At 33.5% G+C, this 273,369-nt stretch overlaps 2 protein-coding genes across 3 annotated transcripts; one reads left to right on the top strand and one right to left on the bottom strand.

Annotated features, from left to right (window-relative positions):
- Positions 1–12,011: 12,011 nt before the first annotated feature.
- LOC126979411 (uncharacterized) lies at positions 12,012–13,202 on the top strand. The gene has a single exon (XM_050828708.1). The coding sequence runs from the start codon at positions 12,012–12,014 to the stop codon at positions 13,200–13,202; it is 1,191 nt and encodes a 396-aa protein (XP_050684665.1).
- Positions 13,203–75,249: 62,047 nt separating this feature from the next.
- LOC126968290 (uncharacterized) lies at positions 75,250–261,021 on the bottom strand. 2 transcript variants are annotated; one of them, XM_050813194.1, is made up of 11 exons: positions 260,717–261,021; positions 201,548–201,586; positions 139,839–139,951; positions 87,836–89,663; positions 85,386–87,470; positions 85,032–85,309; positions 84,748–84,954; positions 83,687–83,976; positions 80,025–80,136; positions 77,334–77,597; positions 75,250–75,999 (listed from the first exon to the last, which is right to left on the bottom strand). In XM_050813194.1, exons 3-11 carry the CDS (start codon positions 139,908–139,910, stop codon positions 75,868–75,870), a joined length of 5,268 nt encoding a protein of 1,755 aa, XP_050669151.1. In that variant the 5' UTR covers positions 139,911–139,951; positions 201,548–201,586; positions 260,717–261,021; the 3' UTR covers positions 75,250–75,867. The 2 variants fall into 2 exon arrangements, with proteins under 2 accessions (XP_050669151.1, XP_050669160.1); XM_050813203.1 differs by lacking the exon at positions 201,548–201,586.
- Between the last annotated feature and the right edge of the window lie 12,348 nt (positions 261,022–273,369).

Genomic DNA, 273,369 nt, shown 5'->3' with positions numbered 1-273,369 from the left:
AGAATCAATAGAGAGAAGAATCGAATTTGATCAGAAAATATGATTTTCAACCGACATCGAAAAGAGGAGGATTTTAATTAAAATTTTGTATGTACCTGTATTGTAATACCTTAAAATCTTCGCCGTTCAAACCCCATTACTTATTCTTAAAAATTGAATATGGCAAAAATATTGGTAAAACTAATTTGAAATCGACACCCCTAGTTAGTCAGTCATGGTTAATAACCACTAATAAGAGATCGTTATTTATTAGTACAAAACTTGTAATTTATTATAAATTTAAAAATATGTTCATCACATTTTCAAGGCAAGGCATTATAAGCAAGAATAGTACTATGTTTCTGATTTTACTCAATGTGCTAACTGCATGTAGTGAATACTTGAATTTATATTGAAACTAGTTACTTTATTGAATACCTTTATGAGCTTTACCGTTTAAGGAAAGCTTTTACGTCACATTCACATTCTTGAATGGATTCTATGTTGCACGGCGTGCTTTGGAGTTTCAATCTTGTGTATTTATTATTTATATGAAGATTTCAAGTCAAAGATTTATATATTTTCAACTGTGCAACCTTTACAATGTATTTGAATCAACGCCCTCAACTCAACCAAATAAAATTTCTTACTTAATGAACGAAAATAAGTTGTCAAGGGATAAATTTATTTATGTGAGCATTTTTACTGAGCAAGAGTGAAAAAACAAGACTTTTATATTACGCAGCAATTATTAATTAAGCTATTATTTATTTATGTTATTGGAGAATCTAAAGCTGAACACTTGCAGCTCATGGTCGCTCAGAGGTCAATCGAGAGGGCTATGCTCAGAGTTCCCCTGCGAGACCGAATCAGATATGAGGGGATCCGTAGGACAACCAAAGTCGCCGAGATATCCCAAATGATTGCGAAACTGAAGTGTTTTTTTGTGATTTCCGACAATGATTACCAAGCTAACCTCCTTTTGTAGATTGTGCGTTAGTAGCCAGGCAGATAAACAGAAATAAATTCTAAAAAAAAGTCTATTAAGACTTTTGAATATTAATTCAGTTGGTACAGGTTTCTTCTTTCTCTACACAGTCGATAAATTTGTTGGAATGTAGATAAATATAATGTAAAGATAAATATATTTGAACTGATTGGTCTATCAGGCGTTGGCATCCCCTGCTTAACATTCAAACTGTATCTCATGTCAATCAGAAAGAAATCAAAAGTTGAAGGGATACCTTTATTGACAAGAAACCTGACATGAAATTGGCTTAAAATATCTTCTAACCGTTCACTCTTGTAAGTTTCCGATTAAAAACTTCACAATTATAGCAAAATATAAGTTTAATATTTGACCTACATATGTTGAAAATACTTCTATCTATAGTGCAGTTATGAACATAATTACAGTACAAAATTATTACTTAAACTATTAAACTTATAAAAAAAAATCCATAAAATAAAGTAGTAAGTAGTTTGTCAATAATAAATACTTAAGGGTTAAATATATTTACACTTTGCGCGAGAAAATCACAAAATTGTTATGAAAGTTTAACCTTCTTACAAGCAGCAGCTGGTAAGAAATTAATTACTCGGAGCGACCTTTTACCTGCACAGCCTTAATTAACTGCAGTATATATTCTAGTAATCTTCATTATCAGTGGGAAACATGAGGTTATTATAAGGCTTCTTAGAAGAGAATTACAAAAGCAAAGCATAGAGCTACAAGCTATTTCATTGCCATTATATTCTTGTGCGTTTTGTTTTATGAATGTGTTTTGGTGTTGCTCTTGCAAAGAGTGTGGGTGGCTATTTTCCATTTCAATTTAATTAATACTTATTTGGCATTTACCATCAGGTGACCCGAATATTTGTCTGCCTAATCCTGAAAAGTACCAGCTGTAGTGAAAATCTTTATGTTGTTCGTGTTTATTGAAATTAATCTAATAATAATTAATAGTAGTATCTAGTATATTAGAAATGAGATCAAAAAGAATTCTAAAGCAATCAATTTTGAGAAAATAAATGCCTCTTATGCAATTATCTATCGATTAACATTTCAATATATTTCGTGACGCGTTTTTTGACATATTATATATTGATAATTTTTGGCAGATTCGGAAACCGTAATAAAAAAAAATGTAATAATAAAATTTTAGCTTACTATTTTAACACTACCAAAAATGTTGAGCTCTCTATTTAAATCTCAATAGAACACATATTATAATATAGGTGTATAAAAAAAATATTATTGGAACAGGATAACTGTGTGTGTTTTGTCTTTTCTTGGGACACTACGCATTGTTTTATTGTATTTATTTTAATTTGTAATTTTAAGCTGGTATGCTCAATTTACTCTGTGTAATTAATTAGCTCTTGCATTTCAACATAATTCATTCATTCAACATAATTTCTGTCATCTCTGGTCTGGCGCACCCCAGTATCAGCTCGATCCATTTGACCGCGTGCAACGCAGAGCAGCTCGAATTGTCGGGGACCCAGTGCTCTACGAACGGCTGAATCACTTGGCGTTGCGTAGAGACTTCGCTTCATTGTGTGTCTTCTACCGCATTTATCACGGGGAGTGTTCCGAAGAGCTGTTTAACCTGATTCCTACCGCCGAATTCCACCTTCGCACGACACGCCACAAGTTAGGATATCATCCCCACCATCTGGATGTGTGGCGGTCCTCAACAGTGCGGTTTTCAAGGAGCTTTCTGCGCTTTGTAGAGCGCTAGTATGTGGGCCGGCTTGTTTGACGGATACGGATCGGACGTAGTGCGAAAGCGCTCTAATAAGACTTTGTAAGACTCATAAACTAATCATACTAATAAGTATACAATAAGTTACTTAATCACTATCAACTAACCCTAATAACTATGTAATACTTATTACAAATGAGTGTGAAAAATAAAAGATTTTTATAAATAAATCATTAGTACTAGTAATAGTATATAAGTAGTACATAAGCTATTTAAAAATACTTGTTTGAACAGTATTGAATTTGTTTTATAAGGCTTCGTGCAAAGTAACAAGTAATGAATGCCTAATAAATAATAAATCGATGTAATTCGGTTCTTGAACTGCTCCGGATTCAGCTAAAATGTTTTTGTAATAATGCTCCATTTCGGAGCTTTGCAATTTGTCTACATTAGCGTATTGCTTCCATTTTATTAACCACATTATGGACTATTTCTCATATATCTTATATGTACGGTATTTTACCCTCTAAGCTATTGTGGAGTGTGAAAGGGTAACGAAATTATTTCATGTTTAGTTTGTTTATTAATATGATGCATCGTAGTAGTTTTCAAGCAAAAAAGCTGTACGTAAGTATAAACGAAACAGCACAACCGGAGAGAGATAGCAATACTCTAATAATAATATTCGATAGGTACCAGCGTAAGGGCATGTAAGGTAACCATCGGTGGGAAGGTTCATGTAAGCTGATTACAGTGACTTATCGTATTAAACTGGCACATGGATGTTAAAATAAAGAAAGTTAAATAACACTGATAAAAACCCGCGTTTTACACAGCACTTAACCTTACGCCACACACTGAGGTCTAGTATGTCATAACTATCTGTTACATAAACATCTTGTTTTCTCGTAATTTTTTCTTGTTAATTGTTTATTATTCACTACACTGTCCGACATCATTCGAGACTAATCCTGAAAGGTATAAATGATATGCCATTCGTACCCTTTGATGCGTTAGTATTTTACCTATACTATTTAATCAGTGTAAACGAATTGAACTTTTAGCGCGATAATATAACCACGAGTGTGTTATTGGTGAACAGTATTCGTGTCTAACGAGTTATTAGAACCTAGTAACAAGTGTTTTATTGACAGTTTGGAATGTGAAAGTTTCTTAAATGTTGTGCTTCGCATAATTATATTTACTATAAATTTTTCAGAATTTAAGCACTTATTACTTCTTAACAATATACCCTTGAGGATGCTGAAGTTGAAGCAAATCAATTACGTAGAAAAGGGGATAAAAAGCAAGAAATGATGAAGTACACTAAAAAGCAAGAAAGTGGGAATAGTAGTAAGATACGATTGAGTTAATTCTGAGAACCTGAAAGCTGGAGGAGAAATCGCAGCCAGTCCGTCCTACTGCCTGTTCAATATGTGCTAGAGAACAGAAAAAGCCCCAAATGATAAGTGTAAAGCGGTTATTGTTCCCCTGTACAAAAGGAAAGGGTCGCAATGCTAAATCTGCTGCCTCTCAGCGTCGTTGGCCAAAGTTTATCAGAGACGGAAGTATTACAAACAAATGAATTATGCAAGCAAAATACAGAGAAATAATAAAATGTGTGGATCACGGTTCATTACAGAAAACCTGACTACAACTAGAACATCTATTGAACTTTCACAGACTTTGAATTGAAAGACGATGATGCAAACATATTTAAAGGATTGCGCTGCTGAAAAATTTGACTCAAAATATTCACATAAATTTTAAATTAGACTCAAAATCTAAAACACGATGCAAAATCCATTTCATTCAATACTGAATATCAAATGTTAAAAGCGTTCGTAAAACGATAAAGCTCATAAGAATATTCAATGAAGTAACTAGTTTCAATTTAAATTCAAGTATGTACTGCATTAACTTCACAACCTGAAGTAAACACATTGAGAAAAGTCAGAAGCATACTACCGTTGCTTATAAATTGCCTCGAGAATGTAATGAAATATTTATAATGTCAGTCCGTTTGTAATGATAATTTAGTACTTTAATTTAACTCATAAATTACTGCCTCAGAATTGTGATCAGTCGTTAGTAACCTAATGAGAGGTTACGGTTTCAAATCATGTTAGGTTATAATGTCTGATGTTGTACATTAATGGTTATTTCCGAGTCATGAAATGTATAATAATTTTAAGTTTAAAATGTATCGTGATACAAGGCAATTAATTATTTATTTATTTATATTGAAATAATTTTTGTATTTGTGTAATTTGTATCGGAGCAAAAAGTGTATGATGAATATATCAGCGTACAATTTTATATTTTTATAATTCAAACAGATTTTATGTTATAATTTACTATTATAACGTTATAATTAAGTCGGTATGGAGTCTGGAATATATACAGAATGTTGCCTTAAAAGATAATTACCTTAGGTAACAATAAATTTATATTAACTCTTCGTTAATGAATGCGTAATATTACAAATTTTCATTTCACCACACTTTATTTCATCATATTTGCACTTAGATTATAGGATAAGATAATTATTACTTATTAACTTACTATAACCCAGTTTAATTGATGTTGGTTTATAAGTTTTAAAAAGGCAGATATGAACAAGGAACTTAAACGTTGACGATAACAGAAAATAATATGCCGTCCATAAGATTCGCATCTTGCTCAAATATCGTTGTGACCTATTAAATGTTCAAGCTGATCTCGATCAACTTTATAGAATTATTATCGTCTTTTACAAAATTATTAGTCCTTTGATTATGAAAGTCTATGTAAACATATACATAGTTAATAGTCGTGAGTTTGCTGATCTTACTGACCTGGTCAAAATCGCTTCTAGTGCAGTTGATTGTCCTATGCTTACAGAAAAAATAAAACTCAAAATATCTGCATTCCTATGTCGGTTTAATCCTCCCAATCTACCCATAGTACCCACTATTATAAACAAAAACCCTTCATATGGCGAGCCAGTAACAACTTCAACACTAGAGCTCAAGACTCATCGTTTGATGTTTTTAATATGTATCTGCGTATAAGCAATAGCCAGGAGCTTTTCACGTTATAATAAAATGATTTCACTTGGTTTATGCACTATTTCCTTCTCTATGTTTTGTTTATGTGTTAAATTTATAGTTTTTATCATCACCTTACTGTGTGTGCTGCGATTTTCTGAATTTTTCATTTTCTATGTATGAAAACCTTTAATTAGCTGTTTGTTTTATATTCTGTAATACATATTATAATGTATAATTAGCTGTATTTTTTTTGTGCCCAGACAGATGCAAAGGGCTACCCTCCGCGATAACGACGCGAGGGAGGTGGTGAATGCTCATGCATACCAACGCAGCCTAAGTCTCCGTTGGTTATGTGGGACTCACGTAAAATCTAAGTGCCTATCCACTAAACACCACCTGAGGCTGGCTTTGGGCAAGTGCCATCATTCATCGAAGGCAACCTTCTCTTGGGAAGAGAGAGCCCCAAGTGGCACTCCCTATGGAGTATCCGCTGGCATTATTAGCTGTAGATTTTCCTTTCATAAAAGTATGTTTTTTTACAAATTTTATGCGCGTTCTAATTAACATTGGTTTTAAATGGAATCACAACAACCCTGTTGTTCATAACGTACGATGCCATGGTTGCCATTAGTTTTAGTTAATATGTTATTCCTAAATCAACACTGGAAAGTCTTTTAAATCTTGTCTCACTAAAAATACCAAGTTTTAATTTTCATAACTCCGACTGAAGTGTACTTGCGCCAGAATTGTTTATACGCCATAAGCTTGATTGTAAGGTTACGCCTTTGCCGGCAAGTTGCGAAATTGGCTCGAGTCCAACGTTGCTAAATGACGCCACAATACATTCAGCTTTTTGTTTACCCCGCGGTGATTAGCGGAACACTATAAATTCAGGTATCTTTAGCGAAACGTAAATCTCTTACACGGAAAAATCACGTAACTATAGTGAGACAATTTGAGTTACGATCGTAGTTCAGTTATTTGACACAAAGCTATTAATTTAAATGTAAATTGTTGTGAAGTATGTTATACTTCTTCGTTCTTATATGGATTACTAAAGCAGTAGTTAGGAAGGATTATATAGTTTTCAAACGAAAGAAAGTGTCAATATTACACGTTTGAAAAAATACTCATTAATGGATTAAATCCACTTTAATTATAACAAATTTTTACATTGGTTGTTTGGTAAAAAGTGTCTTTTAATCAATATCAGCCCACTGACATATATCTGGATCGAAAACAAAACGTCCACGTCGAGTTAAATAACTTTTTTAAAAATAAGTTAAATTTACACTCGTAATAATTAAAAAAAGTATTTATTTTAAAAGTGATGAATAAATCATGCATTTTACACATTTTTGTAACGTGCATGTCGTTCTGAAGTACTATGAATAGTTACAATACAAACATCTCTAATACATGAAAGCCTAGCCGATCATTACATAACTGTGTGTGTGTGTATTTGTAAGCGACCACAGAAGCACATCAAAGCCGACGAGTGAACAATCTATAACTACATATAATGAGGAAGGGTTAAGGGACGAACTGCAACAGGCCGCAACATAGTGGTGTGAGGAATTATCGCAATGCACGCGTAATGAAATTTATTGTAATTTTAAAGATTGTATTTTTAATAAATATTGTAGATAAAAAGAGCAAAGAAAAACAACTGAAACACATATTGTAAATGGACAAATAAACGAACATTAATCATGTCAAAACAGAAACAGAAACAATGTATGATTTGGAAAAAAAAGATCGAACAATGGAAAATATAATAAATTATAACTCATGTAGGAATAAAAGTAATACATACACAAATAATATTAAAAAAGGATACGATAAAAGGTTGATAGATAAACACGTTGACTCAAAAAATTGAATATCTGTTGCTACACCTTGTTATTTATTTATTCATTTTGTAGAAATGTAACATAATGTAATGTTATTAATCTATCATACTTATAAAACTAACTTGCTGCTCGCACATAAACTTGACATTAGGAATTAAGTGAATTTTATTCGTTAAATAAATAAAAAAAAAACTATTTTTTGTGAACATACTAATTATAGAAGGTTTATAATACTCGTATCATCTGATGATGACATCATGTGTCATCATCTGATAGTATCATATAAATCTAATTAAATCTAAAAGTTGCTTTTTCACATAGAAATAAATAAGAAGCATTGTTCGTTTAGATAATTTATACGCCTACATAGACATTGCTGTTAGTCAACCAATAAAAACAGGCCAGGTTTCATACTTCATTGTGCTTGACAAGCTACATCGTACACTCGCGATTTGTATGACACTTTGTGTTAGTGTGCATGAATTGCTCAAAATAGAGGTTAACTTTAAACTCAATTTTTTTTCTAGATTTTCACAGTTGTCATAGTCTATCTAGATGTATAAATGATCTAAGCATTATTCCATATAGATAACGGCTATATTTATTATAATATATATATGGTTAGTTTTGAATGTGCCTGTAGCTGAAGTACAGCACACATTTTATTTAAATTAGAAAGCCTTTAGCTACACATTTTCTTTTGAGAAGAAGAACTAACTTTGTTTAAAATTCCATATCATACGTTGGCGAAATAATGATTCAGTTCATTCAGAAATAATCATTCAGTTAATGGTTCAGTTAATTAAAAAGAACAGTCCTTACTACTCACCAAAAATCAAATTGTTTTTGATTCCGTAATAGGATAGAAGCAAACCGCTTATGCCGGCAAATTACAAGGGTCTAAAAAGGATGGTCTATTAGAGGCAAACGATTCAGGAAATGAAAATTATTTTAGAAGCAATCATAGCCGCAATGTGGCTTTCCTGTAAAGACTACATTTTAAAATTACAGTACTATATTATGATAACATTAACAACTTGTACTATAATAAATATTTTATTGAGTGTAACAAGCTCGCAAAATATTGAGAACTTAGTTTGTAGTTCATTAATTCGTGGTACGACGAGTTGTACTCGTAACAAAATTTGACAAAAGGTTCTGAATTTTAATCATAAAGCTATCGCAGCTTTCCGTTTTTTGTTCCCCCGTCATATTTAAAATTGCCAAAATTACATCAGCAATCCCAATTACAGTTAATTAAGTCACTGCAGGTAAAGGTCCCTGACTCAATAAATTTCCTGCCAACTACTGTTTGTAAGAACGTATAACTTTCAGAATTTGTAATTTTCTCGCGCAAAGGGTAAATAAATTAAGTTCAGAAGCTTCAGAAACTAGTTTTCATTTTATTGTTTTTACGAACTATTATCTGCGTTTAAAATAATGAATATGTTGGAAACGGTATTTTCGGTGAGGATGCTTTATGCTTACAATCAATTAACATTAAAAACTATAACACAAATTAAATTTTTAAATAAAATTTATGATCGACGCGGGACTCGAAACCGCCCGATCGTACGCGCACTGCTTAGATTAAACATTACGTCATTCGAACGAATGGCTCAGTGGAAGAGCACTCGCTAACTTTAACTTGAAAAAAAAAACATATTGTATAGAAACTATTGCCTCTCAAACTATTATTGATAATGGTATTTGCTTGTCATGTTATTTTCTATGAAACAGTTAAATCACCGCGACAAAACTACTCTTTTTTTTGTCAGTGGGAGGCTCCTTTGCACAGGAAGCCGGCTAGATTATGGGTACCACAACGGCACCTATTTCTGCCGTGAAGCAGTAATGTGTAAGCATTACTGTGTTTCGGTCTGAATGGCGCCGTAGCTAGCGAAAGTACTGGGCAAATGAGGCTTAACATCTTATGTCTCAAGGTGACGAGCGCAATTGTAGTGCCGCTCAGAATTTTTGGGTTTTTTGAGAATCCTGAGCGGTACTGCATTGCATTGTAATTGTATCAATTACCATCAGCTGAACTTCCTGCTCGTCTCGTCCCTTATTATCATAAAAAAAAACTCTGTATTGAAGTAAATTGACATAAATAATTATCTATTTTGAGGATATAAATCATATATTAGTCGTATGATATAGGACCCATTAGCCATCTGTATTCCACAGGCGCAGCTTAGCCAAAAAATGAATTAATGAATTGCTATGGCTGTAAATTGCTTTAAAGCGGACTCGATTTCCCACTTTAGCTTCAAATACGTATGTGCATTGCTGGAATTGACAGATACCTACTGATTCTTGAACGTAGCCTGGAATTGAAGAATTGAAAGGTAATGGGCTGAACTACACAATACTACAATAGTTTCTTGTTGACTTTAATATATTTTGCAGCCATTTTTTTTCCTATCTTACATTTTTGGGAATTTGTGTTTTATTTTAATACACAGCACGGCAATGGGAAATTTAAACTTGTAGAACTAAATTGAATACAACTTATTTTGTATTGAATTAACTGAATATTTAAAAATTCATGAAGAATGTCAAAATTAGATATAGAAATAAATGGGTAAACAATCTACTAATACTCCGAGAATGGTAAAGCCTTAATGGGAGGAAGTGATGTTTGGTGTAACCAAAATACTTAAAGTCTCAAACTAGGTGAAAAATTTAATTATAAGGAAACTATAAAAAAAAACTCAAAAGTAATTAAGTACAGTAGAAAATAACATGATTTATCAGATACTCACACTCACTCACATCCACCCACCCACACACACACACACCCCGAGGCAGAGGTGAAGCTGCCATGTGGCGCGTCCCCAGGTTGCGGATTGGGGAATGCCCGCGGATCGTAACCTTGCGACACTGGGTAGGGGTGAAATAAAATAGCCCCGGCGGACAAAACACAACCCTAATGTCAAGGTCTAGCGTGCCGAGGACTGGAAGGCGTCGGGGTAAAGACGTCGCAAGCGCTCCCCTGGGGGACCAGGTCCCACCCCAGGCGTATACTAGTGGACTTACTCCGGCAACCGGGGCTCTGCTGGAGCGGACTGTTATTGTGTGTGTGTGTCTGTGTTGTTATTACTTCCCTAGGTTTTCGTGGGAACAGAATGGCAGAAAATCAAACAAAAAAAACAAACAAAACAAAATAATATAGAGAAAAGCGTAAATACGCAAATTGCGACGTGTACAATGGACATCGATCTTAAAAAGATCATGCAGTTCCATGAACAGACGATAAAATCTCTAGCAGAGTTCATAAAAGGAAAGATGAATGTTCATGGGGAAATTCGAAAGTATGTAGCTTCATTAGGTAGCTCATTCAAAAGAATATCCTCTGAACTAGAGAAGAGTAACGAAGAAACTCGAAATATCGACACCTAGACGTGCAAAACCCAGACAACACCCAAATTGCTACGGTCTTACTCTGGTGTAGTAGCGAAATTAAATAACAGAGAAAGCATCTTGGAGGATCACACGCCTAGACAATTACGTAAGGCGAAACGAAAAGAACGTACATCTCCAATGGAAGAAGACAAAACATCCAAGAAGATTAAACAGGCATCCACCTCAACCGACATAGTCGAACACCAAGCCGAAAGTGAATTGGAATGGAAAGTGTCTAAGAAAACAGAAAAGTCGAGAAAATAGAGGAAGCCTCCAGTACGCCCAAATGCTTTGATTATTCGACCAGCTGATAAAGGAAGATATGCGGACATACTAAAACGCGTGAAGCAAGACAAGTCAACTCAAGAAGCCAGTAAATTTGTCGACAAAATCCGCAAAACTACTACAGGAGACATGTTGCTGATCCTAACCAAAGATAGCACCGATAAAGCGCATGACCTGCAAAGAACGATTGCTGGTGTCCTTGGAGATGACGCCACAGTCATAAGTAAGGTGCCTGAAGTAGATATTGAAATCAAGGATCTCGACAAAACTACTACTAAGACGGATATTCTAGATTAATTGCAGATGGCAGTAGGGCCTGAACGTATAATTTCACCAGATGCTATCAAGTCACTACGGAAAGCGTACGGTGGAACTCAAATAGCCGCATTAAAAATTGAAGCAGCAATCGCCGACGACGTTATAGGTAATCATGGCAAAATAAAAATCGGTTGGGTAAATTGCCGCGTAAGGAGGATCCAAAAGCCAATTAAATGCTTCAGGTGCTGGCGCTACGGTCACTTAGCAAATAAGTGTACAGGCAACCATGATAGGTCCAAATTATGCAACCATGATAGGTCCATATTATGCATCAAGTTTGGTTTTGCTGGGCACAAAATCGCAAACTGCCAAAATGAAGCACGTTGCGTACTATGCATAGATGGTAGTGCTGAAAACAGTGGCCACATTGCTGGGTGTAGTAAGTGCCCTATATTTAAAAAGGCAGCTAAGATGGTTCAACAAAAACCAAAATGAAGATTCTGCAGCTAAATCTTAATCACTGCGAAGATGCCCACAACTTGCTCACGCAAACGGCACGAGAGCTAAAAATTGATGTTGTACACATATCAGAGCCCTACAAAAAGCTCAACATAGGAACCTGGATATCAGACAAATACAACCAAGCAGCTATTTGGGTCTGCAGCATGCAGTCTATCCAAAACCTTGCTTACCAACCAACAGTTGGCTTTGCAAGAGCAAAAGTTGGCGGGATACATCTCTATAGTTGTTATGCACCACCGAGCCTTTCAATTGAGGATTTTGCCATATTAGTAGATAACCTCACGGACGATGCAAAAAACTACAGTCCAGTAGCTATTGGTGGGGATTTCAATGCTTGGGCATGGCATGAATGGGGTAGTAAGTCCACAAACCCAAGGGGGCAGATTCTCATTGAAGCTATGACGTCACTGGATGTAGTTCTTATGAACAGGGGTGACAAAGCAACATTCGTTAGAGGGGAAGCATCTTCGATTATAGACATAACCTTTGTAAGCAGCCAACTTGCCAAAGGAAAAAACCACTGGAAAGTTACGGAAATCTATACAGCTAGTGACCACCAAGCCATTTATTGGGAAATAGGTGCGACTATAAAAGATAGACTGAACACCAAAACTCATGGATGGAAAATAAGCCATTTTGACTCCGAAGCTTTCAAAGTAGCATTAATTGACCAGCCTCTCCTAGGTAATGACCCTAACGAAAAAGCAGATGTGATCAATAGAAGAATTACTGTAGCCTGTGATGAGACCATGCCTCGTAAACGTAGCTCATACCTACTGCCCCCGGTTTACTGGTGGAACGAGACGATCTCTTCAATCAGAAAGCAATGCATCAGGACGAGAAGGCTTGCACAATGCGCTCGTAAGAAGCCACATTACCAGAAGATGAGGGCAAGTTATAAAGAGACACGCAGACTGTTGAATAGAGCAATCAAGGAGAGCAAGAGAAGGTCTTGGGACGAATTACTGATGGAGCTCGAAACGGACCCGTGGGGAAAACCCTATAAAATTGTAATGTCACAGTTGAAAAGACAGCCGTCACCTAGTCCGAAATGCCCGAAGTTACTCAGTGACATTGTAACTACACTTTTTCCCAAACAGAAAATGTACAGGTTGAGTATACCAACACGCAAAGAGGAGATTCAACTATACCGCCAGTGACAGAGGACGAAGTATCACGTGCTTGCCATAAAATTGGTAATAAAAAGGCTCCTGGGCCTGATGGCATCCCTGATGTAGCCCTTAAATGTGCTATCAAATCTTCGCCCGCACTTTTTATCGATCTTTTCAACACCTGTCTTAAAAGTGGCACTTTTCCTGCAAAATGGAAGCTCCAAAAACTTGTCCTCATCCCTAAAGGAAACAAACCGTTAGACGATCCTTCCTCGTACCGCCCACTGTGCATGCTGGACAGTATATGGAACTTTTGAACGCATCATCCTCGACAGAATCGATGTCATAGCAGAGCCTCAACTGGCAGACAACCAATATGGCTTCCGTAAGGGTCGATCCACCCACGATGCTGTTAACCGGATTGTAAGAACAGCAAAACAAGCAATCTCTGGCTCTAGCTGGAAAGGAGGGACTAAGAAATACTGCCTTGTGGCCACAGTGCATTCAATTCAGCCCGCTGGGAGGTTATCATGTACCGTCTCGCTGAAATGAATGTCCCGATGTATTTACAAAGAATAGTGGCCAGCTATTTCTCAAACAGAGTCCTTGAATATGAGACCGAGTCTGGACTATTACAATACCAGATCACAGGAGGCGTCCCCCAAGGCTCTGTGTTGGGCCCGCTGTTTTGGAACATAATGTACGATAGGCTATTAAAACAGGATCTTCCACTCGATACAGAACTTGTTGCCTTTGCAGATGACTTGGCTATTGTCATCGTATTAAAACACGTGGAGGAAATTAAGTGGAGATTTGATGAGACCTTTGGTGTAGTGCGTAAATGGATGGACCAAGTAGGCCTTAAGCTCGCAGAGCACAAAACTGAAGCCGTCCTCATCACCAGTAGAAAAAGAATAGAAACATTATCGTTAAAAGTAGGAAACTACGAGATCACCTCTCAACCTTTATACGATACCTCGGGTTGATGATAGACACACGCCTTAATTTTAAGAAGCAGGCCGAGTATGCTGCAGACAAAGCGTCTGCCGTGGTATCAAAGCAAGCCAGGCTCATGCCAAATGTAGGTGGTCCAAAACAAAAAAGAAGAAGGGTTCTTGCATCTGGAATCCTACCCCCAGACATACTGGCTGAAGAACGTAGAGCGATGTTTCATCACAGGAAGACGGAAACCTCAATGTTGCCAGCTGAACTCAAAAGCAAACAAAATAGAAGAGTTTGCAACGATGGCAAGAACGCTGGAGTACTTCAAGTAAGGGACGTTGGACCTACCGCCTGATACCCGAAATTGCGCCATGGGTTAACCGCAAGCATGGGGAGGTTAACTACTACCTGACCCAGATGATCTCTGGCCACGGATGTTACAGACAGTACCTCCACAGATTTAAACACGAGGCCTCCCCAGATTGCCCAAACTGCACAGACGCAATCGAAGATGCGAATCATGTATTTTTTAAATGCCATCGATACATAACCGCTCGAGACAAATGGGAGAAGACAGTAGGTACAAACATTACACCTGATAACCTTATCAGCGTAATGCTTACTTCTGAAGTAGCATGGGATGCAACTAGTGCATACGCGGCAGAAATACTAAAAGACTTGCGTTGGTTAGAGAGGGCAAGAAAAGCCACTGTAGTAAATTTATAGTTTCTTAAAAAAATTTGAATCCTGAGTTGCATTTATGCACAGTGCGTTAAGTAATTAAATTACATGTATCATTTTTTTCTTAATTGCACAGATGATGTTATTATCTTATAACGATTTATTTCAATTGCTGTTACTACTGTCATAAATAAATAGTTCAATAACTTAAACATGAGTATAGTTAATTTGCATAAAAATTTTGAGATGTGTCTAAAAAAATCCCACAACTTTCTATTCTAAACAGAATTAAAACTTGAGCGACTCATCTACTACATACAATATAAATTTCATTGAAATATTTCCAGCCTAAATTTTAATTTAATGTAATCTTAGAATCGTATTTTTGAAGATTTAGTCAGCAGTGCTTTTAAATTAAATCTCAGTTACTGTTATATGATTTAATTGATTACATTTTTTCCCTTCTCAATTTATTAATAATATATTACTTTTAATGTAGTCTCAAGAATTCCTTGATTGCCTTTGGAATTAATTGTGCTATGTTTACACACTCATACATAGATGTGGGCACAAATAGTACATATATTACTTAGTAAATCTTATATTATAAAAAAACTTGTCATCAAAGTTTTATCACTACCGTACGCCAATAAACGCTACGAGCGCAAATTCGTAGTGCTAGATGATATATTGCGAACTTACTACACTCACCCTGATGAAGTAACTCCTTATCGTCCATAACTAGTCCGTACCAACACCGATGAATCACGAGTAAAGCAGATTTAAATAAATAAAAACCTAGCACATTTAACTGGGATTGGAGACCTAAATTTCTGGGTAACCAAAAATTTTTTTGTTTATGTAATTAATATTTGTAGACCTACATTCCATTTTATTAAACTTAATAAAAATTTAAGATATTTCTCTCTAGTGTCCGATTCAAAATTTCTTCTCGAACAAATTCTCTTATAAATCTCCTGCTACCACTGAGCGTTTGATTATCATATTTTTTGTTCCTTCCTCTTTCTTATTTTTCTCAAGAGATTTCCTTTTGGCTATTTGCATATTGAATTCCAATATAGTGTTCAAATTTATTGCGTACTTTGAATATTGTATTGTGTTACTGTAGCGGTCTATAGAGAATTTATTGCGTCTGGAGAAAAATTGGCTTTGAATTTATTATATTGTTCTATTTTCTGCAAATAGGTAGTAGTAATTTATTGAAAAAAAAAATGATAAGAATTTTTGGTAGTTACTTTTCTAAACTTCATACCAAGCGGATGTAGTTATAAACGCCATCTATTTGAAGAATGGTCATTGCAATTTGCTTTGTATCGATATAAATTTCAAATTTACACCTTATAATGAAAAATTAGTTATGGATGGTTCATTCTGTCTCAAATATTTCTTTTTATATACAGAGAGTAGCGCAATCTGAATCTTGCTAAGGCAAGATTCAGTAAGTCGCAAGACTTACCTTGAATTTTGTGAAATTACTGGGCAAATGAGACTTAACATCTTATGTCTCAAGGTGACGAGCGCAATTGTAGTGCCGCTCAGAATTTTTGGGTTTTTTGAGAATCCTGAGCGGTACTGCATCGCATTGTAATTGTATCAATTACCATCAGCTGAACGTCCTGCTCGTCTCGTCCCTTATTATCATAAAAAAAAACTCTGTATTGAAGTAAATTGACATAAATAATGATTAATTTTGAGGATATAAATCATAAATTAGTCGAATGATATAGGACCCATTAGCCATCTGTATTCCACAGGCGCAGCTTAGCTAAAAAATGAATTAATGAATTGCTATGGCTGTAAATTGCTTTAAAGCGGACTCGATTTCCCACTAGCTTCAAATACGTATGTGCATTGCTGGAATTGACAGATACCTACTGATTCTTGAACGTAGCCTGGAATTGAAGAATTGAAAGGTAATGGGCTGTACTACACAATACTACAATAGTTTCTTGTTGACTTTAATATATTTTGCAGCCTTTTTTTGTCTATCTTACATTTTCGGGAATTTATGTTTTATTTTAATATACAGCATGGCAATGGGAAATTTAAACTTATGGAACTAAATTGAATACAACTTATTTTGTATAGAATTAACTGAATATTATAAAAGCCCTTACAGCTTTTGAAACTGGCGTCAACTTATTTAAATGTCAATAATAGATAATAATACTTACGAATGTCAAAGTTAGATATAGAAATAAATGGGTAAACAATTCACTAATACTCCGAGAATGGTAAAGTCTTAATGGGAGGAAGTGATGTTTGGTGTAACCAAAATACTTAAAGTCTCAAACTAGGTGAAAAATTAAATTATAAGGAAACTATAAAAAAAACTCAAAAGTAATTAAGTACAGTAGAAAATAACATGATTTATCAGATACTCACACTCACTCACATCCACCCACCCACACACACATACAGAGTGTACTTTGTGACCTTTCGGTTCATATTGTTAGCCATAGAATGTAAATTGGTTGCCTAGAGGACAGGCTACGCCTAGTGTAGGGACCAAATATGATGTAATATTATGTGATAAAGTGTCTGTATATAATAAATAAGTAAAATAAAAGATCACTTGACATACACTGTTAAAAGTAAACAAGTGGCCCCATCTATATAATTTTGATTCCTGAGTTGCATTTATGCACAGTGCGTTAAGTAATTAAATTACATGTATCATTTTTTTCTTAACTGCACAGATAATGTTATTATCTTATAACGATTTATTTCAATTGCTGTTACTACTGTCGTAAATAAATAATTCAACAACTCGACGAAAAGGCTACCATAATTGCCCAACAATCAAACTTTAAATTAAAAAGATTTGGTGTTCCGCAAGGAAGCGTCCTTGGACCATTATTATTTTTAATTTATATTAATGACCTGCCTAGTGTGACAAAAAATGACTGTTATTTATTTGCCGATGATATATCAATAATTATGACATGTAATAATAAAAATGAGATTGATATTTATGAAAGTGAAATTAATAATGAAATTAATACAGTGGTAAATTGGCTAGAGGATAATAATCTTCAAGTTAATATTAAAAAAACCTCATTTATGCAATTTAGTTTAAGTAACCGCTCTAATAACTATAGCCTTAAGATAAATTATACAAATACCCAAATAGAAGAAGCTTTGCATGTTAAATTTTTAGGAGTACTTCTAGATAAAAATCTAAAATGGAAAGAGCATGTAGACATGGTATGCCAAAAATTGATAGATATGTTTATGTGTTATATAGATTGCGTAAAACGGCTTTACAAAGTACAGTCCTGGCAGCTTATCATGGTTATGTCGCATCAGTACTTCGATATGGACTAATCTTGTGGGGAAACTCTAGCGAGGCTAATAGGGCTTTCATAGCCCAAAAGAGATGCTTAAGAGCTATGACAGGAGCTTTTTACTTAGATTCGTGTGAACCACTGTTTAAAGAATTACGTATTCTTCCATTTCCCTGTATGTATATATACGAAATATGTATCTTTGTCAAACAACATGACCATTTATTTACAAAAGCAAGAGATATTTATCCGAGAAATACAAGAAACGGTGACAGACTGGTGATTGCACACAAATTTCATAATGCATCCTACGGAAAATGTAGCTATGTCATGTGTATAAAAATATTTAATAAACTCCCTCCAAGCTTACGCGTATTACCCGTCCAACGATTTAAAAAGGATCTTTTTACATGGCTTATAGATAAATGTTTTTATTCCATAAATGAAATGTTGACACATTAGGTTAAATTAAATTGACTTTAAAATATATATTAATTCTAGTCTTTAAATAATGACATTTAAAATAATAATTATAATTTAAATTAACCTAAGTGCTTAAAATATAGAGTTTGTTAATCAATTATAATAATAACTAGAATTTTGTTAATAATAATTTTGCATGCCAGAAATGGCCGATAACATTGATACATTAAAACTACTTACACCCATTGTTACATGTTTTCTAGCAAAATAAAGAATTTATTTATTTATTTATTTTATTTAACTAAAACATGAGAATTGTTTATTTGCATAAAAATTTTCAGATGTGTTTAAAAAAATCACACAACTTTCTATTCTAAACATAGTATTAAAACTTGAGCGATTCATCTACTACATACAATATAAATTTCATTGAAATATTTCCAGCCTAAATTTTAATTTAATGTAATCTTAGAATTGTATTTTTGAAGATTTAGTCAGCAGTGCTTTTAAATTAAATCTCAGTTACTGTTATATGATTTAATTGATTACATTTTTTTCCCTTCTCAATTTATTAATAATATATTACTTTTAATGTAGTCTCAAGAATTCCTTGATTGCCTTTGGAATTAATTGTGCTATGTTTACACACTCATACATAGATGTGGGCACAAATAGTACATATATTACTTAGTAAATCTTATATTATAAAAAAACTTGTCATCAAAGTTTTATCACTACCGTACGCCAATAAACGCTACGAGCGCAAATTCGTAGTGCTAGATGATATATCGCGAACTTACTACACTCACCCTGATGGAGTTACTCCTTATGGTCCAAAACAAGTCTGTACCAACACCGATGAATCACTAGTAAAGCAGATTTAAATAAATAAAAACCTAGCACATAAATCTGGGATTCTAGACCTAAATATCTGAGGCACCAAAAATTTTTTTGTTCATGAAATTAATATTTGTAGACCTACATTCCATTTTATTAAACATTTAAGATATTTTCTATACTCTCTAGTGTCCGATTCAAAATTTCTTCTCGAACAAATTCTCTTATAAATCTGCTGCTACCACTGAGCGTTTGATTATCATATTTTTTGTTCCTTCCTCTTTCTTATTTTTCTCAAGAGATTTCCTTTTGGCTATTTGCATATTGAATTCCAATATAGTGTTCAAATTTATTGCGTACTTTGAATATTGTATTGTGTTACTGTAGCGGTCTATAGAGAATTTATTGCGTCTGGAGAAAAATTGGCTTTGAACTTATTGTATTGTTCTATTTTCTGCAAATAGGTAGTAGTAATTTATTCAAAAAAAATGATAAGAATTTTTGGTAGTTACTTTTCTAAACTTCATACCAAGCGGATGTAGTTATAAACGCCATGTACATAAACATCTATTTGAAGAATGATCATTGCAATTTGCTTTTTATCGATGTAATTTCAAATTTACACTTTTGAATGAAAAATTGATATTGAAATCACTGGCTTAACGTCAAAATCTGGCATTCGAAAAGATATATAAATAAAGTCAATGCTAAACAGTAATAATGTACCATTCTACTTGTGAAAGAATATTCAAAATCGTGCACGTAGATTTTAAGTGACATCGCAGTTCAAAATATAAGTCATACCTAATAAAACATAAGTACGGTTTATACTCTATAGTATAGTAATCTATAGCTCATGTGCCTTTAAAATGAATTAAAAACAAACGCTTTTAACATAAAAGCAACTAATTAACTATAACATGAACGTTCTACAAATAAGGTCCTTAAACTTTTTTCATATTTCATAAAGTGTGATCGCGATAGAAACGCACAGGCTCTGCTTTCAAACCGAAAAGTTTTTTAATATAACCAGGCAACGACATAATTTTTTTCTCATTTTAAATAGTGCTTAGTGTTTAAAATGAGCGGATATTATGTATGTTCGATTAAAATATTTGAAGGCAAATAGTTTTGTAATGTTTTCTATAACTACTAACTATGTATTAGTTTAGTTTTTTTTAAATGAAAATAAAGAACGAGACGAGTAGGACGTTCAGCTGGTGGTAATTGATACGCCCTGCCCATTACAATGCTGCTCAGGATTCTTGAGAAACCCCAAAATCTGAGCCGCAGTACAACTGCGATCGTCATCTTGAGACATAATATGTTAAGTCTCATTTGTTCAGTAATTTCACTACCTACGGCGCCCTTAAGACCGAAACACAGCAATGCGAACACATTAATGCTTCACTGCAGAAATAGGCGTCGTTGTGATACCCATAATCTAGCCGGCATCCTGTGCAAAGGAGCCTCCAACTAGTTATTTTCTTTTGCATTATTACCTGTTGTTTTGAAATATCTGTTAGTTTATACTAATTTATAAGTCTTATGACTTATAAATGTATTGAAATGCTTAATATTTATCTTATATTATTTATTATCTTAGTGTTACTTACGCCAAGATTAGATCCGTACGGACTAAAGCCAAGGGTTATGAGGATCCTCTACCGAAGAATCGGCTTATTTAATTTATAACGTCAAACTGCTGAAGCCAGTTTGACACGTGTTTCGCTTTTTCATGAAGCATCCTTAGGAAATGTTGACTCACTGAACTCCGGGACTAGATCTGCTTCATGCTTTAAAATTAAAGTAACTACATTTTTTACATTCGCTACTAAAATGCTAACAAAATACCTTTATTTATTTACGGTACCTATGGGTGGATTGATGCATCAACTGTACTCAATAACTCTTGTTTTTACGTATTAATTTACATTTACTTTTTTGACTTACACATGGAAAGCACTTTTGGGGTATTTGACGTTTGAGTGTTTTTGTTGCGTCAGTTTACATAATATTATATTGTAGTTGAAATGATTTGTTAAACTATGAAGCTGTAAATTTTAATTTAAAAGAGTGGCAATGAGTTTCTTGCCACTTTTTCTCATTTTAGCTCAAACTTTTCTGATAAATGTAAAAAGAAAACTTTTGACTTTCAAAAGTGTCATTTCCTCGACCTACATGAATAATTTGATTTTGATTTGATTTAATATTGGTGAGTCATTAATTAGCAAGTCATTTGTTATCTTAGAAACATATTATTTCTGAAAAGTACCAATCAAACGGTAACGCTGTAAATTGGATTGAATTGAATCGATATTCAAACCGCTTATTCAACTCCGGTTAAGAATGTGCAGCGCTGGAATTGACAGTAACTGATTCATGAACTTAAGGCTGGAATCGTGCCAGTCAACTTTCAGGTTATCAGATGAACTTAAAAGAACTTTTATAAAAGAATAAGAATAAAAAGCCTTGATCGTCATCAAGGAAATGGGGTTCAAATATAAATTTGTGTTGTATCTGGTAAAGCTGCATATAACCTAAATATACAAAAGGAATGAAATATTATGATTTTTCATTCAATTGTTTTTACATTCGGATTTTAACGTGTAGATGCATATGTTAAGAATCTGATTATCTTTTGAAATTCGAGTTCCGTAACAGCAATGCTTGTAATTGGTTTTATCGCTTTTGCGGTAGGCAATTTGACCTGAAGAATAAACTTTGAAAGTGTTTAACGAATGTAAATAGCATTGAATTTAACCTGATGATGGAAACTAGTTTAACTAGTAGATACTATACCATATTATAAATTTAATTAAACATTGTTATAACATTACATATAACACAACTATTATATACAGATTATTAATATAACATTGGTATGCAAACTATATTAAAATAAAATGGGTACAATAAATTCAAGAGGAGGACAAACGAGCGTATGGTTCACCTGATGTTTATTAGTGATCACCACCACCTACATTCTATTGCAAAACCAGAGAAATCACAGGAACGTTGCCGCTCTTTTGGAAAAGTGTACGGGCTTTTTGAAGGTACCCTTGTACTCATATTGAAAACGGTTAAACATTACAACCACAATTAAATATACCAATTAAATGTTACCTAATTAATTAAGTAATGTTATCTACATAAATACAAAATTAGTTATGGATGGTTCATTCTGTCTCAAATATTTCTTTTTATATACACAGAGTAGCGCAATCTGAATCTTGCTAAGGCAAGATTCAGTAAGTCGCAAGACTTACCTTGAATTTTGACGTGTGACTAAAGTGGATCCTTTATGACAATCGCAAGGGAACAATACAATGGTTGACTGCAGGTTAAATGCCACAATAATGCCCTTGATCTATATTTACCCACAGAAAATGATGGAAACTGCTTTGCTTTGATGGAAAGCTAAATGAGATGTTCCGTGACTCTACTTTGCAGAACTTTCTCGAAAGACGGTGTCGAAAATCAGAGTGGAAGAGGCCAAATTCACCAAACAGTCCTAGCACTGCAAGAATATTTCATTGGATACCTTCCATACACACTAGCCCCAGCCAACAACCACGAATTGAACAATTCTTTGCACAAAAAAAATATATTTTTAGCTGATCGACGTACAAAATATCTTAGAAATACATTTTATGGAGTCCAGGTCTACAGAGATTTATCTGAAAGGTTCTGACTTCCTATATGATAACAGAAGTACATACTCAAGGTAATTTATTAAAATTTATTTCACACTACAAAATGATTAAAAATTTTCATTACGAACAAATTCATACTTTAACCCCTACTATTTTAAATAATAGATTATACTTTTATTTATTTAATTAAATTGCGTTTCATGCGACTTAGTTACTAAACAAAATTGTAGTACTAAATAATTATCACGTGCACCTCGTAATAAGGCATAGCAATGAACGACAGAGGGGCAGACATATACAAATGATGCAAGTAGCTATTTACATTTCTTCAAAATTATTGCCCACCATTGATATGCTTTGGAGCTGGTATAATTTTACTCTAAGATCCCAAAATACCTAAAGATATTTCATTTTAGTGAATTGTCACTCATAAATCGTTAATCATAAAAGTATATAACACCCCGACTTTATATAAAAATATGATTAAAACGACATACAGTGTAATAATTACTATATACATCACTGTAAAATAAAATACATAATATTAAAACGCGAGTAGAGTAGTAATAATTTTTACATGAGATTTTATGTACCTATATATTGCATTTTTATTATTTATTTAATCCAAAGTTCCGTTGCATTTGTAGGTCAAGATTTTCAGCGAGAATGACTTAGTTGACCTATTTTTACGTGGGTTATAGTCCTTAAAAAATTATTTTATATTTCAAAATTCTTGAGTCAATTAAAGAGAATATTATATCATATTATTCTTTATAAATTAATATCAAATATAATATATAAAATAAAATAATTTACATTCCGAATGGCAAAAAACTAAAGGTTTCTCAGATATTTTTACAGGTTAACGTTTTAATATATATGTTTCAGTATTTGTATTACATGTTTATCGTACAGCTGTCAAACGTGGACCTTTACAGAAAAAGTCCAGCAGATAATTACAAGAAATCAAAGAGCAATGGAAAGAAACTTATTAAGAATAAGGAAGATAGACAAAGTAAGAAGTGACGGGATAAGACAGAAAACAAGATCACCGATGCTCTCATACATGCACTGGCACTTAAATGGAAATGGGCTGGACATATTGCACGGTGTACCGACAGGAGGTGGACTAGAGAAATTAAACGTTGGATGGGGCCAACATCAGGAAAACGAAATGTATGAAGACCAATTAAACGGTGGGCTGAAGAGAATCAGCAGGATAAGAAAGAAGATCTTAACAGAAAGTTGTGGATGAAGTTGGAGAAGGCTAATGCCTTCTCCATAGGGTAATCCCTATCTTGGATCCATATAAAAAAAATTGTAAAAAAAATAACAATTGTGCTTAAAAACTAGATTGAGTTAAAGCTAACAATTATTTAAATGTACACTTTTTTTAGAGATATGGAATAAATTGCTTTATTAGTATTATTATTATAATTAATGTATTCTGAAAGTAAATCAATGGTAGTTTATGTCAGTTGTTAATTGAAAAAATCCGAATCTGATAATCCCACCTGCTGCATTGCAGTATTGTAGGCCGGGACTATTCTGGTGTCTGGCAATGCATCTCGTCAGTAACTAAATTATTACATATATTGAGAACACTCTAAGTCTGTTATTCTGTACAATAATAAAGTTATTGCGCAAAGCCTATTCCCTCGAACCTCTACTTGGAACCTAGATAAATATCATAAGATAAGATTACATAATATTGTGACGGCTTCTGTAGTGCGGGCCACAGTCACACCCAAAGCCATCACGCTTGTCAGAGTACCTTTGTAGTGATAACTCAGCAGTAACACGGATAGCTCCATCTGTGGACTCATCTCTCGTGAAGACCTTCCTCACTCTATCTAGGCCTGACGCAGCAGGATCCAGCCGCCACAGTGCTCCTGCACAGGCTCTCCACCCCACTGGTAAAAGAAACGAACTTTTACTGTTTTTTGTGCTGTCATTATTGCGATAATTTAAAAAAATCGGCTGATAGTTCATTTGTATAGTGAGTTGCGATTAACCAATTTATTATGACAAGATTAAAAAAAATATATTTTTTATTATATTATAAAAACAGAACAAAATGACATGTTAGAAGAACTAAAAGTCAAATAATCAATCACTGATCTTTCGACAGTTCGAGCAAACGTGAATGTTTCGATTACTGTAATATAAAACAAAAATTATCACGTTAAAATAGGTTTAGCTAATCAGAATAAGCTTCCGTGATTCATAGACAGCAGGATTTGTGAATAAGCTACTCAGACAACATATCCGTTTGATGCTAGAATATGAATGACATAATTTACAATATATTTTATTTATTAAACCTACTTCACATCTAAATAATAACATAAGATCAATGTCAAAATTATGTACATACAAAACAATCGGACTGATTTAAATGTTAACTTGATTCGTGTAAGTCAGTTGGCACTACAGCAGTGCCAACTTACAGTTGGTAGCATCATCACGGTGGACAGTGGTGCCCTATATAAGCCAGAGCGCTAAGTTCGAGAAGGTATTACTTATTGTGAATTCTAAGGGTTCAGCGTTTCGCTGCCCAAATTGTATTGAGTCAGTTATTATTATTATAATTAGTAGTGGAAAATATATATAGAGATATTTCAATTTTAAGTGCGCTTAAATTACCAACCCCTACTACATATAATGTATGTGTGCGTGCGTCGGTTAAGTCTAGTAATAGGTTAAGTCTAGTAATAGGTTAAAATACTCTTCTTCTCTACTATATTGTGTCCAAGGTAATGGTAATGTTTGTTCAGGTTGATGCGGCATGGTTTGACGATGAGCTATATAATCGAATATAATTGATTAATTCAGATAACTATACATATTGCTTTAATGTTTTTGACGTGACAACGTCTTATAATTCGATAGAGCCGGCTGCACGCACGAAAAAACATGACTCATGCGGCGTTACCTCGCTCTGAGGCGTTCCATGTAAGGCTTGAAATGCAAGCGAGAGCGCGGAACGAGCGACAAAGAAGCACAATCGGCCTTTGCGTTCGGCAGCGTTCGACATCCGTCTCCTACTTGAGTGAGCGATGCGTCTGCGTGGACAGCTGCTATACTATAAGCCAGATCGCGTGTAAAAAGTACCCCCACTTTGTGGGACACTGTCGTCTGAGTACATTGAAAATGGCATAAAGTGGGGGTACTTTTTACACGCGATCTGGCTGCACTGTATACTATAATACATTTACATGTTTTGATCGAGTATCAAGTGCAGTGAAAAGTGAATGTGGTGTCAATTGTTTATAGCAACGATAATTACAGCGATAAAGGTAATGATTCTTTCGATATTAATTATACGCACATTTATACTTGTAAAAATTGTATTTATGCGTACAAATAAATCTAACTTGATCAATTTCATTGTGATTTCCAATAACCTCCTTCTCTATATACATACAAATCTATTAAACAAATGAAATTAAAATTTGAAAAATGCTACCATTCCATCAGTATTTTCTTAAGACGTTGTCACGTTCAACTATCGTCAGTAAACCGACTTTACAGAAAACCAATTTTTTTAACAGAAAATGTAGTTTCACTTGGTAAAGTTGGTAAATAATGCTACCGATGACAAAGAGCACAAATAACCACCGAAGCATTTTAAGCAGGTATAAATATTTATTATATAACCTTTCAACAACCAACCAAATTAAACCATCGAACAGATCTGGTGATAAAGCTAGAAGCTAGGCCTCGAAACTCCTTAATAAAACTCTCTCTTTCTTTAGATTTTATATATGTGTAGATTTAATTATCCTGAATAAATTTCTGTATTGTGTAATACAAGAATAAAAACCACATTTCTTTTTTTTTAAATATAATTTTCAATCAAATTTTTAATGTTCAGTTCACAAGTTTCGGAAATTAGACTAGCTTTTGGTGAGAAATACAGAACCTACTGTAGCTAGAGAACAAACTGTTGATATATAATTCTGTACTAAAACCAGTCTTTATATATTAGTGATTCAACTGTGCAAGTAGAAGTAATTTACTATGTCTGCAGCGCGTACCAAATGGCAACCCAAGAGCCAAAGTCAACATGCCCTGGTACCCAGAATTACGAAATACATCAGTAATTTACTATGACATGATCTGCAGCTGGAACAGTACAATATGAATTAAGATTTCTTGTTACATCCAAAACCAATAGTGGCTGCAATTATTAAACCCAAAAGTCGTGGTCGAAAACTTTAAAAAAGGTATGATAATAATTAAATATGAGATTAATAAGATATTTAATAAAAGAACAACATAAAACTATATGCCAATCATTAATTAAGCTTGAAAATTTGGTTGTTATATAACGTTTTATCATATTTCTGATGAGTTATGTCATACTCCGACTCCTCTTGAAACGCATTCACTGCATTTAGGGATTTTATTTACAAGCCCAAAACCTAGTTGTTTGAATAAGTCTAAAGTGGTGGGTGTTTCCCAACCTTTTTGTTGCCATGGACCACTACAATTTTTTTAATGTTATCAGGGATCACGATGTACAAGAAAAAAAAACTGAATCAATCCGAAAATAAACTTTAAACAGACAGTAGAATTTTAAAATTGCATTGCATTTGCATTGTATTCTTAAGGCATCCAGGAAGATTCTTCGAAGCTAACGCCTGACGGTGGATGATACAATACGTTGTTGTTGGATTCTTCTGTTTAACTAACGTTGCCAGACCAGAACGTGATCCATACGTACAGAAACCAACGAGTGTCTACCAGCTAATGTTATATGTCTGAAAATATTCCGATATCGTGTTCATGTCTTTGGTACCTTTTGGAGTTGTTTCCAGTTCTCGTGAAATCAATAACTCTTCACAATTGCAGCGTGCACCTATTGAAATTGGTTCGCGGTCCGCGGATCATATTCTGACTCCACGTGCCACTCCTGTGTGCCACTGCGTCCACGGACCACTACTTAGGAACCACTGGCTAAAGCAATTCAAAATATTCGTAATTTCAGCTCACCTTAAAATAAAAATTGACCCATGTGAAAAATATACGATGGTTAAATAAATACAAGAGCATAAGAATAAAACAAAACATAAGTCTTAAAACTTCATAGCATGATATTATTTTTGACTCTAAAATCATTGCTAATACATTTAATACTTCGTACTTATCCATCTCAACACGTCTTAATTTAAATAGCTACAAAATTTCTACGAATCTGAATAAAATTATAAATATTTTTATATTATATTGAAAACTGTACTTACAATAATTTATAACCAAAATTTCCTTTTTGTATTTATGCACTTTTCTAATTTCTTTAAGTTCCTTATGTTTATGTATGAACATATATTCAGGAAAATTGATAAATAACACGAATAATTCAAATTCAAATATTTTTATTCAAAATAGTATGTGACATCACTAATTGATAGTTAAAAACTACCACCCATTCCAAAAAGAATGCCTCAGACCTGAGAAGAACGGGCGCAACAAACACAGCGGGCGTTTTTTTCATAATATGTTTACAAAGTAATATTGCACAATTAAACTTATTATTTAATAGCACGAGGGCGGTCCATTCATTCCCAATCTGTGGCATATCATTAAGAAAGTCATTTATGTTATTGTTATTATGTTATTATTACTGTTACCTTTACCACACAAATGTTTTTAACAATTCTTTTGAATATCGCAACACTCTTGTTTTGAACATTTTCTGGAATCTTGTGTAAAAGACGTACTAACTCGAATTAGCCGAGTAGTAGGCTTTATTTTGTGTTTTATTATTACTTTATGTTTATTCCTTGTGTTTATATCCCTGTCTGTGTCTTGATTTATATAATACTGTGTATTCGCCTAAATATTCTATTCTTTACTTATCTTATCGTTCTGTTGTCATGTCTGTAAAATTGTATTCTTTTGTGTTCGTTAGTGAAACTATTTTAGGATATATCCAATATTGTAATTTGTATATTTATTTAACTTAATTTTGTACTATAGTGATGTATCTGTTTGTTTCCTTAATAAATAAATAAATATGCTATAAGTATCGGCTAAGTTGCCTCAAAATAATATACCATACGACATATTACTATGAACACCCTAAACTAGCCGCTACGGAAAACGAAATAGCAATCGCATTTTCAACAAGATGGGTGTAACTTGTTAATGAATTTGTGAGGCTGTTTACAAGCTGTGAATCTTCTATAACCGATCTTTCATCAAACAAGACGGTTAAGTGCCTACAAACTGATCGTAACTTGGGTTTGAACATCCTGAGGGCATTAACGTACTATACTGTCGAACTTGTTAATTAGGGGCTTAAAGGCGTTATCATTCTATGAAGTAGTTAAATTACTATGTTTACTAATTCAGATTCAAATCAAATTATGTGCTACGAACATGATTTTTAATTTATACTACTTGTTGTTATAATTGTCTACCAAGCGGCGACTGCAAATAGTAAACACTAATTAAAGCATCCTCAGACAAAAAGCGCTTCGCTAAAAATTTCCTAGTTAGAGGTTTTTATTTGTAAATGAAATTATTTTAACCGTTGGCTTAGCGTTGGAGCTATGAGAAAAATTGTACGAAGTTTGTGTATAATTTTTGTATCTTTAGCTATTAATGTTAAAGGCATAAAAAGACATTAATTATTTTGTCTAAATTGATTCCTTTAGAATTATTATTGATGTCATTTCTAATATACTAGATACTACTACCACTTCGGAAACAAATGGCGCTCTGAGAGAGAAGAAGCGGCGCAAGAAACACTCCCAGCATTCTTTTTTTGCGCTCTTTTTAATAAAATATATAATATTGTACTGCCATTGATTAAATATTGTTATGAATGTCGAACTTTGCTGGTGTTTGAAAGAAAGGTAGACCGGTAAAATAAAATAGCTGGTAAATACTGGAAGACAGTTGCCATAGATAGAGACAAATGGAAAAGTCTGGAGGCAATTCACATAAGAGAGGTTTTCGCACACCTGCACTTTGCGTAGCTTTTTAAATCTTATATCGTACATATTCTCATTTCAAGTAATATAAATAATATTATTATATACATTTCTCTACTATCTAAAACATAAATGTAAATTAAAAAAAAAGAGTTTGTAAATTAACTTTTTATAATGCGAGAAATAAAAGGCTTTTTATTTTATTATTTTTTAGTATATTTCTTCAACACCTTAAATAGTTGGATAGGTTCATACGGTCCAGGCTAAAAATCCGAACTTGTCCCACCACGAAAATTACTTTCAACCAAATATAAAATTGAAGGAGGATCTAAAATAGGACTTTTTAATTCGTTAATTATATTTTTGTGAATGGATTTTGAAAAACTTTAAGCAGTATTTGCCAATTTGTGTTAAGAAGCAAACAATCGGTTAGCCTAACGAAGCGGTAACGAACAGATAATACTCAGGCCCCTATTTATGGTTTCTAATGCAGTAACAGAGAATGTATTGTTAATAGATTGGTGGTTGGACTAGAGCCAAAACTTAAAAGAAACCCGAACTTGAGGAACTCGAACTTCTAGTTAAAATATTTTTAATCTGTTTGAGAAGATTCGTAAATCTGTAGAAATTATACTCTAAGAAAATGAATTATTGTAAACGTATATAAAAAAAACAACAGTTGATTTGAAAATTACACTATTAAACAGCTCCAAAGAATCAACAGATACTAAGATCTACCAATAAGTAAATGATCACATATGTCCTTATCTTATTGTTATAAGAATTGTTAATATTTTTAAAATTAAATTCTTTTCTTTATATTATTTTGTAAATAGGAAGAAAAATGACAAAAAGATCAAGAATCATTACTATAATCGGGACAATCGAGATCTTATAACGATTGTGAGTGCGGTATAGATATTCTTCAACCGCGCGTATAGCAAAAAAAAACTTCTTGCTTCGCACACCCACGGGTTAGGAATCAATTATTGAGTGCAGTTTTTCTGAACCGATACGACTAAGAGTAGTGTCAGAACTTGGTCAGGGCGTAGTGTGCCGTACGGTAGTTTAGATTTTTTGTGTATCTGAAAAATCTAGTGACATACTTCCCGATTTCGGAAGGGTTCAAAATCATTCTTTAGAAATCGGGTGTTTTAGTGATATGTAGTTCTGAGACTAAAAATAGTAGACAAGTTATATTTAATGCGTGGTTTTTATACATGATAATAAATTTATTCTGTACTCGACAATAGTCTTAGATAGGAAATTTCCAATAGTAGTAAGCAGCTCTGGAATTGATCATGAACCTGTAGAATTTAGGATTATTGAGGCTTCAGGCTCTTGCCAATTGTATCAGGACGGATGTAGGTAATTGCACCATCTTAAGCAACTGCTCTGTGTTTGTGATAGGACAATAGTTGTATGTACTTCGGATGGACCATTCAAACAGAACAATTAAGTTGTATTGCTTTAAACTAGATACATTTCAATTAGTTATCCTTATTATTTTATTATAATTTATCTTAATCAATAGAAGACGTCTATCTATTAAATATGAAATTGCCGATTGGAAAAATAAATGTTAACCATAAAGAATTTGTTGTGTTTTTAAAGTGATAACCCTCACTTCAATTTTATACAAATAAATAAGATTTTATAAAGATACGTCACTCGCACGGAACGCGAGAGGTCGTGGGTTAAAGTCCCGCACCGTTAATAAAATGTTGTTTGTGTATTGTTAACCATAATAATATTTCTTAAATTGAATGTAAAAGAAAATGTCAACGGGGAAATTTTAATCTTTCAAGTATCATTATGATACCATGTTACATTTGAAATTATAAATAAATATTTACTACTATAGAAATTATTTTATGTGGTAAACTGTATTTTAGCGGCGGTGCATCCATGCCGTAACGGCTGCGGCTACGTTTTCGGAGTTGAATTAAAGTTAGAATAATACATGTACAGTTCTGGTAGTCCAGAGCTTTGGATCGAAAATATCCTGCTTTTAAGAATGTTTCTCAAAATTTATTAAATCATAATCATTTTTGAGTTACATTATATTAAATATACTATTTTTATCCTCATACATTTCTCTACAAGTCATATTTTTAGAACCTTTATCAACAATTAACATGATCTTGAACTTGTTGTCCAGCTAATTTACAGAGCTTGCTGAGGCGAGGTACCCAGACCTCTAAAGGCAAAGATAACCTTCCTGTTAGATGGGTAAAAGATGTAGATTATAAAGAATTTATTGTGTTTTAAAGTGATAACCCTCACCTCTGGGATTAATTACACAAATAAAATTTGAAAACAAAACTTTTAAGAAAGATGCGAGACTCACTAAAACCGACGCACAGTTGGGAGAGCGCTCACACGGATCGTGAGAAGTCGCGGGTCCCGCATGGTTCATAAAATTTTGCATTCAAATTTTACTTGTGTAATTAATCCCAGAAGTGATGGTTATCAATTTTAAACAGCAAATTGCTTAGATTTCTAAGAGTGACATCTCAAATTAACATCCTTATATGCAAATATTGGGGTTGAGCAGGTTATCGGCTGTAAAGTACATCCTTTAGATGAAGCCACAACCTGATAGTTGAACAAAGCATACAAGATTTTATCAACGATACGTCACTCCAACGGTTTGCTCAGTTGGAAAAGCGCTCGCACGGAACGCGAGAGGTCGCGGGTTCGAGTCCCGCATCGTTCATAAAATTTTGTTTTCAAATTTTATTTGTGTAGATTACAAAGGCTATTCTAGAAATTATATCAGCTCGAAGACGTCCACTGCTAGACAAAGGCCTCTCTCAAAGATCTCCACGACGATCGGTCCTTCGCTACCCTCATCCAACGTATTTTCGTGATCTTGACGAGATCATCGAACCATCTTGTGGAGAACCTACCAACACTGCATCTTCCGGTACGTGGTCGCCATTCGAGGATTTTCGTCCCCAACAGCCATCTGTCCGTCAAATGATGTGCCCTGACCACTTCAGTTCCGCAATCAATTGGACTCTGTCAGTGACTTTGGTTCCCCTACAGATCTCCTCATTTCTGATTCGCTCTCGTAAGGGAACTCCGAGTTAGTCATCAATAAAAAATATAATATTTCCTAAAATTTTTAGTACAAAATTTCATACTTTATATTATCTTAATGTCTGATATGGTAATGATAGATTATTTAATGCGCTGGGCATTAACATCAATGTTCACATCACTGGCAATCACAATAAAGAGTAGATAATTGCATCAACGTCGAATTCTATAACTCCTTAAAGTGTTTGAACTTAGCTTACGACATGTTGTCACTGTTAATAAAAACCAACAGGAGTTCAAGCTGCTTTAGTATTCACAAGGAAAACGTTTATTTATACTAGATCGTAAATTGTATTACTTAAAAGAATTTTGGAGAAAATTGGTTGGTTGTTTTATACATATGTTTATTTTAATTTTTTTCAGTTGTACAGGACAACTATATTAGTTGATTTTTTTTTGTTTGAGTTTTTATTTAAGTCGGAAAGGGTTGTATGCTTTTTACACCGTATTCATGAAAAAACACTGCATTTATTTTTAAAACGTTAGCGCAACAACTTTCACAAATAGAGTAAAACGAGAATACAATGCTCAAATGCTACTTTCAATACTGTAAGGAATGGACAATGTTACAATGGAGCATGGGTCATACATCAAAGGACATAGCAATGGCACTGAAGAATACTCTAATATTCTTTAAGAAATTGTATACCTATTCCCAACCTTACTGTAGCGGAGAGTCTGTTAAGAATTTTTACTTTAGATATTTTCCGCATGAATACGTACCCGAAAAATAAAATTGTCTTGAAATAATTAGCATAAATATTATCACTGGGATATGAAGGCCGAAATGGTGAAACGTAGAATATAATAAGTGAAAATTTATAATTTTATAATTTTTAAAAAATAAAATGAAAATGTTTCTTTTTTATTTCGTTCTAGAAAGTTTATTAATTACTCATTTGAATGAAAACCCATGAATGAAATACTGTTAGTTATTTTCTTAATTATATCTATTATTTTAAAATAATATAACACGCCCGTTGTTAGGGCAGTATTGTTAGTAGTATAATTGAAGTTACTCAGAAAACATTACTAATATTTCAAACGCTTAGTTGGACTTAGGCGTGAAATTTTGAGTAAAACACGACACTGTTTTAAAAATCTTGCATAACTGAAAATACCAAATTTTAATTTTCATAACTCCGACTTAAGTGTACTTGCGCCAGAATTGTTTATACGCCATAAGCTTGATTGTAAGGTTACGCCTTTGCCAGCAAGTTGCGAACTTGGCTCGAGTCCAACGTTGCTAAATGACGCCACAATACATTCAGCTTTTTGTTTACCCCGCGGTGATTAGCGGAACACTATAAATTCAGATATCTTTAGCGAAACGTAAATCTCTTACACGGAAAAACCACGTAACTCTAGTGAGACAATTTGAGTTACGATCGTTGTTCAGTTAAAAGATACAAAGCTATTACTTTAAAAGTAAATTACTGTTGTGTAGAACATGTTATATAGATTACAGCAGTTGTAAATAGTGATAATGTTCTCGGCTGTTATACACTCGCTAATGATATCTATTCCAACTTTTACATTTGAGAATCACGCATTGTAAGTAAAGGTAGATATTAGTCCAATAAATACAGTAATTAATATATCGATAGGATTTGGATTACGTATAATAATAATATTAAGTTGTTGTTGAGTTGTTTTTATTAATAATGTTGTGTTCAGATTATTTGTCATTATAAGCTGTCGGTCGGTTTTGTTCGTGTTCTCAGATAGAGTTTTTGATCATAAAGTTGTATACATATTAGATGCAATGATTTCTTCTGGGGTCTTAAGTTAAACGGTTACAACAATCTAGTAATAGTCATTATTTTAAATTAAAGAAAAATCTACTCTATTGATAATTATTCAACAAAATATCATAATGATAAAAAAGAAACTTATTTGTATATCCAAAGCAAAGTACACACACAATGCTCTCATATATAATATTCTATTTCTAAAGTATAAGCTATAACATACGCTATCAGCTTATGCCTTAGAAAGAGTATACGATAAGTATTTTATGGTTATCAAATTCATATTCAATTTGAATAATTTTGTATTTAGAATATGATATGAAATCACTTATTGAAGGTCAAAAGCACCCGCACAAGAAACTCAGTGGGTTTCTTTTCTTAACCGACTTCAAAAAAGGAGGAGGTTTTCAATTCATCGGTACTTTTTTGTGTTTGTTACCTCAGAACTTTCGACTGGGTGAATCGATTTTGATAATTCTTCGATCTGACAGTGGCTTCCATGATAAAACCATGAAAGTCTTATATTTGCTATAATGTGCGACAAATGTACGAATAACTCAATAACGCGCCAACCGATTTCGATGATTTTTTTAATACAGAGAATATACTTCAAAGGTAGTTTGGTGAAAGAAAATAAAAAAATTGTAACAAACTAACCAAAAATGAAAAAATTGTAACTAGAATTAGAATAATTAATTAGATTGTATAAAAATTCGGGAATCAAGGAAGTGACACAACATTACTATTTACAAATGTATTTATTGCTTTTCGAAGTATTCTCCGCGAAATTTGACACATTTTTCTATACGATGGAACCAATCATTGAAGCAACCATTCCATTCGGAAGTTGGGGTCTCCAAAATGGCCGTTTTATAGGCGTCCACAGCTTCTTCAGGTGATGAAAATCTCTGACCACGAAATTTATTCTTTATTTTAGGGAAAGTATAGAAATCATAAGGGCTTAGGTCGGGGCTGTACGGCGGATGGTCTAATAATTCTATGTTTTCTTTCTCTAAAACTTCTTTTGTTCTGTGCGCGGTGTGAGAACTCGCATTGTCGTGATGGAGGATGATGCGGCGGTTGCAGTTCTCTTTACGGAGTTCAGAAACGACCTGTGGCAAACAAATGCTAGCATACCGCTAGCATACCATTCTGCATTAACCGTTCTTTGTCTCTCAAGAGGAATAGTCGCAACATGGCCGGTTTTGGAGACAAACGTGGCCACCATTTTTTTTTTTGCAACACTCCGTGAACGAACAATTTTTGTTGGTTTTAACACATTTTCGAACACCCAAACTCGTAACTGGTTTTTTGTTTTGGGTTCGTACGCGTATATCCAGGATTCGTCACCTGATACGATGTTGTATACAGCATTTTAGGATCCTGCGTGGAATCTTTCGAGAGTTCTGACGCACCAAGTACCGCGAGCTGCTTTTTGCTCTTCACAGAGCAAATGCGGTATCCATCGGAATACAGAACTTTTTTACACCTAAATGTTCATGCAAGATTATTTGTATTTGACTCATGCCAATGTCGAAAGTTGCTTGAATTTCGTGGTATGTCACATGTCGATCTTCCTCAATCAGCTTACGCACAGCATCAACGTTTTCTTTGGTGACTACAGTTTTTGGATGCCCTTGACGGGGATCATCACTGACCTTGACACGTCCACGTTGAAATTCAGCAAACCAGCGATAAATTGTGGTTTTGGATTGGGCTTCATCACGAAATGCAGAAATCATCCGGTGAACACACTGTTTTTGTGTTAAACCACTTCGAAACTCATAATAAATCATCGCTCTAGAATTTTCTCGAGTCAATTCCATTTTCTCAACGACTAAACAAGTTTGACAAGACCTTGTGACAAGACCGAGAATCTTTTTTTTAAATATACAAATAGTATTCGATTTTTAAAACCAAGGAGTTTTCGATTAAAAAGATTTTAATATGACAGGAACAGTGGAAATATTGAATAGTGAATGAATTATATCTATTGATTGGGAATATTTTTGTTGAAGCCGGTTGTTTTTATGTTAACAATTTTTCATAACAATATGGTTTCAATATAATATGGTACAATAATCTATTTATTTAATAGTCTGAGCACATAATTATATAGAATGTCTAGCTACCAATGCTCGAGCATAGGAGAAATTTAATGGTTACAGTTGCGACCCTTGCGGTATACCAAAAACTGCCAATAAAATTTAGTTTTAGACTACATGAAATTAGCAGCTGACACACAGAATACTTTCGCTGAAGTTTTGGATTATGGTGACTTCACACTTTATAATTTCAATAACTTTTAAATACAGAAAATATACTTTTGAAATGAAAAGAAAAATAAGACTTGAAAAATATAACTTTATAACGGCCACCTTTTTGGCAAAACAAAAACGTTTTTACTGTAAATCTGTAACTCTATATAAACTATTTTAGAAAAAGTTAAATTTTAAAAGTGACTGTAGTACTTATATTTGCAGGTCATTGTATTTTGAGTGTAGTGCACAAGAGTTGGATAATTTAGCCGATGGCAGTTTACCATTTTAATTTGTTCAAAGTTTTAATTTATAGGTATCTAAGCATTTAAATACCGACGAATAAAAAAAAACACTACATTTATTCCTCCAGATCCCCCAAAAGAGTTATTTCCCTGATGAAGTCGATTCACACAGGCAGGATAGGCTACATACTAGCAGGGCCTCCATCGGGAACTCGTGTATTCTGGTCAATGGAACGACGACTCGCTGACCCATGATGCGAAAAAGAGAGCTGATCTTTTGTACTCTCTTCTCGCATCTAACTCGTCTCTGAATGACATTATACAAGTATCTAAGTCAATATTTTGATACGGTATTGAAATAAAATAATATACAAATAGTGCCACTATTTGTTTACAATGTTATTAAAACGAATCAAATTTGAATCACTTTATTAGAATCACAGAGTAGGGAAATAAACTTTCGTGTGTGATATCAAAGATTACTGAAGTAACCCTTTCTTGGAAATGCAGTCAATTGAAGCTGCGCAGAACTAAAATAATCACTTTATTTAACTTATAAAAGTATTTTAACTGCTTACTGTTATTTATTTGAATATTTGAGTTTACTAACAAAATTACTGAAATTATACTGCTCTGAAAATCGTTAAAAGCGTTTTTCTTAATGAAGAAATATTACAAAAAACAAGAATATGATTATTGTTCGCCTCAGACCGTTATAAATTACAGTTAAACGTTATAAATTATTGTAGACGCCAACGTTAAGTTTTGATAATAAACGACTTAATTAAACAAGAATTAGTACAGTAATTGCGATGAGCCCCGCGATATTACTTAGACAATAGTGAAACTTGGACCTCTGAGCACAACTCGTAAATTTGGAACAAACAATGTGAACTGCACGTGAAGATAAACAGTTCTAAGTTCTCAATTGTTAAGAATATACTCAAAGTGGTCTGAACTACAATAACAACGTTTTACATCATCGCCTATGTAGAGAATTTGGAGAGATCATTAACTTTATTGTCTATCGAACATAGGCGTATAATTTAAACACTATATATAGATATAAAATAAATAGCCTTTTATTCCCATACTAAATTACATAATTAAGTTAAGTTAATTCAAAAATTAAAACAAACTTATAATTATTGTTAGTAAACTCAACTTAACTTAAACCTTATATTATAAGAACTTAAAAAGAGAATAGTATTATATTAGTATTTTTTTTTTCTATTTCTTAATAATAAATGTTTAATTAGTAGTATGGGCCCCTCTTTGGGTGAAGGCCTCCTCCATTTTTTTTCCACACTATTCGGTCTTTGCCCAATATTAGCCAGTCTTTTCCAGCGTATTCAATCACATCATCAGCCCACCTCACTGTTACACACGCATATTAATAATTTTTTTATTCATTAACGCTTTGAGTATTTTATTTAATTTTAAACTTTTTTTGAATAGGTACAACATATTGTAATTTGCAATGGATTTTTGATATTAGTAATATTATTCACGCGTATTAAGTATTTACTTTAATCTTATCTTCTCATGCTATACGAAACAATTTTTTTCAAGACAATTCCATATTATTACAATATTAATATAAGTACACTTCACCGATTCGCTTTGAGGATGAATTGTATTTTATTATATTATGTATGTTATAAAATTCTTAATAAATTCGCTAGTTCACCAGAAAATAAATCCCAAAAGAATCAGAATTACTTAAAAATAATACCAAATTGTAGGGCTCTGCATTGTTTTAAGGCGACTCGACTTGAAAAACCGCTCCCGGTTCCTGACCGCAGTGCTGGAATTGACACTAACTGATTCATGAACTTAAGTCTGGAATCGTGCCATTCAACTTTCAGGTAATCGGCTGGAATCAAAATAAATTTTCCTCGAATATAAGACTTTTTAAGCACGCTGAGCAACTCTAGTACTGAATTCACGGTACGTACGCTAAAATAAAGTTTATATATTATTAAAGGCAACAATAGGAAAATATTTTGTGTGAAAATTAACGCTAGATCTCTTTGTCACCGCGCATTTGAGATTTGAGAGCAATTTGAAAATTTAATTAAAATTATACGTTTTCTTATTTCAGTCACCTTAAAGTTTATGTTCAAATTTTGAATATGATGTTATTATTTATACACAGCGTTATATTAATTACATTTGGTATTTATTTATTCGAACGAAAATAAATCTTAGAACTATATATACAATACTATGATGTTGTAATGGTGTTGATAGGAAATAATGTGAGAATTGTTCTAATAACAGATGAACATTTCTGATGATTTTTGGAATGCTATATATTGTATTTATTTTCCTTTCTCAACAAGAATATCTACCGCACTCTACACAAAGTTTATTTCAACAATATTATTGTAGTTAGTTTATTTTCCGCGGCAGCGAATTTCAAAGAGCATTGAGATTTTTATAGTTATAATAAAAGTTAATGTTAACATACTCTAAATGTATATACAAGTTTTTGGCCAAAACTGACACCACGTCTACTTGATTTTTTTGTCAATCCATGTGTAGGTATGTTCTTTTGGTTTTATCCTTTGAATTTCTTAGACATTAGGCATTTCTCAGGCTTAGTATAAATAAATTACGCAGAAAATTTATAGCTTTGAAATACAACAATTTAATATAATATGAATCAGATCTTTTAATGATTTTATTTCGTTCTTTTGGACTAGTGGTCAATCAGTATCTTTGCATCAGTGATAACAGAAAAAAATATATACACGACGAATCCCGCATCCAGCGAACCTTGTGGTTGTGGATGATATGGGAGATCTACCAACACCTTGCTGGTACGTGGAGGTGAGTATAGACTTTCTTACTAGAGCTTACAATCCCTTGTCATTCATTCATTAAATTCCTGTATCCCCTAGCTGGGGCAGAGGGCATCAGTCCTGAGCATCTCTCATACATTCACTCCAGGTCTTACCGATGTCTTTCGCTTCGTCAATGTCAGTCCGCCGCCAGGTTTGCTTTGGACGGCCACGTTTGCGTTTTCCTTGAGGGTTCCAATCTAGGCCTTGCCTCCGGAAGCTGTCCAGCTCCATTTGCGGTGTTTTATTTGTTGGTCGATTGGGACTTCATGTGATTGAGGATGCGATTGGAACCACAAAGGATTGTGGTCTACCAGATTTTGGAAGTAAAAAATGTGTTTATTTTACTAAACACTTCATTAAAACTAAAAAATTATGTTTTTATAAAAATAATATTTAAAAAACTACTGTATAATAATACTTAAGAAGGTTTTTTTTAATTATTCTCATCAAACTTTATGCTATCGGTAATGCATGCTATTTTTTATATTCTGAATGAAATTGGGTATTCATATAAAATATTTAATTTCTAGAAGACGTAATTCACCAAGACAATTTGGCATGCTCTGCGTTGATATCTCTAGAGCAGTCAAGTGGTTACCGTGGTAAGAGAACACAGTACTATATTATATCTAGCATTCAACTATATGAGGCATAGATTAAGAGTTGACTTGAAGTACTGTTCTCACCACCAAGTTCTTCAGTACCAACTCTTACCATTTGACTACATACAGCGAAAGGCGACTGGAATCGTAGACGATCAAGTCATGAGATATGGGATTCTCTGCATATTACAGCTTATATCACGGATTTTTAATTTTATACCAGTAGCTGAAAATCACCATGGAACATTACGTTAAAATACGAAATTCCACCCGAAATAATGTCGCTTTCTACAACTACAAGTCACGCAAGAACCATTTTGCTTGCTTTTTAGCGACTTTGTGAAATCAACTGGCGGCTGCAGTATCCATGCGAATTAAGGGATCGTCAAGCTTGATTTAAATCGTCACTATAAATATTTCTTTTAAATTACTGATTTTACAGCAACTCTATTTAATCAAATAGTGTATTTTACAACGGCTGTAATATACGTAACAAATTAGTTTGTAAATTGCTGCATGAATATATAATTCATGTTTAAATTATATCAAATATTTTATAAGAAATCCCGTATAAATATAAATCACATCAACCTTTAGAGCTTGAATTCATTGTTTGTGTAAGGAACATAATTGTTGTGATTACTGTCATACTTAGTATTGAATTATTTATTTACATAGTATTTATTTAAAACTGCAACAGACCCACCTGGCAACACTCTCTCCAATGTCGCCATCAGGAGAGCCCCATTTCCGTACCTATAAAAAATATTTAATAAAAATCTATAATAATTACAATTAAAATAATTAGAAAATCATCAAGCACGATATTTAAATATCGAAATAATAATATTGCTATGTTACTATTTACTACCAAATATAGATTAACCGTAATTAGAATTTCCAACACTGTAATGTAATTCGATTGTCATTAAATCGTTAACTTCTGTGAAGCAAACTGTTAATGTCGACAAATTACAAGGGTCTAAAAAGGATGGTCGATTAGTAGGACAATGTTCCAACCGAAACCAGAGCATTTTATGCTAAACAGAATTAATTCAAGAATCCAGTTTATAATTCAGCACGATACTGGCGTTTTATATTTTTGATGCTATAATTAATCTATGATATAGGCACTGTTAACTTAAACACTGTTAATACTAAAACGATAAAATAGTTATGTGTTTTTATTAAAGTCATAAAAATACAACAGCATACTTGTACGGTACTTACTGATTTTATTAGGAATCATGAGCGTATATATATAATATGTGCTCTGCTATCCGATGACACAAACATTGCTCGGGCGTGGTCGCTAGCACTGCATCTGTAAACCGTGTTTACCCTGAGTGATACCTTGTGGTCATCAAGTCTACCACAAGCTTCGTGAATCTCCACCAGTGTTGAAATTAAATCTTTACGTTGTCATTCATACAAACTTTGCAAGCTTGCGATCGCCAGTGTGACGTTCACCTTGGAATATCTAAGTCAGGACCATTGGAGCTACTGCGCCGCCGCTACCTGAGAGTTCACCTTTGAACACCAATAACCTTAGTGGAGTGCATTTAGCTTCTTTCCTCATGATTCTTGGTTGATTGCATGTGCCTACATAAATACATTCATTAAACGAACCAAAAACCAGCGACCCTATAGGAAACCTAAATACAGTCTCGGACATTATTCCCTGAGCCGAACAATATTGCTTCGTACGTATACTGCTACAAAATAATATTTGTTTAAAATTTCTTTATTCAACTTAGCTCTCAATGGTCGAGTTACTGTTACCATGACGGTAGCTGATCTCCCAGCCACTGCTTCATCACCACTGAACGAGATAACGAGAAGTACTCAAGCCGTACTTTCACAATTGGCTGGTTTAACTATGCCGTAAGTTTGTAATCGGTGCAGGTCATTCATTGTCTCATCGTAGTGACAGCTCATTCCAAGAATATCTTTCACTTGATAGGATATTCCTGGAGTATGTCCAGTGCACAGATTAACAAAATATTCTCAGATGGATATGTCGAGTTATTTATGTCGCTTTTGAATTTCTATTAGCTTTGGTGGCTTCACTCTTGTGTTCGGTGCGCTCCATCCAACTATAATTTATTAATCTAAGGACATACGTATTAAAAATTATATATCACTGAAAACTTTGGCAGCGTATGCGGATAGATCAGCTCGGCAGTATTAATTTTTCTTACTTTGTTTGTGTTGCTGTATGTGCAAGTTGATACTGACGTTAAATAATATTTCAAAATATTAAATAGATCATTGTTTTCATAATTTGTGTTCATAATTGAAATTTATTTTTTGATTGATTTATACGTACAAGACAAAGTTTTGAACAAACATAAAAAATTGTACGCTACAGAATCAGAGCTATACAGTTAAATTAATTGTAAAAATTAGATTAATATCCCTATAAAACCAGTGGGAATAGGACGACAGTAATGTGCAAGCTACCGGGCTAAAGAGACATAACATCTTTGGCCTTGCAAATAATATTGGTAGGTATGTTGAGTGTATCGCTAACAACACTGTCAATACAAAAATAATTTAAAAGTTTTCCGGATGTCAGGCAGCGTCCGATATATAATACGTCCGAATAAACCAATCATAAGAAAAAGGTCTATTTGTAAACATTTTGCATATTCTTGGTTTGTTCTCAGGTATAACTTAATACCAAGTTTATTTATTATTTGTAAGGCCGCTTATGTCTTACAGCGACGCTTCAGAGTTTTTAGGTGAATCAAAAATCCTTCGCGGCACACAATGAATAGCGTATCAAGTCCTGCTCATTTCGTCTCTTTTTCTCATAAAAAATATTAATAATATGGGGATACTTTCTATAATATGGACTCAAAGTCCAAAATTTTAATAATGTAGTTTTTATTTCGACAAAAATATTAATTAATTTATTGTTTGTCTTTTTTCTTCTTCTTAATAATAACGCATTAATAATGAGTATAAACCATTTAACACCAAACTATGTTTTAATATGAAAATTCATTCGAAAAATCTTTTAAAACATTTTGTAATAATCTCACATTTCCCTATGATATTGCAGATTGCCAAAATTACCTCTCCATTCTCTACTGCAGTTAATAAAGCTCGTGCAGGTAAAAGGTCCCTCCGACTAATTAATTTCCTACCAACTGCTACCGGTAAGAAGGTAAACTTTCAGAATTTATAATTATCTCTCTCGAAGTATAAATAATTTTGCAGGGACTTTGTTTTTCATTAATTAGTACGTGCTTTATAGCAGGGACACTAATCAACAGATTAAATAATTATTGAAAAGGAATATATAGTTTGGTAACTACCCAGAATTATTCAATATCAGCCAACGATCGATTGTAAAGGGAATAAGTTAGTAGCATTAGGTAATCGATTAGATCCAATTTCATCCATTTACTACAATATAATAAACTTACTATCAAAATTAAGCCTACGCAAGTCAAACTTGGAAGTTCACTAATAGGATAAAATAAAAATTTGGCCAAGTCAAAGAGGAATGGAGCAAAGCATCCTGAAAATTAAAAGAATCTATAAAATATCACATAAAGTTATAAGAAATAAGAAAACGTTATTAATGCTCGGTCTCACTGTAAGAAGTTAAAGTGGCGATAGGCTGGCCCCATAGCTAGACTTGCAAACAATAGATGGAGTCGCAGCATAACACGCTGGAAAGGGCCATAAGGCACTAGAACCAAATGTGGACCATCAACCCAGTGGTCTGATGATATCGTTAGATAAAGTCCTAGTCCCACAAATGGCTCGTGAACAGCGGATGGAGACTGCCAAGAACACGCATAGTTGGAAATATCTAGGCCTCTTGCCTTCACTGTCGAGAACGAGGGGTACATACTACATTTTTTTAAATTAAGAGTTATAGAAATAAGAATTTTTGTATATGATATGATAATATTTAAGGACTATGTACAAATTAATTGATCGAGTAAGAAATGTAAGTCTTTTTTATTTTATTTACTATTTAATAAACTTTCATTTACAATTTCTTCAAGTAGATGAAAATTTAGGCTTACATCATTAATGTCATAAAATAAATAAAGCTAATATAAGTCATAAATTCAATTTCGTGCATCCAAATTTAAAAGAAGCCATTCGAAACAAAAACACATCAAGGTTTCATTTCAGACAGCTTAAGTACCAAAGTTCCATGTTGTTGTTGAAACAATGCTTAAGCTTTTTTTAAGAAACGACTAAATTAAATAAGAACAACTGTAGAAATTGGGATATTACTTCGGGTTATGGAAGAAATAACGTTACATGCGAACTAAGTGGAAATGCAGGTAATTATTAACGAACAAGTAAAGTAAATGAAATGAAATATATTTATTGCGTCGAATACAGTATACATTATAGATATTAAATTGATTGTAGTGTCTTCTATTCGGCTAATTTAAATTAGCATGCAAAACGGTTACTTAAAATTTAAAAAATCCTTAACACTATAAAAAAAATTGTCAATTAACCATTTAAACAGGAGTCCAGTTTCGTTTCTGTGGTAAGTTTCTTATTTCTAGAGGTCGATGATTAAATAATTTTATACACTTAAGGTATAAAGTTGTTCAGGGACAGTGACGCTTATCTGGTGGAACGAGTATTCAATTTAATGGCCCTTTTAAATAAATGATTATTTTACTTTATAAATTTACACGCTTCAAATATATACAGATTGGGCAATGTCAAAATATTTAAATGTAAGTGGGTTGAATCTTTATATCCTCTCTTTCTAGAGAATAATAATTAATAAATTAAAAAAAAACATAATTTTTTAATACATAGTTTATAATATATTTAATATAATATATTTAAGCTTATTGCGTGGCAATTTGTGGTACTACACAATCCAACATACGAAGTATGACAGGAGAGTGGGTCAGCGATTGGAAATTAAAACTCAGCTTTAAGGAACGAGCCTTTAATTGTGTTCAATTCCACGAACTTGCACTGCGTGAATTTGTAAATTCTTATGAGAAATAAATTATTTAACCATAATAACCCAAAGAATTCGTCACACTGGTGGGTGTATCGAACCCGGCTCTCCAGCGTTTGAAGTAAACACTTTTCCGCTGAGCTACGAGTATTGTTGACAGAGCTGTGGAAATTATCAATGTCTTGAAGTTTGACAACTCTCGTCACGTATGTCTCAATGCGAAGGATCCTGCTAGTATACCTGCCCGGAAGTATAAATACATTTCCTTAAAAAACAATAGAAGGGGCGCAAGAAACCTAACGAGACTGTTTTCTTATTATTTTTTAAAGTGAAACTTTTATTACATCGTCTCAAACTTTTTCGTCTGTGTGTTGCATGTCGCGTAACGGTCGGGCGGCGCCTATAGTTCCAAGTTTTCCAAGTATAAAATTAAGATTGATAAATACCCTTAATGGAACATTTTTCCAAAAATAGTGTGAAAAAAAGTTTCACTTTTACCGTGGTTTCATTTAATCTAAAATGTATTCTGATACACAATAACTCTATTCCATTTTTATAATAATAAGAAACAAACGTTCTATAATTCTTTTAAATTTCGAAACATGTTGGTCCGTTGTAGATAGAAACCTTCATGTAAAAATCCTCTGAAAATGAAGCTTCAGAGAGCTGATAGAATAACTATTACTTTTTCAAAAGCAAAAGGAAAGAAAGGTGTTAATAAAATATAGGATGAGGCACGGAGTTACTTTTAATTAAAACACCACTTAGAATAATTACTATGACGTTTTATCAGTGACGTTCTAAAAAGGTATAAGCATACAGCTAACCTTAACAACTTATCTTTCCCGCAACAAATTAAATAATCTTTGTGGTTTCTTAAAAGCGGTTTGATTAGAAAAGAAATTGCTTACAACAATATTTTGGGTACGCCCCTAGCAATCTACGAAGGATATTAAGATTTACCTTAAGAAAATAAATTAACATTAAAGGAGGCTTTTAATATTTTAATTACTTGTTAATAGGCATTTTTATACGCGTTTATTTACAAGATATCTATCTATATTTATAAAATTCTCTTCTTACAGTGTTTGTTGCCATACACTTCTGATACGGCTTGATCGATTATAAAAAAAAAATATAATATGTATGTTTAGTAGGGCTAACAATAGATCGTAACCTATTTTTTACCCAAAAGGTTTTTTGCAAATTATTATATTTGAGCGAAGCGAAGCTGAGCGGAGCTTCCACTGGGTAACTCCAATTGATTTCTTTGTTAAATTGTCTCTCGGTCTTCATTTCTGGACCGATTTAAAAAAAAAATAACTCAGCTTTCAAAAATTTCTAGCTTATTGGTGAGACAGAATTTTGATTCAATAGTTATATTAAAAAAAACAAATATGATTTACAAATTATTCTAAATGAGCACACGCTATTTATATTTATTTAAAAATTGAGCCGATTGATCAAATCACAAAAATTGTACTTGTAACACTGATATCCTTTGATCATTTTCGAATGTTCATGATCTGCAAGGATCACACACAGTGAGTACACACTCAGTACACAGACTCAGTTTACCTCGCTTCGCTCAAATATGAGTTTGTTGCGCCCGTTCTCAGGCCTGAGGCATTCATTTTGGAATGGGTGGTAGTTTTTTGACTTTCGATAAGTGATGTCACATCCTATTTTTAATAAAAATATTTGAAATTGAATACGCCGCAGCGAAGCAGTACGACGAGCGACTGCGGCATCCTAGTATACACCAAGTTACATCTTTATTGTCAATTATAGCTAACCGTTTGTATTTTTCCGGATCATTAAACAAGGTATATCTCTATGTTCTTTTTGTGAAGTTGTATAATAAAAAAAAACTTTCTACGTGTATAAAAATAACTTAAATATAATGCAATAATATTTTAATAAATGTTTTTTCACTATATTATGCCGGATATAAATATTTTCTTAAGTCGTATTTGATACCTTCTTTACGATAATTATAATTTCTTTGTTTCAAGAAAAGAACTTATTTTTTTTAAATAAATAAATGCAATGAACAAAGCTTACACTAAAGTTTAAGCAGCTGGAGCCGAGCTAGGAGGAACCTGTATTTCGGCTTCCAGAGAAAATCCCCTCGAATCACATTAAATTATTTACACCAATATTAGGTGATAGTGGTCTGTGGTCTGATCCTTTCTTAGGGTATTATGATAGGTGAATAAGTGAGTGTGATTTGTGGCAGTTTGTGTGGGTACATATTTATAACTGGGTATTTATATACATTTTTCAATATTCATAAATTTGGAGGTCTTGGATTTCTTTATGTCTGTGAGCGCACCGTATCTAATTATCCGCAATAGAGAGCTGCATTTTGGACAATATAGCAACCTATGATAGCAACTATAGCAACTGCCGCCGCAACATCAAATAATAAATACTAACCCCCTTATTCATAATGGTCCGCTAACTTAAAACAGCCGCTAAGGAGTGTTTTTTCTCATTCTGACTTAGGTTAATAGAAGAAGACAGAGTGAGAATTAGCAATGCTTTAAGTTAGCAGACTGTTATGAATAAGGGGGTAAAATGTTAAGTTCTAAAGTAGGAATTAAAGCAAAAAATGTTTCTTTTAATAATATTTTAAAAGTGTAATGATGTTACCCTTTGCGTCTTACACTTGAACATTTCATTTAATTTTTTTTATAAGGTTTAAGCTTAGATAATTAAGACATCTAAATTGACTGCGACTGCTTTGTCAAAAAACACGTCAAAAACGCCCAATTTCAGCAACGCACACATACTAAAACAAAGTGAGAAACATATCGCGACTGTAAGACGTAGATTGTCATACACACATAAGTAATAAACCCGGCCTGTTAATGATAATCATATTAACAATAAGTGGCTCTATAGACGCATAAATTATCTTAGGGTAAAGTATTACAGTCAGAATTAAACTAGAAGAAGATGGAACTTTAACCATAGATTTACTATGAGAAAGGTTTGTTTTATTGAGTTGTGTTAAGTTTACCTGAGTCTATAATATATTATATTCAATAAGTAATTTCGCAGAGCATTTGGAAGAGAACGCGAGAGGGTTCGAGAAATCCGCATCGTTCATAAAATTTTGTTTTCCAATTTTATTTGTGTATTAACCCCAGAAGTGAGAGTTATCACTTTTAAAAACGTAACAAATTTATTAGTTATCATTCCAACACCATTCATCATTTTACTAAGGGTAGGTTTGTTCGCACGAGATGGGTACCACGATGGCATACAAGATGGACCGACGATTTGGTCAATATCGCCGGAATAGGTTGGATGAGTCTGCCTTTATCCAGCAATGGAAGTCTTCCGGCTGGAATGATGATGATAATGATGATGAAACTTAATTTATTAGCCATTCAAATTAATATAAAAAATCAGCAATAAATAAACCCACATCAACGAAAAAGTCAACAACAAATTAATGTAGGCAATTTGACGCAAACTGTCGCAGTAATTGTCCATTTTAGAGAGAACAAACGACATTATAATTAATAAATGTTGCCGAGAGCCAGACGAGTGACAGTGAGAAAGAAGTGGGTTTGTTGAAACAAATTGTTTGCTGTTGTTATTACAGTCAAACAACTAAGTGCGCGTTACCAAACATTTGTTTTAAGTATCGTCTGTTGTAGATATAAATTGAAATGAGATTTCTTTGAGGCGCAATCACGTAAGAACTACTGAACTTATGCAACTAAGAGCGCTTCGATGTGGATTTTTTCCGTACATTGTTAAAGGCTAAATCGTATTACTTTTGTAATTGTCTCATTATCAGGGCTTAGTTTGAAAATGGTGCACTTTATTGGTGATGTTTTAATAAAGAAATATGATTCAAATTTAATTTTTACCTTACAGTATTGTAATTAAAACAAAATTAATAAGTGTATATGTTATATTTTGGAAACAACGTATTTTTCTGAAACAGAAAAATGAAAATTTTATCACCGCTCTTCGACAACATTTCCCTTAAAGCCTCGCCTAGTATCGGAATACTGAGGTTGAAAAAAATGGCGACGTAAATTTAGCGAAATTGAAAAAAAAACACCGAAATTTGTTGCTTTTTTGTTGCTAATTAGTTGCTAAAAAAATTATTGCTCAAACCGATCGCAAAAAGTCGGCAATAACCAATGATATTATATACAATAAAGAGGTAGATATCGCATTGGGCGCGCGCAAATTGTTGCAGACAAATTCAGACAATTGTCGTATTTTCATTTAGTCGGCTAATAGCAGCGAGCTAATCGGAACGTATTCGTGGCGTGACAATATTAATCTAAAATGCCAACCTGTGTGTTAAGAAAATGTTAAATCTATGTTTGCAAGATATATAAGAGGAAAGGTATTTTATACCATACGAAAGTATATAAAAGAACTTCGTATTTGTATTTTATCACGATTTTATATCTTATTTACAAATAAATCTCGAATTACTAACGTGGTGGTACGAGCAAGATATATATATATATTGAATCAATTATTTTCTGTTTCTCCCATTATCTTATTGTAATAAACCCTCAACAAAAATACATTCAAAATATAATATACAAGAAATAATAATTGTAAACTTAAAACTTTTTGGGAGCCGTCGTTAGTAAAATTGTAAAAATGGAACCCTTATTGTTAGTACATTTCGGTTTTGTTTTGATATGTCTGTATGTTTTTTATTATTTTATGTGCAAATAATTTAAATCATCGGTATGGCTATATATAATAATCAATACAAAATTATTTTTTTAAAATCAATATCACCTAATTTACCTAATTTAAATGTAGTTTTACTACTTTATAACTTTTATTACATGAACTCAAGAATGAATCGTATTTTAGACCTAAATCACGGTGTACGGTAAAAAATCATATCTGGTGAATGATTCTGTGTTTTGCTATGTAAATACGAAGCAATTAGCAAATTATACTTATCTCTTTTTCACTTGCGATAATTGCATGTACTATCCTTCTTTGACATGTAATCGTAATGTAGTGTGCTATTGCAATGTTAAATTATTCATGTGTGCGTTTGTGTATCAATTACAAACACCGAATGTTGTCTAGGTAACCTATCTATACTTTTAAATATCATTGGCAATATCGCTAACTTTACATTAAGATCATGTAAAGTTAGCGTTACAACTACCACAAGAGTGGGAATCACTGAATGTAGACTAATCAATCAAGCAAATAGGGGTCAATTTGTTGCTAATTTGTTGCTGAAAGATGCTAAGAAGAAAAAAAATAAAAAAATAATAATTATGCCAAAATAAATAATATCCACGCCAGCTTAACTCTCGAGTTTTCCGTGAAAAAACTATAGTAAAAATTTGTTGCTCCTCATAGTGCAGCTTGTTTTCACAGAGAGAGTCAGCAACAAAATAAAAACTGGAAGTCAAGAGAAGTTGGAGATCGGTTTACAAAATAACCGGCCATGCTAGCTTAACTCTAGACTTTTCCGCAGAAAAAATAAAATGAAAATTTGTTGCTGTTCATACTGCAGCTTGATTTAGCAGAAAGAGTCATCAACAAAATAAAAACCGGAAGTCAAGAGAAGTTGGGGATCGGTTTACAAAAAAACCGGCCACGCTTGCTTAACTAGCGATTTTTCCGCGGAAAAACTATAGTGAAAATTTGTTGCTCCTCACAATGCAGCTTTTTTTAGCAGGGAGAGTCAGCAACAAAATAAAAACTGGTGGAGGCGGGGAGGGTTGACTTTTATTTTGGTTTTTCTTGAAAACTGTGTATTACGTTGTAATAAGAGTGATAGCTCTATAATCGTTGACCAAAGCTCTATCAACTACAATTCATTAAAATTGGTTAGGTTAGGTGATGTTAGAACAGTTAAAACAACGCACGAGCGGAGCGTAGCGTGCCGCGGCAGCGGCCGGCGAGTGCCAGAACCAAATAGTAGGCGTTTCCCCCCATTACCAATTTAGGGAGGTGGGAGGGTAGACTTTTATTTTGGTTTTTCTTGAAAACTGAACTGAAAATTTATGGTATAGTAACCTTTACCACACAAACGTTTTTTAACAATTTTTTAACAATACTTTTGTTTTGAACATTTTCTGGGATCCAGTTGTAAAAGCATATACATCGCCCCACAAAAGACTTGCTAACTCGACTTAGCCGAGTAGTAGGCATTATAAGCTTATGTCTATTCCTGGTATTAACATCATGGTTATGACAGTTTCTAGCAAATTCACTTATGCGCCTATGAACATACATTACATTATCAAGAATATATTGAGATGCAACAGTCAAGATGTTAATTTCTTTGAATTTTGCTCTCAATTATTCCACGGGCTGGGTTATAAATAGCGCGAATAGCCCTCATTTGCAGCACAAATATTGTATTAATATCGGCAGCGCTGCCCCACAGAAATATACCATAGGGCACAATACTATGGAAGTAACTAAAGTATACAAGTCGCGCCGTATCTATGTCAGTTAATTGTCTAATATTTTTAACGGCTTATGCTGCAGAACTAAAAGGGGGGGATTGTAATTTGGAATTCAGAGTAATGCCGAGAAATTTAGCAGATTCCACCGGTTTTATCACCTCTCCGTTTAACAAAACATTTTTGACATTTGGTACGGTAAATTTTATATATTTCATTTATTTGCTATTTAACAATAGGTTATTACCGCTAAACCAGTACACGATGTCTGATAGAATATCGTTCACTTCGCCATACATAGCTTGGTTTCTTTTCACTTTGAAAATCAGTGAAGTGTCAACAATACTACCTTATGTTTTTTCTCTATAAGATTTTGAAGATCATTTATATAGATAAGGAAGAGGAACGGTCCGAGAATAGACCCTTGTGGTACACCCATACTGAGAGGAGTCCCAGGAGATCTCCTGCCATTCACGTTGACCTTCTGAATGCTATTGTTTAGATATGAAATCAGAAGATCAAGCGCAGTTCCCTTTATGCCATAGTGACATAGCTTGCTGACCAGCGTTGAATGTTGAACACAATCAAGAACCTTAGAAAAATCACAGATGTGCATTTTGCGATTCCTCCCAGGCATCAAAAATATTCTTGATAAGCTCAACACTTGCATCCGTTGTTGAACGTCCTCTAGTAAAGCCAAATTGTTTCAAATGAAGTAACTTATGAGAGTTAAATTAAGTAAGAATTTGGATTAAAATTATTTTTTCAAAAATTTTACTAAGGGTCGGCAAAACCGACACAGGACGATAGTTATTCGGGTCAGAAGAGCATCCCGACTTAAATATTAGTGTTATTGTACTATGTTTCAGAAGGTCAGGAAACACGCCATGAATAATACAATTATTAAAGACTATTGCAAGATATGGTGCTATGACATCAATTATTGAACTTATTATTTTAACAGAAATGCCCCATATAACAGCAGTTTTTTTCATGTCTAGAGATTTAAAAGTTTTAATTATTTCTCCATTCTTGTGATAGAAACTGGAATCTCAGAAAAAAAAATCTCAAAACTAAAAAGCAACTTCCTGGTGAGATTGAATTATTTTATTGTTTATTGATAGATTGTATTGAATGTTGCGGTCTTTCAATCTTCCAGATTCCCAGCTAATAACATTCCAAGTCATCTTTATTTTATTTGGTACATTTTTAATTATTTGTCTGATATGCATAGACTTTGCAATAGAACAAACACTTTTAAATAATTTAGAGTTTTTTTTAACATACTCGAGAAAAGATGCATCATGATTATACAATGATCTCTCACTATATAGTTCATATAGCCTGAAAAACCCGAAAATTCTTAGTGGCACTACAACTGCGCTCGTCACCTTGAGACATAAGATGTTAAGTCTCATTTGCCCAGTAATTTCACTTGCTACACGCCTTTCAGACCGAAATACAGTAATGCTTATACATTACTACTTCACAGCAGAAATAGGCGCCGTTGGTACCCATAATCTAGACGGCATCCTGTGCAAAAGTCACAGGTAAATGTGTGATATAGGGTCTTTAGTGACATTTTTGATGGCGGCTAATTCTTCAACGTCTGCGGCAGCCTAGCGAAACGCTCTACGAAAAAAAAATTTTTTGTATGCAATTGTATGAAATGTACAGTCATTGATAGATTGATTGATGACTGCTATAATCTTGTAAAAAACGGAGATAGCCGAAATCCACTATGTTGTAAGAAACTGTGTGCCTTCAAGCCTTAGCCTGTTTATACTTCGTCACCATATTGTAATTACTATTTTAAATTTAGGTCAAATCTTACTGCACGTGTCATACTAAATTAAATTTCAATTTTTACTTAGGCAGTCCCACCTCTCATTACGTAGTATTTACATCTTCTTTGGTGTGTGGAGTATAAGAAGAAAACTTCATATTCAATATACTTATATGCATGCAGAATATATATTTTTCTAATTTAATTATTTAACGTGGGAGGTGGAATAATTCCACGTCCCATCGTTCAGTAAATGTTCTTAATGCAATCCTTCGTCAATTAACATTATAGGAGTCATTATTGTTTGATATTGTAGAATTTGTAAATCATGATCTGGGAAGCATTAATTAATAAATAAATTGTTTGCAGATTAAGTTTTCAAATAAAATTGTGAGATAATTTTTGCCATCTATAAAAGACAAATTTTGCGGCCAGTATGCATAATAAACATCAATTAAAACTTCTATAGAAGTCAAATTCTACAAAACCTAGTTTTACTTTAGTAGCGTCTCTGTAAAAGTTTTAAGTTTGAATTTTTATAGAGCGTTAACGTAATTTTTAACCGTCCGCTTGTCAGTTGGAGTAACGAGGAAATTGTCTGAAGTTTATTTAAAATTTAATAGGTCTAACATTCAGCGCATTTTCAAAATGTCGAACTTTGTAGATGTCTTCATATTATGTTAGAATATTTAGCTGAAGCTATTTTTAATGGAAGTCATTTGCTATTGTTGTTGCTTAAATATAATGAGATAATTTAGTGTAAGTTTATTGTGCAATTGCTTTGAGTGCCGTGGTTGGCAAGTAAAAGTTTTTTTAACGTTTATGAAGAAATACTGGCTCAAACATGAAAGTTTCATTGCATGCACTTCTCACTAAACAAAATAATTAACAAAAATTGTACGACAGTTAATAAACTATTAACCGTCTTAAAAGAGGACGTGGAAATCGACATTGAAAAAAGCCCAAGGAAAAAGAGAAAATTGTAAAAGATAATTTGGTTATTTATACGCAAACGACACTTATTAATAATTATATATATTTAGGCATTTTATGGAAATACTGCGTTAATTAATATACCTGTGTACAAATAATATACTTCTTTGCCTATTTTGACAGATTTAAGACACACGATGAAGCGACATCTCTACGCAACGCCAAGTGATCCATCCGTTGACAGATTCTACTTATCACTCCACTAACGTTAAGATATAAAATGGTGCAGTAAAACCCGTGGTGTGAATACGAGGACAAAACATTTTCCGTCCATAGTCATTCCTAATCTAATCTATCGAGAATGTCGAGATTATGAGAATAGAAATTGACACATCACTTATATCAATTACCAACAGGAAAAATTACTCGTAATCACACTGGTGTGACTTTTTTTTTGTTTCTTTTTTTGAGAGGAGGAAATACGGTTACGTATTTACGCCCCGGAACGGGGCGTAATATGTCGGACTCGAGTGTCCGCGTAAGCGGACACCCCATACCGACTAAACCCTCCTCTGTGCTGTTAGCAGCCCTGGCTTTCACAGCGAAGTAGGACTTGGGCCGTGGAGACCGCAAAGACTACGCAACAACAGTTGCGGGGCGTCTCCTAAGGAGACTCAAACCTCAGACCGGCTGTGTGCTTGTGGGAAGGAGAGAGAATGAAAATGAAGATGAAATGAAGATGAAAGTGGTGTGACAAACTGGTGCGACCACAAGTCGGGTATTCTATTTTATTACGTGCGTAAATTCATTGATAGACTTGTGCAGGTAAAAAAAGGTCACGAAATTACACATTTACTTGATGTTCAAATGTATAATTGATATCATTTTGAAGGAGCAATAGAAAATCGACTACGCAAATACCATACCATTAAATGGCTGTATAAAATATAAAAAATAAGATGTAAGGGACACTTGTATGTATAAACTGTCTTTTATTTTGATTTTGCAGTGTCAACTAAAGATATTGTTTCAAAATTTTGTTCGACTATTCCTGTAGTACATAAGTTTTTCTGCGTTTAATAAAAGATTTTCTTAGAATTGATTAATTTATTGTTCGAAGATGAAACTTCATAGAGCTGGTAGAATAACCATAGTTAGTTATAGTTAGTTTTAAGTAAAACACCAATTAGAATAAATATTTTAACACTTCCCCAATATATCTAAGAGAATTTAATATATATATTCCAATTAGAAAAGCTGTAAGCATACTGCCCTTAACAACTTTTCTTTCCCGCAACAAATTAAATAATCTTTGAGGTTTTTTAAAAGCGGTTTGATTAGAAAAGAAATTGCTTACAACAATATTTTGGGTACGCCCCTAGCAATCTACGAAGGATATTTAGATATACCTTAAGAAAATTAATTTACATTTGTTGAGGCCATTAATATTTTAATAACTTGTTAATAGGCATTTTCCATTATTGACATAGTATATATATGTATAAAATCGAGAAATAGATCGTCAAAAAATCAAAAAAAAAAATAAAAATTTATTTATTTAGCATTTTAGTAAATAGTATTTGTAGGACTTCCCTTTTAAGTTCGCAGAACCTGTGTTAGGGAAGACCGCTCTTTCCAACGGATAAGAATGCTTACACATTTAACAAAAACATGAATTATACTTAAATAAACCAATCTTAGGCATAAAATAAACAAACTAAAAATTGTTTCAATATTGAAGGTAGATTAATATTTGCGTGGCTCACACTAAACTTGTAAATAATATACCTACATAAAAACAAGTGTTTTTATGTAGGTATGACAAGTGTCATCGTCTCAAGAATGTGCGACCACTGTAACTATGAACTAAGGTAATTTGTAGTTTTACGAATATTTATAAAATAGTAGAATGTTCAAAGTACGATATTTAGATAACAATCAAATTACAGCAAGCGAAATTTAATTATCTATTCATATGATATACTATACTATAATTACAACAAAAATTAATATAATATATATTTTTTAGAACACATATTTACACTCATATTATAATTAATTTAGCAAGTTTTCAGTTTCTAAATAATTAAGAGTTTTCAGCCATTTTGTAACGCTAGTTTTACATTCCCTATATGTCTTTGTACAACTAGTATATATTTAAGATTTTATTAGCGGTATTGTATAATTTTGTAGCCTGTCCATCAAATTGTTTAGACGCAAATTTAGTTTTAGTAAATTTACATTTAATTACTGTATTATTTTTACGTTTATTTAAAATCAATGGATCTATAGATTTACTTTTGTGTATTTTTAGTATGCATTGCAATATATATAATTTTCTTACGGGTAAAAGGTCCGCATCTTCATATAATTTTCTGGTATCATACAGACGATTTTTGCTTAGCATATATTTAATTATTGCTCTCTGTGCTAGTTCTATGCTTAAGAATTGAGTTTTAAAAGTACCCCCCAGATTCTTATACAATATAGAAGGATAGATTGTATCAGAGATGTATATATATACTTAATAAGTTTGATATCACAGACTTTACGTAGGCATTACAAGTAGTAGGCAAATTTTGAGAGATCGTTTTCTTATCGGCGTTGAAACCAAAGCGAATACAGTTAGAAGATAAATGCAGAAAATGTATTTGATCAGTCATTGGTACCGGCTCCTGAACTACTCAGGAGTCATCGCTTCGAGTAGAATTGGTTGTCATTAAATAAATTCTTGAAGAGCACATCAGATCCTACAAGGGCTTCACTGGTGAAGATAACGTGAGAGTCGACGTCGCTCGGAGAGAGAGAGTGCTTCGCTGAAGATGAGATACGAAAATGACAATGTCTGAGACATGCTCGAAAGAATGATGCTTTATTATGATTTTTTATTAACCAAACTGGCTCCTTAAGAACTTATTTGGGATGACATTTTTTGATAGAATCTAATTCGTATTCACAGTAAGCAGGAAATGGTCTTTCGTACATTTTAATAAAACAATTATTCACAATAACATTGCTTTAAATACAAAGCATTATGTGTTAATTAGTATTAATACGCTAAAGTAAATTGTGAATTGCCTAACGAAGCGTTAACGACCAGATAATAGTTGGTAACTGTTACTGGCTTCGAATGCAGCAACAGAGAACGTACTGTCAATACATTAGTAGTGGTAGAGACAAATCTTAATACAAACCCATACTATGGTAACTCGAAGCTAAGTTTTAAAAAAGCGGCCAAGTGCGAGTCGGACATGAAGGGTTCCGTAGCATCAAGTAACATAATATAGAATTTCTTTTAGTTCATTGTCACTTTGACCGATGTTTTAATAATAGTGTATTACTTTCAATTAAGTTATTGATAATAGAATTTCTTTTAGTTCATTGTCACTTTGACCGATGTTTTAATAATAGTGTATTTCTTTCAATTAAGTTATTGATAATAGAATTTCTTTTAGTTCATTCTCACTTTGACCGATGTTTTAATAATAGTGTATTTCTTTCAATTAAGTTATTGATAATAGAATTTCTTTTAGTTCATTGTCACTTTGACCGATGTTTTAATAATAGTGTATTTCTTTCAATTAAGTTATTGATAATACGATTTATGACGTATTAAAAAAGCTACTTACTTAATCTCGTTGAAAACAAGCAAGATAATGTAAATTATAATTTTTTTTTAGTTTTACCATTCTCTTATTTTAGAAGTAACAGGGGGGGGGGGACATTTTATCACTTTGTAAGTGTATCTCGTGCCTCAAAATTTTTAGTTTAGAAAACAAAATATATTAGAAATCTCAATAAAAATTATAAGACCTATTCATAGATAAGTCTTAACGTAACGTATGATAAAAAAAATTGAGTTGCAGTTCTAAGTTTATTGTTTTTTTTTTTCTATTTTTGTGTGAAAATTTTAATTCGGTTTTCAGAATACATCTAATTACCAAGATTCAACAGTGTAGTACTTATAGTTTCGGAAAAAAGTTGCTGTAATATACGGATGGACAGACAGTCCGATTCTATAAGGGTTCCGTGGTTTTGCCATTTGGCTACGGAACCCTAAAATCGGTTAAGTACTGCTATAGACTACATACGATTCGATGTTAGCACTAAAGCTATTTTGATCATTTAAGGCTCTGCCATCACCCATGACTGAAAGCTGAATCAAAATCAAATGAAATCAAATATCAAAAATTTATTTATTTAGCATTTTAGTAAATAGTATTTGAAGGACTTCCCTTTTAAGTTCGCAGAACCTGTGTTAGGGAAGACCGCTCTTTCCAACGGATAAGAATGCTTACATATTTAACAAAAACATAAGTTATACTTAAATAAACCAATCTTAGGCATAAAATAAACAAACTAAAAATTGTTTCAATATTGAAGGTAGATTAATATTTGCGTGGCTCACACTAAACTTGTAAATAATATACCTACATAAAAACAATAGTTCGTAAGTTTTGAAACATTACACACTAAAATGTAGCGTGACTGTAACTTAAAAATATAAAATATTTTTAAGTTACAGTCACGCCAAGTTCAGGAAAGACAATGTTAAAAGTTATTGAATGGCCACTTCTTTTTCATCCCCGAAAGTTAGATGACCCCGCTTGAATTCGGTATGCCAAAGGTTAATGGTTGCTTTAGAATACTCAGCTTAGAATGTCTTTCATCAATACATGCTATTCGAAGTCGATCAAAGACTCGTATGATTTTAGGGCACATTTTAAATTGTAATAATAATTTATACTTAGATTAAGGATTGGTCTCCGCTGCGCGCCAACTAGATACCGCAGGAGTTATCGCAAAGTGCGGCAACTAATAATATGCCCAAGACGTGACGTGGCCCATGTTCTGTTAAATTTGGTTTATAATAATTGAAACTAAAATGCCGGTTTACGTAGTAAAATAATACTACAAGAAATAAGAAAGACACTGGGATCACATATCACCATTAATTATTTTGTATTTTATTAATTTCAATGTTAAATAACACGAAGCGTATGTTATAAAATTTAAAACATGCCATTGAGTGTCAAAATACATATTCCATGCACACAAACATCTAATAGTAAATATTAATTAAAAGCACGCTATTAAAAACTACTGTTCTTAGATAGTGCGGTATCTAGTTGGAGCGTAGCGGAGACCAATCCTTAACCTAAGAATTTATGTTATTCAATAGAATGTTGCTGACATAGGTGCACCTTTCAATGTGATACGACAATTCAATTTACCTGTCAAAAAAATTTTGATGGTAATTCAAAATATTATTAAGTTTTTGGAGTTTACTCTTTAAGAATCGATTTTCATATAAGGCGCCCGGTATGAGAAAAATATGGATAATAAAATGTACTCATCAAATCTCATAGTAACGTTTTTGGTGCGCATCATTTCTCGCGCACCTTTCACTGTCTTGTATTTTGAAGCTTTACATTATTGAAATTTAATTATTATTATACTTTCATAAAGTTAAGTGAAAATTATATAAATTATGGAAGAATGTGGTGTAAATAATAGTGCCGGAAAATCTGATAAGCACGTGGGTACTAAGTAAGTTACAATTCATACATTAATATGACATGTATTGTACATGTGTGCTTTGTATTTATTTAATATTGAATTATCAATATAGTTGATACAAATTTATATGAGCTATGCACATAATTAAATGTTTAAATGAACATGGAGAGTATATATAGCGCATTTCACGCCAAGTAGACAATTTTTAACCAAACCTATTATTTTATTTTTTTGAATATCTATAATTTTTTTAAAGTTATTATGATTTTTTTTCTATTAACTATTGTTGTAGTTTCAGTTACGATAATTATTGATTCGATAGTGTAATTATAATGATGTTATCATGTAAGATTTACTTAAATGTAATATATTTGATGTATATCGAATAGTCGTAAAACATGTATATAAAATAAAAATATATAAATTCTTTAAGAATTTTCATTAATGCGTTTATTAACCTTTACATATGATGTTGATCTTTTTTAATTAATACGCTTTTATTAGCTTCTGCTGTAGGTTATGTCTGTTTCAGGGGCGTGCATTCAATAAAGTCAAATAGGCAGATACAAATTAATATTACTTGAGATATCTGTGATGGTGAAAATTTTGTTCGATCGCTATTACTGTACAATACCTTCAAGTAAGAACACGAAGAACACCATAAAAACAGGGGTAAGCGAATAAATATCATTATTACCTACTAAATAATAGACCTACTTACAATATGTAGAAAAATATATAAGTTTTGAATGATAAGCAGACCGATTATACTGTGTAATTTGTATTTTGAGTTTATAAGTTTGAAAATTATATGGATTGAGATTAAAGTTGTTTTTGAACAAATGTTTCAAATACATATTATTACAATAATTAGAGTTCACATTGGATCATGGATGAAAGCTACTGCCTCTGGTGACTTAAGAAATAAAAAAACCTCCTCTGTGCTGATAACCCTGAAGGCTTTTACAGCGAAGCCGGGCCTTGGAGGCCGAAAATGTAGCTCACAGGCGCGGGGCGTCTCGGAAGGAGACTCGAACCTCGGACCGCCTGCTCACTAGGCTGGATGGAGAGAAGATAACAAACGATCTAATATATCTGTTAGCCCAGTGGACTCTAGGTTTGAAGAGACTTCGCACTCGCCGGTGAGTGCGGTGATATATGTATGTAAATATGTGTGAGTGTATGTAAGTGTGTGACTATTTGTGTGTAGTGTTATTGTAGGTGTGTGATTTGTGATGTGAGTGTGAGTGGTGTTAAACGATTACAGGACGAGGACTATCTCTTCAGGCTTCTATCAAAGTATGTGAATCGTATTATTTTAGGTTGCGGCCGCTATGTCATTTTTGAAAAGTTTAATTGAAATCATATCAATATAAAATTATTTTGTAGAATATATACGATGAATAATTAATTAAATTAAAATGGTGCTGTGCAATACCTAAATTTTAACTACATAATTTCATATTATTAGGTACTTGTATCTACCTAGAGTGATAAAAACTTAAATATTAGGTTGACCAATTAATGGTCCCGAAACTATACGCGGAACACAAACAACTTCAATATTTTAACCTCAAAACCTAGTGCTGTCAAACTAAGCCCAACTACAACTAGTTTGATCTTCATGCCTACCTTGCTGGAAAACCAATGCACGCCCCTGGTCTGTTTGTAACCGACTCCATTGGGCTTGATTTTGTTTAATACCTGTTCAAAGACAATCGTTCTTGAGGAGTAAACTCCAGTCGTGCGTCGGAGCTGACACACACACTTTTTTATTTTGAAATAATCATATTTTTTTATTAATTAATGACGGCCAGGGCATCCTACATTAAAACTTTCTGAGTTGCCTGGTATGCATAGACTATTTTTAATATAGAGCACAAGTAAATTGTACAGCGTCCAGTGTTCTAGAGTGTGTGATTTAATTTCAATAATCCCTATTATATTATCCAACTGGTTTGAGTTTTCCCTATTGTTAATTCCGCCAATATTTATCTTAAAACAATTTGACACGTATTTCGCCTCTACACGAGCCATCCTCACGACATGTTGACTCGCCAAACTTTGGAACGAGACTGAGTTTTTTTTTTTTTTTTTGAGAGGAGGAAATACCTTTACGTATTTACGCCCCGGAACGGGGCGTAATATGTCGGACTCGAGTGTCCGCGTAAGCGGACACCCCATACCGACTAAAACCTCCTCTGTGCTGTTAGCAGCCCTGGCTTTCACAGCGAAGTAGGACGTGGGCCGTGGAGGCCGCAAAGACTACGCAACAACAGTCGCGGGGCGTCTCCTAAGGAGACTCGAACCTCAGACCGGCTGTGTGCTTGTGGGGACGAGACTGAGCCAGAAACCGCTCCTATGTACCCTCGTCCCATGAAATGACGCGCTGTTATTGGTCGGCTGTTGTGACGTATTACCCCCGGAAGAGATACATAACAATAGTGAAGGAACCAAATTTGTTTGTTCATTCAACAATGTAAACATGTTATTTTTGTATTTTATTATTTCTTATTGCTATTGCTATTATTTCTAATTTCATGGGACGAGGGTATGAAAGAGTGGTTTCCGGCTTATTTAATTCAGTCTCGTTCCCTATTATATTGGTGCAGTAGAGCAAGTCCAATGAATTGACAGTAAAGAGAAAATTTCACTTGACGTCAGCAATAAAAATTTTACCACCCTATCGTGAGTTTGCGGTCATTGTTGCATTACGAGTACATTAACTCAGCTTAATATTGTCAGCGTACAAAGTCCGTTGTAATTTCACCTCTAACATAGTCAAAGTCAAATAAACTTATTTACTACTGTTAGCTTTACTTATTGAATTAGGCTTAATTTAAGCGCTTTTGAATAGTCACTATAAATATTTCTTTGAAATTACTGAATTTAAGTACCATAATATGTTCGGAGAAAGTTGAGCTCGTAAGAAGAACATACAAGAAACTCAACAGCTACTCCTATCAATCAAATAGTGTTTTATATCGAACACATATTTGAGGGAAGGAAACGACCCGGCACACGACGCCGCCGCAAGCAATGCCATTCAGTGAGCATGGCGAACCATGTTATATCATACCTACGCATGATAACTACAAAATTAATGCTCAAAAAGCAAGCCTAGTGATTCTATATAATGCGATTACAGTGGATTAACCTAAAGAAATATACCTAAAGAATATATTATATTCATGCTACAGTCTTACAGATTGTACAATATTAATATAAAGAATTAATATTAGGTGGACCAGGAGCATCTATTTTCCATGCTTCTTAACTCTCTATATTTAATTGTATAGTAGGCATACATCAGCTAAATGTAGTTTGAACATGAAAGACGATAGTCGAGCTACTTATTCAAGTTTGAAGAAACTTTTAAGCAAAATAATGATGTGGCTCAAATAGAATCGATACGTAATCTGATGTTATTTGTGTATTTCTATGTAAATGGTTCTTTACTCTACTCATTATTAAATTGAAAGTGTTATCAAGATAGCATTTTAATCTTTATAACCAAAAATTTTAAGCAACAAACTGATTTGCTAAAGAAAGACAAGTTACTAAGATAAATATACACTTCAAGTAGTCTAAGTGAGAAATGGGATGAACTCACTACTACGGTTTCACGCAGCGTTGATTGCAGCTAGTCTGTCTGAGCCGGAATTCTGCACCGCAATAAACACCCCTTATGATATAAACACCTAGAAGTGTCATTTAAATTAAAATTTCAATGATATTAAATGTTTTTTATTTTAACCAGATCGAAGACCTAAACTCTTCACCAAAAGCAGCACATGATATGCTTAAATTACACGTACCAGTATCTTCCATTGATTTGAAATTTAAGTATGTTAAAGGTAGCGATATACTAAAAATCTTCAAATTAATTAACCTAAAATATACAAAGGACCTATTGGGCTATTCGACTAACGGCCGTTCCCAATATTCAGTCTATCTCTTACTTGAGATAAAAATCATAACCATCGTTGACTTTTCTGTCCCAATATACTTATCGATGATAACTAACCTTATCCGTACACGCTGTCTGTTAATGGGACGACGTATAGCTTACCAGCGCTAGAAGTTTATATGGAAATTTCAATTCACTCATCCCAATATAAGGCGATAAGAATGACTTATCGAGTATAATGGAACAACTTCAGATTATTGACAGCTAATTACTGACAGTAGAAGGTACTAATTTATCTCTATCTGTAGACTGTATATTGGGAACGACCGTTTTATTGTAAAATACATACATGACATTATAGCACCTGAATTAGCAATAATATTTAACGAATGCATAGATGAGGGCGTGTTCCCTGACCACGTGAAATACAGCAAAGTTATACATTTGCTTAAAACGGGCAGCTCTTCTGACCCTGCCAATTTCAGGCCTATTTCACTACTGCCTGTTTTTAGTATAATTTTTGAAAAACTTTTGCTTCAGCAGCTACAAATGATTTTTTGTAAATTATTGAACAAAATCAATTTGGTTTCACTAGGGGCTTATCAACAATTAACGCGGGTACTAGACTCATTGAGCACAACTTTGACGCCTGGGAAGAGTCACAGGATGCATTGGGCATTTTTGTGATTTATCCAAAGCATTTTACTGCGTCTACCATGAAACTGTACTCCTAAAACTGAAGCATTATGGAGTTAGAAATAAAGCCCTAAATCTGTTAAAATCATATTTATGCGAAAGAGTTCAGATAGTCGATGTAAATTGTAAACGGTCCTGTAAACCTGTAGGAATAGGTGTTCCGCAGGATTCTGTTCTCGGTCCTTTCTTGTTTCTTATATATATTAACGATCTACCGTTTGTGGTGGATGATAGCCATGAGATTGCATTGCTTGCTGATGATTCTTCACTTATTTGTAAAGTGAAGCGACATGCAAATATTGATGACGAGGTAAACAATACACTCTCAAAGATAGTGCGTTGGTTTGAGACGAATAATCCGCACTTAAACAGTAGAAAAACAAAGTATTTACGATTCATTACACCAAACACAGCGGAGTACAAACCAACGTACTTATAAACGACCAGAGATTGGATCTTGTAGACACTACGGTATTCTTGGGTATCACGTCAAATAAAAAGCTTCAGTAGGGTCCCCATATTGCCCAACTAGCAGATAGACTCAGCTCTGCGGCATATACAGTTACAAAGATTAGAAAGTACACGAATGTTGCGACCGCTGGATTAGTTTACTTTAGTTATTTTCACAGCATCATGACGTACGGTATTTTACTGTGGGGTCATGCTGCTGTTATTGATATAGTGTTTGCTCTGCAAAAAAGAGCTGTTCGTGCTATATATCAGCTTGAATATAAACAGTCTTTCAAAGAAAAAATTAAAGAAATATATATTATGACTCTTCATTGTCAGTACATTTATGAAAATTTAATATACGTTCACAAAAATCGTACCCTTTTTGCTCATAATTGTGATTTTCATTATTATAACACTAGAAATAAGGGATTGCTTGTGAATAATTCTAGTAGGCTTCATAAGATTCATAATAGCTTTAAGGGTAAATGTATACACTTTTATGATAAAGTTCCAGCCACTGTTCAGGCTTATCTATAAATAAATTTAAATGATTATTAAAAAATGGCTCTGTCGTAAATCCTATCGCTCCACAGCTGAATATCTAAGTGATCGGACAGCCTGATACTAGATTAACATTATTTTATAGCAATAGCAATGACAGTACAATATTGTATATTTTATTAAAAACAGAGCAAAAAAAAGGATGCTGGAAGAGTTTCTTGCGCCGTTTCTGCCCTCTCAGAGCGCCATTTGTTTCTGAAGCGGTAGAAATATCTAATATATTAGAAATGACATCAAAAAGAATTCTAAAGGAATCAATTTTGAAATAATAAATGCATTTTATGCTTTTTTATTGAACTAGGAGGTCAACCTCCTAGTAGTACCTCAAGGTACGGCACCCTAACAGCAAGCAAAAATTGATGAAAGGTCGAACCTTTATAGATGTTAATGTAGCCAAGGAACGGTAGGAATTAATAGTATTGAAAAAATATGTTTACATTATAAATTTTTGAATTCGAGGCTATAATATAATATGTATTTTCATGATTATTATACAAAAGACCAAATTAAATCATCAACATAGTCATCGTTATAATTTTAAGCATCCTATTAAAATATAACTCATCTAGTAACTCTTATTCTATGTACTGGTTCATTTCACATTTCCCATAATATACTGTACCAAAAGCGAGATCATTTGGTGGCTCTCTAAAAATACTTTTACTTGAACTGGCAAAGGCTTTCTTACATCGTATCATTCGTTGGTTAACGAACCTTTCTGATTTTAATATGGGTAACCGAGCCGGGAATTTGGCAGAAGTGTAGCAGTGGGGAATTTGTAAAGAGGAAACACGTGAACCATTTTAATTTTATTTTACGAACAACTTTAATATAAAGCTGAAGAGATTTTTTATTTCTATTTTCTTAGATTTTACTTATCTTCGTAACTACAATTTGAATTTTTTTGTATTGGTTTTGAATATTGTTATCAAAACATGTATAAATTAAATAATTATGTATCTAGTTGATATTTATAATAAATCTTTGTGGTTTTTTATTATAAATCATAAAAAATATCCTTGTTAATATCCAATTTCATGCCGTGTCATGCGAAGGCGGACTTCGGCGGCATGAATCAGGTCAAACAGCTCTTCGAAACACTCGCCGCGATAAATACGATACACGACACACGTACTGTCTTGCTCTTATTATCAGTTTCTTTGAAGCCAAATTGCTTTTGCCAGATGATCTCCTAATTGGATATCGCTCGAGATTTCAAGACCCATCCCGAAACTAGGCCAGGCGTTGAGTGTCTTATCGAGAAAACATACGACTAGAGTCAAAAGGTACATTTTACCTCATTTCACATTCTCAAAAGAGTACCTACTCGATAGAAGATACTAGCTTCTTCCGGCACTGATTGTCAATAATTTCTCGAGAGAAACCTGCTTGGCCTGCGCATACTTCCTCTCCAGCATAATCATTTGCATAGTAATTAAATTACTATTGATATGCAGAAGAAAAAGTGTAGGAGATAGCACAATTCCTTGAGGAACACAGCAACCGTTGCCAACAACCCGTATGCTGCGCCCGGTGAAAATGCTGGTGACTCACTTGCAAAATCTCTCGAAGTACTTTCTCTGTACTTTTCCCTGCATCATCATCATTGAAGGCCTTCGCAACATATCTCAACTAACTGCCATGCCTCTCCCTAGGTTTCAATGGCCTATCTAAGAGTAAGATGGTATACCATGCCCTTTTATGGAATAGGAGGACAAACAGGCGTACAAGTCACCTGGTGTTAAGTGATCACCGCCGCCCACATTCTCTTGCAACACCAAAGTCACCACCATCACAGGAGCGTTACTCATAGATAGGCCATTGAATCAAAAAAAGAAGACCGCCAGATGGTGACGAAAGTCGTACTTTTGGTCATTGATCAACAGACGTTCCTATAGATAAATCAACAGCTGGCGTTTCATGATGCACTCCATGTTTTTCAAGAACAAAGAGATTTTGTGTATAAGCCTGTGGTTAACCAGATCCGGGCTGTTGCCTTTTTTGGGGTTCAATGGTTAAGGGCTGACTTCCGTGAGTTTGGGAGTACACCATGCGTATGAGGTCCGGTATACATGAGTTAGCACCGCCATCAACTCAGACTCGGCTTAATTGATATCGAGTGGGATTTCCCCCTGGACGTCATACCATATAGATTTATATAGGCATAAAAAGGCATTTATTTCTCAAAATTGATTCCTTTAGAATTCTTTTTAATGTCATTTCTAATATACTAGATACTGCTACGGCTTCGGCATTCAACTCTCTCAGCATTCTTTTTTTTTGCGCTCTTTTCAATAAAAATATACAATATTGTACAGTCATTTATATCGCTATAAAATAATCATAATCTAGTCCCAGGCTGTCCGATCATTTAGATATTCAGCTTTGGTGAATAGGATTTACGACAGAGCCATTTTTAATAAAACATTTAAATTTATTTATAGATAATGCCTGAACAGTGGCTGGGAGTTTATTATAAAAGTGTATACATTTACCCTTAAAGCTATTATAGATATATAGATACTATATAGCCAGAATAATATTTGTTCACTTACATGTTCAGTTAACTTAAAAGAAATATTTTAAGCATCTCAACAACGTCATATCGAATGCGTAATTTGCAGGCGCGAGATGTAGACGAGGGCCTTAATACTCTATAATATATTATGTTTCTTTTTGAAATTTGTTTGCTAAATATTAAATGGATATTGTTTGCTAGTACCGCAGTGCGTCAAAATATTTAAGTATTCAAACAAAGAAACGTTGAATAACATATCAATAATGGATTTTCATATAACTTTAATGTTGCTACATCAATTCGTGGGGACTTTTCAAGAATGTATGGTATAATAGCCTTACGGTATTAAATACAACTAAAAATTTTTAAACTCGTCTGGTCTCTAAACCTACACATAAATTGTAAATAAGACTGAAATCCTAAAAGTACGACGTATTAAATCGAATTCATTGAAGAATGAATATCTGATGTTAAAAGCGTTCTTAAAACGGCAAAGCTCATAAGAATATTCAATGAAGTAACTAGTTTCAAATTTAAATTCAAGTATGCACTGCATTAACTTTGCTACCTGAAGTAATGACATCGAGAAAAATCAGAAGCATTCTACCGTTATAAAGTGCCTCGAAAATGTTTAGAAATATTTATTCTCAGTTTTCATGTTTGATCATTTGTAATACTGTTATGTTCAATATATTATACGAATCTTCCATTATTAGATGAAATACGTATCTACTGAAATCTCCTTATTCATTTAATATGAGTATCAGTCTTGTTGAATCTTTAGAGCGGTTTACTTAATTTGTCTTATAATGCTCAATAGTCTCATTCCTTTGATGTATTATTGAAGTGAAACTTATTTAGAATCGTTGTGATTTGCAACTCGATGAAACGAAAAAGCGAGACGATAGAGACACAAACAGGTAAATGTATAGGATTCAGCCGGCAAGAGAATGAAACCGACACATCAATTCATAATATTTACCGTGGGAGAAAATGATGTAGGAAGCATTATACAGTTTTTGGTACCAGGCGATCATAGTTGAAGAAGAGATTCTCTAATGTATGACGCAAGTAACAGCATCTTTATTTTAATCTGACGTAACGCGCACGACGTACTACTACATAGACACCAGGAGAACATAAATATGGTAGCCGTGATAGTATTATCTTCTATAGGGGTTGAAATCACGTGTCATCCTAGCAACATGTACCAGAATGTCTCATATGCAGTTTAGAGGTTCATGCACAATGCACTTCTTAGAATTATTATACAAGTGCTGACCTGTTGTTATTGTTCGTTGGTGTTCGTAGTTTTATTTGTGCTTCAAGGGGGTACCTTCACTCGTGTTTACCAAGGCAAACAAACTTAAAACTCAACTTTAAGTTTTAACTTTTTAACTTTTTTTTTTTTAACTTTTTTTAACTTTACTTTAACTTTAAACTCCTACAGTTTGCTTGAGCCTCAGCGTTGGACGTGTGTTAATTGACATAACTAGCTGCATGGGAGAATTTTAAAGGATATTGTAAGATTGTAGAATTACTTATATATTTGCACTTACTAGTGATCGCCCAGATGGCGAACTTCAACCATAATTCATTTAAATTTAAATTTGAACTTAATTAAGTTCTATTTGTCAAAGATTATATACCTCTATAATGTATATTGTGTGTGTCATTCAAGCAGTAGTGTGTGTAATATTTATTTTAGTTAAATTAAAATATTTATAAGATATTTTATTTCAAAATTAGGTTTGTTTACTTAAATTTTTATTAAAAGAGGTACAAACTTTTCGTTTTACGTATGATCATACGGATAATATATTTGATATTCTGTGAAACAACGGCTCTTATTCGTCTAGGAGGTGGATAAAAATTAACTGCCGATGTAGACAGGGATAATCCGACTACAAATGCTTTAATTAATAGTCTCGTGACTTTAAACAGGATTAGGTGGGAAACTCCCGAAACTAGGATTATTGGGGATTAACAAGATAACTGAGACGGCGTTACAGAATTATCACTGCACGAGAGATTATCAACTACTAAATATATGTATTTATAATAGTGGCCATTTACATACATACCTTGAATATAATTATTAGATTTATGTGTATAAAATTGCTGTGTTTTAAGAAAATAAATTAAAATAGGTAATATTTTTATTTACCTATATTAATAAGAGAATTTAAATTAATTAAGTCCTAAAAAATAGTATTATTATAACCTAATTTAAGTTCTGTGGATTTTGTGATGTTTTAAATAAATAAATGCTCTTTATACTGTCTCTCGGGTATTGAAATTTTTCTCATCAAAAATTTACCAAATTCCGGATAAGAAAATCAAGCACAAAAACAACAAAATCAAAACAACAATTTTTTATCTATTATTTGTGTAAGATTTAGTGTTTTTTATCATAAGTCACTTAAAATAAATAAATTATTCTCCAGCCAAGTTGGAGGGGTTTTTGAACAGGATGCCGACCGGGTACGCCAGTGGCGGCTTTTTCTGCTCGGAAGCAGAAATATGCAAGCATTATTGTGTGTGCGTTGGTTTGAACGATGTCGTAGCGAGTATAATTATTACTAATGGTAATAAAGGAGCATCTTATGTCTCAAAGCAACAAGAATAATTTCAATGACACTCAGAATTTTGGATTCAATGAATTGTAGCGGTACTGCATTGTCTACCAATTTTGGGCTCGGTAGCAAAATTAAAAGTGCGTACAAAATATAAATTTTAAATATTATGATGGTGCGGGGCCGGTCACATGGTCAGGCTACTCGTAGTTGTCCAATGGGCATGGATCACGACCGCAAGTAAAACATAGTCTCACGGTATAAGTATTAGCAACAAACGTTACAATCGTAATGGTAGGTACAATTCACAAAGCCTTATGATTATGTAATAAGGACGTGGTGTTGCCGGCGTGCGCGTACGACACAACCGCCGCACACGATAGTTGTTCCCTGACTGACTGCATGGCGCTCGCCCGGCGCCCGCACTCGCACCGCATTACACCCGAGCTAAGACTAAGACGAGTACCGGATCATCTTCATACTCGCTTCTTGCCTCGACGTTCTTGACTACAACATATATTTAATGTGTCTGAACATGTAGTAATAAATCTTTAGGAGTAATACCTATAAAATATTGCATCGACGAAAATACCCCATGAAGGGGGTCAATTCCATAACCCTACCAGCCTGCAACTACTTTCATTTTTAGCTTAACAACATTCACCTTAATTACAACGGCGGCTTAAGTTCTACGTCCTAGCAGGCCAATTACTTTTTTTGTGATCACCGAAGGGAGAATGTTAATTTTTTACAGTATTTTTTCACATCTAGCTTTATTAAGCGCTTTATTTTAAAATTGTGGGAAAACTACCATTTTAACCCATATTCTTTTTAACATTGAGCCTTTGTTTTACAAATTAAGGTGAACTTTGCTAAGATAAAAATAAAGACAGCTGCAGACTGGTAGGGTTTTGGAATAGACAATTATATGGGGTATTCTGGTCGATGAAATAGTTTATAGTTACTTCTCCTAAAGTTTTATTACTACATGCTGGGACATCTAATATATAAAATTCTCGTGTGCCCGAAACGGCTAGACCGATTCTCATGAAATTTTGAGTGCATATTAGGTAGGTCTGAGAATCGGACAACATCTATTTTTCATCCCCCTAAATGATAAGGGTGGTCCACACAATTTTTTTTTTAATTTTTTTGACTTTATTTTAATTTGTTTGATTATGACTCAGCATTAAAAAATACAACAACTTCAAATTTTCACCCATCTACGATCAACAGTTACTTTTATATAGCGATTTTAATATCGGCAATACAACGTTTGCTGGGTCAGCTAGTATTGTATATATATCCTAAATTAAATTTAAATAAAAAAATGATATTGTTTTATTATTATGTCTCTTGAAACATTCAAATTATGAAGATGAAGGAAAATCGATAATAAAAAGTAAAGGAATAAATTAAAAATCCAATTTAAAAACGCTTCATTAATTAACTGAAAAAGCTAATGAAATAAAGAACTAAAGACTCTGCATTCAGAATTCGATTATTTAATTAGGATAGAACAGGAAGCCAATGTTGAAGTTTGAAAGTGAGGTAACTAACTTTCTTAGAATTTGTGAGTTTGAAACCACATTTCCGGGTCCATCTTATCTTCTTATTTACGGTATCATAAAACATTGTCCAAAGTACTTTGGACAACAAATTTTAATAGTCCTTGCAGGGTGACTTTTCCAAACATTATGCTGAGGAAATTTTACTTAAAAAATATTTCTTCAATAAGATCAAACAGTTAAACTTACTTTGATAGTAATAGTACAGTAGAATTTATTGTATGTACTAGAGAAACGCCAAGTCACTGACATGACTGTTGCAAGAGATTGTGGGCGGCGGTGATCACTTAACAACAGGTGACCCGTACGCTCGTTTGTCCTCCTATTCCATAAAACAAATGGTGTGCGAACACAGTCCACATTAAGTCCCTATGATCGATCGATCGAGTTCATATCGCTACGCCTTAGTTCATGTTGTAGTGCGTTATGACTAAGGCTATACAATTGTCATTGTTACCTGTAAACGTCACATCGGCGCTTTACAATAACAAATGAATTAGAACAAACTTACTGACCTTTGACAATATTATTCAAAGTTTTGAGGATTGAGGAAAGAAAAAAATGTTACTATTTTTCCTATTCCGAATTAATTATTTAAATAGCTGATAATTTTATTTGCGTATTATAATATTCTGGCGCTAAAAAACAATAATATTATTGGGCAATTCTTAAACGGTCACCTTGCAAATAATAAGACCGGTTTTTGATTAATTCATCAAGTTTAAAATCATTATAATATTTTGTGCAAATGCAGAGTTACAGAACAATAAATATTATAATTAGAATCCTGGAGTGTTTAGAATTCCTCAGCTTCTTGAATCAACTCAACTGAAATATTTTTTCTTAATACCACGGAAAGAATGTATCTCCGAGACTAGTTTAAGGCGAAGAGTAAACAGAAAACACGCAAACATGGCGTTTTCAGACAAGTTTTGTGGTGAAAGTATAGCATTTGGAGCTATGAACACTACTTAATCCTGTTACACATATCCTTAAGTCTTATTTGTAGGTTGCTAATGCTTGCTGTTGGTTAGTTAGCACTGCCGAGCCTTTTTGAACTACCAATTTTATTAGAAGTTAAACAAGTTTTTTGGCATGGCGTGACGCATTTTTTTGGTACTTCTCTCAGAAAAGTTATTCTTATAGCTTGTACTTTTTTGTGTAGGTTCATTTATTCAGATTAGTAGTGAATAACGAGGATTGTAAGCATATAAACTGTTTTCATATAGATGGCGGGCCGGCAGCCGTGAACTCATATCGCTCAAGGTCGCTGGCATTTAGTGTCGCCTTAAGAGTCGAGTCTATGATTTATGGATGGGTCCAACTACGCGCACATCGCTTCCCTCTTGATGCACATGTTGAGCAGGCATTATTTTTTTTTAATGCAATTTTTCTCTATATATAAAGCTATAAAGACAATTTGCAGACACCACACGGGCAGAAATTTGATTGTAGGAATGTCAATCTTTCTACCATTGCTGTATACTATTATTTCTGGATGAGGATATGGCCATAATTTCTTGTAACATCAGAGGAATAGAGAAAAGAAATAAGATTAAACGTTCATACTGAATAATATTATAATAATAATTGATTTTATTATTGAATGGACCTTTCAGGCAGGCAACGTTCACATATGGAGTATTGCTGTCATCTCTGGTCTGTTACACCGCAGTATCAGCTCGATCAATTTTACTGCGTGCAACGCAGAGCATCTCGAATTGTCGGGGACCCAGTGCTCTGTCAACGGCTGGATCACTTGGCGTGGCGTAGAGACGCCGCTTCATTGTGTGTCTTCTAGCGCATTTAACACGGGGAGTGTTGCGAAGAGCTGTTTAACCTGATGCTTGCCGCTGAATTGCACCTTCGCACGATACTCCACAAGTTAGGATATCATCCCCACCATCTGGATGTGTGGCGGTTCACCACAATGCGGTTTTCAAGGAAATTTCTTCCACGTCCTACAAAGCTGTGGAATGAGCTTCCATGTGCGGTATTTCCGGAACGATAGGACATGGGTACCTTCAAAAAAAGCTCGTACACCTTCCTTAAAGGCCGGAAATGCTCCTGTGATTCCTCTGGTGTTACAAAAAAATGAGGGCGGTGGTGATCACTTTTCATCAAGCGACCCGTGCGCTTATTCTTCCTCCTCTTCCGTCAAAAAATATGGTAAACACTCCATTCAATTAAATTCTTCCTAAGTGAGTGTACTCGAGCCAGTCTCGTACAATGTGTGACGTTGACGTCCCACAATTTCTGTTAAATTATGTTAATAATTGAGTCTAAAATGCCGGGTTGAGTAGTAAAGCTATCTAAAAATATAATACTACAAGATATAAGAAAGACACTGGGATCTCATATTATCAGCAAGTACTTTATCAATTTCAATGAAAATAACACGAAGCACGTGTTACAATATTTGAAAGATGCCATTGAGTGTCAAAATGGTGCCATCTCCGCCACACAAGCATCTAATAGTTGCCGTATAGCGCAGCGGAAACCAATCCTTAATCTTTGTTTAAATGTCTAATTTATAAGTATAATGTCAGATATACAAAGATCAACAAATAATAAAAAATAAAAGCTTTGATTAATATTTAATTTATTTCCATTTTCCTCACATATACTTAAAACAATATTAAAAGACAAATCTACATATACTTTATATCTTTATGCAAAAAATAGTATAAGCTACTTACAATACATACAATAAATACAACTATTTTTAATATTTTTTTATTTTTTTTTAAATATATCTTAAGACTAGTCAGGAAGCTTTTGATGTTCAGAATTATATTTCTTATTACAATAATATCATTTCGGTTCCCTTTCTAAAACAACAATTGCAAATAAAAGGCTCTTAGGCATAACTTTGTTTCGAGATTCCGTTATGTCAGTATATCACAGTTATTACAATAATTTATTTACAAATGTTTAAATATAACAGGGCAAATATGAAATTTTGGTATATGCTAACTTATCTAGTGGCAAATATTTTTACAATAATAATAATAATTAGGAATGCTTAGTAAAATATTTGAAGATATAAAACATAAAGGAAACATATCTTGTTTAACTAACAGCGATTTTGGGAGTTTGAAGAATTAATTATTTAAACGTAATATATTTAAATAACAAAATTTGCACTTTTATGAAATGCAACATTAATATCATCTATGTTAGGTGGGGATGACATCTGCATGTTAGTTTCTCGTTAGCATGGGGTTAATCATGATGTTGGCTAAGGCGTTTCGTCTTTTGCGCCAGGCTCCAGCACCTTGTGCGTGGTATTGAAGCTGTCTGTACCAAGTGCGCGTGCGTGAACTCTCCTCAGACTGTAAAAGAAAAAACCATCATTAAAAAAAGCTATGTACGTTACTCGTACACTGGAGAAACGGTTTATTTTAAGTACTCGTTAATTACAATTGAAGCTTTATTCATAAAGATGCGAGCAACAACTATAAGGTGTCTATAAAATCAATGTGACAGATGCAAACACAATATTGTGGGTAAAGTTATAAAAGTATTGACGCGTTTCGAAGTACACGCCACGCACGATTTTAAACGCTTGAACATCCTCCCCGCCGTTAAAAGTCTCCTTTTACCTCTCGATGAGCTTCTCCGTCGCTAGTAAGGGGAAGAATTGTGAGAAGCGCCTCCGGTAACACCCTAACTAAATTGGTTTTATCTTAGCTTTTACTATTAGGTATGAATTATTACAAATCCCTACGATAAATGCATTCAAAAATGAAAGAAAATAGGTTTAACTCCGGTATGCGTTAGCTGTATAAACTCAACTAATGAAAGATGTAACATATTTTTCATGGCAGTTTAAATATTATGTCTAATGGACTAACAGGGATAAAACTGATAATATTTAAGACCCAAAACAGGTTATGAACATTTTTATAATTGTTTAGATATCATCATCATCATCAGCCGGAATACGTCCACTGCTGGACAAAGGCCTCCCCCAAAGATTTCCACGACGATCGGTCCTGCGCTACCCTCATCCAACGTATTCCGACGAGCTTCAACAGATCGTCGGTGCATCTTGTCGGTGACCTACCAACACTGCGTCTTCCAGTACGAATTTGTCTGTCGAATTATGTGCCCTGCCCACTGCCACTTCAGTTTCACAATCATTTGGGCCATGTCAGTAACTTTGGTTCTCCTACTATTCGATCTGAAAGGGAATCTCCGCGCATAGCCCTCTCCAAAGGGCAATCCCTTTGAGCGACCAAGAGCTATGGGCCTTATGAGATAAGGCCCATAGTTAGCGACCACGTCTGCGTACCGTAAGTCATCACTGGCAACACACACTGGTTGAAAACTTTCGTGGTATTTGGGACGAGAACATTTTACGTCTATTTTATGTCTAGGTATAAAGAGTGCTAATAAAAAACTGATGGCTCACTTGCAAAACAATTTGAGAATAGTACCTACCATCAGAAGTATTTAATTAGTAAAAACATTCACTAATAATAATGTTAGTTATAAGTATTCCAAGTATAGAAAGAAAGGACTAGGAAATTTATTATCATATGCTTATAAGTACATGAGAAAAATAACTTCAGAAAAGATTTTACAATTTTCTTTAAAGGAATATATAAGCAGCAAAATTGAAGTAGTATATATTTAGTAAAAAATAAAATGAAAAATGTGATACCTTAAAAATAAATGAATCCTTCGTAGTAATTTCATGAACTTCAAAGAAGTGCTCCGGCTCGTGATCCGCGGCAACGACACAGCGATCCAAGAACAGAGGTTCCCGCTGTAGCGTGTATCGTCCTGCCTTCTCTCTCACTAGCAGTAGTGCTGCTTCTCTAACTCCACTCCGAGCGAAGAGAGCTTCTCCTTCCTTCTCCCTCGCCTCGCGATCTCTCGCTTCTCTCGTTTCCCGTATTTCGTTCGTTTTGTGCGTATTCGTTGGCTGCAATCAAATTCATTTTTTATGGAAAATGTCTGCATTTTTGTGTGTAAGTAACGAAATTGCTCTGACAGAATTTTTAACATAATTTTATATTTTTTTTTATTATTACAGTAGATCCTAAGGGTCGTTTCTTCAATTAAATGTAGCAATCTCCCATAGCACAAAACATACTAACTAACCAGTTAGTAGTGGTCTTAAATATGGGTCTTAACTCACCAAATAAAGAGCGTTGTATTATGGTAATGTTTCTGTACATTTATAGTTATATAAGCAACTGTTGTTTTTTTATGAAAATAAGGGACGAGACGAGCAGGACGTTCAGCTGATGGTAATTGATACGCCCTACCCATTACATTGCAATGCCGCTCAGGATTCTTGAAAAACCCAAAAAAATCTGAGCGGCACTACAATTACGCTCGTCACCTTGAGACATAAGATGTTAAGTCTCGTTTGCCCAGTAATTTCACTAGCTACGACGCCCTTCAGACCGAAACACAGTAATGTTTACAAATTACTGCTTCACGGCATAAATAGGCGCCGTTGTGGTACCCATAATCTAGCCGGCTTCCTGAGCTTCCCACTGGTAAAATGGTGTAATAAGGGGTATTAAAACACGAATGTGGTTTCATCTAGGTGATGTGATACTATTATAGTATCACATGAGTGTTTTAACACCTAATTATTAACAATTGCATACAAGACTTTATCTATACCCATAATATAAATCGTCTATACAAGATTCTGAAATAGTTAGCTTACTGCTATTATTAAAAAAGCCAGTCCTAGTAACCATAATATCTTCCAAAGGAGTGTTATTATGAAAACGGATGACATCATATTGTACTGAATTTCATTACAACACTCGTTTGGATGATGTAATGGTTATGACGACATTAGATGTTTTGATGTTCGCAATAAGCTAACTATTTTTGAATCTTTAAAAGAGGATTTAAAGCATGGGTAGATAAATTATATTATAAACATTTGCATTTCCAATTTCATTTGTTACACAACTTAGCTAGACTTAGTACAAACTTCTTACATAACGAAGGTACTCATAAGATAAACAAATAAGATCTAGATATGCAACCATAAGAATCTTATCGCAATTTTATGATAAAACAATCTACTTTGGATCGAGAAAGAGAAATATCAAAACATCATGAAATTTAACTGCTGGTACAGCGATGATATGAATAATAACATAACATGGAACCACTTCACAAGTTATACAATGTTAAACTGGTCAGCATTGTACTACCAAGTTCATTAGCAAGTTTCCTACACTGTTGAGATATTAATGAGATATTGTATCAATTTCATCATTAGGAAATACTTGCTCAATTAAGATATAATAGCGATTGTAAAGTTTAATAATAGTTTCAACTATTTTGAATCTATATTTTTTGACGTCCTATTTCTCTTCATAAGGTGAGGCCTTAGAATGCATCGTAATGACAATAACATCCAAATGGTTTTAGATCATTTTAAATTTTTTTAGATCATCATTTTCATCATCATCATTAGCATTATTTCGGAGTGTTCCGAAGAGCTATTTTAGATGATTCCTACCGCCGATTCCACCTTCGCACGACAAGCCACAATTTAGGATATCATCCCCACCACCTGGATGTGTTGCAGTCCTCCACAGCGTGGTTTTCTAGGAGCTTTCTTCCACGCACTACAAAGCTGTGGAATGAGCTTCCTTGTGCGGTATTTCAGGGACGGTACGACATGGGTACCTTCAAAAAAGTGCGTACACCTTTCATAAAGGCCGGCAACGCTCCTGTGACTCCTCAGGTGTTGCAAGAGAATGTGGGTGGCGGTGATTACTTTACACCAGTTGACCCGTACGCTCGTTTGTCGTCTTTTTCCATAAAAAAAAGATCATTTGATCCGTTCGTTATTTCCTATTGATATCACCATACCATGTTATTACGACTACCTCGTGAAAACATAGAACGATAAATATCAAAGTATGTAAATTATTAAAACTTTCGTGAGAAATTAATAACTTTATTTATTTATACCAGAATTAGGTACTCGCTGTTTGTCGGAGCAAAAAAGCGAGCACCCTGATGAAGGACCTCCGAATCGTCTGAGTAAAGCCGTGTAAAATAAATAAAACCAAAGTAAACCAAAAATTCCATTTTATTATGAATTTAATTCGTGCGGTGCGGATTTTTAATTCATAAAAAATATAATAATAATATTAACCCTGTACGACAAATATAATATAATATACATTATATTTATGTAATATAAATTTAAACATCCATAACTCGGGAACAAATATCCATATTCATAATATAAATGTGTCCACCGGGATTCGAACGCGGGACCACTAGCTAGGTAGTCTGGGTCACTAACCACTAGGCTTACATAAGGGCTTTCAAATTGCGCTATAAATGTATAAAGAAATCTTACCTTTCCATTAGTTACCAAAAGAGCGTTAATAGAAATCAATTTAATAGTGCGACCCTTGCGCCAATTGTTGTCGTTCGGCTGAGTGAACAGTAGCTTTCCCTCCATTGCAAACCTGTGAATTATTACATAACAGCAATATTAAAAAAGGTATGTCTGTACTTATGTATGCATGCAAGAAGTTATACTTCTTTAGCGTAATAAAGCAAAAATCCTTAAAATTATTCATTCCTCCTTCTATTCTAAGTTTGTAGAAAGGACAATATTGTAAAAATCTTGCAAAGATGGCATTGACAATTAATTATTTAATAACGAATACGGCTGTATAGGCTTGAACCCTTTGCCTGTCTGAATAATGGACGAACAAACCAAAAAAAATAACGAATGTCGCAAATGTCCGAAAATTTTAGGGACCAACTTCACCCTCTTACTTTACTTACTACTACTACTCACTACTACTACTTACTGTAGAGGAAGCGTGTGAGGTTTGTAAGGATAGAAGCTAGTGGCGTTCTGTTGTCTCTGCCTACCTCGACGGGACAAGGACGTGAGTATGTATGTTTTGTTTGTTACCAATAATTATTTTTTCAATAATTAAATATCAAATAGACTAAAATTTCCTAACATGACATTGTGATTTCTGCCGCCGATTTCAACCTTCGCACGACACGCCACAAACTTAGGATAATCTGGATGTGTTCCTTCACATAGCGGTTTTCAAAGAGCTTTCTTCTACAAGTACTACAAAGATGTGGAATGAGCTTCCATGTGCGGTGTTTCCGGGACGATGCGACATGGGTACCTTCAAAAAAAGTGCGTACACCTTCCATAAAGGCCGGCAACGCTCCTGTGATTCCTATGGTGTTACAAGAGAATTACGGCGGCTGTGATCACTTAAAGAAGGTGGAAGGAAGGAAACTACAAGTTAGGGTAACTTAACTCTCAGTTCTCCTCCTTTTCTATAAAAAAATCGTTCATCAAACAAAAATTATTAAATTACAATAAATATTATGTTATTTTCTTTTATCCAACGCGGATATGTTGCCATACTGGCACACTTATTACACTTCCTCTTAGTTTTAGTTATTTCTTAATATAACCAATCATATTGATTATTGTAAATAATTATTGTTTTATAACGAATTGATGATTTGCTGTTATATAATAAATATTATAGTGTTATTCATATTGTGTTTATTATTTTTAAGATTTAAATAATCGCTTACTGCAATTATTTTCTCCTACTAATATAAAAAATGTAACTAAAAATAACCTTACTGTAAATATTATCGCAGTATATGCCTGTTGAACGTCGAGCAGGGAAAGGGCGTTAACAAGAAAGATCAGCAAAAAATACTCTTGTGAGGTTTTTTAATGGCATCTAAGAATAAGGTTTAATTCTTAATGGTTATCTACAATAATTTATAACAGTTATCTACCAATAAAATATTTATGTTGTTTTACAAGATCTTCGAGATTTTGATGTAATAATGCCTATTATGTAAATTTAAATTTGTATGGTCTGTCTCATTTTTTATCCCAATTTTATAATATTAGATTTATGACACGCTGCTAACAAATATCAAATTATTTTTATTAAATAATAGTACAAAATATGTCTTTAATGATAATTTAACACCTATTTTAGTACAAATTTTCAAAAATTACTATAACAACTACAAGCGGTTACGTTGACATGTCCTACATGATATTATAACAGCTCAAAGCGTCTACGTAGAGACCAGATGGGCATAATAATCAGTTTTATTATAATCGCCGTGGACCCATTTCAAAAATCCGTCACAAGAAGTTGAAGGCATAAGCTCCTTATAAACGTACTGGTAAATATTATATTATATTTTAAATACTAATTAAGTTAACTGATAGGTTTTTTTATAAAAAATACGAGACGAGACGATCAAGACGTTCAGGTGATGGTAATTGATACGCCTTGCCCTTTCTGAGCGGCACTACAATTACGCTCGTCACCTTGAGAGCTAAGATGTTAAGTCTCATTTGCCCAGTAATTTCACTAGCTACGGCGCCCTTCAGAACAAAACACAGTAATGTTTACACATAGTAATGTGTCACGGCACACGTATGCTTCACGGCAGAAATAGGCGCCGTTGTGGTATCCTGTGCAAAGGAGCCTCCCACCAGTAACGATTATTTGCTTTTAAAAATAGATCTTAAAAATATCATTTAAATAAATTAGCCGTTATTAGTGAACTCATGACTGTATAGGATACAAAGGCATTCTCTAACGGTTTCCTATCCCCAATTACAACCTACCGTTTGTGCTGCGGCCATTCCTTCTATTATCTCTGGTTACCAATTTACTCCATTTCTCCTGGGTGCTGAGCATCACGTAACCAAACATCTCCACTTGCCTTGTCTATTTTTGATAGCACTAAAGTTACTTTTGTTACTTTTATGTGGCTATTCCTTACTCTGCACATTATTTTAAATAGACATTAAGAATTAACTCAAATATGCAAATCTAAATATTACGATTATTTTACAGCTTGTCGTAATTTTCTTAAGCTTCAGAAAATATAGCCATTTCACGCCATGTTTTTTAATCACAGTAATTATTGTTAAATAGAAGCATTTCCGCTAAATTGTCGGCGAAAGGTTTCAATTCGTGACTGAGAGTAATACGCTCATTACAGGTGTAATCGCCGTTTTGTAGCCTTAAAGCCCTAAACAGAACCGAGAATTGCACTTTCTGTTGTTAGAAGGAGCTTTTATCAAATGTATGGGATAAGTGAGCGGCGAATAATTTTACATATTGGGTTAGGTAGTAACACGCGATGGACTTTGATTTGCTCAGACTTATTTTTTGTTGCTTAATAAAGGCTGTTTTTCCAAGGAGTTTACACCATGGACTTAGAATATACTTTAGTATAAATGACCTGACAGACATGACATATTTACTAACTTATATTTAATATCAGCGACATTGAGTTACTTCTTTATATTATTTCATATTCTACCACTGAAATAATGTGTATATTCCAAGCAAATTCAAAATTACCTAATTAGCTGCTCGCTCAGCCAAATATTTAAGAACACTGAATGTAGGGATAGCATTTGAACAAAGGCTGGGATTTATTTCGATCCATCCAGAAGGTACATCCCCCACCAAACTACGACGGACGCAGGATCATCACCACGTTGCACTATCCCGTCCACTTGTAAAGCTTGTTTGGAGCCATAAGTGTACACTTTGTTGTTTTGCCTTAGTCCTTCATTCATTTTGCTCTTCAATTGTGAATTTTTTTTCATAAGTCTAATGGATATTTCTGTACATTTCACCCGCTTACCCGGACTACAAGTATTTTGGTTGAGGCACTCTCTTTAACTGTAGGTATAGATTAAGGGCATGTCCTATAAATCAAAGATAAGCATCAAGCTTCAGGTCGTCGTTAATAATACGAGAAAGGATCCTAAGGAGACTGTAAATTTCTCGTTACTAAATTTATCGGCCAATTCTCCTCTATGGGAGAAATAGTTAACGCAATCGGCGTGATCTTTTACTAATTAGACCAGGGCCAATAACTACGTTCAATATAATACCTATCAAACCTTCAACCTCAAAGGAGGATCTAGACAACTATTGTGTACAATCACTAATATTACTAGAAGTTATTCAGCGAGTTTACCTAGCGTCATCATGATTCCAATCCAAAACGTCAACAGCCATTTTTCTGAGCCTTATATCAGCTACATGCAGGTCATGTGCTGTTCGTCTTGCTGCTGCCAGCCTTCGCCAAAGAGGAACGTCCCTTGCTGCTGCAGCAGCTGCCGCCGCCGCTGCGTTGATTTCCTCGAGTCTCGACTCAACGCAACGTTGAGCGCTTTTTACATCCTCCCTCTCCGATGCGCAGGAAGCAGTTGCACGATACAGCCGCGAGAGAAGAAGTGGATATTTTGTTACTCGCTGAACAGGAACCTGAAATAAATCTCCGGTATATAAATTAAATCAAATGAAATAATAAGTTTCTTTTATGTCCTTTGCTTCCCCGGGATGAAAATAGAACAGGGATGGCTAAGGCCTATAGAGGTAACTAAGGGCTTCTGTATTGAAGTACAGTCACGCTCCTGTCTAACAACAACAGCACGAACGGGCCAGACTTGACCGGTTGGTTACTCGTATGGAAAACGTAGCGATCGTGCGTCGCTATGTTACCTCCACTATGCACCATAATATAACAGGGGTACGCGAAGATATTTTATCACACGACCAAATCTACTAGAGACGTATATCATGGGAGACCAGTGCAACGTAAACGCCACTCACAACCACCTCAAAATGGAGTGGCAGGACCAGATGGAGAATATGTTCTTTTTAATTTCTGAAATCTACTTAGTTTTGAAAAGGTAAGACATGAGATCCAGCCATTATAAAATAAAAAAATGCGGGTATAACACATTTTCCTGTGGTTAAATGTATATTATATTTTAAATTAAACCTCCAGCAATGTATCAAAGAAGGCTGTATCAATGCCAAGTGATTGTTGTTGGGTGATGCTCGTACAAACAGTTTGACAAAATTCACCTTTTTTTTGTTTTGGCTCTGTTTCCTTAATAAAGTGCCTAGCGTAAAGCTTATTTAAGAAGAACAAATCAGTTCTTCTTCAATGACTTTAAAGAAAATACTTTTAATATAATATGTAAATAACTAAATAAAAAATCTTAATGATACAGTTTCGTGACGACTTACCATAAGAAATGAATTGAGGTTCATTCTTCTCAATACGGTGTTTTCCATTTGAGAAACACGTAAAAATATTCTCAATAATTCTTTTTCCTTTTCCAGCCCTGCTAGAAGTAGTGCCGCACCTGCTTGTTTGACACAATATGACTGAAACGCTGTCAAAATTCCGGAACATTCCAGTAGAATTTTCCCAACATTTACTGTCAATAAGTCCTAAAATTAAAAATAAATTCATTTAATATCACAAATTACTTCAATACGCAATAAAATGCCACAACTGCGTCTTATACCTCATCACCCTGTTCAACAGCTATCTCAAGAGCGTCTCTCAACTTTTCCGACAAAACCTGGTTATTATCGATTAGTTCTTCAACGTTCAAAAATATCGCACTTAGCTGCTCCTGGGTAAGTAAACCAGCGACCAGCATTGGTTTATAAAACTCTTCCAGTATAATTTGGAGATCACGTCCATATTTTTCTTCAGTTTCCACAATTTCTGTTATTATCTCTTTTCTTTCCGCCCGTTTTTTGGCACATTTTCTACAGACAAGAGGTGCATATATAGATCCTGAAAATATATTTTTTTTAATTGTACAAATTTTAAGGAAAATGCAATTCTTAACACAAAAATAATATTATCATACCTTCTTCAGTAATTTGCGTCTCAACTGCCGTGTCGCAATCTTCGCACAAGTGTATAGGCGTATCTTTGTCGCTAATAGAATTTCTAGGAGAATTTTTCCCTTGTAATCGACTTCTTGAGGACTTACTGGTTTCTGAACCCACACCAGAATCATTCCGCTCTATCTCAACAGATGGCTTTTTACAAACGATAGGTTTTTCAACTATCTCATTATTAATTATAAGAGAATTATCTTCACTAGAATCAGATGTGTGAGATATTTGACTCGTGTTTCTTTCTACTCCTAAATGAGATTTGATGTCATCCTTTAAGTTTTTTTCATTTTTATCCAGAACTTGTGTTTCTTGCGAGTTATCAAAGTGGGTAATATAAGTCTCTTCATCGTCTATTCCCCTTTCCTTAGCATCGACTAAATATGATAAAATATCATACTTAGAAGCCCCTTCAAATATTGAACGGGATCCGCTACGTTTTTCATCATCTATCATTGATAATGAATTTGGTGGTGGGTTAACAGGTAAAGGTGGTGGCATATCTCCTATTTCTTCATAAATTGGATCACTATTCAAACGTATGGATTCATAGTGATGATCTTCATCAGTGTTATTTGCAGTTTCTATGTCGCAAATTGCCGCATCTACCAACATCTGATAAAATTTAGACCTTGTTGAATTTGTATCATCTTCTGTTGACAATTCGCTTGCAGACGCATTGTAACAGTCTGACATAGGTTCCAAATCTGAAAATACTCCTGTTGCACCGCTTTCATACTCCATACTTTCATAGGGAGCAGAGCAGACATTAATATCATTCTGCGGGTAAACAGATGTAGCAACCAAATTATTGTTACTAACAGGGTTGTCATTAGTTTGGTCTTTATTATTATTAGACGATTCTCCTGTTTTGTTCATTTCTTCTTTCATATTTATAAGAGAGCATTCTATGAGTTTTTCAATGGTCATTTTATTACTTTGATCTTGATTCTTTGTTTCCTGGAGTTTTATTAATGAATTTTCAATCAATTTCTTCACTAAATCAGAGTCAAGGCCCTCCGCTAAATGAGCAAAGAATGGGTCATCAAAAAGCTTAGGCACGAGAGTTCCACTATCTGCATTTTGTTTACTCTCATCTTCTTTGCTACGGACTGCAAGATTAATAGTAGCTTGTGAAACAATATCATCCTTTTTGCCACAGACATGTGGTATTAAGTTACGCTTGATGGCCTCAACGGGATCATTTAGAATAGACGACATGTTATTGGAATTATTAAGTGTACTATTTTCATTGAAATATTCTTCATAGGTGTTACCATCTTCAACCTTATCGCATTCGTTAGAAAAAATTGCCCCTAGGTAAACTTGACTTTTTAAATTTTTTACCTCGCTTGAAGATGATCCAACACTTATTGTAACGGTAGTACCTGATTGATAAGAAGCACAGGACTTACTAGAATCATCATTAACAACAACTGAAGATAAATAAATTGGAGTGTCACTATTGACATTCATTGTAGAATAACATTCGTTTCCGTTTATTTGTATTGATGTTTTTCTTGGCTCATTTTCAGGCATTTTTTGTAAGCTTGCCACTTGTTTGATCTGTTCTTCATCAGAATCAAATTGTTTGACTCGTAAAACTGTTCTTTGTTCACCGTCATTTGAGTCTGACCATTCATCGCTTGTCGAACTACAAGAATTCTTTCGTATAAATCTCGTTTTAACGTAATTCTGTCTCTTTGACTTAGATTTTAGTCTCGGTGGAGGCTCTGGTAATTGTGACACAGCACATCGCAAATTTCTTAGAACATTTTTGGTTATCTCACTGCTATCGCTTAAGTTTCCGGATTCATTATCCATACTAGCACTCGTCTCACAAGCATCATTATTAACAGCTTTTGTACTACTTATATTTGATACGATAGGAGCTTCAGAAGGTGACTCCAAAAAGACTTGGCTAGTATGGCCATGTTTAGATCTAGATCTCAAGGCCATTGTATCCATAAATTTGGGCGGTGATATCGTTATCGTTGAAGTCAACCTTTCCGATTCAGAACGTCGTAGTATCGGTACTTTCGGTAAATTGTTATCTAAAATTGAAACACACATGAATTCAATTAAAATCATATTTGTAAATAAAGATATGAGTATATGTGTAGTTTTATGTGTATTTAACATAGCAGAATTCGTTAAAATTATATCTTTATTTTTCATATAAATAAATAACGTCAGTAAATTGAAACTGATACGAGTATGAGAACTTTTTTTATATAAATATGAACATTTTTTGAAATATATAAGGTACAATCTATTCGATATTATAGAATGTAAATATGAATTATACATAATTAATTTACTGTTATAATTGAAATCATTATTAATTATATTATTTTTTTATAAAAACTCTTGCAAAAATAAATTCTAAAATATGTTATATGAACTATATAAAAATTACCTGGTAAAGTATTAACTTCCACAACATCTATCTTAATTTCTTCTTTTTCGATGATAGGTGCTAAATTATTTAACGACATAGAATTTTCTTCATCATTGGTATTTATTTTACGATTGTCTTTTTCATTTATTATATTTCTTTCGAGAATTTCTTTGTCATCTGTTAGAGATTCTTGTAAGGCTTTGCTTAAAATATCACCTTTTGGTAATGGCTCTTCGTTTTTCTTACTCGTATTCGAAACAGTACCAATATCTTGAAGGTTCAACTCGGCTGTATAAATAACCTTTGTGATTTCATTTTCAACTTGGAATTGTACTCGTTTTCGATTTAAAGTGTTTTTCGATTTGAATGTGTTTTTATCTTTAGGCTTTGGAAGATAGAACTGAGAATTATTTACAGACTTATTATCAAACGAATCATCTGATGTCTCTGTTTTGAACAAAGAATTATTTGAATCATAATTTTTAGGCTTTTTTAGAATGGATTTTATGGCATCGGGTTTTTGATTTCTATTTCTTGTATAACGAACATTCTCATTTGATATCTTTTTACTGTAGTTTTTTTCAGGGAGTCTTTGTGTGTCACTCTCACTATCCTCGTCCGTTTTAATATTTCTCATTCTTCTTGGGGGACGTTTTGGTGAGGGGTTTTTTTGTTTTGCACGATTTGTAGTTGCATTTAAAATTTTCTTACTACTAGACTTGCCTATGGTACCTAAATTTGTATTTTCATTCTTAATATTCGGTAATATTAATGCCGATGACATGTTTGATGACTTAAAATCATAGTTTTTGAGATCAAAATTGACAGGATCATACACAGATGATTCATTTATATTTGTTGAATTAGATTCATTTGAAATACGTATTCGTTGGCCACTTATATTTTTTACGTTACCATCTGAATTTGAATTATTGTAGTTTAAAACATTTTTTCGAGGATTCACATTATATTCTTGATTAAAATCTTCATCAAAATCCACAGATAAATTATTTGTTGAATCACTTGAACATTTCACTAAATCATAAGGGTTTATGTCACAAGACAAAATAGACTTTTTGTTTTCGAGTACATGCTCTTCTTCTTCAACCCAGATTTCATTGACACGGCTAACTGACTTACTTCTAATTTTGGATATACTTTCTGGACTTGGTTTTTTATTTTTTATACGACAAGGACTTATACTTTTTGCACGTGATCGTGATGTAGAAAATTGGCTGCCTATACGAGTTTCGTGAGGTGGTGCCAATCGGCTACGGCGCATCAAATCATAAGGATCGGAATCTCCATTTGGTTTAAGTATAGTCGGTCTTGATTTAGTACCTTGAACTCGGACCGTTCCTGCCCTCATTAAGCCAGCATCTCGATTGATCTGAGGACCCCTAACAGTTCCACCAACTAGTAACCGAGGACTATCGGTTATAGTTAGTGGCAAACGAGATCCTTTGCATTTCTTACATATACTGACTTTGGTTGAGCTGGACTTTTTTGTACCATTGAGATATTCTGGACAGGAACATAAAATAACTGCATAGTTATGTGGTGTAGGTTTTTGAGGTGTGCTGATTAAGACAGGTCCTGGAGATTCAGGATAGGATGTAAAAATATTAGATCTAACAGGAGGCGTTTGGGCCCTAACAGACCCATAAAGCCAAGTCTCAGCATATTTCATTGATTTTGATAACGATGAACCCCCCGGTCCACTTATAGTTCCATATAAATAAGGACTTTCTGGGGACTTTTCAGAAGATTTGCTACTGCCTGATGTATTAAGTTTCAATTTGGAAGACCATTTCTTCGAACGCGTCGATTCTGGTGTTTCATAAACCTGAAATGAAATAAATATTTATGTGAGAACTGCGCTTTGAATTATGTTGAATTGTGTATATTGTTATGGGGCAATGCAGCCGATGTTATTATCACCTTCGTGCTGCAGAAGAGGGCTATACGCACTATTTATAAACTAGGTCTTAAATAATCATTAAAAGAAAAATTTTAAGAAAAAAACATTTTGACTGTTGCATCACAATATGTTCTTGATAATGTTCTGTACGTTCATAAGCACATGAATGAAACTGCGACAGTCATATTGTTAACACTAGGAACAAATAGAAACTTGTTATGCTTAGTACTCGGTTAAGTCGATTTAATAGGTCTTTTATTGGGCGATTTATATGCTTTTACAACATGATCCCAAAAATTGTACAAAACAAATGTGTTACAAAATTTAACAGAATTGTATGAAAATGAAATTTGTTGAAAATTCTTAATGATACCACAGACAGGGAATGGAGCGAACACCCTCAGACTACTTGATTATACATATTTATTGTACAATATTACATCGTAATCCATACTTTTATAAAAAATAGCCAGCTGAGTCTCCTGCGCCCGTTGTCCTCAAGTCTGAGGCACACTATTTCGAATGGGTTTCTGACGTTCAATGAGTGATTGTAAATCTTATTTTGAATAAAAATATTTGAATTTTGGTTTGAAATTTATGTGGAAAAAGGAACAAGAAGAGAAAGATGTTCTTATGGTAAGTTATATGCCCTGCCCGATACAATGCACAGGATTGCCGCTCAGGATTCTTAATTGACCCCAAAATTCTTATCTGCAGCGCAAATGTGCCCGTCACCTTGAGAGCTGTTAGTAATAAACCCAGAAATTTCAATGATGCTTGCATATCACTGCTTGACGGCAGAAAAAAGCAGCACATTTTCTAGATTAGCTTTAGCAACACATTATTAAAACTAATATGTATATGAATGATTATTTCCAGGTAAAGTTCACTAAATTTAAAATATTATATGTAAAAAATATAATACTTTTGGAAGCATTATAATAGAAGCCCTTGCTAGCCAAAACAGGAAAGACTTGCGTTATCTTAACATTAACAGGCCTTTGTAAAGTCATTCTCTATCGGATTTCAAACATTTGTTTTCAATAATAGACTTAACAATTCGTTTGTTATTCAAACAAGAATGGAGCAATTAAAAGATGGAGCGTCATTGTGGCTGTTGCCAACAATTCCCTTTGTGTTCAAACATAGCTTATTAACAGTGACTTCTTAATTTGAAGTGGTTTTCCATTGATTATGTGCGTGTTGTTTGCATGATAATAAGCATTCGTTTGCAAGGTTCTTCAGTTCAAGCATACTTTCACTACAGATAAAATTACACACAGCAATTTTGTTTTTTTTTATTTATACTTTTCATTCTTATTTATGAAACTTTATTCATTTGCTACCTTCTGTAGATTTTGCCAATCAAAATTCAATATTTAAGACTGATTGTGATGGTCACAGGTCCAGTTGACTGTGTTCATGTATATCCTTTAGATTGATTTGTGGTGCGACGCGATTCAGATCTTATTGTAACTAACCGTTATCATAACCTGATAATGTTGCTCTAGTGGGTCAGCCATATTCCGTCAATTATTTACATAAAAAAAATAAGTTAAAAAAAGTTTAAAATGGAAGCGGATAAATATTTTGCAATCTAAATAAATTATAATATTGTTCACTTATGAAGGACCAATGCTGAAAATGTAGACTAAACTGCTAGACATCTTTTTGTAATTATAAGAAGAACTAGACAGGCAAGACCTGGTAAAGGTAACAAAGCAGTGACGTTCAGTATTCTTAAAATATCGTCCAGTCATTTTATTAAATACGAGCTCTGCAGACAGAAACACAAATATTGGTGGCATACCACTGCTAATTTGCAGAAAAAGGAGTCAATCTGCCAAAAACCACCCATTGGTAAAAATTTGTAGTTTCTGCTAGTTGCACGTTTTTGTTGAATTATCAATAGGACACAATTAAACATCGATAAGGTTACTTAAAATAATAAGTATGCGCTGAATTGAGAAGATTTTAAAATTGTTGATGAATAGACAATTAATTTATTTACCGACTTCGAAAAGGAGGAGGTTCTCAATTCGGTTATTTTTATGTACGTATGTCCAGTAATTTTCATTTTATGAACACTTTTTATGAATATTTTTCTTTACGTGGATGATTATAGTTTGTGTGCTGCTTTTTAGGGGTCTTCATTTAGATTGATTTTATATTATTGATTATTAACCCGTTTGCCGATAAGTGGGTCTTAGGCTACCTGTAATTCATAGCTATCAAACGCTCTTCAAGATATTTCAGTTTCTCACAAGAACGTGAAATAGGGGATGTATATTGTTTAAGGCTTAAGCCATGCGGAACCTTTCGTAGGCCTACCCATAGCTACTTAAAAAATACTATTTAATGTATGAAAATATAAAGCAACGAAATCATATAGTTTACCTGATTAATATAACTAAAAAGGAAATAATTTAAAAAAATCATTTAATAGACCGATTTTAAAAACTGAATAGTATAAAATAACTTAATAAACATATAATTTAATACACCTTGTATGCAAATATTGTACCTGTAATATTAATATATGTGCTGTGCTACCCATTGATAGGTTTGAAGTCGGTGCTAAGCCAAATGTAATAACATGTACCTACACTCGCCACGCGTGACCTTGAGTGGGATAGCTTAATCTAGAACCAAACAACCCAGGCGGGCAGGCACCAACTTAAACCCTATCGTTGGGTAGCACATACAAACAATAGTATTTTATTAATAGTAAAGGTATAAGATTTGCATAAGAGATGCATTAAATTAAATATTTATTAAGTTATTTTATACTTTTTAGTATTTGAAGTCGGTTTTTTTAATCGAAGTTTTTTTTATATTTAGTTACTACTACCTGGATATTATTTCAATTACATTACAGACACCCAGACGTGTATAAAGTTGCAGTGATGTCAGTACAAGAATAAAAAAAAATACCTTTTTTTAATGGAAGAGGAGGATACGAAACGGGTCATCTGTACGTTCTCGTACTCGGAGGAGACGAGCAGGACGTTCAGCTTATGGAACTTGATACGCCCTGCCCATTGCAATGCAGTGCCGCTCAAGATTATTGAAAAACTCAAAAATTCTAAGGGACACTACAATTGCACTCGTCACTTTGAGACATAAAATGTCCAGTCTCATTTGCCCAGTAATTTCACTAGCTACGGCGCCCTTCAGACCGAAACACAGTAATGCTTACACATTAGTGAAGCACTCATGTGTAAGGCACCGTTGTGGTACCCGTAATCTAGCCGGCATCCGGTGCAAAGGAGCATTCCACTGGTAGATTTTTCTATCTTCAATTTATTGGTAGAACAGATTTGAAGAAAAATTACAATTAATTCATGAATTATTCATAATTAATATATAATAATTTGCAGTGGTCGCAGTGGATAGTGTATAGAATACAGTAACTTTACTAAATAGGTTTTATTGTGTTTTCAAAATGTGGATGTCTGTGTTTACACTCTACATAAAGTAAGTGAAGCTAGAAAACAAAAACTAATTCCAACCCGGCCGTCCCGTTGACGCTCGGAATTAATTATTTTTTACTTCTCTACATTGCGAACAACAGAGTTGTTATTCAGAAATAATTTTTTCTACGTTCTTTTATTGTTAACTAAGTTAACTAAGCTTTTGCATGCGGATTCACTCGTATAGATTTGGCTCACCAATCTATTCATATGAGAGGAACCACCTTACACCATCGACAATTAATGTAGAATGAAAACATCGCATATGCAAATTTAGCACCCAATCGAATGATTTTCGAAATCAATATGACACGCGCATGCGCGAGTGTTAAAATATTTATTATTACTGTTTGTAAAAAAATCAAATGAATAATATAAAAGAAAAAACCATGGACCAATACTGTAAGAATACAACCTAACGATAAAGAATGAAAAAGTATAAAAATTAATCAGTTTACTTTCAAATGAGATGCTAAAATGCAAATTCATTAAAAAGAAACTATAGGTGACCTAACAAAAAGTTTCGTGGAGACAAATAAGACCTAACTTTGACCTATTTATTATGGTTATTTTGATTTCTTGCACATTTGCACACCTGCAAGGATCGAACCAGTTCTACCAGTTCCGTCTCCGACCCCTCTTAAAAGCATCGTCACCATCTCCACACTTATTTTGTTGTTGAAAATAACGTTCATTAACGTTAATAAGTTCCCTCAAATCCTCATGGATTCCATAATACATTCAGATATTTAGGTGTACTATTTCACATGAAAAATCTCTAATCGGTCCAAAAACGGCGGAGTAATTCAAATTGAGTCCTCATGTCTTTTAACTCGGTTGATAACTAGCGCGTTCAGACAAACAAACATATTTATTTATAGATAATTATAGCCTACTTGATTTTTGACCAGACACTTTTTAAGTGGACGTCATGGTTCAATTGAGCTGATTTTATCGAAAGCTATTCCTGTACTGCAAGCAATTCTTATACTCCAGGTTATTAGTATTACTTTGCATTGCTGTTCTTACATTATAAGGTTCAACGATTTGTTCCTGTTTCGGCCCGGGTTTTTGTCCCACATTCCTGTTTCGTCCCACGTTGATTTTTATTCCTGTTTCGTCCCACTTTTTAAAATGTTACTTTTGTACAGCCAGAAAAAAAATGTGAATTACAATAATATTCTAGATATATATAAGAGCAATAGTTTACCCATGACCAAACGATGGCATGAAAGGTGTTCGTAAACCTATTACTTACAATTAATAAAAAATTTAATTAGTTAAAAGGCTCCTGTTTATAATATTTTGTATGCTGTCCGTACAAAACATGTTGTAAAACACATAAATTACTACCCGGGGCGAATAAGGAACAAAAAGTGGGGCGAAACAAGAATAAAATAATAAATTATTAATTTTTCTTATTTTCGGGACGAAACAGGAATAATATCTGGGGGCGAAACAAGAATTTATTGTGTGGGGCGAAACAGGAACAAATCGGTTCAACCTACTTAAAGTGGAGAAGCTTTCCAATTTGATTATATGGTGTTTTTTTAATTGTTACTCATATCTCGGTCGTTTATGGGAAAATATTTTTGTCCCATCGTTGCATTTCTTTGTACAACATTTTGACTTTGTGTTAATTTTTAGTTACTAGCTGACCCGGCAGTATTCGTACTGCCTCAATCGATAAATAAAAGACGTAAACTTTTAAAAACAAACTTCAAACAAACGAAAGGAATCCTTTTTTAAGTGTTATTTACCCGTGTTTTAAGGAAGTTTAATTTTGACCTCCTGAGAAAGTTAGAATGATATAAAAATTCTAAATAGTTATTCATTTTAAACTATTATTTTTATTTGATTTCTGAACGACGGGGGACACATCAAAGGAAAAACAAAATTGGTGTTTTTATTTAATTCATTCAATTTATTCAACCTTTTAAACATTCTCTGGACTTCCACAGATAATTCAAGACCAAAATTAGCCAATTCGGTCCAGCCGTTCTCGAGTTTTAGTGAGACTAACGAACAGCAATTCATTTTTATATATATAGAATAGATTACCAAAGGTCAATAAATCTTTCACGAAGAATCCTTACATGAACAATGAATTCAAGCTTTAAAAGTTGATGCATCCAATAAACTATAATTTATATTTGAACAGTTTATTTTATATTTTATGAGATATTTGATATATAAAACGCTATTTTTTACAATATACAAAGATATATAAAGATGCTGCATCCAATGATGCAGCATCTTAAAAACTAATTATGCTTATTACATCCATTGCTAAATACTCTAATTGATTTATAAGAGTGGCCGTTGAGTTTCTTGTATGTTAGTATATTTCACTCTGAATATAAGTTTGAAGAGCTCAATGGGACATGGGCTCAATGGCACTATTCGTCTGTCCATCTGTCTGTCAGCTGATATATCAACATAATCGTTGAATACATAGCCATGATAATTCCCACCTATCCGTAAAACTTAGATCATTTATACATCTAGAACGTCGAAAAAAATTGTGATTGACTGTTAACCTCTATTTTGAGCAATATACGCACACGAACACGGGTATAAGATGTAGCTTCTCATGCATACTAAAGTAATAAACCTGGCCTGTTTCTATCGATTGTCTAGCAACAAGAGGCTTTACTTACTTAGGATTATATAGTATATCTAGATATAGTATATAATCTAAGCCGTAAACATAATATTCCTTCTGATATTTTTTTCTTTTTTTAATAAAAGGCATTTATTTTCTCAAAACTAATTCCTATAGAATTCTTTTCAATGTCTTTTCTAATATACGAGATACTACTACCGTTTCGGAAACAAATGGCGCTATGAGAGTCAAGAAGCGGCGCAACAAAGCTCTCCCAGCATTCTTTTTTTGAGTTTTTTTTAATAAAATACACAATTGTATACTGTCATTGTTATTGCTATAAAATAATCATAATATAGTCGCAGGCTGTCGGATCACTTAGATATTCATCTGTGGAGTAGTAGAATTTATTATAGCAGCTATTTTCTCGTCTCTATATGATTTTTAGTAGTATATGGCATAAAAGGCATTTATTTTCTCAAAATTGATTCCTTTAGAATTCTTATTGATGTCATTTCTAATATACTAGATACTCCTATGAGTTTTATAAAAAACGCAGATCCGAAATAGGCAGATGAAAGTGACCGGGCAGTATTGTCCTCTGGGATTCCCGGAAGCCAGACAAAGCACGTCCCAGACAATCGCAGCGCTGTGATTGGAATCGGACGACAAATCGATCGGGATTTGTGTTTCACTCAGACTACGCTTATTTGGCCTTAGAACTCCCAGAATACAATATGATATTCCCAGATATTATTTTTCTAAAGACAAACTAAATAAAGATTGATAAAATATCAACGTTTTATAGCACCCTCATAAAGAGGTATTCATAATAATTACTTATCTTTAACATTCTAATTTGTTTGTAAGGTATAATCTTAAAAAACTATTATGAATATCTTTCACCTATCAGGGTAACACAATATGTTCTGTACCTTTGAATGACAGTACAGTTATAATAATGTGTTTAAATAAAACACTTTTAAAGGATTAAAACGCGTCTAACTGTGTTTCTACATTAGATTTTTGCGTAAAAGATACATTTTTATTTTTATTTTAGTTAACCCGACGAAGACCTTTACAGATCTAGTTTCAGAGGGACTGGACGATTCTTCAGTTGGGTCCATTTTGCGTGCAGTGTTGGCCAGTCATTCAAAGCAGTCTAACTCCTTCCAGAAGTTCAGAACACTTCTGGGATGTACGCAAACTTCTTGGAGCGATCTTGTATTCACTAAGGCTTTTGCCCGTTGCACCCCTGCATATTCCATGCTGCTACATTCCATGATTACATGAGTGACCATTTCGTCCTCGGCCAGAAAACCTCTGCACTTACTGTCTGTTTCGCCGATTGTAAAAAGGTGTTTTTTTAGTAATGTGTGACCCGTTAAGATGCCCACCATGATTCAGATGACATGTTTGTTTAGGCTGATAAGTCGACGTTTCAGTTTGCATAGTGCAGGAATCGCTCCTTCGACTGTCTAAAGCTTAAGACATTTATCCATCAGGTTTTGTGTAGGTTGCTGGTGAGAGAGCGTATCCATGGTAGGTGCAAGCATTTATATGATGAATATAGATGTTTGTTTCCGAGTCATGGATGTTTAAATGTATTTATGTATGTTTATATGAATATATGTATGTTTAAGTAAGTATATTGTATTAAATATATCATTGTCTTGTAACCCATAACACAGGCTATATATATGCTTAACTTGGGGCAAGATAATTTGTGTAAAAAGTGTGTCAATATTATTATGACCGCATTTGGCTGAAGGGCAGCTATTAGAGTAGCAATAGGCCAGCCACTTGGGACAGTATACATATTATATTCAACGGAAAAACGGCCAATCAAGCTATCACTAAGTTTTAACTTTTATAGGACTAAATATATTATTTTTATTAAACTATAGATGAATAATTATTTCCGAAGTTTTAGTAAGATCTTTGAAATTCGTATGTGTCATTTAGACCTAAGTGAATAAATGATTTTTCTTTCTTTTTTTAAAGGTGCTGATGTCGTATCAAGCAAGGAAATTCGATTCATAGTTAGTTTGTTCGTCGAAGAAGAATCCTTGAAAACTGCGTTTTAGAGAAAAAACGCCACACATGGAAATGGTGAGTCACCCTCAACTTATATTGAAATTTAACAGACTTAGCAGCCTTTCGAACAAATCCCCGATAACACACTGTGAAGCGATATTCTGAAATATGATAAAATGTGGGTCAGCTTGAAGTATTGGTAGTTACTAACTGCTTGTTACTTTGTGGTATTATGGAGGTGATGCAAAGGTGAGAAATAAAAAAGATTTATTGAACTGAAGAAATTTAGAGCCTGATCTCATACCTTTTATAGTTTTTAGTTACTTGTATCAGGTGTGAATAAGGATGTAACAAGTAACAGAATAAAAGTCATTTCAGAAATTTAAGCAATCTCTTGGCAAGGGCTTTGCGATGGATTACTTCTCATAAATCGGTTTGAATGTAGTTCTCACTGACGTATGGCAAGTCACGAACAATAACTTTAAAGTTAATTGCTATAGACGTTTGAAAACTACGCGAGCAAAGTCGGGACGCAGGCTAGTCTGCAATATATTTCCAGTTTAATCATTATATTCTAATACACTACAAACTAGTGACTGCAGCTGTATTGCTGTTGGTGTTCTTGGTATTGTGCGGTTTTCAATTAACCATAACAATGGGTTATGAGATATATCCCGCTGCCTTGAACCTCGAGAATCAAACACAGATATAATAGAAAAATTATGATATATTTTCTACCAAGTATTTAGACAATTTGTTATTTTAAAGTGATATCCTTCTGGGATTAATTAGATTAAATTGTAACAGTTTTAACGTTTCGTAGCGTTGCCAGTCTTTAGGGAAAGTATACGAGTTGCTTTTTTCAAGGCGTATCGTCCCGGAAACACCGCACAAGGAAGCTTTGTAGTACGTGGAAGAAAGTTCCATGTAAACCGCACTGTGGAGGACCGCCACACATCCAGATTGGTGGGAGGATATCCTAACCTGTGGCGTGTCGTGTGAAAGTGAAAATTGGCGGTTGGAATCAGATGAAACAGCTCTTCGGAACACTCCCCGTGATAAATGCGGTAGAGGACGCACAATGAAGCGACGTCTCTACGCAAAGCCAAGTAAACTGTTAACAGAGCACTGGGTCCCCGACCAGTACAAACATGTACGTGTCAAATAATATTTGTTGATACAAATTTTGTATATTTCATATAAAGATGTTTGAAAAGTTCTCAACACGATGGCAAAACAGCTTAAAAATAATTTGAATACAGCGCTGGAATTATACACGCTTGAGCGAAACTTTATACCCCGAGGCGTCACAACAAGCGCATTACGAATCTTTGGTAAAACTTTACAACTCTTCCGGAGAGTGTTATCACTTTTCTGTACATTTGATCCATAATATTACATATTGATAGAAATGAGTTTTAAGCGAAGGCATATTTTCTTTCTTCTTGAAGGATTCTTTTCGAATACTTTAATGTGAATTAAAGCACAATTTACCAGTGTGTTAACGTTACTGTTTCGGTCTGAAGGGCGCCGTAGCTGATGAAATTACTGGGCAAATAAGACTTAACATCTTGTGTCTCAAGGTGACGAGCGCAATTGTAGTGCCGCTCAGAATTTTTGGTTTTGTCAAGAATCCTGAGCGGCACTGCATTGTAATGGGCAGGGCGTATCAATTACCATGAGCTGAACGTCCTGCTCGTCTCGTCCCTTATTATCAATAAAAAAGCACTGCCACAGCTTTGGAAACAAATGACGCGGAGAAAGAGAAGATACGTCCCAAAAACACTCCCAATAAACAGAATCGTTATTTCTTTGTTCCAGTATTTATTGCAAGACTAGGTATATAAATAAAAAAAATATTCATAAATGTACTAAAAACTTACACGCATGTTTTGTATCTTGTACAATAGACGTACTGAACCCTTCATGTGCGATTCCGACTCACACTTGGCCGGTTTTTTTTAATTTATCCCCATGTATTCTTTATATCATATATGTTATACACCACGAGATTTAGTACCAAAAAAAGTCAGGCTATTTAGTAGAAGTAGTTTGAGGTTTATGGAATTATGAATGGAATTTTGAATTGCGACCGCACAGTTGTGTATCTTAAACAATAGTACGGATCACTTAGTGTGCGCTTCCGACTTATATTTGACTGTTTTTTTTTTATTTATTCCGATGTGTTTCTTTATGCTATCTATATTATTAAATTCAACGTGTTTTAGTACCAAAAAATTGAGGCGATTTAGTATAATTAAGAGATTGTACATAACGTCCTAGACTTCTAGCAGTGGGCGTCGATGGGTTATGTCAGTGCAACGAAACAAACTTATTCACACAATCAAATTATAATGTAGAATCAATTTACATAAACACAACTATAGGATATATTATGGAACGCGCGATGGTTCAAGCTCGACCGCATCTGGCCGCACAAGAAGTGAAGCGTGCTCCTCTCGGCCGGGGGAACGTTGACTCCATCGAACGCCGACAGATGGCGCTGGCGTTCCGTGTTACGACATACATATTATGCAGTTAGTATTAAAAAAATATGTACATATCACTCACTAACAACACAAAAATATGAAAGTAGTATTAATGAAGGCGAGGCGAGGCACAAGTAATTCGGGGTTTCTGGATTTATGATTGACATTGTGAATTGAAAACTCACACAATAGATATACATTGATAATTGGCAGTGTTTATTTCTTTTATAAAGTGTTCAGTTGTGGTGACCGATAAGCCAGTTAATATTTAATCATTTTTTTAATAGCGGTGCGCTATCGAGACGATTTAATTTAAAATATGTGTTCCTAAAAACAAAATTGAATATATCCCATCTAAAAATCTGTGTAAAACCGTATGAAAACCGTGTCAGTGGGAAAGTCTTTTCTCATCAACTAATGGTTTTTCCGTAGCGGGATTTCACTTCTTTCAAAGTTTTGGTTTTCGATACGTTTCTCTGTACCTTAATATTGGATGTTTTAACTGGTGCAATAGTGTGTATTGGTCAAATAATTATTATATAAAGAAAATTTGGTATCGCAGATTTACTAACGTTTATGCTTTTCATCACCTAATATTGGATCTGTTATTGTAGTTATATTACTATTAGTAGATATATTATGGTATATTTATACAGATATTATAATTTGACGATTTACTTAGTGACCCTGCTTACTAAGTTAGAGGAAGGAGGAAGATGTAGGTGCAAGCATTTATATATATATATAGGTATTGATAAATATGCATATTGTTTCCAAGTGATTGTGTTAATATGTATTTATGTATGTTTAAGTAACTATATCGCTTAACCATAGCCATAGGCTATGCCTAGTTTATGGAAGGTTAATTTTTGAAAATGTGTTTCAATATACATCCTATACATGTAGATGTAGTGGTTGTGAGTCATTGATTTAAATAAAAATAATTTAAATATTTATGACTGCTCGTGAAAATCGTCACCTTTTTGCTTTTAATAGTGAATTTCATTATTAAAACATTAGAAATTAGGGGATTGCTTGTAACTAATTCTCTAAATTTTACACTTTTGTAATAAAGTCCCAGCCTCTGTTGAGGCATTATCTATAAATAAATTTAAATGTTTTATTAATAAGTTCGTAAATTATACTACTCCACAGCTAAATATATAAGTGATCGAACAGTCTGGGCTAGTCCAAGATTATCTAGATAATGATTATTTTATAGCAATAGCTATGAGAGTACAATATTGTATATTTTAATAAAAAGACCGCAAAAAAGAGAATGCTGGGAGAGTTTCTTGCGCCGCTTCTTCTCTCTCAGAGCGCTTTTTTACGAGTAAATACATTTTTTTGCTGCTTAATCAAACTATTCGCAGTTTATGCTTATTACAAATTCATTTCTACTTTTTAGATTGATTTTCTTTAAATGCGTGTTTTAAGTTTTTTTTCTCACTATTATTTATTTTTGCTTATTTCGTCTTAAAACGATGTTAATGTCGAATTAACGACTTAGCACACAATAAAGTATTTAGCACAATGCCACCATCCAGTATCTTCATTAAAAAAATCGCTTATCCTGAAAAGAATCCTGATAAGAAAAATTTACAGCAATTCTTGACCAGTACGCAAAGATTCAAATTATGGGTTATGAAGAGGTTAAAAATCAGGTTCAAAGATTCTGTTACATACAAACAGACATACATAACAAGCTTATAAAAGTGGTACATATTGTTTAAATTATTGTATTGTATAATTGTGCCAAAATTTCAATTAAATTCAACATTTTAAGTGGATGAAAATAATGTGCAAAATTTCCGTTACATACTACATACGTATGAAGCTAATAAAAGCTTAATAAAAAACAGCCGTTTATATATTTTTTTTATGGAATAGCAGGACAAACGAGCGTACGGGTCACGTGTTGTTAAGTGATCACTGCCGCCCACAATCTCTTGCAACACCAGAGGAATCACAGGAGCGTTGCCGGCCTTTAAGGAAGGTGTATATTTTCATAAGACCAAAGCATGTAGTGGATGCGATTTATTGATTTAAAAAAATCATTTACTCTGTTAAGAATAACAGTAATGCCTATCCTTTGCCTGAAAAGAATGAGTGTTATTGACTTAAGTACACCACGACCCAGCTCAAAACCCATCAAAATAAATCAAAAGGCTTAACTTTGCCAAAACATGATCCTTACATGTGGTTAGGGTGTATGCTAAATGAATTGGTATTACGAAAGGTTGAATTTTGTAAATGTTTTTCAGTTGAGTGCGCTTCGATAAGAGGACGCACACTCGACTGGTTTAATGATTTTTATCTAAAAGCGGAATATTGAATAGATATTCGAAGCGCGTTTTTATGTCGGGTTTAGATCGTGACTGCTTTGTTCATCAATTAATTTATGAGACCTATTTCAGAAAGGGCAGTTTAGAAGAGTCCAAAGATTAAATCAAATTAAATTTACGAGTAAGTTAAAATGTCTGGTTTAGAACATTAAATTTTCTATAAGTAAATCAACACCAGGTCCTTAAGGCGAAGGGTAAACAGAAAACACGCAATCAAGGTGTTTTTAGACAAATTCTGTGGTGAAAATATAGCATTTGGAGCTATGAACACTACTTTATCCTTTTACACATACCCTTAAGTCTTACTTGTAGGTTGCTAATGCTTGCTGTTGGTTAAAGTTAACACTCCAGAACTATTATGAACTACCAGTTTTCTTTGCAGTTAAACAAGTTTTTTCTCGGCATGATGCATTTGTTTAGTAAACTACTCTGATAAAAGTTGTTTTTATAGCTTTTACTTTTTTGTGTAGGTACATTTATTCAGATTAGTAATCAATAATGAGGATTGTAAGCAATTAAACTGTTTGCGCCTTTTAAAATGTTACATTTTCGACGCAAGAATTTTTAAAATATTGGCTTTGTTACATAGGAGCCGTGAACTCATATCGCTCAAGGTCGTCGGCATTTAGTGTCGCCTTAAGGTTATGTAAGTATCACTGAAATGTCTAAGATGTTGATTACTGCAATGTATTTTAATACAATATTATAATGTGTATACTTTAAGTGAAAATTCATAGAAATAAACTTAAGTTCTTTACGATCTTATGTATATTTTTAAGATTATTGCAATAAACTTCTATTTTTCATTTTATAACATTTTTGGTGATTATAAATACTGCCCTAAGTTTAAGCTAATTACTACAACCTGGAAATGATAGAAATACTCTTTATAAGTGATAAAAAGACTATATAAATTCTGAGCAAAATCGTTTATAAAATAATCGTGTGAGAAAATATTGTTGGTATTTTTTTTCTTCAAAATTATGAACTCTACTTAATGCAAAAAATATCTAACGAGTTACCAATTGAACATCGATTTTGAATAAATGCTTGTTAAAATAATAAAATTTACAATTCTAATCATATAACAGCCTCTGTAGTAATACATTTTAGTAAATAAATTATTTCTTACTTGGTGAGTGTCTATAAATCACGTTTGAAACTAGTTTTGGAATATTTTATATGATTGAGTTGATTGTCAAGGCAGTTTGGCCCAAACAGTAAGCAAACTTATTATATAAGTTATATTATTTTATTAATTATATGTTTAGCTGTTTTTTACACAGTTAATCAAAAAAACATAGAACCAGTATCGAAGATAACCTTTGTTTGTTGCTTAAATGAAGTTTTTATTGCAATAAAAAAATACAATATTAAAAAATTATTCATGTCCTAAAATCCTAAAATTTAATTTTTATAAAATATTTACTTAATAAATAATACAAGTTAAAGTAAGAATGGGGGATACAGAAAACGACGTAGAAATAATCTTAGCAAAACAAATTAAATTAATTCCGTAGGAGTGTGACAGTTCAGATTTTTTTTGCAAACCAAGTCGCAGGCAGAAAATAGCAAAGACGTAGGTATTTAAGCTCTTTATTCTTAAGGCTAGGAGGAAAATGTATTGTATATATTACATACAGAATATGAAAAAAAAAAAAAATATGTAAACTTACAAAAAGCATCTGTAAATAGTCATAAAATGTTCAAAAGTGCGCAATAGCGTCAAAAAGGAAATTACGTAAGTAATAAAAAATACGTCAGTGGATACTACAGGGTCGCAGAGACTCGCGATATGCATGGTACCGTACTCCAAACTTCTTTATCCTCAATACTGAAACAAGTTTAATATATATTTGCGTACATAAAATATTATTGAGAAACACCATAAGCAAGATGGCTGAACACGTATAGAATTAGTTAATTATAATTTAATGTTTAGCCTTAGTATAAATAAAGAATGGTTGAACAAACAAACCAAGTTATCGCATATAAACATTTGCGCTAACATTTACTATAGCAAAGTGCTTCACTCAAAGAGCAGAAACTCCACAATACATTTGCGTCGATGCTTTGTAGAAGCGCTGTAATGTTTTTGATTTTGTTCCTGGCATTTCATTTAGAGTCGTATTCACTATAAAATTGAGCGCACTCGTTTATAATAGCCGAGTTTTTCATAATACTGAAACGATATTCTGTTCAAGAGCGCTTTTTCATTATTTTACAATACTCATTGTTTGTTTTTAGGTTAGCGTGTAGCAAACAATTAGAAGGCGTGTTGCTTTTGATGCGATACTAAATTACTTTAGAAGTATCAAATTACTGGCTTTTTTTTAAAGGATTTTATTGAATTGTTTTGAGCAGTGTCCGAATTGGGTTCTAAATTCAACATACGTTACCTGAACCGAATAAATGTTTTACATTGTAGATTATTCACCAAGAGTATTTCGACAACTGGAGTAGATGCGTCAATGTATAGACATAGATATAGAAATATTACTTTAGATGTATCATTTTCCAGGTTTTTAGAGTACTTTATTGTATTGTTTTGAGCCGTGTGAGCAATAACATTCTATACATACATAATAGCAGGACAGCAAAAGTGTGTTTACAGACGATGTAAGCACACTTTTCTCCTTACTCGTCTGTCAAATGTCATTGTTCGAATCGGGTTCTAAATTCAACATAATTTACCTGAACTACATGTTTTACATTGCTGCTTATTCACCAAGAATATTTACACAACTCGAGTAAATGCGTCAATGCATAGATAGAGCATCGACGCTTAATATTATGTAATCTGTGGCATGTGCCATATTTCGGTTGGTTTTGTCCGACGTCATTATTGGAAGTATAAGTCAGTGATAAAGTTTTAAGGCAAGATGGGCTAGGGTGTATCACAGCAGCGCCTTTTTCCGCATTGAAGGAGAAATGTGTAAGCATTATTGTGTTAACTCTGAACTTCTTATCTCTCAAAGAGTTGACCGCAATTGCGATGCTGCTCTGAACTTTTAGATCAATCAATATTTCTAACGTGCCCTGCATTGTTCAGGGCAGGGTCATATCTCTTACCTAATCAGTTGAGCGACTTGACGCTTGCGTTTTTACATTGTCGCATCACAAAAGGGTTTAGATTCGCTTAGAATTATAAGAAAACAGGGAAGAATCGGAATGAAACTCAACTTCGGCTGGTTTTAGTTAACATGTTAGTTTGGGGGATGTATTTTAACCCATTCTGCCAAAAAGGTGGATAAAAAGGGATTGCCAAGATGTTTGAATACCAAATAATATTTAGATTTATTACCACCACGTACATCAGCGTACCTGATGTTAAGTTATCAGAGGAATCACAGGAGCGTTGTCAGCCTTTTAGAAAGGTGTTGATTTTTTTAAGGTGCCCATGTCGCACCGTCCTGGAAACTGCTACGAATATAATAATAAAACAATTGGAAAATTGTCATGAATTTAAAATTCAGACAGTCAGGGTGCCATCCAATTTCATCTTGATACCAACAATTTTTACTTATTCAAGGAACAGTAAAATTATAAAATGAAGCCAACGATAGTTAGTTCCCTGTAAAGAATTCCACTTAACTATTTGTGATATTTTTAGTAGAATTCTCTTCAAATAACCCTATTAAGATCCCGTCAAATCGTCGGGTGCCGTTAAATTTTTATTGAAGCACATTTTACGTCCTCATATAAAATTACGTAGGGACCCTGTGATGTAGAATCGCTCTATTTTTATGTGCAAGTCGTAATGTTCTAGTGGATTTTTTATTTCTGTGACGGAAACGCGGAGGGAATCAATTCGATGAACATTGGACGTTTTTCTTTATAGCTTCGTATGGTAGTTATTGATTTTTGGGGTTTCTAACCAAGTTTATAGAAATTCTCGAAATTTTTAGAATTTCTTGCTGGATAAGCTTTTTAACTACCAATATAGATAGAGAAGGTTTTTTACCGGATCCAAAATATGAGAACTACCATCATCACTATCACTACCATCCTCTCGGGAAATTGGGGAGGAATCAAACGTTGGCTACAACTAGAGACAGACTTCAGGAGACGTTGACCCGACAAATTCTGGCACGGGACTCAATCACCCAAGAAAACTCGCAACATTTGAATAATTATAGTATATCCATACTAGAGAATAGCGCCTTAGCATGCTAGCTAATGCACGTATTTGCCAATCAAAATTGGTCGTGCATGTCAGAACTTAGTCTATGGGTTTAAACATATTAAACACAAACAAGACGCAGAATGTGTGGGACATTTATTTGTTTCCCATTCCTTGCCGTTTTTGAGGTCATTTTCATTAATTAAGTACAGCTTTGGTCAAAGGCTTGAATACAAATGATTTGAGTTTTGTTTAGTGTTAATTCCGCCAATATTTGTCTTTAAACAGTCTCAGTTAACAAGTCTCGTGCCAGACTAAAGTCGTTTACTAGACTAGTCTCGTGCCAGATTTTGGCGAGACAACACGTTCTGAGGATGCCTCGTGTAGAGGCGAAACACGTGTCGAATTGTTCAAAGACAAATATTGGCGGAACTAAAACTAAACAAAACTCAAATCATTTGTATAATTATGGATTTCCACAAAGTAACGCCTAAATAAAAAGGCTTGAATAGTTACGGGTCTGGTTTATAGTCTGCCCGGAATTTGCGACAACCCCCAAAGAGAAATATGGGGAGCTGCAATGGAGCATGGAAAGCTATAATGAACAATAAATCATATTTAAATTTATCTATTTCAATTCATACATAATACGTATTATGATAGTAAATCACTCGAAATACATACATTATAATGAAAGTAACTATATTATACGCCTTTCTATGAAGAACGGGCGCAAAAAATACAGCGGACTTCACTTCTAAATGACATTTAGTTACAGTAAAATTTATTAATTAAATAGCCTGAAGGCAATCGCTCCATTTTCAATCTGTGATATCATTAAGAAAGCCAGTTATTTTATAGTAACCTTTACAATATAAACGTTTTTTGCCAATTCTTTTGAATTCCGTAAATAGTGACTAATTTTGCGTAACAAAAGATTCTACTGACATGACTTGAAATGAATTTATATAACTTATTAAATGATAACAATATTTTGATTTTTTACTGATTGTTGAAGACTATGATGTAAAGAACTTTACCCAAACAGGCACACATACCTGTAACAAAAAAAATAAAAACATTATCATAATGCCAAGTAAATCATGTTCTGTATAAGTGCTCAAGTGAAAACCGTCCATAGACATCTGTGATACTACACTATTTATTTATGGACTATTTATGGATATAGACTAACCTTTTCAACATAGACTAATAAAAAAGTACAGAGCATTAGCCGCGGTTGTCAAACAATCAAATTGAAGGAAAAGAAAATCTTATAGGCTACAGTTTCGAACCTAATTCTCCATCATTTATTGATAAAAATATTTACAGTGATGGTTCAAAAGCTCTTAGTTTAAGCCTAATTGAGTTAAAATTACTTGACTTTGACTTTATTTTATTAGTCTATCCGCTTGTTGCAGAATGCATCTTTAAAGTTAATGTTTCATTATTTCACATGCTATTTTTGACTGTCAAAATGAAAAAAGAAAGTGACAGTATTCTAATATTTAATGAAACATTTTTACAATTACTTTAAGGATGCTTTCTGCAACTAGCGGAATGCCATGTATTTCATTTTCGTCTTATCCAAAAAATCCTATAAAATGCCTGTGTGATGTTTTACGAATATCGTAATTACCAATATACATAATATCATAAACATATAATAGGTTCATTTGATTATCTTTTCCCGAAAAACAAAATTAAAAACGCTTATAAAATTTAACGCTCCGAAAATGAATTCGGAGCGAAGCTTATCAAACAATTATCAGTGTCCGAACAAAGGACGCGTCTGTCCTTAATTACCATAACGGTTAATAGCGCAGAATCGATTCAATACACCAATTTGTTATCTGTTATCTTTACACCATGTAATTCGTGTAGCGAAAAAAATATTTACGGGTCGCTGAGCACATTATTTTGTAGGTGTTGAATAAGACTGGGTTGTCACGCTCCGTTATGTAACGATCGTTGGGGTAACGTCAGCTCAAGTCGACTTTGTCACAATACAAGTAATAGAACAGTAGTGTAACTCGACGGTCTCCTTGAAATTTATACCTTTTATGATAGTAAGGGACGAGACGAGCACGACGTTCAGCTAATGGTAATTGATACGCCCTGCCAATAACAATGCAGTGCCGCTCAGCATCCGTGAAAAATCCAAAAAGCGGCACTACAATAGCTGCGCTCGTCACCTTGAGACCTAAAATGTTAAGTCTAATTTGCCCAGTAATTTCACTAGCTACGGCGCCCTTCAGATCGAAACAGTAATATTTTATTATTATTAGCTACACGACAGATATAGGCGCCCTTGTGGTACCCTCTAATCTAGTCGGCATTCTGTGCAAAGGAGCCTCCCACTCATGAGCGCTAGGGATGGTACATACTAAAAGATAGACGACGCGAACGGCGTGGCACTCAATAGTCAAGTCTTCCCAAGATTGCTAAGCGGCCGTGTAAGTCGTGTGTATGTGTGCGTGCGTCGATTCGGGCGTTCTATGATGATGTTAAGGTACTGTTCTATTACTGTATTGGGACTTTGTTATTGTAATTTTAGGGTTACATAGGTACATCTTAAATAAAAATCGGTCAAGTGCGAGTTAGACTAGCAAAAGATATGTGACTAATAATTTTATAGCTTTTTATTTGCTTGGCGGGTATTTTGAAATTCATCAATTTGGTTTTGTTTCATTTGTTTGCTGTTTTAATAGTGCCGCTATTATAGATATATTAGATATTATACACACACTCTTTTAAAATGTCAAGTATCGTTAGAGATATTTTGTGAGACGGACGAAAATTCAAAAACTGTGTAGGCCTTTAAGCCTTCATTATCATCATTCCAGCCGGAAGACGTCCACTGTTGGATAAAGGCAAAAATTTAATAAAAATATTATAATTTAATTTTAAATCTTATTTACCAGCAGACAATCAATTTTTGCAAATAATTTATTTCGACAACCGCGGGAAAACTGGCTGGATAAATGCAATAATTTCATAAATATATTATAACCAGTCTGGATACTAAATAACACGCCACATATCGCTCGTTTAAATCTTTTAAAAGATATAAAATAGCACAGATCGCTAATAATTAATCTTCTGTTGTTTTTTGTTTGTGTTTTATTATTACTGTAACCGATTTTCATTGAAAAGTCATACACTGTCAGCCACGCTTGGAATTAGGAAGTATTTTGAATATTAAAATAGCTTACGAATACATTGACAAATCAAAATTGGTAACAGATTATTGGGCTGCCAACTCGTATAAACGCTAGTATAAGTCTATGGGTTAAGTGATATGGAAAGACGACTTACGACATTACATACATTTAAGTCCATCAAAAAATATATTTCTCAAAATGAATACTCGCATAAAAAAATTATGATAAGTAGAATCAATAAGTGGGATAGATACAAAAATCTAGTTATGTTAGCTTTTAATCTATGACCCCGCAAGAACATTATAAATCCTTATCAACTGCGAATTATAGGTTTAATTCATAAAAGTTAAAAGGCGCTAATTTCTCGCAGCAATTTCCTTGAAAACCCCGGAGGCGACATGCGACATATCAAAGTTATTAATCACCCCTTATCGCACTTATGTTCGCAATATTCAAACTTAACTTGAGTTATTTACTTTTTCATGTTTTCCCATTTTATAAGTCTAATCAAGAAAATTTTCAGTAGATTGTAGTGAGAAAAAGTGTTTTACTTATAGTAATGGGAGTGTTGTTTGAAATTGCATAATATAGTTTGAAATTGCTGTGTTAGCTTGTTGGCAATAGCAGCAATTTTTAAATATATACTTTTTACAGTTGCATAGTTTGTCTCAAATCTGGTGTATTAATAAATCGACACATCGGCCTGGAAGTTCAAACACAATTGCGGATTACTAAAAAAATGTTATCTCTAGCTAAAGTTTTACAAATATCTTAAGCTATTTTATAGCGGTAGGTTTGTTGACATGTTCTTACTATTGTGTTGTTCAGTAGATAATTAATCTCACCTATAATTAATAGCACCTATTCATAGGTCAGACAAACAGGCTTAAGTGCAGGGTACTGATCGAAGACGAGCAGGACGTTCAGCTGATGGTAATAATTGATACGCTCTGCCCATTACAATGCAGCGCCGCTCAAGATTATTGAAAAACCCAAAATTTCTGAGCGGCACTACAACTGCGCTCGTCACCTTATGACATAAGATGTCAGGTCTCATTTGCCCAGTAATTTCACTAGCTACGGCGCCTTTCAGACCGAAACACAGTAATGCTTACACATTACCACCAAGCAGAAGTCCTCGAAATACGCGCCTCAATAAGGCTACTTACTGGATACAGAATACGGATTTAGTATGTCAATGGATCACCCTAGCTATCGAACGTGGAAATATTGCCAGTATTCCTGGTACTTACTTGTAGTGATAGTTTAAGTTCAAGTAATCGTATTAAATATAATAAATATATAAATAGTTAATATATGAGCATGTTTTTGTTATGAATAAATATCCACAAAGTTACGTTGATTTTCCAATCAGCATGGTGAATTTTAATGTGAATGTTTTACCATATTATATTATGTTTAAGCGATGTTATAAAGTCACGCCATAAATCCTTTAAGAAGTATTTCATTTAAAAGTATCTAGATATATTTTTATTCAGATTTCGAAAGCTTTTTAGTCACTTTTAGGTTATTACTAATCAGATGAATGATGCTTTACTGTACTCATTTTTCTTAGGACACGAGTATTTACAAATGGCGTTCACCGTGTAACTCTATTGTTAAAGTTGCATTGTAGTTTTCTGTTGAGCGGCACTTTCTATCCGAAACATAATAGAACCTACGCTTGAGAGAGTAACGCGTTTCTATACAGGAGTATCCTTTACACAAACGTGTTAAGCGAAGGTTGTTCGCTTTGTTAAAGAAAAATCTATAGACACATCAATAAAATTGATGAGTCTGTTTGTATCGTGAAGGAGTGCTTTTAACAAAATCGTCTGTATTTAATTTATAAATAGAGATCACTACGTAACCGTTTTTTTTATCTGGCTTATACTTAATTTTATAGTTCTTTTTTTTTGTTTATCATATTTTGTTTTCATTTTGTGCATATTTTGTAACTTTTTATATTGGTTTTTCCTTTCTCTATTGTTCAATGTTGTATTTTCAATGTATAAGTTATTTGTGTAGGTTTTCACATTTAAGTATGTGTTATCCTGTAAGTATCAAAAAATTTTCAAACGGTTCTAAACCACAGTGCGAGTTGTCTCGTAGTGGACTACGCTGAAAACCAGCGCTGTAGCATTTGCTACAGAATACGCTGAGCGTCCATTTACTGAGTGTCCATTTTCGCATCATTCTTGATTGTACCTACCTATTATTTTATATATTTTACTGATAAAATGGATTTCTTTTTTTGACCAAGGTAAGTAAAAATCTACCAGTTTGTCAGTGCTTGCAGAGCAGTCAGGGCTATCACTTCTAAGTTATTAAATCATAATAATTCAAAAATAAAGTAATTTTATTAAATTTATTTTAAAAACTATTTTATCTTTAGATTCTGCTGTGTAGTTGTGGATGTAGGTATGGATTTTAAAAATTTAATAGGTTAGTGACTTTCATAAAATGGTGATGCGATATCGACATCCCTACATAATTCTCGCGCTAAAACTGGGTGATTCAACGCTAGTAGGGAAGATGTTCTACTACATCTGAGCCGCGCACTACAAGTATTTTGTTTATACTACCTATATATAAGATATAAATATTTTCATTTTTACGTACAAAGAATATTCTATTTAAGCTGAATATGCTAGACTAAATGTACGAGGATAAATCTAGTTATCCGAATGTAAGATGTCACATAAATTGAACAATGTCGTTGCAATTTTAATTAAATGCGGCATTTCATCCAGCATTCTGTTGGGAGACCGATAAAGTCTTTAACAAAACGTTTTAATTACTAAAATCCATTGCTTCTTTAACTCAAGTGAGTTTAAATAATTTGTTGTATTTTTAAGGCATAAAGGCATTTATTTTCTCAAAATTGATTCCTTTAGAATTCTTTTTGATGTCATTTCTAATACACTAGATACTACTACCGCTTCGAGACATCAAATGGCGCTCTGAGAGAGAAGAAGCGGCGCAAGAAACTCTCCCAGCATTCTTTTTTTGCGCTCTTTTCAATAAAATTATACAATATTGTACAGTCGTTTCTATCGCTATAAAATAAACATAAACTAGTCCCAGGCTGTCCGATCATTTAGATATTCAGCTGTGGAGTAATAGGATTTACGATAGAGCAATTAAAAAAAAACATTTATATTTATTGATAGATAATGCCTGAACAGTGGCTGGGACTTTATTATAGAAGTGTATACATTTACCCTTAAAGCTATTATGTATCATATGAAGCCTACTAGAATTACTTACAAGCAATTTCTTATTTCTAGTGTTGTAATAATGAAAATCACTATTAAGAGCAAAAAGGTGACGATTTTTGTGAACGTATATTAAATTTTCATAAATGTACTGAAAATGAACAGTCATAATATTTATTTTTTTAATTTTTTTTTTTTTGAGAGACTGTCCAAGCTGATATATAGCACTTCCGCTTAAACATGATTTTAACAGATTTAGGGCTCTATTTTTCACTCCATAATGCTTTAGTTTTAGGAGTAAAGTTTCATGGTAGACGCAGTAAAATGCTTTGGACAAATCACAATAAATGCCCAATGCATCCTGTGACTCTTCCCAGGCCTCAAAGATGTGCTCAATGATTTTCCTGCTGATCTTACATGTTTAAATTTAAAAAGTTATTTTTTTTTTCAAAAAGGGGTATATTGTTTCACGGGTTATCAGATAGTAGTAATGTTATTTTAATCGTCTATGTCTTCGTACATTTTTGTTTTTTTATGTATATATAATATCGACGTGGTAACACCATCTTAACAAAGTATTTCTTTTGTTTTGTGACGTTAACGAAACTGCTATATAGTAAACTAGTTGACCCGACAGACGTTGTTCTGTTCATAGTAAAAAAGAACTGTTGTGGGTGGAATTTCGTAAAATCCGTTCTAAGCTGACCTCTACTCGGCAAAAGGAATATTCTTACCAAGTTTCAAGTTTCAACACCTTATGATTCCAGAGATACCGTGATGAATCAATACAATAAATATGTATTTAAATATCTATACATTTTCTCCTCACAAAGATCTAAAAGCTGAAACAGTGCCGTAGTGTTACATTTTTTTTATAGGTGGAAATCTCTTATATTAATATAGATTAGGCTTAGAGTAAAATATAGCGCAGACAAAGGAGTGGTATAGCAGTCACTGTAAAGTAATTGAAAAGTGATTATTAATTATATAGATTCAGTTAATATACATAAAATAGACCAACATGTTAGGAAAGATCAACTGAGGAAGAATCTATCTACAACTTGATCGGGGATATTCGTTAGAAGTGTCAAGTTGAGGATCGTTGCTCTGGAAACTAACCTTAATTGTTTCTTTTTGTATATATACGGCCTTCTGTCTCACAGACTGACTTAACTATTAGATTCTATTTACTATTAAAATAAAATTGTATAAAGTTTAATACTTGAGCCCACTTCATTAAGCTCAGGTATTTGTTACACGGTCTCATTATTTTTTTAGTCCAACAGCCATGCAACAACACATTGTCTGATAAGGCTTGAAAGTATGCAACGATGTACAAAATTTTTGAATAACTATACGTATTTATTTTCTGTTTAATCCCAGAAGCGAGTTATCACCTAATAAAAAATTTATACAATTTTATTTTATGGAAGAAGAGGACACACGAGCGTACGGGTCACTTGATGTTAAGTGATCACCGCCGCCCACATTCTCTTGCAATGCCAGAGGAATCACAAACCGTTGTTGCCTTTTTAGAAGGTGTACGCTTTTTTTGAAGGTACAATGTCGTATCGTCCTAGAAAATTCGCACAAGGCAGATTCCACACGTTGGTTGCACATGGAAGAAAGATCCTTGAAAACCGCACTGCGGTGAATTGTATTTTGTTGTGTTTTTATAATTACGAAAAGTTTTATAAATGTAATGTAATGTAAATAAAAAAGATATCAATATGTAATCTTAAGAGTCATAAGAATAGTTTTCAATTATAGAAATTTAAAAAAAAATTGTGTGTTACTTTCAGTCTATGAAATACAAAGTTTGCAATTGAAATTGTAATGATCGGTTATATGAATAGTCTTACGGAATTAATACAACTTTTTAATTAAGTAACGCAAATTACAAGAGCCGAAATTGTAGTGCAGGGAAATGGGTCTGATTTTCCATGTCGGTGACGTAAAATCACTATCGTTGGTATTACTAACGGTATATAATTATTGGAATGTATCGTTAGAAATACCACATCTTAAATTTTAGATGCAGTGGTTTTCTATCCAAGTTTATACTTAAGAATTAAAACAAATGGTTATTCTTGAATTAAATACTGTTAAAAGTTTGAGAGTATATAATGTTTAAATAAAACACTTTTAAAGAATTAAAACGCATGTAATTGTAACTGTATTTAAATTAGATTTTTAAAAGTATTTTATTTAAATGTGTAATACTCGTGTTAATCAAAGAAAATACTAGTATATATATATTTTCTGTAGACTCTGACATAATACATCTCGGAGATTTATTTGGATTTAAAATCGAGCGTCACGGTGTTGGTATCCACCATGTTGTTTTAAGTCGATCAGTGCGCACAACCGGCGCGGGCGCTAGCTTGAAGACGACTGCGACTTCTCAATGAGCGCTCTACTAATGGACAATAATAACTAACTTCAATCACGTCACCGACAGTGACGTACACAGTGACAACTTCAAACACACTTTGAAAGATGACGTTCGCCATCAGTTCAGCCCAATACACAGAGTAGAATATAATCATACAGGCCATATTACTTTTATATTCTAATTCTCCGGCATACATATATTACTTTAGAAGATTATGACACAGTACGACATTGGTTCACCTCAATAAGACAACTTCCCAACCCATCACAAGTTCGTCTAACTAAATGAACTTTAGTCAAACTCTCGGTAGTATTACAGTATACCAGACTTGATGCAACATCTTATGAAATTCCCAAGTAAATTGGTTATTGTTTCAACTTTCAATACAGCTTGGCAAGTTTGGAATGCAATGTGTTTCACGTAATTGATTTAGTTTATTGCAAATAAGTTGTCATCGCATATGTTCGTCTTCAATCTGCTAGTTTATTAATGAAACTGTAGTTATATAACGTCGTTGTTAATACTTTTCCTCTCCCAATCCACAATTAATTGTAGTGAAAGTATTTTTGGGTGCAAAAGGTGATTTTCAGTACATAAACCGGGTGTAAACACACAGAACAAAAGGTAAAGAACAACGTCTGCCGGGTCGGCTATGTTATGTATAAAATATGATATTTAAGCAAGTTCAGTCGGTACTAAAAATAATTTATAAAATCCAAATAAACTGTTATTACTTAATAGTCTTAGATTTAAATTAATCATATTTCTGGCGATGCAATAATTGATGTTTGGCGATCTAACACGTAATTGTTGTTTATGACATAAATTTACGAGACGAACACAAGACGTTTATCTGATTAATTGAATTGAATTTGAATTGATACGTTCTGTCTCTTACGATACATTGTCGCTCAAGGTTCTTGAAAAATCAAAAATTTTGAGTAAAAAGATGTTAAGGCTGGTTTGAATAATATCAGCTGTTATACTGAATGTATAAGTCAAATTTTACGTTAACAGTTACGCTGATTTTAGCATTGATTGCAGAATTTGTTGCACCGTAGTAGTCCTTGGCATAGTTAAAGTTAAAAAGTGAATATCAAGTCAATATTGACCATTTATTTGAAACTTTTGACAGGTGGCTATTTAACATTAACAATAGCTTTAACCGGCGACGTATGGACGATTACGGTTAACAGTTAAAGTTATGACGTCATCTAAAAATTGTCAAATGGTGCAACACATTTTTAGCTTAACCGGTACTTTAACATGTTTGTTATTGCTTAAGTTAGTTGGTGCAACACAGCCTATGTCTTACTACCCAGCTTATTTTATTAGCTAAGGCGTCAAATAAAATAATTCTTGCTCACGCACTGTAACAAAAGCGGCCAAGTGTGACTCAGAATCGCCCATGAAGTGTTTTGTAGTAGCAAGTAACATAATATAAAAGTTCTTGTGGTTCGATGTAACTTTGATCGATGTTTTAATAATTTTTTTTTAATTAAGTTATTGATAAGTTAACATTATAATTAGGTACCTTAATGATGGGATTTTGGTCTAAGTATATGCGAGCCTATATAGGTTTGTGATAGCTAAACATATTTGAGTTGATTGAATGAAAGGTAAATTGCGATTTACGATTTATGACGTATGTAAAAAAAACACGACTTACCAGATCTCGTTCAAACCAATTTTGAGTGGAAGTTTGGATGGTTATGTACATCATATTTTTTTTAGTTTTATATTTTAATTATTTTAGAAGTTACAGGGTACAGATATTTTTTTATTAGTTTTATAATTTTTTATATTTTAGAAGTTACAGGGTACACATTTTAACACTCTGGAAGTGTCTCTCGCGCAAACTATTTAGTTAAGAAAAAAATGATATAAGAAACCTGAATATCCTTTTGAAGACCTATCCATAAAACCCCACGTATGGGTGTACCCCCGCATAATATGCATACACGTATGGATTTGATGAAAAAAATTCAGTTCTAAGTATTAGGGAATCCCACAAAATTTATTGTTCTTTATTTTTATGTAAAAATCTGCAGTTCACAGAATACATCTACTTACCAAGTTTCAACAGTAAAGTTCTTATAGTTTCGTAAACAAATGGCTGTGACGTACGGACCGACAGACAGAGATGAAAAATCCATAAGAGTTCCGTTTTTTGCCATTTGGCTACGGAACCCTAAAAAGGCGCCATAGAGCTGCGGATAGAGATATCATAGTATATTCTGCAAATAACTAAGAGATCGATCATACATTGAGATTTGAGACACCAATAGATTTATTTGAAACATGAATTCTTCATTCTACCGACAAAGTTGTCACACACATCCAACGTACGGCAATAACTTTTCTTTGTCATTAGAGATTACCAGTCTGTTTATAGACAATCAAGTTTTCTAGACCATGTAGAGTCACTATCGTGCACCCTTCACTATGGTCGACAGCTTTTATACCGGTTATGATAATAAACCGACATTGTTTGAGATACGCCGCGTCTTAGCAATAATGGCGGTACACTTTGTCATAAGTAAAGCCTGAAGGATTACTGTATCATTTGATATTTTCACTTCATTACGTTTATAGAACCTTACATAATTTTGAGCTAACATGATTTGGCGTTGTTCATATCCAAGCGAAGAATTATCATTAAAACAATATAGATATTATCCAAATCTTATGTCGTTTTCTTGACTGTTAATAAGTTTTGTCTTTCACCAATTTGGCACTGAAAGAACCCTATAAATTTTGATTGCGTGTATCGAAGTATATGTTTTCTTCGGCATAAACGGCCGTATCTTTTTTTAAATTTACTTAGATACTCGATACCTTCACACGTTCCCGAGATAAAGGGTCTTGACAGACATACAGACGGACCTCTTTTAAACCCTTAAAATGGATAACTTTTGGGTAAAAAAATAAAATAAGAATAAAAACTCTTTATTACTTTTAAGACATTTTCCTTAACAGTGCCAGGAGGCTTCGCTCTTTCTTGGCCTTAAAATAGCATACTTTGAGAACTTTATGAAATAGGATAAATCGCGTGCGGGCGCGCGTGTTTGTGTGTGTGTGTGTGTGTGTTTTAGCATGTGTCGTATGAACAACTCAGTATTATCATAATTTTGTGGTAGGATCCTGGCGATCAATGCAATTTTGCATTCATGGGAGTTTCTATTACTGTTTTTTTTTTATTATAAAGATATAAGGTATAAAACACAAACAAAGGTCTCCAGAAAACAAATAGACGAACTATTAAAGCCAATTTGTTGCAAATGTTGAATTAATGGAACCACAATATGAAGCAGTACCAATTTATGAAGGCATTATTCTAATTTTATGAAACCGCTCACGTAAAACTAATGAAATAAAGAGAGCAATTTGCATCTTAAACACATAAACTCTGGAGAAAATAAAGACAAGAACAAATTACATTTATCAAGCTTCAATTTACTAACAATGGCATCGGGTTGAAACAAACTAAATATTATTTTAAGTATAAAATTATGATTTTAGTATTAATTCATTATTATGCAAAAACACTTTTTGGAATACATTAATAAAAATAATTTATTTTTATGAACATGGAGGCTTAGATCATTTATACGTGTAGATAAGCTGTGACAGCTGTGAAAAAAATTGAAGTTGACAGTTAACTACTATTTTGAGCAAGGCACACTACCACAAAGTGACATATAAATCGCGTAAATAAGACGTAGTTTGTGACGCACACTAAAGTAATAAGCCTGACCTGTTTCCATTGGTTGTCTAGCAACAAGAGGCTCTACTTAGTCGTATAAATTATCATAGTATGGAGTTCATTAATAGAGCACGGCAGTACTTCAAGCTAGCCCACATTCTAGCGAAGCACAGGTCCAGCCTCATATGGAGTATTGCTTTTAACTCTGGTTGGGTGCACTCCAGTATCAGCTCGCACCATTTGATCACCAATGCAGACCTGTTCAATAGAATCCAGTGTCTTGTGGACTGCTCGATTACTAGGCATTGCGTAGAAATGCTTTATAATAGTGTCTTCTACTGCATTTATGAGAGCCGTTCACAGAGCACTGGATCCTCGACACTTCGAGCAGCTAGAATGTGGACCGGCTTGAAGTATTGCCGTGCTCTATAATTTATGACGCCCAGCTTCTTCGAAAGCAGCTTGGCTTTGCCTTCCAAACGACCGCGGAAATGGCAATCACTCGCGCTTTCACGACCAAGTATCCCAATACTTGGCGAGGCTTTAAGATAAATACTATCGAAGAGATATATACGACAATTATTTGGGTCTATTTCTTCGACTTCTTGCTTGGACTGATTTCATTTTCTCCTATCTTGATGGGTGATCTCTAGTGTCATGTACAAAGATGAACTTCCTTCGTGATTTCTCCGATCACTTCCTATCATGTGACAAGTATGACAATTATTCTAAAGTGTAAATTCTACACATATTTTGGCTGTTGTTAACGTTAACTAAACATGTACGTCATATGTACGTCAAAACTCTGAATATAATTTTTACATTTACACCATAGATTTTTTTTAATGTACCATAAAAAGGTGTTAAACATAAAAATAAAATCAGGTAACCCCGAGGATTAAAAAAATTTGTAAGTTACTTATAGATAATATTTATTCTTACTTACTCACTCACAGGATTTTTTTTTTATAGAGCATATGATAAATTAAAAATATTTAATGACAATGATTACAAAAGTAGGGATCGTAGCATAATAACTGCCCAAATTGAATGAAGAATATTTTTAAACAATAACAATGTTATAATAATTCCTTAAAAATTCCAATTAATTAATGAGTTCTGTAAAAATAATAACGATTCTGAAAGTATACGTTTCAATTGATATTACGTTAATACAATATAAGAGCATTGACATACAGTCCTTTGTTAAACAGATATTGAAAGTTTATTTATAATTAAAAACATATTGACGGAAATAACATTAAAGAAAACTTAAATCATTTGTATCAGATATTGAAAGCATTGTCATAAAAGCTAAATATAAGGCGCACCTTACCAAAGTCATCAAACTTCAAAAGATATCCCACAATGAATTTAACTTAAACGTGTTAAATCCGAAACTGGGCAAAAGCTTATTAATTATTAAGATTCGGCCTCGCAATTTTAGCGTTCCGAAAATTAAATCCAGATTTTCAATAATTATGACGCGTATTACATGAAAGCTCGATCAAGTAAATTTATTTACAACGTTGTGGTTTCACTGATTCTGTACAACGATAATTTGCGTCGCAATTTCCCAACAAATATTTTGCCTTGTTGTATATTAGCCATTTATTTCCTCGGGTTTTGGAATCTGGAATTCTCTGGTATGAAGCGGTTACGATCATAAGACAGTTTTTGAATTGTTATCAAAGTTTACTGGCATTATACATTATTTTGTATGCATTAAGGCTTTTGTTAAAATAAAATATTTATAATTTAATTATATTTTGTAAAATTTGCCTGGTTGTGTGAACTGTTTTTGTACAAAGCATACATAATAAGTGTGTTTCAAATATCCAAGATATTAAATTTAAACAATAAAATTTTGTCCATAACAATGACAGAACCATACAATTAACCTTTAATAATACTAAAATTTAATGTTAATTTTAAATAACACTTTTAAAAATTAACCGGACAAATCTTATTTTAACATGTGGTTAGAACCATTAGTTATTAACAAAAAACCCATGCTATAAACATATTTGTCACGATAGATTATACCTACAACAAAAACGTCAGAATTACGAAATATGAACAACAAAATATTATTCGCACGTAAAAGCGGTTGACCAATTCAAAAATCGTTTCGAATCCATTAATTGGAACCAAACGCGCCTGTATCGTGTTGATACAATATAAAAATAGGTATACTGCACGAATGCAATACAACCGCACTAGCATTGTGGTGGGGCTATATAGTATAAAACTGTATACCAGGAAACAATTTACTCCAACGATGTACAATTCATATTTCAAAGGCTTGGAACACACCGTGTACAGCGATGTAAAATATGGTTTTAAGAACAATCAGTCGTTTTATTTCATGCGCTTGTTTTGGTCTTCAAGTACCTATTTAAAAAAAACTACAGGTAGGTACTTCTTACTTTGTATGAAATAACAGCACCTTTGCACCTTTTTTAAATTGAAACAACTTTAATAAAATAAAATTTGTGCGTTTTTTATAAAGACAAGACGTGACAAAACGAACTTATAATCTAATATATAGTCCTGTTTTCATACTTGCCACATAAGCTCCACCTAAAAACACAAAGACCGCACTTTTCCAAGGAGATGTTTGCGTCCATAGGTCATAGTCATTCATTGCTGAATAACGAGTACAGGAGGCTGATGCTTCATCATTAAAACATCATTTACTTTGAGGAATGTATGTGGCATTACATACAAATGCTTAAGCAGGAACAGTGGACCGTTATTGTACCATTCGTAAGTCTGAAGTTGGTTCTTCTTAAGCTCAGAAGATGTATTGTTAGTTTAGCTTAAAATTCACTAATAAAACAAAATACCCTCTCATAATCACAACCAAGAATCACCGAGTATGTTGCGCAAATTTTATAACATTTTCAAGTAAAACTTTTCTCGGTTTACGACGGAAACGTTGGTAGATATATTATTATCCAGTCTATTATTGTTGCTAAGAAAGACAATTTTTTGGAACAGGTAGTTTTTTTTAAAAAGACGATGATCAAACCAGAAATAAATATAAAGTGTCACGCATAAATTTCATATAAAACAAAAAGTTATAGCATCGGAGAATGCTGTATATTAAATCTTCGCTTTTGTTTTAATAGACAATTATGCAAATATGAATAACATGATTTACAACTCTTAAATTCAAGTTCGTTACTCAGGTGTGGTCCAGTCTTTAATGTGGTTATTTGTTATATGCCACGTCAAATCTATCAAGGGTTTATAAATTGAATAGGCTTTTCGCTTTGTGATTTAATTTGCATCAAATGTATTGATTTGTATTCCATATAAATCACAGTTATATTGACATTTCCAATGTTTATGTTTAGTCTCGAAGTAAATTAAGTTTTGATTGAATGTTTTCACGTAAAAGTTTGAATAGTTGGATGTGGTAATGAGGAAATAGCTGCTTTCTCAAACCATTATACTTTTCACATATGTTGCTACAGAAAATTTTGATTAAAACTTAAGCCAAAACTCGCTGTCTGAATTACTTTCATAGTTAAATTTAACCTTTAATGTCTGTTTTAAAATTATTCTTTTTCCTGTGACATTCTTCTCTGTCTTCAAATTTTTATTATTGCAAGTCATATTATTAGCAACATTATATAGGGCTTTTAAACTAGCACAAAAAAGGTTGTGAGAAAAATCCTACACACAACAATACTTCAGTAAGTAGTTATAAATAAAAACAAAATAATGAACAATGGACATATATTTTGCAAACACTTCTTAATAGTATATAATTATTTCCACAAATATTATGAGGATTTTATTTCATTTAATGATATTCACCTTATCATCAAAATTTATATAGGTATAATATTACATTATCATGAAAATCATGAAAAATTTATTAATCATATAAATTTCCCATGCTGACAAAATATAATATAATTTAAGACAGTGTATTCAAAGTTGCAACATTTTAAAGAGCATTTAAATGGTATGAATAATTAATAAGGTTTCTTCTCCATTATGCCTTTATGAAAATAAGGGACGAGACGAGCAGGACGTTCAGCTGATGTTAATTGATACGCCCTTCCCATTACAATGCAGTGCCGCTCAGGATTTTTGAAAAACTCTAAAATTCTGGTCAACACCATGATTGCGCTCGTCATCTTGAGACATAAAATGTTAAGTCTCATTTGCCCAGTAATTTCACTAGCTTCGGCGCTCTCCGGACCGAAACACAGTCTTCACCGGCTTCCTGTGCAAAGGAGCCTCCCACTGGTAAATAATGTTTCTGTAAATAATGTTTTTAGAAGTGTATGGCAAACGCAAATACGGGATCCCTGACTTTTTTATTTTTTAATTTTAACTATGCCACGGAATACGATTGTGCAGTACATTCCGCAGTCTATGTTAAAGTCAGCGTTACTGTTAAATATGAGTTAAACCTTAACTATAACATGACGCTGATAAGCTAGTATGATGGCACACAGACTTAAAATTGTATTCGAACAACTAACGGAGTATTGATCGCAAACCACTCTTTGAAATATTAAGTGTGCAGAAAGTTTAGGCTACCAATTGAACAGTTGTAAGAGCTAGCAATAATTCACACAGAACTATCGAAGCAAGACCAACGCGTTCAGTACTTTGTAAAGAACGGATACAAATGTTGGATTCCGAATTCCGTTTTACCTCCACGGAGGCATCCCACATTTTATTGTTCTCATAAATTTTACGTCCGCAACACAGGTTTGGATTGGCTTCAGGATTTTGTACTTCATCGAGGTCTTTTCCTCCTTTTATGTTTCGCAAGATTGCTTCTGTAAACGCTCCTACGGTCACTGTCTCTTACTATCGTAAATATCGAAGTGCAATAACATCTGAAATTGTTTTTGTATTAAAGTAATTGTTCCCTTCTTGCATATTTTGAATTTCGTATTATTCGCCTTGATGTGGTCAGAGATAATTTATCAGATTTACAATTAAATCACATTGTAAATGTTATTACTTTTCTGTACAGTAAAAAATAGTATATAATTTATTCCTCTGTTATATAAAATTAAGTTGTATTTCGTATTATTAAAGCCGCTTTGAAAGCTAGAAGAAATTTCACAACGTTATCTTTTATAAAGACCTAGGCATATCTTGTACTGTGCGTGCAAGAATGTTATTTAATTATTCAAATTCTTTAATTCCAAATAGCATTTAATATCACTTATTGAATGTCAAAAACGACCCATTTGAAAAAGTATGCCTCAGACCTAAGAAGAAATGGCGCAAGAAACTCAGATGGCTTTTTTTTCGTATGTAATTTAGCTACAATATAATATTAAGTTTTGTACAATAAAACTTATAATTAAATGCCTGAGGGCATTCGCTCCATTCCCAGCCTGTGGTATCATTAAGAAAATCAGATTCTTAACAATTCTTTTAATTTTTTAATGTAAATAAGGGACGAGACGAGCAGGTCGTTCAGCTGCTGGTTTTGATACGCCCTGCCCATTACAATGCAGTGCTGCTCAGGATTCATGAAAAACCCAATAATTCTGAGTGGCACTACAATTGCACTCGTCACCTTGGGAGATAAGACGTTAAGTCTCATTCGGCCAGTAATTTAACTACGTTACAGCGCCATTCAGACCGAAATACAATAATGCTTACACAATACTGCTTCACGGCAGAAATAGGCGCCGTTTTGTTATCCATAATCTAGCCGGCATACTGTGCCAAAGGAGCCTCCCACTGGTAAAGGTTTGGTAAGGCATTTGTTTTGTACATTTTCCGGGTAAATGTGCAATTAAATAAAGGTATGCTATGCTGTAAGTATATAAGTTTTTTTTTTAATCGAATAGGAGGACAAACGAGCGTACGGGTCACCTGTTGTTAAGTGATCACCTCCGCCCACAATCTCTTGCAACACCAGAGGAGGATCACAGGAGCGTTGCCAGCCTTTAAGGAAGGTGTACGCGCTTTTAATTAAAGAAATCTTTAGGGTTTCTGTGTTTTAGTATTAACCACTATTAAAATCGAATTGGGATACTTTTCAAAAATGGGTGTACCTTATTCACATAAACTAATATTAAAAACGATTAGGTATCATGTTGCGAATATAATCATGATGTATCTATCGATCGGCATTTGTCTCGCAATCCTTGACATTTTGAAGTTTTTGTCAACGAATTAATGGCGAATTTACCTTGACCAAATTATTCAGAGAATTAATAGACATGTAAGTATACGTTTATTTATATACACATATAATAAAATCCTAACCATGCGTGTCTATGCATAGAATATAAAACAAAAGTCTCTGTACTTTTGTCTGTTCATCGATTTTTCTGATTTTAATAACCACATATAGCGTTTTGAATGCGGTTTTCACTAATGTATTGTAGGATGCATTTCAAATGTTACTTATAAAATTCGGTTCACAAACAAAAAGGTTAAGTTAAATGTAATAATACGTCGATCAGTTCGGTATACTACTCAGGTAATAATCCCAACATATCGCTATTGGCTAATGTGAATATGTATTTAAGATCTGTGTTCCTAATGTAGTGTCTGACAAGCATTCACCCTTATCAGACGACTTAGTAGGTAATTAATTTGAATTCGGCTCGGTAATTTGGAATCCTCATTACAATGTCCATATTCAAGAAATAGAGAAAATTCAAACGAAATTCTTAAAGCATTTAAAATTTAGGTGTTCCGCTATCGATCAATATGTCCCTAACTTAATCTCTCTGGAAAAACGTCGTAAGGTAAAGGATCAAACATTTCTGCTAAAATTACTTCATAATATGATTGACTCTCCACTTCTTCTTAATTGCCTTAATTTCCGATGTCCAAGACAATCTTCGCGAATTAAATCTTTATTTAATTTACATACTACACGCACTAACTATGCACAAAATGCCTTTATTCATCGTTCTTGTTTAGTATACAAAAAAGAATTCTGTTCAATTGATTACTTTTCAGGGTCGATACAGAAGTTGATTGAACAAATTAAGAAAATGTCTTAGTTTTAATTAATTCTCATTAGTATTATATATAATAAATATTGCATCTCTTTATTAACTTAAAAATGTATGCTATTATTATTAATATTATTACTAAAATCATATATAATTTTCTATAAATATTTTGTTATTTTCAATTCAATATATTTAATTAATATTTATTATTTTCATTACAAATAGGTACTTTTAAATTGTAATTAATTTGCTCGCATTTTTCTATGTACTATTTAATTGTGGAAACTTTTATTGGTCAGTGATTTATATTTTAAGTTTTATTTTTTAAGTGTATTAAGTTGTACTGTTTGTTTCCCGAATAAAATAAAATAAATAAAATAAAATAATTAAATGTTCGGTGCACATCTTAATATATATAAATTACGCGACACGTTGTTTGTCCGCGATGGACTCCTAAACTAATGAACGGATTTTAATTGGGATTACTTCATTGAGTGCAGTTTAGTCCAATTTGAGAGATAGGATAGTTTTAATTTTGATTTGGGACCCATAATTATTTTTATTTTCAATATTTGTTTTGTATGGACATATTTTCTATGAGAGAATTTAGTGACGTACGGTTTGACAGTTGCACTGTGAACCAATTTCATTATCTTCTTTCGTTAGAGAGCATTTTTTACGAAATTTTTTTTTTTTATGAAAATAAGGGACAAGACGAGGAGGACGTTCAGCTGATGGTAATTGATACGCCCTGCCCATTTCAATGCAGTGCCGCTCAGAATTCTTGAAACCCCCAAAAATTCTGAGCGGCACTACAACTGCGCTCGTCACCTTGAGACAAGATGTTAAGTCTCATTTGCCCAGTAATTTCACTAGCTACGGCGCCCTTCAGACCGAAACACCGTATTGTTTACACATTACTGCTTCACGGCAGAAATAGGCGCCGTTGTGGTACCCATAATCTAGCCGGCATCCTGTGCAAAGGAGCCTCCCACTGGTAAAATAAAACTGGTAATTGTTGATGTTTTGAAATATTATTGGCAAATTCCTATAAAACAGTATTTTTAGTTATTATATACAGAACAGCGTCGGGACAGCTTGTAATATACATTTTTTCCACGTTGTTAACATCTGAATACCAATACTTAAAACTTTATGTGTCATGTCGATTCGGTAATCGAGAATCTTCTTTAATTGGTGATAAGAAGTTTTTAATTATATCTTAAAAAAAAAACATTTCAAATGTTGGTAAAATATTCTCTTCTTTCTCGAAATATCTTGTTTATATTTTTAATGTGCGTTCATTTATTTACTGTAAGTCACAACGAAATCTTTCATTCAAGTTAATTCGTTTATTTGAATGAAAGACTTCATTTTATGAGAAGAAAATAGATGCTGAAGCAGTAAATATTGAATTGAAAGAGTGTCAATGAGTTTCTTGTCGCTTTATAGGCTCTTGTTTTCTTTTTAAACTTACACAAGTTATTTAAAATCGAAGGTTAAAAAGTTTGAGTAATTTTGGAGTATCATGCTAAATGCAGATCTAAAAGAGTCGTAATGAGTTTCTTGCCACATCTACTCAATAAAGATCAACTTTTCCAAAGTCAGGTTGACAGTGTCATTTTCACCTAAGTGAATAAATGACTTTTCTTTCTTGCTGCATTTTCTCAATAATTATCAACTTCGCCGAAATGAGGATGTATCATAAAAATTTTAATGTTGACATTCAATTATGTATGTATTTTTTATACTTAACGAATACATTATATTTATCGTTTAGGTAAGGTTTACTTGCTAGCAACTAAAACTTAGAAAGCTGTTAATTTAGCACATATTTCTTAGTATTTTTTCATTCACATTTTTTTTAGTATTTGCACCATTTCATTCCATGCCAATATAAAATTATAAATAGTTAGTTAAATTTATAACAAGAATTATTAAAAGTAGGTGAACTAAATAAAATAGCACAAGAGTCAAGGAACACAATCATCACAATAAGTTTTATAAGATGGACATCTTCGTAGCGTTTTGAAAACATTAACGTGCGTTAAAAATGTTATTGGTGCTATAATGTTACTAATGCTAACTTTCCAAATCTATATATAAATATATTTACCTAAATATTTTGAATACTAAGCTATTGAGTAGGCAACTAACAAATTATGAAAAAAAACTCTAGTGCAATATCTAGTGCGATAATACTATGGCAAAATCACTGCAGAAGTCCGCCAGAAAGGGGTACTGAAAGGGTATTTAAATTTAAATGTAAATTCCAACTTATATAATTATGTACCATCGCTAATTTGTTTATGAAAAATTTTAAAGTACAATTAGTTAATTCTACATGAATTTGTAGATAAAAAATATTTATTGCAAGACTAAAAATCGGATTTCGACAAAAATTTTAAGATGGTCTAGTAGCACCGTCATAACATAGAATGAACATATTAACATAATATATATATATATATATATATATATATTATTATATTATTAAGCATGCTTAGATCTAATTACATTTAAGGAGTATCGTATTTTATGTAAAATTATCGTAATTTTAATAAACCGAAATAAAACTGTAAATCTGCATCTAATAAAGTATGTAAAAATGTGTTTTAACACAGTACACCAGATCTTAGGCTACAAAAGCTTATCTTTTCATAACACAAAGGGATTTCTTCATCTTACTTTAATCACTTTAATGGTTTGCAAAACAAAGCTACATTTAAATGGATATTTACTTGTTTCGCTCGGCCACAACACAAACAACATTTTACCTTTTGTTCGTCGTTCAACATTATGCTTTTATAAAAAATATAGTAAAATCAAATAAATAAAATTTATCAAAGAGTAAACTAAACTAGTAATCTAGATTTGGCCCTTGCACTAAACAATCTTATTTTATATAATATTATTAGTGAGATACACTTTGTTTTTAATAAAAAAAAATAAAGATGATACACGTTATTTTTAGCCAAGTTTATCTATCTATGAAAAAGATAAAATATTTGAATAGTATAATGGTCACTGTAAAATGTTGTTAGGTTAGCTAATTACAAATTAACTTAAGACAGATGGACCCTTAAGTATATAAAGGGGATAAATAAATTGACCAACTTGGTATTAAGGCGAAGGGTAGACAGAAAACACGCAAACATGGTGTTTTTAGACAAGTTTGGTGGAGAAAATATAGCATTTGGAGCTATGAACACTACTTTGTCCTGTTACACATACCCTTAAGTCTTACTTGTAGGTTGCTAATACTTGCTGTTGGTTAAAGTTAATACTCCTGAGCTATTATGAAATACCAGTTTTCTTTGCAGTTAAACAAGTTTTTTCTCGGAATGATGCATTTGTTTAGTATACTACTCTCATAAAAGTTGTTCTTATAGCTTTTACTTTTTTTGTGTAGGTACATTTATTAAGATTAGTAATCAATAATGAGTATTGTAAGCAATTGAGCTGTTTGCGCCTGTTAAAATGTTACATTTTTGACGCGAGAATTTTGAAAATGTTAACTTTGTTACATAGGAGCCGTGAACTCATATCGCTCAAGGTCGCCGGCATTTAGTATCGCCTTAAGTGGATCTCACAACTTCTTATAGTAGAAGAAGTGAGTTGTTAGACTTGGTTGTACAAGATAATATTATGTTTGTGATGGCTTATGTTTGCATGACAGTACCTATTCAGTGGTTTTAATTTCAACATTAAGATCCGGAAGGTATTATGCACTTTGTATTTGTTAGAAAATATTCGAGGAAGACAATATTTGTTTGTAATTGCATCTTTAATTTGACACATTATTTTTAATTAATTGCAAGCTAAATGCAGCTAAATCGATAACTATCAGATAATAATCTGTGATATGAGGAGTCAGCAAAACAATAATTGTTCGAAGAATTTTACAACCTATATTTAATTTAAAAGCAACATTCATTGAAATGTTTTATACATTTTCCTGAGGATAATATAACTTGCAGAAAATTATAAGAACAATATGGCAGATTACCCGCTTTCCTTATTTGATACTCGTAAGTAGCATTGTTTACATGAAAAAGATATTTAAAACTTTTATAAATAAAAACATGAGAACGTTTAATTTGCTCTTTTTACTTTATATAGTTAGTATTATAATTCATTCAATGAAAAATAATTCGCTAACTTTGTGCCTCTCGTTATTTCATGCAAAAGACCATGCACCAGCATGAAGTAATAATACTCGCTCAACTGACATATTATCTCAGTATTTTCTTTGATTAACGCGAGTGTTACACATAAACAATTGACAATTATATTCGTAGCAGAAATCACCGTCTGCTGGCGGTACACCTTTTCGCATGGTAGCACGCACTGCGTCGCCCGTGCCTCGAGTCTTGAAATTGTTTAATCACCTCGTAGAAGCCCACCCTGAGGTGTTGATGCAGTTGCTGCTCCAACTTTGTGAGTCCTCGCATAATAGCCTCTAACAATAGTATAATGTACTTTATTATTGTAATTGGTGTTGTAACCGTTTTAATCAAAAAAAAAAAAAAAACACTTTTAAAGGATTAAAACTTAATTAATTTTAACTAAAATAAAAATAATAAATGTGACTTTTACGCAAAGATCGTAATAAGTAAAGATACAATTACCATTACACTCGTTTTAATCCTTAAAAAGTTAAAAGTGAAATATATCAGTTATACTATCCGGTTACATTATCTCTTGACCTACTGTTAATGACGTCATATCGTCGCTTTGTTACGGTGTGCAAAACAAGCATCAATAAATAATATCCTAATATTATTATTAAAATATATACAAGAGACTTCCACCTATATATTGCCTCATCACGATATCTCTGGACGGTGCAGAGACTTGAAATTTCGTAGTAATATTCCTTTTGCCGATTCCAGCTAAGAACGGATTTTACGCAAGTTTTTTTTATTATGAACAGAACAACGTGTGTCGGGTCAGTTAGTTAATAACTACGATTAATTTATTCTATATTACAGATCAATGTGAAGGTGTTATTATTATTTTAAGTATGAAAAATCAATGAAGGCATCTAGGTTGAGTACAAAGAGTTCTTAATTTTCTGACAGAACTATAATAGTTCTGCGACAAAGAATAACAAAAACTACAGTGGCATCCGAGGCAGCATGCAGCAGTAATAAAATTACAGACAGCATAATGTTCAGTATACCACTACACCGGAAATACATTGCTAATAATTGAAATGTTATAAATTAAGTACTCTCGCCTTTAGCGTGACAATAACTACTTCGGCTGCTCACTACTGCAACAGCTACAGCAATTGAAGAAGCCTCGTGTATGGGAGGAGCACGTATCAATAAAAAAAAGCACTAAAGTTCATCGTGTATAACATATTTTAAATCCTTACATTATTATAATATATTTCTACTACAAGAAAATTGTTTAATGTATGTACCATATAAACTCATTAGCTTTTCACAATCGACTAGTAAAGAAAATTTCATATACCATAGTTATATAAATCCATTAACAAGCCACTGAGCTCTTGAATATCGGAACCTTTCAATTAAGAAAATTACAACACTATTTACTTCAATTAAATTTCACTTATCAGTTACAACGTAAAAGGCATCAATCCTCATTACTGTGGTGCAACAAATTAAGATTCCTACAGAAACTTAACTGCATCTTTTTAATAGTATAAATAAACCAGCACAATTGTATGGGATATTGAAAAACAGTCATTCCATTAACCTGTTAAAGAGCACACATTAACACGAACATCCCGTTTCATTACTCTACATTTGCAGTACCGCAATTTTATCTGGAATCGCACTTTTTGTGAACACCGCCATCTATCGGTGATAGGTGTAATTAAGACTATGTAGGTAGTTCTATGAAATTAAGTACTACGTTTTTGCTGTCTACGTCTATTGCTAAAAATAGAGGTATCAGACATTGTATATTTGCAGCAAAAGTATCTAGGAGACCGGTGCGGGCTTATACCGGAATATTTTATGTTTTTCCAATTGAACTGGGACTGTGGGACCCTTTTTTATGTGTAACGTATTGTTATTGGACACGTACGACGTTTGAATAATAATATTATGAATTAGAAGAAATAAAAAAGACTCAATTAAGAATACTCAATTCCACTAGAGGATGATAATAATTAATAAGCAACAAAAAGTAGTATCAGCGAAATTACAATACAATATGATTTATTTTTCATAGTAGGTAATGTGGTAAGGTATTTCATAAAAATCAATAATTTTAATAAATAATTTTTTTTTTTAATGAAAGCTATGAAAACCAAACGATATTTAAAACCATGAATACAACCGTTAATCTAAATTGATTACAAGATCTTATATCAGTTTACTTGTAATCTAATATAATAATTATATTTCATATTGCTCTAACAAAACCTTAACAAATTGAATTTCTATGCTAGCCTATGTATAAGATTCATTAATTTCCGGAAACTATCTGTAATGTATTGTTCCTTTCGTTAATGTTAGTACATAAAATAGAGGCATGATATATTTGTAGTCATAAGTTATATTTTGTCCTTTATTATGATAACCATATGGATATTCACCATAACGTAATAATATCATACTATTATTTGTCTTTAAGCCGATTTCTGAATTAAGGTTTTTTTTATAAAAATAAGGGAGGAGATGAGCAGGACGTTCAGCTGATGGTAATTGATACGCAATGTATATATATATTTATATACTAGGTAAGTGTATTTTGAGTATGGCAATTAAGATCATTCTTAAATCATTCTCAATCTATACTTAAGTACGTATAAACTCATAATTTGCGTTTCTAAATGCTTTTGACAGTTGTCAAACTACGCTTATCTCTCATCTTTTCCTTTATCCTTAAACAGTGCGTTCTTAGCCACACTGGCGCATTTTTCTGCCACCAAGTAATGGGGGGCACGCACTATTTAAAGTTTAAAAATGAAATGACTATTATTAGAGTTTTTCTCGGATAAAAAAAGACATCTCACCACGTAAGTCTGTCAACTTAGCGTGAGCAATTCAAAAATTATAAGGCAGATTTTGGGTTTACATTTGTGGAATTTGTGCGACAAAAATTCAAGTGAATGTGGTATCGGCCAAACTCGCTTAAAATAAAAAGAGGGTGAACTAGTATAGTCTAGGCCAAACTAGTTTATCCTGAGGTGTACTTATTCACGTTAGGCTTAACTGCTTCAGCTTAGGCTAAACGGGTTTTTCCAAAGCTTTATCCTTCCGCCTAAAGGTTGAACTGATTTGACTAAGGAAAAACGTTTCGCGAAAAGGTTTTATGTACATTATGGGAAATACATATACACCAGGTGACACGTACGCTCGTTTGTCCTCCTATTCCATAAAAAAAAATATAACGATGAAGATGATTAAACTAGACAATCCTAGAAAAAATCAGTCGACTGGATGATTCAGACGTCCAACTGATGGTAATTGGTACGTTCTGCCCATTACATTGCGTGCCTCTTATGATTGTGAAAAGGCCAAAATTATGCGGACATCACTTTGAAATATAAGATGTTAAATCTCATTTGCCCAGTAGTTTGACTAGCTATGACACCCTACAGAACAACAACGTACCTTACAAACTGAAACACAATAATGCTTGACGGCAGAATATTCAGCTGGAAATATTCTTAGTTGAACCAACGAATAGAGTATTTTAAGTACCAGTTTATTGTGAGTGGCTTTTTGGTGTTGGTGAATAATTCAAAATAAGATTATCCATGTTAAAGGCTTGTTATAAGTTTGCATTGAAATGTAATAGAGACTTGGAGTCATTAAATATTCATCGCATACTTGATCAGCGACGCGCGTACTCACTTTCATCTTGGAATGTTGTTTTACGATACTGAAAGTTGTAACTTTATAATCCTTGCTCGTTTAGGCGTATATTACTTGCATTATGTGTTCAAGTACACATTGAAGTACCTGTTAAGGCGTTTTCAAGTTAGTGGACATAGGCACCAATTAGTTCATGTTTTTCTAATCAATTCGTGCTAAATTTTTATAGAAGAAATATCTTGTTTGAAAGACCGGTAAAGTGCAAGAAAAACAAGTATTTATAATTTAATATTTTTTTAAAGAAATTTCGAATTCGTCACTTTGGTGTTTAATTAATTGTTATTAAAGCGGCTACATTGTCAAAATTTGTCAATGTTTTTATCACATTCCTAATTCAAATCAGTCTCCCTGGAAAGTAAGTTTTGTCTTTGTCATAACTATTAGGTATGGAAAGAAAAATTGTCCGGAATACATTCTCTGTTTGTATCACTCATTCTTGTCTTATTTCTGTTGTTAGTGTATTTATTGTATTTATACACTTTGTACTTATGTACGCGATGCATATTTTTTTTATTAAGCTATTGCATAGCTTCTATCGCGGGCCTTGAGCGTGGGGACCGAATCCAGAAAATCCGTAACGAAAATAACCTAACACTTACTTACTAGATGTATATAGATATTTCAGCACGCTTTTTACAGTTGCCGTGGAACAGTGGTTATCACATATGCTCATTGTGCAGAAGGTCCCATGTTCGAGCCTTTTTATCACGTTTTTTTTATTTTTATTATTATGACAAGCATTTTTATTTAGTTTCTCCTGTCCCGTTGTCTGTCTGTAATCAAATCTTGCAAGTTTAATTTTACTCAGTTCCCGTTTGCTTTTTTTAAAATTAATTTTATTAAAAAATATACTGCATAAATAAAATAAATAAATAAGTATAATTGCATAAGTTGATAAAAAATGCTATGCAATAGCTTCACCGCGGCAGTCCCCGAGTGCCACACGTCTTTTTATTTCCGCAGCACGAGTAGATTTCAGTTTCAGTTGATTTTCATGCTCTTTTTCCGTATTAGTCCATTTGATATCTACGCATACTTTAAGTTGACAAGGAAGTGCTATTGTTGATTATAGGGAACTATAATATCATTAGTTGCGCCTTCACTTACACAGATCATCAGCGAGTCAATTCTATACAGTGCCCATCAACCAACACCAAAGCAATGCCGTAAATTATCATACTGAAGAACAAACGAAGTTATATTGTATTTTATAACAGTCTGGAATATATCTCAATTCACGCACGACAACATAGCGGGCGCAGCGAGTAACAATATAAACCTCAAAGTATTTGAGAATTCATTACAATATCTAATCAATAAAATCGTGTACAACAAGACCTTATATTATCGTGAGGATGTGATTAGGTTTTCAGAGCATTCCATACAACAATTGTAACGAAGTATTTGAAAGGAAGGTCGACTATTGATTGCAATTTTTAAACAGCTGTTGTGTCGTATCGTGTTTATCAGTTCATTTAAGTATTGCGTCCAGACCAAGGCTTCGTAGGTCGTTTTTGGAGAGATATCTATAACAGATATTGTATCGGAACCTCTAGGTACTTTATAGAATGAAATGACCTAGTCTTTCGTAGTTTTGAATAAGGATTCTTTCTACAACCAGAGCAAGTATTTTGAGGTAAATTTTACTATTTTGCTTTTATTAACAAATTTCGACAGAATTAAATAATTTCAGTGAGATAGAGTTGTTTTGGAAGTGCAACGAACCGTAAGATTAGATACAAAATCTTAATTTTTACCATACATATATATAAAGGAACAATTTATTTTAAATAAGGCTCGTTTTAAAAGTTCAATTAACGAAACAGTGGCAATAATTTCATCAATTCCTGACCTATTATCACGCTGGATAGGTTTTGATGCTTTATAGCGTCCTGTTGATGACGTCGCCGTCAACAACTAGTAAAAGATAAATTTAAAAACTATTTTCCAATTATCATCTCCTTTAAATATAGCCTTAATTAAGGCTCGCAATTTTAAAAGTAGAAAATAAGAAAAGTTAGTTTAAGAATAACACGTAAGAAAAATAGTATGTCCTTATATCGCACCTAAATATTGTCTACGTAAATACAACAATCTAAATGGTAAAAAAACAGCAAGTTTTAACTTACATACTATATGTACTAGAATCTACGAAGAAATTATATAAACTTAGAGGTTTTGCCAGTTTAAATTGCTGAAATATTTATGAAAATATTTATTTGTTCATCAATTATATAATATTTTTAGTAAAATTTATAGGCGCTTCACCTTTCCATATAATATACGTGGCTAATACCTGATCCCTGTAATTAAATATTTGATGCAAAGCTTACCCTTAACCACGGATCATAGCGACCAATGACACGTGTTAACCCAAGTCCCAAGGATTTCACGTTTGATTAACTAACAATTTCGTACCCAATTTACTTAGTAAGAGCTGTCAATGATATCAGCTTTTAGAGGATTAAATCTAGAACTGTACATTAAAGGGTATTTTTACAATATAGTGGTAAGCAGAGATAGGAATTCAATATTGATAAATAAATCTGTTCTTAATTGGAATACAGCTATTGTGTTACCAGCTCCTTTAATAATTAGCTCTCTTGTTGCTCGTCTTTCAACTCTTTGTAATTTAATGGTTATAATTGTTGTGGTCATTTATTGAAGATCATAATTGTTTTTATTAAAGAAAAGTTTTGATAGACGCATTAAGCTCTGTCGGATAAACTCATTCAAGCAAGCGTTAAATGCTTAGGGCATTTAGTTTTCATTGAAATTCAAATACATTATATTAATAATATATACCAAATATATATCAATCAGCATATCAATTAAGTAGTATTTATATTATTTCTTTACAATTATTATTTTACTTTCAGATACATATAAAATCAAAACAAAATATAGTCATGGAATAGTTACAGATTATGAACTATTAATTATTGATAATACCGGTTATTTGATAATCTATAAGAACATTAATTTTCATATAGATATTTTATAAATCCACAATACCTTTGTAATCGTTGTTACCTGACCAATGAGCAGTGAGTACACTGCGCCCACTCACCTCAGTTGCTTTACAGAGTTGTTTGTATTTTTTTTATGGAAGAGGAGGACAAATGAGCGTACGGTAGCTGATGTTAGGTGATCATCGCTGCCTACATAATCTTGCAACTCCAGGAAAATTACAAGAGAATTTTAGAAATGTGTACGCGATTTCTTGTAGGTACGTAGTGATGTCGTATAGTCCTGGAAATACCGCAAGGAAGCGCATTACATAGCTTTGTTGTACATGGAAGAAAGTTCCTTAAAAACCGAATTGTAAAGGAACTCCAGATATCCAGATATTGCAATTTGTGGCGTTTCATGCGAAAGTTGAATTTGGCGGCAGATATCAGGTCAAACAGCTCTTCGGGACACTCCCCGTGACAAGTGCGTAGAAGACACAAGATGAAGCGACGATTCTACGCAACGCCAATTGATCTAGTCGTTCACAGGGTACTAGATCTCCGACAATTCGAGCAATTCTGCGTTGCACGCGGTCAAATGGATTTTATTGGGGTCGATGAAAAATTAACGCAACTTCTTTTGCCATCCAAGTCGTATTTTTTAGGAGAATAGATAAAAGTTACAGAGGTACATTAGTTTAAGTCAAGAAGCATCTTCTATCGTGTGAGAAAATATTCATGTCTATTAATCTTTCCCACGTGCAAGTAGCAAGGCGTTGATATTGATGTATCGAGATATTGAAGTCGATCATTAATTACCGAGAATTCTCGCAAGCCGTACACGTTAAATGTAATTCAAGAAATTTCAACAATGAAATATGTTAAGTGATTCTAAATGTATTAGTTAATGCTTATATGGAGAAGGTATTTAATCATCGATTGGAATATGAATAGGTATTTTAGGATTTATAGATTATTGCTCTTTTTAACGTACCATCGTTTTTTTTATGGAATAGGAGGACAAACGAGCGTACGGGTCACCTGGTGTTAAGTGACCACCGCCGCCCACACTCTCCTGCAACATCAGAGGAATCACAAGAGCGTTGCCGGCCTTTAAGAAAGGTGTACGCGCTTTTCTTGAAGGTACCCATGTCGTATCGTCCCGGAAACACCGCACAAAGAAACTCATTCCACAGCTTCGTGGTACGAGGAAGAAAGCTCCTTGAAAACCGCACTGTGGAGGACCGCCACACGTCCAGATGGTGGGGATGATATCGTAACTTGTGGCGTGTCGTGCGAAGGTGAAATTGTGAAAGCGTTTGTTCCCTTATGTATTTAAGGGTCAACTGATGGTATATGATCATTGTGGCTTTCATACACTCTAGTAAATCCAGTGAACACACAAAAGCGTTGTCAACCTAATAAAGCGTCATTTCACAGGACTGAAGTGAGACTCTACGTCTCTACCTAACACATGGTTTTTGTTATATATCTGTAATCAGCCAAACAGTAAGAATAGATGTGCTGCCAGTATTGGTGATACTATTCTGGTCCATTATTGAGAGTAGCTTTAATCTTCTTGTGTGATCAGGCTTAGTCACTGCCAGATTCGGATTCGGACGAACTCTTCTTTGTTTTTCGAGATTTAATTTCTGGCTGAACTCTTTTGACTTTTAAGGATTGGAATGTCGGTTCTTCGTCTGATACTATTGTCTCTTTGGAATTGCCTTAATGAAGGACTAAATTTACTGTACACAAAATGTACGCAATCCGTATTGCTCTATTTGCGATCGCATTAGAATATTCTTGTATATTATAATTATCTAAAACTGAAGTAAGGAATTATTGAATAGTTTAGTTAGTTGCTCAGTCAACGGTAATAAAAACAAACTTTCTAGTACTCGTTTACCGATCATGTCAACATGTTTCTAATAAAAAAAAGGTACGTATAACTTTAAGTTTTCGCCTCATATATTTAATAACTAATGTAAATCAACGACGTGCTTATAAATCTGAACAACAAATATAATTCTTTAAAATATCGTTAAGTAAAGTAAATTTCTTTTTATAAGAAAATATGCAACTGAATACAAGTTTTTCTTTAAAGTTCGCGAACTTTCATATCTTCTTAAACTTTGCAGATGCTGGGATTAAAGTTCTGGATACATTTTTCATAATCTTCGAAGATGTATTGAATAGTTCGCAATACTGATCGAGAGTTTGTTACTAGTAAACTGATATTAAGCCTGTTCTATTTTATCGAAATATTAAAAAGTGTTTGCACAAAGGAAATATTTTAGTCGATTTTGCTATTCGATGACACTTGATAAATTGTTCTTAGAATTCATTTCCAAAGAGGATGTAGGTAAATACTACGTAATAATAATTTCTAGGTAACTAGACCTTGTTGGAGAGTCAAGATATTCGACTTCCAGATTACATAGATATTTTTTTTAATATGTATGAAAGTTTTTTATATGGATAACATGTAAACTTCGTAAAGTTAGGTAGATCGACTAGTTTGCTACAACATACACAAAATTTTCACCATAATACCATGATGAATGATGTTAGCAACTGAAACTGAAGGAAATTCATATATCTGGCAATAAAACTGCTGTACTTTTAATTAATTGTGTAACATAATACTCGTAAATAGATAGAAACTCATAATTGATACTTAAAAAAGATAGAGGGATAAGTAATTTATCTATTTGTTTTAGATATTTATAATTAACGCCATCTGTGTTCAGTTCAGTAAACTACTTACCCTCTGAGATGCGTAGCATGGGGGGTCGAGTCCACCCCCGGGACGAAACATCGCCGCACTTACAGCTGCCATCTGCCAGCTACCTTACTTTGCCCTTCCACCGAGACATTTCTCTGGAAATAAAAGAACGGATTCTCGTAAATGATACTAACTTAAAAGTCGTGTGTGTCAGGGGACGCCCGACAGAACTTAAACTAATCTAAGTTGAACTATTTAATATTGAAATTGTTTAACTTGAGAAAACCTTAGGTGATTACTTCAATTTTTTGCATGAATATTAATATGATAATTAAGGGAACGGTTACTTATCAATAACATGTAATATTGATAGTAAAATTAGTATCATTTTTAATTATATAAAAGTAGCAATTGGTCTGTCTACGGCTGCCGTATGAGGGAAAGGGAAGCCAGACAGACTGGCGCCGTAACGCGTTACGTTACGAAGTGATTTGCTCTCACATAAGAAGTTATCACTTGAAAAAAGTACAGACCACTCCATTTAGATGTTTACACGTAATCGTAATGTTATATATTATATTCAGTGCTTTATGTCTACAGATATGTGGCCATCAGATGATTTCTACGCAAATAAAAAAAATATTACGAGATGTATCTTGATTTTATAATTTTGTTTTATTTTATATTATTGTTTTCTTGGTGTGACAGAAGCAAAGACTGTGCATGTTGTGACACCTTAATTTGTTGTACCTGCATGTAACTCATTATTTGTTCATCTTAGATATATTTAAAGCGTATTAGAATGTAACAACTACTGGTTATTCTATTAATGAATAAATAAATATTGCAATTACTAAGATTTTGCCGGGTCAGTGGTATATTAATATTTATTATATTATAACTGTAAAAGAGCACTCGTCCAGTTTCATACAGATTTTCTTTTAGACGGTTCTTCTCAACATATGCAGCTTTACAAACGTTGGTAATAGATTTTGTAATTGCCGCTTCAATATTTTTTTTGAACCAAATTCCGTAAAATTTTCTCTAATTTTTTTCCGTTATTGGTGGAAATATTGAATGTTTATTGATTAAATATAAAAGAGCAACCATCGTTTCATATATAAATTATGTAGTACTTTAGTACGTTTGTTGTTTTGTACCAATACTCGAAGTTTAAATAAAAATTTCAATGGGTTTGGATTAGATTATAATATCTTACTTCTCCCAAAATATTCGTTAAAAAATTGCTTAAATCGTTCTTAGTAAGGCGGTCATATAACGTTAAGCTGGGAACTACAGTTTGGTCAGTTAATACTTTTTATTGTCACTTAAATCACTTACCACTTATCGCTACAGAAGTAAATGGTGCTCTGAGAGAGAAGAAACGGTGCAAGACAATGTCTCATTCATATTTTTGCGCTCTTTATAAAAATACACAATTTATACAAAGTTGTGCTGTAATTGCCACTGCTATAAAATCCAAAAATAATAGAAAGTAGCAGTACCAGTGGGAGGCTCCTTTGCACAAGATGCCGGCTAGATTATTGGCACCACAACGGCGCCTATTTCTGCCGTGAAGCAGTAATATGTAAGCATTATTGTGTTTCGTTCTGAAGGGTACCATAGTTAGGGAAATTGCTGGGCAAATGAGAATTAACAAGTAACATATGTCCCAAGTTATGACATATAAAGGTGACTCAGACCTGAGAAAAACGGGCGCAACAAACTCAGCGGGCTTCTGTTTCTTATATAAATTTATGGTTACAATGTAAAATCGTACAATTAAATGTATTATTTAATACCCTGTGGACGGTCGCTCAATTTCCAATCAGTGGTATCATTAAGAAAGTCATTTGTGTTATAGTAACCTTTACCACACAAACGTTTTTTTAACAATTCTTTTGAATTATCTCGTTGTAAAAGCATATCTATACAACGCCCCACAAGACTTACTAACTCGACTAAGCCGTGTGCATTATAAGTTTATGTTTATTCCTGGTGTTAACATTATAACAGTTTCTAGCAAATTCACTTATGTACAATACATATATACACATAACATTATCAAGAATATATTGAGAGGCAACAGTCAAGATGTTTATTTCTTTAAATTGTTCTCGTCGTGATTCTTTAGGACCTAGGTTATAAATAGCGCGAATAGCAGCACAAAGATGGTATTGATATCGGCAGTATTGCCCCATAGCAATATACCATAGGATATAATACTATGAAAATAACTAAAGTAAACTACTCGCGCCGTATCTACGTCAGTTAATCGTCTAATTATTTTGTCCGCGTATGCTGCAGAAGTAAGTCTATTAGCCAATCCTTTAATATTGGGGCCCCAATGTTATTTGGAATCCAGAATTAAAAATGAATTGACTCTTATTGGAATCCAGAATTAAAAATGAATTGAATATTATTGAAAATTGAAATGATTCAACTCTTCCGTTACCAAGTACCACAGAATTTAACTTAATAACTTGTATTAAGCACAGTGAGTCACTTTGTAAAAGCACCTGTATTAACCGCATAGCTTTACCGAGCTGTGGGAACAAAATATAGGAAGAGAGTTCAATGACACGTCGTAGATGCACAAATGCAATAATGGTAGCTGCTATGTAACCTTTCATTATTTTAATCACTAGAGAGAATTGATTTTAAACGCCAAAAGTATTACCGAAGCCGCATTTTAATTAAACAATTACAAAAGTAAATGTTAAGGCAGAGTTTGTTTCGTCTTGTAAATAGATTCAATATAACAATATGAATTTCTTTTAATTTTATTTATTATTAACAAATTACATATAAATGTCATAATTCTTGTATACACATAAACTCATTCGAGTTTTACCGTGTAGATACAAAAGTTCCTCGAAATATATAATATTATTAAAATTTAAACACGACATACTAATATTTATTATCTAAAAAAAAACAAAACAAGTATAGCATTTAGGTGCAAAGACATTGTGAACAACATTACGAACTAAAAAATTTACGAATACCCTCAATATTAACAATAAAAGATAATACTGCATATAATATGTCCGTCTCTAAGTATCATATGCCTTTATATATATTTGCGTCCTTGTTAATAAGTTGGATTATATGATATTGAAATAACCCATGTGATAACGGATCACGGCCCTTCTAACAAGCATCAGCTTAGGTATTACCAACAGTCCCCTTACGTGAAAGCACAAGAGACGGCCGCGCCCATCGTTCTGTGGTGCGGAGGTATGGGCACCTATATAGGAATATCCGCAAAGTCTTGAGGACACCTAAGAGCTCTGATGTCAATCAGAGGTTTGATATTGAATACCTTGAGGAGTTGGAATGACAAGATTTGTCACCAACCAAAATATTCCATGTAAAATAAGTAAAAATAGATGGGGAGTTGCGTAAAGGGCCTGCAATTACCTGCATACTTATAACAAAGTGGATTGTTATTTGTCAGTAAGTGGTGATGGAAGTGCGGGTCGAGCTAGTATAAATCCACAATTGACTCAATGATGTTGTTCATCAATCATACAAATGGCTATTTATATTATTGTGGCGCCGTCGTTTGTTACGCTTCTAATATCCTAAGATTTTGTTGCCAAATTCCAAGATTTTCTGGTAAGGTTAGTTGGAAGAACAAATAAAGGTCGAGTCAAATGAACACTTGTTCAAATTGTTTATAAGACCATGTTTAAACTCTTTAAAGGGTCTGCAAACGTAAGCATATTACGATGCGTATTTCAAATTGATTCCTCCACGCGTCTGAGAAAGAAAAAGGAAATGCACTTGACTGACATACAGACAGACAATAAGTGATCGTGTAATGTTTTTTTTTCTTGGAGAGATATGCAATCTTAAAAATACGAAGTAGACTACTCTGTGGAAAACTCTATTCCGTGGATTAATTAAAAAACAATATTCAATGTTTGTATACAATTTATGGGTATTTTACTCGTAAATAATTTTTCAATACCTTAAACTTAACTTCAATAAGTTTAAATATTAAAATTGTATTAATAGTAGACGTTTACGAAACAGCATAATTATTATAAGTATGATATTAATTGTTGATTTTGATTTTTTATAACGTATTTCTCTTTTTCTTTCAATATAGATATCTCGTAATTCAAGCTATGCCTGGAAAAAGCAGCTCTTTGAACTATGACATCACTAAAATCCTTGCTCTTACAAGAATAATATGCCCTTAGAGCTGTAATCAAATTCTTAACCTTAAAATAAAAAATATCTACACTGCATTATATGAATCTAGATGGTTTTTTATAGTACCACAAACTTGACTATTTTTACGTGAGAGGGTATTAATATGATAACAAGATGCTAACATAATTATAACATTTCACTAATGATAAGCCTTTTTATAACTAAAATGCTGTTTCTATGCCGCATGCATTTCCAAAAGGTAAAACAATACGTACAAAATATTACCATTTTATAAATACAAATACGATAACAATAAATAGAAACATAAGAGTGTAACTTTACACCAACCACACAAATGTCAATGAACTGATCTTTATCACACCGCAGTGTACGAAGGAAGGTACTTACTCTTTGGTACTGGGACTGGCTGAATGAAATGTTCCCTTGTTTCTCAACAATGCATTCATACAACACCGTTGTGTAAGCTTACTATGTTACACCAACAATTTCACATGCATACCGCCCGCGCCATCTTGAATTATTAGGATGGTATTGTAACATGTTTGACAGCTTTAGTTAAGTGTCGCTTAACAGACTTTTTATATTGTTTAACAGCCGTTTTCGATAAACTATCTCTAGTTTGGGATAAATTGCTATCCCCGTTTAGTGGCAAATTCTTATATATCCATATTATGTGCATCTATCGATTATCGGCGGTTTTCTAGTTACGGATTATTGCTATCACCGTTTACTGACAAGATCTTCTATGGCTATAATCTAGTTATAGTCCAATATAGCTATATTATTACTTATAGGCCAATGCTGTCTGTCGATAGGTTAATGAAATTAAGTAAGCGTAAAAGGATAGATTGTCTACCTCTAGTAATTTAAACTAAGGAATGATAGGTTATTGAAATCGGCGGTTAGTATATATTATGTATAAGTGCTATCTACCTGTTAACAATGGCCGTTAGCGTCTTCCCTCTTAAAACGTTTAGTTCTTTGCTGAACAAATATTTAATGTGACAATAAATATTAATATTTTTTTTAAATTTAAATAAAAATACTTATTACGTTTATTTTTTCATATATTTTATGGTGAATCAATAATGAATTGTTTTTATTTCTCCCTTGTTTACAGAACCTTTTGACAGATTTGACAAAATATTATCGTTTTCATAGTGACGAATTACACACAACTCGTACATGGATAGATAGTGTCTTTCTCTTCTATATTTAAATCTATAAAAGAATTAAATTAAGCCATGAATATATATCATAAAAATAATGAATGTTCTAGTGTAAATAGTAAGGAGTAGCTAATGATAAATTAGCCTGTCCAAATATATTTTTGTCATTCAAACAATCCTCGATATTGTAGTATCCTTTTTTCGGCAATATTTTATATTATGTGGTTTTAATTTATGCATAGGCAAGTGAATAATACTTTGTGGCAATATATTTAATAGTTTTATAAGATTTCGAACGGTCAGCTTATATTTATTTCTGGTGATTGTGATTAACTTAAATTTGTGCAATGGAAATTTTAAATATACCCATCGTTAAAACCATATTAACCTAGTAAGTAAAACAAATAAATTAGAAACTAAACAGCGGAGTCCTCGTTTAATCCCGCAGCCGACACTCGGCACTAACAATGTTTGTTTTATAGTTACGCCTACCCGTGGCCCGGTTTCACAAACCGAGCGGTTATCTCCGTTAAACTGACTGATTATCTCACTATTATAGCTTGAATAATGTTTATTTATGCTTGTTCAGGCATAACAAGGTTTTAGTTGTACTATGTAGATGCTTGACTTGTTTTTTTTTTATGATAAGAAGTAACGCGACGCGCAAGTCGTTCACCTGTTGCTAATTGATTCGCCCTGTCCAGAACAATATAGTGCCGTTCAGGATAATTTTATTTTAATAGTTTTTATAATTTAATAAATAATAATAATAAATATAAAATAATTTTGTGCGCTCTATATCGTTATTTTTATTTTAATTGGTTAGTAACATTGCTAATTTTTATGTGCTAATATATCCTCGAGATACATTTTTGTAGACCTCTATATTTTTTATATTCCTAAATTTTTAATAATATATTTTAGGATCTTTCAAGAATAAAGAGGTTTTGAAGAATTAAAGACATGGTGTGCAACACTTTTGGCTGATAATTTATAGATTAGGGACGCTTTTTCCTGATAAGTTATTTAATATATTTATAGTTTTATATGTATTTTTATAATTGCTAATAAAATATTCGCATAAACCTTTGTTTATTAACACTATGTGTGGATTGATGCTTTTACTGTACTCAATAACTCTTGTTTTTTTATTTATAAATTTTCTTTTTTTTTTATTTACTCGTGTAAGGCTTTGCGTACTCAAAGTTTGCGTATTTTTGTTGCATGTTGTAATAAAAATATTTTGTAAAACGGTGAAGCTCGACGATAAATTTTTCATGTGATTTCAAACATGCACTTTTAATTTTTTTCTTATCTTTTTAATATCAAAATTGGTCCATCAAATTTAGATTAACATGGTCGTGGTGTGTCGTGGTCAACTAGTAAGTTTTTACCGGACAAATCTAACCTTGTTCCGAGTAAAAGTTATTTACAAAAACAAGTATTCTGCAGGTGTGTTACCGATAACATTATCTTGGCCATGGTCAGTTGCTTATTGAATAAGATTATTTTTATTTAAAACTTCCAAAGAATGTACAGAAATTACCACACTAAATACATACTACTATTTTGACAATTATATAATGGCATGAATTATCAAAAATGCCACATTTGCTAATTTCAGATATACAACCTATGCAGACGTATCACAATTTATTTATCATAGTGTTCCCAACATGCCTTCAAATTGTGTTACTATTAATGTAGACATAATATTAAAAATTAGCCATTTTTACACAAATTATGTTGTCCCAAACTAGGCATAATTATGGGTACAAAAAACGTTATATTTAATACAATATACATCCTTAAATACACATAAAGATTGAATTTCTTCTAAACAAATGTAATTTATCGTCTCGTCCCTTATTTTCATAAAAAAAATTATATTATAAATAGGCAACAGTGTGTCCAGATTGAAAAGATTGATGTAAGATCCTTGACTCGGAGACATACATATTCATCATCACATAAATGTTTGCACCTAACGGGATTCGAATCCGGGACCTCTAGCTCAGTAGGCAGGGTCACTAGCCACTGGGGTATATGGTTCGTCAATAAAAATTTATAAAACATATGCCTTTACAAGGAAATATAAGTTATGAAAAGGGGAATTTTTCCTAAGAAGGAGTCACGATTTTAAGATTTAATTTCTATGTAGGTATATGTTTATTTTTAAATTGTTAATGTAGGTACGTCTCCAAAACTACATAACGAGATTTCATGTATCACAGGTGGACAAAGTATGATTGGGAGCGAAGTTTTGTTTGGTATATTTGGAATATCGTCACATTAAGATTGTAGTTATAAATACATATCTAAATCTATATATATAAAAATGAATTGCTGTTCGTTAGTCTCGCTAAAACTCGAGAACGGCTGGACCGATTTGGCTAATTTTAGTCTTGAATTATTTGCGGAAGTCCAGGTTTAAAAGGTGAATAAATAGGAAAATGCTGCTAAATTAAATAAAAACAACAAATTTGTTTTTCCTTTGATGTGTCCATACATAATTTCCATTATAGAATTTATTGACGCACAGTTTGACAGTTCTGCTGTGAAACAATTTCATTACGACAGCAGAATGCATATTTTACGAAGTAATTTTTGATGTTATGATATATTATTGACAAATTCATACAAAAACATTATTTTATTTATTATATACAGAACAACGTCTGTCGGGTCAGCTAGTTATGATATAAAAATAACAATTTAATAGCTGAACATTAAACAAAAACGCGACACCTATTGTTAATATTACTCAATAGACACAAGTGTGCTCAACACTCACGTTTTCTTAGTAGAAAGTGGCAAGCACACAGACTGTTAATGCACATTTAGTGGAAATCTACTATTTTGTTCCGGTATTGAAACCCTTTGCTCCAATGACCTACTTGATATATCAATGGAACACTGCGAACAAAGTTATTTGTTTTTGGACATCGATCGTATTTTGGAGTAAAAACTTTTGTTAATGAAGTTAATACTTGTTGGTCATGTTTAGAAGAACCAGCAAAACTGAGCTTTTTAGAGGCTCAAATATGCTGGCTTTGTAGTGGATTAAAAGTAATAATTATTGTATTTTTATTGATAGTGGAGAGAGCAGAAAGCAGTTGAATGATATTATAGCTACATATAGGAAGAAAAGAAATTAGCATAATAAATAAATATAATTGAATTAAAATTAATATAATAAGGTTTGTAGATTGTAGCAAATTCTGTTTCAAAATTTTTATCCCAAAAATCAGAATTGTTAAAGAAGATGTGGTAACAGTTATTGAATTGATACAGATGATATGTTCTGATCATTCAGAGAGGATGGATTAAAGTTGATTGACAACGTAAATAAATAGAGAACTAAGCGCACATTCCTCGTTCAGATAGGAGTTGTAGTGAAATGGGGTAATGTCAAGAGTAATAAAATGAAAGAGCTTATACGGATGGAAGAAGACAGGGAACTATGCAAAGACAGCAAATAGAGGCCCTGCCTATCCCCACGAAACATTAATGAGTGGCAATTTTTCAATTTGAGGAAACAAAACGTATTTACAGTTAACATTAAAATTGACAAACCTAAGTCATTACTTTAAGCTCAAGAACAAAATAGGACGTCATTTTATGCTGTCTTCTTTCGACATTAATGGCCTCACAACTAGGCATAAAGTTATAACTGATAATTAACCAAGAATATGCAAAATGTATACCAATAGACATTTTGCTTATGATTGGTTTGTTCGGACGCATAAAGTTTACCGCGTTTATTTGCACGGCTGCTTGACATTCGGAAAACTTCAAAATTATCATTGTATAGTCAGTGAAATAGTCAACATTTAGCATATTCTTGGTTTATTGTTAGGCATAACTCTATACCAAGTTTATTTGTAAAGCCGAAAGTCTTTTTACTTCACGTCCATGAAAAGGGAAGATGTTATTTGTTTTGATTTAGATACTGGAGTTATGCTATGAAGAGACCAACTGAACAAACATGCCACAATGTTTGTGTTAGGTACAGACCAACATAAGCACGATTGTCTGCGTGATTTTGCACTAGTATTATAACTTTTATGTCGATCACGTCCTCTATACACTTTACAACACCGCGTTTCTCACGTTCTACACCACTGTTGGTACATGAGTATGGATTCATTTCATTTCTTGGCAACATCTACGCAATTGCCATTTCAGTATTTTTTTTAGTTCCCAAGCTGGGATTTAAATTAATAGCAGCCTATTTAGTTTTCGATACGGGTATATAACTGGACCTTATTACTAGGACCAGCGTGTCTGTGGCTTGCGCAGGAGTGTGTATTTGCCGCATTAATAAAAAACTGGGCAAGTGCAAGATGGACTCGCCCAGCAAGGGTTCCGTACAAAAAAACCGTGTGGTGTCGTGGGACACCACACAAAAACGATTATAAAATATTAATTTCAAGTTCTATTCGAGGGATAGATAAAATTATTATTCGGGTATACATTTTTAATAATGAATTTATTAGTGATAAAAAAATACATTATAAAATTATCTAAGCACCTGTATTTTATTGAAATTACTGGGCAAATAATACTTAACATCTTATGCCTCAAGGTGACGTTAAGAATTTTTCGGTTTCTCAAGAATCCGAGCGCCACTGCATTGCTATGGGCAGGGCGTATCAACTACCATCAGTTGAACGTCCGGCTCGTTTCCTCCTTTGTTGTCATAAAAATTACAATTATTTTTGATACAATATTGAACTGTCATTGTTATTGCTATAAAATAATCATTATCTACTCCCAGGCTGTCTGATCGTATAGATATTCTCTCAAGTAGTCAGATTTACAGCAGAGCAGAACTAATGTTTAATAAAACTGTATGTAAGTTGTAGGTCTAAATAGACCTAATATAATTATTAAGACCCAATATAATAATAGAGTGACAGCTGTAAACACGTCGAAGCCAAATAGCGGCGAACTGTTAGCCTCTATTTTCAGCAAACGCATGCACACCAAAACGTAATGACTGACGTTACGCGAAAGACGTAGGACATAGTAAGACGTAGCTGTCACGCACACTAAGGTAATAAACCTAGCCTGTTATCATGCGTTACCAAACAACAAGAGGCTCTATTTACACGCATAAATTATTTAAGACTAAATATTTTTATTTGGTTATAGGTAACCTGAAGATCTGCTGGAATTTTTTACTATAAAACCGTTTACAAATTATCCACATACATTACATTATGAGCTATTTTGTATCTTACAAAGCATACAACAACTAAACATCCGAAATTTAATATATTATCAAACTCACCCACATATGTGAGTATGATATAAACAACCCAAGTTCTCTTTTGGCGTACCAGTTTTCTATTTAAAAAAAAGAAATATTCAAACCACCAACCAAAATCAAAAAATATTCGCTTGAGGAAGAAAGAAATTCTGCATTCTCTTACAAACTTTGCATATGTATAAATATTGTACGATATTATATATATTATACATCGTAATCTATAGTAAAGAAAAAACTCATTAACAAGGTTAATGGTATAACAGAACGGAAGGCAATAAGCTGTGAACTATAGCCGTTATCTGATGCAGTTACAGTCCACTGCTAATATTCCCAATGCGACGTCATTACCTTGCTGATCACCGTTAATACGACCCATCGACTCGAAAAAATCGCCGGTGGTGCAAGTCTTAGACTTAAAGGTTTTTCTTGTTTAACTAATAAATAAAAAACGGTGAGCATTTAAAACCACTCGAAAAAAGTAAAAACGTTATCAAGAGAGGTTCTTAATACGAAATTAATAAATAATATTTAAGTTTTATATTCATAATGACACAAGATTGACAACAAATGATATAGTAATGTTTTGAAGTAAAACTTCTTTAATTACGCTTGACTTGGGGAGAGCGTTACTAAAAGTATGATCAGGCGAAGTGAAGGGACATTGACTTTTGTTACATCATTGTTTTAGATATATTTACAATAATATAAAAATTTAAATATTCATTTATTTATTTTAATATTATATTGGAACCTCTGAAATATTTGTTTATAATCTTTGTCTTTTTAAGTTTCTACTATTATGATTATTTCATGATTTTATTTCAACCTAGTACAATTTAATATATTAATGTTTTGTATTACGTCAGTCATATGGTTTATTTTGACTGATTGCGCTTCCTTACTCGACTTGAGTAGATCGAACTTGCTTTACATAGCCAAATGTGACAGCTCAGTCTCATTATCAGATTCAGCTCAATCTCAAGCTCAATGAGCAGGTTAATACCTTTGGTATTAAAACTGTGGAATATTTTCCAAACCATTTAAACTAGTTTATAAGACAAGTGAAAACAACTCCTGCAAAAATAGAAATCTAATACAACGAAAAGTAATAACTTGAATATAAAGCATAGCACACAATTATAAGATAAATTTAATAATAAAAAATTTATTAACCTGGTGCACCAAAATATTCAGGGCTTGCCTGGGAAACACTTGGAAATTGAGTTGTTTTTAAATAGTAATGATATTGATATACTTTGTTTAATAGAACATTGGTTAAAAAGTAATCAGCTTATGTTTAATTTTAGCAAGCATCAGGTTGCTAGTTCGTTCAACTGGCCACGGTTTAATTTCATTGACATTAACAATATTTTCAATGATGCACAAATGACCAATTTTATATAAAATAGGATTTTTTAACGTCTACTTTAGGGGCCCGACACTACGATAGTCGGTATTTTTGTCCTTTTAGAACATATTCTTAATTATTTTAAGTAACACATACATCGCTTGATAATGAATGGTGTCGCTTTCTTCAAGTCTGTGGTAAATTGCATGTATCTGAAATATTATACAAATTCTCCATTACATTTTCTTTTACTACCTCATAATTGAACAACATTGCGCAAAATTAATATTTTATTTTACAACTCATTAATACACCATAATTTATATAAAATGACGATAACGAAACGTGACTTATCTGGTTTTTTACAATCAATTTATTGAGAAACTAAACTGTTGTAACACATAAACTGTAAATCTGAACAAGGATATTAGTTTTTTCAAATTAGATACACCATAGAAACAGTAATAATATTCATTGTTATTTGTTTGCAAATTTTCAATAATGTTAAAAACGTACATAGCAAAAAAATCGCTAACAGCTTTTGAATTACGCCGTGAATGAAACTCAAAGCACGATGTCCTTAATTAATGTTCGTTTACCGAAGACAGATGACATTAGGTTACAAGAAGCATACAGTTTCTAGTATAATAGTTGCTTTAGCGCTCAGCTTTTTACACGTTAATGTTTGAAAATTTATTGAATTAGGCGTTACTTTGCGGAAATCCATAATTATACAAATGATTAAAGTTTTCTTTAGTGTTAATTCCGACAATATTTGTTTTTAAAACAATTCGACACGTGTTTCGTGACACCGTGACACGTGTGAATTGTTTTAAAAACAAATATTATGTTTGCCAACAAAAAAGGATTACTGGTTACTTTTTGAAAAACTATGAGCAATGATGTACCAACAGACGTATCATATTTAACTTCACGTAGTGAAATTGATATGTAAAAACAACTATATTTTTATCAAAACAAAAACTATATTTGTGTCAAAAATAATTTAGACTTTTAAGAAATCTTTCAGACTGTGTGTGGACTAATGTGCCTTCTTCCAAGGCTTGGCAACTGAAATAAAACTTTTAAAAGTTAACATTTAAGTATTTTCAGAACCTATTCGTTTGGTTTTGTTCACCTTTAACTGGTTTAATTTAAGAAAGTAAGTCCACCAGTGGGAGGCTCCTTTGCACAGGATGCCGGCCAGATTTTGGTTGTGGCATCCATACGGTGCCCATTTCTGCGGTGAAGCAGTTATGTGTAAGCATTACTGTGTTTCGGTCTCAAGGGCGCCGTAGCTAGTGAAATTACTGGGCAAATGAAATTTAACATCTTATGTCTCAAGGTGACGAGCGCAGTTGTATAGCCGCTCAGAATTTTTGGGTTTTTCAAGAATCCTGAGCGGCACTGCAATTTAATGGTCAGGGCGTATCAATTACTATCAGCTGAATGTCCTACTGATCTCGTTCCTTATTTTCATAACAAAAATTTAATTATACAGGTTTCATTGAATTAACCGGTTTTAAACGCCGTTTTTTTTTAACTCCGACTCATGTGACAGACCAGTGTTCAATATTTACTTACCACTCACATAAGAACGCTAGTCTCATGTCGAATCTCGCAGAATCAATCTTAATAAAAAATAGAGAGAATAATCAATTAGTTTCTCATGATCCATCGTGAAATTATCTTATTATAAGGTTTTCATGGTAGCAGTAATGTCTTTAACTCGTAATATCCGGCGGAAGTAGTTATTTTAATGGTTAACGGTGACTCTGCTTAAGCTGATCAGAATATATGTTTCCTATTGATAGGCTGTGGCAGTGCAGTTAAGATTGCTCGTTGATGTAACATAACAAGTACGCTCCTACCAACTACTTTAAATCGTAACATTTAAAGATATGGTGAACGCAAGGCTTAAAGTGATTTATTGATTTATTTTAAAAGTATTACTTCAGAAATAGAACTTAAATAAATAAAAGTTGCAAATAAATTATAAAAGTCGCTACTTTAAGCCCGCAGTTATTTTTGATCGCAGTCCTTACAATATCGATAAAATATAAACAGAGGAACAATTAATACCAAAGATTTATCCACATACTTCCTTTACTAAGTCTGAAAACTATTCATTTGTAAACAAATCATAAAAAAACAGGGCCGCAAGGATGTGTGATTGTATGCAAGGAACGTATAGATATATGATGAAGAATGAATTTATGAAGAAAATAATCCTTTTCCCTTTTTTATGAATATAGCTCCGATGTACTTTAATAGGTACGGTAATCCTCGGTAGGTGAGTCCGACATGCACTTGTCCGGTATTTTTAATTTAACGAATCACCCTAAATAGTTAAAAATTTTATTTTTTATAACAGTCTCTCAACTAAACGATAGTCCTTAAAAAATAGTTATAACTGGTCTCTATCAAAATTAAAAGTGTCGGAGAATGTTTTATATAAGTACGTTCGACAAACAGCTGTGTAATTTAAATATGTGCCGGCTAGATAAAACATAGAGATACCAGAGTGTTGTTTCGTGTTTAACCTACTTGTTAAATAGAGCGTTATGTGTTATGCGTTTTCTTAAATGCCAGTGCACCTATCATATGTAATGTAACCTTCAAAATGCGATCACATAATCATGACACTAATTAATTTTATTGTAGATTAGCGGTTTGTATATAATATCCACTCGAAATAAAGAAAACCATTATAAAATCTAGAAAGAACTTCGTTAGCATATAGAACTTCATAGGCACTTAGGCACATAAGTGAATTTGCGAGAAACTGTCATAACCATAATGTTAACACCAGGAACAGACATAAGCTTATAATGCCTACTACTTGGCTAAATCGAGTTAGTAAGTCTTTTGTGGGGCGATGTATATGCTTTTACAACAAGATCCCAGAAAATGTTCAAAACAAAAGTATAACGTTATTCAAAAGAATTGTTAAAAAACGTTTGAGTGGTAAAGGTTACTATAACATAAATGACTTTCTTAATGATACCACAGATTGGGAATGGAGTGACCGCCCTCAGACTATTAAATAATAAGTTTAATTGTACAATATTACTTTGTAAACATATTTATTCGATGAAAAAAAAAAGCCCGCTGAGTTTGTTGCGCCCATTCTTCTCAGGTCTGAGGCACTCATTTTGGAATGGGTGGTAGTTTTTGACTTTCAATAAGTGATGTCACATCCTATTTTGAATAAAAATATTTGAATTTGAATTTGATGTAAAACGAAAAGCTCTCTTTCACATTCACCACATACACTCAAACATACATCACCTCACTCACCGGCGAGTGCCAAATCTCTTCAAACCTAAAGTCAAACGGAAAAATTAGCTTCTCTCCTTCCACTTAGCATGCAGTCGGTCCGAGATTCGAGTCTCATTACGAGACGCCTCGCGCCTGTAAGTAACACACGCCCAGCTTCGCCGGAAAAGCTGTGGAACTACCAGCATACAAGAGGTTTTTAGTCGGTAGGGTTAGCTCGACATTATCTCGGGAGATGAAGAGAGCAACTTACCACAGCACCATGTCGCGTACTTTAAAAGATGACTTAGGACTTGCAGCCTATATGAGACGTGCTGGTCATTTCTTAACTGATAATTTAAAAAAGAATAGGGTGGTAAAATCGAAACATCTACTGAAGCGGTACGCGAAGGGAGGTCACAGAAAAATTTTGTTTACGGATGAGATTTTTTTACAATTGAACAATATTTTAACCGTATCACCGTATTTATACTCGTAGCTCTAAGGAAGCTTCCCAATTAGTCGACAGAGTGCAATGTGGGCACTATCCGAATTCAGTACTGGTTTGATGGGGTATTATTAGCTATGAAGGAGTGACTTAAGCTAATTAAAGCATTCAACCTGAATTCGTCCATCTTTTCTCCTCCACTCGCAAAAACGCGCATGAAGTATATTAAAATTACCAGTTTAATGTTTAATGTAACTTGATAACAACAATAAAAGGGCTCACTCATTCACTCCTGTGTATTCCTGGCAACTTACCTGGAACAAAAACTTTTATTAAACAGAATATCTAATGTATAAACTAGTTTGGAAACAAAACTGCTTGCGCACGTACACAATGGTTGTTACCTAAACACGTTTACTCTTGTTTCGAAATAAAACCCATTATGTTTGACCTCTTTCTGTCATTTGATACTTAAGAGTTTTTCTAAAGAGTCGCAGAGCTTAGCAAAAAGTATTTTATTTCAATTTTTCTTTTGTTGTTTTAAACACTGTCATTAGTATGGTATTTGATTTATCATTTTTTATTACAACATACACGGATTACTTACAATTTGTCCATCATAATATAATACTTAATAAGAGCGTACATAAGACAACACGCCCACGGCAACGCTCCTGTGATTCCTCTGTTTTTGCAAATGAATGTGGGGGACGGTGATTACTTAACATCAGGTGACCCGTTTATTTCTTCTATAAAATACACGAAATATAGTCATGAAATGCGTAAATTACGCTGGTAAATGCTTAAAGTTACATTTTAAAAGTACCTAGCTGCGTGTGACGGCTCAGTTTCATTTAATACCCGTTAAATAAATTTTAAAAAACAAAAATTGTAAAAGTATTTCATACTGAATCAGAGAAACATTTTATTAATCAACTAGAATGTTTACCAAACTATTCAAGCAATTCTTATGTTGTATACTTTTGGCGGAATTGTTTTTGTAAATGAAATATTTTCTAAATATTTACAAATTATACTTTTATAAGTTAATGTAAGTAAAAGAAATACTTATTGAATTAGGCGTTACTTTGCGGAAATCCATAATTATACAAATGATTTAAGTTTTCTTTAGTGTTAATTCTGCCAATTGTTGGCAATAATAAAATAAAATCGTGCCAGATTTTGGCGAGACAACACGTCCTGAGGATGCCTCGTGTAGAGGCGAAACACGTGTCGAATTGTTTTAAAAACAAATATTTACGGAATTAACACTAAAGAAAACTTAAATCATTTGTATAAAAGAAATATTTTCATAAGTCGATAACTAACTTTTCCTACCGTAAAATTTATAATACTACGTTCGATTTAAGTACTTTTATAAAAGATGCATTTTTAGCTGTTCCAAATTTCACTATCTCAGTTTTATGTACATGTATCGTAAAACACAAATCTGTCAAAATCTCAGTTTTCTTACCTTGGATCATTAATACATCTAGATATACTGAGACAGCTGTGAAAACGTCAAAAAAATTTTAAGTTGACAGTTAACCTCTATTCTAAGCAATGCACGCACACTAACACAAAACAAATTGCGAGTGTAAGACGTAGATTATCACGCACACTAAAGTAATAAACCTAGCCTGTTTTCACCGGTTGTCTAGCAGCAAGAGGCAGGTACGCGTATAAATTATCTAAGTGTCTAACCATCGACAGACTTAATAAATCGATTCACGTTGGTAACCCTCCGGAAAACCTTAAAATAATTCTACAAAAAATTAATATTCAACAAATAAACAATACACAGATACTCAAAACAATTTCAAGTTTTATCTTTCTAATAAACCTGTTTCACAAGTCCCTTAAATTAAGGTTACTTTTCAAGTCTCTAGATAATTTTATGCAAATGTTTGATGCCTCACGCGAAGCTGATACAAAAATACAATGTTAAGCATTGTTCGTAAAAGAATACACGCAATCTTAACTATAAATTCTGCTTGCGATGACATAAAATTATTATTTTTATGCATCACTTTTTTTCATTAGACCTCATTCACACAAGAGTTTTAAAGCGAAGCGTAAACTCAAAGTGCCGTCAGGTACGTTCAAATTATTATCTACCGCCCAACAATTTATATCAGCTCCATTTCAACGCTGTTTTAACCATAAACTTGTAAACAGAGCGTGCGAGAGTGAAGACCATCTGTAACGGGCATACAACAAGATAGAAAAAGAAAGATATTTTATAGTTACTATACCAATTCTGCCAATTTACCAATTATACTAATTCAAATACCACAGTGTCTGAAGACGAAGGTTTTCAACCAGTGTGTGTTGCCAGTGATGACTTACGGTACGCAGATGTGGTCGCTAACAAATAAACCAGTGTCTACTTTCTCAACTTGCATCAAAACTTTTATACAAGCTCTCTTGTCTAGGTCCTAAGTGGTGATATTCTTGACTAGGTCCCTTTTCCCAATACTTCCCCGATATGATCGTGGAGGGAATGCTACAGGCAATCCTTTCAAAACACGTACATCCACTCTATAAATGTATAGAAAAAAACAACGGAAAATCACCTCAAATTTCTTTCAATATATCTGTCTGACATATTTTAAGAAAAATATATGTCATTTTGAGTCATACCTAAATCCCAGATAAAATGATGTGTCCCCGGATTGGATGAGATACTAACCGAGGAATGCGTTTCATTCGTGAAGTACAAAATCGTTCACAACCACAACATAACTTTATTAACTTTCATCGTAGAAATCTATCATTTACTGTTTCTCTTTGAATACTTCAATAAAATAATTATTACAATAATTAAATCGTAACCTAGAGCATTTAATATGCAAAAGTAGTAATTGTACCATTCTAAAATACAATTGTTACTTCCTACACGGAACAAATAAAATACAATTAAACTTATACTATGTTATGTAAGCTAAATGTGGGTCACATTATGCGCAAACGTTTACAATATATCTTAATAGTGTGACTATAATGTATTACACGTACGTGCATGGTAGTAGAACATATGCAAAAACAATTGTGAAATAATTTCAAAACGTAGAAATAATTTAACTCCTAACGTAAGCAGCAGGGTTTCTAGGTTTAGATGCTATTATTGAATAAAAAGTTGTTTTGTCAAAGTATTTATAAAAGTAGAACTCTTCTAAAACTTCGGCCATCATCAGACAGTTGTTATCAATTAAGTGATCATTATCAACATCATAGTTGTTCACTGTTTTATGTACTTGTAACATTATAATTCAGACTTTTTCTCATAAAAACAAAAACTTGAGAAAGCTTTTCAAAAGGCAGGCCTTAATAAATGTTTCAGAGATTTTGTAGATCATCGTAATCTTTAGCTCTGCTGTATTGATGAAGACCTGAGAAAGATCAGACTTCTAACAAAACCATCAAATAGAAAGGAGGTCAGTAAAAAAATAATATACCAAAGTTTACTTACTTGGACATCGTAAGTAGGACTTAGTAATTAATATTGAACAGGATGAAACATGAGTTCAAATATTCCGAACATCTTACATACTACAAGACGTCTAAGTTTTACTGAATAGAAAAAATACCTCAATGAACTTGTCACAAACATGAAACAACTGTGTATGGGAAACAGTAACAAACACAACAGATATATTGAGTATGACGCAGGAAAATAAAAAGCCTCTAACATTCATATCAAAGTATCGAGTTTGGCGAAAACATAAAAGGTGAGAGTTCCAATATGTCAAGGCTGATACACATGTTGAACACGACATATTCACGTTGGTAAACGCTTACATGTTACGTATTTATAAGTTGTTCCGCAAATAATTTTTCTTTACTTCAAGTTTTCATGGTAACTTGCAATTGATTTTGATTTGTTTTCCAAGATTGTTGCAAAGATTTTCGTAGTAAAAATATTAGGAGAAATTGGAAGTGCTTAGAGTATTTATTGTGATTAATACCAGCGGCTTAATTTCACCACTGGACATCACGTCTAACTACCTAGGTAATTTTACTTGCACCTGGTTGATGTCATATGTTCCGCAACCCCGCCATTCTAGTTTTACTTTTTCTTCTCGCAGTCTTCTTATAATAATAAACTTAAGGACATAAAATTCAGTATCCAACATTTATAGAGGTATTTATAATTCGTGATTGAGAAACCTCAAAAACTTTCAGCCAAATTATGTCAATCTAAGAAATTGTAGTCTTAAGACATTGAGCAATAGGTCATGAATTTATGTCAGGCTCGTGCGATACTTATCCATTGACAAGTCCAGTTCATTACAATTGGTCTACAGACAGTAAAAGAAGGTTTTTCTTTTTTGGCCTTCTGTTTTTTATGGAAAAGGAGGACAAGCGAGCGGACGGATCACCTGGTGTTAAATGATCATCGCCGCCCACATTCGCTTGCAATTCCAAAGCAATCACAGGAGCGTTGTCAGCCTTTTTTTTTGAAGGTACGTGTGTCATATCGTCCCGAAAACACCGCACAAGGAAGCTCATTCCACAGCTTTGTAGTACGTGGAAGAAAGCACCTTGAAAAGCGCACTGTGGAGGACCGCCACACATCCAGATGGTGCGGATGATATCCTAATTTGTGGCGTTTCGTGCGAAGGTGGAATTCGGTGGCAGGAATTAGGTTAAACAGCTCTTCGGAACACTCCCCGTGATAAATGCGGTAGAAGACACACAATGAAGCGACGTTCACAAAGCATTGTGACCATTCGAGCTGCTCTTCGTTGCACGCAGTCAAATAGATTTAGCTGATGCTGGGGTGCGCCGGACCAGAGATGACAGCAGTACTCCATATGTGGTCGGATAATAATAAACACTTCTTGTTATATTACCACTCAGTAGGTGCCTTGAATCAGAAGTACACTTGGATGTTGCGAAATTCTTGAATTATTTATATCAAGCTTTCATTTTGTCAGTTATTTCTTTCTTAATTGAACTTGTTAAGGGTCATGATGCAATCTGTGGTTGGTGATATACCATGGTAGATTTTTGGATAACATGATAAGATATGCGAAGAGTCTAAGAAAAAAGATTTATGAGAATAATTTAGACAAATTTCAAATATAATAAAATGAATAAATTTCTAAGAAGGTGGTTTCTTTGCATATCGTGTGCAAAGTAGTAGGTACCACAGCTTTGCTATTTTATGCTGTGAAGCAGTAATGTGCAAGTCTTAAGCGGCAATCAAGAATCTTAAGCGGCAGTGCATTGTAATAGCAGGGGGTAGCACTTACCAACAGATGAAGCCTTGATTGTCTCATCACTATCATTAAAAAAAAGTAAACGATACAGTAAAGAAACCTCACATTCATTAATCATATATACCCTTTAATCATTAAATCATTTATACGTCTATATAGATGGCGACAGCTGTGAAAACTTCGAAAAAAAATGAGGGTGACAGTTAACCTCTATTTTAAGCAATGCGCACACTAACACAAATTAACATATAAATCGCGTAAGTGTTAGAAGTAGCTTTTCACGCACACTAATAATTAACCTGGCCTGTTTTCATTGCCTGTCTACTAGCAAGAGGCTCTATCTAGGCGTATAAATTATCTAAGAATATTATATACAAAGAGTAAATAAGAAATACCCTTTGTATGAATATCTTAGACAATGTATCTTTTCAAATGTGCATTAACAATAACGCGTTCTTTACAATATCAGTATAGATTATCAAAAACACCGGTAACTCACTGACTACTTATACTTTAGATCGCAAGCCTGCAGTATTGTCTGCAGTGCAGCCTGAAGTAGAATCCAATTAACAAATACTTTGAGTTCAATGAAGCGCCTGTCTGCATCGCTGTCAAACACAGGCCCCAGTTCGTTGATTGCTAATTAAGTTACTTCGCAAACTCGATACATGCAGATGGTGAATCGGATATTGCATCAAGTTACGAAAATATCGACACTTCGACTATTTTGATGGTGAACGAAAATTAAATTGTAAAAATTTAAATATGTTTCTATTGTCCGAATAAAAGCTTATAAAGTTTTATCATTTGGTGTCAAGTTTAAAGTACTTCTTATCTAAGTACTTTTAATCCGATAACAATATGTACTGCGAAATTTGGTGCACATAAAGTTAATGGCTAATTTAATTGCAATTTTTTTAAATCTAGATGAATTGTCAAAAATTGGAAATATATCTGTGTCAGAAATGATAAATTATTTTCTGTTACACTAAGGTAGCAATAACGTTACGAAAATGGCTAATTCATATAGTCTGTTCCATTTTCTTTACCAGGATTTGCAGGATGAGCGATTTTTTATGTCCGATACTCGGGAGTGTCTTTTTGCCAAAAACAAAGGCGTGTAGTCGCCAAAGATTGTGTCGCCAAGATACGCTTATGCATTAGTGGGCCGCAGTCGCAGAGTAGAGTCGCAGCAGAGTCGTTTCATCATCCTCAAGGCAGAATCTGCAAGTTTTGTCGCTTTTGATGCCGACCACACTCAGGTGCTTATTTAGGCGACCGTGCCCGGTTAGCATCCTAGTGAGTATGCATAGATTTTTCCTGTTCAAAGATAGGGCTTCATTCGCATAGCTGCTGTTGAATGCCCTTATCAGTGCTTTAGAGTGGTTTAAACCTGAAGAGTTGTTCCAGCGTTTAATTGCTTCTTGTTTACATTGGTTACTCAGGGTGTGTCGGATGGCGCTCTTAGGCAGTCCACAAATGGGTTCCGGACCATATTGGACTGCTTTAGCCCCAGCTCTTGCGAGCTCATCGGCCATTTCATTCCGGCATGCCCTGGGACCCATCTGAGAATCACCCTGTTTTTCATGCCAAATGAATTCAGGCATTCAACGCAATTATTGACTAACTTAGACGTCGTCAAGTCAGCGTCTAAAGCCAACAATGCTGCCTGACTATCAGAGTGAATGTATATGTTATGATTGAAGTATTTTTTTTTGGATTTTGGTTTCCGCGCATTCCAAGATGGCGTACACCTCTGCTTGAAATATGAAGGTAAAGCTCCCCAGATTTGTGCTGGATTTAAACCTGGGGCGTTCTCCATAGACCCCACAGCCAACTTCATTTTCCATTTTGGACCCATCGGTGAACCACATGAGGCTCCCGTCCTTCCAGGAGACTTTGTTGTTCATCCAGTCGTCCCTGGAAGGTAGTTCCACGATATAGTGTTTAACAGAGATTAATTGTGGAATCATCTGATCAGGTAACATGCCTAATATGTGGTCTCGCAGAACTGAGTCTTCTAAAGTCCTAAGCGTTTGCGACATCCAGTTACATGAACCCCCCTAGGCGATAGCCTTCAACATGCTTGCCTTCGCCTCTTGCTGTATGAACAGTGGAAGATGTGGTAGGTTTAGCATTGCTTCAATGGCCGCACCAGGAGTAGACGTCATGGCCCCGGTTACCAACATACAGGCAAGTCTCTGCAGGCTATTTAGTCTGTCTGCAGTTGTTTTCTGGCTGGCTTTGTTGCACCACACAATGGAGGCGTATGTGATTGTTGGTCTCACAATTGCTGTGAATAGCCATAGGAGTGCACTCCATACTTTTGAAAGAAATAAAAAATAATCGTTTACGAGTATTTACATAATCAATATGACACTTATGAATGACAAAGATTTAACAACCACTTTACCACTTTGGAAAAATTGAGCTCTAAAGGAAATACGAGACAAAAAACTCATTGCCAATCTTTTAAAACTATATTTATAGTTTCAGCATTTGATATTTTACACAATGTTTGTAAAGTCATGTTCCAAAATTACTATTTTTTACAAATTAAATTCCTTTTTTAAGCTTATTGAAAATTATTATTTAATTTATATTTATAGCTAGGGAGTTAGTTATTTAGAATCTACTAAAGCTTCTTTTTCAGTTTTTTAACTATTCGTTTTTAGGCAAGATTTTTGATGGTGAATGAGTTAATAAGAATCTTATTTTCAATTAAACGTATATACCACCACAAAACATTATAATATAAAACATGCGATACTGGAATATGCCTCGAAGATATAACACGCCTTCGCACTGTGAAAAATATACAGTTTCGCTACAAAATTGCATTTACGTAACGTTCTAAAGTAAACTTCAACAAAATCTTATCTATTGGTTCAAAAAACAATTTCTCGCTCCATTTACTCCATTGAATTTAACAAACTCGTAGTACAGTGTAAAACAGTACAATACGATTTCTATGTTCCCATTGCTTTCTCTTGCTAAATCTTTGAATCTATTGTTCTGTTGAGACTGTAGACAATCTCAGTACTACTTTTTTGTAAGACTTCGTTAAGATAGGGTTAAATTGATGATGGGTGATGACCTAAGTATCGTTGTTCTGTAGGTATGGCTCATGTATACCTAATGCTTCCACACATATATCACTGCTAACTATTGCAGAATAATTTTAAAAAAATAATGTTTCCCAAAATTTGCATGTCAGATATGTGATAAATTTAATTGTTTTTGAGATGAAAACTTCTTTAGCCGCGTTGGGCTATTTTTGGTAGGGGACAACCTTATAGGTTCGCGTCACCGACATGCTCATGACTGACAAAAACATATATAAATATATATAGTTAAACTCTTTTTGGATGGGTGATATCTCGTGAGTTCATTGAAATGATTGTAGCTGTACGTATATAAGGTAGCTAAACAGCTGATGTATTGTGCAACATAAGTGCTGTGTATATCTTAAAAGTAAAATTGAATGGATTTAGTGAAAAGTTCAATGAGTACTATTGAAAAAATAATGTGCATTAATGAAATAGTGTTTTGTTAGATTATATTAATATTTAATATATTATATTAATATTAATATTTTAACTTAATATTTTTACATTACATATATACATATATGTTTATACATATTAATTTTTTAACTGTCTTTAAACATTATGAGTTTTTAGTTTTTACTTCTATCGGCAGTTTGCAACAACTGCCAATTTTTTATACGTTACTATTTCATTGAGCCCTTTTATGTTAAGACTTAAGACTCACGTCTTAACATAAAGAAGTAACTGAGACAATGTTCTATGACATTCTCTTAAATGCGAACTTAAAAACATTATTTATCAATTAAATAAAATTAAAACTTAAATGATGCATTGTGCAAATATATAGATACTAACATAGTTTCTAAGAAATACTATCATTCTGGTCTGAAATAAACAGATTTTATTTTATTTATTTATTTATTTTATTATTGAACGTGTCTACATTAAATACAAAAATAAAACCAATTTGTATAAAACTCATTTATTGTTTTTGGTATGAAACATTTTGAAAGGTTGTATTTGATTTCTGTGCATTTGATCGTTTTACAGTTGATTTGGAATTGTAAATACATTACAACAAGAAATGGTTCAAGTCAAGTGAATGTTTAGCATCATTGAAAGTAAAACCACTAAATCTAAAGGTAATCTTAGTATAGATTCTAATACAAGACTTTCATTTTTAGTCTGTGAGATACAAAAATACTAAAAAGAACATGATAACGTTGGCGATACTGTTTTTAATTTTTGTTTTTTTTTTTGTAAAAGGGTTATTTGAGTACGTACATTTCAAAGATTATTGACTATTTTAAAAGGAATTTGAAAAAAAAGTTGGCATATTAAAAAAATTATACTTTTTGCTCGAGAATGTGTTTATCATGTTGCACAAGATTTGAGTACTTATAAATAATATTACATACTTTCCGTATATTTGGCTATATTTCCAAGATTTGTTAAAACTCAACAATTATGAAAACCGAAAATGTAATAAAAATAGTTACTATACCAGTGGGCTCGTTTGCACAGGATTCCGGCTAGATTACCAGTACCACAACGGTGCCTTTTTCTGTCGTTAAGCAGTAATGTGTAAGCATTATTGTGTTTCGGTCTGAAGGGCGCCGTAGATAGTGAAATTTTTGGGCAAATGTGACTAAATCTTATGTTTCAAGGTGACGAGCGCAATTACAGTGCCGCTCTGAATTTTTGAGTTTTTCAAGAATCCTAAGCGGCACTGCATTGGCATAAAAGGCATAAAAGGCATTTATTTTCTCAAAATTGATTCCTTTAGAATTCTTTTTGATGTCATTTCTTATACTACTAGATACTACTACCGCTTCGGAAACAAATGGCGCTCTGAGAGAGAAGAAGCGGCGCAAGAAACTCTCCCAGCATTCTTTTTTTTTGCGCTCTTTTCAATAAAAATATACAATATTGTACAGTTGCTATAAAATAATCACAATCTAGTCCCAGGCTGTCCGATCATTTAGATATTCAGCAGTGGAGTAATAGGATTTACGACAGAGCCATTTTTTTATAAAACATTTAAATTTATTTATAGACAATGCCTGAACAGTGGCTGGGACTTTATTGTAGAAGTGTATACATTTACCCTTAAAGCTATTATGTATCTTATGAAGCCTACTAGAATTAGTTACAAGCAATCCCTTATTTCTAGTGTTATAATAATGAAAATCACTATTAAGAGCAAAAAGGTGACGATTTTTGTGAACATATATTAAATTTTCATAAATGTACTGACAATAAACAGTCATAATATTTATTTCTTTAAATTTTTCTTTGAGAGACTGTCTATAACCAAGCTGATATATAGCACGAACAGCTCTCTTTTGCAGAGCAAACACTATATCAATGTCAGCAGCATGACCCCATAGTAATATACCGTACGTCATGATGCTGTGAAAATAACTAAAGTACACTAATCTAGCGGTCGCAACATTCGTGTACTCTCTAATCTTTCTAACTGCATATACTGCCGCAGAGCTGAGTCTATCTGCTAGATGGGTAATATGTGGACCCCACTGAAGCTTTTTATCTAACGTGATACCCAGGAAGACCGTAGTGTCCACAAGTTCCAATCTCTGGTCATTTATAAGTACGTTGGTTTGTACCTCCGCTGTGTTTGGTGTAATGAACCGTAAACACTTTGTTTTTTTACTGTTTAAGTGCAGATTATTCGTCTCAAACCAACGCACTATCTTTGAGAGTGCATTGCTTACCTCGTCATCAATATCCGCACGTCGCTTCACTTTAAAAATAAGTGAAGTATCATCAGCAAACAATACAATCTCATGGCTATCATCTACCACAAACGGTAGATCGTTAATATATATAAGAAACAAGAAAGGACCGAGAATAGAACCCTGTGGAACACCTATTCGCACAGGTTTACCCGAAGACCGTTTGCCATTTACATCGACTATCTGAACTCTTTCGCTTAAATATGATTTTAACAGATTTAGGGCTCTATTTTTCACTCCATAATGCTTTAGTTTTAGGAGTAAAGTTTCATGGTGGACGCAGTCAAATGCTTTTGACAAATCACAAAAAATGCCCAATGCATCCTGTGACTCTTCCCAGGCGTCAAAGATGTGCTCAATGAGTCTAGTACCCGCATTAATTGTTGATAAACCCCTAGTGAAACCAAACTGATTTTTGTTCATTAATTTACAAAAATGCATTTGTAGCTGTTGAAGCAAAAGATTTTCAAACATTTTACTAAAAACAGGCAGCACTGAAATAGGTCTGAAATTAGCAGGGTCAAAAGAACTGCCCGATTTAAACAAAGGTATAACTTTGCTGTATTTCATGAGGTCAGGGAACACACCCTCATCTATGCATTCATTAAATATTATTGCTAATTCAGGTGCTATAATGTCAAGTATGTATTTAACAATATTAGTCGAATGGCCCCATAGGTCTTTTGTATTTTTTAGGTTAATTAATTTGAAGATTTTTATTATATCGCTACCTGTAACATACTTAAATTTCAAGTCAGTAGAAGATACTGGTACGTGTAATTTAAGCATATCATATGCTGCTTTTGGCGAAGAGTTAAGGTATTTAGTAGTGACAATCGGGATTTCGGAGAAGTATTTATCAAATTCATTTGCAATTTCTATTTCCGAATTTATAACGCGATTATTAATATTTAAACAGATAGAGGTGTTACGGTAATTCGATCTACCAGTTTCATTGTTAATTACACTCCAAGTCGCTTTTACTTTATTATTACTGTTTTTAATTTTATCTGCAATGAAACGTGTTTTCGCTTCATGACAAACCATTTTAAAAAGCTTGGAGTATTTTTTTACATATATTTTAAATTCTTCACTATTATTGTAATGTTTCTCATAATAAAGGTCATATAAGCGTTTACGACTTTTGTGGTTACCCATTGTTGCCCAATCATTAAAACTATGTTTGTTGTTTACTGTCACCGTTACTGGAGTAAAAATCCTGTCAAATTCCTCACAGAAGGAATTGAAGACTAACTTATAGTGAAAATTAGCAGTTTCACCACAGTGTAAAAATGGTATCGTATTTACCAAATTATTTCTAAACCTCTCAAGACGGCTACCCGTAACTGGTATAATCGTCACCTTTTTTGGTCTGACATTGTCCAATCTTGTATTTACTTTTATAAGTTGCCCACTATGGTCGGACTGAAGATTATTAATTATGAGTTTACTAGTAATAGTAACATCTGTAAAAATATTATCTAAACAGGTTGCTGTTGTAGAAGTGATTCTAGTAGGTTCCCAAAATACATTGAACAAATTAAAACTTTGAAATAATTTTTTAAGGCTAGTACAATTGGCCGAAGGTTCAAGCAAGTTTATATTAAAATCTCCACACACTATAATTGACTTGCTAGTTTTGCTAAATTTTGATAGTACCTCCTCCATTCTATGTTGGAATTGTTCATATGATGCAGTGGGGGGGCGGTATACACTTACAATAATAAATTGCTCTAGTTCTATACAAGCTATCTCAATTAGTTGTTCTATAGAGAGATTAACAATATCTCTTCTATTTTTACATTTTAATCTATTATTAATAATAATTAGGGAACCTCCAGGTATTGCCCTACTTCTACAAAACGAACTGACTACTTTATGTTCTCTTAAACTAAACTGGAGCTGATGACTCTTACGCCAATGTTCTGTAATACATAATATATCTATATTACAGCAGCTCAAAAACAGTTCAATTTCTAATTCCTTACTTGAGATACCTTGTATATTCTGGTGAACAATATTTATGAGCTTTATATTATGATTATCTATAGCAGTATGGCCAATATACATTTATATTTGGTGAATGTTGCCTATTTTGTATGATATTGCAAGAGTTGTCCTCCCTTGTCAAATAACTTAATAATTTTATTAATTGAAGAAAAATCTTCATTGTTATATTTTTGTACATTAGTACTAATACATTCCCCAATAGGGGCTTGTATGTCGATTATTTTACAATTTTGCCCAATAGAGGCATGCTTATTAAATAATACTACAGAGGAAGTAGTTTGTTGACTAAGACTATAAGCTACTAAAGTAGCCAGCTGTCGCTTAACTCTAAATGGTAGGTATAGGTTACCATTGGTTATTTTCATTTTATAATTAATGAATTAATTTGTGTCAAATAAAATAAAATTTTCATTGTTGTGGAATGTCGCATTATACAAAGTTGTATTTAATTTAAATATTTTTCTATTTTGCTCCTGTGTCAAATCCGAGGAGTATGGGAATGTACACATCATCACTTTAGATTTTGTCTTATTGGAAATATTAATTAATTTTTCTATATTTTTAATTAGGTCCTTATTTCTAATATTATGAGAGTTATTACCAAACATTATACCTATGATTGTTTTTTCTTTTAGATTTATTTTTGGTATGGAATTAATGAGGTTATTGAAAGTTATATTGGGTTTACATATATTTATCAACTCACAATTCTTTGCAACTGCATTATTTAATAAAGGTCCAAACCCTTGGCCAATTTTGTCTGAAAATAATATAAACCTACTTGATGCACTTGTATCCATACTTTGACTAGTTTTTAATGGGGATACACTTAGGTCTTGATAATTTTCTAGTGAATGTTTATTAGTTGTGCTGGAGCAGTGGCACATATTATTATTGTTTATAAAGGATTCAAAGTGTTCCATGTTTTCATTGCCTAATTTAATTAAGCAATCAGCCTGCTTTATATGTTCTGATATTTGCTCCTGCGCTGAATTATATTTTTGAGTAATGTTTTGCAACATTGTTTCTAGAGAAGATATTTTATTATTTAATATATCTGTATCAATTTTATGTATTGCATGGGACTCTGTTAATTCTTTATTATATTTTTGTAATTTTTTCAGCAACTCTTGGTTTTTTGACCTAATTTTGCAAAATTTTTGGCCTAGGAATTGGTTATTAAGGAGTTTGCTACTTTTTGCTATAAACCTTTTGATTTTTAAATATTTCTTTATCTTTTTATGAGAATTTGTTGTAATATAATTCTTATTATTAGTGGAGCTTTCATTTGTTAAATCTACAGTTACCATGCTTTGTTTTTGAAGCAATTCAGACTCAAGTATGTTTATTCGACTTAAAGTCCATTCATATTCAGAACTACATTTGTCAAATGAATTAATGATTTTATGTAAGCTGTCCCTTTCTAAGGTTAAATCTAAACATTTTTGGTGCATGTCTGCCAGCTCGGACTTAAGAGAAGAGTTTGTTTTAAATACTTTTTGGATCTCCAATTCACACTCTTCCCGTTCATTTAAAAGTGTTTGACAAAGATCCTTTGACTTCTTTAGCTCCTTAGCAGCACAGCTCAGCTTGTTTTCCATTTCTTTCATGGTAGCCTTCCGGGTTTGCATAGTGAGGCTTGAAGTCTTGGGAACTTGTAGGCAGTAGTTAAGTAACTGTCAAAATATAAAGCTATGTATAATCTTGTTATAATAGTGTGTGAGAAGAGGATACAGGTTTACAGAATCTAGAAATTAACTGCAAAAGTGCAGAACTCAATGGTTTACTATGGTTAACTGCCAATTAGATTAGTTACTATATTTTTCCTTGCTATTATTAGTATGTATAGTGTAAGAAGGATGATGGTGAATATTGTATGCGGCAGTTGATGTTGTGGTCTTCAGCTCAGCTTCCACATTTTTGTCAAGTTGAGAGAGACAAACAGGGCCAATGTAGTGAGTATGAACGTAACTCACAACTGTGAGTAGTGTAAAAGTGTTATAAATTGTATATAGCTACGAAACGAACAACGCACTACAACGCTAACAACTATTAGTTGTAAGTAAATAGAACAAAATACTTCCCTCGTTTTTGTTTTTTGAATTTTGTAATATGACAGTTGGGCCGGTACAACTAAGTTAGTATTCCATTATCTTCTTGAGATTATTGCGATATTCCACAATTATTTTATATAATTTATAACTTTAATGTACACAATAGCAAATCAAGATTTATTGATTTTCAATATTTCTAATTATTTAAAATAAAATTAAAATCAGCTGTTAATTTTACGTCTCAGTGCCAGGGTTGCCAACCCAAATACCAAATTGTGATGGGCAGGGCGTATCAATTACCATCAGCCTGTCCTACACGTCACATCCCTAATTTAAAATCCTATCCCTAAAAAGAGAAGCGCGTTCGGAATTGTTTAATAAAGAAATTATAATTAATCGAATAAACAAGTATGCAACTACTTGTACAATATGAAAGATTGTTTTTTTTTTCAATTTGGGTCACCGGTAAGGTAAATACAGATTATAATGCAATATTGGTTGCCAGTAATGCATAGTAGAAAGTAGATGGTCCTCGATTCAGTCGCGGTACAATGAGTTGTTCTAGATTGTATGTAACTGGAACGATTGACAATAATTCATTGCCTTCTTAGTACTAGTGTGCAGTTGAATGGAAATGGCCGAAGTCGTACCTATTCAAACAGAGCTGGTATAAAGAAATGGGTTTTGTTATTTGTGTCTTTGAAAAGCTCAAAGATAGTTTTTATTTAACTTTTTATTCAGTAGTTCCAATGTGATTCTATGTAATATTATAATAATAATAATGTCTCTTATTTAACACACACATATGAAACATAACATAGCTAGCTAGCTACAAATATAAAAATAAATAATAATTGCGTGCGTACGAAGTCCACATGTCAGAAGTGGATCCTGCATTGTGCATGAATCTCTAAACTGCATATGAAGTCCTGGTACGTGTTGCTAAGATGACACATGATTTGAACCGCTATGAAAGACATTACTGTCACCACTAATATATATGTTCTCCTGGTGTCTATGTTATTATTGATTAATACGTCGCATGGCATCAGAATATATTAAGGTATACTCGCGTCACACATAAGACAATCTCTTCTTCAAATATGATCGCCTGGTACCAAAATACCGTAATAATGAAGTAATATCTAATTATGATCTCTCATGTTAAATTTGTGTTCGCTCTTTTTACTGTCGCTTTCTGGTTTCATCGAATTACAAATCACAACGATCCGAAAGAAGTTTAAACTTCAATAATGCTGAATTAATAAGTACTACTTGCGATCATCGTTGTTTGAGAAAGATTGCGCAGAGTTAATATCGGTACTATGAATGTCTACATTGTTTGCCGATAGATAGTGCTAGCACCAGTATGTATGTACTCTAAAACGCGCTTGAAGTATTTGTTTCCTTATTGTTAGGATACATAATATTTATTTATCTTAATTAGGTCAGCTACTAGCAATATATACAAGCGTTGAACATTTAACGCAACGGTATTATTATATTATTATATATATTATTGGTATACCTCTCCATGCTAGCTAACGTTTTTCATAAACTAATCTCTTAACTGAATCAAACCTAGAACTATATAATATAAAGAATAAATAAATAACGTATCCAAATCCTAGATATTATAAAGCAGCTGTGTGTAAGTCAAAAGGGATGTAACTCAGGTTATCTGTGTCAATTGATCACAGCACTGATTTTCAGTAGCTCCCGTTTTACGCTTGACGTCAGCACTAAGCCAATTATAAATATTTATCCCAACATAATATTATCATATATATATATATATATATATATATATATTATAACAAAGAAAATGTCCAACCTAGTACTGTTATGTTTATGAGAAGTGTCAATATCATAAATGCACTTAGTACTAAATATGTTAGAATTGTTACTGTGTGTCTCTCCGTAATCTAAAAATGTTTATCAAAAATTGTTTTCAAAAGTATACTTTAACATGATATGTTAGGATGTATATAATACTATTAAGCATGTCGAGTTAGCCTGTAAGTGGAGTATACAACATTATAAAATAATTTTTAAATGTATCTATAGATTAAGATAGTTGTATGCACGTTGGCTTCCTAATAAATAAATAAATAATCTAAATTTCGCAGTCCATACTATGCTTGGCAATATTATGAAGATAGCCGTATGTCTCATGTTGATTTATTCATAGTATTCATGAGTGGTCTACAAATCTACCCTCGCATTGTGACCACAAGTGGGTCGTTCCAGCGGATACATCTAGCTCAAGTAACGGTTCCGTAGGTACTTGTCTACGCTCTGCTTCGGATTTCTTGCAAACTTGTAATTCGATAAATTCAATATCGTTTCCTTATCTGATAATAGATCTTATTACATGGTCTTGCTCAAATGTAATACAATTAATTGGCACATTGCTCTTCCTATATTGTGTTATCTGTGACACTAGTTGTGACATGTATTTCTTTTTTGTAGAATACCACTGACCTCTACTATATACCACTGGACTGTCAGCTGTCAAATAGCTTTTGTGCTTGTTTGATATTCGCCATTGTGGCGCTGTTGGCCATGTAGCGAGAGTCTGCGGTCCTAAAACTAGTGATTACAACCTCAGCAAACATCGATAGATGGTGGGAAGCTATTTACGAAAAAAAATGGGTACTTTACGTTGATTTTTGATGTATAAATAACATGGAAAACGATCGAAATTAATTCAAAATGCAAAAATTCTTCTGAGTATTGTACGTTAATTGTCAGCCATTTGTATTACACGTCAAAATAAGTTCTCTGGACGCTCACGAGTGGCGCTTCAAATAGGCACAAAAAATTTGCTGGCAAACATATGGAACAGCCTGTTCAGTGGTATTTATACAGGTCAGTGTAGAATACTCACTAAACACAAATATACGAAATATATTAAAGCTACTTTGCAAATGAAGGCTTTCTGTAGTATAGCAGATTATCTATGGCAATAAATGAAGAAACGAAACTACTGAACCGATCGAAATAATACTTATACCATAAGATGCAGCGTGTTTAGGACAAGTTTCAAGTATATTATAGTTTGGTTATTACATATTCGGAACCTTATTTTTTGACTTCGGAATACCTATATATTCGCAATACAAATAATTCAGTCAACTTAGATAAGCGGGCATTGGGTACTTAATTTATATGGCAAAACAACGTTTGCCGAATCAGCTAGTATAGAATATACTCGTAATAATGTATGGTTCTTGTACTGATCTGAAACTGTATAATTACATTAACTAGGCTATGCAATGTCGTTATTTTATGATTGAAAAGATGGTCTGGGAGTTTATTATCAATTCTTTATCAGGGTCATTTTAGACGTTAAATGTGATTAAAAATCCTATCTACAAAAATAAAATGATAGAGGTCTGCAGTTGGACGCTCATCACAGTAAGACTACTGGATAGGATAGATTTCAATAAAGTCAACAACTTGACAAAGAAAAATTTAGAGCGCTGGGGCCCAAGAGAAGCGGGTTCGAATCCCGCATCGTTACTTAAAAAATAGCAAACTGTTCATTACACTTCATTGAATACAGCCCGATACGATTCAGGAACCTTCTTGTAAACACCCACCTTAAAGGCCAGCAATGTATCTCTTGACCCCTGGGTTTGAGGATGTTTGATCATCTTGCCTGTGCCAAAAGACGTACAATAGTATGGAACCCAAAAGCACAAAGATATACGTCTGTAACTCGTTGTTAATACCGGTTAGTAAGGTGCGGTGTACATCGGTGAGAGGGTGGTCTGCCTTGGTACTGTTCACTTCCTTCTAATAATAAATATGAATTCTTGTTTCTATTAATAACTTGTTACACGCCATACGCGCATGATTACATTAGAGACAGAAGAGAACATGTGATTGTTGTTTATTTCTCCAATTTTTGTTGTTTGTGAATGGTTTGTCCTCTTATAAGTAAGTTTTGGAGTACACATAGTGTCTTCTGCCGTATTTATCACGCGTAGTAGCTGTTTGACCTGATTCCTGCCGCTGAACTCCAACTTCGCACGAATCGTCAAATTAGGATATCATCCCCGCCATCTGAATGAGCGGGATCCTCCACAGTGCGGTTTTCAAGGAACTTTCTTTCACGTACAAGGTGTGAGTAGAGCTTCCTTGTGCGGTGTTTCCGGGACACATGACATGGGTACCTTATAAAAACCGCGTAAACTTTTCTAAATGGCCAGCAGAGATTCTGTGATTCCTCTGATATTGCAAGAGAATCTGGGCGGCGGTGATCACTTAACATCAGGTGAGGACCCATACCCTCGTTTGTCCTCATTTTTCATAAAAAAAAAATACATACAGGCGACCTATATTGAAACTCATGTTTGTAGGTAGATGCACGTGTTCGTCTAATCTAGATAGGGACGTGCAGGACGTGCAGCTGATGGTAATTGATACGCCCTGCCCATTACAATGCAGTGCCAGTCAGGTCTTTGAAAAACCCAAAAGTTCTGAGCTATACTACAATATACTAAGTCTCATTTGCCCAGTAATTTCACTAGCTTCGGCACCCTCCAGACACAAATACATTACTGCTTCACGGCAGAATAAGGCACCGTGACATTTTTTGCACTTTTGATTATATATTTTGTTATTATTTAATAACTATGTAGAAAAATGTGCATTCTACCAACGTTTACAATTTTTCAGATTCGTTAAAGATACGATTTGGCCGTGTTTTATTAACATTCTGTTTAGTAGAAGCTTAAACAAATCACATTGGAAGTCGGGGTGATCACCTACCATCGACTTAACCAACCTTTTGCAACATTTATATAATTCCCATGATGTAGTCAGTTTGAAATTCGGCATCTTGATTTGTTAATATACAACACTTAGAATTGAAGTTATTATATCCAAATTACTAATTACAAATCCATATTGAAGGATTGGCGAACAGAGTTAGTTCTGCAGCATACGTGGTTATAAATATTAGACAATTAACTGACATAGATACGGCGCGATTAGTGTACTTTAGTTATTTCCATAGTATTATTTCCTATCGTGTATTGCTATAGGACAATGCTACGGATATTACTACAATATTTGTGCTGCAAAAGAGGGCTATTCGCGCTATTTATAACCTAGGTCCTAAAGAATCATTAAGAGCAAAATTCAAAGAAATCTTGTCTGTTGCTTCTCAGTATATTCTTGATAATGTAATGTATGTTCATAGGCACATAAGTGAATTTGCTAGAAACTGTTTTAACCATAATGTTAACACCAGGAACAGACATAAACTTATAATGCCTATTACTCGCGTAAGTCGAGTTAGTAAGTCTTGTGGGGCGATGTATATGCTTCTACAACAATATCCCAGAAAATGTTCAAAACAAAAGTATAACGTTATTCAAAATAATTGTTAAAAAACTTTGTGTGGTAAAGATTACTATAACATAAATTACCGCCCTCATGCTATTAAATAATAAGATTAATTGTACAATATTCCTTTGTATACATTTTTTTTTATTGAATTTGTTGCGCCCATTCTTCTCAGGTCTGAGTCATTCGTTTTGGAAAGGTTTTTTGACTTTCAAAAAGTGATGTCACATCCTATTTTGAATAAAAATATTTGAATTTGAATTTAAATATGGCTAATAATATACAGTCTACTGACATAAAGACGCACTGACAGACCGACCCAAAAATTAAGTCTATTTTTAAGTAACCCGAATCCTGAACGACAATTATTTGAAACATTTTTTGGCATTAAATGCTCTCTGCATAATCTTGTTCCTTCCTAACTGTTAAATGTAAAAGAGCAAAATATCTACAAAAATTAGGGTTAAAATATAAAATTATATCCATGCAAAATTATACCAAGCAATATCGCGTGTTGAAACTTGTGGAAAAACTGAAGAAACATTAAAAATGGCAACAGCTTTTAAGTCTTGATATGATACCGTAAATCTTTGCAGCTGTTATAACAGCTGGGTGAAATTTAAAATGTATTTAGTGTCAGCTGGTAGCCTTGTCCCCACTTTATGCCACATTGTCGTGTTCTTCGAAGTCCCTCATGATAACATTACCAAAGTAGGTTATAACAGCTTATTACATCTTATAAGATATATTTTTAAACTAGCAATTCTATAATTTTCAATTAAATTCAATAATCTGAATCTCGGAAACGGCTCCAACTATTTTCATAAAATTTTGTATCATTTCATAAAATCCCCTGTTTTCGATGGCGATATATCGATCTAGCTAGCTTTCAATTTAAAAAATGTAGTTTTATCCGAGTTTTAATGAGAAACAGCTACAATAAGATTAGTATACAAAAGTAAATTTCGCCACTATATACAAGACTGTTATAGCTCATTGGGTGATGTTCGAATCTAGAGTGCTTCGAGTCCTATCAGTTTTTTTTTTGTTCAAGTTTTGTACATTCTTAAAAATCCAAGTAAGGCTCGGTCGCCTGGATATTAATGTGTAATATTTAATATTAGTGTATATATTTAGATTGCAACTAAGTTTCTATAGCTGTATTGATGTGTCTCTATACAATAGTAAAGCATATAATTTGCGAAAAAATTTTGAACAAAATGATCAGCCATTTAAAAATGATATTTATGATAAAAAGATGTATTATTTTATTACTTACGTTATACATTGTATTTGATAACATTTAACATAATATATTCATTAAATAATACCTACTTGGTGTTGTACTAATTTTCACCAACAATTTGCAACTTAGCAGTTAAAATAACTCTTCATATTATATTAAGCAACCGGTATTTCTCTTCTTTTTTTTGTATGCATTATTGGGGTTATGCCTTATATACATTGTAATATAGATCCTATAGATGGTACTCGATAGTAGAACAAATATACCATTTTTTATAGGTCATGCGTTATTCGGATGAGTGGCTAACGGCCGTTCCCAATATTCAGTATATCTCCGGTTGTGGCCTACTTGAGATAAGAATCGTAAGTATCGTTGACTTTTCTGTCCCAATAAACTTATCGACGGTAACTCAACTTATCCGTACACGCTGTCTGTCAATAGGAGGACGTATAGCTTACAAGCGATAGAAGTTTGTATGGAAATTGCAATTCACGCGGGGCAAAAAATAAGAAGATAGTTTATTGGGAACGGCCGTAAGTAGTCAGTGCGCTCGAATCGATAAATTTATGTAAATCAAACTAAATTTGTAACATTATATACTCAAATTTGACAAACGATAGATTTGAACATAATATGCGAATCCTATCTCGATCCAATTACACGCTTGTTTCATTAATAACGAGACGGAGATCCATTTATCTCACAGTTCCGCTATTAAATTATTTTCGATTAAGAAACAATATGATGGATAGTTCTAGAATACCTTTGTTAAGTATTTATAATATATTCAATATACAAGATAGTGGTTCAATACTTCGAGGTGTTGGTTGAAAAATAATATATTAATTGACTACCGTTCAGAAATTCAAATATTTTTTTTTACATAATTAAACAAGAATTAATAACCACTTACTTTGATTACTATTTTGTCTGATTAGAAACTATTATAGATCTGTATCTGCAGATATATAATAGCTGAGTATGATTAACTTGTTCTTATATTAAGTAGTTTACCAGTGGGAGGCTCCTTTGCACAGGATGCCTGCTAGATTATGGAGACCCCAACAGCGCCTGTTTATGCCGTAAAGCAGTAATGTGTAAGCGTTACTGTTTTTCGGTCTGAAGAGCACGGTAGCTAGAGAAATTACTGGACAAATGAGACTTAACATCTTATGTCTCAAGGTGGCGAGCGCAGTTGTAGTGCCGCTCAGAATTTCTGGTGTTTTATAAGAATCCTGAGTGGCACTGCATTGTAATGGGAAGGGCGTATCAATGACCATCAGCTGAACGTCCTGCTCGTCTCGTCCCGTATTTTCATAAAAAAGTAGATTTCTTTTGTTTGTTGTTATATTTCTCGTTTCCGAATAAATCGATTTTAACGAGTTTTCGCACTTATAGAATCTTTTATATAATTTATTTTTAAGTTTTCGCACTTATAGAATCTTTTAAAAAATTATCTGGAGCTTAATCAAAATCCATTTTATTATCAAATAACTAATTATTAATATTTTTTTGTTCCCATGAAGTTCAAAGTATCAGTTAAAACTATGTTATTTTTTGTATGTCTGTATTTATATTCTGTATATATAGTCTGTATATATTTATAAACATCTAGACCAATTCTGAAAAAATTTTCACCAGTTGAAGGGTATATTAATACTGAGTTACACAAATTATTTAAAGAAATAAGAGATCTCTACAAATGTAATTCGATGACCTGTATAGCCGAGTGGTTAGCGAGCTTAGTAGGTAAGCTAGAGGTCCCGGGTTCGAATCCCGGTAGGTGCAAGCGTTTATATGATGAATATGGATGTTTGGTTCCGAGTCATGGATGTTCATATGTATGTTTATGTGTATGTATATATATATTTATGTATGTTTAAGTCAGTATATTGTTTTAAATATATTGTTTACCAACCCATAACACAAGCTATATGCCTAATTTGGGTCAAGATAATTTGTGTAAAAAGTGTGTCAATATTATTATTATTATATTATATGTTCAAGAGCAACACTTTACTGCTTAAGGATTAGAGTTAAACTTCTTTTGACGCGTTTCATTAAAAATGATGAGATAGATTGTAAGTTCGCGAAAATATAACAAGATATAATATATTCAAGATATTAATTTATTTAGCAAATAAATAACAAATGTCTGTATTAACAAAAACGTCAGAGTTTTGTATTTAAAACAGTTTTAACATCTTATGCTGCGGTCGTATTGTCGAAAGAAGGCCAAAGATTTGCGTTGAATAAGCAGATATTCATAATATACTGCATAAGTTGAACTGACGCAATAAAAATTTTAACAAAAAAACAACTGACTTCAAAAATCTTTACCAAAACAAGATAAGTTGCACTAAAAAGTATAAAATAATTGCGTATTCTTCTACAACTCAATTATCAATATAAGGTAGATACAATTATTGTTATTTTTGGAATTGGACCATTCGAAATGAGACCAGATGGAAAGTACCAGCTTTCAAATAAAAAAGAACCATCAAAATCGGTTAACCCATTCGAAAGCTATGAGGTAACAAACATAAAAAAAATGCCGTCGAATTTCTTTTATTGAAGTCGGTTAACAAGTTAGGCAAAAAATTTCTATAATACTGACCGGTAGATTATGATTTAAGAATATTCTCGTTACAAACTCACGTAATAACAAATGTCCTATAAACTGCACTCAATATTATCGTGTCAAAGTAATTTAAGAGCTTTCGCCAAGGCACAGTGGCCGAGTCTGAACGCAATTACTGTGACCTATCGTAGTATTTCATGCGTTCCTACGTAATCACGCAATTAAGAATAATTTGTAATACGTGGGTTTTTATCCCATTGTCATTAAAGATGCTATATCATCGATCTTAGTCATAAATGGTGTTACGATGCTAATTCACAACGAATAATTACGATACCATTTCCTTACCCCATTTACGACAAATCGTAAAATATCTTATGTTCGCTAATGACACCGCTATGCAGCGTAGGATGATATTTGGCGTTCAAGACTTGTGTTAATATGACTATCCTTCTGAATAAAGAAAATACAATTTGTTATGTTTTCAAAGTGATAACCCTTACATCTGGGGTTAATTAACCCGAGAAGTGCGGGTTATCACTTAAAAACGTAACAAATTGTTTAGATTTGCAAGAGCGACATCTCAAATCACATTCCAATTTGCAATTATTGGGGTTGAGCAGCAGGTTTTCAACTCTAAAGTAGATCCTGTAGATGAAACCACAACCTGAGAGTTGAACAAAGCATACAAGACTTCATAAAGGATACGTCACTCGAACGGTTGGATCAGTTGGAAAGAGCGCTCGCACGGAACCCAAGAGGTCGCGGGTTCAAGTCCCGCATCGTTCATAAAATTTTGTTTTCAGTTTTATTTGTGTAAAGGAAATATAATTTACAGACTAACTACTACGGCTTTATTTGTAGGTTAGTTAGGCCTATGTTTGCCTATATGTGTTCTACTGTTCTAAGTAAATAACGGTACTAGAGAACTAATTCTTCTCTTACTCGTAGCTCCTTCAATTGAGACCAGTCCAGCTGTTATTAATGTCGTCTTTATAATGCTGTCTTATAATGTTGTAAGTGAGCAGCGATCAATTGCACCAAGTTATCTACATACTCTTGCATCTACTGTCGAAAAATTTGAAGTGATTCAATGTTGGAGTCATCTTTTTTACTACTTATCGTTAGATTTGAATCTTCTAGATATTTATTTATACAAAACTACTATTGATGTTTGCAATGAGACCACCGTGTTATATTGAAAATTAAGTAAACAGTAAGAATGACACTACTCGTATAGAATTACACAACGCTTGTAATATAAGTTTACAAACTTCTTGAATTACGTTTGTTGCACGCAAATATTCTGTGTGAAAGTATAAAACAAAAGTGAGAAAGATGAAAGTGGGCTCGGATTTTTTCGCAATCGCGATCTTCCTAGACCTTAACAATGGCTTCGGTAAATAAAATGAGATTCAACTTCATAACAGTGATGTTAAGCGTAATAAATACGCAACGAAAGTATTGCGCCATCTCTCATAGAGCATTCGAGTTTAATTCGTGAAGATATAATTAATTATGAGCTTACTTTCGTTCACAACGTGAGAACTAAACATGGTAGAGGACATACTTAAACAATGGCAACTTCGTTACGTTTTCGGTCAAAACAATAACAGCTTTTCGACGTCACAGAGAGAATAAATTCTGTTTCAATTTCTTTGTTTGCGTAAAAAGACGTCATGCACTTCCCCGATATAAATCTGTTTGTTTGTTTCATTTATCGGCCATCTTATCAATGATTGCTTTTACTTAAATTGCTGCTCCTCACGATATAAGTTTATATATTAAACATGTTATTTTCTTCATGGGAATTGTTTTTGAGAATGATTTTTAAGAACATCCTCTTAATATTATTTATTCAAACAAAACAATGCTTTACTTTACAATACTACGATAACATTCTATTAAAACTATCGTTATAGGGAAGTGTACCAAGGATACTGGCAGGATTTCAGGATTGGATAGCTAGGCTGATCCGTTGGCCGAAATAGCTGCCAGCACTTGGGTTACCAGTAGCTCTATTAATGCGTGTGCGATAGTACTTTGTGCATTCTTACTGCCTCTGGGCCCCACGCGCCAAGTGTCTCGACACCAAACGGCACAACGATGTAAGACTCACTGAGACCGACATATTTGCGACGTCTGCTGCCCAGCACCAACTGACCTAACTTGGTCAGGAGAAGGAGCCAGAGTGTCGACGCAAGTCGCGTCCCACACTAGCGCCCTTACCTGTGCCTAAGCACTTCTTGATAGAAACTTTGACTTTTTAACTGTACGAAAATACTGAGGATTTTTATGATATAACTCAGTTCATTCTTTCATTTCTATTTCTTCCCTTGGTATATAATTGCATTCAAATTGCGAGAAACTAATGTAATTCAGAAATGATATAATATTTAGTAATTCACCTTAATCAATATGTGGTAAATGCTGTGGGTCTCACAATAATTAATATGTACTTCTATATATAAGTAACTAAATCTTGTAGTGTAATTGTTAATCATCCCGAACCTATACTAATAAATTGGAGGTATATTTTTTTGGTTATAGGTACTGCGAAAACTACTGAACCAATTGGAATAATACTTATACCATAAGAAGGTTGTAGATTCACGTTAATCTATGGTGTTTACTTATCAGAAACCTATATTTTTTTTACTTATAAATACCTGTACAATATATATTCGAAATACAAATAATTCAGTGAATCATTTCATTACATATGACACTATTATTCATACAATGAGCGGGCGCTGGGTACTTAATTAAATGATAAAACAAAGTTTGCCGATCCAGCTCTTGTAGAGTATAAATATATATAAAAACAAAATAAACACTACTGAATAAAATAAAATATAAGATTTCTTTTTTATTTTGGACTTGAAAGAGAAATATACCAATAATAAATTCAATCTACATACCATTAATCAACACCCGATAAAGCTTTATTATTTTCGAAACTCCTGGTGTTCCTAAATGGTATTTTAAGCAGCAAATATTGACAAGGAAATGTGAACAAACGATATCTAAATAAAAATACCCGTTAAGAGCAGGATACTTTTTGTTTTCCTTTAAAACAAATTAAGAACCGTTATACAGAAACGTACGTCATATAACGATACTTCTATATTGATGATTTTAAGTTGATGCATAAAATAAGTAAATAAAGACACAATAAACCCATTCTTATTGAAAATAAACCAATTATATATATATTATTATCACATCTCATTTATGTTTGATATTTTAAAAGCTTCCTATTTAAGACTAAGTTATTATTAAATAAAATAGCTCTTTGGCTGTGCATATAAAATATAGCAGATTAAGTTTGTTAAGGAACAGCAATAGAAACGAACAACAAAACACTCTTAAATACTGTAAGAGATGCTTTAGTGATGTAACTATGCAACGTTTGGAGATGTAGCCGTTTGAAAGGTATTGGATAGACTATCGAGCTACTGTTATGTAGGAACTCTACACTGATACAAATCTTGTATTTCACTCAAAATTGGCTTAAAGAACTAATTAATGTTGCATGATCAGTTCCGTTCAGGATTTTTTTTGACAATCTTAACCAGATAGTCGGACCATCTTGTGGCGGGCCTACCAACACTGCGTCTTCCGGTACGTGGTCGCCATTCGAGGACTTATCTGTACTAAGGGTCATCTGTCCGTCGAACTATGTGCCCTGCCCACTGCCACTTCAGTTTCGCATTAATTTAGTCTATGTCAGGGACTTTGGTTCTCCTACGGATCTCCTCATTTCTGATTCGATCTCGCAGGGAAAAACTAAATTCTTCATTTAATTTATAAACTTTGAGACAAGATTCTCAAATCTCAAAGTCTCATTTACCCAGTAATTTCAGTAGGTACGGCGCCCTTCAAACAGAAATACAAAAATTCTTGCACATTCCTGTTTGCAGAGAACCGGCTCCCTTCTTAGAGAAGAAAGAAATAAAAACACTTAACATATTAGAAGAATAAGAGCACTTACATGATAAAGGACCAGAACTTCATACGTGACTCATCATCATCATCAGGCGGAAGACGTCCACTGCAGGACAAAGGCCTTTCCCAAAGACCTCTACAACGAAAGGTCCTGCGCTGCCCTCATCCAACGTATTCCGGAGAAATAGACCAGATGGTCGGTCCTTGCCATAATTTTAAATTGCTCAATTCTTGCTATTGTTAATAGCACAATTAAATAGTTGAATCAAGCATAATTAACGAAACCAATATCGCATAACCCCGGGGCACTAACGAGCTTCTAATAATGCAGTTTGTACACAATAGCCAATCATATCATAACTGTCGTATCGCTGTAATTAAATCGAAACTAAACGTGAACAAAACGCCTTTTCGATTGCTTTCGCTTGTCATTGTGACTATTATGTTTTCAAACTTGTTTCACAAACGCGGACCTTGTAAAGTGCTTCTACGCATATCGTTAATCTTTCACGGTTACAGAATGTGCCCGGCAAGACACCAATTAACCTTGTATCCGCGATTTCCATAAAATGTGTTTTATAAATTACAAAACTATTCGCGAAGCGTTCCGGTATCTACTTCATATCTAAAGCTTATGATGAAAATTATACATTTTATTGCCTATTTCATAGTTCAACTATATTGTATTTCTCATGATTTTTACAAATTACAACTTACATTAAACATGGAGATGTCTAATCGTATAATAAAGAGTTTAGTAAGACGGTTTTTTATGGAAGAGGAATAGAATCGAGCGTACGTGTCACCCGATGTTATGTGGTCACTTCCGTCTACATTCTCTTGCAAGACCAGAGGAACCACCGGAGCGTTGCCGGCCTTTAAAAGATGTACGCGCTTTTTTTAAGGTACCCATGACGTTTCGTCCAGTGCACCGCTCATTCCACAGCTTGGTTGCACGAGGAAGAAAGTTCCTGAAAACCATATTGGGGAGGAACGGCCGCCCCAATTTAGGGTATGATATACTAATTCATGGAATGCTGCGGCAGACTATTATCAAGATTTTAAATACAAATAATCATTTTACACTATTTATTCAAAACAATTTTATATATGACTAGTTGACCCGACAGACGTTGTTCTGTATATAATAAATAAAATACTTAATGTTTTATATTAATTTGTCAATAATATATCATAACATCAAGAATTATTTCGTAAAATATGCTACCTGTTGTTGTAATGAAATTGTTTCACAGCAGAACTGTCAAACCGTGCGTCAATAAATTCTCTCATAGAAAATATGTCCACACAACACAAATATCGGACGACGGGGGACACATCAAAGGAAAAACAAAATTGTTGTTTTTATTTAATTCCGAACACTTTCATATTTATTCACCTTTGAAATCTTCCCTGGACTTCCACAAATAATTCAAGACCAATATTAGCCAAATCGGTCCAGCCGTTCTCGAGTTTTAGCGAGACTAACGAACAGCAATTCATTTTTATATAATATTTGGATAGATAAAGTGTCACGTTACGTCTGAGCTGAGCGTGCAAGCGAGAGCGAGGAACAAGCGATAGAGAGGTACCTATGATCGGTCTAAGCGTTCGGCTTATGATGCATCTTGTTCTTTGAGTATTAAAAGTAGATATCGATGAGCGGGTGCAGTAATCATAGGTATTTTATTATGTAAATAAGGGACGAGACGAGCAGGACGTTCAGATTTTGGTAATTGATACGCCTAGCCCATTACAATACAGTGCCGCTCAGGATTCTTGAAAAACCCAAAAACTCTGAGCGGCACTATAATTGCACTCGTCACCTTGAGACATAAAATGTTAAGTCTCATTTGCCCAGTAATTTCACTAGCTACGGCGCCCTTCAGACCGAAACACAGTAATGTTTACACATTACTGCCTCGGGGCAGAAATAGTTAATATTTAATAGTTTTGACAAAAAAAGAATTACAAATCATGTAAACAATTGTATAAAAATATGATTAAAAATTATCGTCCGTAAAATGACTTTGCAGAAAACATTTTTTTTTTTCAATGTACGAAATGCACCGAATTCCTCGAATTACATATCGTGTTGTGAATCGTTGAACTAATGCTAGAGACTTCAATGGTATGCGTTTGAAAATGTCTCGCCCGTGGGTAAAGCACTGCGTTCCAAATGTCAAAGTCGTGAGTTTTGTGTGGCGATTTGTAATATTTCTCAAGTTTATAATTAGGAATTATGTTCGGTAACTGCGGTCAGAGATAATAACGATCATAAAATTTTGATTTGGCTTTTTCATCAGTGATGTAATATGTAAGTATAAAAAGATCTAGTCTGAGTACTGTACTGTAGTACTGTTGCAAACAAAGACTGGAAAGGCATCCAAACCGTCTGGCCAAATGTCCGGCCACGCCAGCTCAAAAAATGACTAAAAACCTTGTAATAGTGGATTTCGCAATAGTCTTTCAATAGGAATCAACATGTTAACGTTTCATCACGTCTGCCTTTAGTTCAAGCTCTGATGTAAGATCAAGAGTGAAATAAAGTGTATTGTTATGTCTTTTCTTCCAAACATAACTTAACATCTTATTTTTCAAGGTGACGAGCGCAGTTGTAGTGCCGCTCAGAATTTTTGGGGTTTTTCAAGAATCCTCGAATTGTAATGGGCAGGGCGTATCAATTACCATCAGCTGAACGTCCTGTTCGTTCGTCCCTTTTTTTCATAAAAAAACAGCTCTTAATTATTTTATTGCCATTCGTGTTTTTTTACGATTTTTTTTTTAATATGAAAAATTATTGTTAGGTGGACCAGGTGCATCTATTTTCCATAGTTCTTTATTATCGATATTCTCTAATCGTATAGTAGTTTTTTTTTAAGTTCTAATTTTATACTTTTGAATTCTTTTTAATTTTTAGCTTTGTAATTGGGCTACAGTTTGGGGTATGACACTAAATAGCTATGTGTATATTAAAAGGATATCATGAGCAAATAAGGGTTCTTTTTGTTTATAATGTTATGCAATTTATAACAGTGTATACAACCCAGCAAATATCTTAAGTAGTGTAATGTAAGTAATGTAAGTGCGCATACAGAAAGTGGCGTAAATATCATTGGCAAACAAAAATCTATGCAGTTACCTGGATTATACTATAAAATTTAGGCTCATGTGTTTGTATTTTTTTGAAGAAAAGCACAAACGACCATTAATGGTAGGTCCTGATGGCATTTCATCACCGCGTTCCTTATTCTCTCGTAATAACAGAGAAATCAGAAGATCTACCGACCTTATAAAGCATCGAATAAACGCATATTTGATCGAAAATAATCGGTGTGTTGCGGGTGAGGATGTACCAAAAGTCTGTGAAGTCAAAACTGTGATGAAAGTCAAGCTATTAATAATAATATAATAATATTGACACACTTTTTACACAAATTATCTTGCCTCAAGTTAAGCATATATAGCCTGTCTTATGGTTTACAAGACAATGATATATTTAATACAATATACTTACTTAAACATACATAAATTCATATAAACATACATAAATACATTTAAACATCCATGACTCGGAAACAAACATCCATATTCATCATATAAATACTTGCACCTACCGGGATTCGAACCCAAATTGCTATTGCGCTACCAACGCAAATTAACTCTTTACTATATTATACAGTGTTATTTTAGACCCTTCTAGGTTTTAGACTCTTCTTCTGTAATCTAGAATAACCATCAATACTAAATGTGAAATAAAACTATTTAAGACTAAAGTTTAAAAAAGTGCATATATCTAAACGGCCACTTAATTTACACAAAATATCTCATGTCCATTCCAAATATGAAAACTCAAAAAAATGTAAAAGTCTTAAAAACAGATTCAAATGATGCTTTTGAAAAATTCCAACAGAAATGGGCCACATTAAAAAAAACAGAATTTTTAAATATTAATATTATATTCCAAAAGATTTGATTGTTTCTTTGCATTTAAAAGGCTCCGAAACTACTGAATCGATTTGAAAAATTCTTTCACTGTTGGAGAGGCTTATGTGATGATAACATAGGCTATATTTTATTTTCATAAAAATTTGGGGTCCTCACTGAAAGTACAATAATGCAACCCAAGGTGTAAAAAAATTACCCAAAATATTCTTTACATCGCATGCATTGCGAAAAATATTGATGTTAAAATAAAATAATGTACTACGACTTTGCAGAACACAGATTTATAAAAAGTGTCGCGAAAGCATATGTTATAAGAGTTCTTTTATTTTAAAAAAAATATTGAAATGTCGCTACTACGTTCTCAGTTATGTGTGTACGTGGACGAAGTCGCGGGGTATCAGCTAGTTTTAAATATACAAATTAACAACCAATGTAGAATAATATCGTCATAATATAGAAACGTACAAATGGTATTGTTGTATGTGAATAAACCGATGACAGTTGTCTCATTGAGATGACCTTTACTACTTTTCTCTTTGCCCGACTTGTTGCATTATGCCATTATAATACCATTACTCAGAGTACTGCCATTCTTTGCGGTTATTTCTCTAATCGAATTTAAGTTCGCTGCAGGAATTTCGCTTTTGAATTCAATTCCTCTAGCTTTCTTATCTGTCATTATTTAATCAATTTTTTTATACAAGCGGTATATTTATTTATATTTTATTGAGGTGAAACTTCTTTAGAATCATTGTGAAACTCGATGAAACGAAAAAGCGAGGCGATAGAGACACAAACAGGATTCAGCCGGCGAGAGAATGGGATAGAATACATTACACGTTCTTGGTCTCCAAAAATGATTTAAAGCCACAGTAAAAAGAGACTAATCCTGTAGATGAAGCCACAACCTGAGAGTTGAACAAAGCATACAGGATTTTATGACGATACGTCACTCGATCGGTTGGCTCAGTTGGGAGAGCAGCACGGAACGCGAGAGGTCGTGGGTTCGAGTCCCACATCGTTCATAAAATTTTGTTTTAATTTGTGTATTAATCCCAGAAGTGAGGGTTATCATTTTAAAAACATAACAAATTATTCATCCCATTATCTTGAAGCCAAATTTTTTGAAGGTTTTACTTCTATCATGTGTGAATTGCACACAGGCTTATTTTCATTTTATTGCTTACAGATGAACTTACAGCTTTGACAAACAAATTGTCAAAAAATATGTATAACACTCTAGTTATTTAGGCCTCTGCCGATTACAAATTCATACAAATATTGTTAAAGAATGTTTTTGAAAATAAATTAAACAGTACAGTTAATGGGTCTTGAAATCTCGAGCGGATTGCCAATTCCACGGTCATAATATCGAAAGCAAAGGCAAATTGACTTCAAATAAACTGGGCTTTATCAGTAAAGCGACGCTATACTTCATGCTGGCCCATATTCTAGTGTTTTACAAAGAGCAGGTATAGCGGCCACATATGGAGTATTTTTTGTAATCTCTGGTAATGTGCACGCCGTTATATACTCTATCCATTTGAACGCGTGCAACACAGAGCTGCTCAAACTGTCGAGGATCCAGTGCTCTGTGATACATTCGCGTTGTGTAGACATCACTTTGCGTCTTCCACATTTACAACTTTTTCTTCATTTAGCATAATTAATGTCAAAACTTATAATTACAGGCGTTTTAAAACGCTTTAAGACATAAATTTAAATGACAAAACTTAAGTTTTATATATTTAAATTTTTATTAATATATTTTTTTTCATGAAAAGATTACAAAAATATATACAACGTTGTAACAGCTCATATCATTCACAAAATTACAGGCAGGATGATCTAATCAATAACTTAAGTCTCTAAAAGGGCGCAGAACTATGTCATCGGGGTCGTATTGCATAACACTGCGCCGTAGATCCTTTTGTGATGCAATAAAGCTCATATCATAGTGTCAATGTTATGGGCAGATAAGGTTGCTTAAAATCAAGAGGGCCATCTGCTCGTTTAGTCAATAATACGCATTAAAACACTGACTATCATAATATTTAACTACAGGTACCGACAGCACAATTTATGAATTTATGCTTAGAAGAATTTGCCTTGGTCACGGTCGACCTCGCAATGCGGAAGAAAGGTACCGGATCAAATTACTAACGATCTTTTGTTTCAATAACAACTCTGACACTTTTTGCTCCATTTATTTTTTGTGCTGTATTTAAATATTTATTTTAAATGTAGGTCGACAAATATAAGCCATGCTTTATACGATAACATTCCAATTCAGTAAGTACCCTTAATTTTTTTTTAATTTTTCATCTTAAATGGCTTTCTACTTTAGTTTTCCGGATTTTTGGACTGGATAATAAATTAGGGATTGACATCTCAAAAAATTCTCATGGTTCTTTTTATAGAATTTGTAAATAAAAAATATGTTATGTTTTTAAAGTGATAACCCTCACTTCTAGGATTAATACATAGATAATATTTGAAAAACAAAATTTTATGAACGATGCGGGATTCGACCCCACGACCTCCGGCGTTCATTCAAAGTAGATTCTGTAGATGAAGCCACAACCTGAGATTTGAACAAAGCAATCAGAATTTTATAACAAGGCGGTACTCGAACGGTTAGCTCATTTGGTTAGAGCACCGGCACGGAACGCCGGAGGTCGTGGGTTCGAATCCCGCATCGTTCATAAAATTTTGTTTTCAAATTTTATTTGTGTATTTGTAAATAAGTTTAATCAACATTCAGTCTGAAAAAAGGGTTTGTTTTTATTACTTTTTCAGCATTAGCATCTCTTTAGTTTTAGAATCTAAGGATTTTGTCAATAAACATTATGCTCGTCTGTTAAAATATACCATTTCATAAGTTATAAAAATTATATAAAGTTATGCTGTTAAGCTTAAACTTCACACGAGCAAAACCATAAGACCATTTTGTTATACGTATATAAAGGTGGATCCACACAAGTGGATGCATTGTTCGCCGCATTCGGTGGCACATAACAAAGCCGCGGATGTTACTCACCGGCATTGCCGCCGGCCTAACCCGGCAGCATGTGTTGATCAACCTTAAGAACTATTACTTAAGGACTATTTTAGCTAAGATGGTTTTTCAAAATCACTCAAACATTCGTGATAGGCAAACCACATTTTCGAAATGTATAACGGTGAAAGTATGACTAACGACCCACTTACGCAGTTACAGTCGTTACGCAGCTTGTGAGCCCTTTATAACGAATAATTTTTGGGAAATATAATATAAAAAACTTTAAAAATCCAGAGGAATATGCATTAATTCATTGCATCACCAGTTCAAGTCATAGTAGCATATATAAGCATTTGTTCGTAGTTTGCTAGCATGAAATGAAAGATGAAATCATAACAAACTAGTAGACCACTTCACAAACCGAAAGAAACAGAATATTTTTTTGTCAAACGAGGACAAAGGGGCACATGATTCACATTATATTATCTCCGCTTTTCTTCTAACACCAGAAGAATTACACGAACAAAGCTAGCCTTAAAAAGATCCGGAGTAAAATGTATTTGAGAACCGCTTCATTCTTTTTATATAAAAGGGGAAAAATAGGCAAGAGGCTTATGTAATGAGAGGTGTTGAGGCAATCGTCCATGGACATCCGGAAAACTAGGGATCAAGAGATACGTTCCCAGCCTTTGAGGTGGTAGTATTATTTATGCTTGAGGGTTATATCGGTTGGGGAAAACAGCAGCCGGTAATATAAAATGGTTGTGAGAGGTAAGAAATTCCTGACAAAACATGTGGATTGAAGAGAAGAGGGTCACTCTTCTACATCGAAATTGAAATTCAATTCAGGTTTCCTATTAAAGCCTCACATATAAACTACTACAACTTTTCAAGGCACAAAGTATTACGGAATTAATAATTGTGTTTGCTGCAGCAATAAATCAGGCTGTTTAAATACACTACAAAAATCGTTTCGGTTGCTCAAATCGGGCAAAAGCCAACTCATAAACGAGCCATCGAAACTGTAGCAAAGTATGTTGAAATATTTATCGAACAAAATCTTTATTATTAGAGAAACCTACATTTAACACATTGCGAAAGATCGCGTGACCCGATATTTTTCAAGATATCGCTAATCAAAATGTTTGTACGTGCCGGCTCGGCTCGACAAGTGAAGGCTTTATTCACAAGGTAAATAAAGGATACGGGTTTTCTGCTAACTTCATTGACGTCAATATGTGTGTTGTGTTTTCGAATTAGCCTAATATACTTCAGGACTTTATTTATTTCGTTTTAGTATGCTTGGGCGTAAAATATATTGTCCTTTCGATTTCTATATGTTAAGGTTTATCTAATATATATAAAGGAAAATTTTATTCCTTAGCAACCACAATAGGTCTATACCCCCCTAATATATCATTGGAAAGGTGTTGATAAGAAAACTTGAGTTCGGTTTTCTAGGTAGTCGGGATCAGATGCTATTCAAGTGCAAACATTACTCATAATTGAAATATTCTTGGCTGTTTTTGGGATTTTTAAGAAACATTAATTAAGCATGCATTTTTTGAAAAATATTAATTATTATCTTTATAAAACTGTCAAATAAATAAATAATATAAAATTAATCAATTGGATTGTCGTTAATTTCATTAATATTCATCATCCATGATTACAACAATTCTCACTTTCATTATAAAATTCTCTTATTTAGTTTCACCCGTCCTGATGCTTTTTAACATCATCTTCAAAAACTGATACTAAAGGCTTATTATATTGGAAAAATTTACATTCAAGTTTAAAATTCCTGTTATATGTCCAAAATATCATACAAAAAAAATTCGCTTTATGTTAAACACCTCTTTGGCTTACATGAGTTGATTGCCTATTCCCAATACACAAAGGTGGCCAAATTGCGTTTTCACTCCATATGATTAGCTCGGTAGCACCATGCTTAGTGGAGTAGTACTTTATTTTATTTTCATTTTAGTAGGGTTACCAAGTAACATGAACTTCATACAAATAGTCAACCATATATGTAATAAATACAAATAGTGACTCAACTCGGCCACTAACCAAAGCAACAAAGAAGTACGGAATAAAGGAGATTGGCGTCTCCCCACCCCTGCCCACACTGTCTGTCCATCCGTCTGTCTGTCTAATATTAACCGCAATCTGTATTACTTATCTGTACGGGAATTGTATATTATTAACTGAAAATATTAGAAAGCTCAAAAACACAGTTCTGTTGCCCCTACGAGTAATAAAATCCAAGATGTTGAAATCGAAAACAACCACAATGCAAATAAAGAAGGTTCTTTAGCTTTTTCAAGTTTTAAATTTTTGGGGACATTTCGTTTTACTGGTATTTTACTCTTCTATGATTTTTCAAAATGGATGATATTTTGACCATGTTCACATGATGGGAAGAAGTAGATTGATTGCACAAATTATTTACCGAAGTTTTCCAAACATATTCTGTGTTAGTAATAAAAGCGAAGTAAAGGTGTTCTATATTAAAAACTTTTTGTCTATCTTACCTTCGTCACTACAGAATTATAACACAGTGAGAAGTAATTTTAAACTTGGAGTAACCTTTATAAAATTAGTAGGACTAAATTGTTTAGCTTGAGTCAAGTCTATCTGGCTAATTCTTTACAACGACTTACATATTTTTAGGGATAATTTAAGCGATGACGCAATTAGTTATGTGTCAAGTCATAGTGTAATACATCGAAGTCAACCTTGGAATAAAGTTCGTATCTCTTAGCTATAGCATTCTATTAAACCCGGCCCTTCAAACCCTTTGAACTTAACTCAAGTTTATTAATATTAATGTGCTATCTTACAAGTCCAATTCGTGTTAGTGTCTCTTATTATCAAAAACAAAGGTAAAAATATACAAAAAAAAACACAATAAGCAAGTTAGTAAGGCTTCTAATCTACGTTTAAATTATTATTTATATAATATTACTCTGTTGGGCTCCTCTACCGTTATATAAATTGACATTATTTTGTCAAATGATTGTCAATCTGTCAGGTTATCCAGTACCCAGCAGATAAAATTGATATTTGCTTGGGTACTAGTCCCTCCAATAATTTAAATGGCGCTTATCTGCTAGATAACACTTTATACATTATGAAACGCAAATGAAATCTTTATTCGATAGATAAGTAGCAAGTAGCCTATTCGTAACATTAAACATAGTGAATTATTACCCTTAATATTTTAATTCTGAATGAATAATTAATTCTATGAAATAAAATTTTGATGTATACGAGTAGTTAGACAATTCTGTTGTGACGCTATTTCATTACACGAACAGGGAGAAACGAAATAATTACTGTAATGATTGAACCTCAACGAATTTCATATTTAACAAAAAATATTTGAAATTTTGATATGAAATTTTGTATACATATGAATTAGTTCAGGTAAAGTGAAGCGCACTGATCACCAGCTAAATCATGAATATATTTTTAGGAACATAATGAAATACGATATACTCATTTAATGGTGTAAGTGGTAAAGCGGCACTTTTTAAACTTCCAAGATAGGAGACTCATAAAGCACAAATTAAACATATTATGATCATAGCTTAAGACTTGATTAGAAACCTTCCACTAATAAGTATAGTATACACCTATCGGTTGGCCGGAAGTATGGTCCGTTTCATTCACTTACAAGGCTTTACATAACAGGATGTCCGATAGAAACTGCCTTGAACTTTTTATAATAATTAGTCACAGTTCTAATACAGGCATTTTTTGAACATCTATCGGTTGATTATAAAAACTTATCAAAGCCTAATCTATATTCTGTCATATAAATGTCATGACGACATGCTTTTGACTTAGTGCAAATTACTTACACCATTAATGTATCGGAAAAACAGTTATTAATGTAAACCTGCCTATATCTGTGTTTTTTTATGGAAATTAGCGATGAGAAGAGCAGGACGTTCAGCTGGTAATTGTTACGCCCTGCCCATAATAATGCAGTGCCGCTCAGGATTATTGAAAAACCCAAAAATTCTGAGCGGCACTACAACTGCGATCGTCACCTCAAACATAAATTGTCAAGTCTCATTTGCCCAGTAATTTCACTAGTTACGGTGCCCTTCAGACCGAAACACAGTAATGCTTACACATTACTGCTTCACGGCAGAAATAGGGCGCTTTTGTGGTACGCATCTACCCGGCATCCGGATCTTAGGAGCCTTCCAATGGTAAATAAACTGTGTTCCAAAGTTTCTACGAAACAAGTGGAGCGATTTTCATGGGACTTTCACTTTCCGAGAAGGAACAAAATCAAATTCAACATAATAATAATCTAGGAATTTAGAAGTTCATTACCAAAAAAAAAAAATGTAAAGGGATAAGAATTTACCAACACAACATTTTATTATGTTTGTTAAAATTAAAAGCCAGAGCCAATAAAATCTATATTTAACCGATGAATGATATGACGAATTCTCACAATTACACAGTTTTAATGTCGGAGTGAACAATCAACAAACTTGGTTTTATTTTAAACAACCGCGTCCTTGTCAATCAACTTTGAAGTTTACTGTAATTACATATAATGCTGATATTGTTCTGTCGTCTTTGAGTGTCAAAACCTTTAACACTTACATTTATGTAAACGTACACAAAAATCATGAGATAATGGTGCCTCATATGAGAAGCATTAATACACTAATAGATATTTTGCAGTAAAAGATTATCTGGGATATGTAACTATCATTCTCATGGTTGATAAGCAGAATATATAACGACTAAACAGCGGCTGGGACTTTTTTTAAATATGCATGCACCATAAACAATTTCATAAATCAGTATTCAGAGCTTTTGCTTTTTATATATGCTTTATATATTGACGATTTTTGTGAACATAAATTATTTTTTCATGTACATACTGAGAACGAACATTCATAATATTTGTTACGTTCGATATTTCTTTCATTCTGGTGACTGTCTTAGAAATATATCCTGCTGAAGAAGCAGTTAATACAGACTGACTAATTTGCTCGTCTTACTCTTTATTAGTATTTTGAAGGGGTTATTATGGCAAAAGACTTACAGCTGAGATGTAAACAATTAGAAATTGTTTTGTAAATATTTATAAGTAATAACTTCTACATTCAAAACTGTCAATCTATTATAGCAATGTCTTCTTGTGTACAAAGATTAAGAATCTGCACGAAAGGTTTGAAGAACGGTTATTCATATTTTGTGATGATATAAAAAAAACTTTTATTTTAGTTTCTGTAACTATACGATTTTTTTTTTCATGTTTATACTTTCCAAATTAATTTATCAACTGCTACTTCAGAAGTCATTGTTAGGGCTCCTGATAACCAGTGCATCATTGAAGTCACACAAGTGCAGCAAACAATACATGAGGTTCATTTGATGACAATTGGTGCCACACAATATTTTTGAGTGTTTTATTTTCTTTCGTATTTTGTTATTTCATTGTGTGATGGTGGAAAGTGATCAAAAATTTTTATAAAATAATTTAGGTAGCGGATGATAGAATCTATGATGTGGGTCTTGATGAAGCCACAACCTGTGATTTGACAAGAAATATAAGATTTATCAAAGATACGTCACTCGAACGGTGGCTTAGTGGAAAGAGGGCTCACACGGAACGCGAAAGGTCGCGGGTTCGAGTCCCGCATCGTTAATATATTTTGTTTTCAAATTTAATTTGTGTTATTAATCCCAGGCGTGAGGGTTATCACTTTAAAATATAGCAAATTGTTTATATTTGAAAGAGCGACATCTCAAGTCAATTTCCTAATATTAAAATATTGGGTTTGAGCATGTTATCAACTGTAAAGTAGATCCTGTAGATGAAGCCACAACCTGTGAGTTGAAAGAAATTCAAGATTCATCAACGATACTTCACTCAAACGGTTGGCTCAGTGGAAAGAGCGCTCGAACGGAACACAAGAGGTCGCGAGTTCGAGTCCCGCATCGTTCATAAATTTTGTTATCAAATTTAATTTATGTAATTAATCCCAGAAGTGAGCGTTATCACTTTATAAATGCACCATGCCTAACATATAATATGATTTCTGCCTACTTCACTGTGAAGCGAGATTTTACGTAGATTTATGTAATGTCTGGAGTTCATGTCATACTCACTTTTGTTGAAGTATCACACTGTATGTATCAAAATATAAGCATTATCAAGTGGTTTTTATTCAAAACAATACGTGATAAATTTCGATTTCATTGCAACTCTCACAAAGGAGAGAAATCAGAAAGACAACATCGGGCATTATAGGTTTCACCGATCAATTATATCTACCGCATGATTTACGAGCTTTAAGAGATTATCGATCTTAGTGCTACGGGCATTGAATATATTATTGATTTACTCTATTCCAGTTTTAAAATTAATCTTAAGATAACTGCAGTACTGCCTTAAAACCAAAACGCTGTGATAAGCAGTTAAAAGTATTCTCATCTGACCTAAAGGTAAGCTTTCGCTTCCGCTCCAGGTGTTTATAATCATTGTTATTAATTATTAGACATTGCAGCCTTTGAGGCATAACATCAAACTCTAACGCCGGAGGTCGTGGGTTCGAGTCCCGCATCGTTCATAAAAAAATTGTTTTTCAAATTTTATTTGTCTATCAAACTATTGTTTTAGGTATATTTACCACCGGAGAAGAGGGCACAGTTTTAGTAGACACAAGATGGACCGATGATCCTGTAATAGGTTTGTTGAGGGTAGCGCATAGAGCAGATCGTCGTGGACATCTTTCGGGGAGACTTTTGTCCATCGCTGGACGTCTTTCGCTTGAAATGATGAGTGCGATCAAAAGTAAACCAATCGTAAGAAAATTTTGGAAACAGAAAGGAAAGGAAATTTTCTGGTTAGTATTAAGTTCGACCATAATTAGAGAAAATTGAAACAGTTCGACACAGAAAGAAACAGAAGTTTAGGGCCGATATGATAAGGTCGTTTTAGCACTGTTTGTAGTACTCTAGCCCTTAGCACAGTTAATGATGTTGTTGATGAAAATCAAGATGCAAAGAGTTGAAAATATTTGTATGAAAAAATGGCTAAAAATGATGCAAAGAGTTGAAAACATTTGAATGAAAAAATGGCTAAAATGTTTAACGTTAAGACAACATATTAACCAAGAAAAACTACCGAAGGAAATACGTACTTTAGGAGCTTGGAAGATTTATAAAAATAAATAATAGAATTTGCATGGATTGAGCGTAACGCTTTTTCTTTAAGTGACGAATTATACTTACCTTCTTCTATAGAGATACTCCGAGTAACGATCGAACAGCTCAAAACGTCGGCATGGAACTAGATCGGCCACCGCCACCAAGGGATTCTTTTCATACACCAAAGCAAGTTCTAGATTGTGATGGGCAAAGCTGATCACCTGGTGAAGAGTGATAAACGAAGATGCGAAGAATATTACGAAGACCGGGAGTGAAGTTAACCGGACATATCGACGGAGCACTGTGGACGTCATAGACCAACTCGAAGTTGAATAAATTTGATTCAAATAGGCACTAATGGATTGTCATTTTACATAACAAATCATACTTAACATAAAAAGAAGAAAAATAAACTGTATAAATGTAAATTATCGTAATTTGGATGCATTAATCTTAAAGAGCTTGAATTAATTTCTTATAATATAAGTGTGCTTCGTGAACATAATAGTCGTGATTAGTGTATTATTTAGTAAGAGACGAAACCATGCCGCAAGGATTTTCAATAAGTAACTCTTTTTTTTTTTATGAAAATAAGGGTCGAGACGAGCAGGACGGTCAGCTGATGGTAATTGATACGTCCTGCTCATTACAATGCAGTGCCGCTCAGGATTCTTGAAAAACCCCAAATATTCTGAGCGGCGCTACAACTGCGCTCGTCACCTTGAGACATAAGATGTTAAGTCTCATTTGCCCAGTAATTTCACTAGCTACGGCGCCCTTCAGACCGAAACACAGTAATGCTTACACATTACTGCTTCACGGCAGAAATAAGCGCCGTAGATTATGGGTACCACACCCATAATCTAGCGAAATCCTGTGCAAAGGAGCCTCCCACTTCTGTGCCATTTTGGCAGTCCCCATTAAGAAAGTTATTTTTTTTTTTTTTTAAATTAAATAAGTACACTTTTAACTTATTAATATATCTTGCCAAACTTCAACAGTTTGTTGGCAAGTTAATGCGCTTAAAAAACATTTAATTATGTGTACATACTTAACTACTACGTACTTTAATCTAAACTATTAGGACTTACAACTAAACATTATTAGAATTATTCAAATTAGACAAAAGAAAACATTTACTAAATCTATTATTGTATATTGTTATTGTTGAATAACATTAATACAAGTACGGTATTTGTTTTTAATTAAATACTCCAAAGAGTAGTTGCAAATGACGGTTGAAATATGGTACCCAGTCTAGACGAAATCAGAATTACATAATGCGCATGTTTGATGTTGTATAAAGAAAGTAACAGGTGTCGCGAATATATTCGTGTTCGATTTTCTCTAAGACCGGTTGTCGTATTTTATAATCACAGCATAATATTACTTCATTGAGAGTGCATTCATGGATTGGATTAATGCACAGCAAACGTCATCTGTAATGAGACGGACTTTTCTAAGAAGAGGTGGATAAACGAGCTTTCGGGTCACCTGATGTTAAGTGATCACCGCCGCCCACGCCCTTTTGCAACACCATAGGAATCACAGCAGCGTTGCCAGCCTTTTAGAAAAGTGTACGCACTTTTTTTTAGGTAACCAAGTCGTATCGTGCTGAAAACACTGCAGAGGGAAGCTCCACAGCTTGGTTGTACGTGGTAGAAAGTGCCTTGAGAACCGTACTGTGGAAGAGCGCCACACATGCATCTGGTGGGGATGATATCCTAATTTGTGGCGTGTCGTACAAAGGTTCCACCTTCGGCGGCAAGAATCAGATCAAACAGCTTGTAGAATACACACGAAGAAACGATGTCTCTACGCAACGCTAAGAGATCTAGCCGTTGACAGAGCACTAGATCCCCGACAATTCAAGCAGTTCTGTGCTGCATGCGGTCATAATTATGATACGAGCTGATACTGGGGTATGCCAGACCAGAGATAACAGCAATACTCCATATATGGCCAGACCTGGGGTTTGTATACGGACCGGCTTGAAGTATTACCCTGCTCTATTTATGACGCCCAGCTTCTTCGAAGCCAAATTGGCTTTGTATTCCAGTTGACCGCGGAATTAGCAATCACACGAAATTTTAAGACCCACAATTCCTACACTAGTCGAGGCAAAATTCATTCCTCGGTCTTCACAAATAATGAAATATTCTTCTACATTGGTTAATAAATTCCTGGCTTTAAATTACCTTGACCTAACAAACAAAATATTTTGACATATATTTAACAAAATCCAATACTCAATCGTGACCTTTATTCCAACAAAATGAAAAATTACGATGAAGTTGAAAAAGTTAGATTTCTTCACGATTGTCATAAAATGATGTTGACATTTCAAATACTTTTATTTTTGCAGGCATAACATCATAAAATTCTTGAGTTTGAATACATTATTGAACTTTGTCTCAATCTTCTTATAAAAAAATTATATAATGGTTTTTACGTAGTGCTTAAGTTCTCTTTGGTTTTTACACATTCTCTTTAACTAACAGTGGTAAGAAACTTCTTTTATGCAATATATAAAAATGTTATTGCCAGGAGGCTCCGCTCTTTCTTAGCCTTAAATAGCAATAAAGATGTAATGAAATACGATAAATGTGTATTAATTTAATGGTAGTGTCCAGGCGGTCAATGCAATTTTACATTAATGGGAGTTTCTATTATACAAAATTTTATGTAACTATTTTTTTATTTAATTAAAAAGATATGCCGCATTTATACTGCATGCTAGAGAACTTAGTTATTAGTTATGGTATAACAAAAGTAACTACGTCTTTCCTTCGTTCAATTCAATATTAGGATCGTAGTTTTATGGATGTTAGAACTTATGTAATTATAAATAAATGAAAAAGTAATTTAATACTATAATTACATATCATGTTATACATGTACATCAGTCTTTCAATATAGCAATAAAATTATTGGCTCTAAGACTTACCAAATTATATTAGACTAGATTAACTCTTAAATGTATTTATTATTCAAACAAAACAAATCTTATAACTATATTTACAATACTACGACTACATAAAATTAAAACTATCATTACGTGGAAGCGTACCAAGAATACTGGCAGCATTACCGCGTTGGATAGCAAGGCTGATCCGTTGACCGAAATAACTGCCAGCGCTTGGGTTTCCAGTAGCCTTATTGAGGCGCGAAGATAGTACTTTGAACATTCTCCGCGCCTAGACTTAGACTAGATTAGTATCAAATATTATGTTTTGATTAATCAAAGAAGTGCTTCAAAAATGAACTTGATACCTCGTATCATTTGTTTTAATTTGATTATCCTGCAACAGCACACCACAGGAGCGTTGCCGGCTTTTTACAAAGATGAACACGCGTGTTTTGAAGGTACCCATCTTATTCGAGCGAGAAACACGGCACAAGGAAGCTCATTCCACAGCTTGTGTGTATGTGGAAGAAAGTTTCCTGATAAACGCACTGTAGAGGAACTCCATACATCCATATGATATTAATGCTCTAGCTATTGAGGAGTAGCTGTTGGAATGTCCACTTTATACAGAAATCAAGTGGCTACAGAAATATTTAATGCTAAATATCCTTTAATTTGATTTTAACTTAACACACGGACAGTCAAGGGTTCATATCAGAGAAGGGTCAACGATCGAGCAAAAGAATGTTTGTAAGAACACTTGGAAGGACTATATCTTAAGCATATTCTTACCTTAAATCACAAAAAGACTTGCAAATATCGCGTTTGTATCTGTAAATAAAAAAAAGATAAATTAATACATAATACATATATTGATTATTTACCTCTTACTCTTCATCACATAAATAGTAATTTTACATTAAGAAATAACGCAGGTAGTGTGTTGGGTTATAACCCAACTAATATGCTCAGTAGCAAACCTTTTTCAGAGAAAACACTGCCAACACCTTTTTGATTTATTTTAGTTTTTTCATTTGTTCCTGTTGTATATTAGTTTTAATTAGATTACGCATATAAATTATAGGTATTTATATTTTCATATAGGTTTTTTAAATTTTTTTCACATTATATTTTGTTGAAATATTTTGTGTTTCCATGTACTTGTAGTGTTTGTTCCAAATAAAGATATGCTTACTTACTAATACACATTAACAATAAACGTTACAGAAATACGTACTGATAAACCTTGAGTAGGTTGTATTGGCAAATGGTCTCGTCAAAATTGGTGTTTACACAGAAGTTAACGCCCTATTTGTGAAAGATGAGGACGCGAGTCATGTCATGCCACCCATACTCTATTGCAACACTGGACCAACCGACGCCATTAAAAAAAAATAGCCTTTATTGCTGCTTTTCCTTACAATTAGTATATATATGCCTACTTACTAAACACTTAATTGATTTAATCTATTCTATTATTTGAACTATCGGCAACTGGATGTTTGTTTAGGACAGCTTGTCTATCGACAAAGGCCTCTAAAGATTTCCACGTATTCCTGTCTCTCGCTAAACGGGTCCATATCGGACCAGCCACTTTCTTGAAGTCTTCTTCCCATCTTTTGCTTTGTCTGCCTCTATTTCTTTTGCCATTACTGTCCTTTAAAAAGATATATAAAGCTCCCAAGACTAGCTCTGCTAATAAGGATTGTTTTACGGAAGAGGAAAAACGAGCGGGACACCTGATGTTAAGTGATCACCGCCACTCATATTCTCTTGCAGCAGCAGAAGTATCACATGAGCGTTGCCAGCCTTTAAAAAGGTGCACGCGCTTTTTTTTAAGGTTCTATTTATAGTTTCCAAGGAACCCATGTAGTACCGTCGTTGAAACTGCGCACAATGAACCTCATTCAAATTCAAATATTTTTATTCAAAATAGGATGTGACATCATTTATTGAAAGTCAAAAAACTAACACCCATTCTAAAATAAATGCCTCTGGCCTGAGAAGAATGGGCGCAACAAACTCAGCGGGCTTTTTTTTTCATCAAAAATATGTTTTCCAATTAAAGTAACATTTACAAAGTAACATTGTACAATTAAACTTATTATTTAATAGCCTGAGGACGGTCGCTCCACTCCCAATCTGTGGCATCATTAAGAAAGTCATTAATGTTATAGTAACCTTTACCACACAAACGTTTTTTAACAATTCTTTTGAATAACGTAATACTTTTGTTTTGAACATTTTCTGGGAACCTGTTGTAAAAGCATATACATCGCCCCACTAAAGACTTGCTAACTCGACTTAGTCGAGTTGTAGGCGTTATAAGCTTATGTCTGTTCCTGGTGCTAACATTATGGTTATGACAGTTTCTCGCAAATTCACTTATGTGCCTATGAACATACATTAAATTCCACAGCTTTGTATTACGTGGAAGAAAGTTCCTTGAAAACCGCACTGTGGAGGAACATATGACAGGAAGGATAACATGCTAACATCTCTATGTGTGATAACCTTACAGTGCTTAAACTACGGGCCTCTTTAAAATAAAGTCTCAGCCACTTTTCAGGCAATATCTATAAATAATTTTAAATGTTTTCAGTTTTATTTTTGATGATTTATGATTTTGATTATTATAACACTAGAAATAAGAGATTGTTTATAACTAATTCTAGTAGGCTTCATAAGATACATAATAGATTTAGAGGAAAAATATACACTTTTAGGCATTATCTATAAAAATTTAAATGTTATATTAAAAAAGGGCTCTGTCGTAAATCCTACTGCTCCACAGCTAAGTCTAAGTGATCGGACAGCCCGGGACTAGATTATGATTATTTTATAGCAACAGCAATGAGAGTACAATATTGTATATTTTATTAAAAAGAGGGCAAATAAATAACGCTGTGGGAAGAAGGAACGGAGGGTTTCTTGCGCGGCTTCTTCTCAGAGCGCCATTTGTTTCCGAAGCGGTGGTAGTGTAAGAAAAGACATCAAAAGCAATTGTAATGGAATCAATATTATTTATGCCTCTTAAATGAGTTTGTACTCGTATATACGTAATGCAGTATTACATCCAATGAAAGTGAAATGATCAAAAGTAAGAGGCGATCAAACTGGTTTTGTATTTTTGAGAAACACCACGTGTGTATTGAGAAGTTATTATAAAACGGACATTTAATGCAATATATTACTACGAACATTAATAATGACAAGTTAATTCACCGGTAGGTAATGTTTATTACCGAATATCCCAAACATAAATACCACACAACGTATATAAATGCTGTTTGTTACGTTATTCTGTTAAATTTGTAAGATATTACTAAAATGTGTGGGAATTAAAATATTAGAATTGTACCTTGTCAACTTTGATACTTAAACCTTTCATTATAATACCACCTAAATAGGTCAATTAACAATAATTAACCTCTTCAGGTGGTTTTATAATGAAAAGGTTTAAGAACACAATATTCTACTTACTGTCATAATAGAAATAGAACAAATTTAACATGTTCTTTATCTCAGAAATGAAAATCTCAGAATGTCTCTTTTTGTGAGAATATCAAAGTATATAAAAATAGCTACCTATTATATTAAATTAACGCGTATGCGCAATTAATTTACAGCGTATTTTAATGAATAATTTACTCTTTATTACATTATTTGACAACCTACCTTATCTACTGTAGAAGATATACTTATCTACTGCAGATAACAAACGATTTATAAAGATTTACGGACGTTGTCAATAACTCATCTATCCTTAGTTTAACTTACTTAAGGTAGACAAATCTATCCTTTTACGTTAACTTACATTTCAATAACCTATCGACATAAAGCATTGGACTATAACTATATTGGACATAACTATGGATATATACGATCTTGTCATTAAATGGTGATAGTAATGTATCCGTAACTAGAGATACGTTATTGGAAACGGCCGTTATAGATCATGTGTCATCCGAATTCTAGTGGTTAGAGCGCTAAAGAGGACCTAAAGACGCACATTATGGGAATTTTTGTACATAAATAACAACAATAATAATATTGACACACTCTTACACAAATTACCTAGCCCATAACTAGGCATAGCCTGTACTATGGGTGCAAGACAATGATAAATTTAAACAATATACTAATATACATACATAAATACAAATAAACATCTATGACTCAGGAACAAACATTCATATTCATCATGAAAAATGATTGCACCTACCGGGATCCGAACCCGGGACCTCTAGCTCAGTAGACAGGGTCACCAACCACTGGGCTATAGGGGTCGTCTAATTTTGATATTGGGTGTGAGGAAAATTACATAAAACAAATAAAATTTAGTTACTAGATCAATAACCTAATAATATCTCTTAGCCTGAGATCTATACTATGTAGACTTTGCTCAGACTTTACTCACGTAAAACTTTGCTGAGTGTTGTGATAAAAGAAAGAAAGATAGAAAATTATTTTATTCGATCACACAGCTTAAAACACTAAAATAAAATTGACAAAAAATATATACAATAAAACAATACTAAATCTAAAATAAAAACAACAATAATTGTTGTATATGATCAAATACAGGTCTCTCACTCAGCATTGTGCTACAGCAAGCTGCTTCGCTGGTTTTCAGTGGGAGCCTTACTCGGGTGTCATCACGGATACAGCTTGGTCCAGTTATCAATCAATTTACTAACCAATTAAAATTAAAATATGATGAGAAACAAAAAAAACACTAACTAAAATAAACGAAATACAAATAAAAATAAACAGGAAAACAGTAAGACAACAAATCAAAAGCAGTTTTACAAAAACACAACCGCTGCCTGTAGGCAGCAAGGACGTACGGTCTAAGTGCTGGAATGATTATTTTAATTGTTTTTGTGTTGTTAAAATATAAGTTTTATAATTTATTTTTAAACGATGATTTTAGTGATCTTACTGGTGGTGGCAAGTCATTCCAGCACTTAGTTGTGGCAAACTTAAAACTTCCCTTAAATGCGACTGTTAAAAATTAAAATCTCGCTTAATGCCTGCTGACCTATCAGTCAACCACATAAGTTTCTCACGCGAACTAGACTTTTGCATTGCGCTGTCTTAGCTTAAGGTATGCATATTTCAGCTGTCAAATGACTAGAAAAACGAAATCAAAGATTAAGCTAAGCTTACATTTAGCTGAATTCTATGTAAGTGAAGTCTGAGCAATGTCTAAGTACGCTGCGTAGATCTCAGCCTAAAACCCCTGTTCAATGGCCGGATATGTTTTTGGGACATCTCTGAAGCCGATGAAAGTCAAGGAGGTGGAGACAATTTATGTACAATTCGCTTTGTTGGCAAAACTTTTCAACAATCTGCATACAGCCTTACGATCTGTCCCAAAAGACTTTTTCCATTTTCAGTTATTTATTTATTTATTCAACCCACCACTGATAATTACTTTAATACAAGCAACAATACTAATAATTATACCAGTGGGAGGCTCCGTTGCACAGGAGCTAGATTATGGGTACCACATCGGCGCCTATTTCTGCCGTGAAGCAGTAATGTGTAAACATTACTGTGTTTCGGTCAGAAAGGCGCCGTAGCTAGTGAAGTTCCCGGGGCAAATGAGACTTAACATCTTATGTCTCAAGTTGACGAGCGCAATTGTAGTGCTGAGAATTTTTGGGTTTTTCGAGAATCCTGAGCGGCACACCATTGTAATGTGCAGGGCGTATCAATTAGCATCAGCTGAACGTCCTGCTCGTCTCGTTCCTTATTATCATAAATAAACTACAAAATTAATTCTAAAGTAAATTCTAAATTCTTTTAAGGCAGATACAGCATGCAATTATTATGAAGCTTACAGATATATATGATATAATCAAGTAAAGTATACTTCAATTAAAATAACATATTACCGAAAAACTATTACAATGGAGTACTTCTAGGTCACAAGTAGTTCACTATATTAAAATAAAAAAAAAAAGTATTGAATTAGGCGTTACTTTGCGGAAATCCATAATTATACAAATGATTTAAGTTTTCTTTAGTGTTAATTCCACCAATATTTGTTTTTAAAACAATTCTGATTGAGTCTCGTACCAGATTTTGGCGAGACAACACGTCCTGAGGATGCCTCGTGTAGAGGCGAAACACGTGTCGAATTGTTTTAAAAACAAATATTGGCGGAATTAATACTAAAGAAAACTTAAATCATTTGTATATTAAAATCAGTTAATAATATTTTGTTAATATTACAATTGTTTAATTTATCACTTAATAAAAGTTCACAACGTAATGATTTGTTAACATTTGTTCAATTTCTTTTAGTCTATTCTAAACATACATACCAAAACAGAAAATACTCAAACAAAAAACTACACGTTACTTTCATTTAACGCGTGATCGAGTACGGAAAGTTATTAAAAAACATTAAGGTTGGCTTACGTAAGAATTTCTTTATAATCCAGAGCACTGACACCGGATGCAAGTCAGAAACGCATAGCGGATATCGTATTACGTGTTTACAAATATTTATATCTGTTCACTATTAGCACGTGTAAGTGTTATCGAAATTACTTGAAATCAAATTGTTTCCTGTCTCTTTGTTCCCGTGAGATTTGCATGTAAAGTATAATTTGGCAGGTTATTAATGGTTTTTTAGTCGCGCTGACTATGGATATTGAATGACATTGATCTATCACACTTGGCTATGTGACGCTTGTTCGCGTAACGTTGGCTCGAGTTGACTAAGGGAGACTCGCTCAATGGTTTCATCAAACAACTTATGATATTGGAAGAACTAGAACCACAAATGGAAAAATAAATATATAATTTAAAAAATTTTATACTTAGATAGTTTTATCAGAAAGTATAAAAAAATCCACAAAACCTCAATTGTAGCTAAATTTATGGACGATGCTACAGATACGAACCCGCACCCAAAGAGGATGTACCACAGAACAGTTTAAATGTCTTTTACCTGTTCTGTGGTAATTAAAGTATGGCGATTAGCGACGAAGTATAATCCGGCTAAGTTTGAAAGCGAACAGTTGCGTAAAACGTAGTGGATTTAGGCTAAATCCGTTTTTTACAAGATTATAGCCGTCATCTATCAATGAGTGCAGGTTTCATACCATCGAGTGAATCACTTTTTTCTTAGAGAGTTTCGCTAGTTTCGAGAGGTGCGCTCTCTGGTTAAAGCCGTTAATCTTGATATGTTTGTTTATTCAACTCTCGGGTTGTGGCTCGACGGTGGCGGACGCTTGGTAAGAGTGCTGGCACGTAGCCCGAGATGCACAAGTTTGATTCCCGCATCGTCCATCAATATTGGTACAAATTAAATTTGTATACTATGCCCAGAAGTGAGGGTTATAACAAAGTATCTATGGAATCTTATTTTATAACAAGACCATATGAAATCATTCTTAATTGAAATAAAACTGAAGCAATGAAAATATAAAGATTACACGAAGATAATTAATACAAAGACGAAAGCTATTAACATTTTACATGTCATATCTCATGACTTAGACAGGTGTACATAGCATTGTGGTCTAGAGGCGTTGAACTCAGACGTATGGTGAATTCTAATTGTGAACTCAGTTATTATCTTACCAGTGATTACATCTGATTGATATTATGTAACATACGTTATATTGCAATGTTACATAACACTATTAAACTATTATCTGTTATTTATAAATTATGACATTCTGCCCTCGGGGAATTTCGTTTTTATTTATAATCAACAGGAAAAATTTCGTGAGCGATAACAAAAATAATAATTTATTTGGAAACACTAGACTTAAATATAAGTTTACAATTATTTTCCTTTGCCTTAAAATTTATAGATATAAATAAAAACAATAATGATAACACAGATTATCTTGCCCCAAACTGGGAGAAGCTTGTGCAACGATATATTTAATACAATATATACTTACTTAAGCATACATAAATACATATAATCATCCATGACTCGGAAACAAACATCCATATTCTTATAAAAAAAAATGCACCTATCGGGATTTGAACCCGGGACCTACAGCTCTGTAGGAAGAGTCACTAACCACTGGGCTATACGGTTTGTAGTAGCAGTCGATCGGCTAAGTTATCTGGGATGTAGCCCGGGAGGTGTAGAATTGAATCCTGTATCGTCCATTAATTTTTGTACTAATTAACATTTAATAAATATCCCAGAAGTGAGGGTATTATCTTAAATTAAGTAGGTTAGATACGCTGATCCTAAACTAGGTCGAGACCTGTACTATATACAGGTTTTAAAGCGCAAAAAATATCGAAAAATTTATGCACAATATCAGTCAGTATTCTCTAGAAGTAAAATTTACAAATCATGAAAACATGCATAATTATGTTGATGGTGAGCATGATTCTTTTATCTTATAATGTTTAGTAAATTTTCCATCTCAGAGTAGTACAAACGTGGCAACCATTCATATATGAGTTTTCTTTAATACTTAATTGTTTACTAGAGTAATGAAATGTACTTGAAATGAGTAAATTACTCATTTCAAGTTGACTTTGAAACACCGCACAGAGAAGAATTGAATAAAAATATTTTAATTTGAAGTTCATTCCATAGTCTCGTTAAACGTACGAAAGTTCTTTGAAGACTCGCACCACCTTCAGATTGTGGGTGTGTTTTAGTTCGTGGTGAGAGGGGACCTGTTAGAATCCGGAGGCTGGAATTAGATCAAACACGGAAAGTTACCATCAAATTTTAGCATCCATGGAATATGTTTTGCCTCTTCTTTATTGAACTATAGTATTGCTTTTTTAAAATCGTACACTATGGTACTTGAACTATTATTAAATACTAAAATAACTATAACTGGTTGTGTGTAACCAATGGACGACTTTTTTTCCGGCTAGGCTTTTCGACAAAATTCAATTATTCAAAACATATTTTTATATTTTGTTACAGCGCCCTCTGTTATTTTATTTTATAACGTATAAAATAAGTGTTACAATCTTGTCGATGATACAGAACTTCGTGTGCGTTTGTCAATCGCATTTGACCGTGTTTTTTCGTGATAATTGATCTAAGCGAAGATTGCACGCCTTTTAGCCTTCCCCAATACTTCCTAACTATACGCCCTGAATAATCCATTCTCTTTTCATACCCAGATGACCTCAAGAATTGTTTTTTTATTGAAAAGGAGGACAAACGAGCGTACAGGTCACCTGGTGTTAAGTAATCACCGCCGCCCAATGTAAGCGATTCTTGCAACACCAGAGAAATCACAGGAGCGTTGCCGGACTTTAAGGAAGGCGCACGCGCTTTTTTTGAAGGTACCCATGTCGTATCGTCCCGGAAACACCGCACAAGGAGGTTTTCCACAGCTTTGTAGTACGTGGAAGAAAGCTCCTTGAAAACCGCACTGTGGAGGACCGCCACGCATCCAGATGGTGGGGCTGATATCCTAACTTGTGGCGTTTTGTTTTTTTTTCTCTCTTTAAATATTACTATATCTTTTTAAACCCCTCTTAATATATATGATGTATTTTAGGTATCGTATACCAACTAACCCGATAGACGTTGTTCAGGAAGAAAGGAATTAATTTATTATCTAAAACTGGGACTGTGCGATCTGTCTCTCACTGCCAAACAACTTACAATTATTTCAAATAAACCTGAGGCTAAGGTTACATTTAAAAAGTTTATAGTGAATGAATTAAATGTATGAACTTTCGATGAAATATTAGAAAACATTAAAAAAAGTTGAATGAAATGTGACCAGCAGAAATAGGGGTAAATGTTTATATATTATGTAGATATCACATGTCTCGGTCACTGTCACATAAACGAGCTCTGTGTAATACAACGACCCCCTGACTTGCTAGACACACTAACGACCTTGAAAGCACTTCAAAGGCGACAGGTGCAGAAAGCTACAGTGAAAATCTAAAGTGGAGGAATTGTGGTCCCTTGGGGTGACCTAGGGTACCTACCGTAGGCAAAAACACTATTTAAAATAATAGTAAAAAGAACTCCTTGAGTAGTTTGAGTAAAATTATGGGCCCAAATAACTGTTAATTCTGAGGTTATTAAGAGAATTGTAAAAACCTTATTTAATAAAGGAATGGATATTTTCCCGTTGGAGCTGAGATCGAGCACGTACCGCTGTCACAGAAAAGTGTGGCTATTCATTCACCTTTCTTCAAATTGTGACCAAAATTGTGCTTAAATCTGTTTATTACCCATCATTAATAGTTGATTTTAGTTTCGACTTTCGTCTCACTAACTACAGACATACAATCCAACAGGCAAACTCGATACTAAACATTAAATTTAGCGTTAATGGGAAGCAGTGGGAGGCAGTAGTTGTTTACCAGTGAGAGGCTCCTTTGCACAGGATGCCGGCTAGATTATGGGTACCACAGCGGCCCCTTTTTCTCCCGTAAAGCAGTTATGTGTAAACATTATTCTATTTCGGTCTGAAGGGAGCCGTAGCTAGTGAAATTACTGGGAAAATGAGACTTAGCATGTTATGTCTCGAGGTGACGGGCGCAATTGAAGTGCCGCTCAGAGTTTTGGGGATTTTCAATAAACCTGAGCGGCACTGCATAGTAATGGGCAGGGCGTATCAATTAACATCAGCTCAACGTCCTGCTCGTCTCGTCCCTTATTTTCATAAAATAATTGTTAAAAGCTTATTAGACGAATCAAAGTACCATTGAAATGCTATTGATTTTTAAGTACCCAATACAATAATAACTAATATTATAAAGCTGCAGTGTTTGTTTGTTTGTTTGAACGCGCTAATCTCTGGTACTACTGGTCCGATTTGAATGATTCTTTCAGTGTTGGGTAGTCCATTTATCAAGGAAGGCTATAGGCTATGTTTTTTTTTATTCAAAATTAGGGATTCGTAATAAAATGGCTATTTTGTAACACAAGGTGTAAAATCGAAAACCTATTTTTGCGTGCGCTGCAAAAACTATTGACAATAGAACAAAATGATGTACAGGCTATAATATAGGCAATATTTTATTACTTATAAAACTATCACGTGGATTATACTTTATATGGCAAAACAACGTTTGCCGGGTCAGCTAGTAATAATGATAATATTGAAACATTACATAAACATCAACATCCGCTTAGTATCTGAAACCTGTTCAAAAATTTGATAATTATAATTACATTATCATTATGTAATATAAGTACGTAAGTACACTTAGATACTCTCACTGTTGAAATTAAGAATAATAAACTTTAAGTTTTATTAGACGTAAAGTTAAACTTTATATTGATTTTAAGCATATATTATTTGTCGTGGAAGGGTGTTTATTTTCTAAAAATTGATTCATTTTAAATATGGCATTATATAGGAAACAAATGGCGCTCTGATAGAGAAGAAGCGGCGCATGAAACTTTCCCAGCATTATTTTTTATGCGCTCTTTTTAATAGAATATACAATATTGTACTGTCAAATAATCATAATCTACTCCCAGACTGTCCGATCACTTAGATATTCAGCTGTGGATTAGTATTCATTAGTAGGATTTACGATAGAGCCATTTTTTCATGAAACATTTAAATTTATTTAAAGATAATGCCTACACAGTGGCTGGGACTTTGTTATAAAAGTGTAACCCTTAAAGCTATTATGTATCTTATGAAGCCTACTAGAATTAGTTACAAGCAATCCCTTATTTCTAGTGTTATAATAATGAAAATCACTATTAAGACCAAAAGGTGACCATTTTTGTGAAGGTATATTAAATTTTCATAAATGTACTGACAATGAACAGTTATACTATTTATTTCTTTAAATTTTTTTTTGAGTGACTACTTGAGTTTCTAGCATGAACAGCTCTCTTTTACAGAGCAAACACTATGTTATTATTTTTGGCCTTGGAAATGCTTAATATAAATCAATATGAGTTATTTATTTTCAAAAACTTAATTCCTTTAGAATTTTTTTAGAAACAAAGTAAGTGTTGAAAAGGTACTTCAGAGACCAACACGATGTACGGATTCTTTTAATATGGTGGTAAAGTTTAATATAATTTAATGAAGTGACAAAATTTGATATTATATAATATATATTAGATACTGGTGAGAAATAAACCTTCAGTAATATTTGTCATAAAAGTTTTTAAGCACAAAACACAAAAATAAACCATTTCATTTAAAATAGCATTGGGTCAGTGAAATCTACTCTTATTTTCGTCGTCTTATTATTAAAACAACAAATAAAGAAACACATTCCCTCGTACAGTGTGTGTATACTCTCATATGCATAACAATTAACCAAGCTCATTAGTATTACGCCCCAACCTTTCCGTCTTAACCTCTGCCGTCTCACAAAACTATTGTCTAACCACAATGCGATACAATGTGATGCTCCATCCGGGCTAAGATGTTTACCGGGTTTTGAGAGAACAGAGTGTTTGAATAGACAACATACAAAGGATAATTTAATATTTTTAATCTAATATTTTACAGTTATCGTTAAGACATGTTTTTTTTTAAACCCTTACTAAGATTTGTGTGTTTTTTAGATATACGGAAGCTACTAAAGATATAGAGAGAAAGAAAATGTGTGCTCACACCTCACTCTCTTGCCTCTACATTAATACACGAAACGTAACTCTCTCTCTTTCTGTCTTCACTAACACTTACTTCCTTCTCAATTGCGTTCGCCTCGCCCAATCACATTTTTCGTAACGCTCTCGTCACTCATTCACCAGCTTACTCTACAATTCAAGCATGCGTAAAGAAGTTTAACTTCAATAATATAATAATAATAATGCCATACCATCATGTTCACGAAGCATTACATAAACAATGAATTCAAGCTCTAAAGGTTGATGTATCTACTAAACGATTACTTACATTTATAGAGTTTATTCTTTATTACTCTTTATGAAATACTTGATATTTAAGCCGCTTCTGACATTGAGCATTATTTATATATTTGATGTCATGCCATTGTAAAATACTCTATTGATTGAAAAGAGTGGCCGTTGAGTTACAAGTAAGAGAAGTGAGAACATACAAATGTTCTTCTCAGGAGCTCTACTTTTTCCTAACATATGGTAGATTCAGTAATTAAAAAAACATATTTATTGTGACGATTCAAAAGCCGTTAGTTTTATCTTAATTTAATAAAGTTTATTTGACTTTGAATTTGAATAAAAGATAATTCTCATTAGGCCAGTAATTTCTCTAGCTACGGAGCCTTTCTTACCAAACCATAATAAAGCTTGCACATTACTCATGGACAACGTAAAGACCAATATAAACTCTTTTGCAAAAGAAACGAGCACTTAGGTAAATAACCTATTTCACTGGCATCTTCAGCTTATTTCATAATTCTTAGTAGCTTGTATCATCATAATACTTTAAATAAATAAGCAAAAGTCGTCTCTGTCAGTTTCGTCATTACATTTCGATGGAATTTAACGAAATATGAATCCAGAGTTTAAACAGCTACTATCGTATCTTTTTTTATGGAAAAGGAGGACAAACGAGAGTAAACGAGTTTTTTTTTAATGTATCTCTTTCCACAGCTTTGTAGTACGTGGAAGAAAGCTCAATGAAAACCGCATTGTGGAGGACCTACACATATCCAGATGGTGGGGATGACATCCAAGTTGTGGTGTGTCGTGCGAAGGTGAAATTTGGCGGTTGAAATCAGGTGAAACAGCTTTTCGGAACACTCTTGTGATAAATGCGGTAGAAGACACATAATGAAGCGACGTCTCTACGCAACGCCAGTGATCACAGAGTACTGAGTCCCCGACAATTCGGTCAAATGGATATTGATACTGATACTTGTATCGGTTAATTAAATAAAAAAGCAGGCAAATAAAAATGTAAGTTTTTTTTAACCTAAAAATAAAAAGTAATATGTAATTTAATACCGTTTGTGGCCCCCTCTTGCTCAAATGACAGCTTGTATTCGTCCGGGCATGCTATCGACGCTATTCTTAATTGTTTCTTGTGGAATACGCTCCCAGCACAGCAATAATATTCCTTAGCTCCCTGATGTTTTGCGGAGCGGGCTGCACCGATCTTACTTTACGTTCGTTTTAGAACATTGTGGTCGGGACTTCGAGCTGGCCAATCCAAACGACTAATCCCTACCTCTTGAATATACACTTCCACATCGCCAGAACGGTGAGCGCGAGCGTTATCGTCCATAAAAATCAATTTTTCTCTTAGAACCGTTAATGCGGGTTGTACGTAAGGAATTTGGACCGTACCAGTGTGCATTCAAAGTGCTGTTTTCTATGAAGACTACCTCCGTACGGTCCAATACACTAATCGCTGACCAAAACATAACTGAGCCTCCACCAAAAGGGGTTATTTCTTCAAAGCAAACTTCTCAGGAATTGTGCAACGTGGACTGGGGTAGAGTATTATTCACGGATGATGAAAAACTGTTGTATTTTCGTAAGTGACGTCAAAATTAAAACCGCCCGTTTTTTCTACAAATGAGTTTATTTCGCATGTGTCTTAATTTTACTTCTTAAATTGACACAAGTCACTGTAGAGAATATATATTTTATGTTTCAGTTACGTTGTTTGAAATATATGAAGTCGGTAAAGAATCTATATTCTTCATCTATATAATATCATAAACAAAGACAATTTAATGTAATGTGATTTCCGTAGTGGGAGGCTCCTTTGCACAGGATGCTGGCTAGATTATGCGTATCACAACGGCGCCTATTTCTGCCGTAAAGCATTAATGTGTAAACATTTCTGTGTTTCGGTCTAAAGGGCGCCGTAACTAGTGAAATTACCAGGCAAATTAGATTTAACATCAGAATTTTTGGGCTTTTCAAGAATCCTGAGCGACACTGCATTGTAACGGGCAGGGCGCATCAATTACCATCAGCTGAACGTCCTGCTCGTCTCGTCCCGTATTTTCAAATAAAAATATACAATATTGAATAAAACTAATATATCTTATGCGTATATTGACAGATAAACCCGTTGCTGAATTAATTTAATTGTCCCTTTCTGGGCTCTATTAACAGCTGTACATGTTGTCTGTCAGCCAATAGAAAATTACTTTCATCTATTTAACCAAATTTAATCCACTCGCAATGTCATTTTCACATACTTTCTATTCGTATGCGTTCTCGCGCATACAATCCCGTCATTGAAGCAATGACTATGCATATTGTGTGCTTCTTTATAACCTTTATTATTAAGGGCTTAGGAGTGCTATTACGACCAAATTTTATCGGCATATAACATTTACATTTGTATATTTTTACACATACATCATACATATGTATAAACATCAAATCGTTTGGTGAACGTGTAATTTTTGATGTTACTATTTCTTATAGCCCTGTAAAAGTTGTTACGTTCTTAAGTACTATCTATACTAAACAAATACATGCAAAAAATTTACAAGTGTCGGTGATGGAATAGGTGGAACTGTTGACTCTCACCACATTGGCACTAGATTGTTCATAGTTTGCTATCAAAAGATCTAGAGGTATTTAGGCCACATTACCCGACGCCTTTCCAATAATTTGGACAAACTGATAGGCAAGGTGGACGGCAAAAGACCACGCGGTCGATCACCCAGCCGCTGGTCGGACCAGATCAAGACACTCACTGGCCTACCACTTACGACCGCAATAAGGAAATCCGAGGACTGAAAGGAGTGGAAGACTTTAGTGACCAACTTACATAAACTTTGAAGTACGTTCAGAAATGAAGAACCAACAAGACCTACTGGAGAAACTCAAGTTCACGTATGAGTCGAGTTCTAGTGAGGAAAATAAAAAAATAAAGGTTCCTTATGTGCCTGAGTTTTGAATAGCAAACAGTTATGAAATGTATATTCTTAACTCTTCCTTGTTATATCACATAAATTATAAATCAGTTCCACATAATGTTCTCACAACGAAACTAACGTAACAATATGATTGCGGATTTGCGTCTCAAAACTTGCATATGTGAAGACTTGTTAGGTGAAAACTTTCGAAACTTTTCAACAAAGTTGGTGTCAAAGATCCTATGTTATTTTGTGAAGCATAAAATTTAAATAATAATAATCTGTGATTCACAGAAGTTGCAAGTTACGTATTGCCAAATATTTATCCATACAAAAGTAAAACTGCTTTTAAATAAAACACTTTGAAGGATTAAAACGCGTGTAATTGAGTTTTGAGTTTTTACATTAGTTACAAAATTGACACTGTCCTCATCTTTTTAAACGACGTCAAATAAAAAGGAGGTTCTCAATTCGTCGGTATGTTTTTTTTTATGTTCCTTACCTCAGAACTTTCGACTGTTAGAACCGATTTTGATAATTATTTTTCATTTGAAAGCTGGTGCTTCCTGTATGGTCGGTATCAGCAGGTGTTAAGTTACGCTTGTAACTACATCCATAGTTATAGGTGAGTTGTGCTTGAGTCAATCGCACGACGGTGAGGAGAAGAGAGCGGGTCTGCGGCGGGAAGACACCGATTCCAAAAATAACAATAATTGTAACTAGAATGAGATTAATTAATTATATTGTATAAAAATAAGCAATTATTTTTATACTCTTTATTGTATATTATATCTATTGCTTTTGAAGTCAGTTGTTTTTTTGTAAAAAATTTTTTTCTTTTGCCAAAAATATTCATTTTCTTATTTTGCCAAAACCACCTGTCTATAGCAATTACTACCTCCATTTCAGAGCACGTTTTCAGGGAGACTGCGGTTGACAGAAGTCTAGATCCCCACCTGGCTTCGCTGTAAAAACCTTTAGGGCTATCAGCACAGAGGAGGATTTTAGTCGGTAGGGGGTGTTTACACCCGAGCCCGACATATGGGCCCCGTTTCGGAGTCTTCAATACGTAAATGTATTTTCCTCCTCTCGAAAAAAATATTGACACAAAAAGCATTTATTTTCCCATAATTGATTCCTTTAGAATTCTTTTTGATGTCATTTCTAATATCATAACACTACCTAACACTTCGGAAACAAATAGCGCTCTGAGACAGAAGAAGCGGCGCAAGAAACTCTCCCAATTAGTTTAATTATATATTTAGAAGCATAAATTATATAAAAATTTAATATGCTTCGATATAAATAAAAAATAAAATAAATACATAATGTAATGTAATGTACCGATACTGGTGTTATTGACCTCGTTGAATATCGTTCATCGTAAGACAAGGCTGGTAATGAGATGTCCATATAAAACCTTAACACACCGGACATGAGGCTGTGTTACTAGGTCCCGTCAACAAGCTTTCCTAACAATAAACAATCGGAAAACTACAGCCAAGTGTGAAAAAGCAAACACGATGTACACCGTTAATGGCAGGTGAAAGTGTTGCTTCCTTTTTCTCACAACACAAGATATCTTATGATTGAAGAGTACACGGAAACTCGTGCGTTGGATAAGAACATTAGATCGTTTCACTAATTAGTTTTTATAACTATTGTGGTGTGCGTAATAACGGTTATGCAGTATTTAAGTCTGTCTGAATCATTTGAATAAAGAACACATTAAACCATAATATACATGACAGAGAAATATTGTTTGATTGCAAAAATATAAAATAGAAAATATTAAAAGCGTTATGAACATTTAATGACTTTATTGATCTGTTTTTACTGAATAGGGGCATAGTCAAAATTATCAGGAAAAAATGCTTGCAGGACAGACTTAATATTTACGATATAATATATTTTATCCCTTTCCCTTTAATCATTTTCTGATTTCACTTCACTTCAGACTTGACTTCAGGGGTTAATTGCACAAATTCGCACTTTCAAATCTAGATATCTCAATTAAATTTTCTAATATGCAAATTTTGGGGTTGAGAAGGCTATCAACTGTAAAGAAAATCCTGTAGCTGAAGCCACAATCTGATAGTTGAACAAAGTCATATCAAGACTTATGAATTTTACGTCACTCGAACGGTTGGCTTAATGGAAGAGCGATTGCACGGATTTCATATACCTTCATGGTCTATCCTGTTTTTACTGATGAATGAATCAATGAATGTGTGTAATTTGACATCTGTGTCAGTAATATCTTATTGCTAGTAACCAAAGACAATAGAACCACAAAACAATCAGGGCAGAACGTAAATTGTTCGCAGTTAAATATTTTTACGATCTTTTATTTATAATATTATGTAATCCATATTATGTAGTTATAATATTTTCTCAACACACAATGTTTAATTGAAATAGATAATACAACAAGATATGTGCGAAGGAAGTGATGACTGGTCAATGCGTCTTCAGGGATTTATATATTTTTGCTCTTAATAGTGATTTTCATTATTATAACACTAAAAATAAGGGATTGCTTGTAACTAATTCTAGTAGGCTTCATAAGATACATAATAGCTTTAAGGGTGAATGTATGCACTTCTATAATAAAGTCCCAGCCACTGTTCAGGCATTATCTATAAATTAATATAAAGTTTTTATAAAAAAAATGGCTCTATCGTAAATCCTATTACTCCACAGCTGAATACCTGAATGATTGGACAGCCTAGGACTAGATTGTGTTTATTTTATAGCAATAGAAATGACTGTACAATGTTGTATATTTTTCTTGAAAAGAGCGCAAAAAAATGCTGGGAGAGTTTCTTGCTTCGCTTCTTCTCTCTCAGAGCGCCATTTGTTTCCGAAGCGGTAGTAGTATCTAGTAGTTATTAGAAATGACATCAAAAAGAATTCTAAAGGAATCAATTTTGAGAAAATAAATGCCTTTTATGTCTTTTTATAATATACTAATTTAAATTATTAGATAAAATATATAAGTGCTCGTTTATCTGACCTTTATTTATTAACAGTGTATGCTTATGATACATCTACTGCAGACGTAACTTACGTTTTGAGTTTTTTTTTTATGATTAATCACTTCTTTTTCACAAGTACGTAAAACATTTGAGTAGCTTTGGTGCATCACTTTACAAACATTGTATAAAATATAATCTAAAAACTGTTAATATAGATTTAAAAGAGGGCCAAAGAATTTCTTGCCGCTTCTTCTCCTTGAGGCTAAACTTTACCGAAGTGATGGTACAAAGTTTGACATTCATAATCATTTTGACCTATTTGGATAAATGATTTTTATTTCTTACTTTCATACTGCTTTTTAGTAGATAAAAATTAATTGTTTGCAAACAGGGACTTAAATTTCTTGATTGTTTTTATGGCACAACTTTTTGCGAACATGCAAAGGATATTTGTGAGGATTGAAAATTTTTTAAGAGAAGGACAAACGAGCTCACAAGCACTCTCGAATCACAACGGCGTTGCCGACCTTTAATGAATTCTAAATTCGAAAACACAGCGGGCGAGGATCCAACAGTGCGCACCATGGTAACAGTCAACCGTTGCCATAATCGCAATCTTTAATTTGCAAACAGTGCGAAATATTTTAATGCTACTTTTCGCATTAATTCAATAACCGATTTACAGAAAAGAATTTTTCAAGTAATCTATGGGATGACTATTGCCATTTTAACTCGGTATGAAAGTTATAGGCAAGCCTTTTCTATATGCAGTTAGAAATGATGATTGACAGAAGTGATTGACGGGTGAAATAAGAAATTGATTCCAAACAATCAGATAAGAGATCGCACTGTGCCCTAGATGAGGGAATGTGAACCATATTACAATTTTTTTCGTCCTGTTATGCAGTCTTCTCGATGTAATATTATACATCCTGAAATTCCCTGTAAATGTAGGAGATGTAGGAGGAGAGATTTTTAGAGGAAGCAGGACTTCCTGAGCTTTATTCAATTTGTATATTATAAAAAATAGCGTTTTTTAAATATTTTTTTAATTTTTCGAACTGCGTGTATTTTTGTTTCATAATCAAAGAAATAATAAAGCTGTGGTGTTTAAACACTGTCACTGCCTTTAAATATATAATATTCGTGTAAACCGTACAAATATTCCACTTTACCCTGACATTAGCTAAATTGTGGTGACACTTCAGTTAAAGCCACGATAGAAAAAATTTAATAGAGATCGCATTATAAAAGCGGCCTTATGCCAATATTTGTTTATTTACACCAAGCTTTATTGTAAAAGGAGTAAATAATAACATTGAGTATGTCAACCTCGTTACACATGACTTCTTGTAACCAGATCCTGATGGCCGTTGGTCACCCTTCACTTACTGGTGTGACTTACAATGAGCAAGCTGGTCAAGAGGACATTGCATCTGATATACGTACGACATACGATATATTTGCAATAAAATATAATACTTGTTTACAAATACATTGGAATGCTTTTCACGATGAATACGAGAATGAAAACTGGACTCATAAAATTGTTGATACTTGCTTTTATCTTGATTTAAGTTACAAAGTTATGGAGTTATTATTATTATGTTTAAAAAAGGTTTCGTTTTTACTATATACGGACCGTTTATTGCCTGGTAGCACAAGAAATAGAACCGTTTTCTCTCACCACACTGCCCACGGTTAAACGTATAAAATTCAAGTTGAAATCTTTTAAAAATATTTTAAAACCGAAGAGTAATTTTATGTTATTGCTGATACTTGATAAACGTCATGAACCTAGGTCAGTTTGTAAAGAGGCTTTCAAGTGGGGAGAGGAAATGATAAGAAACTCCCTATGGTAAATAAATATATTTATTTTGATTTTATTCTAACAAGAATCATAAAATCTATACAGTGATTCGCTTTGTGCTTAATTACTAGATGCTAACTTATCTACAAATATTATAAATAATTTTGAATCTTATATAAAGGTGAAAAGGATTAAATGTGGGTTTATTGTTATAAGTATTGCGATTCATTTCTCTTAATAATGATAAGCTTTATTTTCGTCCCAATTACAGAAGGGTTCAATACTAAAACTAAAAAAAATTAATACAGGCTCTTGCTTAGTTTAGGCTCCAGTCTCTCGCTCCCTCTCTTGCCTCTCTAGGTAATTTATTAGAGGAACCCAAGCATTAACGAAAGTGATTCACACTATATTTTATAGCCCAATCTGTCTTATCATATTGTGTTGTTGCATGGGGTACAGCAGACCTTCTGCGCCTTGAAAGAACGCAAAGAGCAGTTAGCTTAAGGTATGACCTTAAACGGACGCCAATAAGCCTATTAGATTCCTTACAGTTGACTTGTATGCTCTTTTGAAAGTATATTCAATAAGAAAACTTTTTGATCATGGTACTATTTTACGTAAGCACAGTCATATCTCTTATGTCGTTTTTCACATATGTAAAAGGAGAACTGACAAAGTCTGCAAGACGGAACAATCAAGATTAGATATAGTACGCCGTCATTTTGACTATCTTAGTCTGATGTTATATAATAAAACTAGTGGACCCAACAGACGTTGTCCTGTACACACGTCTTAAATTTGAAAAATCGGTCCAGCCGTTAGGAGGAGTTCATTAACATACACATGAGCAGGAGAATTATATTATATGAACGGAATTGAGGATCTAAACCAATCTCAAATTCACTGAAACAAACAAAAAAATCATCAAAATCGGTCCAGCCGTTTAGGAGGTAGTTTAATTATGAATCTAAACCATTCTCGAATCCACCTGAAGACACACACCAATTTCAAATTCACTGGAACACACAAAAATATCATCAAAATCGGTCCAGCCGTCTAGGAGGAGTTCAGTGACATACACACGCACACAAGAAATATATATATATATATAAAGATAAACAAAATCCTTAATTTATACCCTTTGACATACAATGACTGTAAAAACAAACGTTCTAAATGGATTCTTTATCCACCAAACCCACATATCCTACACACCTATACATACACACACACATCACACACACACATCCACGCTTAGTTTTAGTATTCTTGTATAGTATTCCATTTATTATTAAGCATATATATATATATATATATATATATTTTAGTAAGCATAAGCATAATCAAAATTGTCTGGAGTCTGGGCGCTGATAACTGCGATACAGTCCGAGAGTAATGCGGCTGTCAACGTAATAATGTAATTAATTATGTATGCTTTTTACCTTTAATAAAGATTTATCATTATTATAATAGCCTTAACAATATTCAATAAATTCAAATTCAAATCCAAATCTTTTTATTCAAAATAGGATGTGACATCACTTATTGAAATTCAAAAAAAATACCACCCATTCCAAAATGTATGCCTCAGGCCTGAGAAGAATGGGCGCATCAAACTCAGCGGGCTTTTAAAGCTAAGTAATATTCTGTAAATCACTGTTTATATTCATATATTTAGCACCAAATATATTAAACTACATGTATGTTATGAGCATGTCACGACTTAAGTCTAATAATAATACTGAATATGGTGTGGCAATAACGGAGCCGGAACTTAAAACTTGATTTATTTATCTTGATAACAAAGTCCGTTTTATATGACCTTTCAAAAAGTTTTCTCACTGTACCCTAACCTATGCTATCATTTTTAACTAAGATCATTTATAGTCTAGATAGACTATGACAGCTGTGAAAACGTCTAAAAAGATGAGTTTAGAGTTAACCTCTATTTTGAGCGAATCTCGCACACTAACACAATGTGTCATACAAATCGCGAGTGTAAAACGTAGCTTGTCACGCGCACTAAAGTATTAAACCTGGCCTATGTTGTCTAACAGCTAGACACTCTATCTAGACGTATAAATTATCTAAGCTATGTAGATCATTATAAAACCTAGGCACTTTAGTAGTACTTTTTAGTTGGCAAGTATTTTGATCACCTGATGGTACTACATTTCAGCCATCTATGCTCAATTGCAACATCAGAGAATAATACATTAGCAATGGCGACCTTTAAGAATTAATTCTTAGCGCTTATTTCTTGGATGATTATCCCTTATTTTGGATGTATATGGAACAACTTTTATTATAAATACTTACGTTAAAAAGCAGGTAGTTGAAGACCAGAACCTCGCCAAACAGCTCATACTGTAGGAGGAAGGATCTAACGGGCAAGTGGCTCAAATGTGGGTTATTAAAAATCAAACTCCGTCGACTTCCATAATTCCAGAGGCAAAAGATGCTTTGTACACGCTAAGGATAGAAGTATTGGGATCTTATAGCTTGTAGGTCCCTGAGTGGAATCGGAAAGATAAAATATTATGTATGTTTAAAGATCTTTTGAATGAGCTTTAAGTTAAGTATTCCAAAAATTCAATTTGCCAAGCATTATAATGCATATAGACGTTGCTTCATTGTGTGCCATATAACGCCTTTATGGCGAGGAGTATTGCGAAGAGCTGTTTTACCTGATTCCTGTCACTGAATTCCACCATGGTACGATACGCTATAATCTTGGATATAATTATCACCATCTAGATGTTTGCTGTTCCACTACAGTGTCATTATCGAGGAACCTTTGTCACGTCCTGCCAATATTTTGATCGTTTTCCTTGCGCAGTTCTTCCAACACAATACTGCATGGATACATTAAAAAAGTGCATACACCTTACTTAAAATCCGGCAATACTCCTCGTGTAACCAACGATGATTACTTAACGTAATTTGATTCGTACGACGATTTGTACCCCGTTCCATTCCAATTGAAAAAAAATGCTTGCCTATTTCCAATAATAATTTCACAACATTATAAAATCATAATAATATTCGCAGTTGTACAATGACCTCGTTCAGAATTACAATAGTGCGTAATACCACCAAATCTAACGGTTTCTTGAGCTAAAAATGTTTAATATGTAAATCACGAATCATGATTTCACACGTGACTTTAAGAATCACCAAAGCAACATTTAGACACATCTCGAAGATATATGGCAACTGTTTATTGAAATACCACCATACCACGTGACAACAAGTAGTGTCTACTTGAGAAGGACCTTGGACGGTCTAGTAGACTATTCCTTGAGCAGCTGTACGGTTACTCGGATGGTTGGGTCAGTTGGTAAGAGAAAATTTGTTTCTTTCTCTTTTTTTTCTTTAATGAAAATAAGGGACGAGACGAGCAGGACGTTTATGCTGACGGTAATTGATACGCCCAATACAATGCAGTGCCGCTCAAGATTATTGAATAACACAAAAATTCTGAGCGGCACTACAACTGCGCTCGTCACCTTGAGACGTAAGATGTCAAGTCTCATTTGCACAGTTTACTAGCTACGGCGCCCTTCAGACCGAAACACAGTAATGCTTACACATTACTGCTACACAGCAGAATGAGGCCACGTTGTAGTACCAATAATCTAGCCGGCATCCGGTGCAAAGGAGCCTCCCACTGGTTAAGCTTACGCTTGGCTATGTGATAGCCTTCTACATGGGCTAATAATTTAGGGTAAACAGCATTTTTTGTATAAAATAGTACCACAAACTCTGAAAAGTGTTCCGTGGTATATATTTGTAACGGCTAGTTTCGGTTAGGTGCGATCGCAAACTCATCTCACTCACCCTGACCAAGGACCCCCTATTGGTCCGGAACTATTTAGTACCTACACCAACTGAACGTGAATTTGACTACTTCCAATTTATTGTTGATAATGTCTTATAAAAGGAACAATATAATATATTCGGTACATACACCAAAATAATATTTTTTTAAATTTTTGTCTGTCTGTCTGTCTGTTTGTTCCACCTTATCTCTGAAATGGCTGGACCGATTATGACGGGACTTTTATTGGCAGGTAGCTGATGTAATAAGAAGTAAGTGAGGCTACGTTTATTTTAGAAAAATTCTTTTATTTTAGAAAAATAAAGTAATGTTGGAATGTCCAAAAAACGGTCTAACTCTGTAAATAATTTATATGGCAAAACAACGTTTGCCGGGTCAGCTAGTATTATATATACCTACTAATATTATAAAGAGGAAACATTTGATTGTTTGTTTGTTTACATTGAATAGGCTCCGCAACTACTGAACCGATTTGAAAAATTTTTTCACTGTTCGGAAGCTACATTATCCCCGGGTGTTATACGCTATATTACATTTTGAAAAAATTAGGGATGCCTACTTAAAGTCCAGTAATATAACCCAAGGTGTAAAAATAAGTACGATGTTGCGGGGAATCAGCTAGTTATATATACATCCAGTGTCCTAATGTTTGTTTCCAGTTGACTCCTAAACTAATGAACGGATTTTGATGGGGTTTACTTCATGGAGTGCAGATTAATCCAACTTGAGAGATAGGATTGTTTTTATTTCAATTTGGGACCCATAATTATTATATTTCTAATATTTGTTTTGTATGGATATATTTTTTATGAGAGAAATTATTGACGCACGGTTTGACAGTTGTGCTATGAAACAATTTGATAATAACAACAGGAAGCATATTTTCGTAAAGAATTCTTGATGTTATGAAATATTATTGAAAAATTATTAAAAAACAGTAATTTATTTTATTATGTACAGAACAACGTCTGTGGAGTCAGCTATTATATAGATAAAACATTTAAAACTATAAGTTCCTTGTTTCCAGAAACCACAGAGAATAATTATTGTTTTGTATGGCGGAAACAAAGAAATTGCATAATAACGCTTTGTTAGCACTGTAAGTTATACAGACAATAGTCATATGTTAGCAATAGCAGAAACATAGTTAATATTCATCTATTGTTAATTAAATAATATATTCTGAGTTTTTTAGGAACAGAAGGAGCGTAGCGGCGGATGTTACGTTATCAGCTCTGCCAGTCATGTCATATGGAACTGGAAATACCGTGCTAAGAAGTTCATTCCACAATATTGTGACGTGCGTGTGGTGTCGCACGAGAGTAGCACCTCCCGTCTCCTCTCGTGAGTGTCGTAAGAGAGATACAAAGAAAGAAGGATGGGCAGAAGCATATATCCGAGAAGCACCAACATCTACTGCGGTCGCCAACCCGCCTGCCAAGCATGACAATTATTGGGAAAAATCCCCCCAAAATGGGGGAGGCCTTCGTCCAGCAATGGATGTCTTCCGGCTGATATGATTGTAGTGCGTGGAAGAAAGTTCTATAATAACCGCGCTTAAATGGAACGCTACGCAATCATATACTGGGGGACGCCATTTTAGTCAGTGCCGTGATGCAATGATGGAAATTAGATGAAACACTGCTTTGGAATACATGAAATTGTTGAACACAAACAATAAAGTGACGTCACTACGCAATGCAAGTAACGGAGCCCTTACAGAGTAATATTCGAGTAGCTCCGCTTAGCTCACGATCGAAGTTTTAAGGTTATACTAGGGTGTCCAAGCATATATCAGAACAAACCTCCATATATGGTGGCTAGCAATAATTTTCACTAGGTTTTTATTTAAATTGTATGTGGATAAATTATATTTTCAACTGAATGTAAAAATAATATACTATATTTCAAAATCATTCAAAACCCTACACTTAAAAAAAAAGAAAAAACATGTTTAAACTTTATAACTCTTAAGTGAATTTGTGGCTTTTTAAGGTACCGTATTCAAGATCTCGTTTAGCCTCCCTAGTATTTCATAAAAAATAGCAATTCCTTCTGGGCCGGTCTTCTTATCAATGAAAATGCATTTCTTAGCTATTGTAGTTCGTTTCATTTTCTTCAACGAGAATCTCTGAGCAGTTAAATGTTTTAATTATTTTTGTCTTAGTCACTCGTATATTTTTTCTCTAACTTGCAACTCAAAGCACGTTTGATGGCAATGATCAAGGAATGTTATTGACCCGAGTCGAAACCGACCGATTTTCCACTTCGAGAGCCGTTTCAAAAAGCATCTGTCGGAGCTGTTATTGAATAACCTCTATTGCGGTTAGCATAGGGGCTATTTTGATTTATCTTGTTTAAAAATTTGTTTCGCATCGGAGGCTGGTGAAATTATTATTGTTTAATATAATTACTTAGTTACTGTTAAACTTTCTGATGACTTAAGTTGTCTAATTGGTCTGTTTTGTAGCATCACAATAGAGTCGATGAGAATTGTAATAATTAAATTATGTATTTAGCGTCTTACAACAAACACTTTGGGTAACTTTTACATACTTCATAATTACAAAGTACTCCAAGTTATAAGTTACTTTGTTACTCAGCCGAATTTAAAATTTCGTTACATTCTTTGTGTTAAAACCAGATGTGCCCTATCATTTTCATGATTCATCCATAAACTTAGTATGCTAGTGTAATAGATAAACCCTGTGAGTGAGATAACTATCCTTACACAAAAACCTAAGTGTGAGAAAGAGACGGAATAGAAGGACCATGAAACGGTTTTTAAACAATTTAGTGTCCATTAGTCTCCTGTCAAATTGGACTTAGAAGCCATAGAAGAATTCGCAAATTTGGTGATATTTCATTATTTGTGTCTCGGTAATCAAACCAAGGCAAGTATATGACTTTAGTAATGGGCTTGATTTATTAATATATAAAAGAAATAAGAGTTTATCAAACTATTGGACAAAAAAAGGTAGGAATCGCATTTACAAAGCCGCGAATATAAAACTAAGCTTTAAGTTCCCCACGGATAAACCTTACAAATAGTTTTTTGTGTGTGACTTTATTTGTATTTTCTCTGTAATCCTTTTTTATTGTGAGTCGCTAACGGTTTTCACGTATTGTAAAGAACCCCCTGGAGTTTCCACGGATCCTAAAGGTGTAAACTATCATCACTTAGTTGGTGATGGACTATAATCACATTGAAGGTTCATTGATGGGTAAACAATGTCCAAAAATAAAACTAACCCATAAACCTCCATCAGCGTACACGGCTTATAAGCTATGTATATTCTCTTTTTCCACACCATTGGACAAGAAATCAAGACATGTAGGTATCATAAGTACAGAATTAGAGTGCAACAATCTCAAATACAATACTTTTTATTTAAACCCTAACACAAGTAAAACGTTTAATTTAGAAAATTATAATAAGCTAGCCACAAATAACGAAAGTGTATGATAAACAAAAATTTTGTTAAGAACTCGGAAAATCGGCTCAATTCGACCGTATTCATATAATTTTGCTGAATATCCCAAGGGAAACACCCACTCTATTAACTAATACAAAAGTTTAATTCAATAAAGTTGTTTACTATTATCGCAAATAGCAGAGCCGGTGTAATATATAATCCATCTTCATTGGACAGCCTCATCAGATAGATTTAATTGAGTTATGTAACTCAAGCGGTCGTCGCTGGAAACATCGAAAAACAACATAACGACCTGTACAGGTGTCGCTAAATGTTAGTTAAATCAAAAATCGTTTTGATATTTTTATTTCGTTGCAATTTGTAAAATGGATCAACGCAGTTGCACGCCACAGTGGCTCTGATTGCATAAGGCGTTATACAGACTGTTGGCCAATATTAAAAACTTGCAGTACAAAACATTGTAGCCCCATTCTTCTTTTAAATTTTTAATCATTTTGTAAGTATAGTTTAGATTGTGTGTCTTGAATGTCATTAACTCTATATTATATAAAAACTGTCTTCTTTTAACCGACTTCAAAAAAAGGGGGTTCTCAATTCGTTTTTTTTATGTTTGTTACCTCAAAACTTTCGACTGGGTGAACCGATTTTGATGATTATTTTTTTATTTGAAAGCTTTGCTTCCCTTATAATTTGGTCCAGACCTGAGATCTTTGAGAAAAACATAAAAGTCTTAAATTTGCTATGCGTATGTGGATGATATATTTACCAATAACTCAATATCGCGCCATTTTTTTATGAAACGTGCATGTCACAGGTTTGACATGGAAACAAAAGCTTGTTATGCTTACTACTCTGCTATGCCAGCTGCGTTAGTAAGTCTATTGTTGCTCGAATACATGAGTTGCGTTAAACTCAATTAAAAAAAAAATTGTTAAAAATGTTTGAATAGTAAAGGTATAAAACTATAGCATAAATATTAGTGGAATGGAAAAGAAAGAAAAAGAAGTCTGCTCAATTTCTTGCCTATTATTTTCAGGTTTGAGTAATATTATATATATATAAATATTCATCTCATAGGCTGGCTTTCAGTAAGTGACATAAAAATCCTGTTTTGAAAAAAATATATGCTTATTTGAATTTCAAAAACATAACTTCATAGGTGAAAAATATAAAACAACTTTCAAACGGTTTTAACGTAATATGGCCCTTTACCTAAAGGACAATGTGTAAGTAACTTCCACATTACAGACCACTATCTAGTTGTTGCTATGAATATGTACAGACTACAAAATAACAAGACTATTAAAAAGTCATCTGTCCGTGCTTTGTAGCAGTAATGTTTCGGCGTGTTTTAAACGATTATTTAATAGTTAATGCATCACTAGATGACACAAAAATTACTTCCGATGTGGCTTTCTATTTCATTTCTGTTTATGATGATAGACGCAAGTAAAGAGTCTTACAGACATAGCACGAGTGCTGATGCGTGGGAACAGTGATCTGAATTAATGTGTTTTTAATTTCGAAACGAAAATAAGACTTGTAGTGTTGTAGCAATGTATCACTGACTTATAAATGCTTTCCAAATATAAAAAAAATTACAATATCCATCGCCTAAAGAATTTTAATTTTGTTTTTTTTTTATTTTGTAGTACGTGTAGTTTGAAAACAGCACAATGCATCTTTGAACTTGTATAAATAGTAAAATGTCATCGCAAGATATTATTAGTTGGTACTTTGTAACTACTTGTATAGTTAAAACAGAGAGAAGCAATATATGCCAATATTTATGCTTCGGTGGTCGAATGAAAGGGCTGAATTTTTATATTTCTAATATCATGGCTTTATGAGAATTGTGTCTATTTTTTTCTGATTCAAACAATGATTATTTTAGTAAATGTTGTTTTACAACCCTTTCAGTATATTTTCACTACATCTCTTCAGAAAAACTAACCGAGTTATACTAGAAATATCAAACCTTACCAGAACATAATATGAAGAGAAATTGTCCATTTACATCAAACATAAAATTATAATTAAATTTATATACAATATTATATCTTATATATTGTAAACATTTATTATAATGCATAATGGTCGCGGCTGTAATATACAATTGTGTCAGGGGCGATAATCGCTTGCGCAACAAAGCATAGTGCTGTAGAAACGTTTATATCGTTCCCATAGTGAATGCAAGCCATTATAAACTAATTGAACAACAGAGAAATACGCATTATAAATGCTATTATTGGATGTGGCATTGTGATCTTCAGAAGGGCGAGTCTTATTTAATCGTATATTACCACAAAGGATAAGCATTAAAGCTAGCGGTTTTTGTTTTTGTAACACTCACTGTGTTACAAAAACTTTTACAGTTAGTATCCGACCAACTTAATTATTTCTTGTTATTAAATAGCTTCTAAGTTTATGTAAGCGATAGATATAACGAAAGATTTTTGTGTATATTATTTAATAATTGAGTTTATTTTTTTGCTTTTTTGTCTTTGATGGCAAGATTATTTGTTACATTAACAAACCATACCGAATAGAAGATATTGTATGAAAATCTTTGTATTTAATTAAAGGGTTGCTTTAACCAGAAAATTACATGTAGACGAAAATTCAAAGGAGTTTGTTACTACCTGAATATAAAACTTTTTGATTTGTGTTTGTTAGGATGTTCCAAGTAAATTTTTTTTAATTAGAAAATCTGGTTGAGATTTTTAACAAATTCCTTACATTAAACTATTAAGTAGACACAAAACAATTTGAAGTTTATCACAAGAACATTCTAAAATCACAAAAACAACTGCAATATTGTGTAACGTGTGTTACAAATCACAACGCGTTTACTCGGTCAAGTGGACACAAGGCCACATCCAATTTGTTTACAACATCCTCGACATCTCGCTAAAAGAAATCTCACGCACGCGACGTTTTCACATACGCTGTGTCTATAAATGTACTTGGTAAATGCTTTCTTGTACTTCGCCTACATTCGCCGTTCAATGCTTCTCGGTAACGTGATGGGCAAACCGCTTTAATTGCTCGAGAGATTGATGAACTGTTAAATGGAAAGCGAGAAACATAATATTACTCTTTACTAGTAAATAAATGAGGACTGGCACGATACTTCATTAAAATATAGCAATGTTTTAATTGAACATTAACAGATGGATGTGTTAGATTTTATTTTTATTAGTGTTATTGTATGTTAAATGACTAATAAAAATTTAATTATTAAAGATAAGTTATAAATTAAAATTGATTAATTTCACACGTCATGGCTACTTATCAATGTAGGACATAATATTATGATTTTTTGTTTGATTTTACATAATTATTCCATTTTTGAAGAGAACAAGAACTGTTCTTGCGATTTTTAAGAGTACAAGTCAATAAAAAAATATATTTATTAATATTTTTATTTAAATTGTCCATTAGTTTATTACTAGCCAGTAAATACGGAATCTTATTCAACGTCACAAACGCTATTACCTATTTTCAGGATCCTGTGGTTGAGTTAATGTTATCTGATTAAGATTATATGAAATTCTTGGAATAAAAGAAATACCAATCGAATCGTAAACCTCCTCTTTTTCGAAGTGGGTTAAAAAACAGTTTACCAGTGGGAGGCTCCTCTGCACAGGATGGCGGCTAGATTATGGGTACCACAACAGTGCCTATTTCTGCCGTGAAGCAGTAATGTGTAAACATAACTGTGTTTCGGTCTGAAGGGTATGGTAGCTAGTGAAATTACTGGGCAAATGAGACTTAACATCTTGTATCGAGGTGTCGAAATTGTATTGCCGCTGAGAATTTTTGGGTATTTTCAATAATCCTGAGGGGCACTGTATTGTAATGGGAAGGGCGTATCAATTACCATCAGCTGAACGCCTTGCTCGTCTCGTCCCGTATTTTCATAAAAAAAAAAACAAGATATCCCAGTGGCACTATTCTATAAGATATCATATGACATATTATATATGTAATTCTTCTGTACGGGTGTTGACAGTGATCGGCTGGACCAATTTGAATAATTTTTTTGTGTATGTTCCAGTGTAATTGAGAATGGTTGAGATTCTCAATTCTGTCCATATATAAATAAATCTCCTGCCCATGTGTATCAATGGCTGGACCTTTCAAATTGACAACGTCTGTCGGATCCGCTAGTATAGTATATATTGTCTTAGAAGGTTCTAGTTGTGTATAAGGCACTAACAATCACTTGTCACATCAACAAAATATTCGCCACAATTCCCTGTTACCACAATAATTACCTATGGCATCATTATTGTTTAATATGCGAAAGAAAACCGCCGCCAGACCTATGTCTTACCGCCATATGTTATTTTGATTGGCATTACGAAATTACTGCTGTAGATCGTGGTTACACCTCGGTGTTGATTTAATTATTCAAATTTAAATTCAAATATTTTTATTCAAAATAGGATGTGACATTACTTATTGAAAGTCAAAAAACTACCATCCATTCCAAAATGAATGCCTCAGACCTGAGAAGAAAGGGCGCAACGAACTCAGCGGGCTTTTTTTTCATCTAATAAATATGTTTACAAAGTAATATTGTAAAATTAAACTTATTATTTAATAGCCTGAGGTCGGTCACTCCATTCCCAATCTATGGTATCATATTATTATATTGCCATAACCATTATTATAACATGATAGTGTGGCCGTACAGTCACAATGCATTACTTCACCCACAACTCACAGATCTCTTCCGATTGACAATACTACAACGTGATGACAATTAAAATATTTTTTATCATAAATTTTACAGCAGTCACTCCAAAAATGATACTTATGACGTCGAGCTAAGGTTCAGATTGTCTATTCACATAAAGCTAGTATTGTGAATACTGGAGTCGTAAGAGGACATTGGCCTTGTTACCTTTCACACCAACAGGTGTTCACTGGTCTATTGAACTTTGAAGTCCCTCAACACTGGTATTCTCTTTCTCTACTACTTGCCTGCAGTCTGTCACCTTAATGACGTCTATATATATGAACCAAAATTTTTTAGTAATTCAATATAATTTAGTTTTTGAATTGAAATCTGAGCCTTGTATTTTGAGGGTGTTGAATGATCTTGGCTGTGTAATGCTTAGTAAAAGGGGTTCTACATTTTTTTAATGACAATTAGGGACGAGACGAGCAGGACGTTCAGCTGATAGAAATTAATACGCCCGGCCCATTACAATGCAGTTGCAACCCAAAAATTCTGAGCGGCACGACAACTGCGCTCGTCACCTTGAGACATAAGTTGTATAATTGTTGTATAATTTCACAAGCTGCGGCGCCCTTCAGACCGAAACAGAGTAACGCTTACACATTACTGCTTCTCGGCAGATATAGGAGTAGTTGTGGTTCCTATAATCTAGCCGACATCCTGTGCAAAGAAACCTCCCACTGGTCCCATGTGATAATGGGACCTATAACGATATCGTGTTTCAGATAGTTTCATACGTTTTACAACACAATTATCGTCAACGATGTTGTATCGATATCGGTTGACGACACAATGCATAATTCATTCGCAAATATTATGCATCCCGTATAGACGTTCGCCTTGGTCTGAGCAACTAAAATCTAAAAATTACATAACATTAAAAAAAACTTTTAGATATTATTTTTAATTATAATGTTCTTGTATTGCGTGTGCTTAAAATTCGCTTGGAGGCAAATCGACATAACTACAGCTGCCAAATTGTTATCAGTAGTGTTCATCTTTGTAATTACACGTATCTCATAATAGAAACATTAAAGCAGTTTTAATCTGTTTGTATATCTAATATACAGTTACAAGTCTAGTAGAAGGCGGTCATCATAGACCTAAGCTATTAAATGAAGCACCTGATATTCAAGAAACTGTTAATTCAATACGATAAATTAAAAAGACTGGAGCAAAGAGTTACACTGTCAGTTAATTATGCCAACATTCATCTAATAACCTAAACGGCGATAAACTAGCAACAACTGAAACTATCCCCCTTATTCATAATAGTCTGCTAACTTAAAGCATTGCTAATTCTCATTCTGTCTTCTTCTATTGACCTAAGTCAGAATGACACAAAACACTCCTAAGCGGCTGTTTAAAGTTAGCGGACTATTATGAATAAGGGGGTATATCTGTACCCCCATCCTAATCACAATTTGTTGATTCTCGTTAAAATTTACTAATACTAAACGTTTTAAAAGAAGATAGTTCATTTGAAAGCTCTATTAGTTCTCAATATCAGATTGACATTGGTAATTGTGGTTTGTGTTTTAGTGTGAGTGATTATGGGTACCACAACGGCGCCTATTTCTGCCGTGAAGCAGTAAAGTTTTTTTTGTATGAAATAGGAGGACAAACGAGCGTACGGGTCACCTGTTGTTAAGTGATCACCGCCGCCCACAATCTCTTGCAACACCAGAGGAATCACAGGAGCGTTGCCGGCCTTTAAGGAAGGTGTAAGCATTTCTGTGTTTCGGTCTGAAGGTCGACGTAGCTAGTGAAACTACTGGGCAAATGAGATTCAACATCTTATGTCTCACTCTCAAGGTGACGAGCGCAGGTGTAATGCCGCTCAGAATTTTTAGGGATTTTTCAAGAATCCTGAGCGGTCCTGCTCGTCTCGTCCCTTATTTTCATAGAATAAAAATGTTTGAAAAACTACAAGTGGTAATTTTAAACAAAAAATTTTTAGTGGAAGCTAGTATCTATGTTTTCCCTGATAGCAAATAATTACCAACACTGTTAAAACCTAGCAATTTAACTCAAGAACAAAATCCATACATTTGCCCTATAACCTTATCGATCTAGCAACAACATCAACGTTCCACAGTTGCATTACATTGTACGGTAATAAATACATAAGAAATACCGCGTGTAAGACTGTGACTTAGCTAAAGCAGATTAAAAAAATAATTTTAAAACTGTTAATCGTTAATATCACAGTGTTAAAAATCAGAAACGTCATTCTAATCCTTTACACTTCTACGCCAGTCATATCAAAGGATCGAAACAGCCATACAGATGGCGAAACTACACTTGCATGTGATTATAGAATCCCTTCTTTAAAATAAGATAATAACTATGCAAAAATCATTAATTGTTGCAAACAATATGAAACTCGAAACAGGAGAGTTCATAATATATAAGGCTATAGGCGTCTATAATATATGTAGACATGACCATGTTGAAACGGTAACATTATGCTCACGTAACTTGTGCTCAGTAATTACAGTGACGACAATGCAAGTGATACCGTTACGACATTTATCTCTGATGCATTCGCTTCCAACGCGTTGCTCTATAATATAAACATTAAGTAGGATTTAATAGTGTACGAAAATTCTCATCTGTACATATTTAGGAATTTGAGCATATACAGTTTTATCTGCGTAGCATTAGCGTACAAAACAACTAAACTGACAATCACCTTTTAAAATTTAGTCAAAAATATTGCGAGCGGCGTTGTATACACGTATACATTAACTTCTACAGATAACATAATATATATATCATTCAAATTAACACCCGATTTCGTGGCAGTCATTATAATTTGATTTAGAGTTTGACTATGGTGCGAAAGAGACGGACGCGAACACGAGGCAAGAACATTCTATCTTAGCAATTGAAATGTAATTATTTAGCAAAATGATTAAAAACGTCAAATTATTTGCACAATTGCGTTAATTTAATGGGGCATTTACCTAAAATACGACACACCATTCTTTTTAAGTTTGGATATTATTTTTTGCTGTTATTTGGTCAGTTTTTCATTGAATACTTCGTCACTGCGTGGCGCTGTAGTTAAAGCGCGGTCGAAACTAAACGAAAACTCTATCTAATAGACGCGTTGGCAGAGTTTTGCTTCAGACAATTTTTAATTGTGAGTCTAGTTGTTTATTGTACGTCAATGCTGCGTAGGCAATATTGACAGTACGACGAAGTACTATGAAAAAAAAATTGACCACACTTAAGAAAATCCCTTCGTGTTAGCTAATGGCTTAATAATTACCTCGACATTAGAACATTTAGATAAAGCGCCGGGCGTCTATCAGTGCCCGAATCAGAATAATTGAGAAATTACAACATACAATAATAATATGACATAATAAACAATAGGCATCTCATTATTCTGAACACCCACAACTAAATGACACAACACATGTATCTATAGTTTATGATAATAAGCCGGTTGGATCATACGAAGTTTACGCTACACGTTATATAGAAAGTCCATTATACCTAACATATTATGCTTTCCAATTTCACCAAGTTATGCAAGAAACTGGTTGCCCAATGTAACTTGCGATCGTGTCATGACATCAAAATATTAACAATTCTACAGCTTATAATGATTTTCAAAACACAAACGCCAAACTTGAGGAAAACATTGTATCGGTTAGTACATTGAATACACGTTAACAAAATAAACATGTGTAGAAAGAAATATCATGTCATTTCTTTTTTGTTACTACGAAATAAGTTCCTAAGCCATTTTTGAGTTTTGTTTGAGATAAAACAAATGGTTGTTAAATATTATATTTTCTTCACAATATTTTAAGATTTTATATTAATACTTTGTTTTCATTTTTTATACTCACTGCAGATAACTTAAATTTACAATACTATTTACATGTTTTTATTGGTAATTGTAATAATATTTAAAAACGGTTTTCCAGTGATATTAAAAGGGGTGGACCTCTGAACCCGAAACTAGTTAAAACTGCATCTTCGGGGTCAGTAATTCCTCGACAAATGAAATGAAATTATAAAATTGATATAGAACCATATAAATGGGATGGAGAACTATAGCTAAAAGTGGAATCAACAGACAAGTTCTGTTCAAAGAATAATTTATAAGATTGACTTGATTAATATAGGAGAAGGTAAAATTGTTCTTTTACTCCTAAAGTATTGTTTGCATGTTCCTCTCGAGGCTAAACATTAATAGTTAAATGAGGCAAAGAAGTTACAATCTAGAAAATTATGTTAATTACGTAAGCTGTATTTGCTTTGTCCCATGGAACTGATGGGAAAAAACTCACAACTGTACCAGGGATTTCTAGGAATCTACTGCTTTTCTTATGATAAATGAAGACAACTGAAGCAGAGAAAGGCTACAGAGAGATAATTCATTCAAACATTCAGAGATCATTCATTCAACGGTACCACAATGGCGCCTATTTCTGCCATGAAGCAGTAAGCATTACTGTGTTTTGGTCTGAAGGGCACCGTAGCTAGTGAAATTACTGGGCAAATGAGGCTTGACATCTTATGTCTCAAGATGACAAGCGCAGCTGTTGTAGTGCCGCTTAGAATTTTTGCGTTTTTCGATAATCCAAAGCCGGACTGCATTGTAATGGGCAGGGCGTTTCAAGTTCCATCAGCTGAACGTTCTGCTCGTCTCGGCCCTTATTTTCATTAAAAAAAAACACCGAGAGATGCATTGCCGGCCTTGCTCTTGCTCGTTTCTTGAAGGAGTTTTATTCTCTTCTATTTTTTAATGTATTATGAAATGTTTGGATATTATTGTTATAATTCGCTAACATAATCAATATGAAAATGAAGATGTAAATCATCTTCATTTTCATTTTTAAGGTTGGAGCAAAAGATATTGGGATTTTTAATACGTTTGTTCATAAATATACTTTCGGTATTTTCATTCTTCAAAGATTTATTACGAGGAAATTTCTAAACATCCATAGGTCATTCTGTTCCTTGATGTTTGAACAAAACAGATTGCTGTTTCTCTACTTCACACCCTTGCCTATCCATATCAAAAAACACTTCGCCTTGAATTCGCAAGACATTGAAAACACAAGCATTTCTACGATTTATTCAAGTGTGCAGTAATTAGGTATGTATTAGGAATGCGTTACACATATGCGAAGTGGAATAAATTAATCGCACGATTGACGCAAAGTCGGATCTCGATACTGGAAGTAACACAAATTCATGGTCATGATTTGAAATTGAATTTCATTGAACTTAAAATCTATTATAATCATAGTAGTCGGCAGATTTTATTTTTATATATTGTATTGATGTTGTCTCTATAAAGATTGTATTTTTTCGTTGTTTTTATAAAGAAAATATTTTTTTGGTAAGTTTAGCGGTTGTTTGTTTAGCTAATTCAGATATATCTTAATAAAACAGTTGATTTAAAAATTTTCACTGGCTTATTAACGGTTAGAATTATATGTTTAATAAATAACCGGCCAATTTCTCCAGCAAAGCGCATGGCTTGCGGAATCAAAATGGCGAATCCATATTGTTTTTAATATCCCACATAAAACCTTCAGGTGTGTTTTTCAATAAGAAATATATGTGTTAATGCATAAATATTTTATTCAAACGTAATAATCTTTATTGTCCTGTTTTTGTTTATGCTTGTATATCTTTACTTGTACAAAAACACAGCTGTTAATTATATTAATAAAGTTTCTCAAACAAAACACCGCACGGTACAAGGCATCTAGAACAAGCCAAGGCTTAAGCGATTTCCATACAAATTACAGGTCACTTTCGAAACAATTGAGATTCAAGCGCACAAGTGATTTTATCCATTGTTTTCTAAACAATCGCTGGTGTGTTCTGTACTAGCACATAACCATGCGGTAGGTAACACATGAAAACAGTAAGGGTAGGATTAGGACCTTTGATGAACACATTTATGAGGTGGAGGAATCCAATTCACTCCGAAGTTGTTGCGAATAGTCGCGCAGAAACAAAAAAGCGGATCTGCGCAACTTCAGGGCACTTCAGAGCAGGAGTATTTCCTGTAATAAACGATGCTTTGATGCGCATTTGTTGGTCTACGAATAAAAAAAAGTAATATTAAGGGTCTATCATCGTAGATCTTAAGGATGGAAAGAAAGAAAAGACGTGTGGCTAATTAATATAAACAATATTTAACTGTATTGCCGTTTCACCATGATATGTAACAATTTAAGATAAGCCTCGATAGCGGAGAAACAATTTAATCTGTTAATAGTTTTACAACAAATAGTTGTTACATCATCTGCTTACTCACGATTTTATCTGGGTTACCAGTTACTTGCATTAATATGGAATTATGGCAATGTATAATTTGACCACAACGAAATTTTGAGTGTGACGCAATTTAGGTAGTGCAATTTTATTATTATTATTGTTGGGGAAATAAGCACTTAAATCTGTAGATATATTGTGTCCCCTATATGTGCTCGGACACACACTCTAGCAATAACTACGCTTGTTGTGATGATGTAGTTGGGCAACGTTTAGAGATTTTTTCGTTTACATAATCAAGAGTCCTAATTTGTACCTAAATCACATCCTCCAGGCCTATGGCCTTTAAGAGGCGCAGTATCCTCAGTGGACACAAGTGGGGTAGGTCCTCTGCCTGGATATTGAGGGCTTTGAGGTATCCCACCCTCATTATGGCGATGGCCTCACATTCCTCAAGTATGTGTTTAGGATCTTCGTAGGCCTCTTGGCGAAATCTACATAGCTCGGATCTGAATCTGAGGCCTATTTTTATACAATTTTTATTCCATACAATTTTTGATTATACAGTATAATTCCATACTTCCAAATTCATGAAAATTTTAGATTGGTGATCACTTAGGTTAACGGTTCTCGTTTCGTCTCCTATTCTAAAAGTAACCCTGTCAATTACTTTTTACCACAGAACTACTAAATCGATTTTAATGTTATGTTATGTGTCACTAGCTACAGCGCTCTTTAAACCAAAACACAATAATAGATGCACATTACTGTTTTACGACAGAAAAAGATGCCACTGTAGTACCCACCAGCCAGCATCCTGTGCTAACTGCTAACAAGCCTCACACGACAATAAAAGGATAGATTAATAATTTAACTTTTAATACTTTAGGTGCTAGAATACTTCAAAAAGTGCTTATATGATTAATATAATCCAACAAAAATAAGGGAAAAAATTTAAATATGAACACAAACTATTTCCTTCACAGCCAGTTTCCAAAATTTCGTTACCGATTGCTTAAATATTAGAGAACGAAATTGCAACGACTGAAACCCTGATCTTTGATTTTTTAACTGACAGTTAGTTGGAGCTGCAGTTATCCTATATATTGTTTTAGGATGGGTTGCACCAACTAACTTTAGCAATTACAAGCATCTTAAACTACCGGTTAAGCAACAAACGAGTTGCACCATTTGTCAATTAGATTAGTAACCGTCCAATATTCGCCGGTTAAAGCTATTGTTCATTTTATTAGCTAAATAGCGACCTGTTAAGAGTTCGATATTGATAAAAATATTCGATATTAACTATTGCCTATGCCAAGGAATACCATGGTGCAATACATTTCGCAGTCTATGTTAAAGACAGTGTTACTGTTAACGACGCAACTCAGCCTTAGAATATTTAAATCTAAGGTAATATTACCTCTTAAGGTCAAAATCTAAAAATATACAGCGAAAAGTACTGAATGGAACAATCAAACAGCCGCATGTATCTATTTAGAGAAAATTTATTTACAGACCACATTTTTATTTTACGACACCAAGCGTACTAACTTCAACTTTATAAAGCCAATCAAGATTGATTTTTCTTCGCTCTACTAAATGACTACAATAAAAGTATGCCAAAAGCGATATAAAATTGGATACAATTGCTTTTAGACACGAGAAATAATTCGATAGCTATTCATTACATTTTATATCGTGTACCGTTAAAATGTTATTGCTGTAACTTTTGAAACTTAAGAAGGCCTATGAGTACGTCTACAACAACATATAACTTAATTTCTAATACTGAATTAAAGATATAAGACGCTAAATTATTGTTTGAATATACCCTCAATTCTATTATTAAAATCAACAGTAAAACTGAAAACAAAATTTTATGAACACTGTGGGACACGAAGACGCGACCTCTCGCGTTCTGTGCGAGCGCTCTATCCAATTGAGCCAACCTTTCATGTGATGTATCATTTATAAAATCTTATATGCTTTGTTCAACTCTCAAGTTGTGGCTTCATCTACAGGATCTACTTTATAGTAGCAGTTTTATTTGTGTAATTAATCCCAGAGGTGAGGGTTATCACTTTAAAAACATATGTATAACATTTATATTTTAAATGTTTTCTATTGTAACAAATAAATCGAAAGGCATAACGTGGTGACACAATCAAGTCTTTATATTACATCAATGAGGCTATCTAGGATAATAACATGACATATAAATTTCATTTTTAATATAAAATATGTAATATTTGGTTATTGTTTGTAAATGTAATGGATACAGAATAATTTATTTCATCGCAAATTTAAGTAGGAATGCATGTGTGTAAAAATGTACGATAAAATAACATATTATGTGAATTACCTTGAAAGTAATGATGTAACTGTTACATTACAAAATAATGTGATAATACTGACAATAATTGTAATGAGGGTCATTGATTCGCGGTTTTTCCTTTTGAATCTCGTCTCTTCCATATATACTATCATATACACGCTTACGATATAAATATCCTTGGTAACTAGGTAATTTATTATATAATTTACTGCTAGCTGTTATTAACCTATGCATTATGTACCTATTTATGAACGTTATTTATATAATGTTACGTCGCTATTTTAAAATTAATTATCTGAACAATTAGAAATAATACACAAAAATAAAATGTTTACATTGTTGAATGAACAAACAAATTTTGTCTCTTCACCATTGTTACGTATCTCTTCCGGGGGTAATACGTCATAACAGCCGACCAATCACAGCACGTCATTTCATGGGACGAGGGTATAAAAGAGCGGTTAGAGGCGAAACACGTGTCGAATTGTTTAAAGAAAAATACTGGCGGAATTAACACCAAAGAAAACTGAAAACAATTGGATAATTATTTATCTGTTAAAAACCAACGTAACCGCTCGTGGCTGTATAACAAAACAATGGTTGATAAGTGTTTGATATAATCTATGAACGAAACAGTATTGATGATATAATTAGCAGAAGTACCTAATCAACTTACAATGCTATAAAGTTCATTTCACTTTTCAAAATTTAGGTAGAAAGTTCTCTTAATGAGAGAAAAATTTAAAGAAATTAACATTTAAACTGTTGCCTCTCAATGTATACGAGCCAATTTTATGTATGTAACCATCATCATTAACACCAAGATCAAAAATTTACTTGTTATGCCCACTACTCGGTTAGTTAATAAATATTTTGTTGGGCGATGTAAATGCTTTTACAACAAGATCCCAGAAAATGTTAATTACAAATGTATTACGAAACTCAATATAATTGTTAAAAAACGTTCGGGTGGTATAAGTTACAATGACTTTCTTAATGATACCACATTTTAGAAATGGAGCGACTTAATTAATAAATCTGAGTTTAAAAAGTATATTATATGTGGTGACTTTTATATTAATTTATTAGAAAAATCTACCACCAGTATTAGATTCTGAGCTTCGTTCAAATCATATGATTTAACCAATAATATATTCTTAGAGCCTACATGAATCGTCGAATCCAAAGTCTGTAGTTTTAATTGATTCTTGCGCCTGTTCTTCTCAGGTCTACGGCATATATTTTCGAAAGATAAGTAGTTTTGACGTTGAATAGGTCAAATTCAAATAACCTTTATTAAGTAAGGCTTAAACTAAGCGATTTGAATCGGCACTAAAAATATTTTTAATATATTCAATCCACCTTATTTCCGACAAAAGTAGTACTCGTGAGAAGAACATACAAGAAACTCAACGGGCATTATTTTCAATCATAAGAGTATTTTACAATATCTATAAGACAAATTAGTTTGTAAGGCGCAGCATCTAATATATGAATCGTGTGAAAAATTAAAAGCATTTCAAATATCAAATATTTCATTAAAAGTAATAAATAATTAACTGCATAAATTTATATTATCTTATATTGGATACATCATCACCTTTAGAGCTTGAATTCAATGTTTGTGTAAGGATTCTTCGAGAACATGATGGTAGTGATTACTGTCATAATTAGTAATCGCATCCCACAAATACAATGATTTACTAACTTTAACGATTACTAAGTAAATAGATAATTTAATACTCAAACATCTATAACTAACGTATGTGACAGAAATAATAAATAGAGTTTATAAAACCAATAATATCACCCGCTGTCATAGCGATTATTAATGTTGCATAATATTTTACGAAAGAATTTCAATACGGACAAAAAATAAACATTGTTTTGTGATGTCGTGATATAAAAAACTCTATATTTGGTAGAGATCAGTTTTGATAGCCAATAGCGTTGGTGAATGCGCCGGACGAGGCTGCATCGAGGTCGCACAGACCAGCCATGGACGTTGAAGTATGAAACAACAATAACATTTACTAAACTTTCAATTTATTTTCAAGTTCATGACAAACATTTTTGGCAGTTTTGTCGCTTTCTGCTCAGAAAATGACGGCAGCTGTGTGCCGGTGATAAAAAGACGTATTGGTATGACCAAGGATGGTATGACCCGCCTGAACTAAATATGGAAAAAGAGGGGAATCACTATTACTACTAAAACCAAGATCAGTTTAGTGCGTGCCTTGATATTCCCCATTTGTCTGTATGGCGTGGAGTCGTGGATGATACGGGGTCGAGAGAGGATTGATGCCTTGGAGATGTGGTGCTAGAGACGTAAGTTGAAGATAACTTGGACGGCCAAGCAAACAAATGTGTCGATACTCTCACAGCTCAAGATAAAAAGCCGTCTGTCCACGATATGCCATCAACGAATTATTTCGTATTTTGGCCACATAATGCGAAAGGGAAATGAGATCCTGGATAAATTTATCGTAGTTGGGAACACAAATGGCAAGCGAGCCCGAGGCCGATCTCCGGATGGACTGACCAAATATAAGGCTCCAAGTCCAAGTTTAGCTCCGTCGTAAGGGCCGCGATGGAAACAAATAGTTCACTCCAAGTCTGGGCCACTTGTTGATGACCACGATCCTCACACATGAGGGAACTACTAGAGAGAGCTCATGAAATGCACGTACAACCGACAAAAAATATCGGCAATGCTCCTGTGACTCCCCCGGTGTTATTAAGCGATATTAAGTCCACGGACTTATTGTAATAAAAATATCAGTTAAGTTTATTATGCTTTAGACGCAGCTCTTTATATTATTTTTAATTTTTCAGTTGGCCTTGCTAATAAAGTGTGTTCATTTAGTTTCTTAAGCTATAGATAATTTTTCTTATATATCTGATAACAAACTTCTGTTAGCTAAGCGTGTACATTGCCTTTAAAACAATTAAATATAGTCCAATCACGAGAGACAGGACGCTTATAGTACATTAAATTCTAAAGAATTGGTATTATTATAATTGTTATATAAGGCTTAGATAATTTATACGTCCAGATAGAGCCTCTTGCTGTTAGGCACGCATGATAACACGCCAGGCTTATTACTTAAGTGTGTATGACAAGCTACGTCTTACACTTGCGATACGTAGATGTCACTTTATTTTAGTGTGCGTACGTTGCTAAAATTAGAGGCTAACAGTTTGCCGCTATTTTCGACGTATTCGCAGCTATTATATATTATAATATTATAACAAGACATATAAAATATATCTAAGATATAAAGAAGATTGATAAGCATTTATATAGTTGTTAATCTTGCATGGTTAAATCTCATAATTTGATGTCATGCAAAATAAAATAATAAAACGATTCAAATGCAGCATTTTTAAACATTTTAAACAAATGATTGAATCAATTTTCAATAATGCTTAAGTGTTTTATTGAATTACAAAACTCTTAGATACAATTACATTGGATAAAAAAGCCAAGTTTCAATATGGCGCCGACATTTTCGCTGTTGCAAGAGACCTTACACAGATCACGAGTTTACGGCCGGTTGCCTTTCCTTAAAACCTTGAGACTGTATTTAATTTAAATCTAGTTTTACAGAAAGACTAATGTTATTTATATTATACGTTAATAATACGAAAAATCGTATAAATTTTTTCAATACTTTATTGCTAATTTAGTACGACAAGTGGGTTGGAGTGAATATATTTCGATGATGATTGATTTTCATTCGATTCTTTATTTAAAATTATTTAAAATATATCCAAAAGTGATACAGTTTCCGGGTGAAGAATAATAATATTTTTGACATTGTATGCCGCATCAAATATTGTATAGCTGACCCAACAGACGTCCTGTACATATATAAAAGTGACATTATTTGAAACTCTCTGTAAATTTAACCGATGTTTAATTCTTAATCATACATTTTTTTATGAAAATATTAGATGAGACGAGAAGGATAATACGATAAATACAGGACTATGTTTTTCTTATGAAAATAAGGGACGAGACGAACAGTACGTTCATCTGATGGAAATTGATACGCCCTGCCTATTACAATACAGTGCCTCTCAGGATTCTTGAAAAACCCAAAAATTCTGAGCGGCATTACAATTACACCTTAAGATGTTAAGTCTCATTTGCCCAGTAATTTCACTAGCTACGGCGCCCAAGACCGAAACACAGTAATGTTTACACATTACAGCTTAAAGGCAGAAAGAGGCGCCGTTGTGGTACTCATAATCTAGCCGGCATCCTAAGCAAAGGAACCTCCCACTGGTTACATACATGATGCATTCAAATTCAAAATACTCTAATGCAAAGTCAATGTCAAATAAACTTTATTCAATTAGGCTTTAACTACGCACTTTTGAATAGTTACCACATTTTTTTTAAATTACTGAATTTACCATATGTTCGTAAAAATATGGACTTGTGAGAAGAACATATAAGAAACTCAACGGCCACTCTTTTCAATCAAATATAATATCTTACGATGACTGTAGTAAAGATATAATAAATAAGTTCTAAAATGATGCATCTAATATAAGAGTCGTGTTTAAATAATACAAATTATTTCATAAAAAGTAATAAAGAATTAACTGTATAAATAGAAATTTTCGTATATTGGATGTAAACTTGAACTCATTGTTTGTGTAAGGATGCTTCGTGAAAATGATGGTCGTGATAACTGTCACAATCGTTCCCCTTGCACATATTTGAGGGAAGGAGACGACCCGAGCATGACGAACCATGTTTTAGTTATCATGCATAGCTACGCATGATAATTAAAAACTTACAAAATTAATGATCACAAAGCAAGCCCAGAAATGATTCTATATAATGCAATTTTAGTGGATTCATGAACCAAAAGAATATATTATATTCAGGTTACATTCGATTATACAACCTTAATGTAAACTATTATTAGGTGGACCAGTATAGGAGCAAGTGAGATTTAAACGAAATTGTACAAAAGATAAGTATTATAAATACTATTAGGTGAATCTCTTGCTTGCCTCATCACTGGTCATAAACAGACGATTGTGGAATGCCTGACATCAGCGTAAATATAAGGCCAAAAACTTTAAATGTATGCTTTAAGACTGGTAAATAATTTAAAACATGAAAACGGGTCTCCTTGCTCCGGTTAAGTGCCCTTAATACAACATCGTGGGCGAAATATGCAATCTTGTAATCAACCTACGTCAACAAAAACGCGTTCTTGATTCAGTACCAAAAAACAACATACATTTTATTGAAGTAAATGTGTGTAAAAAGATTTAAGATTAATTTTGAACATGATATCATCTTACTGTCGTCTTACTGTCATAACCATAATGTTAACACCAGGAACAGACATAAACTGATGATGCCTACTACTCGGCTAAGTCGAGTTAGTAACTCTTTTGTGGGGCGATGTATATGCTTTTACAACAAGATCCCAGAAAATGTTCAAAACAAAAGTATTACGTTATTCAAATAATTGTTAAAAAACGTTTGTGTGGTAAAGGTTACTATAACATAAATGACTTTCTTAATGATACCACAGATTGGGAATAGAGCGACCCCCCTCAGGCTATTAAATAATAAGTTTAATTGTACAGTGTTACTTTGTTTCATTGTAAATGTTACTTTAATTGTAAAACATATTTTTGATGAAAAAAAGAGCCCGCTGAGTTTGTTGCGCCCATTCTTCTCAGGCCTGAGGCATTCATTTTGGAATGGGTGGTAGTTTTTTTTTTGACTTTCAATAAGTGATTTCACATCCTATTTTGAATAAAAATATTTGAATTTGAATTTACGTTCAAATCTTCTTGATGTTAATTGTAAGAAATATCTGTATACTACGATCAAAGATATTGGTCACATTTAGTACTTACTATATACCTTTTGCATGGTAACTGCAATATCTGGTGTTTGGTAATGAATTTGAAATTAATCCAGACAAGTATAATAATAGAAAATTTACAAAATGTGTTACCCATGCGCAAGTGAACAGACAGTTTGGCAATTACAGAGAACAAAAGAGATTAGAACTACCAAAACATATATAAGATCCATTGCAGTTTATATAAATTTTCTTAAAAATTGATATGTTTCTAAATTAATTTCATCATAAGTATATCCAACTAACTGAAACCCGAAACTTTGTTCGCGTGGATTTTTTTATCAAGCTCTGTCAGGAACTATTCAAATTTCGGGATGAAATGGCGATAAAACATTCTCGACCACTGGCCTGGCCAAAATCTCGTGGTGATCGGTTAACTCATTAAATGTGAAATCGTAACGAAGAAAGTTCCAATAAAGATTATAAATAAGGGAACTTTATCAACTGTAGTAATCTATAATATGCTTTATGACAGAAAATACCAAAAATGTTCCTTGGCACATCCATATCCACTTGACGCAAGAGTTATACCGTCCTTCTTGCTAATTAATATAACGAGTTATACAGCCTCAGACGTCATTAGAAAATCTCGCAATTAAGTGACCATAAATAAGATGTTCGCAAATAAAACAGGACAAAACAGACAGGTCCGCTTTGAAATGCCACGAAGCAATAGCCCGTACTTGACCTTTCGAACGTTTTGTATAATTCAAACAAAGATTCGCGACAATATGAATATCTTATATATTTTTCACTTGTTTTTGCTCTTATAACTACAATGTCAAATAATTTGGCATTTAGATAAAATGTATTTAAATAAATTATAATCTTACCCGACCCGATAGACGTTGTTCTGTACATAATAAATAAAATACTGTTTTTTTATGAATTTGTCATTATCACTGTCAATTATCTCGTAACATATGCTCCTTTTTGTTGTTATAATGAAATTGTTTCACAGCAGAACTTTCAAACCGTGCATCAATAAATTCTCTCACAGAAAATATGACCATACAAAACAAATATTGGAAATAAAAATAATTATGGGTTCCAAATCGAATAAAAACCATCCTATCTCTCAAGTTTGACTAAACTGCACGCCATGAAGTAATTACCCATTAAAATCCGTTCTTTAGTTTAGGAGTTCATCGCTGACAGACAACGTGACACGTAATTTATATATATTAAGAAGACTAGCTGACCCGGTAAACGTTGTTTTGCCATATAAATTATCTGTAGAGTTAGACCGTTTTTTGGACATTGCAACATTTCTTTATTTTTAGTTAAAATATAAATTTTTTTCTAAAATAAACGTTGCCTAAGTTACTCCTTATTACATCAGCTACCTGCCAATAAAAGTCCCGTCAATATTGGTCCAGCCATTTCAGAGATAAGCCGGAACAAACAGACCGAGAGACAGACAAAGATTGTAAAAAAAATTATTTTTGTGTATGTACGTATATATATTCATATACATGTAGAAAAAAAACGGTTATTTCAATATTACAAACAGACACTCCAATTTTATTTATATGTATAGAGTATATAGATAAGATATTGCAGTTGAAAATTTCTTTCAATATTATCTCATAGTTTGTCGTTCTCTTCTATACAAAAAACTTGAAAATCCTTGAGCCTCCACACCCTAATGCATTCCTACGGTAAGGTTAAAAGACATGGTTATCTTAGGAAGCTTTATCAAACATGTTGACATGTTAAACTTTGTTCGTGTTTGTGATAACAGCTAGTTTAACATAGATAAGTTTCCTTCATATTCAAGGAATGTTATTCGAAGCCGCGTGAGGTGCATTGTAAATATTTCGGTGTTAACAAGAACTCTTATCGTATTATTCTCTCCTGTTATTTATTTTATCCTCATCATATTTTAAGATAGTGTTTTCTTTTCTTTATTTATTTTTTATTTCTTTATGAAAATAAGGGACGAGACGAGCAGGAGGACGTTCAGCTGATGGTAATTAATACGCCCCGCCTATTACTATGCAGTGCCGCTCAGGATTCTTGAAAAACCCAAAAATTCTGAGCAACCCCACAATTGCGCTCGTCACCTTGGGACATAAGATGTTAAGACTCGTTTGACCAGTAATTTCAATAGCTACGGCGCCCTCCAGACCGAAAAACAGTAATATTTACAAATCACTACTTCACGGCAGAAATTGGAGCCTCCCACTGTTATCACAACCCCACAAAAAAGCCGAGAAAAAGCATACAATGTTGACAAATAAGTTGAAAGTATTAGTAATTAATGCACAATGAAAGGCTGTTAGTTACAAAAAACCAACAAAATAGTGTATTTCAATAAAAATACCTTGATTACTCTATTTAATGTTAAAGGAAACCAATTTTAACAGATTGACTGTAAGCTTATAATTATTTTACAAATCTTTTAGTTACCGGCGATAAGCAGTTTTAACTCAGTAATTCGTTCGAGCTTAATAAGTCAATCTGAATATTAATCACAAATTAATGAATAATTAATTATAAGCCGACTGGTATAAAAGGTTATATGAAAATTGGTTTTAAAGTTCAGGTTGTAACATAGTTGTTATGTTATGAAATATCAATAATAATCTTCCTGTTTAAATACTAATCTTCATAATGAACTGAGACACGTACGATCCATCACCTAGGCAAAGCTTCGACAAAGCAAGCTCACATCAAGTCTTTCAAGATTATTTGAGATATTATTAACAGTTTTACTTGTATTGAAATCTCAAATAAAAAAAGGGGTTTAAATAAATGAATGAAAACTTTACTATCATTGTGTCTATATACCACGTATTAATATCAGCATAGAAAAAAAAGTATGTGTGCACTTATGTATGCACGCAAGAAGTTATACTTCTTTGGCCTAAAGAAGCAAAAATCCTTAATATTTTTTATTCCTCTTGCTATTCCACGTTTGTAGAAAGAACAATATGGTAAAAATCTTGCTACGATGGTTTTGACAATTAATTATTAAATAATGAATACGGCTGCACGGGCTTGCCTATCCTATAATAATGGACGAAGAAACCAAAAAAAAACGAATGTCGCAAACGTCAGAAAAATTTTAGGAACCAACTTCACTTTTGTTTTACAGTGATGCGCGCGCATCTTTAAATTTCACTCTTTTACTTTTTTCATAACGCGTCTAAAGAAGTATAACTTCAAAAAATTTTTATATAAAATGCTTTAAATATTCATAAAATAATAACATAATTTAAAAAAAAATCTTCAGGTATGGGGTTCAAACCTAGTCTCCATCACAGTTTATAATATGTGGCGCCTTAGACCGCGCGGCCAAACTTAATGATTGTATCATTCACTACATGAAAATATCAAATCAAATCAAAATCAGTTTATTCACGTAGGTCACGGAAATGACACTAATGAATGTCAAAAAAAAGTAAAATATTTTTCTTATTGAATCTACCGCTACTTCGTAAAGGGTTGAGCTAATGAGAAGAAGTAGCAAGAAACTCATTGCCACTCTTTTATACCAAGATTTACATTTAAGTACATCGATTTACAAATCATTTCAAATTACAATATAATATGTAAAATGATGCAACAGACACACTCAAACGTCAAATAGTCAATGTCTTACACGAGTAAGTCAAAAAAGTAAATGTAAATTAATACAAAAGTTATTGAGTACAGTAGCTGCATCATCCACATACACCATAAATAAATAAAGGTATTCTGTGAGCATTTTATAAGCGATTATAAATAAATAAATATGTATATATCCATACATTTATATACATCATCATCTTCACTCCTACTACAATCTATATGCAATAGTAATGCGACATGCGATAGGTCGGCAAAAAAAAATGAGGCGATGTAATAAAGTTTGTTTAATACTATGGCAAGGGCTTAGACCATTTTTATTTTTACGGGAAAATACATAACTAGCTGCTTGTCCTAAATCATTCAGAAATAAATTTGACACTATAATAATTGCCAAAAATGTAACGCTTTGCTCTTTATAACAGTGACAGAAAATGTAGAGAAATGATAAAGTATTCGAAGCAATACCCGAATCTTCACGGTACTAATATACCTATTCCCCTAATTCCGCAGAATGTCTTTAAAACAAATATTTGACTTCGAATAACGTTAATATTACCCAAATAAAATTTGAAAACAAAATTTTATGAACGATGCGGAACTCAAACCCACGACCTCTGGCGTTCCGTGCCAGTGCTTTCCCAACTGAGCTAACCGTTCGAGATCAAGCATCGTTCATAAAATTTTGTTTTTCAAATTTTATTTGTGTATTAATCCTAGAAGTGAGGGTTATCACTTTAAAAACATTACAAATTGTTAATAATATAACCGTCAGGCTAATGGATACCATTGACTATTTCATTAAAAATATTTGCGAAATGAATAAACGATAATAATTAAAATACGATATTCTATTATTTCATGTTCCATCCAGGTCCATTAGGTGCCTAATAGAACTGTTAGTAATTAAAAACTAATGATAAAATTAAGCCGAACCTGTATTAAATTAATATTTTCTCTATTTCTGATCATTAAAACGTAAATATTTTTCTTACTTTTGACACAATAAATATGTATAGCGTATTATTTTAGATAATTTATACGCCTAGATAGAGCCTCTTGCTTGACAAGCGATGAAAAGAGGCCAGGTTTATTACTTAAGTGTGCATGACAAGCTACGTCTTACACTCGCGATTTGTATGTCACCTCGTGTTAGTGTGCGTACGTTGCTCAAAATAGAGGTTAACTGTCAACCTCAGTTTTCGTTGGTGGTTTACTTTAAATATAATATATATTTTTATTATTATTTTATAATTTTCAAATTTATTTAAACGTAAGATGTTGTCTCCTTAGCCCAGTAGTTAATTACACTAGTAAGGCCGCCCTCAAACGCCTTCATAAAAAAAACTGAATTCTATTGTGTTTCAATATTAAATTTCATATTACACAACACACAGTTTTCGGTTCAGTTTCACCTTTTTGTATGACTCATTGGACGACCTAATTTGAGACCAATATCGAACATGGCGAAACAAGTTCTGTTATTACTTGGTTACCACTTAATGGACGCTAGCTTGGATCTCGTTTTGACTGTTGGCCTTTAGGATTCAATAAGGTCATATAGTTAGGTACAGTCAGCATCAAAATTATCTGGCATTTTTTTACAATGTCATTATTAGTATACGATAATCGGATTGACACTTTTTAGGTCCTTATTTGAAAAAGTGTCAACACCTAACCCTATACGGAATTATGGGCCTATTTATAAAACTTCCACTTCGAAATTTTGGAAGGAGTTGGCAACCTTTTTTTAGGGACATAATTTATAAAATTTATTATGCGGTACATTAGATAATAATAATACACAAATTATTTTGCCCCAAAGTAGACATAGCCTGTTCTATGGGTAATATATTTAAAACAATATACTTACATAAACATACATAAATACATATAAATATCTATGACTCGTTAACAAACATCCATATTCATCATATAAATGATAGCACCTACCGGGATTCGAACCCGGGACCTCTAGCTCAGTAGGCAGGGTCTTGACTGACTTAAAACCTATCAATAGGTAGCACATATAAATAAAAGTATGTTATTGATATTAAAGGTAAAATTTAAATATAAATATAATTTTTATATAAAGAAGAGGGCTTTAAATATCAAAAATTAAACATTTACAAACTGGATATTGTGTTGTTGATAGAAATATTAATTATCATTACCTACCATCATAGTTATTTCTATGATAATTAACCTCGTCGCGGAAGACGATAATAATTACGTAGATTATCCACGACTACTTCAAAAGTACCTGCAACTTCTAATCATACGCAATAATATTCTATTATAAATTAAAGTTGTGTATCGTTCTATTTTCTATGATACAGTAAGGAAACGAGGACTAGTCCATGGGGCTTGGGATAACAAATCTCTGTTTTAAGAATTAAAACTTCTTTTGAAGTAAAACTTCTGACGTGGTGTGACTTGGGGGTAACTCAGAATATTTTTCTAACCGAAGTAACGTTAGTACTTCCGGCAGAAAAAAGTCAATTGAAATTCTTAACTATTGTTTCAAATTGCTCAGAAATAATTTCTGAAAATCTCAAAGTGTATTTGTTCATTTATGACTACTTTTTAATAAATATGAAATAATAAATAAAATTTCTCAGACTATTGCGACATTTGTTAATTTTTCTTCGTCCGTCGGACAGGCAAAAGGTACGAGCCCATAGAGCCATATTCGGTAATATTCAATAACAACGTTATATTGATATGTGTGATTTTAATAATTTAATTATTATTTTTTTCAATTATTTATTAATAACTTGGCTTTATTTAATGTAATTATATATTTAATGGGATCAATTAATTCTTCTTGTCTTTCAACTTTTTAAGAATATTTGTTATATACTGGATGTCCTAGAATAGCTGTAGAATAGGTAACATAATTAATAATAATTAAGATTTACTTCAATCGCGCGTAAAGATTACACGCACACAATTTTTTATAGGTATGAGTAATAATTTTTGACCTGATTATAAAATATTTTATTTCATTATTAGACTACGTTTTGTAGGTACGTACAAATAAACGTAAAGTGTTTTAAATATTTAATTTAACCTGCAGAATCTTTTGGGATTGTAAACTATATAATGAGAAGAAAATATTTTTAAGGATTGCTCCACTCCGACTGTCCTACCGCTGTCTTTTCAACAGTTAGTTCGTCAGTCTGTCAGTTTGTATCTCATTAATCGCTACACCTGAAATTATAACGATAAGAAACAAAATGTCGGATTGCAAGATGGATGCCACGCAAATAATGATAAATATTTCTTACACTTAAAGTTGTATGCAAGTGCACCTCATAATTCACGTATCATTTTCCTTTCAAAATTTAAAGTTTAAGTTTTATGCATTAAAACATAGAGTGAACGTACAAATATATAAGCTATAATGTAATAGTGATAACAATAATGTAACATTTAACATTCCTCACGATGTTACGCGTCAAATCACAATTTCTCAGTATTGTATAAATTTTTACGTGCCTCGATATAAACTACGTGACTAGATCTTCGCCGAGATAATTATAAATAATGTTATTAAATTTCCTTCTGCGCTCTTTAAGGCAAGCAATAGTCTACGATTGCATCAGATTCTTGATTCTAGTTCTCCAATGGAAATTCAACCGATTGCTTTCGTGTCACGTTGATAAATAAACTTATTAGATTCTATTTATATAAGCTCGATATAATTCCTGAACTGTTGCTTAATAGCAATTTAATAAGCAATTAATAGCGATTATGATAAATTATTTTTATCACAAAAATCAACTTTTTTTTGGTTTTAGATGAAATTTATATATGTTATAAATTATAGATGTAACCTCATTTTAAGATGGGCTGTCTGCAAGTGAACGCTTTAGTGAGCCCAGCCGTGCCGAGGCATAGTTAGAGGAAACAAACAGACAACAATAATTACATATTTGAAATTGACTTGAGATGTCGCTCTTTCAAATCTAAACAATTTGTTATTTATTAAGTGAAATCGCTCACTTCTGGGATTGATTAATTTAATTTAATTAGATTTACGAAACATACGTTACTCATGGATCAGTTGGAAGAGCGCTCGGATGGAACCCGAGGGGTCGTGGGTTCAACAGCGTTAATTTTTGGCTATACATTAAATTTAAGGTACTTATTGCCCCACATATTCACTTTGTAGGACCAAATACAGGCTGCTGTATTTAGACACCTTCAAGCCTTCAAGCTTTTTGCCCCTTATTAAAATGTTAATTCTGAACCCATATAGCCTCCATTTAAAATATAACTCAATGTAGAAAAGACAAATTTAGAAACAGATGAATTTAGCCACATGAGACAGATTTTCAGATACGGGCTCTTTTATTATCTCAGGAGACTTATAAGCATTTAAGCATAAGGAATAAGTTTCAACCAATATCATATATAGCATTGCACTTATATATATGATATATGTTTATTGTAAATCATATTTAACTAAGGTTTTAATTTTATTTTCCTTTCGATGCATTAATATAAGAGGACTTGAATAAGAACTCGATTAGAAATATATTATATTACTTTAATTTGTGATCAATGAGTTCTTTTAATATTATAAAAGCTTCATTGTTTGTCAAAACACTAAATATAATATAAAGACGTAGAGGCATAAAAGGCATTTATTTTCTCAAAAATAATTCCTTTACAATTCTTGTTGATGTCATTTCTAATATACTAGACATTACTCCCGCTTCGGAAACAAATGGCAATCTTGGAGAGAAGAAGCGGCGCAAGAAACTCTCCCAGCATTCTTTTTTTTGCGCTAATTTTAATCAAATATACAATATTGTTCTGTCATTGCTATTGCTATAAAATAATCATAATCTAGTCCCAGGCTGTCGGATCACTTAGGTACTCAGCTGTTGAGTAGTAGGATTTACGACAGAGCTATTTTTTTTAATAAAACATTTAAATTTATTTACAGATAATGCTTGAACAGTGGCTGGGACTTTATCATAAAAGTGCATACATTTACCCTTTAAGCTATTATGTATATTATGAAGCCTACTAGAATTAATTACAAGGAATCACTTATTTCTAGTGTTAAAATAATGATAATCTGTTATAATATAAGTGCAATAAGGTGACGTAGGTATAGTAGATAGAGACGATCATGATGCATGGTTCTCCTCTGGTTCTAAGTAGCCCATCTAAAATTCTATAATATTATTTTAAATAGGCTAAGTTGTTTCATGATTTAAAAGATGGGCTGGGAGTTTCTTATCAGTTCTCTCACTTTGTCATAGCCTCTTTACAGACTGATGTAGCTTTATACGACGTTTACCAAGTGTTGTTGCAAAATGTTATGTTATTGTCAATTCCTATGGTAAATAAATGTATTTTAATCAATATTAGGCTATAAACTAGCACATTTTTACAACTTGCATCAATACCCTGGCTCCTACGATGTCCAGACTACTTTAATATATATATATATATATATACTATAATATCTATATCGAGTGCTATATATGCTATAATCTTAGATAATTTATACGCCTGGAAAGACTGTGGCAGCTGTGAAAACGTCGAAAATAATAGCGGCGAACTGTTCACCTCTATTTTGAGCAAACGCACACTAAAACAAAATGACTGGTGTATCGCAAGTGTAAGACGTAGCTGTCATGCACTCTAAAGTAATAATCCTGGCATGTTGCCTAAAATCAAGAGGCTCTATCTAGACGTACGAGTATAAATTATCTAAGGAATCAACTAACTATAGAAGCAGGTATAATTTTGCGATGCCTTAATATCTTATTATTAATTATTATTTGCCGGTCTTAGTGAGTCTCACACCTTCGGCCGTCTGAGAAACTTAAGCTTGTGGGTTCCAGAAGTGAGCAGATTATACAAAGTACTCTATATACGTGGCTCAATACAGCTACTGGAAACCGTCAGTATTTTCTACCAATGGATTAGCCTAGCTCATAGTTTCTCAACCTTATTTTGCTTACCGCCCACTTTGAGGATATGTTTTTTCTAGAGTATTTTCATGTATTTTTTTGCCTTTTTAGACTATATTTTTTAATCTACCCACACCCCATCTGCGCCATCTCAATGTCCCCTAATTTTCTCTGGGTCTTCTACTGCCCCCCCGAAAGTCTCAAACGCCCACGTTGAGAACCTATGGCCTAGCTATTAAACTTGAAAACTTTTGCCATTTATATCTTCAAGTAAACATATTAAGTATTGTAAATATAGTTAGCCAAAAGCATGTCATGTTGTTAATAAATCTGACTTTTTACAATACATTTTATTGTAAAGCAGTAATATTATTCCGACATTTATCTTTATTAGTAATCGTTTTTTGTTAATTAATATAAGTCAAGACGATAACGCGGAAGCTAAATCACAATATTCATAATGGCATGCATTATGACTATCTAAATAAATTTTAACAAAACAAATACCTATAATTGCACTAATTATAATATTAAATATTATGATTCTTGTACATACATATTATGATAGACCGTTAACGAACAAGTTGGATACTAAATTCTGAGAAAATAATGCTTTTATAGAATTTCATAGTCAATGAAACTCTGTCAGCAACGACCGATTGTTGACAGAATAAAGCAAAATCCATACTGTACGTTTTGGCGTCAATTTGTGAATCTTCTCAGCAGTTAAATCAGCTGCGCAAAATTATTATTATGGGTGTCACCATTGAAAAGCGAATTGATGACTGTCTTAAAAACCTTAATATACATTTATTTGTGCGTGATAGTGATAGGCCGACATTGAAATATTGTAGCTATGGCAAATCTATTTATTTAATGTATTTGCTTTTGAAAAAAGTAACTTAAATAACTAAAAAAGAGTATCAATTGATGATAAGATATGTACCAACTAGTCGGTAAAGTCAGTTAATCGGCCTCATTACTTAATTACTTGACTAACTCTCGAAGACGGCCGATTAATTGGTTTTCTTTATAACAATAAGTGACGAGACTAGCAGGACTTTCAGCTGATAGTAATTGATACCGCTCAAGACCACAAAAATTTCCGAGCGCCCGTAACGGTAATAAAATATCCCGATAGGTACCTATGATTGGCTTACGATAATTGTTACAAGTTACGTTAATACTTTTAAATACGTCTACAAAGTAATTACAATCACTTGAACTACATATTGTTCAGAACAACCACAACCAAAGAACACCTGAGTTATCAAGAACAACAATGTTATTCAATTAATGACTTCCGTATTTTCAAGACAAACAATAATTATTTCCCAAACTTAGAATACGGATTTTAATTGCATTTTAAGTGCCAGTTACGTGTATAAAAATCAATTTTATTGTAACGGTTAAAGAATTGAAAAATCTTGGACACTTTTGCAACACTAACGGCCGTTCCCAGTACATATACTATGTACAAAAAGAGATAAATTATTACCTTCTACTGTCAGTAATTAGCTGTCAATAATCTGAAGCTGTCCCAATATAACCGATAAGTCATTCTTATCACCTTATATTGGGACACGTGAATTGCAATTTCCATACAAACTTCTAACGCTGGTAAGCTGTACGTCGTCCCATTGACAGACAGCGTGCACGGATAAGGTGAGTTAGCGTTGATAAGTTTATTGAGACAGAAAAGTCAACGATAGTTAAGATTTTTATCTCAAGTAAAAGATAGACTGAGTATTGAGAACGGCCGTAAATGAAGTTGCCCGAATCCTTCATGATACGTATTTAAATGAACAAAACCTTCTAGAAGCGTTGAATACAGATATACTATCGTAGAGGTGCCACTTTATTGTGTGTCTTCTATCGCATTTACCAAGATGACTTATTAAATGTGCGGTTTAACCTGATTTCTGCCGCGAAAACTTAAATGTCATTCACGCCAATATGAAGTGTGGCGTACGATCAGTTGCATGTCAGCTTGCAAGTAACCGGCTAGCGGCCGCTTTCAATAACGTATCTCTAGTTACGGCTAAACATTGCTGTCACCGTTTAATAATAAGATATTATCTATCCATAGTTATGTCCAATATATTATTAGTTATAGTCCAATGCTATCTGTCTATAGGTTATTGAAATGTAAGTCAGCGTAAAACGATAGATTTATCTACCTCTAGCAAGTTAAACTGAGGAAAGATAGGTTATTGAAAACGGCTGCGCATTTTTAATTTATTTTTCTTCTGTCACGTTTTCGTTTGTAAGTATTATTTGTTCTTGGGCTTTAACACTACCGTAGCTAGTGAAATAACTGGGCTATTCAGACTAAATATCTAATATTTCAAATAGACAATCGCAATCGCTGTGCTTCTCAAGGTTATGGGTATTTCGAGATACGTGAGCGGTACTGCATTGAAGTGGTCAGGGCGTATCACTAACAATTAGGTGAACGTCTTGCTCGTATTGTAAAAAACCTAGAGAAGTTTTTGGAAAATCTCACGTTACCCTTTTGTGGATGAATGTTTTTGTTAAAGTCGAAATAAAAAATCAGTGATTTATTTAGATCAACATCATTTAGAAAGTCATATTTACTTTTACCTACAGCAGGTATTGAGAAAGAAACCTCAACAAAAATTAGCATTTTACTGTAAATCGAATCATTATTATTATTTTAATATTTTGCTAGTATTTTTCACCGGCATTAAAACTTCAAATGTGTTTTTTAAGATCATTTGATTAAAGAAAATATATAATATATGTTGAATTTCTTTTTTTTACACACTGATAAACAGCATCTCATTTAAATATCACAAATTGAAAATATTAAAACAAAGTTGCAAGAATGATGCATAATGCACTTAAAATATATTATGCGGGTAAAGTGAAAAATCTTGTTTAGTAAGTATTTAGCACATACGAAAATGAAAGACAATGAAAACGTTTACGCGCCGACTGTTTACTAAATAGTCATTCCAACAAGAATATATTCCTAACAAAGCCTCACATTTCGAACACGTGATGAGTCAGGGACCTTTCCACTGTTGTTTATTCTCACTAAAGCCTCTCTTGAATATCAACAAACTAAATTTTAATGCGTACCTAGTTGAACCTTAACTTATTTACACTATTCGGTCGTAACTATTACGGCAATTAATAAAAACCGGTTTCAAACTAATTGACGGTTACTTTAATAAATTTTAGGGCAAAGCGGTAAATTACCAATGCAATTTTCCCGCACAAAAGTTGTCAATGTAAATAGGATTATGATACCAGTGTCAATCAAATTACGACACATAATCAGATGCACAAACACACGAGCTTTCTCCACGTAAGGTTATACAATAAAGCATAACTGTAAACATCCGTTCTTACCTCTGCAAAGACCAGTCCGTTAAAATTCCGGCACAAGGTTCCCAAGATACACTAACACTAATTATTGGATTTTAGCAAGTCGTTAGACTGTCACACACCGTTACACGTCATGTGTGAGAGAATTTCCCAAGCACTCACTATTAGGTCTAACACTGGCACTTCACGGAGTTTCTCTTAATCCTGGGTATTGGCTGGTATTAAAAAACGAACTAGATTTGAATTTGGAATGTGTTTGAAGCGTGACAGTTGCGCGCGCGACGGACGACGATAGCACAGACAACACAATGGCGCAAGCGTCGCGTTTCCACTCTTGCAAGCGACTGGCGCGCTCGCGGTGCCTTCACCTTCGCCGCGCCGAGCCTGTTTCGCAACAACCTCAGCTTTTCCATGCAGAATACGTAGTTAGTTGCATGGCAACTGTAAAAGTTTTGTTTTGACGAGTGATATATCTGACTGGCAAATAGCAGAATACGTTCCCGCTCTTTGAATAAATTGAAATTATTATTTATTTCCGTTATTGATACAGCATTAAATTTTGACAAATAAATAATAAATACGTAAAATAAAGCAGTATCAATAAGGTGTTATTTAAATTATAGTATAACATTAATAACGATCATCATTTTCACGAAGCATCCTTACACAAACAATGAATTCAAGATCTAGAGGTTAATGCATCCAATATATGATTATTGACACGAGAGTGGGTCAGGGATTAGAAATAATACTCCGCTTATAGGAACAAGTCTTTATTTGCATTCACTTTTTCTGAACTTGCACACTGTTCTTCCTGTCGGTGGCGGTGCCTTCAGTAGATCACACCGCACCTAACACTAGTTCTCTTCTTCTTATTCACTTTCCACTTTCACTACTTCCTCTTTTCTTCCGTCTTTTCCCCTATTCACTTTTGAGTTGGAACTAGAACTGCCGTAAGCCACGCTTAGTACGGCTTATATACCCCCGGATCTGTTTTATTTTCAAAATGATTCTCCCATTCCATCTTTAATTTTAAATTGTACTTGAAATTTCTTTTAACTATTTTTATCCTGATTACACATTTTCCATCCTTTTTACTCTGTTCGACTTGATCTTGAACTTACTAGAAATTTACAAAACCTTTTTAACATTGAACACGATTCATATATTGGGTGCAGCACCTTGCGAATTAATTAGTTTTGTATATTACAGCCGTTGTAAAATATTCTATGGATTGAAAAAAGTGACCGTTGAAGAACATACTAGAAACTAGTATGTTCTTCTCACAAGCTCTACTTATTCCGAACTTATTATAGTACATTCAAGTAATTTAAAGGAAAGATTTGTAGTGACAGTTCAAAAGCAATTGTTTCAAGCATAATTTAATAAAGTTTATTTGACTTTGACTTTGGCGGTGATCTAATTGGCATGTCTAAGATGAGTGGCTACGGCCCTAACCTTTATAAAACCGACGCTGCATCTTAGGTGGTTATACCATGAATTGTAGCCCAGATGTTTTTCTATCCCTTTTCTATGAAAATAGTGTGGCAATTTTGTTTGTCACAAAAAATGAGCTTACAATAATTAGTACAATAGCTAGAATCGTTGACTATCTCAGCGGAGCACCCGGTTCGATCCTCAACCGCCATAGAAGCGAGGGCTTTAAAAACATAACAATGTGTTTTCTGTTTTCGAATTCATAAGGTTGAAAATGATATTGTGATACTTCTGATGTAACCAATAGATCGCGGTGATTACATACCATCAGTTGACCCTTAGATATACTCTTTTATCCTCCTCTTCCATAATAAAAGTGAAGCTAAATTTAAAAAAGGTTGTACTAACGGACATTACGTATTCGACGTACGTTGCATGTTAAATAATGTCTCAAGCCAATAGCACTTTATATAATCCCCATAATCATTTGTCATACTCGCGACATGAGAAGCTTAGGTTTGCAAATGAAGAGATATGATTAAATTATGTAATCTTTGTAACACGGTGATAATGAAGAGTCAGGAGGTGATACAGATGATATGTGAATATACCAGCCAATTTTTGTTTATTTATTTGCCAGTATCTTCGGAACCTTGCCAAAAGGGACTTCCTTCTAATAATACGAGTATATTTTAGTTATCATATTTTTTAAGGTTTTTTAGATAAAGATTCTGCTTAGATTTGAAATTACAAATATTATTTATTTAAGTTAGTTTATTTTGTGGAATAGGAGGACAAACGAGCGTACAGGTCACCTGGTGTTAAGTGATCAGCGCCGCCCACATTCTCTTGCAACACCAGAGGAATCACAAGAGCGTTGCCGGCCTTTAAGGAAGGTGTACGCGCTTTTTTTTAAGGTACCCATGTCGTATCGTCCCGGAAACACAAGAGCGTTGCCGGCCTTTAAGGAAGGTGTACGCACTTTTTTTGAAGGTACCCATGTCGTATTGTCCCGGAACCACCTCACAAGGAAGCTCATTCCACAGCTTTATAGTACGAGGGAGAAAGCTCCTTGAAAACCGCACCGTGGAGGACCGCCACACATCCAGATGGTGGGGATGATATCCTAACTTGTGGTGTGTCGTGTGAAGTTAGTTATTTAATAAAATGTGCATCTAATTTAATGTATTTGTAATATATCTTTAGAAATAATATGTTTATTTATTTAAATAATTTACAACCACATTACACACATCTAATAAGTACAGCCTATATCATTAATAGAGCTTCCTTTTCTTATATTCTATTCTCAGTTTTATTAGTAGGCCTTTTAGCTTTATTATTTATTTATCTATTTATTGCTTACTATTTATTTTATCGCTACCGTTTTCTATATTACTTTGATGTATAACGGCGCACCTAGCATAGCACCTAATAATGAACTAAAATTACAAACTTTAAAAACTAAATGGTGGATTAAAAAATCTAAAACAAAGATTATGATAACTGATATCCCCGATTCGTATAAAAAATTAACGTAGTTTAAAATGCCCTCATAATATATCACTCTCTGTCTCATAATATATATCTCAAAATACACCTTAACCTCTCAAAACTTAATAAGAGTTGTTTTCCAAAAAGTTCTTTATTTGAGCTCTTTTCATGGTATTCTCAGCATACATCTCAATGGTTTTAAGCATACTCACCACATTACAAAATCATCAATTAGCTATTTCTCATCTCTTTCTCATATTTTTCATAATTTTTTTTGATATATACAAAATTGATAGCTAGAATCATTTATCCCCATATTTGTAAATGTTATGTAGCTAACAGAGCGTGTAGAGAGTTGTACAAGAACAAATCTTCAAGTTATGATGCGATTTGCACACTAATGTTGTAAGATGCACTTTAGCGCATTATTGCATTTATCAGTTTTAAACGCAATTTCCGCACTACGCAATATACTTGTAGTAAATATAGTACATAACTTATACGAACATAAATGTGGAAGGGTTATTTAAAAATATATTTTACTTTTAATATTATTTACAACTGGTGACTGGTGGTTTTGCTAATAACGTAATTTGTATATGTTAAATCATTACAATACCAAATTATTTAGGTTTTCCTTGCTCTTGTTATGAAATAATGGCACAGCAGAACTGTCAAAGTGTGTGGTAAAACTTATCTCATAGAATGATTCATACGGAAATAAAATTTTAAATTAAAAAATAGGATCACAGTTAATATTACTAAAGATATAACACCAAATATTAGCGGGACGCCTGGCAGATGTAAAATATTGAAACAAAGGTTATTTATATTGATATCTTTAATAAAAATCAAATCAATATCACTTTACTTAATTAGATTAAGGAATTAATAATACTTTTTACTCTGAAAAGTACATATTTTTAACATTGACCTTTATTTTGGAAAGGTTGAAAATAAATAATAAGAAGAATTGGCAAGAATCTCATTGCTACTCTTTCAAATCAATATTCATCGTTATACAAGTTATTAACCCACTTCAAAAAAGGAGGAGGTTCTCAATTCTTCGGTATGTTATTATTTTTTTGTTTGTTACCTCAAAACTTTCAACTGGCTGAACCGATTTTGATAATTCTTTTTTTATTTGAAAGCTGATGCTTCCCGTGTGGTCCCATTGTAATTTGGTCCAGATCTAACAATTGCATCCATGAGAAAACCATAAAAGTCTTAAATTTGCTATACATACGTATAGCAAAGTGGATGATAAATGTACGAATAACTCAATATCGCGCGAACCGATTCCGATGATTCTTTTTTTATTGGAAAGGATATACTTCAAAGATAGTTTGGTGAGAGTTTGGTAAGGTTCTGATTACGGAATCCATGACAAAGTAACGGAACTCCTCAATTCTTAGGAGCAAATTAACGATACTCGGCCGAATCTTTTTATGCTATCCGAATATTTAAGTGATCTACCATGTCAATTATCATGGTCAGATATTATGGTCAAGTAATTATTGTAGTCTAATATGGGACTGGTGATGATCAATGGGACTCCTTAACGACTAACAGTAAGGGTGCGATCTGTGGCAGAATATCTAATTACTAAATCTGATTACAAACAGTAATCAAATTGCAAAGCGTTTACGTTCATTGCTGCATTGAAAAATTTTATATATCTACACATATTTAGATAAATTGTCATAACTACACTAACGTGTACTTCAAATTTACTAAAAATCAAAAAATAAAAAATATTTTAACAAAAAAACAACCGACTTCAAAAACACTATACCAAAACAATAGATATAATATGCACTAAAAAGTATAAATCTAACTAACTATATAGTTATAGGTGAGATGTGCTTGAATCGTGAGGAGGCGAGAGCGGGTCGCGGCGGAAGGACACCGATTCCAAAAATAACAATAATCGTAACTAGAATTAGATTAATTAATTAGATTGTATAAAAATACGCAATTATTTTTATACTTTTTAGTGCATATTATATCTATTGTTTTGGAATAGTGTTTTTGAAGTCGGTTGTTTTTTTCGTAAAATATTTTTTTTTAATTTTAATGTATGTAAAGTGCTATTGCCACAACCATATTTAACAGTCACAGAAACTTCCGACTTACTTCACAAAAGTCAATATTAAAGGTTAGCTTAAGTTTATGCCACTCATGAATTTGACTATCTTACAAAGAAACGGTTTGTGCTTAAGACTACAATATAGAAGTGAAAACTTTATCAAGGTAATCTTAATACAAAATGCAAAAAATTAATACGAAATTCAAAAAATTTTTCCAGTTCACACTACGTATGGGTAATCGAATGATGAATTTGTTACGCACTGCCTATAGATGGGAAAGAAGCATGGCCTAACTAGAGCAAAAACAATCATATCAAACAGTTCTCTTATTTTAAAGTAATGTCCCTTCAATATTTATGGACGATGCGGAACTCAAACCCGCGCCTCTCGTGTTTCATCCGAGCGCTCTTACCAACTGAGCCAACCGTCCGAGTGACGCATCGACCGTTAATCTTGGTATGCCTTTGCCCTTATTCAACTCTCAGGTTAAGGCTCTACTTCTTCATTACTTTTGATAACCTGCTCAACGGGTGGTACAAATTTAATTTGTATATTTAATCTTATCAATATATTGTGTATGGCAATGGTTCAAGTATTTGAATACTGCAGTTTATCATATTTTATATTAAGATGGTATGAGGAAATAAGTTGGTGCTTGGTAAAGTATAATACCATTACTGGTAAGCATGCAATGAAAATATACCAAATCATAACTATTATAAAGCAATTGTAATTTGTATTTCTGTTGAAATTGGTCACGCGAGCGACATTACTCACTGTTTTGTTTCTCATAACTGCGTCTAAATATGGACTGTTACATATGCCTTAACGAATATCGAGAGTAAACAGGCCATGGTTGAAACCATAAAAATCTAAACAAAACTTTTCTATGTGTGTGATGACAATAGATTTGTAGACGGCACAGATCAGGTTTAACAGCTCGTCGAAATATTCCGCGAGATAAACACAGTACACACACAGTAGACACACAAGGAAGCAACGTCAGTACGCAATGACAAGCAAGCAGTCGCTAATAGGTAACTGGATCCCCATCATACATGGGTGTACGACAACAGCGGTGCTATTCACGTCATTTCAAAATCGTTGACGTTAAGTTTTGATCCTTTCCAAGTTTTATTTTAGATTCCTATTCTCCTATCATTTCCCTAGAACGTTAACTGAATCAGAGTTGTGAGTCAATGCACTGTCTGTATAAATACCACTGGACAGGCTGTTCCATATGTTTGACAGCAAATTGTTTATTCCTATTTGAAGCACCACTCGCGAGTGTCCAGAGAACTAATTTTGACCTGTAATGCAAATGGCTGCAAAGGAACGTACAATACTCTGAAGTATTTTTGCATTTTGAATTAATTTCGTTCGTTTTCCATGTTATTTATACTTCAAGAATCAACGTAATAAAGTACTCTTTTTTTTGTTAATATCTTCCCACCAACTATCGATGTTTGCTGAAGTTGTCATCACTAGTTTTAGTAGGTACCGCAGACTCTCGCTACGTGGCCAACAGCGCCAAAATGGCGAATAACAAACAGGCACAAATGCAATTTGACAGCCGCTAGACCAGTGGTATATAATTGAGGTCAGTGGAATCAACACAAGCTCGCACAAAGTTACCGACACTACGACTTTAGATTTGGTAGAACCAAATCTAAAATATTTGTACTATTAAGTGTTATTTGTGCTATATTAAGGGGTACTATTAAGGGTTATTTATGCTATAATAAATGTCTTTTATATTCTATCAACCAACCGTAAAGGTTTTGTAGAATACTCATCTCCCTACAAATGACGTTCGATCTTATTACAGGAATAGGCATCATATGATTTCCCTAAATCGGAACGTAACTTCATCACAATTCGAACTGTAGGTCTGCTCTTATTTAAAGAAAAACGAAATTTCGATCGAAGCTTCGTGTGTTTACTACTACGGTTCCATTCGCGCCGAAGTTTTGCACCGAACGTCATTGTTTGACATTTCGAATTTATAAACCTACGCTAATTCATTTACGCTGCGAACGAGAATATGACAATTGTTTGTTTAACGGAATTTTAAGTTCAAATTGACGAAACCAAAGATAGATAATAAAAGTTACCATATTCGTATGTGTTGTTTTGTTGCAAATTTGCTTGAAGTGCTTTAAAGAATGCTTTTAATAGAGGCTGCTCTACGTGAAGAACGTTTAGAATGTAGAAGGAACCGGGCCACTTGCGCAAATAATTTAATAATAATAATATAAATATTCGTTAAATTCCCGGAAATTCCCAAAAAAACTTTGTAGGAAAATGAAATAAATTATAGCCTACTGTGTTTTACATAAGTTAAAAGAGGTGAAATTGATACTCCGGAGTTGACAGGGGATGAACTACAATCTGAAAAAAGCAGGCAGGTTCCCTCTCAATCAGCTGCTTCTAGACCTCAAGCTCTACAGGCAGATCGAAGGGAATGAGCTGCATTAGTAAAACTATCAGAAATGATTAAGGTAGAACTTTATTTTACTTATTCCTTTCTAACAGTAGTGGTATTCCTATCTTAGGTGACATTTATGATAAGTTTAATTTTTGTTAATAATAGAACAAATTATAGAACAAAATTTATTTTTTATTTTATTATAATAGGACTTAGAGCTAAGAAAGAGTACTGAGACATATAAATTAAAAGATATAGCTTCATCATCGTATATTTAAGGCTAGAATTAGAGTCCTGCCTAGAAGATAACCAGTCGATCGATTACACCGATAACCATACTTTCAATGGTTGCTAAAGTGATGATTTTGTAGCGATAGGCTGTAAATAACTGGATCAGACCTTTTTAGGGATTCGACTGACAAGAGCTGATTTCCATGAGTATAATTTTACGGTTCCGAGACATCAGTTACATAATACATTTATGAGTAGATTTTTTTTTAAGCAAAAATCCTGCGTAACCAACATTGTTACCACTTTTTGATTTATTTATAAGCTTTTCCTCCTCGCGAAAAAGAACAATTGCAATGCGACTTATAGCTAATGTGATAACAATAAACAAACAATATTGTGTTAATTTGGTGACCAGTAGTCTCATACTGCAACATCACGAATTTTATTATTGACAAAAGCTTAAAAAACGTGTCGTAGAAGGTTCTATTTCATGACATACACCAGCAAGAATCTCAATCAGAACAGTAGCTGGCAATTGCATTCAATAAATCTCAGTGAGTCACTGAGATATAATTTCTGTCACGGAAATGTCTTATCACATCCTGAACGAATACAGTGAAATCTGTAAAGACATAATTCCCTATTGTATTTTCATTAAAAAAATCCTCCCCAACTTCATGATAGCTGACCACGGTGATGGGAAATAATATACTGCCTTCGAAAAAAGTTAAAGTATCCCTAAATACAGTCTCTTCTTCTCAGCCATCATCATATTTAAAATATCAATCAAATGTCAGTAATTCTTGCATACGAAGGATTTCTCACTACAATACAAGATATAACACTATGTACCCACGTTTAAAATACTCTAATTAAACAAATACTTAAATAAACTTAGAGACCGCTATAAAACACAATCAAACATTTGTAAATTTTAAATTAGTTATTTAGGTTTTAATTACATTTCCTTCCTTCCGATATACATCATCTGTCAATTTCTGCTTTCTATCTATTAAGGATTGACTTATAGCCGGGGCTTTAAGTTGAAAAGATCTTATAGATCTCACAACAAACATCTTAATACAATGTCTTATAATAGCAATAAACTATCTAATGCTACTTGAAAATACGAATGAAATCAAATACGTATATAAATACTTCATTGTAACAATGGCAGTGAGAATACCGGCTAAACAATAAAGGGATTTCCACGAATGCGCTTTTGAATATAGTATGTTTGAAGAGTAATACGTTGTTGCTTCACAATCATTAAATGCCATGAAACTTCAAGATTGTGAAGTAAATTATAAAAAAAGTAATTAATTAAAATACATTTTTTACACATTTTCACACATATTGGCACCACGCGCTGTGAATACAGCTGTTATAAGGTTAGGCATGCTTTCCACCAGATTTCTAAGCCCATGCAGAGGAATATTCTCCCACTTTTAGGTGCTTTTTTTTTTTCAAAATTTCACTGGCTTACACATCGTCCACTTTGTTTGTTTAAGCCTAAGGCTGACTTATTATAATCATAAATTTCTCCATTAACGCATGAAACTGAAAATGAAAAAAACTATAATTTATTTTTTATTTTGAGAGGATAGCTCAAATATTTTCAAAGTTATCGCATTTTTCGACCAACCCACTTTCTGGTAGCAAATTTTCGAAACGCATGGACTATATTGACGGGAGTTTCACTTACAGATGCATCATGACAGGAGTGACTTTAAACCCCGGGTCACCTGATCATCTTACAAAATTCGATTTAATGATAACTTTGCGACGTATATCCGTCGTTAGAACAGTGTTTGAACCTTTCATACCTGTGCAGCGCCACGGCTTAATAAATCAGGGACCTGCCAGGCTCTTGGTCCCTAAAATACGACTAAAGGTTTTTTTATGTGGGAGAGTCACCTCTTGCTACGACTCTTACTCGACTGGATTAGCACCACACTCGCAAAGAAAACCGGTGTGAAGGAGCGTCCAAGCCGTACTATCTTTTGCAGTTTTTTTTAATACGACAGTGGTCCTCCAAAATATTTTCCACCAGAAGAGTACTGACACGTGTAGAATGAGAGAATTATTCCTTTCTCGCTCAGGCTATCCATCGTATTCTGCGGAGTGTACAGAGCAACATCTACCTAAAAGGCCAGAATTGCTGGAGTGCCCCAAGGCTGTGTGCAATCTCCTACGCTGTTTCTTCTGCATATCAATGATATGTTGGACACCTCCAACATTCATTGCTATGCAGATGACAGCACTGGTGATGCCGTATACACGGGCCATGCACGTCTTTCTCAGGAAATCGTCGACCAGTGCCAGGAGAATCTAGTGTCTTCTATCGAGTCCTCTCTTGAGAAGGTAGCGGAATGGGGTAAATTGAACCTTGTCCAATTTAACCCCCAGAAGACTCAAGTTTGCGCGTTTACCACTAAAAAAAAACCCATTTGTCGCATCACTGCTCTTCGACAACACTTCCCTAAAAGCCTCGCCTAGTATCGGAATACTAGGTCTCGAAATCTCGAGCGATTGCCAATTCCGTGGCCATCTGGAAGGCAAAGCCAAATTGGCTTCAAAGAAACTGGGCGTCATTAATAGGACACGGCAATACTTCAAGCCGGCCCACATTCTAGTGCTGTACAAAGCGCAGGTCCGGCCACACATATAGTATTGCTGTCATCTCTGGTCTGGCGCACCCCAATATCTGCTCGATCCATTTGACCGCGTGCAACGCAGAGCAGCTCGAATTGTCGGGGACCCAGTACTCTGTGAACGGCTGGATCACTTGGCGTTGCGTAGAGACGTCGCTTCATTGTGTGTCTTGTACCGCATTTATCACGGGGAGTGTTCCGAAGAGCTGTTTTACGTAATTCCTGCCGCCGAATTCCACCTTCGCACGACACGCCACAAGTTAGGATATCATCCTCACCATCTGGATGTGTGGCGGTCCTCCACAGTGCAGTTTACAAGGAGCTTTCTTCCACGTACTACTAAGCTGTGGAATGAACTCCTTGTGCGGTGTTTCCGGGACGATACGACATGGATACCTTCAAAAAAAACGCGTACACCTTCCTTAAAGGCCGGCAACGCTCTTGTGATTCCTCTGGTGTTGCAAGAGAGTGTGGGCGGCGGTGATCACTTAACAACAGCTGACCCGTACGCTCGTTTGTCCTCCTATTCCATAAAAAAAAAATGATTCTATTATATTTTACCAGTGGGAGGCTCCTTTGCACAGCGGTGCCTATTTCTGTCATGAAGCAGTAATTTGTAAGCATAATTATGTTTCGGTCTAAAGGCGCACCGTAGCTAATGAAATTACTGGGCAAATGAGACTTAACATCTTATATCTTAATGTGACGAGCGCAGTTGTAGTGCCCCATATAATTTTTGGGTCTTTCAAGAATCCTCAGTCAGGGCGTATCAATTACCATCAGCTTAACGTCCAACTCGTCTCGTCCCTGTCATTAAAAATGATTCCTCTGGTGTTACAAGAGGGTATAACAAGCGGAGATAACTTGACATCAGGTAGCCACCATGCCCGATTATCCTCTTCTTCCATAAAAAAGAATAAGTTTGCTTGACGTCAGTATCCAAATGATACCTCGGTGGGTTTTGCAGAGTACGCAGCTAGAACCGTCGTGACTATGACGTTACTAAGATGCCGATCTGTCCTTCTCTCAAGGCGCGGGGATTACAAACGAAATCCATCATTTTGTGGGTGGTAATTGTAACATATTTGCAAGATGTATGATTGCATCATTTAAATTAGTATTGACGAAATACAACGTGTATTCGCTCGGATTATCAAACGGTGCTTCTTACTTGGGTAACTTACTAAGCCTTTGGTATGTAGATGTTTATTTAGTACACAGTGGTCAGTTTGTCTTCGGCACTATTTATTACTAGGTTGTGTTTGAAGAGAATACCTTCAGAGTAATTTTTAAGCCTAAAATTTTTATGTATACTCATATTACAAAGGAATATTATTATTTCACCTCTCGAAAACTCGCAGCAAAAACGCTTTTTGCGAGCGTGAGGCAGTGATTTAAAATTTGAAAACTTCACGTGACCATACATCCGGGAATTACTCCGCGTTAAAAAAATAAACAATGCGATCCGATGCGTTCCGAAACTCATTTTAGCCTAGCGTATTATCTCATTGTCACCAAAATTTATATGTTACTTACGAAATTTAGATTTATAAATTTTACTATTGCCCTTTTTAAAGACTTAATATAAATACTAGTAAATATTATTAATTGTTTCTCTTAACCTAACCTATAACACTTTTCTTGCTGCTAAACGAGGTGAAAAGTTGTATGTTTCACACGAGAGCAAATTTTATTTGTCTCGTGCCTTTAATTCACTCACTACCTCAGTAGTCTATATTAGAATCACTCGCTACGATCGTGATTCAATTCTAGACTACTTCGCCAATTCGTGATTCAAAGTCAGCACTCGCAGCAAAAAATAACTTTCTTCACTTGTTGAACAAATAACTATTGTATGTATGAATTTTTGTCTTTTACAATTCCCTATCACAATTTCTTTCTTCCTAGTCAAAAAAAGTTTAATTTCAAAAAGACAACGTTATGCATGATAAGTAACATATATCTTTATACATAAATGACTCTCTTATGATGTCACAGATTGGGAATGCAACCTCACGCAGGCTATTAAATAATAAATTTTATTGTAAGTTATTACATTGTAACCACATTGTTATGAAAAAAAGAAGTCCGCTGAGTTTCTTGCCCGTTCTTCTCATGTCTGAAGCATACTTTTTCTAATGTGCGGAAGTTTTTGACATTCAATAAGTGATAACGTTATATTATCATATTTAATACAAATATTTGAATTTGAATTGAACAATATTTGAAAAGATACAGAGAAAACTAAATTACTGTTACAAAGCCCATATTAATTACATTACACGTGTAGTTATATACTTGAATTTGTTTGACGGGCTGTGACCGGAACAAATCCCCATCATT

Source organism: Leptidea sinapis, chromosome 1 (genome assembly GCF_905404315.1).
Source record: "Leptidea sinapis chromosome 1, ilLepSina1.1, whole genome shotgun sequence".
Lineage (NCBI taxonomy): Eukaryota > Metazoa > Arthropoda > Insecta > Lepidoptera > Pieridae > Leptidea > Leptidea sinapis.
The sequence above is the reverse complement of the archived record's forward strand: the minus strand, read 5'-3'. Positions and strand labels throughout refer to the sequence as shown.

Bases quoted from the DNA above. Each gene is read 5' to 3' on its own strand.
- LOC126979411 (XM_050828708.1), top strand. From the start codon at position 12,012: ATGAAGATTCTGCAGCTAAATCTTAATCACTGCGAAGATGCCCACAAC.
- LOC126968290 (XM_050813194.1), bottom strand. From the start codon at position 139,910: ATGGCAGCTGTAAGTGCGGCGATGTTTCGTCCCGGGGGTGGACTCGAC. The intron at 83,977-84,747 runs GTAAGTCGTCAC...GATTTATTTCAG, and splicing joins ACCTCAATTCATTTCTTATG to GTTCCTGTTCAGCGAGTAAC. The intron at 76,000-77,333 runs GTATCACATTTT...TTTCTTTTACAG, and splicing joins AGGATTCATTTATTTTTAAG to TCTGAGGAGAGTTCACGCAC.